Source organism: Delphinus delphis, chromosome 4, assembly GCF_949987515.2.
Source record: "Delphinus delphis chromosome 4, mDelDel1.2, whole genome shotgun sequence".
NCBI classification, from domain to species: Eukaryota; Metazoa; Chordata; class Mammalia; order Artiodactyla; family Delphinidae; genus Delphinus; species Delphinus delphis.
This window is the reverse complement of record NC_082686.1, coordinates 89,719,767-90,008,124: the sequence shown is the minus strand read 5'-3', so window position 1 is coordinate 90,008,124 and position 288,358 is coordinate 89,719,767. Positions and strand designations below refer to the sequence as shown.

Sequence of the window (288,358 nt, the reverse complement as noted above, 5' to 3'; positions counted from 1 at the left end):
CAGTAATTTCCTTGCATTTTTTCCCTACTGAACTTTAATAGCTTCCTGTGCTCCCAGTTAGATTGATTTGGATCTCATTAGCGCATAGTCTAAAAGCTTTTGTTTATAAAAATGAATAATTTGATGAAGAAGGGCAATTAGGAGTTGTTTCTTTCAAAGCAATTTCAGTCAATTTAATGCAAACCACTAGGTGTATTTGATTCCATTTTGAGACTCCTGCTTCCTATTATGTTTCACGTGAACTCAATTTCTCATTGATCCCTGAAAAAAAAACAATAACTCACCAAAAACACTACCTCCCATTTCTTGTGGTAAGATGTTTACACATATGAACACACGAAAAGCAGCTTTTCTCACATCATTTAATAAAAGATAGTGGTTTCCCAGGGGCAGCTAACACCCTATGAGTCCCAAGGACTCAACACCAGGGAATATTCTGTCCTAGGCTTGCCTCTTAAAAGAAATGCCATTCTTAAAAAAAATTTAATATACACAGATCCTTCATGGTTAGTACAGGGAAGGAAAATCATTGGAGGGATATCTGAACTACATGGGTCTGCTGTCCCCAAGATCTCCTTTTCCCTTGGGGACTCATTAATTTCCACTGTGGTTATCCTCGGGCAGGATGAAGAGCCCCTTCACGGGGCTCATACCGTGCTCCTTTTGCACTGCCGAGGCAGTCTGACACACTTAAATAAGACTCATGGGAGGTCACGGAATAACAAAAGGAAACCCAATGTGGAGAATATTGGCTTTAGATCACCTGACTTGTAAGGCATAGCTGACTCAATATGGTCTCAGGCCATGTGTATCCTTGTATGGCCTCAAGAAAAGAGGCATCTTGTCTAAATCCCTCTCTTCCCAGTAAAATGGTGAAGATATAGAAAGACCCCATCTTTCACTGATCAGCAAGAAGGTATAGTCATCAGATGCCTTAAAGTCGAACCTGAGTGAGTTTAATCCTTCCCTTTCATGCAACAGCACAGCAGTGCTCAAACTGCAGTGACCACAAGTGTCACTAGAGAGATGAGTGAACATGAGAATCTACACAAAATTTGATTCTGTAGAACTAGGGTGGTACCCAGATAATTGTATTTTAACAGGTATCCCAGGAGATTTTAATGCAAGTTCTTTGAGTCACACATTGATAAACTCTATACTAGAGACCTTGCTATGACTTTTCCAGATATTTATTTTCTGGTTACTGTCTCTGGGAATGACCTCCAGGGAAGGCCAAACCTTATCCCTAAGTCTCAGCACGGTCTAAGTTTCAATAGGCTTAACTGAGCATAAAGATCCTTTCAGAATGGTACTCAATTACATTTATATGAGACAGACGTAGGATAATACAGGTTCTTCTATATAGGACCTGCCACTACCTTTCACTGGGACCTTGAAAAAGGCATTTACCTACGTCCCTAAAATGAAAAGGTTTGGCTAGATCTATAGTGCAGGTATTTACTCCAACATACAAAACACATTTATTGAGTGCCTACTATGTGCTAGGCACTGAAGTTTCCAACTCGTTTCTTCAGTGGGGACCTTTCAAATTCTACAACTTCTACACACCACCTTCTCCACATGATTGCTAATAGATTTCACGTTCTATCAAAGTAGAAGAAAGTATCGTCAAATCGCTATTATGGTTTCAGGAACACTTTAAAATAACTCCATTTGATACTATTCAAAATAGCATTTAAATTGGTTTGAAAACTAGTGAGAAAGAGTACATATGAGATATTTTACTTCAGCTAAAGAAAACGATTGGTGTCCATATGGAATTACAGACTTCACACCACAACCCTGAGATTCCCCTGAGATCCACAGCCTGTAGCATGGAAACCACACAACTAGAGGCTCTTCAAGGATTTCAAAGATCCCTAAATTCCAACTTACTGATACTCTAAGACTGAGATTATTAATAGGAAATATATTGGTAAGTTAAGAGTTGTTAATTAAATATTAATTAAATTCTTAATTTAAAATTATATAACCCGATTTCCTTCTTATTTCTTCTTTCAGAATGTCAAAAGCTGGCTGAGAATGAACTAAAATTCTCAAGATGCAAACCACTCAGTTGTAAGAAGAGGCATTTATGACAAGAGTACATAGAACCATGAAATTAGCTTGACCAGTTTTATTTTAATTTACCTTAGGCCATACTAATTGATTGTTTTTTGATTGGCTTATGCCTATAATACCAAGCCTAACTGCATTAAAAGTATTAGAGTGGCATTCTAAGTGCCCTTCTATTTTCACGATTATTTCTGGGAACTACAGACAAGAAGCCAAGTGGCCTAGTATCATCTTCATTACAATTTGGTCACCCTCAACCTTGGGGGAGCAATTTTGTCTATATCAGCGTAGAGACTAACAATCTGCACAAGTTAGTCAATTCAGTTAGAAATATATTAAACTATGTTTAAATTTATTTTTATAATAATGTAAGCAAACACCCAGATGGAATCACTTAGTGTTTTGTTTTGTTTTTTTTTAACTGAATGTGTTAGGTGTAAATCTGACCGCCGTGTTGTGGTCTCCTTATGAGCCCTGAGCACCTGTCATTCAATGGGCTGATCCTGACGCCCATCAGAGTGTCTGCACATAGCAGATGCTTCACAAATTTGCATTAAATGAATGAATGAATGAACCAATAAAGGTAAATGAATGCTTTTTCTCTGTTTATTTTGTATCATTTAACAGATATATACGTGCACTTTCTGTTTTTTAAGGCTTTACACTTCCTATGCTTTGGTCTTAAATATCATTTAGCAACCAGGAAATTTTAACATTCATTCCTGAAGTACCTATCTCGCTCATCAATGACTGTCTTACCTGCTGAAAGAATTCAGCTCCATACTTTCTACACACAAATGCAGGTCTCTTGAATTTTACTCCCACTAAACTGAACAGAAGGTCAATTTATTTAACAGCAATCCATTGAACACCAACAATTAAAGGTGCAATGAAGGACAAAATAGAGCATTCAGACTCAAGCCCTATCTGGAAGATCTTAAAATGTAGTGGGAGAGAAAGCACTTATACATAATAAATACCTAACAAACTGTTAATAAATGCTACAGAAAAAGTACAGGTAAAGTGTTACGAAAAGTAATTAAATCATCCTATAGTTACTCTTAACTGGACTTGCGTAAAGGCTCAGAGAAAATGCCTAAGAAATTCAAGCTAATTTCAATAGTCCTATTTCATCTGTTCTTTTGTGAGCAAAAGTTCCCACTGACCTTAATGTTAGGTGATTCACTATTTATTCACAAGTCTCTACTCTTTCATTATAAGACATAAGTATTTAATTAAGTGTTCATGTCCAAATCCAAGAATCTCAAACTTCTTTGCCTGAAATTGTAAGCCCTTAATTTTATACTCACCTATGTACCAAGATTCCTAATATAATAATTTGGATTTAAGCCACAACTGATATTCAAATGTTAGATGCAGTCTTGGTAAGTCCAATGTAATAGTGATTACTTTTCAGTAGTGTGCCAAACCTGTATTGTTTGTATCAGTAGTCATCCGATCCGTTAATTTTAGGTGATAGCATCTGGAGACCTTTTATTCCAAAAGTTGAAACTTAGTTTGTAGCATTTAGAGGCAGGCCAATTACCTGATATAGCTTTTGGTTTTTTATTGTACTTTTATTTATTTATTTTTGGGGGGTGGTTTGGAGCTGTTTATTGACTCGTCATTAGCAGACCCACACCCATTTGGGGTAATAAGTGGTGTGGTCTTAATTCCTTTATTTGCTTTTTTAAACTGTACTTTTAAAGTTTCAATCTCTATGTTACATTAGGAAGATGCAAAACAATTTATTTTTCTAAGCATCACCAGCGTTTTGCCGAGTAAGATAGATTTTTAAGGAGAAGAATTATTTGTGACATAAAATCCACTAAAATACACCTGTTACCCCTCAAGTTGAAAGATTAAAGGATTTAGATAAATATGTAGAGGTAAGAATAATACCAGAATCCAGCACCAGTGCCATTTTTGTGTAAAAATGACTGATAGTAATTTACATCTCACATTGGATACACAAAATGTTGTCAAGCCTGATTAATACTAAAACTGATGGTATCTTTTTCAGTTTAATAATGTGGATTCTAATCACTCTACCTGCTATGATTAAGGAGAGGCCACAAAACATATGATAATTACTAGATAAGATTGTGACAAACTTTTTTACTGGCCTGAATTTCTCCAAATTGCTAAGATAGTTTAAAACTATTTAATAATGCCCTGAATGCAAACAATGTATTTACCTGAGGTAGACTCAGTCTTTAGGAACCTGAAGTTTGGACAGTTTAGGGGATCCCAGGAGGGCCTGGGTAAAGAACACAAAATTACTAGCACAAAATCAAGTACAGCACCTTGAAAGGGTCCAGATCAAGAGAGAAAACCTGAAGCATAAGCATCCTCAGCTTCATGGTGATCCCCTCTGACCAAAATTTACAGTTTTTAACAATAGGTTTGGTTTTAAAACCTCGCCATACAGAGGCTCAGTTCTCCTAGATAATAATAATATAATTATTATTATAACAATAATAACATGACTATTCCTATGAATTGTGCCTGATGATTTCTACAGTCTTTTTTGCCAGATGCTGCTGGTAGTCTAACATAACTGATATTCTATGTAGAGTTTATCCTGCTGGTAGATAGCAGGCTTAAACTTCAGAAGAGATGAATTGCATTGTTAAATTATTATATCCTTTCTTTCTATCTGAAAAAACAAAGTTACAAAATTGTACAGATAACCGTATGTTTCAGAGAAGCCTTAGATTTTTATTATTATTGAAATTAACTTAACAAATATCAATTCAAGCTTTGATCTCTAGATACTTTCATCAATAAAACAAAAAATTATAATTATGCATGCATTTGGCCTTTCTTTAAATCTAGCTGGCCTAAGTCTCCAAAAGATTTTTTATAGATTGAAACTAGAATTTCCCAAGTGGATTGATTTCTTCAAGAAAATTAAAGCAGTGCAGAAAAGAAGAAAGTTATTGAATAAATTGTCTTGGTTTTTAATCAAAGATAGATAACTGTTTTCCTACTTTTAGTTCTAGAGGATAAGGAAGAAGGCCTTGTAACAAAAGGCTTTCTTGACTTTTAATAGTGGAAAAGAAATGATTGAATACTATTCTCTCCTTTAAAATTCGTCCAAAGATTTTTCTCAGTGGCCATAGGGTTTTGATAGATGTTTTTCCCCCACTTAGCTAGTTCCACCAAGTTTCAAGTCCTTTTTCCTCTGCCAATTTAAGTATCTTAATCCAAATTTTATTTGAGTCAATTTGTTTCTGAGAAACTGGTGAAGAGTCAGCATAGGCATGTGTAGAAAGTCTGTATGTGTGTTCATATATATAATAGTCTGACCTCCACATCCACAGGCTCCACATCTGCAAATCCAACCAACTGCAGTTTAAAATATTCAGAAAAAAAATTCCAGAAAGTTTCAAAAAGCAACATTTGAATTTGCCAAGAGCCAGCAATTAGTTACGTAGCATTTACATCGTATTTACAACTATCTACATATCATTTACATTGTATTAGGTATTAAAAGTAATCTAGAGATGATTTACATGGGAAGGATGTTTGTAGGTTATATGAAAATACAATGCCATTTTATATAAGGGACTTGAGCACCTATGAGTTTCAGTATCTGAGAGAGGATCTTGGAACCAATCCCCTATGAATACCAAGGGCTGACTATACATACACACACACACACACACACACACACACACAGAGAAAGAGAGAGAGATTGTGAGATATCTCGGGGGGGGGGGGGGGACGGGGCTGGGAGCTGAGGCTCCGGAGGTAGGATCCCAGGGAGAGGACTGGGGTTGGCCGCGTGAACACAGCCTGAAGGTGGATAGTGCACCACACCTAGCCAGGACAGAGTCCGGGAAAAGGTTTGGAGCTGCCGAAGAGGCAAGATACTTTTTCTTGCCTCTTTGTTTCCTGGTGCGCGAGGAGAAGGGATTAAGAGCGCTGCTTAAAGAAGCTCCAGAGACGGGGGCAAGCCGTGGCTATCAGGGCGGACACCAGGGACGGGCATGAGACGCTAAACCTGCTGCTGCCGCCACCAAGAAGCCTGTGTGCGACCACAGGTCACTATCCACACCTCCCTTCCGGGAAGCCTGTGCAGCCAGCAACTGCCAGGGTCCCGGGATCCAGGGACAACTTCCCAGGGAGAACACACGGCGCTCCTCAGGCTGGTGCAATGTCATCCCGGCCTCTGCCGCCGCGGGCTCGTCCCGTATCTGTGCCCCTCCCTCCCCCCGGCCTGAGTGAGCCACAGCCCCCGAATCAGCGGCTCCTTTAACCCTGTCCTGTCTGAGCGAAGAACAGATGCCCTCAGACCACCTACACGAAGAGGTGGGTCCAAATCCGAAGCTGAACCCCAGGAGCTGTGCGAACAAAGAAAAAAAAGGGAAAATTCTCCCAGCAGCCTCAGGAGCAGCGGATTAAAGCTCCACAATCAACTTGATGTACCCTGCATCTGTGGAATACCTGAATAGACAGCGAATCATCCCAAATTAAGGAGGTGGACTTTGGGAGCAAAGATATATATATATTTTTTTTTTTTCTTTTTCTCTTTTTGTGAGGGTGTATGTGTATGCTTCTTTGTGTGATTTTGTTTGTATACCTTTGCTTTTAGCATTTGTCCTAGGGTTCTGTGAGTCCGTTTTGTTTTTTTTTTAATATACATTTTAGTGCTTGTTATCACTGGTGGATTTGTTTTTCGTTTTGGTTGCTCTCTTCCTTCTTTCTTTCTATCTTTTTCAGTCTATTTTTTATTACCTTTTAATTTTTTATTTTTAATAATCATTCTTTATTTTAATTTTTTCTTCTTTTTTTCTCCCTTTTCTTCTGAGCTGTGTGGCTGACAGGGTCTTGGTGCTCTGGCTGGGTATGAGGCCTGTGCCTCTGAGGTGGGAGAGCCAAGTTCAGGACACTGGTCCACCAGAGACCTCCCAGCTCCAGGTAATAACAAACAGCAAAAGCTCTCCCGGACATCTCCATCTCAACGCTAAGACCCAGCTCCACTCAATGACCAGCAAGCTACGGTGCTGGACACCCTATCCCAAACAACTAGCAAGACAGGAACACAACTCCACCCATTACCAGAGAGGCTGCCTAAAATCATAATAAGGTCACAAACACCCCAAACACACCACCAGATGCAGTCTTGCCCATCATAAAGACGAGATCCAGCCTCATCCACCAGAACACAGGCACTAGTCCCCTCCACCAGGAAGCCTACACAACCCAATGAACCAACATTACCCACTGGAGGCAGACACCAAAAACTACGGGAACTATGAACCTTCAGCCTGCGAAAAGGAGACCCCAAACACAGTAAGTTAAGCAAAATGAGAAGACAGAGAAATACACAGCAAATGAAGGAGCAAAGTAAAAACCCACCAGACCAAACAAATGAAGAGGAAATAGGTAGTCTACCTGAAAAAGAATTCAAAGTAATGATGGTAAAGATGATCCAAAATCTTGGAAATTGAGAAAATACAAGAAACATTTAACAAGGACCTAGAAGAATGAAAGAGCAAACAAACAATGATGAACAACACAATATATGAAGTTAAAAATTCTCTACAAGGAATCAATAGCAGAATAACTGAGCAAGAAGAACAGATAAGTGACCTGGAAGATAATATAGCAGAAATAACTACTGCAGAGCAGAATAAAGTAAAAAGAATGAAAAGAATTAAGGACAGTCTTAGAGACCACTGGGACAACATTAAACACACCAACATTCGAATTATAGGGGTCCCAGAAGAAGAAAAGAAAAAGAAAGGGACTGAGAAAATATTTGAAGAGATTATAGTTGAAAACTTCCCTAATATGGGAAAGGAAATAGTTAAGTCCAGTAAACACAGAGAGTCCCATACAGGATAAGTCCAAGGAGAAACATGCCAAGACACATATTAATCAAATTTTCAAAAATTAAATACAAACAAAAAATATTAAAAGCAGCAAGGGAAAAACAACAAAAATATACAAGGGAATCCCCATAAGGTTAACAGCTGATCTTTCAGCAAAAACTCTGCAAGCCAGAAGGGAGTGGCAGTATATATTTAAAGTAATGAAAGGGAAAAACCTACAGCCAAGATTATTCTACCCAGTAAGGATCTCATTCAGATTCAATGGAGAAATTAAAACCTTTACGGACAAGCTAAAGCTAAGAGAATTCAGCATCACCAAACGAGCTTTACAACAAATGCTAAAGGAACTTCTCTAGGCAGAAACACAGGAGAAGGAAAAGACCTACAATAACAAATCCAAAACAATTACGAAAATGGGAATAGGAACATACATATTGATAATTACCTTAAATGTAAATGGACTAAATGCTCCAACCAAAAGATATAGACTGGCTGAATGGATACAAAAACAAGACCCATACATATGCTGTCTACAAGAGACCCACTTCAGACCTAGGGACACATACAGACTGAAAGTGAGGGGATGCAAAAAGATATTCCATGCAAAAGGAAATCAAAAGAAAGCTGGAGTAGCAATTCTCATATCAGACAAAACAGACTTTAAAATAAAGAGTATACAAGAGACAAAGAGGGACACTACATAATGATCAAGGGATCAATCCAAGAAGAAGATATAACAATTGTAAATATTTATGCACCCAACATAGGAGCACTTCAATACATAAGGCAAATGCTAACAGCCAAAAAAGGGGAAATTGACAGTAACACAATCAGAGTAGGGGACTTTAACACCCCACTTTCACCAATGGACAGATCATCCAAAATGAAAATAAATAAGGAAACATAAGCTTTAAATGACACATTAAACAAGATAGACTTAATTGATATTTATAGGACAGTCCATCCAAAAACAACAGAATACTTCGCAAGTGCTCATGGATCATTCTCCAGGATAGATCATATCTGGGGTCACAAATCAAGCATTGGTAAATTTAAGAAAATTGAAATCGTATCAAGTATCTTTTCAGACTACAATGCTAAGAGACTAGATATCAATTACAGGAAAAATTCTGTAAGAAATACAAACACATGGAGGCTAAACAACACACTACTTAATAACCAAGAGATCACTGAAGAAATCAAAGAGGAAAACAAAAAAAATCTAGAAACAAATGACAATGAAAACACAACGACCCAAAACCTATGGGATGCAGCAAAAGCAATTCTAAGAGGGAAGTTTATAGCAATACAATCCTACCTTAAGTAATAAGATGGAGCCTGTGCTCCACAACTGGAGAGGCCACAGCAGTGAGAGGCCCAAGTACCGCAAAAAAAAAAGAAACGAGAAACATCTCAAATAAGCAACCTAACTTTACAGCTAAAGTAATTAGAGAAACAAGAACAAAAAAACCTCAAAGTTAGCAGAAGGAAAGAAATCATAAAGATCAATCACAAATAAATATAAAAGAAATGAAGGAAATGATAGCAAAGATCAATAAAACTAAAAGCTGGTTCTTTGAGAAGATAAACAAAATTGATAAACCATTAGCCAGACTCACCAAGAAAAAAAGGGAGAACACTCAGATCAATAGAACTAGAAATGAAAAAGGTGAATTAACAACTGACACTGCAGAAATACAAAGGATCATGAGAGATTACGACAAGCAACAATATGCCAATAAATGGACAACCTGGAAGAAACGGACAAATTCTTAGAAATGCACAACCTTCTGAGACTGAACCAGTAGGAAACAGAAAATATGAACAGACCAATCACAAGCACTGAAATTGAAACAGTGATTAAAAATCGTCCAACAAACAAAAGCCCACGACCAGATGGCTTCACAGGCGAATTCTAGCAAACATTTAGAGAAGAGCTAACACCTATCTTTCTCAAACTCTTCCAAAATATAGCAGCCGGAGGAACACTCCCAAACTCATTCTACGAGGCCACCATCACTCTGATACCAAAACCAGACAAAGATGTCACAACGACAGAAAAATACAGGCCAATATCACTGATGAACATAGATGCAAAAATCCTCAATAAAATACTAGCAAAGAGAATCCAACTGTACATTAAAAGGATCATACACTGTGATCAAGTGGGGTTTATCCCAGGAATGCAAGGATTCTACAATAAACAAAAATCAATCAACGTAATACACAATATTAACAAATTGAAAGAGAAAAACCATATGATCATCTCAATAGATGCAGAAAAAGCTTTCGACAAAATTCAACACCGATTTATGATAAAAACCCTCCAGAAAGGAGGCATAGAGGGAACTTTCCTACATAATAAAGGCCATATATGACAAACCCGCAGCCAACATCATCCTCAATGGTGAAAAACTGAAAGCATTTCCACTAAAATAAGGAACAAGACAAAGTTGCCCACTCTCACCACTCTTATTCAACACAGTTTTGGAAGTTTTAGCCACAGCAATCAGAGAAGAAAAAGAAATAAAAGGTATCCAATTTGGAAAGGAAGAAGTAAAGCTGTCACTGTTCGCAGATGACATGATACTATACATAGAGAATCCTAAAGGTGCTACCAGAAAACTACTAGAGCTAATCAATGAATTTGGTAAAGTAGCAGGATACAAAATTAATGCACAGAAATCTCTTGCATTCTTATACACTAATGGTGAAAAATCTGAAAGTGAAATTAAGAAGACACTCCTATTTACCACTGCAACAAAAAGAATAAAATATCTAGGAATAAACCAACCTAAGGAGATAAAAGACCTGTATGCAGAAAACTATAAGACACTGATTAAATAAATTAAAAATGATACAAATAGATGGAGAGATATATCATGTTCTTAGAGTGGAAGAATCAACACTGTGAAAAGGACTATACTACCCACAGCAATCTACAGATTCAATGCAATCCCTATCAAACTACCAATGGCATTTTTCATAGAACAAGAACAAAAAATTTCACAATCTGTATGGAAACACAAATGGTCCCGTATGGCCAAAGCAATCTTGAGAAAGAAAAATGGAGCTGGAGGAATTAGGTTCCCTCACTTCAGACTATACTACAAAGCTACACTAATCAAGACAGTATGGTACTGGCACAGAAACAGAAATATAGATCAATGGAACAGGATAGAAAGCCCAGAGAAAAACCCACACACATATGGTCACCTTATCTTTGATAAAGGAGGCAAGAATATACAGTGGAGAAAAGAAGCTCTTCAATAAGTGGTGCTGGGAAAACTGGACAGCTACATGTAAAAGAATGAAATTAGAACACTCCCTAACACCATACACAAAAATAAACTCAAAATGGATTAAAGACCTAAATGTAAGGCCAGACACCATCAAACTCTTAGAGGAAAACATAGGCAGAACACTCTTGACATAAATCACAGCAAGATCCTTTTTGACCCACCTCCTAGAGAAATGGAAATAAAAACAAAAATAAATAAATGGGACCTAATGAAACTTCAAAGTTTCTGCACAGTAAAGGAAATCATAAACAAGAAGAAAAGAAACCTCAGAATGGGAGAAAACATTTGCAAATGAAGCAAGTGACAATGGATTCATCTCCAAAATTTATAAGCAACTCATTGCAGCTCAATATCAAAAAACCAAACAACCCAATCCAAAAATGGGCAGAAGACCTAAACAGACACTTCTCCCAAGAAGATATACAGATTGCCAGCAAACACATGAAAGAATGCTTAACATCATTAATCATTAGAGAATGCAAATCAAAACTACAATGTGATATCATCTCACACCGGTCAGAATGGCCATCATCAAAAACTCTACAAACAATAAATGCTGGAGAGGGTGTGGAGAAAGGGAACCCTCTTGCACTGTTGGTGTGAATGTAAATTGATACAGCCACTATGGAGAACAGTATGGAGGTTCCTTATAAAACTAAAAATAGAACTACCATATGACCCAGCAATCCCACTACTGGGCATATACCCCGAGAAAATCATAATTCAAAGAGTCATGTACCACAATGTTCATTGCAGCTCTCTTTACAATAGCCAGGACATGGAAGCAACCTAAGTGTCCATCAACAGATGAATGGATAATGAAGGTGTGGCACATATATACAATGGAATATTACTCAGCCATAAAAGGAAATAAAACTGAGTTATTTGTAGGTAGGTAGATGGACCTAGAATGTGTCATACAGAGTGAAGTAATTCAGAAAGAGAAAACAAATACCGTATGTTAACACATATATATGGAATCTTAAAAAAAAAAGAAAAGGTTCTGAAGAACCTAGGGGCAGGACAGGAATAAAGACACAGACGTAGAGAATGGACTTGAGGACACGGGAAGGGGGAAAGGTAAGCTGGGACAAAGTGAGAGAATGGCATGGACTTACATATACTACCAGTTGTAAAATAGCTAGTGAGAAGCAGCTGCACAGCACAGGGAGATCAGTTCGGTGATTTGTGACCACCTAGAGGACTGGGATAGGGAGGGTGGGAGGAAGGGATACACAAGAGGGAGGAAATATGGGGATATATGTATACATATAGCTGATTCACTTCGTTGTAAAGCAAAAAGTAACACACCACTGTATAGCAATTATACTCCAATAATGATGTTAAAAATAAATAAATAAATACATAAAAATAAAGATATAACTATTATGTAATATTTACGTTTCAAACCATCTTCGTAACTACCATATTAATTAGTGGAAGTAAGACTCCTTGCTGGATGGTAATTGAAATTTTATATTTGGAGCTAATTATTTAAAAACTTAATTTTTTACTCATTATTTAAACATGTTTTGAATGACAACTTAAGGCTAGACACTACACTATATGTGCTACAGATACATAGATAAACTGTTCATAGTTTCCTCCCTCAGCAATGAGCAAAGCCATGAAAATAAAAGTTGTACATGGATGGACCTAGAGATTATCATACTAAGGGAAGTAAGTCTGAGAAAGACAAATATCATATAATATCACTTATATGTGAAATCTAAAAAAAATGATACAAATGAACTTATTTACAAAACAAAGACAGACATAGAAAAACAACTTATGGCTCCCAAAGGGGAAAGGGGCAGGGGATAAATTAGGAGTTTGGGATTAGCAGATACAAACTACTATATATAAAACAGATAACCAACAAGGTCCTGGATTTCCCTGGTGGCACAGTGGTTAAGAATCCGCCTGCTAATGTAGGGGACTCAGGCTCGAGTCCTGGTCTGGGAAGATCCCACATGTTGCGGAGCAACTAAGCCCCTGCACCACAACTACTGAGCCCATGTGCCACAACTACTGAAGCCCGTGTACCTAGATCCCGTGCTCCACAACAGGAGAAGCCACTGCAATGAGAAGCCCCCACACTGCAACAAAGAATATAGCCCCCACGCACCGCAACTAGAGAAAGCTCACATGCAGCAATGAAGACCCAATGCAGCCCAAAATAAATAAATAAATAAAATAAATTTATTAAAAAAAAAACAAGGTCCTACTGCATAGCACAGGGAACTATATTCAATATCTTCTAAGTTATAATGGAAAAGAATATATATATATATGTATATAACTGAATCATTTTGCTGTATACCAGAAACTAATAAACACTGTAAATCAACTATACTTCAATTAAAAAAAAAAAAAAAAAAAACAGTTGTAGTGTGTGTTAGGTAGAAAAATGACCCCAACCCCCAAGTTGGCCATATCCTAATCCTGTGAATATGTTACACTGCCTGGCAAAAGAAAATTAAAACTGCAGGTGGAATTAAGTTGCTAACCAGCTGACTTGGAAATGAAAATGTTACGGATTATTTAGATGGATCCAGTCTAATCGTCCTTAAACATGGAAATAGAGGCAGAAGGTTATGTCAGAGAGATGAGACATGAGAAGGACTTGAATTGCCATAGATAGTTTCAAAGATGGAGGAATGGGACCAGGAACTGAAAAATGTGGTGGTCTCTAGAAGGCAGGAGGGAATAGTCCTCACCTTATAAGCCAGCAAGGAAACGGGAACCTTGGTCTGATAACTGCAGAGAACTAAATGCTGCCAATGACCTAAATGAGCCTGGATGAATATTCTCCCATGGAAGAGCCTCTAGAAAAAGACACAGCCCATCTACACCTCGATTTTAGCCCAGTAAGAGTTATCTACACAATTATAATAAATATATGCTATATTAAGCCACTAAGTTTGTAGCAATTTATTATGGTAATAAAAAATTAATATATAATGATAAGTTAATGGATACATTAAACAAAAGATTATGATCTAGTGTGGTACGAGCTGAAGAAATATCTTAGATATCATGTTAAGAATTTTAGATTCTATAAGCAGTAAGTAATAAGGAACCATTAGGAACCTCTAGCTGTGGTTGAACCACAGGAGAGAAAGTATGTATAACTTCTTTTTTTGGCTACGTTGGGTCTTTGTTGCTGCTCACAGGCTTTCTCTAGTTGCAGCAAGCAGGGGCTACTCTTCATTGCGGTGTGCGGGCTTCTCATTGCGGTGGCTTCTCTTGTTGCGGAGCACGGGCTCTAGGCACACGGGCTTCAGTAGTTGTGGCGCACAGGCTTAGCTGCTCCATGGCATGTGGGTTTTTCCCGGACCAGGGCTCAAATCCATGTCGCCTGCATTGGCAGGCGGATTCTTAACCACTGCACCACCAGGGAAGTCCCTGTATAACTTCTTCTAGATAGCATTTTCCCAAACCATAATTTCTCCAAGTCCCATGATTCCTGGAACTTAAAATAGGTAACACCTATGGTTTTTATTCTTAACTTGTTAAAGAGAGCACTGTTTAGCAAATCTCTCTACTAGTAAACATCTGAGATGGGGCATGGAAAATGGCTAAAGTTCTTTTGTGAATTAGTTCTCAGGATTTTTCATGTGATAACCCATGCTCATAGTGAAACTGTGTATTCACTAAATTAAACACAAAATATTTTCTATTTGAGTTTTCCAGTTAGAATAAAGCAGTGCACGTAGCAACTTATTTTCTTGTTTTCACTACTGTGAAAATCCCTGTTTACCTATATAGCAAGCATGCCTCAGGCAGTAGTTCTTATTAAGGCTTATATACCAATGCAAATTTGAGAGTTTAAAGGGGGCCTCTATAGTGATGTCAATAGAAAGAATATATCTGTTTTTAGCGTAATTAGTGAATAGATCATTCTCCCTGCCATTATATACACCACTGAAAATTTTAGGGAAAAAAGGCCAATCCCAATTTTTGTAGCTGAGGAGAAGCAAGGCAAAAGGCAACTCAAGATAATTTAAGTTTAATTTAAGTGACAGAAGTAGAGTTTTTAATACACCAACATCAGTATCATCAGAACAAATTTGAAAAATGCCTTCTACATCCCACAGGGTGATTTTTAAACGTTACATGTTTACTTTTTATGAAGACAGTTGGAAATAGAGTTTACTACCAAATCTACATGGTATGGCCAAATTCACTGGCTAAGCGGATTTCCAATTTTCTGTTGTCTTAGTAATTGGTTGCAAGGCTAACCGTCAGACCGCCTGTGTGGTAAGCCAATTTATTCATCAAGGATATATAAAATCCTGGTTCAACTGTGTCTCAGTATACTTCTTGCAATTGCCTGGCTGTTAGAAATGCATGTCTGGTTTATGACTGGAGGGAAGGATTTGGATCTTACATTGCAATTACTATCCTGTATCAGGATGCTTTAGTTGTCTACAGCAAGACAATCCAAGAGCTTGCGGTAGACCCAGCCAATAAGGAAGGACAAGTATTTGGGAGATGACAAGGGCAGAGGCTTGCAACAAAAGTTCAGTTTGGGAAGTAATTACTTCCTTTAAAGATCCAACAGTCTCTAGTTAAAATTGAGGCAAAATATTTAACGGTTAAAATATTTAATTCTATCTCAACAGCCTCCTAACTGGCCTACTTGAATCCACACTGGCCCCTTCCAGTTCATTTTCTACAAGGCTGCCTGAGAGATCTTACCCAAGGTGTGAATTTCAACAATGCTTGACAGAGTTCACCCTTCAGCCTAAAATCTTTCAATGGCTCCCCTTTCCCTTGGGATAAACACAACACTCAAGAGGCTATGAGGCCCTGTAACGCCCACCTCTCCACCCCATCTTATTTCACCCTTCCCCTTGCTCCCCAGTCATTCAGGCCTTTGTGCCTCTCATAGTTGCTGGGCTGTCTTCCGCCATTGGGTCTTTACACACTGTTTTCTCTGAATGGAGGACTGTTCCCTCCCCTGTTGCTTTGTTAACTCCTACTCACCCTTCAGGTCTCAGCTCAAGGAACATTTTCCCAGTGAAGCCTTCCCTGACCTCCTTAAGTGAAATCCTGTTTTTCAGATTCATACCCTCATGTACCACCTTGTATCACTTTTCATTGTTGCAAACCGACTCCTTCCTGTAATTATTTGATGTTATTTATCTCTGCCAATAATGGTAAGCTCAGTATTTTTTGCTGTTTTTTCCCCAGAACCTAGAAAAGTGCCTGAGACATAGGCATGAAAAGTATTTGTTAAATATACAAACAGATGAGGTAAGAATATTTTCAGAGATTTTCGATTACATAACTTCTGTTATACATTGTTAAGCCACTATCCTCCATGAAGAAAATGAATATATCATCTAGCATAATGCTTAAAACATTCAGTTGCTTAATGCAAGTTTAAGAAATAGAATTAAAGTCATATAGGCAGAATTGTATTTATATACAGATCAGAAAAATGTTCACAATAGTTAGCTTTGATCAGCATGTATGTTAAGAGCAGAGACAAAGAATACCAGTTCTCCTACCTAGAGTAGCTGACTAAAGGGCACAACGTAGAGTGTCTTTACGAAGTTTCTGAGAGGTTGGGTTGTACTTACTTAAGATCAACTAATACTAAGAATTACATTTAGTCCCAGAGGAGGGGTTATAACTGGATAGACAAGTTAGGGATCCATGAATCTAAGAGTTAGAATATATTTCATAGATGTACAATTTCATTCACCTGTTTTTGCAGGAAAAAATACTAAGCCCAACAAGCTTAAGAAATATGTCCACGGTCACATCCCTGTTGAGGGTCAAATAGCTGGAGGCCAAATAGCATATTTAGACATTCCTGAATGGTTTTTATATATTAAATCTGCACTGATTCTATAGGGAAGTGGATTTTAAAAGATTCACACATACATTTGTGCATGTGGAAAACATTTTCATAGATATTATTTGGCAGATCTGTCAAAGAATTCAAAAATAGAAACAGGTGTTCTGAATTCTAAAAACATAATAACCAAGGCTATTTATTAGATCTAAAACTAATTTTTTTTAAAAATTATACAAGAAAGTAAATATAATCATAACTTGGCTGAATGGTAAGCAATATTAATATAGTCATAAAAAGTATGCAATAATTATTAATTTAACCAAAAGTGATGATATTACTATTGGGATGATTGAAGAAACGTAAGAATGGATAACGTCAAAAATTGACAAATCTAAGGCTTCCCTGGTGGTGCAGTGGTTAAGAATCGCCTACCGATGCAGGGGACACAGGTTCGAGCCCTGTTCTGGGAAGATCCCACATGCCACGGAGCAGCTAAGCCTGGGCGCCACAACTACTGAGCCTGTGCTCTAGAGCCCGCGAGCCACAACTACTGAGCCCGCCTGCCACAACTACTGAAGCCCGTGCGCCTAGAGCCTGTGCTCCGCAACAAGAGAAGCCACCACAATGAGAAGCCCACACACCACAAGGAAGAGTAGACCCTGCTCGCCGCAACTAGAGAAAGCCGCGCACAGCAACGAAGACCCAATGCAGCCAAAAATAAATAAACAAAATAAATAAATTTACTTTAAAAAAATTGACAACTCTAGAAATAACAGTATAAATACCTTACGTAGAAATGTGGAGATAAGTATACAAGTGTTTTAAAATATTGCGTCTGGAGAGTGGAGTGGGTGGTAAAAGATGGTTGGAACAAGGAACTGGCGTTTTTCTTAAGCTTTTCAGCACTTGTTTTAGTTTGGGTCTACTTAGGAGATAGAAGCTGCACAGTGATTTGAGCAAGAAACTTTAATACTGAACAAATATTAACTATAACAAGGTAACAAATTAATGGGGGATTAGCTACTAAACGGTAAAGAAGACTCTCGAGAATATAAAAATAGCAGATGTACAGAGAAGCCACTATTCCTAGGGCCAAGGCAGAGAACGCAGGAAGGAAGAAATCTGGAAGACACCCCCCATCCACGGCTGAACTCTAAGCCTTGCTTTTGAGGGTGCAGCTGGGCTCTACTGAATGGTGCAACAGGTCCATGAGGGGCTGCATTGGCAGGATTCACTGGGAAGCCATCCTCTGGGCTGCCAACATAAGCCATCTATCTGCAGGGAGGTGCCACAGAAGTGACACTCACCAAGAAACTGTTTTCTGGAGGTGTCTCAGAACTTGCTTGAAAGTCACTTGAGGGGCAGTGCTAGGAACAGGCATCCACAGAGAAGTGCCACCCGAGGGTGTTCCAAGGAAGCTGTCCATGGGGAGGTGCTATTCTTTGGAACTTGCTACCAAGGTTCCAGAACTTTGGCATGAAGAGGTAAAAGGAAAGCCATCCACTGGGAGGAGCAATGCCAGTTACTGGGATTCTGATCTCAGAATGTTGTGAGAAGCTGCCCGTAGAGACATGGCATATGCTCTGCAGGAGCCCAGGGAGAAGCGCAGGTCAGACCAGGAAGACGGAAGCCCCTTCCTCCTCTAGTGTTTTTCCAGAGCACTCCACTGATAAAGCTTAACCTCATGCTTGTGTGCAAAGGAGAAATATTTAGTCCAGCTCTGTTTTTGCACAGCAGGCAATGAAGAGTGGACTTAGAGGCAATACGCTGATAACCGGAATATTACTTTTTATAATGTGTTAGATAATGTGCATTGATATAAGTCAAAACTAATCTTTTAAAAGCAACTGCTAAGAAAAGGGCAGCTTATCTGAGGACATAGAATGTTTCTTCTTCTTTGAAGGTAAGACTTATTCACCTTGCTCCCTTTGAATTTGGCATCTATAGGAATTCATGTTATCATTCTTAAAGTGTGCCTATTGATGCTACCCCCCCATTCCCATTTATATTTTCCCTGCTCTTGATTCTCTGTTCTTAAATATATTTGATCATTGTTTTACAATATGCATATTTGAAGGTAGTCTCAGTAGCTTATAATAAATAAGACATGGTCCTTGATTTCCAGACGTTTATTGTCTGGCTGAGGTCATAAGACAAACTCACTGAAAACAATTAGGGAAAAACAATTAGGGAAAAAGTATAGAACCTTATTTAGTGATCAATTTTGCAGGACAAAAATTGATGTTCTTGGAGTTCCCTGAAGGGAGAATATCCAAATTGTAACAGTCAGTAAAAACTTCCTGAAGACTTCAAGTGATCTTTAAAACAAGAATATACACTGAGGGAAAGCAAGGGAGAGGCACGGAGAAGACACTGACTCACCCCACGGGGAGTTCCTAGGATGGTGAAGACCAGCGTCTGGTAAGCTGACATCCATGACTCGCCATGGTCTGGCCCCACTGGCCCCTTTATCATTGTCTTTGACCCCTGTTCAACAACAATTCTCTATTCTTTTACTTTAGCTTATATATTGCCCTGAACACACCTTATTCATATTCCTATTCAACATTCTTCTCACATCTTCTTCTTGGAAGTCACCTTTCTTTTCCCTCTTCATCTGTTTGAGTGTTGCCCATCACTCAACACCAACTATTCTGGCCTACGGGGATTTCTCCCTTTTCTGAACTTCTATAGTACTTAATTCTATACCACTCACTTGAAGGTGATATTATCTTGTGGTAAAGTAGAATAGTGGAAAGTGCGTAGACCTACAGTCAGAAAACTTGGATTCAAATCCTGGCTCTCCAACATTTTGGTTCCATTTCCTAACCTCTCTCAGTCTCTATGTTTTCACTATAATTTAGGGAAGGTGATACCTTCTTTGTAGGGCTGTTATGAGGATTGAATGGTATTATATACATATATGTGCCTTGAAAATTTTGCTGACTGACAATACATAGAGCTTGTGTTAGTGTTTGTGTGTGTTTCCACTCTATCTAGGATATACACTTAGAGATGGAACAATATCTAATAACTGTTTGTATTCTCCTTAGCACTCAGCACATTTCTCAGCACATAGTAGGCACTAAATAAACACTAAATGATTAAAACCCAACCAGTTTCTGTAAAAATATAAAGTGAACCCTCTGCACTATATTTGCTTAATCTGTCCTTGTTTGTACCCATTACATGCATCCAAGTTACAATATTCGTCACTGCAGAAATTACTGGTGAAAAACTATTTGAACTGTTAACATCTGTCTTGGCTCTGTCAAACCCTGGGTTTATAAAAGCAGTTTGGAACTCATGAGCTGTCACAGCAAGAACACTCACTTGATACATTTTACAGATAGCAATTGCTGGTAAGTGTTCCTGCAATGAAGTACTCAAATAACTGGTATGACTAGGAATGCCAGTCCCCGATCAGTCAAGTGGGAAATCTTAGGAAATCAATTTCACCAGCAGTTGTGGAATTCCTAAATATTTTGCTTTCAAAATATAAGTCATGTCCAAGAGATTCCAAACAAACTATATTGACAGAGCAGTTCCTGGGTAGGGTGGGAAGGGGCAGAGCTAAACGGAGGTGGTGGTGGTGTTGGTTCTGTGATATAATGTAAAGAGAACACACTTTGGAGCCAGTCACACCAAGCACAAATCCCAACTCCATCATTTACTAGGATCTTGGCATTAGGCCTTCTTTAAACTTCAACATTTTTCTATATAAAATGGCAATAATGCAGTTGTCATGAAAATTAAAAATAAGTTGCTAAAGCACCTAGTACAGGGGACTGTGTGGAACTTCAGTGACGAGCACTGTGTGTGGTTAACTCAATAGGATGAGGTGATATTTGAAGGTTTGCCTACAGACCTACTCCACAAAATTTCCAACATACTGGTGCAGAAAGTAAGCGCCTGTGTCATGGCCTCAACAAAGACTCATGGCCCCACTCCTCATTAAGTACCTTTCCCAGGGTCATAGACTCAGTAATTCACCTTAGCCTGGGCCTGCTGCCTTCAGGACAAGTTCTGTGATAGCTGTATTTAACAAGAGAAACCTCCCTCTCCCTCACCCCCATGGACAACTCGTTAGAAATATCACTTAGCACCCACAGGGTGAGCAGCCCTCTATGTGACACTCTAATGGATTCAGTTATAATTAGTCAGGGTCTGTGCTTTAAAGGTAAGGATGATCCTCTCGTTGACCTCACTGGGATAGTAAGGTAAAGGCTGGAAATGAATTTGATGAGATCTGACATGTTATCTCCTGAAGAACTTAACCTCTAGGAGATTCTGGTAACATAGTTGTGAAGGTTAAATGAAATTAGATTTGAGAAGCACTTAGCATAGTGTCAAGCACATAGGGATCAACAGTAGCAACAACATTATTAGAACAAGTAGCTCCTATAAGGACAGAATCGCCAGAAATACCAACCCCAGAAGCTGCTATAAAGGGTTATGCATTACTTTAATTTTATTTTTTTAACATCTTTATTGGAGTATAATTGCTTTACAATGGTGTGTTAGTTTCTGCTTTATAACAAAGTGAATCAGCTATACATATAAATATATCCCCATATATCCTCCCTCTTGCGTCTCCCTCCCACCCTCCCTATCCCATCCCTCTAGGTGGTCACAAAACACTGAGCTGATCTCCCTGTGCTATGCAGCTGCTTCCCACTAGCTATCTATTTTACATTTGAACATATATGTCCATGCCACTCTCTTACTTCGTCCCAGCTTACCTTTCTCCCTCCCCGTGTCCACACGTCCATTCTCTAGTAGGTCTGTGTCTTTATTCCTGTCTTACCCCTAGGTTCTTCATGACTTTTTTTTTTTCTTAGATTCCATATATATGTGTTAGCATATGGTATTTGTCTTTCTCTTTCTGACTTACTTCACTCTGTATGACAGACTCTAGGTCCATCCACCTCACTACAAATAACTCAATTGCGTTTCTTTTTATGGATGAGTAATATTCCATTGTATGTATGTGCCACATCTTCTTTATCCATTCATCTGTTGATGGACACTTAGTTTGCTTCCATGTCCTGGCTATTGTAAATAGAGCTGCAATGAACATTTTGGTACATGACTCTTTTTGAATTATGGTTTTCTCAGGGTATATGACCACTAGTGGGATTGCTGGGTCGTATGGTAGTTCTATTTGTAGTTTCTTAAGGAACTTCCATACTGTTCTCCATAGTGGCTGTACCAATTTACATTCCCACCAACAGTGCAAGAGGGTTCCCTTTTCTCTACACCCTCTCCAGCATTTATTGTTTCTAGATTTTTTGATGATGGCCATTCTGACCGGTGTGAGATGATATCTCATTAATCATTAGAGAAATGCAAATCAAAACTACAATGCATTGCTTTTAAATTAGACTGCTTTTCAAATGTCAAAGCGGTAGAAGGGAACAAATAGAAAACAGTTGCGGTAAGGTAACTATATGAGCTTCTTTTATTATCAGTGGCTGACTGCGGAAGCTGCCTTCTACCACTGGCTGTGCTGCTTGGGCTAGTCGGTGAATGTCACCGAGACTCAGTTTCCTTTTGTAAAATGAGGCTGTTGGAATAGAACTATTCGGGTTGCTTTCGGCTGTGCTCTGCTCTGCTTCTTAAACGTGGGATCTGTACTGGTGATGGTAAGAAGAAAGCTCTGTGGCGGGAGAGCAGGAGCAAAAATAGGGACAGAAAATCTTGGAGCTGAGATTAAAAATGAAAATGCTTTAAGGGAGTAACCTAGCAATATATTTGCTTGGAGGCATGTTTTTTAAATGTCTGCCTACTGACTGTGTGACATATGTGCTTCAACAGGGTTTCTGTAGCAAGTTGACAATGATTTGATTTTCTCTGTTGTCTGACACTCTAAATTCTTATTTCCTAGGTTACCATAGAGCTCTCTCTAGCCGATGTCACTCAGTGAGTTTTGACTGTGTGGGCTTAATAGGATGCAAGTTTTGGGCAATGCTGTTGACTCCCTATCCCTTCAAATTAGATGTTCTCCTAATTGCCAAAAATAAAATATCTACAATGCTACTAGGCAAGTCTTCGACTTAGTAACCTCTCAAAAACATAGCCCTTCTATTTCTGTCTGCTGAAGACAGGAGGATGTATTTTCCTATTATGAAGCCATGTGTGCAAGGGGGCATGGGGAGAAATAGGCTGGATGTACTGGGCCAAAATCTCAAGCTAGAGCGGAGGCAGGTTTCCTCAAGGGAGCCTCCAAAGACAGAAATACAGTGTGGGAGGAAAGCAGAATCTCTCAGCTCAGAGCAGGTAAAAGAAAGCAGCCACTGAAGTCAACAACAAAGAAGACAGAGAAATGGTCCACTCTCCTTCCACCCTTTCTTCTACCAACAGGAATCCCGCCCCCTCCAAATTCTACTCAGGATTCCCGTTTCCACTGCAAGTTCCACATACATCTTATTAGATGGAATGTGTTTGCTAGGAGGACATGTTTATTCCCCACTCCTCCGGTTCCCTGGAGGAGGGATTTCCCCCGAAAGCTTCTGGCCTCTTGCCGTACCTTTTCTCATCTCCAAGGAGGAGTCATCTGTTTGGTGAAAGTGGGAGAGGAATCCAGCATGCACAACTCAGCTTCTTGCATGCCCTGTCCTCTTGGGAGCAGCCTTCCCACAGAGGAAGGACTTCTGCTTCTGCTTCTGCTGAAAGGCTCTGCCCTGAGGGGAGGCTGTGGTTTAATGATTACTTCAGCATCAGGAAGCCTGCATGTGGGCAGATAGAAGCCACACTCTCCACCATTTTACATGCAATGAACACATCTTTCCTACCCGTTTGCCTTACTTCACTATTTGTTCAGAACACAGGTGGGGAGGGGCGAGTTACTGTTGCTTCTCCCCAGTCATAAAAATTGACTGATGTACATTCTAGTGGAAAATCTGCTATGACGTCCTCAGCCATTTCTTACTGCAAGAGTCAACTCATTTCTGTTGGTTCCTTCCTTTCCCACTGTCTCTTATTCCCCCAAAGCCATGTGCTAATCCACGGGATTGATTATTAAGGAAGCCATCTGTATGACCCGGTGATTAATAAAACAGAATAGTCTAGACCAGAAAAAGATTAGCTTCATACTTAATGTGTTTCAGCCACCAATTTAACCAGAATAATAACTGCTTGGGATTGAACCCCATTGTAGCGGAAAAGTGGGCTGAAAATAACTCTGCATCTATCCATACTGGCTGACCAAATCACAGGATTTAACTAGTAGGAAGTATACATAGGCTGAATCCACTCTTTCTTTTGCATCTGAAGTACAGTGACAGGCACAGTATAGGGTTAAAAGTAGCATGATTTTTCACCTTGGTTTTGTCACTGATCTTTCACTGAGCTGTTTATCACAGCTAACAGATAACCCTTCTGAACCCTGGATTTATTTCTATAAAATGTAGATAATAGTAAGTACCTTGCAATATTCCAGGAATATTAAATTATATAATGCATGGGAAAAATATTTATATTCTTTAATATGTATATATGACTATGAACTGCTAATATCATCGATAGAGATACTGAAAAGAGACAGAACCTTACATGTCAAAGGTCAGATAAGCCATTTAGTGTCCTGTCAAGAGAAGAGCCCGTCTTCTTGTCTTCTAGCTTCTAGTAAAGTTTCTCAAAGTGAGGTCCAAGGACTATTTTTAAATAAACACATTATTTTTAAGCCCCACTCCGGCTCTAAATCAGAATATCTATAGGCAAGCTCTGGAATCTGTATTTTAACAGTGAACACTAAGTTTAGGAAGGAACCACTATATCTGGTCCGAAAGTGTTTGTAATATTACACAATGTTGCATTCTCATCAATTATAGACGTTAATTCTCTCCTTTACTTGAAAACATCGTAAAAGAATCAGTTCAGTCAAAACATTTCCCTCTATTTTGAGCTCCTTGGGTCACTCTAAGTATTGATATATCTTCTCACAATTTAAAAAACAACTTTCAAATTCCTACAACCAAACATCTCCATCTTAAACTTTCCACTCTTGAAATGATAATTCTAATATTTATTTCATCTCCTTTAAAAGTCAGTTTGGAACTCTCAACCCTTGGGCAGCGAGAGGCCTGGATAAGAATCATTAAAACAAAGCACAAACTATAATAAGTATAACAGGTGAAACCCAATTATTACAAACTCCATAAAACTGCCACATGGTTATATTCTAATAGAATTGGGTTATAGGAAACACAGTGCCAGAAATTAGGCCCAGGTTTGTGGAACTTGGAAAGCAAAGCAGCTTCTTTGAAGTGAATTATTCAGTGAAAAGAAGTGCTTTGAATAGAATACAGATACAAAGGCTGTATCATGTAGGCTAGGCTCCAGAGCTTCTGGGTCTCTCTGTAGGCGCTGAGCATGCCTGGCCTCGGACTGTGAAGAAGATGGGAGCCTTTAGAGTGTGCAGAGGAGCAGTGAGACATGACTTTCATTTTCACAGCACCTCGCTGTCTGTGATGTTGGTACTAAGGTAGAAATAGGGAGACCAGTTCGAAGGCTATTTCCATAATCTAGTGGAAGATGGTGGGTAGCAGCAGGGGAAGGGATGAGAAGTCATCAGCCTCTGGATATATTTAAAAGGTAGAGCTGACAGGGTTTGATCCTCAAACTCAATTTAACTGAGCATTCGTCCAAATAGAAATGACTCTGCTCTACAAAACATTTTTTAACAACTTTTATTTTTCAAGGAAGTAATCTTAACCTTAAAGAGAAATGGAGGCTAGAACCTAACAAATATATATTAACACAGTATAACATATGTATCATATGTTCAATATAATACAGCATAATATAAAACAATATATATAAACACAAAAATACATATAATCTACTCACATATGCAACAAAATATATAGTCTACACAAGTTCTTAGTGCAAGCATATTATTAGGTTGGCCAAAAAGTTCGTTCAGTGAGTGAATATGTTGTTCAGTAAAGTTCTTGATGAAAATGAAAAATGTCTTTTACTTTTTATTTAAAACTGAACGAACTTTTTGGCCAACCCAATATAAGCTAGGTAGGTATACTCTCAAATTTACTTAACCAAATTCAGTTTTGTTTAAAACCATGGTATTCTAAAAGCTCCAAAATATAGCTATTAACAAATAGTTACATGGTTTTGCCATGTTCCCTTTCTTGGTCTATACCTTTTTTTTAAATATCCAGTTTGAATTTTTTCCTTTAAACCAGCTCTTTGCTCTCAGTGAAGCAGTTTTTCCTCCCTTTCTATTTTTCTTCTGTAGGCTCAGCTTATCTCGGTTTTTGAAACTGATCTTCCACTCACACACGTTTCCCCTGGGAAACTTCTGTTCCACCTTTCACACTGCTGACTAGTTTTCTTCATCTTCCCTCCCTTGTTTCCTTGAGCTAGCCTTCTATTGGTGGACCAGTCAGGGCGGACTCTTTCCCTTCACCCAGGAGGCTTATAAAACCATCTCTGCAAACTAACTAGAGGTTCTGTGATTGAAGTCAAGATATCAGTTGAAGCTATAAATAAAATGTAGCACTCAAAGCTGAAGCAGTGTTTTTGTCTTTAAGTTATTCAGCAGGACACCATCACTTCATCTCTTCTACACATCTTTTTATTATATTGCATTTTAATGTTCAACATGACACCCCAAATAAAATGCTGAAACCCCCTGTGGACACTTTATTGTGTATTCCATCTATTTTCTGCTTGGAATCAGGATATTAGTTTATAAAATGGTTTTCTCAAATGAAATTACGGAGTAAACCAGTGTGATTCAGGCATTCACAATTGCATATCAACTTCCTATTGTGGAAGGATTAAATGTGATTTCAAACAATAGAAGCAATCCCAGGAAGAAATTACACAGGTGGGTGTGTTGATTATGTCACAATTAGGCTTTGGGTTAATATTCCTCAGCAAAGATCTACTGATAACAGCTTTATTAGAGCCATGATTATTCTAGGAAGATCAACTTTGATCACTTGGCTATCCAAATTTTGCTTTACCTTTGAGGCTCCTCTGTGTATATTTTCATGTCAGATCTCTTTTCTTGTTTTAGTGGAATAATTTTGCTGTATGATTGTCAGTACAGTACAATATGCTTGGTTCTTACCATTTTGTATAATTGCACAAGGCTTGAATTCTCAGTCAATATTGTTTCATAATTACGCTTGTCATGAAAGCATGGCCTAGTTATTATTCTCACAATTTAAAACAAGGACAGAGAATTAATCAATCTGTATATAAGTAATTCTTTTTTAGTGTAGCCTATGACTGTACTATATTCATTCATTTAAAAAAAATGTATAGATTATACCTACCATGTTATCAAACACCTGAACAGAAAATAAAACCTGTTAAACATCCAGGTGAAGAGAAAATTGCTCAGATATTCTAATGAATGTTGCCATTTCCATCCTATCTACTATCATATTTGTTGACATTTGTTCACAGTCAAAGTTTCTCTATTCTCCACACCTTCCTCCTCTCAAATATGAATCATAATGAATACTTATTGCAATCAGAATTTCTCTGATAATAACTAACACCTGTAATTGCTTACTGTGGGTAAGGCAGCATTCTAAGTGCATTCCACATATGAACACAGTCAGTCATCACACCAACCCTAAGTACCATTATTGTTCCCATTGTACAGATGAGATCACTCGGCCTTTGTCTGAACTAATAAGTGGCAGAGCTGTGAGCTGAAGCCAGAGAAATCTGACTTGCTGCTCTCAGCCCTACACATTATCAATCCCATCCCACCACCCCGACCCTGCCAAAGAAGAGGGTGTGGCTCCAGTTCGAGGAGCAGTGATTTAGCCATGTTTTTAAGAGTGCCATTTTGAAAAAAATTAATAAGTATTATCAAACACATGAGTGGAGACTCTAATCTTTCTACTTTGGGGACTTGTGGTCCAGGTCAGAATTCCTGCATCCCTGCCATATGATATTAATAGCACCACAATACAAAGATGACTTCTAACAGTGCTGACGATGACTAAACAAACTTGAAAATTCAGGCAATTACACAGAACGCATAAGCAATACCCATTTCCTAAAAAGGGCAAAGTAAAAATATTTAGATTACCAAAATAAATTGGTACCTAAATTCCACAGAAAAGTCTAAAATTAATTGTGCTTATGTTGAGTTCTTATGGTCCTAGAGCCATGGTTTATACTCTTAAGATCTAGGGCCAAAATACTGCAGAAAGAAAAATCATTCCTTTAGCCAATAAATATTAGATGAAACTCATTAGGCACCAATTGTATGTCAAGAGTTATTATAGACCCTGAAGGACTGAACTACAGCATGCCTGATTAAAACAAACAAACCAACAAATGTATCCCTAACCTAAGTACAGCCAGGCTAACTATTTAACATGGAATTTTTATGTTTAAAATTTGTATCAGGAATTTTACATCACTACAAATGCAACAAACACTGACAACAGAATCCCTTCTTAGATTGCTAATAGTTTATATTAGTCCCTCATTGCAGCCCCCCCTGCTCCAACAGCTTTGAGACCCTGGAGACACAGTTATAAGCAACACAATCTCTCCTCTCAGTTGAACATGTGGAGGGGACTCCCTTTCTGGCTGGCAGAATTTCACACAGCCTTTTCTACTTGAATGCCACCTTCTCACTCACCACTTTCAACACGTCCTTGATTGGCCCAGTTCTGACGGCCCCTTCATAACTCCTGTAGGTCATCTCTGTGCCTATTTTCATCCAGTCCAGCTTGATCCGTGACTGCTCCCAGGTTTGTAGGCATGGACTCGCCCAGTACATGTGCTCCTCTGAACCCTATCTGACCCACTGTGGGCATCCAGGCTCTGCTCCTGGGCACGCTTCCCACTGGGCAGGCACCTGGCTTACCATTTGCTTGGCTTCCCTTGCAGCCTGGCTACTCTCCTCACACCCACCTCTCCTTCTCCCACCTCGCTGGGCTGGAAGAGTGTGCATATAAATCAGTGTTCATTTGTTGACATCCATCAACATTTTGCACAAAAATATTCCACTTTCTAAGCCAGGAAACAAAATGAAGCCAAAGACAGGCTTAAAGGGTAATACATTCTTATGTTCTTTACAAGTTGAAGTTAAGAGATTTAATCAGAGCGGTTTGCTCTTTTATCTCTATTAGAGATATTGAGACAAAGTTTTAGAAAAACTAAATGAATAACATGCTATTCAGACCACCACAGGCGATCGAGAAGGATGCTGTAAAACCCAGTTTGTAAATCTCCAAATGGTCAATTAGCAGACCAGTATGAGCAATGAGTAGACCTTACAGCCTTTCCCAAGCAAACATGGTAATTAAAAACAAATTACTGTATAGCATGGATGTGATGCTTTACAGTGTACCCCACCTGCCAACCAGCAGCTAAATTTATTCCAAGACTGTCTGGCCAATTAGCTGCTTCCCTATTGGGTGACTCAGGTTCCCTGTGTGAGCACCATTTGCAAGAATCCACATCAGATTGGGCCTTTTGTTCTCAGAAGGCAGCAGAGTTTCCAGGAGCGGGTCTCTAGACTGGATGAATTCTGCCTCGCTCACAGAATGTATTCTGTGTATTCACTTCACAAGGGCCTGGAGACATTCAAATTTCAATACCAGAATAGAATCCCCAGGTTCTAACAAGAAAAGAATACTATCACATGTTCTTCCTACAGGTAATTGTAATTAGGAAAAGAAAAATCAAACACTGGGTTTTGACAACTTCATCAAGGGACTTTGGCAAAAAACTCAAGTAGAATGGCTAATTTTTTCTCTTACATAAAAATAAATCCATGAAATCAGATCAAGTGAAAGTTACTGGTTTATTCTATAATTGGTTTTGCACATGTGTTTAGAAACACAGAAAGCTAGAATTAAAATAAAAATTTTGTGCTTAAATCTTACAACTGACGAAATTGAGACCCAAGGTCATATAAAGGGGGAAGCAGAAGAAAAGTCTAACATTCTCTCTACTATACTATACTCTGAGTGAATTTAGGATGGTGTATTTACTTACAATATGTATAGATTTCATGTGCATAAACACAGACCTCTAAATAGGTCTTCACATGCATTTTTATGTGTGACCCTCACCTTCCGTAGTTAGGTGAGTCCAATAGTAAACTATTTTGTTAACAGAAGCACTCTTACATTATGTCACAGGAAGACCCCAGCTACATAGATATAGAATTTTTCTTTTTGTAAATCTGGAACATTTAATCATCCATTCAATGAGCAATTTACTTAACATTATTTGTATGACAAGCATAAAGATAGTGCATCTTATGGCAAAAATCACAAATAGGTTTTGAGACAAAACCAATTATCAGCAGCTAATTTCTAATGCTGTGTTAAGAAGGATTCTGAGGAGCTGTCTGAACTGAGAATAAAAGAGTGATTATATATGATTTTTACTGACCATAATGTGCATAGGAATGGTAGCAAATATGTTACTGAGATGGCATGCCTATTGTAGGACTATTCTTCCAGCTCCAATATTCCCTACAGATTCTACCTCCAATGTTTCTGTTTAAATGTTTGCTTGAAGTTGTACAAAAGAAGTGGTTGCTTGTAAATAATTGCTTCCCTCTTTGTTCCAACATGAAAAGAAGAAATGGGAGAAACCATGGAGTTAGGATGGAGGTGGTAGAGACTGAGGGTGATTAAAAACAGTCTGTTCACCAGGAAGGTAGATCCTGAATCAGAGCTTCCTGGCTGCAACTGCAGACCCCACTCAAAGTGATTGCTTTGCTTTAGCTATTGGGAAAAATATGAAGAGTATTTTGGAAAGGTTCTTTATTACAAAACTTCCTTTATGACTTATAATAGTGATTATTGAGAAAATTCACTCTTTCCTCAATGACAAATGCAGTCCAATCTTCAAGTTTATAACATTTTCTGAGTAACTTTATGAAATCAATGAACCTTTCTTCATCAAAATGAAATCACAGGTATACATTAAGTATGTGTTTAAACTGGAAAGGAAAGAAAATCAAAATGGTTCCATTATTTCCCTGTTGAAAAGGCTTTTGTAATCAGTATAAGTCTTTCAATGGTGGTTTCTTTAATCATTTGGTTGGTATAAAACCATAAGTGACATGCCCTCGAAATCATGAAGAGAAGTCAGGAAGTCAATATTAAGTTCACTGTAAGAATATAATGAATTTGCACTATTGTCTGGTCTCATTATATTCTTTGTCACAAAAATGAGTTATCACAGAATTATGATATCTAGTACGTTCTTCTTTATAATGCATTCTTATTCACATGACAAGAATTACGACAAGAGGAGAAAATGGACAAAATTAATCCACCCACATGACAGAAAATACCACATCAAATTAACTTGTGACAGGTAAGTATTTTTGTGAAAGCATTTATTGATGGCATCTGTCATATCAGTCTACCTACATCAGTTCTTTATGTGCCCCATCAAAGATCTATCACGAGTGGAACCCTAGGAAAAACATCTTCTGAAAATGGTTTAGATGTAAAGAAAAGAAACGGGTCATTTTGTACATGATCTTCAGAGGAAATCCCTAACTAAATCAATCATTTGGATTTTACAGCACTCCTCCTGAACAAATTCCATCCTACTTTATCCCTTTTTTGAGAACCTCCTACTTCTGGATTTGGCAGAAAAAGTTCATTTGCAGATTATATATTAGGGAAAGAAAAGGAATAGAAAGATTTCAAACAATAAATTAATTCATTTCTTAAGGTACATTTGCTTTCTACTTTGGATCTAGGTAGTAACCAATATGAAATATTCTTACAGTAATAGATATAGTATGTATTGTTTAACTAAATCAAATTAGCTGAATGTGAAAATGCAATGTAGTCATTCTAGGCAAGAGAGAAATGATGCTGAGGATCAGAGACAATAGGTGACTGTAAGTTATGTTTGTTCATGAATGAATAACTCTGATAAAGGTAGCCTAGCATGAATAATGTAGAGATTTTTCAAAAGCAAAACATGCAATGATGTGTGATGAAGTAGAGAGATCACCAAGCATAGACCAAATAATTATCTTTAAAAAATTAGTTCTTGGGAAGCATTTACTCTGGAAGTTCACTGAAGTCCAGGCTCTGGCCCACAGCACTATAAATTCAGAAGTTTATGCATGCTTTCCATACGAGAAAGTTCTCCAAGACTTGTACGTCAAACCAGAAGGCCAGTTTACTGTTTGTTTTGCTTAAAATGATTACTGTATTGAACCAATTCATTTTCAATGGTCCATAAAGGTAGATAATATATGTTTTATTAAGGTACCAGAAAACTAAATGGAAAAAATATTGCTACATTTCTGTGGGGGGGAAGTCACATCGCTAAAGAGAAGTATGACAACTTCTCCATCATGCCCCTATTAACTCTCATTTGGATATGGATCTAAGGTAGATGATAAATGAGAAAAGACACAAAGAAGCTAATCAGATCCCCAGTGATTATACAATTGCAGACCCAGCAGAACACAAGCTCCTCAAGCAGGGTTCTCATTGACTGATGCTTAGAATATCTTTCCTGGTCTTCCTTAGTCAGAAAATGCAATTTAGTACGGTATTGTACTTTCATGCCAGATCATATACCCATTTGATTTTCTTCTAAAGTGAACACAAGTAGCATTCAGCCCAAGTGCCATTTCTGTAAGAAGGTATGAAACAGGTATGACAAATTTATTATACAAGCAGTAAACACCAGATTTTGAAAGCACACAGTTGCAGTTCAATCCTGGTTTTAAGAGTTATTCTAATGTCATTAAAACACACAAATAAGACATCTACTCTTCCAGGTAGATTTATCCAATGGGTATTTACCATTATAATTACCTATTTCTTGTGGGGAACACAAACTAATTACCTGACCTAAATTTAGAACGAAAGTTTGGGGGCTGGAATCATTATCCTGAAGACTTTTCTGTGCTTCAGTGAAAAACTGTAATGAACTAATCAAACGAAATTGAATGTAAGTGCTTTGGGAACTGCTTAATATTTTTAACCAGTAGAACAATATAGCTTCTAATGAAACTGGCATATTCATTGTAAACAATTAAATCTTGGAGACTGACATTACAGATGCATATGCTCTGTTAAAGTAATTTAAGATTACCTTTCATGTTAAAAGAACAGCACCTTGTAAATATGCGATTCAATTATCTAAATCATTGTCTTAATACATTATGAGAAATTTAGTAATATTTCAACACCAAAAATAATAAAGCAGGCCACAGTAGTTATTTCAAATACAGTAAATGTAATAAAGCCCATTTCAGCAATTCTACACTAAGAAAACTTAATTTTGAGGTAGAAATTAGGTGGATTCACACACACATTACACACAAGCCTACCATGACGAAACATTGTGTGTCTAAGGGGAAAAGAATGATTTAATTAAATCCTTGAATTTTAAATCTTTTATAACCATACAAATGTTGACCTCCTCCATCATTCTTACCACTGCAGACCTGTGTTGCTCAGCTAAGGAAATAATCTAGGATATGCCACTATGACTTGTTATACTTCTGGACTTTTCTACTTTGATAATCCTTTACATATCTTGAAACACGTGGGGCTATTCTGCCACTGGCAATTAATTTTTTTTTTTTTTTTTTTGCGGTACGCGGGCCTCTCACTGTGGTGGCCTCTCCCGTTGTGGAGCACAGACTCCGGACGCGCAGGCTCAGCGGCCATGGCTCACGGGCCCAGCCGCTCCGCGGCATGTGGGATCTTCCCGGACCGGGGCACGAAGCCGTGTCCCCTGCATCGGCAGGCGGACTCTCAAGCACTGCGCCACCAGGGACAAGTAAATCATTTTCACATTGCTGTTCTCCCTAAAATTACTCAGTCTTATATTTTTGGCTGAGGATGGTGAAGCTTATCCTATTCATTTTGAGATAATACATGTCACTTAATGACCCCTCCTTCCCCTACACCCACTTGCTGCCAGGCAGACATATCTTTAAACTTGTCCTAAACCCAGTTCCATGGTTTGAACTAAGAGTGCTTAACTGCCTTCTTCCTTATGCATCTCTATGCCACACAGTCTCCCTCATACATCTCCAATTGCCCTCCATCTCCAACTGTCTCCATTCTTGATGAAGAACCAAACTTCTTTACTAGTTTCCATATGGAATTCACTCACGTTAAGTATTCAGGACTCATTAGACTTGACTAGGGTTGAGGTAGGTCACTATCTCCTGCCCTCTCCTTGTTCTACCCAGTCTCTTTTTTCCATCATCTCTCATCTCCCCCTCCCCCTCAGGAGCAACAAGCAAAACCTCCCTCTGACCCAGCAGTGTAGCTCCACCCACATCTAGGCCCCTTAGTTCTCAGGTCTCAGCTTCTATCTGGAGACAAAATCAAATCATGTTACCAAAAGCTCACAGGTCCTCCCCTCTCAAGAGGAATCCTGTTGAGACTTAATCTTGTTACCTTTCTATCACCCATAACTCCATGCACACAAATGAATTTCCTTAAATGTGTATTGAATGAACCCTCGGGAGCTCACACAAAGCTGCCTAATGTGTGCAAGTGCAAGAGTCCTGATACCAATTTCCTGTTATACTGGTTGTGAAACCTAGGAAAGTAACAAAGCCCTCAGACTCTCACTTTCTTCATCTAGAAATGGGAACAATAAAGTATAGTTGCATTAAATCAGAAATGGGTTGTGTGCGAGAAAGAAAAATAACAGTTCAAGTAAAGCAAGAATTCTATCCACTATTTCACTCTTTGAAGTTATGCACACAGGCAATAGTATGAAATCTACACTGAACTCATTCGTGTGTGTTGGTTAAATCCATGAAAAGAATAGGGAAATGATTTCAAGGGTCTCCTGGCCTTTGACAAGGTGGCCCAGTAAGCCGTTGTGATGACATATCTTCAATATTCTCAAGAAAAATATCAAGAAATTAATAGGCAGTCACTGAGAAACATTGACTAATGGAAAATTATAAGAACTGATAAAAATCCTCTCTACATAATGATGATGACAACCAGGGAGAGAGTAGTCTGCTGGGTGCAATCTTTTTTTTTTTTTTTTAATTTGTTGAAGTATCTCTAGCAGGGAAATACTGAATGATTTAATTTCTGAATGTAGTCTCTACTGAATTATATACAAAAACATTATTATAGGCATTATACATGTATTACTTGCATTATTGAAGGATTCACTGTAGAATTTGTTTATATTGGGTCTAGTTATATAACATTTTATCTATATACAAATTTCCAAGAGTACATCTAAAGACTCATAGAACTAGAAAAATACATAAGGTCTTCTAGTCTCATCCCTTCATTTCCAGCTAAGGAAATTGAGATATAAGATAGTTGCACTGCACTGCCCTAAGTGTGAATAATAATTCAACACTCTTAACTGCTAGAGTAAGAGATTTGTGATTCTTTTTCATCTCTTCCACCAGTGATTCTCAACACTAGCTACATATTAGGATCAACTAGGAAGCATTTTTAAGATGGCCATGCCCATGAGTCACCCTAGAGATTCTAAGTGAATAGGTCTAGGATGGGCTCTGTCATCTACATTTGTTTTAAATCTCCCCAAGTGATTCGAATATAAAGCCAGAGTTGAGAACACATTCTGTATGTAGTGCCAGGCTATTTACCCTTAAAACTCCATGTAACTGGAGGCACAAGGCAAGGAGTGAGGAATATACATTGTGATGAAGTTTATCTTACTGTCCCCTGGAGAGCATACCTGAAGTCTGACCCCTAATTCACTGCTTCTCAGACCACTCTCAGTGACCTCCATCAAAATGTGCTGTTACTAAAATCAAATACTCAATTTCTTTTCTTAATTCAGAAAACAATTTTAAGCCAGTGGAATACCATGTTCTCCATTTAAAGTTTTTCTTCTATAATCATTTCTATATGTGACAGATGTTAGAGATCATCTATGCTAAAATATAGCATAAGATGATATCTAATTAAGAAAAACATTTTCTATTTATTTCCTTTAACTTTAGTATAGCAATATTTTATTATTTTGCTTGTTGCCTAATAAGCACCATGAATTGCAGATATATTACCTTCTAAACAACATAGAAAGCACTACCTTAATTCATTAATCTGTACCCCTACTTGATTTCAGTTTCCAAATCCAGAAATTCTGTAGTCCCTTTGACTAAAACAATCTTAAAAATAGTAGATACTGAAAAAATACTTATTGAATTGAATTTATTTCCTCTGTTATAGTTTTCCAGTAATCTGTTGTTGAGATATTTCTAATTTTTCTATTCATAATTTTCTAAGCTTTGTCTCATTCACTTTATCTTCTCTCTAAAAATCCTAGTTTAGCCAAGATTTGAAAAATAAGCTAGAGTGACTAAATAAAAAGATAAGCATGTACAAAGCTCTGGAGTTAAAAGTGAAAAATTGCTGGTTTAGTAAACAAAAAGCGGATGTTAAGTATAGTGCATGAAATGAGAGAGAATGTGAGTGCTAAGAAATAAGGCAACCATCTAACTACTAGCCTACTGTCAAGATTGGATGACAGTATGATGACACTATGTCAGTTTGGGGCTTCCTTCTTATCTAGCTAGATCTTCCCATGCTAAACGTTGCCCTGATCATCTCTACAGCCATTGAATTTGGCTATAAGGTTCCTGATCTATACCAGCTGCCAAATGACAAAGTCCTAAAGTACCACTTAAAATTTTTTGTTCAAAAAATTACATAAATCCTCCTTTGCTGAGTTTTAAAGTTCTACAGACTAACCCCAATTTAACTTTCACCTCCTCAGTTTCACTGGTGAGGAAAATGAAGCCAAAGTCATAGAGTAGTGAGTAGCAGCAAATACTCTGTCCAGGATTTTAACTTAAACTATGTCCGTCCCACACTTCTAGAGAGTTTTATTAAAGGGACAATGTTGTGGTTATGCTGGCATTTGAGTTGGACTTGGCAGTCACTAGAGCTGGGAAAAAGAGAGGAAAAAAACTGAGCTAAAAAAGATTCATTTCATCTACCTAGCAACCCTAGTATTCTGGGGAGTATGTCCCTGCCCTGCCCTACAGGCCTGTAGTTATTGTGAAGACAGCATATTATTAGTCATGATTCTGCCAGTCTGGCTACAGCTGAATGATCCAAACTGGACCAATTAGAGCCTTTCCCAGGATATATGGACTTGTGACCCAGTAGGTGGAGTGGTTGTTGGCCGTATTTCCCACAATGCAGACCACATCTAGAGTAGGAATCAAGAATGATATGAACAAACAAAGAAAAGCGAAAATGAGAGGCAGAGAGATTTCTGAAGGTATTTAAGTCAGGGACTCATATTTATGTGGCCTACTGCTTGATGATGCTTCCCACAGCTTTGTTGTTCTATGAAATGGCCCCGTATATTTTGAATAACTCCCATCTTTTGCTTAAGTGAGTCCATTTGAGATGTTGTCACTTGAAATCCAAACAATCCTAACTTATACACACACTTTGAGACATGAGCTATTGCAGTGGCAGCTCAGGATCTGAGCAGATGGCAGTCCTTATTCCTTAGCAGCAAAGCAGTTGGTTCAGCTATCACTGATTGTCTTTTGAGTGCAGGCTATGTGCTCACAAAATACAGAGCAACTAAGGACAAGAGACCCAAATTTAAAGAAACTGGAGAATGTTGGCTAACTTTTATAAACTGAAGTATGGTGTTAAGAAAGAAAGAAAAAAAAAGGCCACTGCAATTTGATCCACTTGAAAGCAGGACAGAAAAACTGCAGGAGGAATCTAAGTTTAAGAGAAATCCTTGCTGTCTACATGTTGGAGATCAATGACTATCAGATAATCATATATTTTTTCAAGAATAAGAGAAGAAAATAGATCTCCCACCCTAAAGGTAGGAGCCTGTGAATACTGGAGATGGGAGTGGAGAGGGCTGAGAAGAGCCAGGGGACTCTGGGAAGCCTGATCCTCCTTGTGTCTCCAAGTGCTTTAGTCTCTATAACTCCCGTCTGCCAAAGACAATGATGCTTCTAACTGGAAAGCAGTTTTGGAGCAGCAACTTTCTACTTTAAACCTGCCCAGCCTCCTCCATTTTGGGTCTATTCATGGTTGGCTGCGTTGTTAGCTGCAGAGAAAGAACTCCCAGGCACACTGTTTATAAAGCAGAAGCCCAAGGGCACAGGTACAGTGACCTTGGGCTTGACTTTCAAGGGTAGATGGAATTTCAGTAGACAGGGAGAGGAGCCTAGAGAGAATAATCAAGTCAAAGGATGAAAAAGTCCATCTTTTGTAAGAGGAGGAATGATAGTCTAGTGTGACTGAGCAAGGCACAGGGGAGCATAGAAAATTAAGGTTGTCAACAGCATCCTGGGGTCTCCAGTACTTTTCAGAGGCCACTCAGAGGTCTCCTTTATTTATTTCTGACTTCTTAGCCTCCTTCCTTATAGACACATTTAAAGGAACACTGACTACTGGACAAGTAAAGTGTGGCTATAATTCCTCTTAGAATACTTCCTGGTTTCCTTTACGTCAATCCCCATATTCTTATTGGTACAACATATTTCCTACAAAAGAGCTTGCCATGCAGGGTTTTTCTTAATTATAATATACGGAAACATAGAAATATAGTTGCCTCCATCTCCCCTTCTACTACCCACCTGCTCTGACACTAACAAACACACAAAAATGAATGTATTTAGATTAATTTTTATCGCAATAAGAAAAGGTTTCTTTAAAATTATCTGTAAATGACAATCATTGAACGTGCTCAAAAATCAAGGGTCAACAGTATCCTGAATATATGTATATACTAATAGCTCTGCTCTTCAATGAGGTAGCCAATAGTCTTAAGTGCCTATTTAAATTTAAATAAAAATTTCACCCCACAGGCACACTAACCACATCTCCAGTGCCTAACTGGTACATGTGGCTAGTTGCTACTATATTAGACAGTATAACACAGAATATTTCTATCATAAAGTATGTTCTATTGGAAAATATAATGAGACCAATCACAAGCCCTGAAATTGAGACTGTGATTAAAACTCTTCCAACAAACAAAAACCCAGGACCAGATGGCTTCAAGGCAAATTCTAGCAAACATTTAGAGAAGAGTTAACACCTATCCTTCACACACTCTTTCAAAATATAGAAGAGGGAGGAACACTCCCAAACTCATTCTACGAGGCCACCATCACCCTGATACCAAAGCCAGACAAAGATGTCACAAAGAAAGAAAACTACAGACCAGTATCACTGATGAACATAGACGCAAAAATCCTCAACAAAATACTAGCAAACAGAATCCAACAGCACATTAAAAGGATCATACACCATGATTAAGTGGGGTTTATCCCAGGAATGCAAGCATTCTTCAACATGCGCAAATCAATCAATGTGATACACCATGTTAACAAATTGAAGGACAAAAACCATATGATCATCTCAATCGATGCAGAAAGAGAATTCGACAATATTCAACACCCATTTATGATAAAAACCCTCCAGAAAGTAGGCATAGAGGGAACTTACCTCAACATAATAAAGGCCATATATCACAAACCCACAGCCAACATCATTCTCAATGGTGAAAACTGAAACCATTTCCACTAAGATCAGGAAGAAGAAAAGGTTGCCCATGCTCACCACTATTACTCAACATATTTTTGGAAGCTTTAGCCACAGCAATCAGAGAAGAAAAAGAAATAAAAGGAATCCAAATCGGAAAAGAAGAAGCTGTCACTGTTTGCAGATGACACGATACTATACATAGAGAATCCTAAAGACGCTACCAGAAAACTACTAGAGCTAATCAATGAATTTGGTAAAGTAGCAGGATACAAGATTAATGCACAGAAATCTCTTGCAGTCCTATATACTAATGATGAAGAATCTGAAAGAGAAATTAAGGAAACACTCCCATTTACCACTGCAACTAAAAGATTAAAATGCCTAGGAATAAACATACCTAAGGAGACAAAAGACCTGTATGCAGAAAACTATAAGACACTCATGAAAGAAATTAAAGATGATACAAACAGATGGAGAGATATACCATGTTCTTGGATTGGAAGAATCAACATTGTGAAAATGACTCTACTACCCAAAGCAATCTACAGATTCAATGCAATCTCTATCAAACTACCATTGGCATTTTTCACAGAACTAGAACAAAAAATTTCACAATTTGTATGGAAACACAAAAGACCCCGAATAGCTAAAGCAATCTTGAGAAAGAGAAACGGAGCTGGAGGAATCAGGCTCCCTGACTTCAGACTATACTACAAAGCTACAGTAATCAAGACAGTATGGTACTGGCACAAAAACAAAAATATAGATCAAAGGAACAGGATAGAAAGCCCAGAGATAAACCCAGGCATGTATGGTCACCTTGTTTTTGATAAAAGAGGCAAGAATATACAATGGAGAAAAGACAGCCTCTTCAGTAAGTGGTGCTGGGAAAACTGGACGACTACATGGAAAAGAATGAAATTAGAACAGTCCCTAATACCATACACAAAAATTAACTCAAAATGGATTGAAGACGTAAATGTAAGGCCCGACACTATAAAACTCTTAAAGGAAAACAAAGGCAGAACACTCTATGACATAAATCACACCAAGATCCTTTTTGACCCACCTCCTAGAGAAATGGAAATAAAGACGAAAATAAACAAAGGGGACCTAACGAAACTTCAAAGCTTTTGCAAAGCAAAGGAAACCATAAACAAGATGAAAAGACAACCCTCAGAATGGGAGAAAATATTTGCCAATAAAGTAACCGATAAAGGATTAATCTCCAAAATATACAAGCAGCTCATGCAGCTCAATATCAAATAAACAAACAATCCAATCCAAAAATGGGCAGAAGACCTAAATAGACATTTCTCCAAAGAAGATATACGTATTGCCAAGAAACACATGAAAGAATGCTCAACATCATTAATCATTAGAGAAATGCAAATCAAAACTACAATGAGGTATCACCTCACACCAATCGGAATGGCCAGCATAAAAAAAATCTACAAACAATAAATGCTGGAGAGGGTGTGGAGAAAACGGAACCTTCTTGCACTGTTGGTGGGAATATAAATTGATAGAGCCACTATGGAGAACAGTACGGAGGTTCCTTAAAAAACTAAAAACAGAAATACCATACAACACAGCAATCTCACTACTGGGCGTGTACCCTGAGAAAAACATAATTCAAAAGGAGTCATGTACCACAATGTTCATTGCAGCTCCATTTACAATAGCCAGGGCATGGAAGCAACCTAAGTGTCCACTGACAGATGAATGGATAAAGAAGATGTGGCACATATATACAATGGAATATTACTCAGCCATAAAAATAAATGAAATTGAGTTATTTGTAGTGAGGTGGATGGACCTAGAGTCTGTCATACAGAGTGAAGTAAGTTAGAAAGAGAAGAACAAATACCGTGTGCTAACACATATATATGGAATCTAGAAAAAAAATTATGAAGAACCTAGGGGCAGGACAGGAATAAAGACGCATATGTAGAGAAGGGACATGAGGACACAGGGAGGGGGAAGGGTAAGCTGGGACGAAGTGAGAGAGTGGCATTGACATATATACACTACCAAATGTAAAATAGATAGCTAGTGGGAAGCACCTGCATAGCACAGGGAGATCAGCTTGGTGCTTTGTGACCACCTAGAGGGGTAGGATAGGGAGGGTGGGAGGGAGACACAAGAGGGAGGATATATGGGGATATATGTATATGTTTAGCTGATTCACTTTGTTATAAAGCAGAAACTAACACACCATTGTAAAGCAATTATACTCCAATAAAGATGTTTAAAAAAATGTTCTATTGAATAGCACTGGTTTATATATCAATTGTTTAGAATGATCTAGCAACTGTAAGCCTCAATAAAATGGTTTTAAATCTTGTGCAGTAAGCAAACAGGCTCCTCCAGCTTTTGAGGGGTATAGGGAGAAAGACTTTTTAAGGGGAATTAGGCTATGGGGAAAAAAATTATAAAAGAACAGGAAGATTGATATTAAAAGTAGCTAAACAAGGTCAAGACAAGCTTGAGTCTGATTTGATCATATTTCAGTAGTGTTTTCAACCTTCCTATAGGTCTTTTCTCAGCTGGAGTCTTTTCAGATTTGGCTGTTCTTAAAGCTCCTTCAGGACCCCTTTCTTATGTTTTTTAGTCACTGAAAAGGAATAAAAGCATCAAGATAGAGTGTGTCCAACAGTCATAAGAGGCTTGAACCAAAAGTCAGATCTAACAATGAACAATCATTCCTCTTCCCAATGTCTAAACAAAACCAAACCCAACACAACAGCAAAGCTCAGCAAGCATCCCTGTGGGACAGTAGAGGGGAAAGGATATGGGACCACCTGCAACCAGGCATTTAGAACAAAGTGAGTACTTAGGGCACCTCTGCACACAAAACAGGCATTTTATCTCCACCCTTAGAATAACTGCTTTCCTATGACCAGGACATTTCCTCAAATTTTCTGTGAGATTTTGAACATACGTCAGAGATTGAAACTGAAAACAGTTGAGTGACCTTTACTTGATTCTCCTCTTTATTTCCCCCAACTATTGTGCCACTCATGCTTCTCTACCTGGTGTCACTGGAATCTGAACATTACAATGAGCCAAAGTTCTCGTTTCTAACATAGTTAGAGGTTTAAAATAAACACAAAACAAAACAAAATCTTAGAGAAATAATACCTAACATCTTAGAGAAATAACATCTATATACACATCCACAATCACTGCTCTCCCCAGAAGCTATGCCTTTAGTTTTGCTTAACCTCCACTTTGTAATATGACAGTACAACGAACAGATTGCAACATCATCATGTGTTTGATTAAAGATGCAGCCCCTTTATAGCACATTTCCAATAAGATAAAATATTCAGTAGCATGATTTCTAGACAATAAATTTTCCACAGTACGACTTATAGCTGGCTCATCAGCCACAAAAGCTGAATAATAATCAGAGTTAACCTCCATATTTCTAAAAGGAAGACACTAGTGTTTCCGATCTTAATTCTTGGTCTGACATTGGTTAAAGAGTTGCTAATACCCCACATTTTACAGTGCCATCAATACTGCAAATAAATGCACAACACAATGAAAATATTTATGTGTGGTACTATCCAGAAAGATATAGTTAGCAAAAATATGGTAAAGTGTAAGTAACCTTGACAAATTAGGCTTCATTGAAATACTTCTCAGGCCTTGCCCAGAAACATAAATAATTCACAGAGCCCAGCACCAAATACAAATGAAGAACATTTGTTATTAATTCATCCCTCTTTTTTTGGCCAGAGCATTATTCTTCTATAATGAAACACACTGTGAACCACTTTGTGCTCTCCTGTGCCATTATCTGCAAGTTATGAAATGTCTAATTTATCTTTATGCAACGAGACATGTCCAAGGATGGGGTGTGTGTGTGTGTGTGTTTGTGAGCAGTCCACAGGGCTCTTGCAACACTGAGTCATCATCAGATCATACATGACAAATTAATGTTTGGAACATTAATGTCACCTAGGAACTCAATACAGACTGAGAAATCCATTAGTAAAACATAAATGACAAATGTCCTTTACCTAAGGGTAGAAATTATTCACCTCAGTGAAAATTTAAATTCCATTTTCAAAGTTAAAGAGACACAGTTTATTCTTTTTTTATTAACAACTTTATTCCATTTTCAAATTTAAAGAGGCACAGTTTATTCTTTTTTTTAACATCTTTATTGGAGTATAATTGCTTTACAATGTTGTTAGTTTCTGCTGTATAACAAAGTGAATCAGCTATATGTATACATATACACCCATATCCCCTCCCTCTTGCATCTTCCTCCCACCCTCCCTATCGTTCCCCTCTAGGTGGTCACAAAACACTGAGCTGATTTCCCTGTGCTATGCGGATGCTTCTCACTAGCTATCTATTTTACATTTGGTAGCATATATATGTCAATGACACTCTCTCACTTCGTCCCACCTTATCCTTCCCGCTCCCTGTGTCCTCAAGTCCGTTCTCTACATCTGTCTTTATTCCTGTCCTGCCCCAAGGTTCTTCAGAACTTTTTTCTTTTTTTTTGGATTCCATATATATGTGTTAGCATACGGTATTTATTTTTCTCTTTCTGACTTACTTCACTCTGTATGACAGTCTCTAGGCCCATTCACTTCACTACAAATAACTCAATTTCATTTCTTTTCATGGCTGAGTAATATTCCATTGTATATATGAGCCACATCTTCTTTATCTATTCATCTGTCGATGGACACTTAGGTTGCTGCCATGTCCTGGCTATTGTAAATAGTGCTGCAATGAACACTGTGGTACATGTCTCTTTTTGAGCTATGGTTTTCTCAGGGTATATGCCCAGTAGTGCGATTTCAGGGTCATACGGTAGTTCTATGTTTAGTTTTTTAAGGAACCTCCATACTGTTCTCCATAGTGGCTCTATCAATTTACATTTCCACCAACAGTGCAAGAGGGATCCCTTTTCTCCACACTCTCTCCAGCATTTATTGTTTGTAGATTTTTTGACGATGCCCATTCTGACTGATGTGAGGTGATATCTCACTGTAGTTTTGATTTTCATTTCTCTAATGATTAGTGATGTTGAGCATCCTTTCATGTGTTTGTTGGCAATATGTATATCTTCTTTGGAGAAATGTCTATTTAGGTCTTCTGCCCATTTTTGGATTGGGCTGTTTATTTGATATTGAGCTGCATGAGCTGCTTGTAAATTTTGGAGATTAATCCTTTGTCAGTTGCTTCATTTGCAAATATTTTCTCCCATTCTGAGGGTTGTCTTTTCATCTTTTGTTTGTGGTTTCCTTTGCTGTGCAAAAGCTTTTAGGTTTCATTAGGTCCCATTTGTTTGTTTTCATTTCCATTTCTCTAGGAGGTGGGTCAAAAAGGATCTTGCTGTGATTTATGTCAAAGAGTGTTCTGCCTATGTTTTCCTCTAAGAGTTTGGTGGTTTCTGGCCTTACATTTAGGTCTTTAATCCATTTTGAGTTTATTTTTGTGGATGCTGATAGGGAGTGCTCTAATTTCACTTTTTTATGTGTAGCTGTCCAGTTTTCCCAGTACCACTTATTGAAGAGGCTGTCTTTTCTCCATTGTGTATTCTTGCCTCCTTTATCAAAGATAAGGTGACCATATGTGCATGGGTTTATCTCTGGGCTTTCTATCCTGTTCCCTTGATCTATATTTCTGTTTTTGTGCCAGTACCATACTGTCTTGATTACTGTAGCTTTGTAGTATAGTCTGAAGTCAGGGAGCCTGATTCCTCCAGCTCCGTTTCTCTTTCTCAAGATTGCTTTGGCTATTCGGGGTCTTTTGTGTTTCCATAGAAATTGTGAAATTTCTTGTTCTTTGAAAAATGTCAGTGATACTTTCATAGGGATTGCATTGAATCTGTAGATTGCTTTGGGTAGTAGCGTCATTTTCACAATGTTGATCCTTCCAATCTAAGAACATGGTATATCTCTCCATCTGTTGGTATCATCTTTAATTTCTTTCATCAGTGTCTTATAGTTATCTGCATATAAGACTTTTGTCTCCTTAGGTAGGTTTATTCCTAGGTATTTTATTCTTCTTGTTGCAGTGGTAAATGGGAGTGTTTCCTTAATTTCTCTTTCAGATTCTTCATCATTAGTGTATAGGAATGCCAGAGATTTCTGTGCATTAATTTTTTATCCTGTTACTTTACCAAATTCATTGATTAGCTCTAGTAGTTTTCTGGTAGCATCTTTAGGATTTTCTATGTATAGTATCATGTCATCTGCAAACAGTTTATTCTTTAAGATAGTAAGTGAGAAAATGGATGGGTAGGACAGGAATCAATGAACTTGGACCTTGTCCTAAAGCCCTCTCATTAAAAAACAGAATGCTCTATTCAGCTGAATCAACTTAATAAAAGAAGGAAATGAATAGTTTGACCTGACTGACATCTGAAAAGGCAGTTGATTCGTTCCACTTTAAGTAGTAGCTGACATTCCAATCTCTTTAATTTGTAACTATTAGTATAGTTGAATTATTTTATCCTTCAATCTGAGATATATATAGATATATATATATATATATATATATATCTATCTCCAAAGTAACTGACTATCTTCAGTGAAGTGAGGGAAAAGCATAGATTATAAAGAATGGGGGAAAAAGTATAGGATGAAAGAGAGATAATATGTAAAAATAGAAAAAGAGAAGTTGAGAAGATGACTGAAAGACAACATTGGAAAATCACATGATATAAAATATGAACTCATCCACACAGCAATCTGTGAGGGGAAGAGAAGAGAGATAATTACCCTTTTTAGACACTGCATGAGATATTGGAATGGAGTAAAAAATACACCTGAGTTCGAATCCCAGCTTTGCATATTATTAGCTGAGTGTCCTTGGGAAGTTTATGAAACCTCATGGAGAATCATTTCTCCCAGTGATTAAAAAGATAAAATAATAATGCTGTAAAGATATCTTGAGGATTAAATGAGGCAACCTGTGTAGAATCTCTGACACCTGGTAAGAACTCCACAAATGTCAGTTTCTATCCCCACTTAACAATTGGGGAAACTCAACTTGTCTTCTTATGGTGCTATGTGGCAATTTCTCTGGGATCTGTTCTTAGGAGTAGAACCACTGGGTTCTTACGTGTGTGTTCTTAATAATCTGATTAAGTGCTGCCAGTTCGCTCTCCAGGCTGGTTTGTACCAGGCTCCACGCCCACAACCAGTGCACAAGCGTTCCTAGTCCTTGCATCCTGCTGAGTGCTTGACTTATTTTATTTAATCTGCACAATAACTCTAATGAAAAACAATGTATTCTTCTCTCCAACTCACAAATAAGAGAATTAGGACATACAACTTGAACACCAGCACTCTGTGAGCATGCATTTTTGCCAGGTGCTTTCTAGATGCAACTCTGTACAGAAATCCAGTTGATTAAGAATTTTTGTCTTGAAGGAACACACAAAAAAATTTATATATTCATAGACATCATAAAAGTATGTAAACAAGTATTTGGTCATTCCCTTTCACTCCAAAAGTGCTGTCAACACTTTCTCCACTCTTTCTGTAGATGGGACTCTGGTTCTTAAAGTTAATAAGTCAAGGACAGTTGGCATTTTAAGAGGCTCCAAGCAGTGGCAGAGGAGGGGGAAAGTAATGGAACCAGCCCCCCTCGCTATCCCTGCTCTCCCCCCGGTGCCATCAGTGAGAGGGTATATCGTCTGTAGAGAATTTTAAAACAGTAATAAAACCAATTTTAAAGAAAGTCCGACTTCTTTTCATTATCACAATGCACTGGCAATTTTAAACAATGTCAGTGATAAAACATTCAGCCTCACTTGTTGGGGTGACCTACCTTTATGCCACTTGTTCTAAGAAACTACTACCTTTCAAAGGTGGAAGCTACAATTTGACTTTGGAGAGCCCTGTCTTAGACCTTGTTTACCACTCTGATGAATAGTTTTAGTCATTAGTAACACAAGTATTTACCAATGGTTCTTGGGCAATCCCTCAATTAAGGTAGAAATGTTAAGATATTCCATTTTATAATGTAAAAGCTAACTTCTTTGGGGAAAGTGTGAAATTCTGTGGAGATTATTCTGTCAACTGTTTCTGCTACCTGGGTTTGGGATGGGATATAGGAAGAAAATAGAGAAAAGGTTCTCCAGTAGAGGAGGGATAAGCTGTTGCCAGGCCTAGGTAAAATGCTGGTAAGGGGCAGAGAAGATAAGACTCCACAAACTCTGGTGTCAAATGTCTAGTTTTTAAGTTTCCTACTCCATGCTATAGGAAAGTTTTGTCAAAACACCGCAGCCTAATATTAGTTGCCTTTTGAGGAGTTATAGGAGGGAATCCATGTCACATAGAGGTTGAGAGGGATGGATAAATACCTTCAGAAGCATGGAGTAGCAACTACGAGGTGGCAAAAGTTTACTAGTAATGAAATTCAGAGAAATTTGCAGCGAAGTGTCTAGGAACAAGAAGGATGGGTGTGGGAAATGTGTAAGACTGGGAATCCCAATTATATGCCTTCTAGGACTGTGGTGGAAAAGAAACTATGAAGGGTTGAGGGGAACCAGGAGAGTTCATGTCTAAAAGTCCGTCCAATACCCATCACTAGTCAGTTGTCCTCCTGTGTATACAAGTGTCTAGATCTACAGGCTTTCTAAAGGAATTACAAAATCTGAGTTTAAGTGGGAAATACTCATTTCTTAAAAGCTACAAAATAACAGAAAAATTAATACCCTTCCTTATTGCAAATGCTCATTCTCATGCCTTGGAAATTGTCAGAATTTCCCAAGACGCACATGAGGGGGATCTGAAATGCGCATGACAGGGACATGGATTATTATTTATATGATAAAGGGAAGGATAGGCCACTAAAAACAGAGCTTTAATATATTCCTATTACAAATATGAAACAAGGCAGACCATGCTAAGTGCCGTAATAAAATTGTAACAAGCGATCATAAAAGATTCCATGGAAAAGGAGAACTTGAACTGGTCCTTAGCAATAGGTAAGTTATCAACAGGGAGATATGATGGGGAAAAGCAGAAATGGAAGGGAAGGAATATCTGGATAAAAGAAACTGCAGTAGTAAATGCAGTTAGAGATTTTTTAAAAATCCATGTTTGAAGACTTAAAGTCTACAGATTCACTGGGTGGAAACTTATAAGGAAGGAGGGAAAATAAGACTATATGAAGGTGGGTACAATCATACCATCGAAGGCCTTGGAGGACAAGATGAGTGATTTGCGCAATGTTCAGTGTGCATATGGAACACTTAAAGAATCTTAAAGGTCAGCTACTACAAATTTATTCATTTTTAAGCATCTAGAGTTTCCAAAAACATAATCAATAATGGCAAATCCATAGAATAATTTTCTAAAGTTCGCCATAGTACTGACATTTTCTGTCAAACTTTAAGCAACAAAAGAAGGTTGTGATTAACTAAAATAACCTTACCTGCTGCAATGAATGATGATCATGGTTCTAGCAAACGCACAAGATAATTTAAAAATTCTGTTACTAAGCAAAGGAGAAAAACACTTAAATCTAAGAGGAATAAAGTGTTGCCCTACAGCTACTGGGCATATTTGTCACAAACACTAAGGATTTATGGACCCCTAATGCCTATCATTGTTTTTCAGAGTCTCCAACGTCCAATGTTTTTCCTGCAGTGCAACATATGTAAGCTGCTTAAATCAGCTTCTGACATTGCTTCAACTTCAAACTGGAGGCAAAGTGAGGCTTAGCAGATGGCAAAACCCATCCAGTTTTCTAAGTGTGTGTTCAGCATAAGGTGCTCGTATGTTCTCTTGGACCCGGCTGGGCTGAAATCTTCCCTTAGAGAAAAATACACGGTTCAGTTTTATGGTGATGAGTCATAACTCCGGATACTTGAGCTATGTCTTGGTTTTTTCCTTTCACAAAGGTTAAGAGCGCAGTCACAGTGGCTTAACTGCCTCTTAACCAGGCTTAGGAAAACTGAAAGTTGATTAATTGCCTTGTGACTGTGATTAAATTTAAGCCTGGCTGATTCAAGACTCTCTAATCATTCCAGAAATTTAAATTTTTCTTCCCTAAGACTCAGGTCTTCATTTTTTCTCATGATCTGACTCATTTTTTAAAAAATTTTTATTAGAGTATAGTTGATGTACAATGTTGTGTTAGTTTCTGCTGTACAGCAAACTGCATCAATTATACATATACATATATCCACTCTTTTTCAGTTTCTCTTCCCATATAGGTCATTACAGAGTATTGAGTAGAGTTCCCTGTGATTTACAGTAGGTCCTTATTACTTATCCATTTTATATATAGTAGTGTGCTTATGTCAATCCCAATCTCCCAATCTATCCTTCCTTCCCGTTTCTTCCCTGGTAACCATAAGTTTGTTTTCTACATCTGTGACTCTATTTCTGTTTTGTGAATAAGTTCATTCTTCATTTTTTAAGAAGATCAAAATCTTCTTTTCAGAACTTTCATTTCAGGCCTCCTCATGAAGTTCAGGCTCAAAAAAAAAAAAATCAGCAGTAAAGACATAGTTTCAGAAATAAGAAAGGGCTGATATTTATATCCAGGACAGAAAAAAACGAATAAACAAAGCCTGAAAGAGCCAAGCATCCCAGTTTACTGCAAAACAATTATAAATTTCCCCAATCTGACATTCAAGGGTCTCCACAATCTGTCGCTGTCTTGCCTTTCCAGACCCATTTCTGCAGGTATGCTATAACCATTCAAATCGGGCTATTCCCTATTTTCTTAGATCCTATGTTGCCTTACCTTGGTCCCGTTGCATAGGCTTGTCACTTTTCTAGGAAGGACATTCCAACCCCTTCCCCTCACCAACCCATCTTTGTGATTCTGACAAAGCTAAAATAGAGAGTCCATGATGGAAGTGGGCTGGTAAAAATGGAGACTGGAGCCAGAAGACAGAAGGCCATGAATCTTTTTCTAGGAACTTCATCCCCTAGGCCACTGTTTCATAAACTGTCAATAAACCATCTGCATCTGAACCATATGGCGACCTTTTTTAAAGGCATGTTCTTGGATCCAAGCATCCTAAATTAGCATCTCTGGGTATGAGGCCCAGGATTGGCCTTTTAATAAGCCCATTAGGCTTAGATGATGAGATGGGTCTCTAGGTGATTCTGTTATATGTATATGAAATTTTGAATACTACAGACATCTAATAACTGCATGCCTGAGAATGTGAATAGATTTGTGTATTAGGAGAGATAATTTGGACAGCAGAATGAGGCTAGGGAGCATGGAGGAAGAGACTAGAGGCAGAAAGACCAGTTAGGAGGTTATTGCAGTGGCCACTATTAACCTCTCTCTCCTGAAACCATCTTTCTTCCTGGCTTTTGAGGCATGACTCTCTCTTGATCCACTTGCTGCATCTGCGTCTGCTCTTCTGAATCTTTCATGCTTGTCCTCTCATTCTAGCATCTCTTTCAATGTCAACATTACACCAGGTTGTGTATAAAGTCCACTTCTCATTGTATAGTCTCCTTAATATCTCATCCACTCCCTTAGCTTCAAATACCACCTTTACACTGCTGCCCCACAAATTTATAGTATTTCAGAACAGCAGATCTCTATTTCCAACTGCTTAATGAGGTGTTCTACCTAATATTTCATGAGAATGTCCAAATTTTACACTCTTCCCTATCTCTATACCTGCATCTCTTCCTTTAGTACCTATCTTACACATAGAGGTATAGCAAAATCCACCTACTACCCCAAACCAGACACCTGAGCATCTCACTTCAAATCTGCCCCATCCGCCATGTCACCCCCGCACTGTTTGATTTTTGCCCTATCTTCTACTAACAATTCTCTTTTTAATCCATACCTTCTTTTACATGTTCACCCCCATATCTTTGGTTCAGATCTCAAATCCTGAGAATAATCCTAGAACTTATCCCCCTTCCCCACCCAAAGAAAAGGCCAAATGCCACATGCGTGGCAGAGAAATGTGGGGAATATCCCCCTAACCAAAGAAAATTATGAGGGTGAAGTAGTTCCAATGAAGAAGAAAGTCTTTAATTTAAGGCTTTATACCTGTAGAGTTTATTTGCCAAAATATAAATACCTTTCCATTACAGAACTGTAATTGTGCCATGCTAAAATTGTAACGTTGGCAGAGTGGCCTCAGCTTGTCACTGTCAGGTCATCACGTGCTGTCATAACTACCTTACTGTGGCGTGGGGGAGGAGAAGCATTAAGGGACATTGGAACTGACCCTTTCAGGCCAGCTTCTCCCCCTACCCTGATATATAAAAATAGTGTCTTGCAGAGAGAGAAAAAAGTGTGTGTGTGTGTGCGTGTACACGCGTGCACGTGTGTATATGTGCAACTACGGCCTCTTGCATCTGCCTATTAATTGAGATGAAGTGAGTAATGGTGGTGGATTTTTACACGATTTAGGTTTTCAAGAACTCAGTTGAAGATACTCCAGCGTTGCTGGATTAGCTGCGGACTCCTAGAAGAATGGGTGTTTCCCCCTTTTGAACTTTTGGAGACTATTAAAGAGCACTGGGCATGGACAAGCACACATCCATACAACCAAGTCCCTTGTGACAGAGGAATCCTGAGGATGGCCTGACTCCTTCACTCTGCAACTGAGGTGAAGGACATTCTAATGCCATTTGGCCCATGTGTAATTTCAGCCTCCATATGCCACTGAATGGGACTGCAACCATGACTATAACCATACTCACTGCCCCAGTACAAACCTCTTTCTTTAGTTGCTACTATTCTAGTATTTTCTACAAGATATGCCATTTAGTCTTCCCTCTAGACCCATATGAAGTAAACATTGCCAATCCAAGGCAAGGAAACAGGTTCAGAGAAGTCAAGAAACTTCCTAAAAGTCACCCAGCAGTTAAGTGTTAGATCTGAATTATGTGAATTCAAAGCTCTTTCTATTAGCTTTGCTATTTTTGCTGCTCTATGTCCTATTAATTGTTTTTCTCTGATAACCTTGTGACAAAAATGCTAACAAGTATCAACAGTATTTGTTCCATATTTCAAATACTCCTGGGAGAACAGCGTGGGGAGAGAGTAGATATGTCATCAAGGGCAATATTCCTTGAAATTAATTTCCTGTATGTTTCACAGAGGGTGTACTGACATAAGGGTTATGCCTTTAATAGCCTTGTATCAGACAATTATCGGTAATTAAAAACCCAGTAGGAATTAGTTTATTAGATCACTTTCTAAGGTGGTGGTGAGCTTAGCTCTAAAATGGAATTTATGTTGTAAACTGTCACCACTGGGAGACCTAGACTGTTTCAGTTCAAATACAGAAAGAATGTGGAAATTATGAATTCTGGTAAAGTCTAGCCTTTAAAGGTAGACTCTTTCCCTAAAACAACTGTCCTTAAGCTGTAGCTCTGAATTTCATTTGTTTCATTTGCTGAGATTTCAATATATAAAAATCAGTTTAAACTTGGTCAATACTTTTATTTGGATTGTTTATTCTTCCTTAGGACAAAATTGTGAAAATAAGAGAAAGAAAAAGGTTGCCTGCATTTACTTTTCACACATTGAACACATGCTGTTATAGGAAGATTTGCCCTGTGGGAATCTGCTAAACATTCATAAAATACGCCATTTGTATTTTTCAGCATTCCTTCAGGCCTAGATCCATAGAAGATTGTGTACTTGGTCTCCTCTGTAAATAAAATATGCACACATTTCCCTTCTTGCAGATTTCCCAAACAAGCCCATTTCCTTCTCCCTGTTCTTCTTCTTTCATCCCCTTCTGTCTTTTTTCTCTATTTTCCTGCATGTAGGACTTCTTAGGTTCTCAGTAATTAGAAAGCAAGTTAGGGGATGATGTCAATGAGAATAATAGAGTAAGGACCTCTAACATTCCACTCTCTTATAAAACCAACTAAAACAGTGGGGGAAATAATGTCAAAATCAACTTCTCAGAACTCTGGAAATTAACCAAAGCCTTGTAACGATATATTCAAGAATGTATTCAAGAAAAATGGCTGAATCATAGTAAGAACAGTGAGCTTTGTGACATTTTAACTTGCCCCAGTCTCATCACCCTCTCCCTAGCTCTGTGGTAGCCTCAAAAATTAACAACCCACAATTACAGTGTAAACCAGCAATCTAACAGCCTCTGGAAGGGTCAGAATGGGTGTGGAGGTCCTTCAAAGCCTCATCTCAGAAAATTCTAATTACTTGACCTGTCCGCAGTTCCCTGAGAAATCCTACTCACAAGGTGTGTCATTTGATCTGACTTACAGCTCACCCGGTGAAAACAGCCTTTTCCTTGGGCAAGTCTGTCAAAAACAATCAACGGCACTGTTTAACATTACAGCTGCTGAGGTGGAGGTAAGAGTTAAAACAAACAGCAAACTAATCAAAGAACTTAAAAGGTTGGAGAAGAATGTGGAGAAATTAGAACCAAAATATATTGCTGGTGGGGGTATAAAACAGTATAGCTACTTTGGAAGACAGTCTGGCAGTTCCTCAAATGGTTAAATATAGAGTTACCATATGATCAGAAATTTCAGTCCTATGTATATACCAAAAAAAAAAAAATTGAAAACATATGTCCACACAAAACTTGTGCATGAATGTTCATAGCAACATTATTCATAATAGTCAAAAATGGAAACAACCCAAATGTCCATCAGTTAATGAACAGATAAGCGAAATGTGGTACTAATACTAGTTCTGCCACTAATTTTTAAGTTATCTGTACCAAGGTACTAACCACTGTGGGTTTCATTTTCCTTAAATGTAAAATAAAGATACTTGACTGTATGAGCCTGTCCCATCATGTCCTAGGTAGCCTTGAAATTCTATGACTATATATGGAATCATTGTAACTAGAATACAAGATAAAGAATGGCAACCTGGTTTCCGGTAAAAACAATAACAAATAATTATTGATGATGCACTGGGTGCTATCCTAAGTGGTTGGGTTATATTACTGAATAAAACACCCAAAGCTTCTTGTCCTCATGAAGCCAGCATTCTCACGAAATATATTCTTCCTTCCTGCCTTCACCTATCCAAAATTACTAAGTGTAGTAATAAAATTTCAAAGTTCTGATACAAGATAAGCTAGTTATGATATTTGACTTCTTAAATAAATGTTATACTATAAAATTATACCAAGATCAAATTTCAGTTAGCCACATTTCTTATGCGGCTAATGGACATCATTACCATCTACAGAGGTGATTATTACCTGAGGGAAAGTCAATGCCAGGGGCCAGATTTAGTAAGTTAGTGACAGAAGACCTCACCTTGGACCTAGAGTAATAATAATTTTACTGTAACCTTGAAGAGATCAGAATCCCATGAGCCTGGTTAATAGTTTCTAAAATATCACCTGTTTTCATTATGTTTATTAACACAGATATTAGAATCCATGGCTAAACTAATTGTGTCGTAACTCTCATGCTCCATATTTTGCTATCTTCTGCCTCTATTTTAATTAGGATGAACTTCTCAGAATTGCCTCATCACCTATATCTTCAATATTTCATCCACAAGACAGAATCAACCTCCATTTGCCTCTCCTCCACATTCCTTAAAAAGCAGGTCAATGTAAAACTACAATGTAAGATTCTCCATTAGAGGAAGAATAAAGCTTGAACCTTTATGTATTTAACTGTGTCCTTAAAATATGCGTATAAGTTTGAGTCTATGTATTGGTCTACTTGTATCTTGTGTGCCTATTAGGCAAAGATTGCTCAAGAGTTAATGTCCATAAATGAAGACAACTATCAGCATTTAATTATGTAGAGCTTTTGTTTTGTTTTATCAACTCTAACTATAAAATGGAGAAAAAATTGAATCATCTCTGAGTGATTTTTTTTTAACCACTAATATTCTTTGAGCTCCAAATCCCCCATCAAGGACACAGAAACTTTCATTTTATCTTCTTAACTATGTACCAATTTTCCTTCTGATCTCACTGTTTTGGAAAGTTTTCCTCAGGAAAAGAAAGCAATTGCTTATTGATATCTAATCCTTTCCTAAAAGGATAAAATTGTATCAAATATAATTAATATGTATGTAATTTATACTAATGACCAAAAAATGTTTGTAGCTAAGACTAAATCTAATAAAATATTTCTAAGACCACTACTGAGAGAAACTTTAAAATCTAACTGAAACACATTATTAATGATCTAAAATAGTGATAGATACCATATTCATGGATAAGATATGGTTAAATTATTAAAATATTAGTTGTACATAAATGAACATATCAATTTAATCCAATTACAATCAAAATACTAATAAGGTCTTCCATTGAACTTGATAAGCTGATTCAAAAATTTACATGGACAGGGACTTCCCTGGTGGTGCAGTGGTTAAGAATCCACCTGCCAATGCAGGGAACACAGGTTCGAGCTCTGGTTCGGGAAGATCCCACATGCTGAGGAGCAACTAAGCCTGTGTGCCACAACTACTGAGCCTGTGCTCTAGAGCCCGAGAGCCACGACTACTGAGCCCGCGTGCCACAACTACTGAAGCCTGCACACCTAGAGCCCGTGCTCCACAACAAGAGAAGCCACCACAATGAGAAGCCCGCACACCACAACGAAGAGTAGCCCCCGCTCGCCACAACTAGAGAAAGCACGCGCACAGCAACGAAGACCTAATGCAGACATAAATAAATAAATCAATAAATTTATTTAAAAAAAAATTTACGTGGACAACTAATGACCAGCACTAGTCAAGACTTTACCAAAGAATAAAGTGAGAGTTGGCCTACCAGACTGAAATTTTTCAGCCTACGTTAGTTGTAGCTAGACACTGACACAAGTAGAAGAGAATAAAGAGCTCAGAAAGAACCAGAAAAAGACATGGAAATTTTATACATGACAGATCAGTGGAGAAATGATGAATTTTTCAATAAATCATGAAAAATAATTGGTTTCCCTTGGAAAATAACACATCAGATCCCTACCCCACAGTGTACAAGAATTTTAAATCCAGGTGTATTAAAGATGAAAACATAGTAAAACCAAAATTTTAAAACTCAGTAGAAAAGATGGGAACCTGAGGTGAAAAAGTATTTAGTAAACAAGATGCAAAAACTTATCCCATAAGAGGAACTACTGATAAATTTAGTTTCATTACATTTAAAACTTCTACTCGACGAAAGACACAAAACCAAAAGTAAAAGACAAAACTCATACTGGAAGAAGATGCTCTGTAAGTGTAAATTACCGATAGAATATTGAAGATTTAGTACACTGGAATTCAAAGCTTAGAATTGTTACCATTGTCATCAACTGTAATTCATGTTTTCCACACCTAAGCATTTTTACTGCTTGTCCTGGGCAACTCAGGCTGCTGTAACAAACTACCATAGACTGGGTGGCTTATAAACAACAGAAAGTTATTTTTAACATTCTAGAGGCCAGGAAGTCCACGATGAAGCCTCCTGCAGTCTTGGTGTCTGGTGAGGGTCTGCCTCCTGTTTCAAGGACAGGTTGTCTTTTCCCTGTGTCCTTGCATGGCAGCAGGGGCAAGGGATCTCTCTGTGGTCTATTTTATAAGGGTGTTAATTCCATTGATGAGGGCTCTACCCTCATGACTAAATCACCTTCCAAAGGCCCCACCTCCAAATACCATCACACTGGGGACTAGGTTTCAACATAAGAATTTGGGGAAGACTCAAACATTCAGTCTATTGCACTGCTTTTTCCTACTTTATTTTTATCTTCAGTTGTCCTAGATCACAAAGGTACATGTATTGGACATTCAAAAACCACACCTAAGTCAATATGTGTTTTTCCTTATTTCTCATATACATTCTTTTTTAAAAAGCACTGCTGGGCTTCCCTGGTGGCGCAGTGGCTGAGAGTCTGCCTGCCGATGCAGGGGACACGGGTTTGTGCCTCGGTCTGGGAAAATCCCACATGCTGCGGAGCGGCTGGGCCCGTGAGCCATGGCCGCGGAGCCTGCACGTCCGGAGCCTGTGCTCCGCAACGGGAGAGGCCACAACAGTGAGGCCCGCGTACCGTGCAAAAAAAAAAGCACTGCTGCTTTTAGTAAACATCAAATACATAGGATAATTTTTAGGGTGCTAAAATATTTAATCCTCATCTCAAAATACAATGCTGAATAACTGAGATGTAGAGTTTAGATATGGTAAACTTTAAATTTGCTTCCAAATTTTAAATTGTACTTCCTGATATAGACAACCATTGCAAAAATATACAGAATCTTATATTTTCTAGTATTTATTAATTATTAAATATTAGAGGAAATCACATCCAAGCTGGGACAACACTGCTATCTGTTATTTTATTCCCACACATATTTAAATGCTCTCTGAGAAATATAACATCTGCAGGCCCAAGACATTGGTTACACTCTAAATTTATTGGCAAAGAGAAAGTGAGTAGATATTCAATACGTACAATAAATATCCAATACCTAATGTAAACATCTTTGGCAAACAACTAACTGTTCCAACAGGGCCCACTGAGTCCTTCTGGCATAGCAGAGAGTGCCACACAGGGAACACTGAGCCTGTTCCAAAACCCTGCAGTAACCTTCTAAATAAACATGTCTGGATTTCTGAGCTGTATTTCGTATAGCATCCTCAGAACCATAAAGGAAAATACCATGTCTATCTCTGCAGAGCATGAAGTGAAGGAAATCACAGTTGCCTGATGACTCAGCCCATAAATGAACTAGGAAGACAGTGTACTTGTATTGGTCTTGCCATCTGTGTGACTTTAGGTTAATCACTAACCTCATTGGACCTCAAGAAACACAAAGTATACCACAAGGTATATTTTCAATCACTTAAAAGATTTTGTCCAAAATCTAGGAAAATCATTCCTTAAATATGTATTTTCTTACTTATCCTGATCAGTAAAGAAAAAGCACAGCATGTGCCTTATTGTGATTACACAGACCTATATTTTTAGTCAAAAGAATATACAAAACAGTTAATAGGCATATTTATAGCTGGGAATGGTTAATGAAGTCATTTCTATTTAGGGAGTAATTTAACAGTTTAAAGAAAAGATAATGATGGTTAAAAGAATGACAGGAAGAATAGTATTAATGTCATTAAAATCACAAGTCTTTATAAAAACCACTGTTCTGTACCAGAGATTAGCAAGGTCTTCCTGTAAAGGGTCAGATAATAAATAGGCTGACTTTGCGTTCCATACAGTCTGTTGGCAACTGTTCAACTCTGCCATTGTAGCATGATAACAGCCATAGACAATACATAAACCAATGAATGTGGCTGTGTTCCAATAAAACTTTATTTACAAAAACAAGCACTGGGCCAGATTTGGCCCATTGGCTATAGTTTGGCAACTCCTGTCTATACTATTCAGTGGTTAGAAATTGGTGATTTTATGAAGGCTGTACTCAGTTTTTAGAAGGATAACACAGTTTTAAACAATTCTTCATCTACTCATCAGGTATTTAAGCTAATTAATTTTTCCTTTTAGCAAATATTTATTTTACTAACCTAGACATGAGAAGAAAAGAAGCCAGTTACATTTGCCCTTTATTACACTGCATATAATACTAGATTTTTCTCTGTTTTTAAAAGCAAGTTTTGGTCAATATCAGTATCGACAAAGCATTATGATAAAATTGGTCAGAAGGTGAATTGAGAACAATTTACAAAATGGATTTCAGGAGCCAGCCATACCACTTATAAAACAGGGCATATTGATTATTAAGACAACTCAGCAAGCTGTAACAATCAGATTTCTCATGCCAGGATGTGTTTGTTTCATCACAAAGAAGCCATCATTTCCCCTATTACCTTCATGAAATTTCAAAGACAAATATATTTTGTTCTGTATTCAGAGAGGCAGTACACTCTTGAATGAACAGCTGCTGATCACTTTAGGAACTTTTGAGCTTAAAATCAAGGTAGATGAATATTTTGGCTCAATCAAAACACAAAACAAAATTACCTCTTCTTTGTGGATTCTCTATGTTGCCTCTTTCTTTAAAAGCCTGAATGTCCTCAGTGAAACTGAACAATAAGGAAACATAATAAACCAGATGCTTTCTGTCACTTTCCTGTTTTATGACTCACATATCCTGAAAGTATAATTTATAACTATATATTAAATAAATTTTGTTACCAGCAGCCAAACCTTATTTTCTGTGGAAAGAGCTGTGGACTGATAAAGTTCTAGTTCTTATTCTGTGGACTGATAAAGTTTTAGTTCTTATTCTGTGAACTGATAAAGTTCTAGTTGTTATTCTGCTAATAACCAGCTATGTGTCCTTGGGAAGTCTGGAGTAAAGAAAAAAATGATTCCAGAAATTGGAAGCAGGATGAAGACATACAGACTTTATGGGCTCCTATGACCACAGCTTTACCTGAAACCAGAGAAATATCAGTGTTGTCAATGAACATCCAACGATCTATGAAAATAAACTGGTGTGCCTTGTCGGACTGAGGAATACAGATGCCTCCTTGGAGAAGAAACGCCCTAACCTACTTTTAAGAAACAAGAAGATGGCCAGAGCAGGAGAGATTTCTAAAGCTGAGAACGGGCATCTCACTATGTGAGGGGCTATAAAGCTCCCAGGTGATTTCTATGTAGTCAGAGGCAACTGAGCTTCCAGAAGAATTTCTTGGCCTTGGAGTGTAACTCACAGTTTCTGTAGGCAATGCTACAAAAAGAAAATTAATAAATAAACCAACCACTGGAGGTATCAGAACTGGGCTTTAAGGCTTTTCCAGCAGAGGGCAGCAGAAGCAAGAGCTGAGAAGGCAAATCAATACCAGTGACAAACCAAAGGAAATGAAGGCAGTAAGTAGGTACAATCTACAGAAGGCGAAGTTCCAGATGGTTTTCATCTGGAAAAATCTTAGAGAGATTCCCAGTCTTCTTTAGTAATACATCTTATGGAACACTGAGGAATGGAGGGCCATGGTGTGATGCCTAGCCTTAAAGTGGATTTCAATTATGATTATTGATTTCATCCTCTTAGTAACTGTAGATTATAAGTGGTGTGCTTATTTCTTACATAGACACATGTATAAGAATACATGCATGCAAACTGAACATGTGGGAACAAAAGAGTTAAACCATCTGTCATATATCTGTTTAAGCCACAGTCCCAAGAGCAACATTTCTTTTCTTTGGAGATGTAATGGTGATAGACAGGGCAAAACTATTTGAGGAAAAGGTTCACTCAGTGTTTGAGCAATGGGAGAAAGACTTCTAGAGGGTACTTAGCCCAGAAGATATTCATGTTCCTTCTGAAACCGTGGGCAACTAAAAAAATTGCTTACCATGCAGTCATGTGGACAGAGCCCAGAGGCGCCATTTGATGTTGCGACACAGCAATTCCTACTTCACCCAAATTCCTCCAATATCAAAAGGAAAAAGACTTCAAATTATGAACGTTCTAATGGAAACATCAAATTCTTTAAGGACTGAGCCAAGCATTTTCAGGGTAAGAAGTAAAGAAATCACAGCAATCAATACAGGTTGAGTAAAACTAGGAAGTGTTCAGTCTGTTCTGGACCTCAAAACAGTTACAATGCAGTCCAGGCAAGACAGAACAACAGAGAATCCATAAAGCCCAAAAAGAAAAGGATCTGAAATACTGCCCTATCACTTGTGGCTAGTAACTTTACCCTTCCCCTGAGGGAGTAGGGATTCTGAACTAAGAGAAGAAAAATGCTGTACTGTTCTTCCATGGTGCTTTACTGTACACCTGGATCAGTTCAACAAACCTATAGTCATGAGAAAACCTATGCTAGGATGCCATTGTCTTTCCTACACACTTGTTCCTAATATTCTTGCATTAGATTCAAGTAACCCATGATAGGAATGTGAACCAATTGCTCCTTAGGGAGATAGAATATGCAAAGAAAATAAAAGACTCCTGCATAAATTATGTGGTGAGTATCTACAGAGCTAATTCTAGTATATATTTCTTTATTTATTCAACAAATAATTATTGAACCACTTCTTTTGCCAGACACTGTGCTAGGTGCTGACAATTTAGTCTTGATAAAGGCCTGAGTATGCTACCACTGGAAGCTCTGTTTATTCAGGACAGAGCCTGCACAGTTTTTAGTTACTTAGCAAGGACAGCACAGCTCACGTGAAGAGTAACCTACGTATAACTTGCATTCAGAACATGGGTTCTGTTGAGATCAACCAGTCCCTCCAGGCATAGTTATCTATAGAATCCTCTATGAAATGGACCCTAACTATTAAAGATTTTGATGCTCAGAATAATCAAATATAGTAAGTCAACCCTACCTTTGACTCCCTTACAGAATTTTTGGTCTTACCAAGACTTATTTATGATCAAGTAGGCTACATTTAAAATGACTCTGCAAGGGGGAGTTCCATGGTGACCTAGTGGTTAGGATTCCAGGCTCTCACTGCTGTGACCTGGGTTCAGTCCCTGGTCAGGGAAATGAGATCCCAAATGTCACGCGGCATGGCCAAAAAAACAAATGAACAAAAAACGACAAGGATTAAAAATTAATTTACCCAGACAAGTGGGTGGAGAATATGTCCATTAGGCCAAGGCTCTTCAAATAGAAACTTTAAGATCTTAGCAGGACCTAGATAGCAACTGGGACAGATTTTAACCCTCTGGTGAAGCACAGACGCCCTTTGTTTCTGAATGAAGGAAAAAATCCATAGGTTTGGTCACCTATACTATAAGGAGCAAGGGGGAAAGTTCTATACTGACAGATGAAAATCCTTGTTTGTATATTCACCCAGAAGGGAAGCCATCTTAGCAAAAGAGATAAGCTGTAAGGGTGCCTTCAGGCAGACCAATATTTTCCTCAAATTGGGTTTCTCTAATCCCTGAACTGCGACCAGCAAAGACTTCAGCCTGGAAAATTGATTTTCCAGCTACACTTCCTGAGGACTCACCAGAGCCACAAAGTAAAAGAAACAATAATTCTTCTTTGTCCACTGCACTGATGAAATGAAATCACATGGCATTTTTATACCCACTAGCATAACTGAGAAACAAACTTGCAATTGGTTACCTCTTCATAGCTAAGATATTACATTCACTAAGGGAAGAAGGTTGTTTATGTACCTTATACTAGTAGTTTGCTCATTTTGATTTCTTTTAGTATTGTTCAATAAATATTGAACTGCCTGGCCAGTGCTTCTTCAAATGCTTCTAGAAAAGGAGACTGAAAATAAAGTATGACCTCAGCCTGATGCTTCAGTAGGGACACAAAGACAAATAAAACATGGGTTCAGCCCCCAAGGAGTTATAATGCAGAGGTAGTTGTATCCTACAGCAATGACATAAATAATCAAAATAAAGAATTGTTTTGGTAAAAGTCTGCTGTGTGTTTCTATTTTAATAGTTTTCAGTTTGTATGATTGCATGTCACCCTGTGTGGGATGACAGACTGGACATAATTCACAGTCCATTAAAACAGGACAATGTTGTTGAAGGGCCAAGTGTTCCACTGCATGCATATACAGCCATCAGCCAGGAAAGGTGTCCCATAAGCATCTTCAAAGGAGTAACATCCTCATCAAGGAGAACAGGTTTGGAAGCATCTTTCTTTAGCACTTCCCAAAGCAAAAGATGAGTTTCATTTTATCTTATACCCTCCAATCTCCTTTGGAGTCTTTTCTGGTTCTTCTGGGTTTTTCACCCATAAAAAATCCAACAGGTAAATTCCCTTAATGACATGGGTACATGTCATCTGGAGTCATTAATTAAGATTCATTTACATTTTAAAATGTCTCATCCATTTTTTTTTTATTAATAGAAGCTTTTTTATTAGTTTTTTTAACCTCCAGCATTAGATTTTCTTTCTTGTCAAAAAATAATAACTCAGCAGCTCAGTCATTTTAGCACTATTATAAATTTTCAAGCCATGGTGAATTTTAAAAATTATTTTCTCTGTCATTTTTCATCTTTGGCTAGGTCTACATAGCACCAAATACTAGGTAATTACTTAGGTTTTATTTCCACAAGAAGTTTGCAAGTTTCGTACAGACAGGATTTATTCAGAATGGACCTGTTTTTAAAGTAGCATGGCACCTGGCAGTAACTAGTTTGTCTTCCATAAATAACAATGTTATATGTATTGTTTCTGCAGCATCTCAAGTGTGTGTAGGTTGGTCTCTGATATTTATAGATCATTCCTTTACTCGCTGATATCTACCTTTTAGCATCTATTGAATCTCTCTTTGTTTTTTAGTGGTCTCTTCAACTGTTACATGAGAGATGAGGAGATCTGAATTTCAGGCAGCAGTGTCCTTGACTTTTTAAAGAAATTTAATATCTCTTATCTGGACTTCAATATCCTCCTATGTAAAATAAATGGCTAGCTGTGTATGCCTAAAGCTCCTTCTAGCACTAAAAACCAAAGTTTTATGATAAAATTTTCTAAGACAAGATTCAGTACATACGCCTATCTTAGCCAACTGGTTCAGAATAGTCAAAGTTAACATTACGTGAAATCTCAACATAGCATTTAAGCTTCCACTTAATACAGAATTTAAGCACAGATACCTCCTTAGCAACTTTGTAAACATATATACTTTTCTTTAGATTATAAAGTATTGTTTTTATAAAAGTAGCAATAATCTGCAAAACAGATGTTCTAAAGGTAGAACTGGGACCCATGGTCATAGTTTGCAAGGAGATAGATCCATGCTCAATATATCAAGAACTTTTTAACAGAGTTTTCCAATAAACAGATTGACTGCCCACAGGGTATTGGGTTACCCCCTCCAGGGAATTAAGACAGAATCCAACTTATCCCTTGGCAATAATGAGAAAGTAGACTGAAGGATCTTAAAATTCCCTCAAATTCTGAGATGTGGGATGTTAACATACAGGAAAGATTTTTTAATTTAGTTTTTAAAATATCAGTCTATTTCCAACAATCAGATGTGTTAACAGATAGGAAACCTTTCATCAATTTTTTGCATTGACTTTTTTATTGTGCTATGCAATAAAGGTACAGAAACTTTTAAAGGTCAAGACTCATGGAGGGCTTGAGATGTACTTGATTTTCCTTAAAAAAAGGATAAGAATCTGAAAGAGTCCAATATAGTAAACTAGATTTATGATGTATTGCCCTATAGGAAAAAAAAATCAGTTGCAATAGGTAGAAACTACAACCCACTGTCTGGTACATCAGATGGACAGATAACAGTCCTATAAATTTCAAATAGTCATTTGTATTTATGAAGTCATTCCTAAACAAATGCACTGAAGACATGGAGAATCATGGCTTTGGCTGTTTAGGTATGTATTATCTAGAGAAGCAGTTACTTTATGGGTCATAGATGTTTTTGAAAATCCAACAAAACAACGGATATTGCATTTGAACACAGGACAACAAGACAGTTTTTCCTTTCTCATCTCTTTCCAACTCTACATCATTTAGAGTTGATTCATTTTTAAAGTCTTACAGAATGGGGAGAAATTAGTTGATGTTCTACAAATAATGATGTTATATTCATTGGTTTTTCAGAAATTCCAAATCATGTCTAAGTTGGTCTCTGACCCGTTTAGACTTACAGATAGCTTTGCTTAAATAAAATCGGACTCCACTGTGTTCCAGGTAGAAAGAATTAATGAGAAACTTCATTCCCTATGCCTGGACAAGCAACTGAAAAATAGCTTCAGAGCTCAGAAACAAGGACAAAAAGTTGTGGTCCTGAGAAAAGACTGGTTCTCAGAAATTAGATGCCTCTAAAAAGAAGTATCTATATATGCTCACTCAAGGTTGCTGGGTTTCTGACTCCAGAGGGCCAGGAAATGAAAAGCCTAACCCCTGAAGCAGAGAAACCAGAAATTAGGAGAATTTCTACCAGTAATCCAACAGAGCCTGACAACCTACACAATTATGCATCAATAATGCAGGTATTCCTGTAAGATTCCTGCTGTTTAAAATACTGTAATTAACAGGCCTGAGCCCAGAAAATCCAAGCAAACTTGGATTTTCAAAATGTCAACTCAGCTAAAAGGGCTGAAAATCTAGATTGGATGATCAGGCAAAACAATCAGAACAGATACCCTGTGACAGAGAACTGCGAGAAGAGATAAAGATCTGAATAAAAATACACGCACTTCAGCATTTTTCAAGTGAAGCATAAAGACTTCTGGAGCCAAAAGATACAATTTCCCAATGTAAAAATTTAACATGTGAGTTGAAGGATAAGGTACTACTGAGACTCAAATTAGTGACTTGGGAGATCAAGTGTTAGAAATCTAAAATTATCTTAAAGTACAGAACAGACTACAGAGATGAAAATCACAAGGGAAAATTAAATAAGAGAATTAAAGGATACATGTAGATTCTGAAAAGCTTATATGAGAATATTACTAGCTGGAAGGAAAATTTCCCCATGATGGGGAGAAACCTGAGTCTACAAATTCAAAGGGCTCACCAAGGGCTGTATTAATGAGAAAAGATACACAGCTAAGCACACCCTGGTAAACCTCTTGAACTCTTAAGACATTTTTTAAAAAAAATCTCAGACTTTCCAGCAGAAAGAATAACTTAGCTAAAATGGAAACTAAAGTCAGACCAGTACCAAACATCTCATCTTCAATTTGGGGTAACTAGTAGCCAGTAGAATAGCATCCACAGAACCACTGAAAAAAAAAAGACTATAATCCAAGAAGTCTACACCCAAATAATACATCAACTACTGGCTGAGGTTAAAGAAAAATATTTTAGGATATACAAAACTTCAGAGAATATATCACCTATGTACTTTATCTGAGGAAAACACTGGAGAAAATTTCCTAATAAAGAAAATGAACAATAAACGTTAGTCATTAGTAGTATTGTTCCTAAATTATGTTGCCAAAAATAATTAGGTAGGAGAAGGAATAGTAAAAGCAGTCCAAGTGTAATGATCAATAGGATGGAAAAGAACTTCCAAATTAATAAGGGAAAGGGTGGGCAGATTGAATAGAAATGTGATCAAAGCAGAAACAATAAAGAAAATATGGGAATAAAAATAGACTCTAAGCAATAAAGAGATTCTCTAACATTGAATTTGGAGTGGGAAAGCTCAACTATAGACTTTTTTTTTTTTTTTTTGCGGTATGTGGGCCCCTCACTGTTGTGGCCTCTCCCATCGCGGAGCGCAGGCTCAGCGGCCATGGCTCATGGGCCCAGCCGCTCCGCAGCATGTGGGATCTTCCCGGACCGGGCACGAACCCGTGTCCCCTGCATCGGCAGGTGGACTCTCAACCACTGCGCCACCAGGGAAGCCCCATCAACTATAGACTTTTAAAGTAAGTGAACTTTAAAAAGTTTAATAAAAGGATAGGCAAAGAGATATCATGTAAGGGAAACCAAATGGAAAAGGAATGTGGGGTGGGGGAAGAGGGCAAAGCAGAATTTAACATTAAATACACTGATCAGATAAACAGGTGTAACATAAATAGGAAATATAATGAGGTAATATACGATAATGACCAAAAAATATAACATTGTATGGGTATGTAGCTGTAGTAAACCTTTATGGAACAACCAATAGAACGGCTAACTCACAAAGCTAAAACTTCTTAAAGTGCTTGAATAGTCTATGAAAATGATGCAATTATTATGGGAATCTTCAACATGTTTCTGTCAGAATTAGATCTAGTAAATACAAGTTTGGGTCATGTAAAAATTGAATAATACAATTTATTTAACATGAGTTAATATATACACATAGAATTATACATTCCTCAAAAGAAACAGAAGAATCTCAGTAAATGTATATTCATGAAATGTTTATATCAATAATCTTGTTCACAAAGACAACTGTAACAAATTATTTTAAAGTAGAGACCATGTTGCATCCTCTGGGGATAATCTAACACAATTAATTTTCTAGAAATTAAAAAACCTAGGAAAAATATAATGTAGCAATAGACAAAAGGCTAATATTTATAATATATGAAGAGCTCTTAAAATAGACATAAAAAAAGATAAACATCCCAACAGAAAAAAAAAATGGGGGAAGCATATGAATAAACAAGCACAGAAAAGAAATCCAAAGACCCAAAAACATGAGAAACATGCTCAAATTCACTGATTATCATCTATAAGGAAAGAACTGAGTATATTATTGTATATATTAAATACAATATGTATCATGTTCCATGCACATGAAAAGATATGCAGAAATTCAAAACAACAAATTAGAGACTTATACTTGGAAGGATTCCCACTGCACAATATTAATAAAACCGAGATAGGCAAATCTGTCTAAAAACAGAAAGTAGATTAGTGGTCACCTGTTACTGGGGGTGGGAATAGGTGCAATTGTAAATCACAGGACAGATCACATCGGGGTGATGAAAGTGTTCTAGACTAAATTATGGGACGGTTGTATAACTCAGTAAATTTACTAAAAACCACTGAACTGTGCACTGGACATTGGTGAGTTTTATGGTATGTGAAATATATCTCAATAAAATTGTTTTAAAAAATTTAAACAGCTACCTGTGGTTACTAGCTCCCATAACATTTTATATTAAAAAAAGTAGGCATAACGTGATACCATTTTTACTTTTTATTCAAAACAAAATTGAAGGAGATGAAAGGAAAGAGTAACTAAACTGAAAAAAAGGAAAACAAAAGATCACAATAAAAATAGAATATATATAATGACATTTATATACAATGATATGTGTGTGAGGTATATGTTAAGATACCTGTAATCAGCAGAGACAGTATATATATCATTATATATGCACAAGTTAGTTCATGATTCCACTCTAGGGACAGTCAGTTGCCCTAATTACACATCCATACTCCAATGCAGGTTATGTACTTTCATCAGAAATTCACAAACCAAAAGTGGCCATTACAGGTGCTTGTTTTTATTGACCATTACCTGAACATAAAGTATGTCAGAAAAGCACTTTTACTGTGTAATTTTTAGCCTGTTAATTACCATGGCAAATGTTAGCACTGAACTCTCATAGGTAAAATTAAAGGTATTCAAAAAATGAGTATTAGATAAGATACTTTGAGACCCCTCTTTTTCCCAATCCATTTCAGGAACAAGACATAAGAATATAGTGTTGTGTAGCCTGAATTCTTAGGGAAAGTATCAAAGCTTTATCAGTTAACAACCCTATGTCCAGCCACTGAAAATCAACATGAGTATGAGAGTATCAAAACCTGCCTTCCAGAAAAGCCTCCATGTCATCCTGGTGTGAACCTCTCATCCAATATATAGGTCAAAGCATTTAAAAGGATGGAAAACCGGACTTCATTAAGTTGACAGAAAAGGTTTTATAAGTTGTTTTCTGCCTGCTTATTTATGTAGGTTGTTTAATAAATTTCTGTATGTGTGGAAGAATTTGGTCTGAGATTCATTTCATTATTACCTAGTAGTTAGATTTAGGGGCACTGCTAACCCTTTCACATCAAACTGCCAAATACTATCCCCAGCCAAACGAACCTAGGAGATGTGTAAGCCAAATTAGCTTATGTCCATTCACAACAATAAAGAAATAAAAATACCTTTTAAAAAGACAAGTATAAGTTAACCTATTCATGAAAAACTAATACCATAAGTACAGGTAAACAAAATTTTAATATTTAATATTAAGGAGGTCACCCAGATCCATTCACAGACTTCTAGGTGGGCTGCCAACAAGTAAACACTTGAAATTTAGATATAGACACGAATATATTCAAACCTTATGTCAGTAAACAAACTGTGAAAGTTGAAGGACATAACAAGTCTGGTTCAGCCCAATATATTCTAGCATACCTTTAGAAGTGAACTTTTAACAATATACTGCAAGATAGGGTAGTTTTCTGGTCATGGATTTGCGGTTCTTGTTCTGCTAGCATAGACCAGTGTGTATGCATCTCTCTGCTGACTGCTGATCATGGCCTGCTGGGGAATAGCTCAGATTTCACCATGGGAAAGTCACTGTAGAAGTTGCCCTTATCATTGGGGAATTTGGAAAACAGAAACACGAATGAGGGAATGACAAAAAACTTCATCTCACTGGAAACCACAGCAGAGGAGACAATCATAAGAAATTAAAGCAATTAAATTACGGGGAAGGGACAAGAGAACCTTGAACACATAATTTTGATTTAACTGAAATGAGAACACCAAGAGAGGCTTTTGAGTAGTTCAATGAGTGACGTTTATCAACAAAAGTTACTGAGAAGAAAAAAAACCTCTGGCATTTTAGAACTTTAGAAGGGAAGTGTGGGAGGGTGGTCTGAAAGCAAATAAGAGAAAAACATAAAATGAGTGTCTGAATATGAAATTGTGAAAAAAGACATATTTTAAAAGGAGCTGCAAGATCTGTAGATAGTGAGGCTATGAAAGACGAAGGATCATTTCCCAGTGATATAAGATGATGTAAATATACAACCCATCTATACATCAACACCAGATGAATCGTCTAAATGTGCTCCATCCAACATACTACCTTTCTGTCCCCAAGGGAAAGCACCTTATTCTAGAACCTTAGTATGAGGTTTAAATCCATTATCTTGAAATTTAAAATTTTCTGTAGTGTGGTCCCAAACTACCTTTCTCAAAAGTACCCTTAAAAATAATTCTGATTGCAAGGGTCTTGTGTGCTTCTGTTTTCCACAATCAGAGGAAAAATTTAAAACTAATTTAATTAGTTACACTAAACTAATTTATTAGATCAAGACTTTCTCATCATCCACCATCACCTTCCTCAGTCCTCCACCTCAGTGCTTCACCTCCCCATTGTAGTTTGGGGAGATGTGCAAGTTGGGGAGATGAAGTTAATCTATATTGTTCACATCCTGGTGGGACACTGTCCATGTGGGATGGATCTTCAGGGGGCTGAGCCTGGGAAGAGTCGTAGGTGCAGATAAGCTAAGCAATGAACTATGTACTGCACTGGCCTCACCAGAGGCCATCTCCCTCTTCAAGAGCTTTTTATTTCTTCATTTCACTCCTTCCTGCCATTGGAAGCCCAATTCCTTTTCTTCCAGTTTCTGGCTACTTTTTAACTCACCCCCCTGAGTGGGAAACCAACAGCATGCATGAACCTGAATCTTTTGTATAACATTACTTGACCTTTTGTATACATTACTTGACAAATAATTAAATATTTGCAACCATTGTGGTTCCTCAGTGGATGACTCTAGACTCCTATGAAATTCTGGCACAGTTCAAGCTGTAGGAAAGAAGAGACCTCTGGGGTAAAAGTAAAAGGAAGAAATCACAAAAATAACCTTCAAATAGTATACTAGCTTGCATGAAGTCACTTCATAAGTCTTAATTCCCAGTCAAGGGTGATTCACTCTTCAGCGAGAAATCCTTCACTGTTTCCTTAGTATCTTTGTTTACTTTTGGTATTTGAGCCACACTTCTCAGATCAAGCTTTTTTACTGTCTTATTTCCAGTTACATTTATTACCAGTCCACTGCAAACTTCAAGCCTATGGCCACACTCTAAACACTTTCATCTATCTAAAATATTAAGTATAACCACCTGACCACAATGCCTTACCCTGTTGGCGTGCTTGCTAAGTTTCTCTCATTGTAAGTGCTTCCCATCTTTCAGGGACTTCTTGGTCCTTGATCTCATCCCTATTTGCTCCTTATTTTTTTACCCCCTCCTTAACTCCTCCCCTATGCAGCCTAGTTACTATAACACATTATTCACCTATTCTTTTGCCAAAATTACTTCCTTGTCCTATTTTCCTTCTATCCCACCTGTATGATAAGATCCCAACCCTGCTTTATCCCAAAGTTGGCTTTTTCAATATTTATACCTAGACTGTTATCCATCACTCCTAGAGAAAAATCACATGACTGCTTAGATTTGGTACCATTAAAAATTCATAACCTTGAGCACGCCTGTCCCCACCATGACCACGCCCTGCCCAATTTCAGATACTCAGACTCCACCTTTAATTTCACTTACGTTGGTGGCCCCAAAAGATGGGCACCTCTAAAATATCTTGAGGAGGACCTTCAAGATGGCAGAGGAGTAAGACATGGAGATCACCTTCCTCCCCACAAATACATCAAAAATACATCTACATGTGGAACAACTCTTACAGAATACCTACTGAATGCCGGCAGAAGACCTCAGACTTCCCAAAAGCCATGTGGCTGACAGGGTCATGGTGCTCCAGCCAGGTGTCAGGCCTGAGGCTCTGAAGGTGGGAGAGCTGAGTTCAGGACACTAGACCACCAGAGACCTCCTGGCCTCATGTAATATCAATCAACAAGAGCCCTCCAGAGATCTCTGTCTCAACGGTAAGACTCATCTCCACTCAATGACCAGCAAGCTCCAGTGCTGGACACCCCATGCCAAACAACTAGCAAGATGGTAAGACAACCCCACCCATTAGCAGAAACGCTGCCTAAAATCATAATAAGTTCACAGACACCCCAAAAAAACACCACCAGATGTGGTCCTGCCCACCAGAAAGACAAGATCCAGCCTCATCCATGAGTACAAAGGTACCAGTGCCCTCCACCAAGAAGCCTGCACAACCCACTGAACCAACCTTACCCACTGGGGGCAGGCACCAAAAACTGCAGGAACTACAAATGTGCAGCCTATGGAAAGGAGACCACAAACACAGTAAGTTAAGCAAAATGATGAGAAGACAAAGAAACAAACAGCAGATGAAGGAGCAAAGTAAAAATACACCAGACGAAACAAATGAAGAGGAAATAGGCAGTCTACCAGAAAAAGAATTCAGAATAATGATAGTAGAGATGATCCAAAATCTTGGAAATAGAATGGAGAAAATATGAGAAAAGTTTAAAAAGACCCAGAAGAACTAAAGAGCAAACAAACAGTCATGAGCAACACAATAAATGAAATGAAAAATTCTCTAGAGGCGATCAATAGCAGAATAACTGAGGCAGAAGAACGGAAAAGAGACCTGGAAGATAAAATAGTGGAAATAACTACCACAGTGCAGAATAAAGAAAAAAGAATGAAAAGAATTGAGGACAGTCTCAGAGACCTCTGGGACAACATTAAATGCACCAACATTCAAATTATAGGGGTCCCAGAAGAAGAAGAGAAAAAGAAAGGGACTGAGAAAATATTTGAAGAAATTATAGTTAAAAACTTCCCTAACAGGAAAAAGGAAATAGTCAATCAAGCCCAGGAAGTTCAAAGAGTCCTCTACATGATAAATCCAAGGAGAAACATGCCAAGACACATATTAATCAAAGTATCAAAAATTAAATACAAAGAAAAAGTATTAAAAGCAGCAAGGGAAAAAGCAATGAATAACATACCAGAGAATCCCCATAAGGTTAACAGCTGATCTTTCAGCTGACACTTTGCAAACCAGAAGGGAGTGGCAGGACATACTTAAAGTGATGAAAGGGAAAAACCTACAACGAAAATTACTCTACCCAGCAAGGATCTCATTCATATTCAATGGAGAAATTAAAACCTTTACATTCAAGCTGGATCACAAACACCAAACCAGCTTTACAACAAATGCTAAAGGAACTTCTCTAGCCAGGAAACACAAGAGAAGGAAAAGACCTACAAAAACAAACCCAAAACAATTAAGAAAATGGTAATATGAACATACATATCAATAACTACCTAAATGTAAATGGATTAAATGCTCCAACCAAAAGACATAGACTGCCTGAATGGATACAAAAACAAGACCCATACATATGCTGTCTACAAGAGACGCACTTCAGAGCTAGGGACACATACAGACTGAAAGTGAGGGGATGGAAAAAGAAATTCCATTCAAATGGAAATCAAAAGAAAGCTGGAGTAGCAATTCTCATATCAGACAAAATAGACTTTAAAACAAAGACTATTACAAGAGACAAAGAAGGATACGACATAATGATCAAGGGATCAATCCGAGAAGAACATATAACAATTGTAAATATTTATGCACCCAACATAGGAGCACCTCAATACATAAAGCAAATGCTAACAGCCATAAAAGGGGAAACCGACAGTAACACAATAATACTAGGGGACTATAACACCCCACTTTCACCATGGACAGATTATCCAAAATGAAAATAAATAAGGAAACACAAGCTTTAAATGACACATTACACAAGATCGACTTAACTGGTATTTATAGGACATTCCATCCAAAAACAACAGAATACACTTTCTTCTCAAGTGATCATGCAACATTCTACAGTATATATCATATCTTGGGTCACAAATCAAGCCTTGGTAAATTAAGAAAATTGAAACCACATCAAGTATCTTTCCCAAGCACAAGGCTATGAGACTAGATATCAACTGCAGGAAAAAAAACTGTAAAAAATACAAACACATGGAGCTTAAACAATACGCTACTAAGTAACCAAGAGATCACTGAAGAAATCAAAGAGGAAATCAAAAAATACTTAGAAACAACTAACAATAAAACACGATGACCCAAAATCTATTGGATGCAGCAAAAGCAGTACTAACAGGGAAGTTTATAGAAATAAAATCCTACCTCAAGCAACAAGAAACATCTCAAATAAACAACCTAACCTTACACCTAAAGCAATGAGACAAAGAAGAAGAAAAAAACTCGAAAGTTAGCAGAAGAAATCATAAAAATCAGATCAGAAATAAATGAAAAAGAAATGAAGAAAACGATAGCAAAGATCAACAAACTAAATGGTGGTTTCTTGAGAAGATAAACAAACTTGATAAACCATTAGCCAGACTCATCAAGAATAAAAAGGAAAAGACTCAAATCAACAGAAGTAGAAATGAAAAAGGAGAAGTTAACAACTGACACTGCAGAAGTACAAAGGATCATGAGAGATTACTACAAGCAACTTTATGCCAATAAAATGGACAACCTGGAAGAAATGGGCAAATTCTTAGAAATGCACAACCTTCGGAGACTGAACCAGGAAAAAACAGAAAATATAAACAGACCAATCACAAGCACTAAAATTGAAACTGATTAAAAATCTTCCAACAGGGCTTCCCTGGTGGTGCAGTGGTTGAGAGTCCGCCTGCCAATGCAGGGGACAAGGGTACATGCCCCAGTCCGGGAAGATCCCACATACCGTGGAGCAGCTGGGCCCATGAGCCATGGCCGCTGAGCCTGTGCGTCTGGAGCCTGTGCTCCACAACGGGAGAGGCCACAACAGTGAGAGGCCCACGTACCGCAAAAAAAAAAAAAAAAAAAAAATCTTCCAACAAACAAAAGCCGAGGACCAGAGAGCTTCACAGGTGAATTCTACCAAACATTTAGAGAAGAGCTAACACCTATCCTTCTCAAACTCTTGCAAAATACAGCAGAGGGAGGAACACTCCCAAACTCATTCTACAAGGCCACCATCATCACGATACCAAAACCAGACAAAGATGTCACAAAGAAAGAAAATTACAGCCCAATATCACTGATGAACATAGATGCAAAAATCCTCAACAAAATACTAGCAAACAGATTCCAACAGCACATTAAAAGGATCACACTCCATGAACAAATGGGGTTTAGCCCAGGAATGCAAGGATTCTTCAGTATACAAAACTCAATCAATGTGATACACCATATTAACAAACTGATGGAGAAAAACCATAGATACAGAAAAATAGATGCAGAAAAAACTTTTGACAAAATTCAACAACGATTTATGATAAAAACTCTCCAGAAAGTAGGCATAGAGGGAACTTTCCTCAACATAATAAAGTCCATATATGACAAACCCACAGCCAACATCATTCTCAATGGCAAAAAACTGAAACCATTTCCACTAAGATCAGGAACAAGACAAGGTCGCCCACTCTCACCACTATTACTCAACATATTTTTGGAAGTTTTAGCCACAGCAATCAGAGAAGAAAAAGAAATAAAAAAGAATCCAAATCGGAAAAAAAGAAGTAAAACTGTCACTGTCTGCAGATGACATGATACTATACATAGAGAATCCTAAAGATACTACCAGAAAACTACTAGAGCTAATCAATGAATCTGGTAAAGTAGCAGGATACAAAATTAACGCACAGAAATCTCTTGCATTCCTATACACTAATGGTGAAAAATCTGAAAGAAATTAAGGAAACACTCCCCTTTGCCACTGCAACAAAAAGAATAAAATACCTAGGAATAAACCTACCTAAGGAGACAAAAGACCTGTATGCAGAAAACAATAAGACACTGATGAAAGAAATTAAAGATGATACCAACAGATGGAGAGTTATACCATGTTCTTGGACTGGAAGAATCAATACTGTGAAAACGACTATACTCTCCAAAGCAATCAACAGATTCAGTGTGATACCTATCAAACTATCAGGGGCATTTTTCACAGAACTAGAACAAAAAATTTCACAATTTGTATGGAAACACAAAAGATCCCGAATAGCCAAAGCAATCTTGAGAAAGAAAAATGGAGCTGGAGGAATCAGGCTCCCTGACTTCAGACTATACTACAAAGCTACAGTAATCAAGACAGTATGGTACTGGCACACAAACAGAAATATAGATCAAGGGAACAGGATAGAAAGCCCAGAGATAAACCCACACACATATGATCACCCTATCTTTGATAAAGGAGGCAAGCATAAACAACGGAGAAAAGACAGGCTCTTCAGTAAGTGGTGCTGGGAAAAATGGACAGCTATGTGTAAAAGAATGAAATTAGAACACTCCCTGACACAATATACAAAAATAAACTCAAAGTGGATGAAAGACCTAAATGTAAGACCAGACACTACCAAACTCCTAGAGGAAAACATAGGCAGAACACTCTATGACATAATTCACAGCAAGATCCTTTTTGACCCACCTCCTAGAGAAATGGAAATAAAAACAAAAATAAACAAATGGGACTTAATGTAACTTAAAATCTTTTGCACAGCAAAGGAAACCATAAACAAGATGAAAAGACAACACTCAGAATGGGAGAAAATATTTGCAAACAAAGCAACTGACAAAGGATTAATCTCGAAAATATACAAGCAGTTCATGCAGCTCAATATCAAAAAAACAAACAACCCAATCAAAAAATGGGCATAAGACCTAAACAGACATTTCTCCAAAGAAGATATACAGATTACCAGCAAACACATGAAAGGATGTTCAACATCACTAATCATTAGAGAAATGCAAATCAAAACTACAATGAGGTATCACCTCACGCCAGTCAGAATGGCCATCATCAGAAAATCTACAAATAATAAATGCTGGAGAGGGTGTGGAGAAAGGGGAATCCTCTTGCACTCTTGGTGGAAATATAAATTGATACAGCCACCATGGAGAACAGCATGGAGGTTCCTTAAAAAACTAAAAATAGTACTACCATATGACCCAGCAATCCCACTACTGGGCATATACCCTGAGAAAAGCATAATTCAAAAAAGAGTCATGTACCACAATGTTCATTGCAGCACTATTTACAATAGCCAGCTATTTACAACAATTGGAAGCAACCTGTGTGTCCATAGACAGATGAAAGGATAAAGAAGATGTGGCACATATGTACAATGGAATATTACTCAGCCATAAAAAGAAATGAAATTGAGTTATTTGTAGTGAGGTGGATGGACCTAGAGTCTGTCATACAGAGTGAAGTCAGAGAGAGAAAAACAAATACTGTATGCTAACACATATATATGGAATCTAAAAAAAAAAAAAAGTTTCTGAAGAACCTATGGGCAGGACAGGAATAAAGACACAGACATAGAGAATGGACTTGAGGACACAGGGAGGGGAAGGATAAGCTGGGACGAAGTAAGAAAGTGGCATGGACATATATACACTACCAAATGTAAAATAGATAGCTAGTGGGAAGCAGCCACATAGCACAGAGAGATCAGCTCGGTGCTTTGTGACCACCTAGAGGGGTGGGATAGGGAGGGGGGAGGGAGAAGCAAGAGGGAGGGGATATGGGGATATATATATATGTATAGCTGATTCACTTTGTTATAAAGCAGAAACTAACACACCATTGTAAAGCAATTATACTCCAATAAAGATGTTAAAAAAAAAAAATTCATGGCCTCAAACTTTAACTGTCCAGCAATCCTACAACTCTTCTCCCGGCAAATTTCCTTCCTATTCTCCACAGTGACCATTTTTAAACTTCCCCCCCTCCTCAGAACTCTGAACCTGTTGCTACTTCCTTCCCTCTCAGCCAAGGCCCTGACCTACTACTCATAAAGAAAACAGAAATCCTCCCTGTGGATTTGCCTCAATTCCTCCACCAAACCCACAAACTTATCGGCTTCTGAATATTCACTGAATTCTGAATAATTGCAGAAAATGTGCTCACTCCATTATTCCCTTTTTCATGTATTATTTTGCATGATGAACAGGAGTTTGCGCTGAATGATGCTGGAGGCTCCCTCCATAATTCCTGGCAAGAAGCTAGTTGAGATTAGTGGCTCCTCATTCTCCAGTGGGAGGGCTTTCTCTAGTTCTCAACTTCACACAAGGTGTCCAGGTTCTGTCAGACCAGGAATTTGATATCCATGATAGTCAGTAGCCACCTGGAAGATATCTGTCTGTGACTCCTTGGAGTAGTTGGTACCCAAGTCCAGACTGCATATCATTTGCTCTCTCCATCTAGTACAAAGGGTAGCAACAGGAGAGTTAGAGCCCCTTTTTGAGAGCACTGCCCCACTGTAGGGCCAACTGTGTCCACCTGAGGACACCTCTATGCAGACCCTGCTCTCTGTGAGTTCCAACCTGTACTCAGTGACACTTGCCCTAAAATTTCTAACCCACCTCCACCCCATACTAGCTCTTTTCCAGTAATATATAAACATTCACCAATCAGGAAAATAAAATCCTATAATCCCATCTCCAAAACACCTCTCAAATCAGTCTGCTTTTCACTATCAGCACTGCCTCTAGCCAAGGCTTCTCATGTTGCTAAAGCCCCCCATCTGGTCCAAGTGCCCCCTCCCCTTGATTCTTTTCTCAAACTACAGTCAGAGTGGTCATATAACCAGGATTATGATTATGCCATGCTCCTTCTCAAACATTTTCAGTGATTTTCCAGTGTTATTAAGATAAAGTACAGACCTCCTTGGAAAGGCCATTACTATCAACAACAATAATTACAACAACTAATATTTACTGAACATGTAAGATATGCTAAGCATATCTTAGCTTTCCAATCTTTATCAAAATGTGACAACATTGGTAGCATTATGCTTATGTTATAGAAATTGAAATTAAAGCTTTATAGCTTTAAAGCTTTATAGCTACCAAGAGTTGAGCCAGTATTCAAACCCAGATCCATCTGCTTTCCTGGCTGGGATCTTTCCATGATATCATACTCCCAGTCCTTGTTAGGATTTCCAGTCTTCCTGCCTGACTCAATAAAAGCTAATATTTAATAAGTAGTAGATATGAACTTTTTTTTTACAAGATACTTTACATACTTCCCCAAATTGAAGCAAATGAAGGTAAATTAAAATTAATTTAACAAAGGTCACACATCTACTAAGTGACAGAGTCCTAAAATCAGTTGATTAATAAGCTAATCTGGTCCTGAGCTGCATGATAGAACTACTGCCCTCTTTCCTTTACTAAATATAAATTCCTAAGGGGGCATGAATTTCTGTATGCTACTTGATATCCCCACAAAACCACGTGAAAGAGAGCGGGTTCAGAGAGTAGGTTAGGTATATGGCTAGGGCCAACCAGATAGGTAGCTATGATTTCACTCGCCAAACACCATTCTTATCTTCATGGCACCATTTCTCCTTCCATACGAAGGCATATCACCTCTAGAGTTCACAACAGTGAAGCAAGATTAATAATAACGGGCAAAGTTTGTTGGAAAATGGGTTGGTCTTTTGCAAAGACCATAAAAAATAATTGTTCATGCCAGACCAGTATTAAAAGCACAGGGCTGGACGCCAGGCTTGACCCATATTCTAGGGGTAACCACATGGTAGGGTAGCAGGATCAGCTAAGAGAAATCAGATGACAAGGGGCTAAAGCCATTACCTAGTTGAGGCAAATATCTAAAGTCAAGGGTCTTCACTCAGTATGGCAATCTCTAGGTCTATCCATGTCACTGAAAATGGCATTATTTCATTCTTTTTCATGGCTGAGTAATATTCCATTGTATATATCTACTATATTTTCTTTATCCATTCCTCTGGACATTTAGGTTGCTTCCATGTCCTGGCTATTGTAAATAATGCTGCAATGAACATTGGGGTGCATGTATCTTTTCACATTATGGTTTACTGAGTGAAGTACGTCAGACCGAGAAAGACAAATATCATGATATTGCTTATATATGGAATCTAAAAAAAGGGTACAAATGAACTTATCTCCAAAACAGAAATAGAGTTACAGATGTAGAAAACAAACTTATGGTTACCAGGGGGTAAGGGAGGGAGGGATAAATTGACAGATTGGGATTAACATATACACACTACTATATAGAAAACAGATAGTCAATAAGGACCTACTGTATAGCACAGGGAGCTCTACTCAATACTCTGTAACGGCCTATACGGGAAAGAACCTAAAAAAGTGGATATATGTATAACTGATGCACTTTGCTGCACACCTGAAACTAACACAACATTGTAAATCAACTATACTCCAATAAAAGTTTAATATATATAATAAATAAATAAAGTCAAGAGTCAAAGCCAACTTGAGGGCCAGAAGAGTCCATAATCAATCTAGACCAGAGAAAGAGGAGAGCCAAAGAAAGGTTGGGAGTCAGAAGGTGAAACAAAATATGGTGGTTAAGAATGGAGTGTGGGGGTAGGAGACAGAGGAACAAGGCACAGATGGTTCTAATGCATTTCAGTATGTGGTCCCTTCTTTAATCATTGTGTTAGAATAAATGAGACATTCTTGCTCCGGGGGTACAACGAGATTATCTTGATACGCCTTGTCTTTGATACTATCCCCCTCAGTCTGTCCTTCTGAGCATATATTTATTAAGCAGCATAGATGAGAGCTCTGCCATCTCGACAGATTCAGGGAAGTGACAATCAAGGGTAGAGTGTTATTAATACTGGGACTCATCAGGCACTATCTCCCTGGAGTGCTGTGGTAAAAAGTAGGGAGATTAGAGCCAGTGTGACTGTAGAGCCTTAGGAGGTTGTAAGACCTTCTTGGCCTTTTGAGATAAATAATACAGTATCTCAAGTCATTTATCTGCAAAATGGCAATAGTATTAACCTCTTGGAGTTCTTAAGGAAATCATTTGATTTCACGTATATAAAGCACTTAGATAGTACTTGGCACGCAGTACTCAGGAGAAGTTAGAAGAAAACAATGTAAAGCACACCATACATACTGTTAAATATTTCCCAAATCCTTTACAACCGACGAGCTATCCTAAGGAGCAGAAACATCAACGCAAGAGGTGAGAACAAGCATCTGTGAGGTGACCTTCATCTCAATTTTAAGATGTTTATCTAATGGTGTGAAGGTTCTCATTCTGTGTCTTATTTCCTTCAGGGCTCTTGGTATCTTGTATCATAGAGTCCTGAGTCATTAGCAATGGGAAAATCTCCAAGATAGAGCTAGGATACACCAGGTTATTATCTCCCCAACAGACAACTTAGATAAACACCCAAGTGACAAGAATCAACAAAAAATCACAGCTCAAATGGTATCTCAGGCAAAAGCAGCCCAAAGTAAAAGAGAACACAAGATGTTGAAGAGCGACAAGAGCCCTGCCCGGGAGAACAAACAGAAGGACAACATGGGCCACCCTGAGCCAACCAACGACTTGAATGGGCTGGGCACAATCTTGTTTAAAGATCTCACTTTTTAACCCTCCCTAGGATAGGATATTGACTGAATGAACTTAACAAGCACTTGGGCTAATAATATGAATTCCTGACACTCCATAAGCACTGACTCAAGGTGGCTGGCACCCCCGCTGACTCCACCTTAACCCACAAGGCAGCAGGTGGTTCCAAAAGAGACTTTCTGGAGAACTGCAGGCAGAAGCGAACAGCAGGGTAGTACAGGAGCCAAAGTATTGGGTTCCAATACTTTGGATTCCAGCTGGTGCTTTCTAACGTATCAATACACTTGGTGATAAATAAGTATCCATCTTCCAACAATTTAGGGCGTGTAATTTTTTCCCTAAGTATCTATAAAATTTTGCTCCAGCTCCATTATCATTTGGATTTTAGTTTACTTCTATACTGCTGGTTTTTCTTCGGTTCTACATTTTTTCTCACGTATGCTGTGAACACACACAATGGTCTTCAAAACAGAGTGTTTGATATTTCCCTGTGCTTAACTTTCCAGGAAGATGTCACAATTGCCCCTTCACAGTAATCAAAGGGTACTTCTATCTCTTCCTCTGAAAAATCACAGCTCTCAGGTGGGGAGGCAAAGGGAAATGGTACATCTCTCACATCCTTAGTTCAGTGTTGAGAGTGAGAAAAGATGAAAGAAGATGAAAACAGACTTCAAAACACACAGAAAACTCCTGTCTTTACAAAGGAGGAAAATGGTGGTACTCAAAACACTACAGAGCAATGTAAGCAATACCTCCAACTCCTAAATAAATAAAAGACGTTTCACAAAAGAAATTTTATGTGACCTGAGACAATAAACCTCTATACAGTTCAGCAGTTGGTTTTATAGCTAAAATAGTCAAGTATTGCCTTCTCGCACCCACAATTCTGGTACTTGAAACTTTTCAATACCCACTGTGTTCAAATTATTGTCACCGCCTAAGTTTTTCTATCCCATTCAACTGAAAATTGAAGGTGAAGGTATTCTAAGTTAAGCTCTAACTTTCCTTCATAGCAGCCATTTAGACCAAGAGGGGCTGAAGTTTATATACATTGTCTATTGAGAACTTTCTAGACTTAAGTGATAGATTTGCTATTCTGGGTAAGCAGAAACCAATGATGAAGTTATGATATGTTTTGTCTTTTAATTAAGATGTTTTTAAAAATTGACAACTTAAATAAAAGCCTTGTAAAAGGGCAAAACAGGTATACACTAGACAGTTCTGGATCTGGAATGTGGAGCTCAGGCAACCCCAGGAGGAGCTAGGACCTGGTATCAGGCATGAGCCCTAACTTGGAGTAAATGTCGGGACAAAGCCGGTAGCGGGGAGGAACAGGTTGGACAGGTAGAGTTTAGTGTCTATAATATCTGGCAGCAGGACTGGTGATGATTGTCTTCAGAGAGGTAGTTGATAGGGTGAAGTTCCTGCAAGTAGAGGGTGCACTGCGATGGGGCATCTGGGACAGTGGTCAATGGCAGGTAAGACTGGCAATAAGGAGAGGACCTCAGCTCCTGGACTCTTTCATAGTGACTGAAGGAAAGTGGAAGGAGCAAGTCATGGTTCCAATAAAAATGGCAACCATGACCAACCACCAACCACAACAGAGATTTGCTAAAACACTACAGGGTGCCAGGCTTTGTACTTAACACATTATGAAAATCATCTCATTCATGAATTGCTAGCTGCAGTTTATAGGTGAGGGAACTGGTATTTCGATTACTCAGTCTTCCCAGATTCTCTCAGCTAGGAAATGCCTGAGCTAAATTTATCCAAAAACAGATGTACTTGGCTCCAGAACTCTTGAGCACCGTGCTTTATTCTACCGTGCCAGAAAGAACAGAGGTACAGAGAACTTGGGGAATGGGGAACAGTTGCAGTCATAACATTTTGGTACACTATTTTGTGCTTACATGATTTATACATAAGAAAATCAGGGCCCTGACAGGTTAATTGACCTGTGAAAAATTACACTGCTAAAAAAATCTATAACACTCTAGAATTTACAGAGTACTCTCATTTGGAGGCAAGGTCTTAGAATCAAGATAGAAACCTAGATATGAGACTCAGTGTTCAAGGATCCAACAGATCAGCAAGATTGATTTAAACATTAAATCACCCTAAAAAACACCTACAAAAATAGATAGGAGAAAAATTTTGAGATCCTGGATTAAGCAAAGAGCTCTTAGATATAATACCAAAAGCATGAACCATAAAAAGAAACAGTTAAATTTGGCCTCATCGAAAAAACAAAAAAACTTTTAATTTGAAAGACACTGTTAAGAGAATGAAAAAACAAGCCATACTAGAAGAATTTATTCACAAATCACATGTCTGGCAAAGGACTTGTATTCCTTTACAGAATATGTCAAGTACTCTCAAAATTCAACATTAAAAGAAAAAATACCCAAATTAACGAACGAGCAAAAAAAATTGAGTGCACACTTCTCCAAAGGAAATATACAAATGGAAAACAAGTTTAACATCACTAATCGTTGGGAAAACAAAAATTAAAATTACAATCAGATAAGACTACACACTGATTTGAATAGCTAAAAGCAGAAGAATTAACTATACCAAGTCTGGCAAAAAAGTGGGGCAACTGGAACTTCCAGACACTTTGGAAGACACTTTGATTGTTTCTTATATAAATATACACTTGTCACATGATACAGCAATCCCACTTGTAGATATTTATACAAGAGAAACAAAAATTTAAGTTCACAAAAACAGCTGTAAGCTAACATTTAAAAGCATTTTATTCATAATTGCTAAAATACTGGAAACAATCAAAATGTCCCTCAATTGATAAAAACTGTCGTACACACAGTCAGTGCAATACTACTCAGCAATTAAAAGGGTCGAACTATGGATACATGCAACAACATGAATGAATTCCAAATGCAAGATGCTTAATGAAAAAGCCAGACCCATAAACCACATACTGGCTGATTTCATGTATGTGACATTATGGAAAAGGCAACAACCATCAGTCAGAGAACAGATCATCAGTTGACAGGGGCTGGAATGAAAGAGGGTTTGATTACAAAGAGGCAACACAAGGAATTTTTTTTTTTTTTTTTTTTTTTTTGGTGATGAAACTTCCGCATCTTGATTGTGGCTGTGGCCACAGATTCTATATTATCAGCAAAACTTACAGCACTATACAGAAGGAAGGGAGGAAGGGAGGGAGGAAAGGGGGAAGGAGGGAAGGAAAGAAGGTGTGTTGTAAATTTAATAAATTTAAAAATTAAAAAAAAACTTTAAAAAGCGGTTATATATTTATCTTTGCACAATAAATTGTGTGTGTGTGTGTGTGTGTGTGTGTGTGTGTGTGTGTGTGTATGTATGAAGAGAAAATGGGAAAGAGAGAATGAGAGAGAGAGAGAGATTTTGCCAAAAGATGGATCCTATATGAAAGCGTGGGAGGCATGGACCTTTCCCCCAGAGAGTGTCTCTCACAGAGCAGTCCAAAAAGTATTTGTAAGTTGAAATGAATAACCAAAAGAATAGCAGAGTGTACAAGTTACCTCAAACTAACTTCATTTGCAAACTATAAATACCACAATTAAACCATTAATGTCATCCTTAATTGTCTCAGTAATGATTCAGATCAAGATCTTGAACTTTTACCACTGTATATACACAAAACTTGGAAAAGTACATAAAAGCAACAAAGTCAATTCAATTAATTTCTTAGCATACCTAAAATTCAGGATGGACAATAATAATTTTTGTTGTCACTTGAAGTTATAAAGTAGCAATTTATAAAGCGTAACAGTGGAAAAGAAGAAAAAGACATATTGTGTATGATTATGATTGTATGGACATGTTAGAATTCATCTTTATTATAATTGTTGGATATATAATATAGAACATTACTTTAGAACAATGTGGGCACACGAAAGTATATCAAATGAATAATATTTCACACGCTGAGTCCATTTTATATTTTGGTTTTAATCTAAATTTTTGTAGAATGATGCAATGCTACTTTAAAAAATAAACTGTAAAGAATACAAATTATAGTCATTATCATGATTTGTTTTAAAAACAGGCCATTACACCTTAGGTTTCATCTGAAGAAAATCAACTACAACTGAAAAAGCAAAAGAAAGTATTGAGAAAACAATCTAAGTGTGATATTAGTAGATATATTTTATTTCTGAATATAGATAAATGTCAAATGAATACTGTTTTTAAAGTATAAACTTTTATGGGATTATTTCAATTTAAAAAAACAGCCTCAGCTGTTAGCACAAAGTCTAATAGCATTTATTGACATGCACTGAGTTGGAAAAATAAGATACTATAGCGAAATGGAAAGTGCACACATTTGATTCAATTTGAAGACAGTTGTATATTGCCCAAACTAACATTTGTTTTGTAGAAAGAAATAATCAGATTAACAATGAAGCCACTCCCCAATCTCAGAAAGTGAAGCAGAAAATGAAATTTAAGAAAAAGAAACCGTCTTACTTTGCAATTATCTACCTCAGCTTTAATTTTGCCTTGCAACACACAGTTTAATTTTCAAGATATACAATGTAATCTCACTTACTAATACTTGTGTTGCTATTTCTTTTGGTAGCAACTTGACATATGGGGCTACTTGCACGGTGCAGCAACAAGGATATAGGACTTAAATCCAACACATTTTTTTTGTCCAGAATAATTAGTTCAGTGTTTGCCCCTGAGCCAGCAATGCATTTTACGGTGATTACCTTCCTAGGAGTCCAACAAATATTTCCAGTAAGAATGGATCAAACAAAAGTTGTATTAACTTATCTCTAATAAAGGCTTTAAATATTTGGAGAAAATGTTCATCTTTGTGTCACACATCCAAGATGATGATAAATTATTCACAATAAATTGATTGCAGTAGGTGCCACAAAATAAAGACAATATGCCTCCAATAAAAGCTCATCTAACCAGATTTGCTTATCTTCTTATCCTTTTCTATAAAAGCATTTGATGGTCATGTATCCAGACTGTGACAAGATGCTGATTTCATGGAAAATCACAGATAATTCATCTTTGTGTATTTAGCACCTCGCACAGTGACTGGCCCACGCTACATACTCAGTAAAAGTACAAAACTGGCTAGAAATGTGAGTGAATTCTGTGTAACAAGAACTGAACAAAATTATGCTCTTAGGACATTATGCTGGAGTCAATTTTAAATAAAATAGGAGGGGGTGGGGTGGGAATATTCTCGTATATTGCCAAGTGTGAGTAAATATTTATACATATTGCCTGGTGGCAGTTTAACAAGATTTTTTTAAAGACTTAAAAATGTGCATACACTTTGATCTAACATTCTCTTTTCCAGAAGTTAATCCCAAGAAAAGTATTTAGGAGGCACACAAAGATGTGCCTGTCTTTTTAATAACAGCAAAAAGCTGGAAATTATCTTCTAAATATATAATAAAAACTAAATGCTTAAATAAATGATGACAATCACACATTGAAATATTTTTCAGGCCATAAAAAAGAATGCTATCTTTTAAGGGAAACTTGCTCATTATTTATTAAGTTGTAATTTTAATTTAAACTGGAATGTATACTGTAATCCCATTTTCGGTGCAAATGCATGCATGTGCATCTACAGACAGAAAAGTGATCCACACTAAGTTGTTCTTTATGGTTATCTCTGGATGGGGCATTTAATTTTCTTTTTCCTATCTGAATTTTATAACTTTCAACAGTGGATCTGTATTTTTATGGAAATAAAAAAATGCAAGTAAGAATGTGAAAAAAAGATGCTTGGAATGAGATACTGACAAGGCCACTCACTGTCGGCCCCTCTTCTGAGTAACCTGAGTGATGGCTGCTCCTTTACCAGTGCTACTTCTAGCACTGCTTTAATCCTCTCACTGATTGGATAAAATGAATTAAGAAATCCAGTCATCCAGCTGTCCCTATTTCTTGATAACATCAAATCCAGAATGAGTTTCCATTTTATAATCCATCCTTAGAATCATCAGCACAAGAAGTCCAAACCCTGTAAGAAGGTCCTCCCAAGACTCCCTTCCTGAAATGCTTTCACCTCTGCACTTGAAGGCATTCTCAGACCCTGCTGCACCAGGTAATTAAACCCAGCTTTGGGATTATGGGTGTGTTCCTGGTGGTTTTAGGTGGTTTCTGGCATTGTGATGATGATGGTGGTGAAAGTGATGTCGGTGATGCTGGTAGTGGTGGTGGCAGTGACTTGATGGTGTTGGTAGTGGTGGTGGATGGCTGTGATGGTGATGGGGCAGGGTGGTAATAGACGTGGCGGGGCCAGCGTTTAACGCTGGTAGCATCAGGACCCCAAGAAACAAAAGAAAAATGTTCTTTTCTACATATTTCAACAATTTAACAATAAATTCTATTGCTCCCAGCACAGTAAAGGCAATAAAGTGAAGTAAAAAGAAAATATATTAGGAGTCAGGAGCTGCAGGTTTGAGTCTTGGTTTTGCCACTAGTTTGTTACTTTAAGCTAATCATTCAACCTCTCTGTGCCTCACCTAATTCATCTACAATATGAAGTTCGCTTGATTAACTCCTAAAGTAACTTCTCACACTACGTAGCTTCGTTTGTGTGCTCTTTCCAAGCTATCAGAGTCACAAGCCTAGACCAGATCACATACAGTCTAGGTCCACTGCCTGTTTTTTGTAAGTAAAGTTTTATTGGCAGACACCCACGTGTGTTACATACTGTCTATGGCTGCTTCACATTACAATGAAACATAACAGTTGAGTGATCACAACAGAAACTGTATGGCCCACAAAGCCTAAAGTATTTATTACTGACCCTTTGCAGAAAAAGCTTGCTGACCTCTGGTTTAGGCATACGTCAAATAGGAGTTTGGCGTGCTTAAGACATACCTAATTAGCAGAAGGTACATTTCACAAAGTAGAGATTTTAGTCTACTTTGTTCATTAATGTATCCCAAGGGTCTATGACAGTGCCTAGCACCTAGTTGATGCTGAAGAAGTATTTATTAAATGAATGAGCACATGAGAATGAATGAATGAACACATCGTAGCCTCTGCAAGCCTAAAATACCTATTCATCAGTACTCTTCTTCCCATGGTATGGTTTGTATTTTCTGTGGAATTTAAAATATATTCTGACAAAGGAAGTCTATATGTAATATCCATCTGCAGTGTTGTCATATAACTTGCCTAACTGTATATAGTTGCAACTGCACAACAGGGAAGTGAATGTCAGCATGAATCTCAAATACAGTAGCAGCACACAATATCTGATCCCACTTAGAAGACGAGCATGGATTAATAAAAGTAGACTCTCATATTTCTGGAAAAGTACTCCTCTTTGATTCAGACGGTAAAAGAATCAAGTAAAAATGGAAACAAGTCACCAAATATAATCTGAGTATGAGTATCCTTTGTTTTCAGATTTCTAAAAATAAAGTATGCTGATCTTTCGTGTGTTTTGTGTCAGCTTCCAGAACAAAAGTCAGAATAGGTTTATGTAGCTTGCTTTATATATATATATATATATATATATATATACTTTATATATATATATATACTGACACACCCAGTAAACTTTTACTTGCAGAAAAATGTATTCTTTTGTTTACCTGATTGTATCCATTGTGTTGCACATAGGTTTTTTGTTTTTCTTTGTTTACTTTGCACATCATCAAAGTTAGTGGTGATGATAAATAGCTACTGAATAAAGAGCACAGCCTAAAACACAGACCTGGTTCAAATTTCCAGCTCCATAAACTTACTAGCTCTGTTGCTGTAGGTAAGTTACTTAACCTCACTATGCCTCAGTTTCCTCATTTTTTGAATGCAGATAATAAAATTCACTTTATATAATTGTTTAGAGCGATAAATAATATAACAAACATAAAGGGCCTAATACCTTTCCTTACACACTGTCTGCACTGAATAATGGCAGTGATTATGATATCTACCTTGATTGTATTATATATTTAAATGATATTATTGTCGTATTACATAATTACATTGCAGTATTTATAGTGTGTCTAGTGTCTATGAGAACTTTGATTGCAAATGGCAAGAACAAATGTTTTAAAGTACCATCTGATTTGAGTCATTTTTTACTTTAGAGTTTAATTTTAATCTTTTATAGGGTCAGCAACACACAAAACGTTTTTCCAATTATGAGTCTATTTTTTTCTTTGAAAAGAAAGCCTGTTGCATTGTTTCACCAGTATTCTTCCCAGACAGTAATACCAGAGAGGTTTGTTGTTCCTCCCTCCTAAGAGGTCATAAAGGGTCAGCAATGCTCCAGGAGCTTGCCTAAATAAGCCACTTATTCCCAGCGGGGCTTAGGAAAGTGCTTACAGGAGGACACAGCAAATAAGCACTGACTGCTGATACAATTAAAGGGTACAGAAAATGGTTTTTTATTTCATTAAAAAGCATACTGTAAAATTCTGAGTGTGTACACAGTGCTATTCAGAAGATAATTCTCTTTATCAGTATAAAAACTACCACCATCATCTTGAAATTACAAACCATTTTAAAATTTCATTCCAAAAAGATCTGAGTGTCTACTATGGGTATAAGATTGTATTAAGTGTAGTGGTAGATATAAGGATGAATAATGTAAACTTCTGGAAGGTTAGCTGGAAGGTTTTCTGTTTCTACTCTTTAACACTGGATTCAGCTTGATTGCCACAAACTACAGTTTGCCTATTGTTCTCTATTTATGTTTTAAATGTGTCTATAAATAGCCTTGGGTATGTCTCAGCAACTATCTCAAAAACATTTGGTGATGTTAACTTACTGATGTGAGTTCCTTAGAAGACTTGAGATAGCTAAAAAAATTTTAAGCTCTCGTGTGAATTCAAGAAGAATGCTCAATCCTTATTCCTGTGCCTAAATTAATTACATTCTTTCTGATCCATTCTATATTGCCAATGTTGTTAAGGGAATTGTATAGTAAATGGCAGTGCAGAAGAATTTGTTATAGACCAAAAGAAATTTTAAGAATATAATAGAATTGTGGAATTTGGGGGAAAGCAGATGATACATACAGTTTTCCAGGTTAAAATTTACTTTGAATTCTGGAAGGAACACAAAACGCTTTCCTTCTCCCACCCTCCTGAACCCACCAATAAACCCTGAACCTGAAAGAAACCGTAATAGTGATCAAGATTAAAAACACATTATTAGACTAAAGTGTTGAAGCTAATGATATAAACTTTTCTTATTTGGAGAGAAGACATTTAAATCATTTTAATTCAGGTAGCTTGTTCCCCTGGGATTTGTCCTCGGGTTTTTGGACTCATCTTGATTCTCTTTGAAATCCGTTAGATGGGCCTGGTCTACTTTGTGCTCAGAAGAGGCTCCATCTTCAAAAGGTGTTTAGACCAACTACCAAGGCCCTAGGGATTAAACATTCCCATGTTTCCTTAAAGAGATTTTCCTTGGAATTTTCACCTTGATTGTTCCTACCATCAGAGTGATAAAACCAAGAAGACTGAGCTTAGGATATAGGCATTGGAGAAAATACACAGGTCCTCTTAGGACTCCAGTCCTTTATTTTTCTTAAAACCTTTAATTTTTTAGTTGAGGCCAACCACATTATGATAATCTGCTTTACTCAAAGTCTACTGATTTAAATGTTAAACTCATCTAAAAAATACCTTCATAGCACATCTAGGTACCCTGGCTTCACTAGGTTGACACATAAAATTAACCATCATACATGTCCATATAATTAGCCTCATTAGAGTTTTAAACTCTATACTTAACCTTTCTAAACTGAAGATATGTAGAGAAGTCCCTTTTTGTTACATAAGCTGATAAAAATTGGATAGCCTTATTTGGTGTCTCATCAAAAAAAATGCATTCAGTAACAATGAAAGAAAATCACTGAAAAAATATTTATTAATATGTCTGGAAAAGACAGCAAAGGGAAACTATATTTAAAACACACAGCAATGGTTTTAAACACAGTTTCCCAATTCTTTTTTTTTCATTCTCTAACCTAGTATCATAGCTACTACCCACAGTTTCTGGTCTCTAGCTTCTAGGCTCATGTATTTAAAATCCTCAAAAAATCTTAAAACTCAACTTTCCCTGCTTCTTTTTTTTCCTCTCTCTCTTTCTTTCCATTCTTCCACTTTTCCAGAAGTAGTCTGTTATGGCCTACATGTTTATGTCCCTCAAAATCCATATGTTATAATCTCAACCTCCAATGTGATGGTATTAGGAGGTAGGGCCTATAGGAGTGATTAGATCACAAGGGTAATGAATGGAATTTGTAGTCTTTTAAGGGGCTAAAGAGACCAGAGTTTTCCTCTTTCACCATGTGAGGACACAGCCAGAAGACAGTCGTCTGTGAACCAAGAAGCAGGCTCTCACAGACACCAAATCTGTTGGTGCTTTGATCTTGGACTTCCCAGCCTCCAGAATTGTGAGAAATAAATTTCTATTGCTTATAAGCCACCCACCTATGGTATTTTGTTACAGCAGCCTGAACTGACTACAACATAGTCTTTGTTCCCCCAATTATCTATCTTTATAACTCATCTTTTTGCCTTTAGCAACGCTCTGCTTCATCCATTACTCTGGTCAGCATGTGAAAGGTCTGAGAACCTGGCTGACATATACAGGAGAAGACAAAAAGAAGAGGAGAGAGGTTTTAACACTCAAATATTAACTATTTTTTAAATCTTCATTATATCTGGATTTTTAAAATTCCAATATTATTGTTATATCCAGGGGTGGGCAGATTTTTCCTTAGGTACATACCAGTCAAATTTTATCAAAACCCACCCAACGGACCACCAGACCTCATCTTCATCTATCATCCACTTCTCACAATTTATGAACAGCAGAAATAGAGAACTTCTTACAATCCCTGAACACATTATATATTTTCTGATTTCTACGCTTTTACATGCTATGTGTTTGGTTTTAATAAGCTCTCCTTTCTCATCTGCCTTGGTAACTATCCATGCATAATTTAACACCCAGATCAAATATTACTCTCTGAAACCTTCACAAGCCCTTAGTCCTCTTAGGCCAAGTCTCTTTCTCCTCTCTGGTTTCATTATACTGTGAACACACCACAAACAGTGCTTTTCATATTATATTGAACTATTGCTTTATAAGTCTGTCTCATCAGATGGAATTACTTAAAAGCTAGACCCCTATTTTCTATACCTCTGCATCCACAATTTTATTAACCCAGACTTGTGACTACAAGAGATAGAAACCTAGTTCTTTGTGCGTGTGTTTTTATTTTTTATTGGAGTATAGTTGCTTTACAATGTTGTATTAGTTTCTACTGCACAGCAAAGTGAATCAGCTATACATATATATATATATATATATATATATATATATATATATATATCCCTCTTTTTTGGATTTTTTTCCCATTTATGTCACCACAGAGCACTGAGTAGAGTTCCCTGTGCTATACAGTAGGTTCTCATTAGTTATCTATTTTATACTTAGTATCAGTAGTGTATATACATCAATCCCAATCACCCAGTTCATCCCACCCCACCCCCACTTTCCCCGTTGGTATCTATACACTTGTTCTCTATGTCTGTGTCTCTATTTCTGCTTTGTATGTAAGATTATCTATACCAATTTTTTCAGAGTCCAGATATATGCGTTTATACAGAACTACCATGTGACCCAGCAATCCTACTACTGGGCATATACCCAGAGAACACCGTAATTCAAAAAGACACATACACCCCAATGTTCATTGCAGCACTATTTACAATAGCCAGGACATGGAATTAACCTAGGAACCTAGTTCTAACGAAGAAACTAATGGGCCACTGTGGTTCACTAACTCACATGTCCTGGACTGTGGCATCTCAGATGACCAACCCCAAAGGAAAGCAAATCTTTCTTCCCAAACATCCACAGATTAATTCCCCTATGAGTCATAGACTCATCGACAAATTTACCACGAAGCCAAGTACTATGATTAGCTCAACCTAAGTCAAATACCTATCACCATGGGCTCCGAGGACGTTGGCTTCATGACCATTGCCTCACCAGGACCAAAAAGTGAGAGGGGGCAGCTATGCAGAGAAGGTATGCTGATACTAAGAGAAAGAGGGGATCTGGCTACATGATAGGCTGCGGAAAACCAGAGCAGCTACAGCTTGCTTCTCTGGAATTTAGCACAGTGCTTAGCACTGATAAGTGCTAAATAAATATTGAGTTAATAAATAAACACTAGTTGTTCTCCTATGTCCTACTAATGCTCTCAGGATCTAAAAACAGATTTACCAACACATTGCATTTCCAAAGACAATTACCCACAGTAATTAACCTCAGATTTCACATTAAATTCTGATACTTCATGAACCACCTGTTCCTCAGATATTTCCAACTTACGACTGAAAATCTAATAGTAATGTCACTTAAATTTATTTATTATTTAGAAATTCTATAATCACTAAGCCTTCTCAAGATTTAAATATACCACAGTAACATATATATTTATATTTATGCACACACATATACACGCACATTTATATGTATACACACACTTATATGCAGGTATAAAAAGAGGTCTTTCTCATATCGGAGAAATAAGTCTTAATGTAGAGTCACCATGCTATAAACTTGATGAAATTTGTTTTTCCATCTGCCCAACAACGATCTACTAAAAATGTTCTTTTATTTTATTCCATACATATAACAAACAAGTGTTTTATCAGGAAAAACTCAAGTTTAAAGAATAGATTCCTGGGCTTCCCTGGTGGCGCAGTGGTTAAGAATCCTGCCAATGCAGGGGACACGGGTTTGAGCCCTGGTCCAGGAAGATCCCACATGCCGCGGAGCAACTAAGCCCGTGCGCCACAACAACTGAGGCCCCGAACCACAACTACTGAGCCCACATCCCACAACTACTGAAGCCCATGCACCTAGAGCCCGTGCTCCGCAACAAGAGAAGCCACCACAATGAGAAGCGTGCGCACCGCAATGAAGAGTAGCCCCCACTCACTGCAACTAGAGAAAAGCCTGCGTGGAGCAACAAAGACCCAACACAGCCAAAAATAAATAAATAAATAAATAAATAAATTTATTTTAAAAAAGAAAAGAATAGGTTCCTCCAGTTTGGGATAGTTTAGGCTATGGCTTTGTCTTAAAAAGAAAGAAGTGAGATGAAAACAAAAGAACAACTGAATAATAGATAACAAAGTAAAGTTAAACTTTCATGGCCCTTTTTTCAGATGTTATGTTTAGATCAGTCTTTTATTATTGAAGGACACTGTCTTTAGCAATCAAGTTTCAGGGCAATCAAAAACATCCTTAAAGGTGCAATCTTTACGTTTTTAAAAGCTCTAACTAAAATAAGTCATTTTCTTTAACTTTGTTTCTATCAAAGAAAGCATTAACTTTAAAATATACTCTCATTTTTAATAAAAACACAGGATTGACACATAATCAGTGCAAATAAAAGCATAATCCCTCACAGTAACACTTCATAGTCTCTCATTATCCTTTCATTATCTCTTACCCTTGTAGTTATTCTCAGCAGCATCAGAAACCCAGAAATTATGCAGAACAGATATTTTGTCCAAACTTGTCAAAAATAAGCAACAGACACAGTTATACATAAATAAAACCATTACTGAATCTGCAGGAGCCAAATGAACTATACAAGGTGTTAATTAATTTTACATTTCTAATATTTCAGTCATATTTCCTTGGAAGTGGACACCTACATGAAGAAAAGAAATATAGCCTGCATGTAGCTAGGAGGTACAAAAAATTCTGAATATACAAACGCAAAACTTTTCTTGGATAACATTTATATTTTCCATTAGCATCTGGCTCCTTTTCCAGTAAAGTTCAGTACTTGTGACAGCCTTTCTTTCAGAAATGTGAAGGCTTCCTTGCCGCAAGCATTTCAAATGTTCAGAAATACCAACTGTGATTCAAATGATTTATAAGGTCATCACCCAAGAAAAGCCATGTATACTGAATTTCCAAGTAGTCAGATGGAAGGAAAATGTAAGGAGGTGCATGTGTGTGTGCGTGCACGCATGTGCATGCATACATACACTTGGGGAAGAAGCTTCTAGAATGGATAGTGAGACAAAGCAGTAGAAAAAAAAAATAGAAGTGAAACACATAATATAAAACAGAGCTCTCCGGACTTCCCTGGCAGTCGAGTGGTTAGGATTTCGCCTTCTAGTGAGGGGGGTGCAGGTTCAGTCCCTGGCTGGGGAGCTGGGATCCCACATGCCTCGCGGCCAAAATACCAATACAGAAGCAATATTGTAACAAATTCAATAAAGACTTTAAAAATGGTCCACATCAAAAAAATAAAATCTTTAAAAAAATAAAACAGGTGGGCGTGGGGCTGCCAGGAGGGGTGGGTCGAAGTATGGCTGAGCCTTATTTATAAATCTAGAGCCTCCACAAATTTTTTTGTCATTTTCCTACACTGGGCTGGTAGGCTTCTGTTATCACACAGGTGACTTCCCTTCATCCCATGTTTTTTAATACTTTTACACCTGGACATCATCACCTTTCTCTAAGCTCTTCTACCTAGATTCTTAAAGCCTGGACTTTTCCTACCATCTATCTAGCTCTTTGGTTTTCTCCCTCTCCTTCAATTCAACAACATGAGTGTGGACCCAGCTTGTCCCCAAAGCCTGCGTGGCCCCGAAGCATCCAATTCTAGGGGATCTTCACCAATGCCTGAGATCTATGGGCCTGAAGAAAATTATGTGTCCTTGCAAATGTCATCTGCTGAGACCCACGACATGGAGACTGGACAGTCCTGATTCTTCCACAAGCCCCAGAGTAAAACTACTGGCCACGGCCGCAGACAAGAGCACAGAGAAGAAGGAAGAGAAGGTCCTGGTCAAGAAGCAGAAGACCAGAACCGTGTTCTCTCAGACGCAGCTGCGTGTGCTCAATGAGAGATTTCAGAGGCAGAAATACCTCAGCCTCCAGCAAATGCAAGAACTTTCCAACATCCTGAACCTTAGCTACAAACAGGTTAAGACCTGGTTCCAGAACCAGAGAATGAAATGTAAGAGGTGGCAGAAAAACAACTGGTCCAGGAATACCAACATTGTGACTCAGGGCCCAGCAACTGCAGAATACCCGGCCTTCTATTCCTACCGCCAAGGATGCTTGGTGAACTCTTCCGGAAACCTGCCCATGTGGGGTAACCAGACCTGGAATAACCCAACTTGGAGCAACCAGAGCTGGAACAGTCAGTCCTGGAATAACCAGAGCTGGAACAGTCAGACCTGGTGCCCCCAAGCCTGGAATAACCAGACTTGGAACAATCAATTCAACAACTATGTTGAGGAATTCCTGCAGCCCCAGATCCAGTACCGGCAAAATTCTCCTGTCACTGATTTGGAGGCCACCTTGGAAACTGCCAGGGAAAGCTATAACATGATACAGCAAACTGCTAAGTATTTCAATTCCCAACAGCAAAGCATGGATTTATTCCCAAATTACTCTCTGAACATACAGCCTGAAGATCTGTAACGATGGCTGTATTATTCAATCTCAATTTGAGCCGTGACTGTATTACTTCCCTAGAATTTTTCTTTTACAATTACATCTTTCTCTGCCTTGATAAGCTGCTTTTCATTCTGACTTTTGTGTCAATTTGGGGGTGTATGATTGGTGTCTAATCAAAGAGGTTTCAGAAGCATTGACTTCTACGGACAACATGATAAAAGATGACTGGCGGCTACAGATAACTAGGTTATAATACTATTTTTTGGATATCTTTAGGATCTAGAACCTAACCTCAAGAATAGGGAGCAAAAGTACAAAGATGTGTGATGAAGGATTATTCATATTTTCTGGGGTGGGGAGGCTTTACTTGTTAAGAACCTCAGTTGTTAAGGTGAAGGATTAAACTACAATGTGCTTCACTGATTTCCTCTGCCCCTTTTTGCTATTTTACTTACAACCCCTAATTTTTTCCACCACTCCAGTATTTGTAGAAAGATGTTTTGATTTGTCCACATCATAATACTACCAGTTGGCTGGTTCGTTTATAAGTACCAATAAATTAAAAAATTACCCATTTAAATAAATAAATAAATAAAAATAAAACAGAGCTCTCAGTTCCTTGATATTTCCTCAGCCTTCCATAGCATCCAGCACACCAGCTTACACATAGTAGGTGCCCAACAACAATTGATTTGAATTGATTTGACAGAGAATAAGTAAATTTGGGTCAGTATGTAGAGTAAAATACCTATAACTAAAGTCTCCCTTCAAAAAAGGCCAACCTGATCTAGTTTATTCTTAATTATACTACCAAGAAATATTTGTTTAGTGCTTACTATTGACCAGAGAATGGGATAGATGCTTTATATGGTTGGTCTGATTCAAACCGTAAAGCCATCCTGGGTGAGAGATGCTATTACCGTAATAATTCGCATATGAGGGAAGGGAAGAACCAGGTTCTCAGGAGCTCTCACTTGCTACGCCTTCCTCCTAGAATACTCTTTTTCACGGGTTCTTACATGGCTGTCTCCTTCTCCTCTGCCCAATCTCAGCTTAAATGTCACCCCCTCACAAGGGCCTTCTCTGAGCGCCACATAGTTATACTCCAACCCATTTTCCTCACAGCATTTTCCTCACATGCTATCATTGGGTTTATTTATTTCTTCATAATCTGCCTTCCCCATTAACATAGTCATTCCATGATGGTGGTGGATGACAAGAAGAAATCATATATATATATAAATCATATGTTTAATATATTTAATGTATATTTAATATATATTTAAGTGAATTAATAAATATTTCAAATATCACAGAGCTAATAAGAGTGGAGAAGCAATTCTAACACATAATTACTTGACTCCATACCTAAGGTGCCGGATTCCCAGCAACAGCATTTATTAATTTATTTTTAAAGTATTCATTCTGTCCTTTTTTATTGAGTGACTACCACATTCCAATCACTTTTCAGAGCAGTGAGAAAACAATAGAATGAGGTGAGAAAAGAACCTGAACAACTTACTGCATAGTGGATATAAAAGACAAACAGGCAGGGGACTTCCCTGGTGGCACAGTGGTTGGGAGTCCGCCTGCCAATGCAGGGGACACGGGTTCAAGCCCTGGCCCGGGAGGATCCCACATACTGTGGAGCAACTAAGCCTGAGCACCGCAATGAAGAGTAGCCCCCACTCGCTGCAACTAGAGAAAGCCCGCGCACAGCGCCAAAGACCCAACGCAGCCAAAGTTAAATAAATAAAATAAATAAATTTAAAAAAAAAAAAGGACAAACAGGCAGTTACTGAGTGGTAAGAGCCATAACCAGGAGTAAGTGAAATACAGGTGACTGATTATGGAGACAGGGAGTGGTTAAGAGAGATGTCCCAGAGGAAATGATGTCTAAAAACAAGTGAAAGGAAAGTAGAAGTCAACCACTTCAGGGAACACCTAGTAGCAGCGTGGAGGAGAGAATGGAAGAATTTTGCAAGCAGAAAGAATAATGTGGGCTGAGTCTTAGAGGTTGCCAAGGAAAGCAATAGCAGGAAATAAGGCAGGTACACAAGAGCCAGGTCATGAAGGTAGTTGTAAATGAATAAGGTAATTAGGAATTTAAGCTAAGAAAAATGGGACACTTTAAAGATGGTGGTATAACTATATTATAATGGCTTTAGCGGGTAGAGAGATTTAGATGGAGCCTGGATGCACTGAGACCTATTGCAGTAGTCTTGTTTAGAAATAGTGGTCAACTATAAATGGGTAATAGCAGGAAGAACAGAAAAAATAAGCACATTTGAGAAAGACTGTGGAGATATTTAGAAGGGAGAATCAACAGGACTTGATTAATTTTATGTAAGAAATGAGGAGGAAAGGAAAAAGTGAAGATAACTTCCAGGTTTATGACTTGAGCAACCAGCTGCCAATACTGAGACAGGAAAGATAGAAGGATAAAACACTAAATTCCCCTAGAGCAATAGAATAGGCAACGGGGCAATGGTGGTGCAGAAAGCAATGAGGGCACGTGGAGTTGGAGACCTCTCTTAGACCTCCAAATTGAGGGATACAGGCCTAGAGTTCAAGAATAAGTTCTGGAGCTATAGATTTTTGTCTTCATCAGTATCTACATGCTTATGGAAGACATGTGAGGGATGAAGTGGTCCAAGGATGGCATGTAGAAAGAGACGGTCTGAGAAACAAGATTCAAGGGAAATGTGGAGAAATGGGAACTTTAAAAAGGACTAAGAAGAACCATTCAGAGGATGGGGAGAAAACTAGGAGATGTCACAGATGACAAGAAGATTCTAGAATGAGAGGAGTCCAACATGCCCAAAGGAGCTATAAAGGAGCATGTGGTTAGAATGTGGACCCAAGAGTGATAAAAATGAGGCAGAGGTAAGCACCAGTGATGTCCTAGGATTGAAAGGCCAGTGAGATGGAGCCAGAATGGTGACAGGACATAGAATGGAGATGGTAACTGGGAGTCTAGCGCTTAAGATGCTTCTGGGTGTTCATGGATGACAATGATGCAGAGACCAGAGAGTATGACCAGAGGCATGAGACTCACAAGGCAGTAGTTTTTCACCCGAGTGAGGAGTAATGGTGTGCACAGCAATGTGCAGGGAAGGTTAGTAAACCTGCCATCCAATCTACAAACACTCAGTCGGCCTCAGAAAACTGTTTCTGACCCATGAAACTACACAACACCCTGTTTCATCACAAGACATGATTTATTCAACTTCAGAACTTATGTAATGTTCTGAAAATTTTGTATGTTTTTTATATCAGGAAAATATATATATGCTTACTACTTAAAATATTTTATTTTAAAAATCTCCGGGACTTCCCAGGTGGTGCAGTGGTTAGGAATCTGCCTGCCAACGCAGGGGACATGGGTTCAAGCCCTCATCCAGGAAGATCCCACATGCCATGGAGCAACGAAGCCCGTGCACCACAACTACTGAGCCTGCGCTCTAGAGCCCATGAGCCACAACTACTGAGCCCACGTGCCGCAACTACTGAAGCCCGCGTGATTAGAGCCCGTGCTCCGCAACAAGAGAACCCACCACAATGAGAAGCCTGCTCACCGCAAAGAAGAGTAGCCCCTGCTCACCACAACTAGAGAAAGCCCACGCAGCAACGAAGACCCAATGCAGCCAAAAATAAGGAATGAAAGAAAAAGAAAAAGAAAAAGCGTTAAAAAAAAATCTCCCACACATCTGAATGCTCCAAAAATGAACAGTTATGATTGGATGTCTTCACAGTTAATCATCTAGATTTTGAAAGAGAATATCACACTAGCTCTAATTTATGGAATTACTGAAAACCTGAATAGTAAACAAATTTATATTTTAATTGATTTCCACCTCTTAGAGTTCTGAATGTGTCTCACTGCTTTCCACCATACCCAATTCATTAATTAGATCCTCACAAATAAAAGGGCATTTTCCCTGGTCTCAGCAGGTTTCCTTAAAAATATTCTGATACTCAATAGCTTGTTTCTTTTTGTTGCTGAGTAGTATTCCATGGTATGAATATACCACAGTTTCATTAACCATTCATCCATTAAAGAACAACTGGGTTGTTTCCAATTTGGGGCTGTTACAAATGAAGCTGCTATAAACATTCATGGAAAGAAAATATTCTGATACTGAAGATGGGATTCATAACAGCATTTTAGTCCACTGAGTGAGAATGCATCTTACAAATGATAAAGGTCTCAACTTCCTAACCTTTCACACAGACTTATTTATCTTTTCAGGGACTAACACCCATTCATCTTTCAATCAAAACCTTTAAAAGAGAATTTTGTTTTAACCTTAGATGATCTGTGTTATTAATCAACTGTCTTAAATTATCTGTTTAGGAGTTGACTTTTCCACACTACACTTTTTAACCATGATCTTCACAAACACAATTTTAACTAAATTTGATTTTATGTTTGTATAAGGTAAAAAATTGCAAGGTCACAAATTTTACTTCAGAATCTCAGATAAAAACAGTAAAATTAACTCACATACATTAAAACAAAGCTTATAGTTACAACTTACAACATATGAATGAGTTACTTTGCCCACCACACTCCCATGGCAAGAGGAAATAGGCATTTGGATTAGGAAGTTCCAGAAACAGAAAGAAAGAAGCTCTCTCTAATACCTCACACATCAATTTTCTCCACAGTTCCCAAGTCAAGAAACCCCACAGCTCAACACAAGAGAGTTTATTTGAATAAAGAATTTGCTCTCCACACATTTCTAAAATCCTCATTGTCAGATAATCATAGGCACATGTGAAAACCAATGGTGACTCCATACTCCTGTCTGAACCTAAATTAGGATCTTTTAAAACAAGCACCAGTAGTAGACATTCTAGGATTCCAAAGGCCTAGAGATGAGTCACACAGTTATTCTGCCATCCTTTATGGTTGCCTACCTCTAATTCTACCCCAAACCCCAACCCTTGTTTGGCCCTTGCTAATAGATAACTGTGTAATTTAGCCATGTGCCTAGTCCCAGGGGAGACAATGACTGCCCCCTGATCTCTAGCTTCTCTAGCATTTAGAGGTGCCCCCAAGATGCAGCTAGAGACAATGAGGCATAAATAAAAGTTTCCTTGAGGAATTCGGTAAATTTTTGCTTTCCTGGTGAAAGAGGATAGATTGGCTGCACTTCTTTCTTCTGTCAAGATGAACACACTACCTGGCACACAAGCAGCCATCTTGTTGTCAAGAGGCAACAAGTATAGAAAGAAGGATCAAAGAAGGAGAGACAATTCTTGCACCGTCAGATGGCAGAGCAGAAGAGGAGAAAGCATCCAGGTCTCTGATGATAACCTGAGCAACTGAACCCATACCATAAAAACCCCATCTCTGGATGTTTTATGAAAAGAATAAATGTCTACTGATATAGGTCTTTCAGGTGGATTTTCTATTATTTGAAGCTAAATGCATTCACAAGTGATGCAACTTTTATTATCTTCTCACGTTTGTCACCTTGATTTTAGCACTCTACATTTTTAGATTTTTGTTTTCTATTTTTTCTTTTCAACTGTCTGAGCAAATTCACACCTTTCCTCACTCAACACACTACAGAGGGCAGCACTGAGGATGGGTTCCTCCAGCTTTAAGGGCTGTTCTAGCCCTTTGCTTCCTCAGGGCATAAGTTACTGAGTGCAGTAAGGAGAGTCACAACTACCTACTTCATTTGAAGTGAGTTCTTTGGTCAGGCCCCACATTAAACATCCAGCTAGAACAATCTGGGAGTAGATCATTCTTGTAGCAACTTTGAAAACATACGTTTCCTTCTTTGCAATAATGTAAAATGTATCTTTCATGGAAGGGTACACACAAATATTTGTATAGCTTATTAAAAAGAATAATTAACGGAACCATTATAAATTTTTTTTTCCAAGAGAGAAGAAAAATCATTACCTATAAGTTCAGAGTTAGAAGGAGCCTCCATTCTCTGAAGGGGGATTTGATCAAAGAAGTAAGAGCGGTCTCTCCCGTGATGGGGCCAAAAAGAAGAGCCATATTGTTGGGGCAACTGGCTTCATCAAGGCAAGAGGTAAAAAGCAACGTTCAGATGTTCCAGAGACTGCAGACAGTTCAGAACAAAAGGGAGCAGCGCAGGGGAACAGTGTGACAGGAGAGAGCATCACAGAGCAGGACACCTTCAGCTTAGATTAGGGTGTGAGGTCGTTGATTCACAGCTTCCAAGAAGCCATTTGAGGTCTCAGGGCTTTGACAGCCTGTAAGTGCTGTGCTCAGGGGCATGAACGGAGGCCCTCCTTCTCTGCAGGAGTCACGAAAGCCCTGTGGGAAATCTTAGAATGGAATATGATTATCTCTCTTGTATCCCCCAGTGCCTAGTAAACACGCAATCATTGTGGTAAACTGAAATGAACTTTCCTTAGAGACAATGCCCTTCAAGTTTATATTGTTTCCACTGTACACTTATGTCACTTTCCCCGGGTGAAACAGTTTTGTAAGTGTTATGACCTAGTTTTGTTTTCTCCCCACCAGACAGGTGCCTAAGTAGCATGTCTGCTACTGAGAATGGGAAGTGGTGCCATCCAGATAAGTGTCAAATATCTTCATTATTTTATTCAATTCACTCATTCATTTTCGCATTTACTAGGCTTTTAACTACATAAAAACAAAGAAGAAAACAAAAGTGAACACTAGCCCACCATCTAGATAGCGATGGAGGGAAATTCAAAGGTATCGAATGAAATTAGAAAGTTTCCTCCCTCTCCTTTCTTGCTAACGTTAATCATTGTTAACAGCTTACTATGTTTGTATCCAGACCATACTCACCCTCCCCAAAAAACAACAATAATTTGCTGTACATCTAGCTAGGTTCTTGAGATTTACCTAGAGAATGCCAACTTGCTCATCAGCTTTCTAAAGTAAGTACGTGCACCCTCAACCGATAACTCCAAATACAAGCATTTCAAGACCTCATGGGACAATACAGCAATCCCAAATTATCCATGTCCTTGAAACTGTGGTTGAACAAAGGGATATTTGTTTGGAGGAGGTAAAATGTATTACCATCTTTGCGCAATCTTAATTTCTATGCTTACGTCAAGCAAGACATGAGGTGATTATAGATTTGAGCTTTTTTATTGCCTTAACCATTCACTAAATCATTTTCATCTAGTTGCTTTGTAATCTCACGAGGTCAATGCATATCTTAGTGCTAAAGGAAATAGTTATCTTATCTATCTTTTTATTAAAATATTGTTTTGAATACTATCCACTAAATCACTCAGCATTCCTCATACAAAGAACTGAGAAATACGTTTTCTAACTTATTGCTGGGAGAAACATGACTTCCCCTAAGCAAGTGGTAGACATCCTCTTTTTTGATAACAAGAATTGTGCTACTGACTGTATCTTTCCAAATTTACTTCTAAGAAACTGAGAGCTAAATTTAAAGGTAATTTATAACAACCTTATAAATCCTTATTACTTGCATATGCATGTTCTTTTTTCCCTTGACTTGATTTTCTACTTTTATTTTACGTTTTTTCTGGACTTGCGTTTATTATTTCTGCACTAACACTATTTTATTTATGTTCTTATTGCAAATGGCTTTAGTTCCTCCAAAAAACATATAAATAAATAATAAAGCTATAAAATTATATAGATCGTTAGACAAGGATAAATGAATGATAAAACACTGTTTCCCCCACTGAAGTCTATTCTGAGTTTTCTATGTTCTTCTTTCCATCTGCCAATTCCCTACCCTCTCACTGCAGTGGAAGCCAACTAAAAATCCCCAAGCTAAGAAAATAAGATTTTTCCCTCATATAAGTAGCCCTGCTCAGAGTACTCCATTCTACGTCTACAAATAAAATTTCCACTCAAAGAGGACATGGATCTTGATAAAGTCAAGGAGGAACTTTGGCAATTTGGCCAAAGTTGTTAGATCATGCCAAAAGAGTTAGCAAAATGAAGTTTAAGGGTGAGTTGCTGGGGCCGATCCAGGCTCTGAATAAGCCATGGCACACAGCTCCTGCCAGATGCACAGGGATCATGAAGGTGGTAGAGGATCCAGTGGATCAGGTCAGGACAGAGATCACCTGTCAGGGAAATGGGACACCCAGGCAATGTGACTGAGTAACAGGAAATAAGGGAGAGAACTGGAATTAGGAGAATCTGTCCAGGAAAATATATAGGCAGTTACTGTACAATCATAGCCAAAATTAACTTAATTACAAAGCTTTGAGTTAGAAGCCAATTCCCAATCTTGTGAAGTAGCACAGCAGAGTGAAAAGGCAAGCCTGGGTTTGCTTCCCTACTCTGCCCCTTACTAGATGTGAAACATTGAACCTGTCTCAACCTCTCTGATCTCATTATCTTATTTGTAAAAATGTAAATAACAATAATACATATTTACAGGTTATGTAAGGATTTTATCTATGTATAATTAATTCATTTCATAGCCAAGAATAATTTTTGTTGCTTCTTCTTACTCCTAGTAGTATTAATGGTCCTGGATTTGCAGTAAAAACATTCGAAGTGCTTGTTTTGAACTGGAGTAAGAGAGTTGAATCCACTGTCAGCCCTTTATTTTACTGGTCATTCTACAATTGTCTTTGTTAGTAAATGTCTCTTTGCTTAACTTAGCTATATTAAAACCTAATAAATAAATAATTCCTGACAAAGAAAGCTCTACTTTGCATATCCTGGAAAAAATAGAAAAACTTGTGCTTGATATTAATGAGCAGAGGGATACCACCACCCCCCAAACATTTCCTTCTGATACTGTCCAAACTGACTCTTCACAAAATTTCTATAGATTTATCCCAACCTATTGGGTTGGGATTCTGTGAGGTTCAGGCTAAAGCAACAGGGCTACCAAGACCCAAGGAGTAAGCCAAACTGAAATACAAGAGAAAGGGTTTAAAATGAATCCACAACCCAAGAAGTTTCTGAGCAAGTCTGAAAATCTAGAATAAGAGTCAGAGATCAAAGAAAAATCTAAACATTGGTGAAGTCTAAAAGAGTGTGTTCAGATGAAATCTGACACTAATGTTTGTTAAAATTTGCTTCTATGACTAGGTATATCTTCTGACTGTGTAGGTGTTGATTTATCTAAAATAGATCGGGTCAAATGAAAAGGTATGAAATAAATGTCGCAACAAATATGCTTTTATGAATTAAGATCCAATACAAGTAGTCTTTAATTACCATTGTCTATAAAAGCAGCCTGGACTTTTGGAGAAATGACTGATTGCAGACCCAGTGAAGGTAATGTACAACGTGAACATGGAACGTATTGTTATACCTGAAATTAAGGAAACTATAAAAGACTTTTGGGGCAAATCAAAAGGACTCAGGAATAGGCTCCCATTGGCAGAAGATATGAAAATTTGATAATATCCATCAGAATATTAATTACAATGAATTGATATATATTAAATATATGTAAATTCACGAGTTCATAATGATTTTCTTAAATAGGAAGAAAATGTCTCATACGTTACTTCCGCATCATGCTAGGGAACAACTTCTTTATTTAGAAAGTGGCAATTAAAAGGAAAAATTGAGCGTTATCATAGGAAACTTTCCTCTTTGGGTTTTCAAACAGTAGATGAGGGGAAGTTTTTCTTTACAAAAATGTCAGCTAATAAATGAAGAAGAAACAATAAAATATCATTCTGTTGCAACCACTATGAACTGATGGATCCAATTGTGACAACCAATAGCCACTAACATTACAGAAAGAGAGGTAACCAGTCATTGTGTTACATCCCAATGGAAGGACCCAATACCGCCTATGAAGTAGTCTTCCCAAAAATATCAAAACTGAAACTGTTCAAAACTGTAGATCTAATTAGTAACTTAGAGAAAATACAAATGCCAAAGAAATGTTTAAATACACTACATGAATGCAACCCACAAAATCCAGACTGTGGGAAATCTATAGGACAAATGACTTGGTTTATGCAACAAATAAATTGGTGGAAATAAAGTGATAAGAGACAAACTACATATTAAAAATACATGAAGTATAGCAACCAATACAATTTATGGACCTTATTTCAATTTGACTGAATGAACAAACTGTAAAAGAAATGAGATAAAGAAACTGGAACACTGACTATTATTCATGATTTTAAGAAAACTTTTAGTTGTGGTTATGGTATCATATTGTCTTTTCCAATAGTCATTTAAAATGACATGACATCTAGACTTTGTTTCAAAACACTCCAAGGAGAAGGATGAAGTGGTTGGGAGTGCAGATAGAACAAGACTGGTCATGAGTTCAAAATGGCTAAAACAGAGTGATGGCTCCATGAGAGTTAATGACACTATACCACTTCTGCAAATGCTTGATATCTTCCACAAAGAAAAGTTAAAATCAAAAAGAAAGGCATAAACTATTCTATTGGAGTAATCACAGATGAATAAAAATTAAAAATTAAATTCCTGAAAATAGTTATTTTGCTGTACTATGCTATATGTGTAATTATTTCTCACCAGAAAGATACCTTTTAGAACTTAGACCAACAAAACTGGATGAAGTACATTTTTAAGAACTAAATAAACATCTAAATCTTTATAGCATTTATTTTAGTTTCCTACACTTTTGAATTTTCTTTTACTTTCAGTTCACATTGGTGGGATATTAGAGAAAGACAATCAAAAGAATTCAGGGTGGCACTGTGATCTGAGCATATTGGCCCGTTGGTGAAAAGAATTAAATTAAATGAAAGTAACATTAAAAAAAATTATTTTCTTGCCAGGTCATTGCTAGAAAAAAGAGATGTGAGAGTAATCAGGGGTAATGGCAAGAAACCAAGAACTCTGAAGAGTAGGTGTTAAAGGAGGTCTGAGATAAAGCTGAAATACCTTTCATAATTTATGTAGATGAGACAATGAAGCTAAGAATAGGGAATGTGTGTGTAATAGAGTCAGGTTAATTAGAAGGAGGGAAATGACTTCAGAAGAGCACACTGAGTTCAAAACTGGAAGCAAAACTAAAGTAGAGATGTAGACATTTTAGGAGGAAAAAATTCTGAGAAAAAATCAAATGTTAAGGGTATTGGAAGTTTTGAAAGGTAAGGAAAAGAAAAATGCCAAGCTGTCCTGCAAACACAAAGGTCTGAAGGATAATGAGGGGATAGCACCTATTTCTGAACTCTTCGGGCCAGGGGCAAGTTAAAGGGCCAAAATGCCATCGTGTGAAAGGCTAGATGACGTCTCTGCAGTCAAGACACATTGGCAAAACTCCTCGGTCCCTCCATGGCAGCACAGACTCCACCAATGGAGGATGATAATTCTACAAAGCCTAATCCAATCACCTCCTGAACCTTCAAATTGCATGTTGCAGTTAATAGAAGTATTGATTCAGTTGTCAGAGTCACTGCAATTTTTTATCGTACAGAAGCACAGATGGTAAGAAATCCAAGCTGGGCGAAAATGGATAATGCACTTTTTTTCTTGATTGCGCAATGATATAGGGAAAACCTCACCCAGCTGCTCCCGTACATACACAAACACACACACACACACACACACACACACACAGACCCATTTACCCACAGACACTTATCACAGACTGCACCCTATTCTCATCACATCAGTTCTAGATACAGAGGCCACACAGGTTAGTGGCAAAGGGTATGGCCTTTGAATGCAAGCAGACCTCAATATCTGTCCTCATCCTGCCACCCACTGGTTGTATTATTGCAGTCATAATCCCTACCTTCTCACCTACTCCATGGGATGGTTATAAGGAAACAAGTACAAAGTACTTAGCCTGCATTCTGGCATATAATAATTTGTGGTAGCTCCACAGAGGTATTTAGTAACTTGCAGAACACTGATAGCAATCCAAGTAATTCTTGGTTCCAGGCACACAGATAAATTCTGTCCAGTTAGAGGTTCAACTGACTTCCATCTCCCATATTGAAGAAGCCAGTTTTGTTTCTATTAAGCAAAGATTCTCCTTTGTTCTGATTAGTTTTACTATCTTTTCTAGTTCCTTCAATAATTAATGAGTTAAGTAAAATGTCTGATGTATATTCATCTCATATTTGTATGAGAGTCATGATTATATGATTAACCTCTTTCAACACTTATCCTTTATCAATCGTGGGCAAACCAACTGAAAAATCTCTACTGTGGTCTTTATAACTCCTTCCTTTTAGGAGAAGCCAAGACCGAGACAAGTTGATCCATAGAAAGTGTTATTTGATCTAATAAGAGAATGCATTTCCTGTGGACATGGATTTGATAAAGCAATCACTTTACCTCCCTGAAAGGAGAATGAAAGGGCATTTCAGAAGTCCTAAAGGAACCATGCCTTGCCTATAGTGGAAGAATAATAATTATATTAGCCGCAAACCATCACCACAGGTGCATTTCAGATGACTATGAGGGACTACAGACACATAAGCCAGTAGGTATTTACTACTGTATAGATCTACTTAGAGATGTTTGTCCAGAGAAATGAATCACATTTTATTAGTTTATGACAGAAACTTCCCCTCACCAAGGCTATGCCTATATCTAAGTGTACGTCCCTTACTTCTACAAGTTACATGTTTTTTCAGTTCCTTTTTTGTCACATAATAAAGTTGTTCTAAAAATGGAACAGCATTTTCTTAATACTCTGATAGTATGTGATGTGTTAAATCTAAGATAATTTATGTTGCTGCCAAAGTCCCATTACCACATCATTATTCTTGGGTTGATTATTGCAAAAATTGGACTTGGCTAATTATTTGAGGCTGACCATGTGACAGGTCTGAGACCGTGACTCTATCCACAGGAAACAAAGTGTGAAGCACCCCAAAGATGCATAATCAAGTTCCCTGGATGAAATCAATATACTTGAGTCAGATAAAACTAAGGCAGACTTTTGAACATGGACTTTTACAAATATAAAGCATGCAATTCCCAGGGGTTACTGTGGCAGGTCTGAAGATCTGAAATGTTATGAATAGAGAAATGGATGTGAACACACCTAGAAAGATGTGGAATATATCATTAGTTAGCAACCGTACTTTTCTCATTATATTTAGCAGAAGCATAGCCTCATGAAAGGCCCGGAAACACAGGTAACTTCTATCTGCATCATACTCTTGATCTATGTAATAAACAATTTCACTAAATGACCTCCAAGACCTTTTCAGGCATTTAGAAAGTGTGTATTTTGAAGTATTTTGCAGGTTTTTTCATAGAAGTCCAAAGCAATTAAACAAAAATTTTTAGACACTGAATTTTTTAAAAATTCAACAACAACCACCAAACCCTTTGTACTCAAACTTACACAGGAAGAATTAAAATAAGATTTTCTTATCATTTTCCTTTAATTGAGCACAAGTCAAGATAAACTGTAGAAAGCTTAGCAAAGCTCTCTGGACCCTGAGTACGCGGGATAACAACTTTGGTGCAAAAATATCAAAGGCTGGAGCAGGGAGATGTGAGCCCAGTGTTAGACTGGGTGGGTCTGAGGTGGAAATTCCATCAGGTATGTGAAAATGCACACTCAGAGCTTAAGAGAGATGTTAGGGCAGGAGATATAAAATTGAGCTCTGAAGCCACAATATAGGTACATTCAAAATTGATGACATATTGGAAAAGGAAGCACCCGAGAGTGAACACTGAAGAGTACATAAAATAAGTACATAAAATGAGAAGTGGAGAAGCCATCCAGGAAGACAGAAAAGCACTGAGAAGTAGGAGGAAAACCACTCCACGATCTTCCACAGCCAAAAAAGAGAACAGAGATTCAAGGACCATGGAGAGTGAAGGTCCACGTACCACGGAAATCTGGCAGACAAGATCCCCAGAGTGTGTGATAACAGAGATCTTCCATTAGCAAGTAAGATTTGTCACTCCTCTCCTCTCTTCCTGAAAGTTAGAAATAGTAATTCTTTATTTTCCTTCAAAAACAAGAGTATGTCAAAAATGTTTCTAATTTGGGCCAGATATGTGTGAGCACCTGCACTTTCCTACTGTACAAGCTTACCCTGGGAACACCTAAAAAATGTTTTCTCTCTCTCTTTTGTTTTTCTTTAAGGAGAAGAGTTCAATTAGAAAAATAGGAGATTGAGATTAGAATTTAGAGTGCTGCAAGAACTAGGTAGCTGGAGTTACTCAGACTGAAAAATAAGAGCTTTGTCTAGGAAACAAACCTAATGTATTTATATGCATTTATATAATGTACATAAATATTTAAAAGACTCCTGATTCATTTATGACTCGTAAATAATGAAGGAAATCTGATCACATAACAAATGGTAAAAGAGCCAGAGGTAATAAGTAAAAAGCTTTGGTGGTTGGGGAGGGATGAGAAGCAGACTTTAAAAAGCAAGACGCCAAAGGCTTCTCCTCCACAGTTCAGTGGTACAGAGAGGCGCTAAGCTGAATAAAATGAAATGCTCAAGTTTAGTCGGGCTACCTACAGATATTTGCAGAGCATCATTTAAACAGACAGCTGGCACTTGTGCTACTTAGCTGCTGTTTATTCCCAGACTCTTCTTCCCATGGCCAGGCCACAACCCGATCCAAACAGCGCTCACTCATGATGATTGTCAAGGCAACCCCAACAGCAGAGAGCTGGAAATGAGAGTCTCGGTTGAATGGCATTCCCCTGTTTTGACAAATGCCCTTTTGCGTCTCTCTGCACACCATCCCGTAACATTTGCAGGCACTTAATTGTGCCAAAGAGTCTTGACAAAGCTTCAGGTGCACACAGGTATTTTTCTCTCTTTTTAATTCAGGGAAGAGGGGAGATGTGACAGGATGCCACAGTACCACTGTGAGACTTAGGATGTTTCCCAAATAGAAAAGAAATAAACACCACCAGAGAAAGGATTTCTAAAGCCATTGTACTTTTAAAAAGACATACAGATAAGCTGGGACAAAGTGAGAGAGTGGCATGGACATATATACACTACCAAATGTAAAATAGATAGCTAGTGGGAAGCAGCCACATAGCACAGGGAGATCAGCTCGGTGCTTTGTGACCACCTAGAGGGGTGGGATAGGGAGGGTGGGAGGGAGGGAGATGCAAGAGGGAAGAGATAGGGGGACATATGTATATGTATAACTGATTCACTTTGTTATAAAGCAGAAACTAACACACCATCGTAAAGCAACTATACTCCAATAAAGACGTTAAAAAAAAAAAAAGACATACAGAGAACCGTAAGGGAAAAATAACAAACCAGCACTCGATTCATTTTCAAACCTCTCCGAGGGATTAAAATAGTTAAAAGAAAAAGCCCGCTCACATCCTTAACTACAAAATCATATATTCCATATCTAGGTTTTACGACCCATCACACAATTCTCATCACACTGAGAACTCTGGCTGTCTGACTTCCCTGAAATTTGGCCACACAGAAGTCTGGCTGTCCTGCGGTTCTCAGAGTCCAGCCCGTGGGAATGCAAGGTAACACCTTCTTCTGATCCATATAATTGTTATAAAATAATTTTAAGAAGGCGACATGATAGAAAGAAACCAGTATGGATGTAATCTTTGAGATTATGTTTATCTGTGATTACCAGAAACTTCATAAATAGTGGCTTAAACAATAAACATTTTTCTCATAAAAAAAAAAGAAGGTGACACCTGTAACAGGGCCCCTGAGCAGTGTAGAAAGTGCACTGTGTAGAATTCTGCCTTATCTTGACATCCCTGTGTGTGATCCTTAACAACAACAAATTCCATTAGTGTGAATACTAGATGGCATGCTATTATTTTAAAACACCAGTATCATAATTGAACTTAAGACAATGTGCCACCACAACATTGAGAGGAAAAAGCAAAACTGTATGAAACTCCCACAGTGTAAATGTGGAATATCAGCACAGTACAATTTAGAGGCAAATACTCAGTAAGGTCTCCCCAACAGTCAAGCATCTTAGACTATTTCACACTAACAATGCCTACAGTATGTCTAAACATTGCTCATGCGCAGATGAGGAAATGTGAGCACTGAGAATTTACATAGCTTACCCAGTGTTAAAAAGATATCCCGCAGCCAAGGCAGGATTCAAACCCAGATATCTGACTCCAGAGCCTGTATTTTTTAACCATCACCCTCTGCTTACTCAAAATAATAGCACTGGGCTGACCAATAAGAAATGTCTTCACACTGTGCACAGAAAGAGGCTGGAAGAACAGAGAAAAATAAGAGCAAACGAAGAGAAACAACTTCTTACCAAGAAGACTTAATTAAGAACAGGGATCTTGTGCAGATCAGTATAATAAAGACTAAGAGACAAAGCAAAAAAGCACTTTAGCTAAAGAAAAGATATATCTCCATAATTATATAATTGCCAATATGTAATAGAATCTTACTAGTTCTATTACCTGCTATCACAGTGTATTATCTATTTTCATATAAGTTTCCCTGTTAGATTCAGGATGTGGCAGGGTCCCATTCACCATTACATCTGCAGTGCGTAGCACTGACACTGGCACACAGCAGATATTCAAACAGAGTTGAATGAGTAGATGGCCGAAGGAATGAATGAATGAATGCTTGAGACACAAGGTAGCATTTATATATGCCAAATACTGTCAGATTTTCAGAGAAAGAAGAGAACCACAGAGGGATAAAGCAGTAAAGTATCTTAAGGAAGCAGGTCTTCACCTGGATCATCTACAGTGAATGGAATTTTACCCTGAGATAAGAACTGATTGAAAGATGACACACTGTCACTTTTAATGGCACGTCATCTTTTCTCACCTAAAACTTGCCAATTCTAGGAGCAAATACTTAACAAGGCAATATTATTTTCTTATAGGAGCTGAGTTGAACAAGCCTGGGAAAAGAAGCTATGAATAAAAGATACAGTACAGTTTAGCAAACTACAAGAAAGAAAGGTGCTAAGGTAAAACTAATTAAAAAGTATATTTAGAAAAAAAGTCTGCAATCTGTTTTTCAAGAATTGTCTCCTCTCACATAACTGCCTGTGGATTTTCTGTTATCTGGTAGGAATATTGCAGTATTCCCTCAGCCTTATAATTTAGATTTTTACCACTCCCTAATTTTAATGGGTGCTTAAAGAGTTTCATGGTCCTGTGACTATTGCTTTAAAAAAATGTATTCTCATAAAGAATACACCGTGATGCTGCTTTAGCACCAATACACATTTTTATAGTTACTCTTACCGAGGGATATTGAGATTATGACAAAATGTAATTTATTCCAACCTGAGAAGCGTCCTGGGAACAAGCCGTTACTCTTCTGTATTTCTAATACATCATTTTCCTCCTCAGAGCGTGCTGGCATACCCTTCCCGCCCATACGCATTCTTCAATTATGTAAGTTTATATTCAATTGATTGCTTGTGGCAATCAAGTTCTTAAAAGCTATTCTTAAGTTGGATGCCTGAGTTCACATATACAGCATAATATCTGGGGAAAAACTGAACTGTAATAATCAGGCACAAACCTGGAGTTAGAAAATAAAGGAACCAAATTGGAAGGGGTAAAGAAGAAAGTTAGTACAACCATTTTGCCTTTATTAGCATAGATGGAATTATCATCTTCAGTGCCAAAATTTGGGGAGTCTTAATGACCGTCAGTTATTTTATTCCATGATTTTCACCTTTCTAAAGATTTTGGAACCCTGATATTGAGTTAAACTACAGCACAGTTCTTAACCTTCTTGTACATGAACACCACTGGAATGTTGATGAAGCATGGAGATTCCTTCTGTATTAGTTTCCTAATGCTGCTGTAAAACTATCACAAACTTAATGACTTAAAACAACATATATTTTATTACAGTTTTGTAGGTCGGAAGTCCGGTATGGGTCTCGCTAGACTAAAATCAATTTGTGGAGCTTCTAGGAGATAATCTGTTTCCTCCTCATTTGGATGTTTCACAGATTTCAGTTCCTTGCAGTTTTAGGAACAAGATCCCCTTTCTTTGCTGCCTGTAGATGAGGATCTTTCCCACAACATTCTTTCATTCATGGTTGCCTTCCTCCACTTTCAGTGCCAGCAATAGTAGGTCCAGTCCTTCTCAGGTCACATCTCTCTAACCCAATATTCTTCCTTTCTCTTCCACTTTTAAGGACTTGTATGATTAGACTGGGCCCATCTGGATAATCTGGGACATCTCTCCATCTCAGGGTCCTTAACCTTAATCATATCTGCAAAGCCCCTTTTGCTATGCAACAAATTCAAGAGTATAAGGAATTAGGGTGTGAACATCTTTCGGGGCCATTATTCTGCCTACCATACCTCCTCAGAATAATTTTTGTTCCATAAAATAAAAATAGATATGATTTTCAAAGGAAATCAATTTTACCTAAATATAGTTCCTAAAAGAATTTTTTTTTTTTTTTTTGCGGTATGCGGGCCTCTCACTGTTGTGGCCTCTCCCGTTGCGGAGCACAGGCTCCGGAAGTGCAGGCTCAGCAGCCATAGCTCACGGGCCCAGCTGCTCCGCGGCATGTGGGATCTGCCCAGACCGGGGCACGAACCTGTGTCCCCTGCATCGGCAGGCGGACTCTCAACCACTGCGCCACCAGGGAAGCCCCCTAAAAGAATTTTAAAACAAATTTTTGATATGGTTACATATGTGCTTCTTCACTGATGCAGTAAATAACAGGATCAAGTTTTGAGTCTACTAACTAGTGTATTTTTCAAAGTGTTGCACATAAATGATACTGCGAATATTGGCAAAAACAGTAAATGTGATATAAAAAATATGTGTGAGTTCTATAGGTAACAATGCAATAGGTACTGCTAGTTCTATTGTGGTTTGTTGCTTATGTTTACAATTGAAAGATATGCTAAATTTCAGTTTGAGATTAGTAAAAATAAATATGTACACCCCTGCAAGTCCACAGAACTGGATCTTAACCCCCGAATTCCTAGTAGAAGGATCCCTAAGTTCTTATCGTTTTTCCAGTATACTTTAGTTCTAACTTCTATGGCAGAGATTTCTAGTAGCACCAACGAAAAGACAGAGAATGTCAGAGTGGATCAGAAAAAAGACTCAAATGTATGTTGCTACAATAAACTTACTTTAAATATTAAGACACATATAGATTAAAAATAAATGGAGAAAAATATACTATGATAATACTAATCAAAAGAAAGCAGGAGTAGATATATTCATTTCAGAGAAAGCAAACTTCAAAGCAAGGAAAGCAATGACAGATATAGAATAGCATTACATAATGATAAAAAGGTTAATTCTATAAGAAGACATAAACATTCTTACCATGTACATGCCTAACAACAGAACATCAAACTACATGAAGCAAAAACTTAAAACTGCAAGGAAATATAGATGAATCCACTATCACAGTTGGAGAATTCAACACCCCTCTATTAGAAATAGATCCAGCAGGCAAAAAATCAGTCAGGACAAGAGTCGAACTCAACAACAATAATCAGCTGGATATAATGGACACCTATAGACTACTTCATTCAATAACAGCAGAATATACATTCTTCTCAAGCTCACATGAAACATTCACCAAGTTAAACCACATTCTGGGCCATAAAACACACCTTAATAATTTAAAAAAATAAAAATAAAGAGGGGCTTCCCTGGTGGCACAGTGGTTGAGAGTCCGCCTGCCGATGCAGGGGACACAGGTTCGTGCCCCGGTCTGGGCAGATCCCACGTGCCGCGGAGCAGCTGGGCCCGTGAGCCATAGCCGCTGAGCCTGCGCGTCCGGAGCCTGTGCTCCGCAACGGGAGAGGCCATAACAGTGAGAGGCCCACATACCCCCCCAAAAAATAAAAATAAAATAAATAAAGAAATCATGCAACATCTGTTCTCAGACCACAATGGAATTAAATTCTATAATATAAACAGTAGCAATCAATAACACATAGATACTGGAAAATCACAAAATACATGGAGATTAAATAACATACTTCTAAATAACATATGAATCAAAGGATCTTAATGATTACATTGGGCCTGTCAGATAATCCGGGATAATTTCCACATCTCAAGATCCTTAACTTAATTATATCTTCAAAGTCCATTTTGCAATGTAAGGTTAAATATTCACAAGTCTGAACTGAACGTTAGAACATGGATATCTTCAGGGAGCCATTATTCTGCCTACCACAACCAGCAATGAATAATTATAATTTAAAGTTAAAGTAACAATAGCATTTACAATAGCATCCCCCAAAATTGAAATCAGGTGTAAGTTAACAAAATATTATAAGAACTATACATGCAAAACTGCAAAACTTTAATGAAAGAAAAACAAGAAGATCTAAATAAACGGGAAGACATTCCATATTTACAGATTTGAAGATCCAATCTTAAAAGATATCAGTCCAGCCTAACTTGGTCTGTATATTCAATGTAATCCCAATCAAAATCCCAGGAAGTATTTTGTAGAAATCAACAAACTGATTTTAAAGTTTATATGAAAAAGCAAAAGACCTAGAATAGCTAACACAATACTGAAGAGGAAGAATAAACCTACAGGACTCACACTGTCAAATTTCAAGGCTTACATAAGGCTACAGCAATCAAGAGAGTGTGATATTGGCCAAGGAATAGGCACATAGTTCAGTGGAGCAGAATAGAGAGCCCTGAAATAGACCCACACAAATATAGTCAAGTGATTTTTTACACAGGAGTAAAGAATTCAAGGGAAAAAGGATAAGAGATGGTGCTGGAACAACTGAACATTCACAAGCCAGAGAACGAATGCAGACACTGACCTTATACCTTTCACAAAAATTAACTCCAAATGGATCATATACCTAAATGTAAAATTCAAAGCTATAAAATTTCTTGAAGAAAACGTAACAGAAAAATCTATATAACCTTGGGTTTGGTGATAAGAAATTAAATGAAACACCATTAGCATGATCCAAGAATAAAAACAAGTTTTGTATCTGCGTGTTTCACATCCACAGATTCAACCAACTGCAGATTGGTGGGATTTGCAGACACAAAACCCAGACTGTATATTTACTGAAGGAAAAAAAGGCATATAAGTGGATGTGTGCAGTTCAAACCCATATTGTTCCGCGGCATGTGGGATCCTCCCAGACCAGGGCTCGAACCTATGTCCCCTGCATTAGCAGGCAGATTCTCAACCACTGCACCACCAGGGAAGCCCTCCTGTTTTGTTTTTAACATGACTATCCAAGGGGTTCTGCATGCCAGTCAATAGAATAGCAATATACCAAAGCCTAAAGGTTAGGAAACCCTGGCTTCATTAACACAGCCAAATTTTTCCCGTTTAATAAAAGAATGACGGAATTCTGAAATTTTTATTCAAGACAAAATATCCATTTGGAGTATACTGATTGCTAGATCATGATTTTGATGTTTTATTCTGACTTTATGTCATTTTTAAGCTTTTAATGATATCCAGTAAACACAGAAAAGCGTACAGATCATAGCTGTGTAATTCAAAAGCTTTTAACAAATTAGACACACCTGGATAGTCAGTAGCCAACTTATTAAATAGAACATTGTCAACCCCCTAAAAGCCCCTTCATGTCCCCCTTCTTATTAGGTGGCTTCCACCACCACAGATTTGTTAGTGTTTGAAATTTATATAAATGGAATCATATAATATGTACTCATTCAGTTCTGGATGCTTTCATTCAACACTGTTATTGTTGTGTGTGTGAGACTCGTCCATGCTGTTGCATGTAGCCTCATTTCATTCATTTTAATTGCTATATGGGCATTTCACTGTATTTATATACAGCAGTCATCCATTCTACTGTTGAGGACATTTGGCTTATTTCTAATTTAGAGCTATTACAGACAGGGCTGCTATAAACATTCATATGTATATATTTTGATGAATATATGTATTCATTTCAATGTGTCACATACCTAATGGCGACATTGCTGGGTCATTGGGCATGCCTATATTCAGCTTTAGAGATATTAGCAAACAGGTTTCCAAAATATTTTATAACAATTTACACTCCTATCAACAGTGCCTGAGTGTTCCAGCTGTCCACATCCTCAACAACACTTAGCATTTTCTATCTTTTTCATTTTAGCTCAATCGATTGTCAGGCTCTTAGCTACAACCTCCATGGAAACGGTAAAGGGAAAAAGTAAATATTACTACCACTCAAGTACCATTTGGTACTACAAGAAATAAAATGGATGTAGAAACTGACATTCAATAATTTTTCAACAACAATAAACTTGCAAAATATCTTTCCTGTGATCCTAAGAGCTGCATTTATTATAGTCAATAAAGGATTTTCAAATAAATTATCTTTTAGAGCAATTGTACACATATCATACCATATAACATGATATTCTGTACGAGTTTGGAGAAGGTATAAAAATGAAGCCAAAGAAACTAAAATATCACAAAGAGATTTCCTTCAAATATCTTTCCAAATCACATATTTGGAAGAGTCCAAAAATATTTATACCTTCATTCAACTTGACTAATGTCAGGAACTGTGCTGGATGCCAGGGATACAAAATCAAGTAAGTGATGATCCCTATTTTCAAGCCACTTAAGACTAGTGGCAAATACGAGCGAGTAATTTAACAGTAAGGATGAAGAGTAACACGTGTTGTGATAGAGACAAGCACACAGTACTGCTGCAGCACAGAGATATTACTGTGGGTGGGAGAGAAGTCATTCCAAGAAAAACAACTTTCCAGTGGGGTTGAAATTCAAGCTGATTCATAAAGGAAAAATAAGAGTTAGCTATAACATAAATTTGTGAAAGAGTCTTCTAGGCATAGGAGTAGCACATTCCATATCACCCATCTGATACTTGGGTTCCCTACACTGGGTCCTTTTGAAGACTGGAAATGCCAAGAGTCAAGTCCAAAATCTTTTCTTACAATGAACCAATGATCCTCCGAAGCTTTTGCCCATGTGTTCTTGGAGGTAATAGGAGACAATTCTAAATGCTTTTTCTGTAACTTCACATCCTCTCTTTGTAAAATAAAGAAAATAACACCCCCAATTTCCAAATGTACTGAAAGGAATAATACATAGTAAACATAAAAGAATATTGTCCTTGAATAATACATGATAAACATAAAAGAATATTGTCCTAAGTAAAGATAATAACCAAAAAATGACAGAAATGCTGTAGACAGTATAATTCTGAGAAAATGGCTTCAGTGTGCCCTGTTTCCTCTTTTTGGAAGATTTCTGGCACTTAGGAGAGGAAGAAACAACTGAGGGGGAAAAAAAATCACAGTCTAACAAAAGCATAATGTCCTCTCCAGGAAGAGGAAAATGGTTCCAAGTCATTAAAGACACAATAGTCATTCCATAAAAGCACAAGAATTTGATTGAAAAGGATTACGTTATTCACATGGTTCCTGCAATTATTAATATAATGTGTTTTTTTTTAAATAAAGGTGTCAAATTACCTTTCAATAGTTTCCAAAATGTAAACTAAAGCTACAGTTCTAGTCAAAAGAGCTGTATTGAATTTTCCCAGGTGTATTAACTTTCTATAGATGTGGCATGGTCAGACTCTTTGTTCTGAAAGGAAGAACAGACACAAGGGATTTTCATGTTCCCTTCTATTTACTGACATTGAAATTATTTGATTGGGAGGTGTTTATTGGAAGACACACATACATAGCACAATTCACGTTTAGGGAGGTGGATTTCTTCCAATTGCAAAAGTCAATGGCATTTCACAAATGCTCTCAGCACTCTTTATTGACTTTCTGGATAGATATTTCTACTAATGAAATGAGAGTTTCATGAAGCGTTGATGACCCAGACACATACCAACTTATTTCAAGCATCCTCAGTGTCATGATCCTTTTAGAATTGGTTTCTGTTGCACCTTTTGAAATTATCTTGCTTTGCATATGTATAACTTTTTTCTAAACAAGGTACACTTATACAATTTGAGCAACAGGTGGGACATCACTACCTGTAAGAGTTTTGGAAAATCAGTAGGATTTAATTATAAATTGAATACATATACATAGAAATAAATAAAGGGAAAATAATAACTGAATCATGAGGAATTTAGAACGGAACTTGGCTAAAGGCCAAAAGCTTTGCCCTTTATCTCACACATAGTTGTAGAAACTGATCTGCATACTATTGTAAAAATGTTATATTTTCCATAGCTTGAGTGGGAAAATGCAAATTTTAATTAAAGAAAACACGTAGAAAGCTAAGTTATCCCCTTGAGTTGTGAATACTTTCTTCTTAAGACAGAACATTTAGGGACTTCCCTGGTAGCGCGGTGGTTAAGAATCCACCTGTCAATGCAGGAGACACGGGTTTGAGCCCTGGTCTGGGAAGATCCCACAAGCCGCAGAGCATCTAAGCCCGTGAGTCACAACTACTGAGCCTGCGCTCTAGAGCCCTCGAGCCACAACTACTGAAGCCAGCGTGCCCAGAGTCCATGCTCTGCAGCAAGAGAAGCTCCTGTAATGAGAAGCCGCGCACTTCAATGAAGAGTAGCCCCCACTCGCCACAACTAGAGAAAGCCCATGCACAGCAACGAAGACCCAACACAGCCAAAAATAAATTAATGAATTAATAATTTTTTTAAAAAAGACAGAACATTTAACAGAATGAGACATGGTCTTCACAATTAATAAAGAATACAAAATACTCAATTTCTCTTCCTTTTACCACAATTTTACAATATTTCTTAGGATCACTATGTCTAGTTAATGTTTACTTTGTTCAAACATTCAGTATCATCTACATGATCATAAACAAACATCAGTCAGAATCTTAATAGAATCAGATAAAAAATGTTTTAAAGTATGGTTTGTGGAAGGTCATTTCACAACCATAATATCCACGCATCAAAAATTTAAAAAGAGCAAGAAAGAAGTTGTCAGGCATACACTGAAATTTTATTATGTTGTTCACCCTATTGAAGAAAATTCTACTCACATGCACTGGCAAAACAAATGTACACCTTACAATGTTTCTTTCTATGTGTATTTCTTTTGTAGCCTTTTCATTGCCAGACAGAATGGGGCAATTAGAAACAAAAGCATATAAGGAGACCCAAGACTATTAACTCATGAAAAAATGTTTTTAAAAAACTGTAGCAGGAGAAATAAGGAGGAAAATTATATGAAGTCTTGACTGGATGAAAAATAAGAATGATTTCAAACCTTAACACTAAATTCCTAGCAATCCAGGTCAAAAACAGTACAATGTCATCAAGTAGACACTGAACTCAATGGGAAAGTTCCCAGCTCTTGGAGGAATTTGTCCTAAGAATTTTTTTTTACAAGGGGTTTTGAACAGGTAATGTATGAAGACCTAATGGCAGTTTTGGTATTTTTTAATGCTACAGAAACTTCCTGTTATATCTGACCACCATGAAAGCTGACCATGCAATACTCCAACAGAATTCAATAATAAAAATTCTAAAAAGAACCAGAGGAATATAGCTAAGCTCTGCTACTTTTTGGCCTTCAAGCTTACGTTAACATAGAGAATAAGATGAAAACTTTTTAAATTACAAGTGTTTTTCAATCATTTCCACTGGAAATAATTTCATGCCACAAGCATGCAATGGTAATAATGTTATGACCCACTATATGAAAGTAAAATGATTCATGCTGTAGGCATGTTATATTCATTCTGTGTCATAATAGAACCTCCGGAGAAACAAACACACCCCAGACTAAGAAACATAGACTTATACTGCTTTAGTTCAAGATTCTCTCCTTCAACTAGAGTTTTGACAAGCATTCCACAGAAACATGTTTGCTAGAGAGATAGGATCATCAAGAGTCCGGTCTCTAGACTACAGCTGTGGTCAAACTGCCTGGGTTCAGGGCCCAAGCACATCACTTCCTTGTGGGAAGCAGTAGACTCCTTATTTAACCTCACCAGCAGTCTATTCCTCTCTAAAATAAGGTTGATGACAACGGCATTCACCTATTAGGGTGAGGTAACTGTGGAAAGACCAGCCATGTAAGTTGTCTAACATAATACCAGATATGGGGTAAGCATCCCCTCAATATTAGAGACATTTGATGTTCACTGATAGAAATTAATGCCTTCTAGATATCAAGCATGTACCTGAGATAGTGTTTTATTTCAAAAGTTGAAAGCCTGCCTTCTGTTTTTTTCTTAAAAGCAAGTCATCCAAATGCATTATTCCTTCTTGGCAGGCTGTTTCACAAAACACATTGAACCCAGGAAAAGAAGAGGAGTTTATATCTGGAATCCAGTTTTTAATCACAGACTTCTCAGATGGGCCACACTTTTTGTAGGATTAGATTTATTTGTGATCATTAGCTGAAGCATTCACTTCATAGTAAAAAAACTAATTTACAAGGAGTTGCATCCCCTAAAATCTTATCAGACCCAAATGTTTTGCCTTGAGAGACTTCAGCAGTGTTTTCTATGTGTTTTGTAAAGCTCTCTAAACTTACTTGTATATAGAACAGAACCCCAGTAGTCTCTTTGCTTTAAAGTGAAAGCATACATATACATACAGTAAGCGAGCACACAACAAATCATTAACCTTTCTTTTGATGTGGAATTTGAGGTCTCTCTTATTTTCCTAGTTATAATGCAAAAGCCAGAATGGGCTCCCATTCATAAACTGAAAAGTTCAGAGTCCTGTATGAACTTCATTAGAAATTCTCCTCAATAGGAACAATTCTATGATTCCACTTGACATGCCATAGTAAAATTTTAAATATATTGATTTTCATTTTCTTTGCTTCCTCTCTTTGTATGATTTAATCACAGACCTTTGTGATATGGTTACTCCTCGCTTAAGCTTGAGTCTAGAGAGAGAAGCTGAAGGGAATTTTCTGACATGAATGTCATGGAAAAAACGTTCTCCAATAATTAATTAATTCACTCTTTCAGCTATTCATTTAACAAATACTTATTGAATACTTTCTATGTAATGTTTCTGGTGCCAAAAGGAGGAAAAATGATGAGAGAAAAGATTATTTCTCAGAGGAAAGAAAAACTATAAAAGCCATTGTTTATTGAATACGTATTATGAGCCAAAATACCTAAGAGATGGGTACAAATATTCTTACTATTTTATTGATTAAAATTGAGTACATCACAATCAAGTGACTTACACCAAGTCACCAGGCTGAGGTGGGCACAGCCGAGTGTGTGTCACCTCACGGCTGCCCAAACTTGACACCTGTGCTCTGCATAACTTCTCATACGCTGGCAATGAATTTATAAAAGAAGGGAAGCTGGAGCATAAATGCACAATAAAATGGAGTATGACCAGAAATTCCTAACAGTTCAAATTGATATTCAGTAACCAAAGACATGTTTTAGAAAAAAAATTAGGCTAGCCTATATTCTATTCCTCAAGAAGGTCATTCTCATTCAATCTGATACTATACCAAAATTTTTAAATCACATTTTCAAAATCTTTCCACAATCTCAGTCTACTTTTATTCTGCTCCCATTCTTATCAAAGAGTATATAATTGCTTCTTTGTCTGGATTAAATTTACCAAGAAATTTATATTCTGAGCAACAATAATAGTGTTGGGAATTTCATGGTTTAAGGAGGAAAATGGGCCAGAACAAGACCATGATTCTGTTTGTTCATGTGCCTTCAGTCTCTGGTCATGAAAAAAGGTACCTTTGGGTCCAAGTGGCAAGAAATTAGGTTTCTAGAGATGGTATTCTCAGTTTACATTTTCCGGCTCTAAGTTTGCAGTATGACTTTACATACATTTGAATTTTTCATCTCCATTTAAAAGCAAGTGATTTAGCATATCTGCCTTATTGAGGGTTTATATTTTAATTAAAACATTCTCATCTGGCTCTCTCCTAGCTGCTTTTGAAATCAAATCCACTGAATGAGAATAACAAAATGAGGTGCTTGAGAAAGCATTCCCCTACAACCTCACCGCCTGACTCCTCAGGACCCAGGGCAAGTGGTACTACCCTTGAACCCCAGGGGAAGCCCACACATGTTTATCCCCAGGTTCTTTGTCTGCCTGGTTGTACAGCGGCTCACTGAATCGTGTATACTTTTAAAGTCTGTAGGTTTTGGAAATGATGATTCCTATTCATCTCTGAGCAATGTGAAAGCAACCTAAGTGTGAGCCCTGAAATAAAACATTGTTAAAGAAAAGTGAAACAGCTTAGAAAAAATAACACAGTTAAACAAAACATTCTCTAAAACCACCCACAATTTAAAATGTAAATACTGACACTTACAGATATTTACCTATTCCATATATACTCTACATTTGAAATATATTTTCCGAACAGTATACCTTGAGTTGGCATCAAAGCTCCCTTTCACTGGTTATTAAGTAATGCTGCATCTGGGAAACTTAGACTTTCTTTACGCATTTATCTGTTTATTTTTCAAGTACAATATTGCCATCTACAGGATATGAAATGACAAAATTCGACCACTCCTTTAAAAACATGTTTGTAATCAAAACTAGAAATCACTGAGTTTGAAAATGTATGTGTCCAAAATCAGTCCTATTTGATTATCCTGCCAGGCACTGCTATTTTGCAAATTATCTCACAACTCACCAAAAAAAAAAAAAAAAAAAAAAAAAAAAAAGTGCATCAAGTCGACTTTGAAGTGATAAAGAGCTTTGGAAATGGCATTAGAAGTTTGCTCAAAGGCTCTACCATGGTAAATGTTAAGGAGCAAGAAAAGCTAGTATCAGTATGAGGGTTTTAGTTGGTTACATTAAGGATCAAGCTTTGCACCTAATATGAAATTCTCTTGAAGTTAGCTGGATATAAGTTGCCTAAACTTCCTCACAAATTCAAATAACAGATACAACAAACAGTCTTTCTTTTACAGATTTCAAATCACAAATAGAGCAAACTGACTTTCTCCTAATACAAGGAGACAACTGACAGGGAGGGTACCTACTGATTCTAATAATCTAGTCAGACTTCCTAACACTCAGAGGACAGGACCAAGGGGAAACTCTTAGCCTCCTTTGCAAATGAAGAAACAGGCATAGACAGTGGGGACTTTGAAAAGCTTAGTTCATTTTCAGGCTGTCTTATTTTCAAAAAAACGAGAGAAAGGGAGAAACATCATAACTCACTTTCTCCATTTGACACACAGACTAAAATAGGATGTAGGAAAAATATAAAATATACAAACGGTATTGAGAAGCTATTCCTGACTGCTCAGTGTGAACTCAGTTCAGTTGAGATTGGAATTAACAATATTTATCAGAAAAAGCTTGAATGTTTCAGGAAAAGCTATTACAATTTCCTAGTACACTTCTCCTCTATGGGACTCTCTGTGCTTCCTGGACTTGGGTGACTATTTCCTTTCCCATGTTAGGGAAGTTTTCCACTATAATCTCTTCAAATATTTTCTCAGACCCTTTCTTTTTCTCTTCTTCTTCTGGGATCCCTATAATTCAAATGTTGTTGCGTTTAGTGTTGTCCCAGAGGTCTCTGAGATTGTCTTCAATTCATTTCACTCTTTTTTCTTTATTCTGCTCCTCAGCAGTTATTTCCACCATTTTGTCTTCCAGCTCACTTATTCAATTCTTCTGCCTCAGTTATTCTGTTATTGATTCCTTCTAGTGTATTTTTCATTTCAGTTGTCGTGTTGTTCATCTCTGTTTGTTTGTTCTTTAGTTCTTCTAGATCTTTGTTAAACATTTCTTGTATTTTCTCAGTCCGTGCCTCCATTCTATTTCCAAGATTCTGGATCATCTTTATTTTACTATCATTACTCTGAATTCTTTTTCAGGTAGATTGCCTATTTCCTCTTCATTTAATTGGTCTTGTAGGTTTTTACTTGCTCCTTCATCTGTGACATATTTTTTTGCTGTCTCTTCTTTTTTTTTTTTCTTTATGAATGGGATTGTATTCCTGCCTTACTGGTTGTTTGGCCTGAGGCTTCCAACACTGGGGTTTGTAGGCTATTGGGTTGAGCTGGGTCTTGGTGCTGAGATGAGGACCTCCGGGAGACCTCACTCTGATGAATATTCCCTGGGGTCTGAGGTTCTCTGTTAGTCCAGTGGTTCAGACTCAGAGCTCCCACCACAGCAGCTTCAGCCCGACCCCAGGCTTGTGAACCAAGATCCTACAAACAGCCGGTTCACTTTGGGGTTCCTCCCATCTCCTTGGGCATCACAGTCCCCCAACAGCAGCCGGCAGGCACTTTAGTTATGGGGAGACGCTAACTCCACATCTTCCCACACCACCATTTTGGCTTTACCCCAATTTCCTAGTACCTTTCTAATCTCCTTTCCTGGAGATATTTAATATTAGGATGTATAATTAGCTCATTCTAATTTCTTAGTTGTAGCTCATCTATAATATACTAGGAGATGGACATGATAGCATCCATATTACCCTACTTTCCTGTGATTTTTTAAAATCAACTCCCAGGATAAAGAATTAGAATAATATAAATTAAAGCCATCTCAGTATAAAAAATCATATAAAACTCTACAAAATTAAGTTTACTTTGATATCACAATACTAACTAGAAAGTAGTCTAGGAAGAAATAGTGGTGCTTTGGTTCCAAAGGAAGAACCTCATTAAAATGAAAAAATAATTTGAAAAACTCAGTATCAGGGTTTCATTTCAAATGTTTACTTTACAGCTTTTCATCACATATCCAGCATATCCTCTGGGTACATGAACCAAGTTTAAATTAAAAGATTACAGGAAAAAAAAATCTTAGCCACACAAATAAATTCCTTTTATCTCTAGTCTATCTATCGATACACGCAGTCACCAAACAAGGAACAAAATGTTTATAAGGACTAAATGAGTAGCTTCTGATCCAAAGAGAGTTATATGAAATAAGGGGCCAATCTATGGCTTAAGCCAATACAGTAACCCCTTGGAAAAGCAATTTATATATCATCCACACCTGGCAATATACAGAGGCTACCCCCTTCATATAAACTGCTTTCCTCAGTGTTCCTAATGACTGCAACATGGCCAAATCCAATGGAAAGTTCTTAGACCTCATCTTACTTGACTCCAGAGCACTTGACATGACTTTTTTCTTCCTTCCTGTAACACTGTCTCCACCTGGCTTCCCAAATGTAGCATATTATTAGTTCTTCCTTCCAAGACCCCGGTCACTTCTCTCTGCCTCTTTTGCTGCATCCTCTTCTTCCTAATCTCTGAATGCTGATTTGCCCTCAGGAATCAGCCCTTGAGCCTTTTCTCTGCCCTATATCTCTATTACGTACCTAGGTTATTCCATCCATCACACGCTTTAAACATCATCTTTACACTGATGGCTCCCAAACGTATATGACCAGCCCCAAATTTTACTTCAACTCTAGATACCTCTGCCCAACAGCTACTCAACATCTCCATTTTAACATCTAATAGAGCATTGATGCTTGACATGTTTACAACAGAAGTTTTTACTCCCCTGCATCCCTATGCCTGCTTCTTTTTTAATTAACAAACACAAAGAGAATATTACTGAAGGATTGAGTATATGGTTAGGGAAATTTCACAGTAGTAGAAAACATAATCCGAATTTCCTTACGGAACAGTAAGGCTCACGTGAAGGAGGTGATAAAAAAGAGGACTCGACATCCACATTTTTACCCACTTCACAAAGCAATGACACAACACCCACACTCGGTGGATGCTTGCTTAATTTAGAGTTTATTTAAGGAGGTCTTCATTCCACAAAGACCCCTGTACTCTACATTCCACTCTCCAGGATGCTAGCCCAGTAAGAAAGGCTCTCTGATATTGTTAACAGTGTCCAACATTATAAGAGATTAATTTCCTGCCCACTATTGACTCTAAGAAATGAAGGCAGCCACAAGTCACTGGGAAATCGATTTAGAACCTCTGTGAGGTTCAGGGAAGTGGCTGTCTGCCCAGGGTTACTTGGGAGGAGTATGTATGAGTGATCCAACTGATCTTTAAAAGGGTTAAAAGAAGATGAGAAACATCAGTTCAACTCATTTATTATCCTGAAAAATGATTTAAAAATCAAAAATTTAGGGCTTCCCTGGTGGCGCAGTGGTTGAGAGTCCGCCTGCCGATGCAGGGGACACGGGTTCGTGCCCCGGTCCGGGAAGATCCCACGTGCCATGGAGCGGCTGGGCCCGTGAGCCATGGCCGCTGAGCCTGCGCGTCCGGAGCCTGTGCTCCGCAACGGGAGAGGCCACAAAAGTGAGAGGCCCGCGTACCGCAAAAAAAAAAAAAAAATTATTTTGTCCATCTCAATCTTTTGGTCTTTTTTACACTATTTGTAAAACATGTCTAGTAGAATGTATTCCACAAAATTGCTCTGTGTAAACAGGGTGTTCTTTGAGGTCAAATACCTGAGAAAATCTGTGAACTTTATGCCCCTCCTGGAGAAACGCAGAGCACAGAAGCATGTGTCAGTTTCTGAGACTTCTTGTAAAGAAGCCCACTTAGTTTTGTTCTCCCTAAAAGTTTATTTGACCACAGTCGTCTCTTTGAGTAGCATCTATTAACATTCCTCAAAACCGCTGTCCCTTAGAACATACCATGAAAAACCTTGAACTACAAAGCACCAATTAGTGAATCTGAATTATATGGTAATTTGGTGGAAATTTCAGATTCCCTCCTGATTAAATTGGCAAATATTTTTTAAAACCTGCTAAACAAAAGTCTCTGTTCCATATCCAGATACTTGAAAATGGGCAGAAATAGCCTCTGTGTCTCCTTCAGTTCTACAAATCTTTTAGAAACTTATAATATATTGTAATATATTTTGGAAGTACACATCGTAAATGTTTCTTACTGTATAAGCATTCAAAGAATTTCATTCGTTAAATAAATACAAGCAAATAGTGAGTCAACTAAATCTTCCCAGTATACCTTAAAATCATCAAAATGCAATCCTGGCATTAAGAGAAAGACTACCTTAAAAGTTATTAGCTTTGAGATCTATTTAGAGAAAAAGGAAATTAGAGAAATCAATATTTGTAGGGAAATAGAGATGTCACTGGCTAATAATTCCAGTGAAATAACCAGATCGAAAGTCTGACCTTTCAGCTAAGAAAAACAAGGTGCTGAGTTTAATTCACAAAAGATGGAGTAGAAAATCGTGGAGATAAATGGCTAAGAAAAAGCTTTAGAAGATCACATCAAATTACCCCAAAGGAACTGCTTTCACGAATGCCAAGAAACGACGAGAATATGGATGTGTGTTACATAATTTTGGTGTTTACTGCCTTCTAAATACACTCCTATCTCCAACTCCACTTGCATAAAACAAGAAATGAAACAATGGAAATTCAGAAAAGGACATTTTCCAGAATAGAACACACACATCTTTGAGCCTAGTTCAGGACACACTGAGCTAATATATTTTATCTCACACATACATGTGTGATGGGGGAGGAGGAATTTCAGGGTGCTAGGGTAACGTGCATTGTCTCCATTACTTCAGTTATCCCCTTCTCTCTTTATTCAATAAACCCGTTTTGTGGGCTTCCCTGGTGGCGCAGTGGTTGGGAGTCCGCCTGCCGAAGCAGGGGGCACGGGTTCGTGCCCCGGTCCGGGAGGATCCCACATGCCACGGAACGGCTGGGCCCATGAGCCATGGCTGCTGAGCCTGCACATCCGGAGCCTGTGCTCCGCAACGGGAGAGGCCACAACAGTGAGAAGCCCGTGTACAACAAACAAATAAATAAATAAAGCCGTTTTGAGAGACAGATATCAGCATATTGTCAAGTGCTTAGGGGTGAACTTTGTCAGAACCTAGCAAGGCAGAGAGAAAGAGCTCACTAAAGTACAAGTTAGAAAGGGCTGCATACAATTAGCTAACAGGGAAAAGACAGCCAGACCACTGCTCCAGAAGCAGCTGATGCAAGCAGAGCTTTGATAGAGCTGATCTGTGATCCTTCTCCTCTTTCCTAATGTGCTCACGCCCAGCTGGCCAAGGCCAGACTCAGGCAAAATGTGAACCTGATAAAAAGTTCTTTTCAAGATACCATTATTCTTCCCTCACAACAGCTACACAAGTTGTTTTAGACCCTTAATCGAGGCACTGAGTACTCCCAGTCTGACGCATCTGCTCAGCGTACTGGCAAAGCAGGGGCCTAAAAGAGAGAAAAGTTAAGAATTTGATTTTTGATATTTATTTTTCAATTTTATTTATTCATTTGGCTGTGCCGTGTCTTAGTTGAGGCATGCGGTATCTAGTCCCCTGACCGGGATAAAACCTGGGCCCCCTGCACTGGGAGCACGGAGTCTTAACCACTGGACCGCCAGGAAGTCCCTTGATATATTTTTAAGCATCAAAGTAGTCAACAGAGGGAGAAAAGCAAAATTTTTTAGAAATATTTACCTATTTATCTATATAGAGAGACATTTAGACATATATATGTACCTATATATTACACACATACATATATTCAGAGAGCGAGGTAGATAGATGATTAATAGATTAACAGACAGATGGATAGATAGATAAAAATGGGAGGAGATGCCATCTTATTTTCAATGTCTGAGGATGTTACGGGTTTAACTGGCCCTACGCTGGATGCCACTTAACAACCCACTCCTCTCTGATCCACCATTTATTTACCTCCCTTACTCCATCAAAATAAAACTGTCTCAACTCTCATATAAAGTTGCTGCAATTACTCATTTCTACAACCCTCCTAGAGAGTAATTTAGGAAATTATATCTATATGAAATAGAGTCACAAAGAATATAGATATGCATATGTGTATATGTGTGTGTGCTGTAAATTATACACACTCTTTTTCCAGAAATGTACCCTAAGGGCCAAGGATAAAATTTCTATTATGAACTGAAATGTTTAACAATAAGAAATGGTCCTCACAGCATAGCTTATAAATGTATAAACTAAAATTGTATAAACCTTATAACCAACTTACATATTCAATAGAGAAGTACTTCTTTAAATCATGCTATACATAGAAACTGAATACTATAACCATTCAAGACTCAGTTTAAGAAAACAAAAACCCTTTCAGTATCTCATTCAGAAAGGGGTGTAACATAGAAATTCAGTGCCTACAAATTGTTGGCAGGAGCCGAGAGGTCAAGGAGCCACCACTGGACCACTAGCTCCAAGGTCACACGAGCCTGGCTAGAAACCAGGGATGAGAAAACTGTTGCTGCTGCTGCTGCCACCTCTACATCACAAAGATGGTAGCTCCCCACTGGCACATGGAGTTTGGCCACAGGAAACACACCCATCTGACTTGCTGCAGACACCACAGCAGCAAGAAGACGGCCTCCGCCTCCCTTCTGTCTCCTAAATTTCATGTGTGTCCATTTTACTGCTAGAATCTAAATCATACCCAGAACGCTAATAGAAATCTCATTTAGGGTACGTAGTGTTTAGCTTACTGGCCCCAGTAATACAAAAAAGAACACAGAAGACAATGGGGATGGACAGTGAGTCCTGAGAGGAGACGACTTCAAAATTAAAGTCCTTCAAAATTATTTTGGAGAAGACCTATTGCTGACAATTTTTTAAAAACAGAAGGCAAAACCATGGAGATAACCAAAGTGGTTACAGTAGGTGGGGTGGGGGGAAATGAACAGGCAGAGCACAGAGGAGTTTAGGGCAGTGAAAATGCTCTGGTGTTTGTACACCAGATATAATTACAATATATTATTTATATGGTGTTATAAAGATGGGTATATGTATTTATACTCTTGTCCAAACGTATAGTGTACAACACCAAGAGTGAACCCTAAGGTAAACTATGGACATTGAATTATTATAATATGTCAATGTATGTTCATCCTTGGTAAAAAATGTACCATTCTGGTGAGGGACATTGATAATGGGAGAGAGTGTGCATGTGTGAGGTCAGGGCATATGTAAGAAATCTCTGTACCTTCCTCTAATTTTGTTGTAAGCCTAAAACTGCTCTTAAAAATAAAGGCTTTTTTAAAAAGACAGAGAAGAAAATGAAAACTACAAAATTAAAAAAAAAAAAATCTCAGGTTATACTCACCTACCAAAATCATGTTTCAAAACAGAATGTAATGAAAAGATGTTCAACATCACTAATTATTAGAGAAATGCAAATCAAAACTACAATGAGGTATCACCTCAAACCAGTCAGAATGGCCATGATCAAAAAATCTACAAACAATAAATGCTGGAGAGGGAGTGGAGAAAAGGGAACCCTCTTGCACTGTTGGTGGGAATGTAAATTGATAGAGCCACTGTGGAGAACAGTATGGAGGTTCATTAAAAAACTAAAGGTAGAACTACCATATGACCCAGCAATCCCACTACTGGGCACATACCCAGAGAAAACCATAATGCAAAAAAGACACATACACCCCAATGTCCATTGCAGCACTATTTACAATAGCCAGGACATGGAAGCAACCTAAATGTCCATCAACAGAGGAATGGATAAAGGAGATGTGGTAATATATACAGTGGAATATTACTCAGCCATAAAAAGGAATGAAATTGGGTCATTTGTAGAGACACGGAATGACCTAGAGACTGTCATACAGAGTGAAGTAAGTCAGGAGAAAAACAAATATTGTATATTAATGCGTATATGTGGAATCTGAAAAAAATTGGTATAGCCGATCTTATTTATAAAGCAGAAATAGAGACACAGAAGTAGAGAGCAAATGTATTGTTACCAAGGGGGAAAGTGGGGGTGGGATGAATTAGGAGATCGGTATTGACATATACACACTATTGATACTATGTATAAAATAGGTAACTAATGAGAACCTACTGTATAGCACAGGGAACTCTACTCAGTGCTCTGTGGTGACCTAAATGAGAAGGAAATCCAAAACAGAGGGGTTATATGTATACAAATAACTGATTCACTTTGCTGTACAGTATAAACTAACACAACATTGTAAAGCAACTATACTTCAATAAAAGTTTTTTTTATTAAAAAAACAGAATGTAATAATCCATTTTTAATCCTACTTTGAGGAGAAACCCCAAAATCCACTGCTTTTGGAACTCTTAGTATATGCTTACCATATACTTATTTTGCTTCAAATTAAAGGAGTAATCATGGTAGAAGGGATGAAGGAAAGAATAAATCTCCTTTGTGTTCAACTTTGCCTTCTGATACTTTGCTTATAAGAAAATTAAAGAGTTTAGCCTAGTATTCTAAAACTTAAGAAAACTAAAACAGTATAATTTGGTTGACTCATTTATTTGCTCATTCAGCAAGTAGCTATGGGTAGCTTACCATGTACGAGGTTTTTTTCAAATATGTTTGGCAACTGTGCTTCCATTAACTTGACTTCCTTTTTTACTACAGAAATATAATCCCCTTACTGCAAGCATGTAATCCATCAATTACATGAAATAGGGTAACAGATATTTAAAGTATACCTTAACTTGTGTATTTTTAGTCAAGGGCTTAGTAGAGACTCTTGCAGATTAGTCTAAATAAAATAACTATAAAGAAATTCTGTAAATGATGTACTAGATAGAAATTTGTAATGAAGGAAAACCCTGGAAATCAGAAATATTGGAAAAAGTAAGGTATGGCTAAAAACCATTTAAAATTGCTTAAAATTTTGAAAGGTTATGGTTATGCATTTTAGTCTAGGACTTCTTGAAAGCTATATGAAGAGTTTGCTTTTCAATGAAGGGTTCCTGGGGGTCTTCCATTCTTGATATGTTAAGAAGCCTCAGTTATAAAAGAGAGAATGAGAGAGGAAGGAAAAAGAAAGGGAGAAGGCCCTTTACCCACAGACAGGGCAACCATACAAACTAGCTTGTATAGAACAGTCTACGTTATACCTCTAGTTCTGCGTAAGTACTAATGGTGCCCCCTTTTACTATAAAAAGTTTTCCAATTTGAGAGGTAAATTACATGGCCATTCTAATTGGTGAGAGGAGGAAAGAACTGGGATTATAAATAACATGAAATGAATGACATATTTAATGGGACATGCAGGGAGTGAAAAATCTAAAGAGGAGAGGACTCACTGAAACTGGGTCAGTTGACAGAAGAAAAGCATTCTAAAACTACCGAATAGAATGATAAAGTACAAGTCAACAGGCAAAGGTCAATTTACAGTCCTTCACTAAATAACATTGGATTTTATCTTTAATTATTTATCAAATCAAATACTCACAATTTATCATAAATCATTAGTCTGAAAGGGTATCAGTAAGTCATGCTGTTCATTGTTTTTCAAATAGCTTTAGACCCAGCTTTTCTAGAACCAAGAGCTAACTGCTGAAGGCCATTAGTATTTACAGACTTAGCATCTTTGAAATCACTCCTCTTTTGGCCTCCCTGAAACCAGGCTTTCCTGCTTATTTTCTATCTAGACCCTTACTTTTCTACCCCCTTTCATAGCTTCTGTTTGCCTACCTGATCTTTAAATGTTGGCAATCTTAAATGCGTAGAAGACATTTTGGGGAACACTGAGTAAATCTGAATATGAATAAGGTATTGTATTATATTAGTAAATTTTTGCCAATAGTCTTACATATGATAATGGTATGGTGGTCATCCAGAACATGTCTTTAGTTTTAGGAGATGCCTGCTGAAATATTTAGGGGTAAAGTGTCATGATATCTACAGCCTATTTTGAAATAGTTTGGAGAAACAGGTATAGATAGACATAAATATAACTGTAGATGTATTTACAGAGATAGGTAGAGAGATGAACAAAATATGGAAAAATGTTAACAATGGTTAAATCCAGGTAGTAGATGTGTGGCTGTTCATTGCACCGTGTAGCCTTGCTTAAACTTTTGTATATTTAAAAAGTTTTATAATAAAAAAACAGAAAAAAAGTTTTTAAAAATCATTTAAGTTGACGATCTTTTGGCATTCTAACCCCCTGTCCCGCAATCCTCCCCAAACCTTCAACCCGTCAACATTTTTTTCTCGTACTTTTTCTCGGTGAGCTCATCCATTCTGTAACTTTACATACCAGCCACATATAGTTCACGCCCCCAAATCATCTCCGGCTCACACCTCGCCACCAAACTCCTGTATAGATAATACAGCCAATTAAGCATTCCACCTAGATATCTCAAATGCCTGTCAAGTTAGACAGATCTAAAAGTGAAGTCCTGATTCCCACTGCCCAATAAATCTATTCACCTCCTCATATTCTTCAACTAATTATTTAACACCTTTTTATAGCCAAAAACTTGAGTCAGAAATCTGGATATCATCCTTGATTCTCACATCACCCTCTCCCTCCATCCACTCCATTAATAAATTCTACCACTTTGACCTCCAAAATACAACTCAAGGTTCTGGATTTTTCCCCAGATTGTCACCACTACCCTGCTCCGGTCAACTTAATTATTCTTGCCTTGACTAGGACAATAGCCTCTTGGTCATTATCCATACTTCCTTTCTTTCCCCTTTGCAATCCACTCTCCACAGATTATCCAAGCTACTTTTTAAAAAAACATAAATCTAGTCTGTAAATTTTCTGATTAAAATAAAATGACTTCCTATCTCATTTACAACAAAATACACGTCCTTTATCAGGACCTTAAGGTCCGAGTTGGTCCCGCCCCTGGCCACCTCTCCCACTTCACCTTAAGCTTCTCTCCACCCTTACTCATTGTTCTGCTCACACCAGCTTCCTTCCTGTGTTCAGAAATTGTTGACCCATATTTCCTCAGAAGTTGTGCCCATACTCTTTCATCTGTTTGACGGGCATTTTATTTTTATTTATTTAACAAATCCTCAGATAGACCTTACTATGTGTCTGGGCTCTTTTTAAAAGAGCTTTAAGAATATTGACTCATTTAATACTCACAACAATTCTATGGTAAGTTTTGTTATTATCTTCCTATAATAGATGAGAAAAAAAGAGCATAACCATGTGGAACGATTGAGCTATTTTATGTAGGTCATGCTACGGAGAGTGAATTCTGTCACCCCTTATTCATATGTTGAAGCCCTAATTCCAAATGTGATGGTATCTGGAATGGGGTTGTCAGAGGTAATAAGGTTAAGATGTGGTCATGAGTGTGGGTCCTCATGGTGGTATTAGTGGCTTTATGAGGTGGGGGGGGGGGGGGGTCAGTTCTCTCCCCGCCATGTGAGGACACAGCGAGAAGGCAGTGATCTGTAAGCCAGGAGTAGGGCCCTCTACAGGAGCCAGATCACCATGGACCCTGATCTTGGACTTCCCAGCTTCCATAACCATGAGAAATAAATGTCTGTTGTTTAAGCCACCCAGTCTATGGTATTTTGTTATAACAGACTGAGCAGAATAGTATATATCATAATTGATAGAACCAGGTTTTGAATCCAAACTGCCCTTTAAGCAACTGTACTATATCACCTTAGATTCTTTTCTTCTGCAGACTCAGATTAGTCTTTTAGACAAGGTCTTCTCTGAGTACCCATTCTACTTCATCTGAGAATTTTAGTGTTTCCTTCATTGTACTTTTCTCAAAGTACAATGCATATTTTTTCATTGTTGTTGTTCGTTTACCTTGTTGCTTACCTGCTATCTAACAGGCACTGCTAGGTAATGGGTGTACAATAATGCCTGAGATAGACCGTGTCCCTACTCACATAGAGCTTAGAGTCTAGCTTAATCTCCTTTTTGCAATTTTATTTCAACATCAGAATCATAAACACTAGTAGAGAATGAATACAAAATGAAGAGTTAAGACCAGATGAAATCGGTTCAAACCAAAAGACAAGATGTAGGTGAGTATAAGGCAAGGAACTAGAAGTGCTGACCTAGGTGGGGTCACGGTAAGGCTGAAGGGGCAAAGTATGGAAATCACAGGAGATGCTAATAGAGAGGATCTGATTAAAATTTTCCTCCCTCCCTTAAAAAAGGGTTCTCACTTATTTAGGATCTGTACCTGTCAGGCAAGGCCTGAGGCAGCCCTCAAACAGAAATAGCATGATCTGATTGCTAAAAAGGTGGATGTCCCAGCAAGCAGAATGAACCATCTTTCAGAGACATGACATCAGTATTCTGCGATACACTGGGCCACTAGTCACTCCCCTGATTTAAGTAATGCAAGATAAATGGAATTAATCCAACAACCTAGATGTTGCTCATTTGGGGAGTCCACGATCAAACATTTCCAGCTCAAATGGGGTCTGTCATTTCTAAGAAGGCAAGAACTCAGTCAAATGCAGCTCAAGTCTGGCCCCCTGACTGCCCTGATGCGTGAGCTTCTCAGCTGATGTAAAAACAGGAGACACTACTTATGAAAACCTGTAGCTTTCAGCTTTAGTAAGTGGTTCTCCTAGTCTCAGGAACCTCAAACCTTTATGAATACCTTCTACATGCCAAACATTGTTCTATGCACTAAAGATGCAGAAGTAACACAAAAATGGAACAGGGTTCTGCTGTTATAGATCTTATATGCTAATGAGTAAACAAGAAAAATGAATTAACTCATTAATTTAAAAATTATTTCTGATAATAATAGTGCTTTGAAGAAAATAAAACAGGGTCATGTGACAACAGAGTGATTTAGTGGTGCAAGGACTACTAGTTCTCTAAGAGAACCCATCCAACTATAAAAGTAGAGTTGTACTGAGCACACGGATGCCCAGCTAAGTACACTTCCCAGCCTTCCTTGCAGCAAGTGTGATCATGTGATTATGTCCTCATCCATGAAATAGGGAAGGAAATAATGTATACCACTTTGGGTTCTAGACCTCCTCCATGCTCCCTTACCCCTTCTCATTGGTTAGAAACTGAATGCAACAACAACCCAGCTGCAATTATTCAGATGATGATAGTACTTTGACTGTAACAGACAGAATAAAATGAAAGAATCCTGGATACAAGAATGATCTCATGGAGTAGAATTTTCCTGTAACCTGGACCAAGCACGTCAATACTATTATGTAAAAAATAAGCACCATCATGAGTCCTTTTTAAGTAGCAGTTTAGCTTCCCCAAACTAGGCAATGAGGGCTTGGGACAGAAATATTGGGATGAGCACAGGAGATGGCATTTAGGACATGAGGCCTGCATAATGGGAAGGAGTTAGCCACATGACTACGTGAGAGTGAGGAAGAGCCAGCCCTAATAGCATCCGGAAAGAGCCTGGCAAACGCGTAGCCATGATCTTGGTAAGATCCAGCTCCTACATTAACACCAGAACCATAGGTACTAGTAAACCTTTGGCAGAGGGCTAGGAGCTAGGTCATGGAGAGCTTGAAAAGCTGAAGACGAAGAATAAAAAGTAAGCCTAGGCACAGGCCAGGCCTAAGGCAAGAACCAGAATCTGATGACCTCAGCATCTCCTAGGAGAAGTATCCACCTTCTACAAGTCAAAAGGTCAAAAGCAAGTAGACAGTTGATGTTAGGACAAATAGAAGTATCAGGAGACATGGCAAGCAGCTGGTCAGACACTGAGTGGTAAGACAAACCAGAAATTTTTAGTAATTTACTCAGTCAACAAAGTGTTTCTTTTTTTCTTAAGATACTATATTCGTCGCTACGTGATGGTTTCTGCGAGAATACCCAGACCCTTTCTTGTTCCCCAAAAAGATAATGTATTGCTGTACTTTTGCCTTAACATGTGTTGAGAACTATTTCTTTGTTTTGTTGTTCAAGTAATATCCATCGACCGTAGTGGTTTGTATGTGCCTAAGATTTCAAGCAGATTCACAAAAACAAGTGCAGAAAGATAGCAGAAGGGAAAGAGCATTTTACTGCTCAAGAATGTTGTCTTCTAATGATTTTTCAAGCACCCTTAAAATAAACATGAAAATCATTTTCTGAAAAGTTCTAAGACCTTTAAAGAATGATGGATGAAAGCAGAAATGCAAAGTCCTATGAGAATAATTAAGACCCAAGTGATCCAGAGTTGCATTAAGGCAGAACAGAGCAAAAGAAAGCCACACCAGGGATGCCAGGTGAAAAAGTCTGTACCGGAGTCTAATTTTATATATTTCCCTTTGAGGCATAAGTCTAGGATAACTAATACGAAACCTACAGGCAGAAATAAGTAGAAACACTAGGCAGGCATGTATAACAAAGAAAGAGCTCACCGTATAAACTCATTTCTTTTTATTCTACCTTCAATGAAGGTGGAGAAAATACTTGTTGATCACAGCACCATTTTTTTTTAAGCAAAGGCCAGTGGGCTTAATGCTCCCCATGTGTTATACAGGACTGTAAACATTGCTGCTCAGTTACCATTTTTCCTCTTCTATCAGAGTGAAAAAAACGTTTTTTCCAGGTAGTCAGAGAGTTTCATAAAACGCTAGGGGATCCAGTTGGAAGTTGTTGTGACTGTCGTTCTGCCTATCACCACAGAGCCTCCAGATCTAGCATATGTGATGTCTGATCCTTCCCTTCCGCCATTGTCGGGAAAATGCAGCTGAAGGAGGAGGTGGAGGGAAACACTGTGGCTCTGTTCCCTGCTACAAAGTAAAAGCAGAAAGGCGGTTCCAGGCTGCTGCGAAGCACCATTACCTTCTATTGGGTTGACTGTCATGTCACCCCTCTAATGAAAACCCTTCAAAGCTTTCCCACTCCCCTCAGGATTTAGTAAAAACTCCAGAACATGGTTGAGAAAACCCTGTATCCCTACACTTCCCTCTCAGCCACATCTTTCCACATCCTTCCCCTACATTCTTGAGTTCTGGTCATTTGGAACCGCTCAGAAATTCTCAGAAAGCAACAGATACGAGCTGCCCTTTCTCCCCTCTTCCTTGCACCTTGGGTTCCCCTTCTCTTGCCACAGCAAACTCTCATACTCATGCTTCAACTCTCAACCTAAGCCCCAATTCCTCTGAGAAGCAGCACCCCCCCCCCCGACAAGGCTCAATCTCAGGGAGTTCCCCTCCACCACCCAGATATTCATGACGCTGTGTCACCCCTGCTGTGACATGCACACGTCTGTACCAGGACCACCTCTTATGTCTGCTTCCTCTTCAGCACCGTGAGGGCAGGTTTGCCTCTCATGTCTCAGTGACCCATCAGCATGCAGCTCAATGCTTGGTAAACATCAGGCAACCAAATAAGTATTTGCTCAGAGAATTTTAAAATTTTTAAATTCTCTGTTTACTTTAAAAAAATAAAGTCAATAAAGATTATTTTTAGGTATCAAGAAATAAACTAAAGAATCTCAAATCAGGGCTTCCCTGGTGGCGCAGTGGTTGAGAGTCCGCCTGCCGATGCACGGCACACGGGTTCGTGCCCCGGTCCGGGAAGATCCCACATGCCGTGGAGTAGCTGGGCCCGTGAGCCATGGCCACTGAGCCTGCGCGTCCGGAGCCTGTGCTCCGCAACGGAGAGGCCACAACAGTGAGAGGCCCGCGTACCGCAAAAAAAAAAAAAAAAAAAAAAAAAAAAAAAGAATCTCAAATCAAATTTCTCAGTGCTATCTCTCAGTATGCCCAGATTTTGTGGTTCCTGAGTCACACCTCACTTCTTCTTGCTTATTTTTACACTAGCTTTTTAAAGGCAACCTTTGGACCCCTGAAAAACTAAAATTTAAATTCCTTCTTATGCAACTTTGATTAAATCATTCACTTGACACAACTTTAAATAGCAGATACTAAGGCAAAAACTGCATAAGATATTGTCTGAGAAGACTATGAGAACATTACAAAAACACCTTTATATAACTCTGCTAAAGAGGAAATAGACATTTTTTCAAAAAGTCTTTTGACTCATAAAGTGTTAGCTCTGTTTTTAATTTAATTAATTAATTAATTTTGTTAGCTCTGTTTTTAATTAATTCCAGCTATTGACACAAAGCTGTAAGGTTAAATAACTAAAACACCAAGGGACATGTGCCTAGCATATTTTCTTTTAGGTAAACTTGGCCCAGTTCACTTATAAATATATTTTCTATATTGTATAGAAAAGAGAAGCTGATGGAAGAGGCCTCCAGCTGAGTCAAGACAGACGAGGCGCCACCACGACAATTTCCATCTTACACGCTTCCTCGGGAAATTTCTGTGGCTTATTCAGGTCCTTTCACATATTGTAGAAAGCGATTCATTTTAAAAGGAAGAAATAAGCATAAAATGAGAGAGCTGGTTAGAAGTCCCTCTAAACTCCAGATGTGCTATTTGAAAATAATGATCTTTACATAGGAGGCTGCTGTCCTCATTCCTCCTTCCATTCATTCAACAAGCACCCTCTCTGCTCAAGGTGCTGGGGATTCCAAACAACAAGGCGTGCCCTTGTGCTCCTTGAGATATTCAAAGAGCATCACGTACATTCTTAGAGATAATAATCAGTAGACAGTGAGAACTAGAAAAGGATTATGACTTTAACATTATCTACAGATGCATAGTTTGGTTTTGAATAACCTACTGCTGTGTATCTTGCCAACATTTATATATACATATATTCCCTTCCCACTGAAATCTAAGTTTCTAGATAGCAAGGAACTTATACTGCTTTTATATCACGCACTGCTTCTTTAAATTTACCATGACTCACAGTAACAAATACATTTTGCATTGATTCAATGACACATATACACATATATACCTATATATACACCTACAACAAATGTTTCATAAAAATATACCTATCGTTACAATATTAGTATATTCTAGTGTTTTCTATTTTGTAATATTCTAGTCCATTTCATTTAAATAAACAAACACACATACACACACATACATACACATATGCCGGTCATAACCTTCTAATGAGCTATAGTCCATGGTTTGAATAAAACTACTTCAAAAAAATTTTTTAAAGACCTACAAAGTATTAGCAAAATACGTGCAATGTTATTTGGTGAAGGATACTTGGTGAAGTATCATATCACCTGGCTGAAGGTAATACGGCATGAAGATTAGAATTCAGGGTCTGTAATAAGACACATCTGAATTTAAATTCAGTCTCCACCGTTCGTTGGCTATCTAATCCTGAACGAGTTATTCAACCTCTTTAAGCCTCAATGTCCCCATACTGAAAATGGTAAAAATGAGTTCCTACCTGTTGGGAGAGTAGAAGAGAGCATGCATGTTAAATTATTTACTACAGTGCAAAGCATATAGTAAGTGCTTAGTAAATATTAAACTCTAAAAAATCTATCCAAAGGAATGAAAACAAGAATTGAGATGAAAATTAAAAGTAATTTGGCTTAGGCCAACTTCAACAAGGTATTGGGGGAGGGAGGGGCAGCTGCAAGAGGAGTTTTCACAAACTATCGAAGCAAACATTTCATGGGCTAGGGGGATTTTAGAATGAGTTACCAAGGCAGGCCGTTTTCTGTCGAGCTGCAGAAAAGAAGAGCATCCCATTTTCTTAATGTGGTTTAAATATGGTCCAAAAAAGAGGAAGATGGGGGAAAAAATGGAATAGATAATATTTTTGAGGTTCCTCCGAGTCGTACAATCCTACAGATGAAGCCTGACAAACGAAGCAAGAGCAGATACGCAGGACAGCATGCCTCCCTGTGCTGCACCCAGACAGCTGAACCAAGTCCCGACACCTGCTGGTTGACCATAGGGCTTTTTTTGGTAGGGCTGATTTAAATAGCACAGGCATCACAGTGGCAGCTTGACCTGGATCATGCTCACTGTCTACCCTGCCATCTGCGACACCTTGGCTGCACAGACTCATCCAAAACATAATGTAGGGCAGTCTCTCTCTACCATGGCACCTTGTTTGGGGATCTGCCGCAGAGAGCATTCTCAGGCTCTTAGGCAAAGCGAGTTTAAAAGTTTCACTCTTATACTTTCCCAAAGAAGCTAGACCATTAATCTTATTTCATCATTTCCCTCACCCATAAAAGTTCTAGTAACCCCAGAATCAGTTGACAGGACTAAGAGACTTGATTTTTGCAGGACACTTTTTACAGTCTCCAAGAAGCAATGGTAAATCAACTGAAAAATCTTGTGTCCTCAAAGCAGCGGGGGTACAGTTGTAACGTTCATCCCCCAAATCCTAAGGCAGTTAAGTGATGAGGGAATACAGCTCACTCTCTGAATACACACAGCAACTTGGTACTAGAGCTGGTTACAGAGAAGCCCTGGTGAGGATGATTCCAGTGAAGTGCGACCCACTTACTCATAGGACTTTAATATGCAGGCACTGGCCTTTTGGACCTGCCACCAATGTTGGAGAAAAAATAAACGAATGCAAAGAATACAGTTCCACTACATTCACTGAATTAACCAGGCAAATGGCAAGGATTCGGCATAGAGCTATACGATGCATAAATAATCAGAGACAGAGACTACATGTCCGTCCAGCTGGAAACAGATTCTGCCTGCCACTTAAAATATCAACAGTGTGTCTACCACATCACCAACATTTTTTTCAAAATGCTCAGGCAGACAGATAAATTGCTCTGTGGCCTTCCCCTGCTGCTTGTGGATTGACAGTGTTTATAAACAGCTGTGTTAACATCCTCAGACTCCAAGGAAATGTTCTTATTGCACTGAAGAGCTTTTATAGTTCATATATCTAGCAATGGACAGGCAGTTCTTTTTGTTCAGATGGCTGTGTTTCTATCATCTGGGTTATGACAAAAGCCAATAATTCCTTTTGTGTAGCCAGTGGTAGCAAGTGGCAGTAAGTCTAACTCAGCCATAACACAAAGGATCTCCAAACAGATTTTAGCTTCCCCCATCTGGGTATTTGCAACAGTAGAACAAAGAGCACACATCTTATGTCTCAAGACCCTTTACCGTCTGAGCCCTGACTGCCCTTCCACGACCCACTTCCTCACCCAGCACTTGACTCTAAGTGCACACTGAACCAGCCACTGTGCCCTGAGCGGACTGTGCTCTGTAGTTTCTTTGAACCTGAGCACGAGCCAGTGAGCGCTTTGCTAGAATGCCATCCATTCTTCTCTTATGCACCTGGAGAACGCTCACTTATTTTATTCCCCCCAACTGTAAGGTTTCCTAGAAGTCTTACCCTTCTCCCCCAGGCAGAATTTACGTACTTTTAAAATCACATTCTAGACTGTAAGCCTCTTGAGGACAGGAAACATACCCCAAAAGCTTTGCATCTCCATTGTAGCCATCAGAGTGTCTGGCATGGGGTAGGTACATAACAAAAGACCGTCAGACAAAGAATTTTTAGAGGAATGTTCCTATCTCTTCTTACCAAAAACACAGGAGGGGGAATTGCAGAATTTCTAAGAAGGAAAGCGGAGGTAGAGGAATAGCTATCTGACTGAACACCATCGGCATTTCAGGAAAGCTGAAGTTTTTCTTTTCTTTGCCTGCAGTTGCATTATGCTTGGAAGTGGCCACTAGCAGGCAACATAGCAACATTCATCTTTTTAATTTTGGAGTCCCTGATTACGGCCCAAGAAGGGCTTCCACGGATCTCTTTCTGTCCGCATCCTGGATGTGCTTGCAAACACAAAATCTGCAACATATTCTCAGAGACGCTCGAAGCGCAAAAAAGATTACGGACCGCTACCCAAATATTTTTTTTTTTAGATTTCGACATGCCAGGAAATGTATTCCATCATGTTGATGACATTTAAGAGAATCAAAGTGATAGTTGAAAATTATAACAATCACTTTAATGCACCACTTTACTCCATGTAAAGTCACATTCCTTATGTACTTATACACAGCTTTCATTAGAATAACGGAAATAGATGTCAGTCAGTGTCTGTTAAATGCTTGCTGTGTCCAACAGTGTCACATTGAGAAGCTTGCATCCTAATAAATCAACACAAAATGAACTATTTTAAAAATAGGGAATAAGAGAACGCACAACATTTGCCAAATTGGGTGGTTTACATAATGAATAGAGGAGCCAGACGTGGAGCTTGCTATGGTCAGGGAAGTTTTTGCAGAAGCCCCTGGGAAGGGTTCATTCTCCTCAGAGGATCCTATGGGGCAAGAAGCGTTTCAACGAGGAGGCAAAGTGCTAAATGGATATTGGACTTAAATCAGAAGAGCTAAGTTTTAGGCATAGTGTTGCCTCTTACTAGCCATGTGACTCTGGACCACTCCATTATTGCTATGCCCCAGTTTCTGCACCAGTCCCCTGGAGATAATATCTCTGCCTGGCCTCTATCCCTGACATATTTGCAAGACTCAAGTCAAGATAAAGTGGGTGAAGCATTTTCTAAATTATAAATCACTCTACTATCAGATGTGAAAACACTAGAGGAAGTGGTCGAGTCAGGTACCTATAATAGTCTGTGGCACGAAACATTATTTTGCTCAGTCTGTTTTGTTTTGTCCTCTTGGCTCGGAGCAATCCAATCCAAGGTCCTTTACGTTCATTTAATAACACTTCTTGCCAAGCTCCTCATACATAAAGTTGTATATGCAACCAGCCCAGGAACTGCAGGCTGGCTGCTAGGATTATGTTCCAAAAGGGCAAACAAAGAATGGTAACTTCATTGTAGCCCAAAGCAGGCAGCCTTTCTTGTTAATGACTCTCCCGGAGGTGGAGAAGTTGAGCATTCGCATCATTTTTTCTTTGAAAGCCTCTCCCCTGAGCCCTGTGAGGCTTGTTCATGGTACACAATTCAGAATCACCCGACCACTTAGGGCACTGGGATCTGGAAGCTGTAGCAAATGTATTTCACATTCAAGAGGAGAAGCATTAGCGAGTACAACATTTAATATGCTCTGTGCCTCCACGATCAGGAGCTTAGACTTTCCATTTCGGCTTCACCAGTTAGAATGCAATCTGACAAGAGTGCGTAGCGATGCAATGTGCCGGGCCCTCGTCTGCACAAGGCAGCAGTTTTATCATCAGTAAGGAAGCATTAAGTGAACCCCAGGGATAGCATATGTATTGTATTTAGAGGAAGGGGTGAAAATCCATCAACGCTGTGTAACTTAAAAGGTTTTCATGCAGTTCGCAGGAAGCTATCAGCTTAAGATTCCTTTGTCCCAGTTAAAGAGAAAATGTTCTAGGAAAGAAAGATGGATTTACCCAGGGAGTGAACTTAAGTGATAAAGGAAGACGGGATTAATGGACATCACCCAGCATGTTAGAGGAGCCGCACATTATTTTGTATTTGCAGAAGAGCACACTCTGGGAATTCTGAGCTAGACACCCATTCAAATGAATCTTTTTATTGCCTTTGATTACACAGTCTTTTAGTCCCTCCTTGTCAGTTCCCAGTTGTCTCCTATTAGAGGAGAATTACAATCAGTCTTTATACCAGGAAAGCATAAACTTGAGGGGAGAGAAAGGACAAACAGAATGGGGTGGCTGAGAAGGAGGAGGAGATGAGTCAATATTTCATTCTGCAAATTAGATTTGCACTCCTGTGCCAGGAATAAATAAACGTAAACAAAGGTCCCAGGCTCTCCTCACATACAAACGATTGTAACTCCATTCAACCCTACAGTCTTGGTGCCGATATCTGCCCTGTGTTCCCTGAATTTGTTCAATTCCCTGCCACCGGGCCTTTCTCTCAGCTGCCCCTTCTATCTGCCAGATCCCCCTGTCATGAAAGCACCTACTGAAATCTCCTTCCTTCATCCGAGCAAAGGTGAACCCAAGTGCTACTTTCTCAGAGAGCTTTCTCATATTCTGCCACTTGGAATCCATCTCTCCAGGAAATTGCTTTTTAACTACTTAGCACAGCGTACGTGCTTTAGAATTGTTATTTGCGGAAATATTCAGATGCGCCCCCCACCAAATTATGGGTTGTGAGGGCAGATGCCGGGCCTCACTCATCCCGAGCGCCGGGCGGTGAGCACGCTGGTGGAGCACAGTGCCTGTTGCTATGGTTACAAACCACACACATGATACCAACGCAGGCAGCGCACGACTTGGAGCCCTGCGATGTTGACCAACGTACGCATGAGACTAGCCTGCAACGCTTCGCACTCCCTTTTCCAGGAAGAGCTGGTATTCTCTCAGCTCCTACCCAATCTCCATCCCCACAGCTACCTCTAGTAACCTGAGATATTTAAATTCAATCTTGTGAGTTTGTCACTAACCTCTTTTAGAGAACTGCCAACCTAAAATCCATTCAAATATCAGACACGTAACTTACACTCTAGCCTTTAATTTGGGATTGTGGAGATGTCTACAACATTTAAAATTTACCGAAAGGTTTTGCTTACTTAAATATTTATAAATAAAGTTTATTTGGTGCATGATTTGTTGTAAAAAATTTTACATACATTCACTTATCCTCGTAAAAACCCTCTATGGTAATACTATTGCTCCCCCTTTAAAGATAATGCAAACTGAGGCCCAGAGAGTTTAATCTGCTAAAGTTCTCACTGCTTATAAGCAGTGGAGCCAAGCTTTGAACCTTGAATATCTGGCTTCCGGGTCTATGTTTTCAATCATGGCACAGATGGAGGAGTCAAGTTTTCTGAACCTCAGATACCAGCACTGGAAAAACTAGTTTATTTGAAATTGTGAATGATGTCAAAGCTGAGGTCAGGACCTGGGAGTTCAAAATTAGAGACGGTAGACCCTGCTTTTTGCAGTGTATCAACACCAAGCTTAATGGATAGAGATTTGATTCAGTTTCCAATTACTTCCAATTATTTATAAGATTGAGGGGGCCAGTTAATTATGAGAATGACATTTGTTTCCTTGAATACCAACATGTATTTCTGAATAAAAATGAAACTTTAATTATACCGAAGAAATATATAAAGACCTTTCACTAACACTTAGAAATCAGTTGAATTAAAGATTTTGGCAGAATTCATGATCTCCCCAGAATTGCTGCACCTTGAAAAATACGAGTTTTCCTGGAAAATAGTGAATTCTCCTCAAGAATGATGTAACAGATCAATATGGAATGGATACATCATTCCGTTGGGAAAAGCAGTCCTCTGCTTGCAGTCTTTTGACCCCACTGGGCCAAATAAGTATAGACTTTGGGCCTGGGACATTCCTCCCCAAGAGATGAGTCCTCACAGCCTTGCTGAATTAGTCACCTTGTGTGGCAAGACCTTTCCCTGTGCTCTTTTGTTCTGCTTAAGCATGCACATCATATGGCACGTGGCCAACCCCACTGCTTTATCTGTCCCCTTCAGGAGGGGCCAGCTCCTAGTGCAGCAGCACAAGAGGAGTCCAGGCAGGCCAACCGCACCGTGCTGGCCACCCAGAGGGACCTGCTGGCTGCCGGAAACCAATGCACTGAAGTGGATTTTGCTCTGTCTCTTCTCTACGTAGGTAAAATATGTTCTACCCAGTGCTTGACTGCAGTGTGTTTTCTTTGCAGACTCTGATACTAAGATGCAGTGGGCAGCAGCGTTGAGCCTCCTACTCCTGATGATAGGCACCGACGCCACTTACTCCATACACATCCCCTCCCGGGACTGGTCTACACAGGTTTCCTGTGTAGTTCCTTCTAAGGGGCCTGCCACTCACCCACTGACACGCCCCTTCCAGGCCGTTTTCCTCATTAGACACCCCCCTTGTTCTTCAAAACTCGTCTCAAGCACCTTCTCCTGAGCCATCATTGCAGCGGAGATGCACCTCCTAGGAGCTTCTACAGAACTGGTCCACACCTGAGTCACGGCCACCAGCCTGTCCATGTCCAATAACCCACGGACTTACAGCGATCTCTCTAGACTCTGAGCTCACCAGAGCAGGTCCCACGTCTTATTCAGGTTTCCTTACCGGGATCGGATACTGTGCCTGCCACATGGTAGGCATTTGTTCCTTCATCCAACACACGTGTGCTGAGTGTCTGAAGTGCTGTGAGCTATGCTAGACTGGGTATAACACGGTGAACAAAACCGTGCATGACCCCTGCCTTCTTGGAGCTTATAAATTAGCGAGGAAAACACACATCAACAAAATAATCACAGCAAAGTGAGCCAATGTCGACATATAACAAGGATGACTTTCACAATAAGTAGTACTCAGGGTATATAATAGAGAAAAGTGAAATCAAATAAAGAGACACTTTTTTAGGGAAAAAAATCAGGGAGTTTCCCTGAAGAAGCAGCCACTGAGCTAAGTTCTGATGGAAGAATGAGGAAGCGTGTTCCAGGCAGAAGAACATCTCCAGCATAGGGGTGGGAGAGAGGACGGCATGTGTCTTCTGCAAAGGCTGAGCGAGCAGAGCAGACCCAGCAAGGGCAGAACAGTATGAGCAGAGGACAGAGAGAGCAGAGATCAGGTCCTGCAAGAGGCCCTGCAGAACCAAGAATTTTATCCTTTACCTTAACATCACTAGGAAACACATCATCAAATATCAAACTGATGTTTCAAGATGATTTCTCTGCTGCAGTGCAGACAGAGTAGGAGTGGCTGGGTGGGGAGGTGATACATTTGGATGTGGGGAAATCGATGAGGAGAAGACCGCAGCATCCAATAGAAGTGACTTGGACTGGAATGGCGACCATGGGATGGAGACTAATGCACTGATCCAAGAGATACCTAAAAGGTAAATACCTGCGTATTTGAGACAGACTTGAATTCACTCAATAAATGTGTCGAGCGAGTAAAGTGTTGGAAGAAGAAGAGTAATTGGGGGTGATTACTAAAATCCCTGCACATCTGAGAACACTGCAACACTGCCAGGAAGTTAAGCTTAATGGAAGTGGACTCTCTTCCAGAAAGAGTGCACATGAGAGCAGTGAACTCAGCAATAAGGTGTCCTTAATCTAACACAATTTTTGCTCTTTCAGGGGTGTTTCCATCCATGGTTTCCAGTGCATGCTCTTAAAAAGGCCTCCCTGAAGCTGCTGTTCTTGTGAGCAAGGGGACTGGAACAGACAGTTCATGCTGGGTTTTTTTTGCTTCACAGGTAAAACCTCAGCTATAGCTGCAGCGAAATGTTTCTAATTTGTACCCCCATCTACCGGCAGTTGGTTCAACACCACCTTCCTGGACCTTCTAGGGCACAGCTGTGGTGCTCGGTTTTCTTTCTTTAAAAAATAAAATTTATTCTTAGAAACCATCACCACCATTGCTTTTAGGCACACCCTGTCTCCCATTATAAACAATATATGTTAACTGACTAGGGTAATACAGAAAAACATAAAAAGAAAATAAAAACCATCTGTAACTTCCCCAATGGTGAAAAAAACACTATTATCTGGAGAAAAGTTAACAGTTCTAGTTAAGAGCTTAGGCTCTATAGTTAGACAAGAATGTTGGTCTTTATCCTAAGAGTTCTGGGAAATCAAATAATCGGATTTCTGTTTCAAGGTGATTTGTCTGCTGCTTTATGGACAGAGAATGAATGAATAGGTGAGGAGGTAGTACACTTGGATGTAGAAAGATAAATTAGGAGTCCAAATTTCAACTGCAAATCTAGTATTAAAATCAATGGGAGGCGGCCGGGTGCTGCGTTCGTTGTGTGCATGCAATGATTTTGGTTGCTTCGGCCTTCTTCCCACACTCTGGTCCTTCTGCCAGCCTCGAATCCTCATTACTCTCGGTATCTGTGGTTGTGTATCTTCAGGGAAGGATTCCTACAAGTGAGATTGCTAGATTAAAAGCCGTGTGGTTGACAGGGTCTTGTTGCTCCGAACTGGTGTCGGTCTGAGCCTCCAAGGTGGGAGAGCAGAGTTCAAGATACTGGACCACCACAGACCTCCCAGCCCCACGTAATATCAATCGGCGAGAGCTCTCCCAGATATCTCCGTCTCAACACTAAGACCCAGCTCCACCCAACAGCCATTAAGCTCCAAGGCTGGATGCCCCAAGCCAAACAACTAGGAAGATAGGAACACAATGCCACCCATTAGGAGAGGCTGCCTAAAGTCATAATAAGTTCACAGACATCCCAAAACACACCACCAGATGCAGCCCTGCCCACCAGAAAGGCAATATCCAGTCCCAAACACCAGAACACAGACACCAGTCCCCTCCACCAGGGAGCGTACACAACCCTTGAACCAACTTTACCCACTGGGGGCAGACACCAAAAACGACGGAAATCATGAACCTGCAGCCTGCAAAAATGAGACCCCAAACACAGTAAGTTAAAAAAAATGAGAAGACAGAGAAATATGCAGCAGATGAAGGAACAAGGCAAAAGCCCACCAGACCAAGCAAATGAAGAGGAAATAGGCAGTCTATCTGAAAGAGAATTCAAAGTAATGACAGTAAAGATGATCCAAAATCTTAGAAACAAAATGGAGAAAATACATGAAACATTTAACAAGGACCTAGAAGAACTAAGGAGCAAACAAACAGTGACGAACAAAACAATAAATGAAATTTAAAATTCTCTAGAAGGAATCAGTAGCAGAAAAACTGAGGCAGAAAAACGGATAAGTGACCTGGAAGATAAAATAGTGGAAAAAACTACTGCAGAGCAGAATAAAGATAAAAGAATGAAAAAAATTGAGGACGGTCTCAGAGATCTCTGCAACAACATTAAACGCACCAACATTTGAATTATAGAGGGCTCAGAAGAAGAGAAAGAGAAAGGGTCTCAGAAATTACTGGAGAGATTATAGTTGAAAACTTCCCTAACATGGGAAAGGAAACAGTTAATCAAGCCCAGTAAACACAGAGAGTCCCATACAGGATAAATCCAAGGAGAAACAAGCCAAGACACATATTAATCAAACTATCAAAAATTAAATACAAAGAAAATAATATTAAAAGCAAGGGAAAAACAACAAAATACATACAAGGGAATCCCCATAAGGTTAATAGCTGATCTTTCAGCAGAAACTCGGCAAGCCAGATGGGAGTGGAAGGACATACTTAAAGTGATGAAAGGGAAAGCCTACAACCAAGATTACACTACCCAGCAAGGATCTCATTCAGATTCGCCTAAGAAATTAAAACCTTCACAGAAAAGCAAAAGTTAAGAGAATTCAGCACCACCAAAGCAGCTTTACAACAAATGCTAAAGGAACTTCTCTAAGCAGAAAACACAAGAGAAAGAAAAGACCTACAAAAACAAACCCAAAACAATTAACAAATTGGTAACAGGAACATACATATCAATAATTACCTTAAATGTAAATGGATTAAATGTTCCAACCAAAAGACACAGACTGCCTGAATGGATACAAAAACAAGACCCATATTTATGCTGTCTACAAGAGACCCACTTCAGACCTAGGGACACATACACACCGAAAGTGAGGGGATGGAAAAAGATATACCATGCAAATGAAAAGCAAAAGAAAGATAGAGTGGCAATTCCCATATCAAACAAAACACTTTAAAATAAAGACTATTACAAGAGACAAAGAAGGACACTACATAATGATCAACGGATCAATCCAAGAAGAAGATATAACAATTGTAAATATTTATGCAGCCAAGAGAGGAGAAGCAAAATACATAAGGCAAATGCTAACATCCATAAAAGGGGAAATCAACAGTAACACAATAATACTAGGGGAATATACACCCCACTTTCACCAATGGACAGATCATCCAAAATGAAAAGAAAAAAGGAAATGCAAGCTTTAAATGACACACTAAACAAGATGGATTTAAGATATTTATACGACATTCTATCCAAAAACAACAGAATACACTTTCCTCTGAAGTGCTCATGGAATATTCTCCAGGATAGATCATATCTTGGGTCACAAATCAAGCCATGGTAAATTTAAGAAAGTTGAATCATATCAAGTATCTTTTCTGACCACAATGCTATGAGACTAGATATCAATTACAGGAAAAAATCTGTAAAAAATACAAACACATGGAGGCTAAACAATACACTACTAAATAACCAAGAGATTACTGAAGAAATCAAAGAGTAAATCATAAAATACCTAGAAACAAATGACAATGAAAACACAATGACTCAAAACCGATGAGACGCAGCAAAAGCAGTTCTGAGGGGTAAGTTTATAGTAATACAATCCTACCTAAAGAAACAAAAAAGTCTCAAATAAATAACCTAACTTTACACCTAAAGCAATTAGAGAAAGAAGAAGAAAAAACCCCAAAGTTAGCAGAAGGAAAGAAATCATAAAAATCATATCAGAAATAAATGAAAAAGAAATGTAGGAAACAATAGCAAAGACCAATGAAACTAAAAGCTGGTTCTTTGAGAAGATACACAAAATTGATAAACCATTAGCCACAGTCATCAAGAAAAAAAGGGAGAAGACTCAAATCAATAGAATTGGAAATGAAAAAGGAAAAGTAACAACTGACACTACAGAAATACAAAGGATCATGAGAAATTACTACAAGCAACTATATGACAATAAAATGGACAACCTGGAAGAAATAGACAAATCCTTAGAAAAGCACAACCTTTGGAGACTAAACCAGGAAGAAATAGAAAATATAAACAGACTAATCATAAGTACTGAGATTGAAACTGTGATTAAAAATCTTCCAACAAACAAAAGCCCAGGACCAGCTGGCTTCACAGGCAAATTCTATCAAACATTTAGAGAAGATCTAACACCTATCCTTCGCAAACTCTTCCAATATATAGCAGAGGGAGCAACACTCCCAAACTTATTCTACGAGGCCACCATCACCCTGATACAAAAACCAGACAAAGATGTCACAAAAAAAGAAAATTACAGCCCAATATCACTGATGAACATAGTCACAAAAAACCTCAACAAAATACTAGCAAACAGAATCCAACCACACATTAAAAGGATCAAACACCACGATCAAGTGGGGTTTATTCCAGGAATGCAAGGATTCTTCAATATACAAAATCAATCAATGTGATACACCATATTAACAAAGTGAAGGATAAAGACCATATGATAATCTCAATAGATGCAGAAAAAGCTTTTGACAAAATTCAACACCCATTTACGATAAAAACTGTCCAGAAAGTAGGCACAGAGGGAACCTACCTCAACATAATAAAGGCCATATATGACAAACCCACAGCCAACATCATTCTCAATGGGGAAAAACTGAAACCATTTCCACTAAGATCATGAACAAGACAAGGCTGCCCACTCTCACCACTATTATTCAACATAGTTTTGGAAGTTTTAGCCACAGCAATCAGAGAAGACAAAGAAATAAAAGGAATCCAAATCGGAAAAGAAGAAGTAAAGCTGTCACTGTTTGCAGATGACATGATACTATACATAGAGAATCCTGAAGATGCTACCAGAAAACTACTAGAGCTAATCAATGAATCTGGTAAAGTAGCAGGATACAAAATTAATGCACAGAAATCTCTTGCATTCCTATACACTGATGATGAAGAATCTGAAAGAGACATTAAGGAAACACTCCCATTTACCACTGCAACAGAAAGAATAAAATACCTATGAATAAACCTACCTAAGGAGACAAAAGACCTGTATGCAGAACACTATAAGACACTGATGAAAGAAATTAAAGATGATACAAAGAGATGGAGAGATATACCATGTTCTTGGATTGGAAGAATCAACATTGTGAAAATGACTATACTACCCAAAGCAATCTATAGATTCAGTGCAATCCCTATCAAACTACCAAGGGCATTTTTCATAGAACTAGAACAAAAAATTTCACAATTTGTATAGAAACACAAAAGACTCCGAATATTCAAAGCAATCTTGAGAAAGAAAAACAGAGCTGGAGGAATCAGGCTTCCTGACTTCGGACTATACTACAAAGCTACAGTACAGTATGGTATGGGCACAAAAACAGAAATATAGATCAATGGAACAGGATAGAAAACCCAGAGATAAACCCACACACATATGGTCACCTTATCTTTAATAAAGGAGGAAGGTGTACACAATGGAGAAAGACAGCCTCTTCAATAAGTGGTGCTGTGTAAACTGGACAGCTACAGGTAAAAGAATGAAATTAGAACACTCCCTAACAGCATACACAAAAATAAACTCAAAATGAATTAATGACCTAAATGGAAGGGCAGACACTATAAAACTCTTGGAGGAAAACATAGGCAGAACACTCTATGACATAAATCACAGCAAGATGCTTTTTGACCCACCTCCTAGAGAAATGGAAATAAAAACAAAAATTAAAAAATGGGACCTAAAGAAACTTAAAAGCTTTTGCACAGCAAAGGAAACCATAAAGAAGACGAAAAGACAACCCTCAGAATAGGAGAAAATATTTGCCAACAAAGCAACTGACAAAGGATTAATCTCCAAAATATATAAGCAGCTAATGCAGGTCAATATCAAAAACACAAACAACCCAATCCAAAAATCGGGAGAAGACCTAAACAGACATTTCTCCAAAGAAGATACACAGATTGCCAACAAACACATGAAAGGACGCTCAACATCACTAATCATTAGAGAAATGCAAAGCAAAACTACAGTGAGATATCACCTCACATCAGTCAGAATGGCCATCATCAAAAAATCTACAAACAGTAAATGCTGGAGAGGGTGTGGAGAAAAGGGAACCCTCTTGCACTGTTGGTGGGAATGTAAACTGATAGAACCACTATGGAGAACAATATGGAGGTTCCTTAAAAAACTAAAAATAGAAGTACCATACGACCCAGCAATCCCACTACTGGGCATATACCCAGAGAAAACCATAATTCAAAAAGAGACATGTACCACAGTGTTCATTGCAGCACTATTTACAAAATCCAGGACATGGCAGCAACCTAAGTGTCCATCGACAGATGAATGGATAAAGAAGATGTGGCTCATATATACAATGGAATATTACTCAGCCATAAAAAGAAACAAAATTGAGTTATTTGTAGTGAGGTTGATGGACCCAGAGTCTGTCACACAGAGTGAAGTAAGTCAGAAAGAGAAAAATAAATACTGTATGCTAACACATATATATGGAATCTAAAAACAAACAAACAAAAATAATTTGAAGAACCTATGTGCAGGGCAGGAATAAAGACACAGACGTAGAGAATGGACTTGAGGACACAAGGAGGGAAAAGGGTAAGCTGGGACACAGTGAGAGAGTAGCATTGACATATATAGTATATATAGTAGCATTGACATATATACACTATCAAATGTAAAACAGATAGCTAGTGGGAAGCAGCCGCATAGCACAGGGAGATCAGCTCAGTGCTTTGTGACCACCTAGAGGGGTGGGATAGGGAGGGTGGGAGGGAGATGCAAGAGGGAGGGGTTATGGGGATATATGTATACATATAGCTGATTCACTTTGTTATATAGCAGAAACTAGCACACCACTGTAAACCAATTATACTCTAATAAAGATGTTATAAAAAAAAAAAAAAGAATCGGGCTTCCCTGGTGGCGCAGTGGTTGAGAGTCCGCCTGCCGATGCAGGGGATGCGGGTTCGTGCCCTGGTCCGGGAAGATCTCACATGCCGTGGAGCGGCTAGGCCCGTAAGCCATGGCCGCTGAGCCTGCGCGTCCGGAGCCTGTGCTCCACAACGGGAGAGGCCACAACAGTGCGAGGCCCGCATACCGCAAAAAGAAAAAAGAAAAAAAAAAAAAAAGAATCTATGGGAAAATTACTAATAAAGCTAACCCTTGAGTTCCTCACATGTACAGGTGAATGACAAGAGTAGCTGTTTGGGGGCTAGTATGTATAAATCCTTTAGCACAATACCCAGCATATAATAATTGTTTGATAAATGACTAGACAGTCTTAATATTTAGTATGCTACCTTGTATTTTTATAATAGAATTGGGATCATCACATATATAATTTTATAGTCCACACCTTTTAACATTATTACCATTACTTTCCCATGTTATTAACAATCCCTCAAAAGCATTATTTGTAATCATTGCATAATATTCCATCCTGCAGATACACCACACATTATATCATCATTTTCTTACTTTGGATATTTAAATTGTTTCCAATTTATAATTGTAATAATGTGGTAATGAACATCAGCAAATAGAAAATTTTTTCTACATTTTTAATTAAAATTAAGATGGATTGGCAGAGGTATAATCCTAGGGACCAATGGTATGAAAATTTTGAATTTCTTAGTATGTATTACAAAACTGCTATCCACAAAGGTGGTGTGTGTGTGTCATTTCTACCAGCAAGGTTCACGTTTATACCAACATGGAGGTAACTTTACTGTCTTACCCTTTCAACAAACAGCTTTTTGAAGGAATTTGCCAGGCCAGCCATCTGAAGGAAATTAGGATTTAGTTGAGCACCTATTAAGTGCCATGCCTGAAACATCTTAACAAATTACATTCCCACAGTAGCCTTGTGAGACAATTAGCATTGGCCCTATTTTGCACCTGGCAGGCTGAGTTGAATTAGGAAAGCAGGTTATGTAGCACCCAGCACCACACTCCTGTCAGCCTACTACCTCTGTCCTTCCACTGCATCCCAAATGCCTTGAGATGTGTTCCCACACTTCCTGAGACTGACCTCCCAGTGTCCCAACTCTCCATAGAGAATATGACCACAAATTACTCTCTGTAGCTCAACCTGAAATAAGAACAAGTAACAAATATATGTTTTGATTCGTTCTCTATGGAAAATTATGATGTTTGAGATAGTGCAAAAGGGAGACCAATTCTGATGGGGAGACTAGAGAATACTTTCTGAAAAAGCGATATTTGTCCTGAACCTGCCTTTGTCCAGCAGGTTCAATGGCTCTGAGACCATTCAAGGAATAGAAAAAAGGCCAGTACAGAAAGGATCAAGTGAGCAGGTAGCAATTTATGAGTAGGTTGCAAAGTAAGAAAACACCAGGTCATACTGGGCTTTGCAGGTCATACTACAGAACTCGGATTTTACCTTATTTGCAAAAGAGTGATTACACTAGCTCCAATATATCTGTAGTCTCCTTGTTTGTATCTAGAGAACAACAGGGGAAAAAATGAGAAATTCTGCAAGGAAATATCTGCATAATAATAATGTTTCCCCTAATCGTCACTCAATAGAGCAGTTCTTGACCGTGGAAAAACATAAGGAGAAGTCACTATTTTACTGGTCCATCCTATAGCAACATCCTGCCAGCACCCATTTAAAATGAGCTCATTTATGGATTCTCTAAAGAAAACTTCTCTCTACCAATTATTTCATGTGATGTCCCAAAGTGGCTTAGCTTCCCTGAATTTTTATTAATACCTGCAATAATTTTTAGACTGCATATGCCTACTAACAAAATTCCTTCCCCAACCTGGCGCCAGAAAGCAACTAAATCATTAGTCAAGCAACATTTCCAGAATGCCTACTGTGTACAGAGCACTGAATTTCGCTCTTCAAGGCAGGTAAATAGGCTAACAAATTGCTAAACCTCAAGGCCACACATGCAGTGAGAGTAACAACAGAATTTTCCTGCCTTTGCCCACACCTGTTTGGAGGAAAATAAGACTGAATTGCCAAAGAGAGTTTACTTTTCATTCAGAGAAGCACCCTGTGGATCACAGAAAATATTTCACCACAGAATCAAGTTCCCAAGATCATTCAGTGGTTCTGATTGCAATAGTCCTCCTTGATACGTGCAGGAATTCCACGAGATTTCCCTTGGGAAGACCCCTCTAGGCAGCCACTGGCTCTCATACAGACGCAAAGGGAATCTTACTGTTGTTTTTACCAGCCGCGAAAACTTGACATAACCTTCCTACTTCAACTCTGCTCCAACAGTTGACAGGTTCATTAGCTGAACATGCCAAATTATCAGAACTTAGGCAGCATGAAATGTATGCCTAAATGAAGGCAAGGAAGACCAAAAATAGCTTTCTAATCAGCTTTTAGAGAGGGTGTGGGTCAGAAGATCAGCACACCTGCTAATGATTCACACTTCAACCTCTTGCCAACAAGACGCTTTAATTGACCAATTTCCAGCTGCTCTGCCCAGCAGACACCGCAGTCCTAAAGAGCAGAGCTGGATCTCAGCCGCAAGTCCTGTATACATAGGATTAGGAGACAGCTCTGCATGCTCCTTCTCTGGATGCAGAAAAAAACGTAGACCCCCTACAGAATCCTATGTGGAAGGAAGAGTTGGAAATAAAAATGTATTTGCAGCCTGACAAGCGGGTAGCAAAATATTGATTCTAGCTTCTTAAAACAAGTAAAACATGTGGACTTGGGAAAGAACCATGTGTGGGAGGGAATCTTATCTCACAAGATGAAAGAAGATAAAAGAAAGCAGGTGGAGAGGGAGAAAAGCCAGCAGCATCCTCATCACCAGCTCCGAGGCTGTTAGGTGTAGCTGAGCTGGGTGGGAAGCCCTGGGAGCACCCGCTAGGAATCCCATGGCAGGGAACCATCCTGCTCTCCGGGGATGCACATTAGATGCAAACAGAGAGGTCACGTGGCCCAGTGGAGCTCCCCAGGCACCTGGGATTTCCAGGAGGAAATATTCTAATGTTGGTCTTCATATTCTCCGTGTCTCAGATCATACAAAACAGGCACAAAACCTGCCTATCTCATAAGAAAAGGGGTTTTATAAGCCTCAGAAAGGAAAACGTAGCCCTACTGGCAGCCTGTGCTCTCTGTAAAAGTGTGGCAGCCTAGAGGCGGGAGGAGGCCGGGACTTGGGGGCAGAGATCCAGGGACTTCCCATCAATTCTTCAGCTGCCGCGACCTTCAGAGACGTCACTGTTAGCTCTCAGCCTAGGGGCAACGGCCTTCTCTGCCTCCTGCTCTGGGCTACTGTGAAAATCGGAAAGTATACCGGTGCATCATTAATGTGATGTCCATAAAGGGAAACCAAGATGAACATGAGCTTGGTGCTGTGTACTTGGTGCTACTTTGAGGAAGACAGTGTAACCAGAGGCAGTCTTGGCATGTCTTCACTGAGGTGGCAGATAGACGTGAAACCTAACAGCCTTCCCCTAGGGCCTCTAGCTGCTTAGAGGACAAACAGTACTGGGACATACTGAATATTGGGCAGGGGCAGCGGGACACACTCAAAATTTTTCCCACAGCCCCAAGATCCTATAATACAGAAGAGACCTCAGGATAGGTAAATCCCTAAGATCTTTTGACTGGTTGGTTGGTGTTTGTTTCACTGTGTTTAACCTCAAACAAGTTAATCACAGACTTCCCATAGAGCAGCTTCTGAAACTACAATGGGCAGAGGGATCAGGCAGCAAACTCGGTAAAAGTACATCTGGGACAGGACCTGACAGTCAGCCTTTCTGACAAGCTCCGAGGTGATGACTTCTGCTGGTTCAAGGATGACATCTGAGGTAGCTAGGCTGTCCATGACTTTTGAGGGAAGCCTGGGAAGGATTTAAGATGTAATGTACTTTTATAGTAGAAAGGACCCAAATTTAAAACCCTAAACCTGTGTATGAGGACAGTGATGCCAAGAGTTCACTGACTCGTTCTGCATCACCAGGAGGCAGAACTTCCATTGCCCACCTACCCTCTCCCCCATTCTTCCCTCCACCAGCCTGACTTTTACACATTTGGCCCTATTGGCTTTGGGTTTCTCTTCCTGTCTCTCTCCCTGCTCCTTTTGCAAGTACAGGAGAGAAGACTATGACTGTGGAACATGAAAGGCAGCTCTGAATCATGGAATGTCTTACCAAAAGAAGATAAGGAAAGCAGTGAGGGTGAGTTTCCAGAGAGAAAAAGGCTAACCACATCCCAGTTCTTTAAGTCCCACAATGGCTTCAACTTCAAGTGATGAGTTCTTTGTTTCCAAGGATGGGCCGTGGTGCCTGTGCATGCACCAGTAGACAAGGCTAGGCCCATTTCTACCTGCGATACATCAAGGGGAGATGTTTACTAAAGCATGAGATACCTAACCTACTCATCTTACTAAGACCCTCAGAACAAAAATGTCTAGATCTAAGGAGGGGAAAAGATTTTCAAGAAAAAATTTTGAAACCGAAGGTAATCCCCAACACACCTTCTACTCATGGGCTACGTTCCAAAAGGGAAAAGGAGGAGAGATACAATTTGCATTGAATGAACTTAAGCTCGGCTCCCAATCACACAGATTTATGAAAGTCATGTTTTAAAAGCTACATTGAAGTTTCAGTTCTTTTTGATGCCAATTATCCAACCAAAAGCATAACATCGTTAACCGTTTCTTTGTTCCATCTTTTCTGTCCACCTAAGGATGTGAAGTAAACAGGGGGAAAGGAGGCTGAAAAAGTAAAAAGAATTGCTCTTGGGGGGTAAATATAAAAACACTGAAACTCAGCAAATACTTTTAAATAAACGCAGAATTTGCCCTTTTAGAGAATTGCTGCATTTCTACCTACAATTTCACAAATAGAGGATCTGAAGAAAGGTTTGGCTCTAAATGAGGCTTAACACATACAAGGGAATATGTGTTCCCAAGTGCTTCCATTAGGCCAGTAAATATTGAACAGCAATGGGTATACCTCACCCACTGAGAACTTCCTTCTTCAGTCAGCCCTGTACTCAGCGCCTCTCCCGGTATAAGCATTAAAGTTTCACAAGAAAAGTTGCCCACAGTGACTATGCTGCTAGAACTCCATAGGATTCTCCCTAGGTTATTTGGATTTCATTATTAACATGTACTTTAACCACCCTTGTTAAGATCAGAGTCCTTGCAAAATTAAGATTAAAATACCCTAGCTTTGTGTGCATAGAGACCCCTTTCATTGGGGACTTCTTATATATGATAAACAATTGGACAGACTTAAGGGTTCAAAAAGTTTTTTGCTAAGTTCTAAATGGCTTCCTTCAATTCGATGAGCTGCCATTAACTAAATAACCCCTACAGGGACCTACAGGATACCTAAGAGCTTACAGCATTAATGTCACCTTAAGGATTTAGCCCCTCTCCTCCAAAGCTGGGTTTCTTATTTATTAAATCTCATAATAAATAAGAAAGTTCACTGATCATACTTAGATCCATGGATTAAAGAACAATGTTAGGTCATTTACATAAAGTGAAACCAAAAGAAATGTGCTTTCATATTGCAGAACAGGTATGTGTTCACTCAGTCTTTGTTTCTGCATGGGTTACCAGGCACTCTAGGACAGGGGTCCCCAACCCCCGAGGCGTGGACCGGTACTGGTCCACAGCCTGTTAGGAACCAGGCTGCACAGCAGGAGGTGAGCGGCGGGCGAGCGAAGCTTCATCTGCCGCTCCCCATCATTCGTTCGCATTACTGCCTGAACCATCCTCCACCCCCCTGTCCATGGAAAAATTGTCTTCCACAAAACCGGTCCTTGGTGCCAGAAACATTGGGAACCGCTGCTCTAGGAGACTGAAGAGGTGAGAGCTGAAGAATGGGAAGTATGGTAAGTATGAGCTCCAAGGATAAAAGACATTTAGGCTCTGCACCCAAATGAATCTTCCTGGCAGGAGTCACTGGCTTAGAGCTCATCAACCAAATAGCTCTCGTTACCCCTTCACCCATATGTCCAGCCCTTTGCAACATACCTCTCCCTTCCCCTAACCTCTACCCAACTCTTCCTCTAGGCAGATCTGACAAAATATCTTTTAAACCCCCAGTAATCTGAAGAGGTGAGAAGGGTTGGGGTCGGTAGATACAATAAGCAAAAAGCTGAAGTGATCTCAGGGTATTTTCGGGATGTAAAGGGCTATAAAAATAGAAAATTAAGGATGACAGGAATTCTCCAAGAACTGCAGGTTACCACATGACAAAATACAAATGGGGGCAATACTTCTTTCTAATTTAGGAAACTAGGACAGGCAAAAGACTGAAGTTGCAAACAATTTCTTCCAAGATTAAGTGGCTGACATTAAAAGAAAGCTAAGCTAGCCAAGTACTGTCCTGAGGGAACTAACAGAAAAGTCACCAGATCTGTGAAACGAAAGGACAGGTCAATGGACATATTGCCATATTTAAGAATCCAGTGTTTGAGAACAGGAAGATAAAATAATCTTAAAGACGTCAGCTCTTCCAATATTGATCTATACATTCAGTGCAACTCCAATCAAAGCAGCAACAAGGTTTCTCACGGAATATTACAGATTATTCTAAAATGTATATAGAAGTACAGTGATCCAAGAATAGCTAAGGATCTCATAAAGAAGAATGAAGAGGGGAAATCATCCTAGATATAAAAAAGTTATAAAGCTATAGTAATAAAAAAACAATGTGATATTGCTATAGGAATGAAAAATAGACCAGTAAAATGAAGAGCTCATAAATATCCAGCATATATGGGAACAATATCTAATAATGATAGTCAATATTAAAGTATAGCTTACCTGATAGCATGATGGTTTAGAGTATGAACTTTAGAGACAGAATGCCTGCCTTCAAATCGCAGTTCTACCACTTATTAGTTGTGCCACAGTTTACTTATCTATAAAGCAGGATGATAATAATTTATATCTCATAGACATAAAAACCTCCTAGTATTAATACCCTGGTACAGTGCCCTCCCCCATGGAATCATGCCCTGTGTAACCAATAGAATACTGAGGAAGTGACAACATATGGTGTTCAATGCTAGGCATAACAAACACTGCAGCTTCTGTCTTGACCTCTTGGATCACTCTCTCTGGGGGTAGCCACCTGCCACATTGTAAGGCCATTCAAGTAGCCCCATGGAGAGGCCCAGCAGACAGGAACAGAGGTCTTTGCCCAGTAACAAGCCAAATTTGCCAGACATGCTAGTGAATCACCTTGGAAGTAGAACCTCCATCTTGAATCCTGGCTTCAGATAACTACAGCAGTAATGTCGGCAAAGGTCTATTAGAGTTGCTGGTATATATATATTTTAATATTTATTTATTTATTTGGTTGCACCAGGTCTTAGTTGCGGCAGGCAGGCTCCTTAGTTGTGGCATGAGAACTCTTAGTTGTGGCATGCATGAGGGATCTAGTTCCCTGGCCAGTGATCGAACCTGGACCCCTATATTGGAAGCTCAGAGTCTTAACCACTGCATCACCAAGGAAGCCCCGAGTTGCCAGTATATTGCAGGCAATGAATAAACTAGAAATTTCATTAGTAGTATCATTGTACAATACTAGAGATTTCGCAGAAAGTCATGGTACAGGGAGGTTAATTCTGTGCCCACAAGGATAGTGTGTGAATTATCTTTGCAGTCTCATGGCCCAGTAGGGACTCCATAAATTGTGTGTTTATGAAACGCCAACGATGGGCCAAGTAGTGTTATTGGAAGTGAATGATGAATAAATGCCTAAAAACCTCTCCAACTCTTCCATCACAGCAATGCAAAGCACAGTGAATAAAATCCTTGCAAAAGGAAAGAAGGAAGGGAGGAAGAAGGAAATGAAAACTCAAGGACTTAGACAAATGATCTGTTAGACCAGTTCAAATGTCCCCTCCTTCAAGGAACCTAGCTCACCTAGTCTGCCTGAGCACTTTGTCCATTTTATTCATGGAGAAAAAACATCATGGGAAGAAGGCTACAGTAGAACAGATCTTAAATACTCAAATGTTAACATAGTCTTCATATATTCCATCCAACCTTTAAATGATCTCTACAGGTTGATGTAAGTTACACTGAATTTTAAAAAAAAACACAAAGTTTATAGATCTCTCGCTTTCTCCCTCTCTCTCTCCCTCTCTCTAATACGTTATATATTTAAGCTATATTAGAATGTGTCTGTCAGTTTTTCTTAATTTAATCAGTTGTTCTGGAGGCCAAAGAAAGAAAGTTGTTTCTTTAAACAACTTAGAAAATATTGGGGGGTACTATTTTACAATGGATGGCTTCAAAATTATACACATATTTTTCATCCAGTATGCAGATAAACTTTTTCTACTTCAGGTAATTCTCACATTGCACAGTTCCAATAAGCATGCAATTTATTTACCATGGTTTAGTTAAATAATATTAATAGCATGGCTCAAATTTCAAACACAGTGTATTAACAGTGAGCATAGTAATTGCATAAAGTCCAAACTCCACGGCTAGCTTTTCAGTCCACAAATCATTACATAGAAACCAATGCACATCATGATCAATGACTCACTGCATCACTTTTTCCACATTCTGTCAATTATTCGTCAAGCCACATCTGTTATTCAGGTCTCACACAGACAGAAAAGCGTGTGGTTGTGTTGCCTCCTTGTTGACAAGCAATAAACCCACATGACATTTTGCAAAAATGGATACTCAGAAGAAGGAATTGGCAGACAAAGATGAAAGTGCAGCAAACAAAAAGTAAAGTAAAATTGTACATGATTAGGAAATGTTGATGAAGACATACTGAGACCTAGGCCTGCAAGAAGATAAAGTATAAGGTACATTGAAATGGTCCAATGAATATAAAAAACAAGGTAAACTCATATCAACATCTTTTAGTTAAATTGCATTAGGAACAGAAAGCCGCTTATATCATTGAAGTGGGGCATCTACTTCTATTTTGGATTGAAGACTGTAATCAAAAACAAACCCCAATTAGTCTGGCTACCATTCAGGCCAAAGCAATGAACTTAGCTGCCACACAGAAAGAAAACTATAACTACTAGGAGCCTGAAGCAGGACCTTTAGCTGCCAGTAAAGGCTGGTTTCACTGTTTCATAAATTGGCATGAACTGATTAATCTTAAATCATCTGGTGAAGCTATAGCTCAGATAAAGATGCTTTTGTGAAATTTACACCGAGATTCCAAAGAGATATAGAAGAAATAGCTGACCATGAGAATGTTGACACTGTCACCATTTAAAAGACTCTAGCTATGCAGCCAGAGAAAGTTAATGAAGGAGAATTTATCAATATAAACGAGGAAATGGTTGAGATGAAGGGATGAAGATACCCCATGAAAAAGTAACACCAGCAAAAAACTTCACATTAAAAGGACTCTCAGAGTTATTTTACAATGTCAAAAGCACCAAGGATAAAATGTTGGAAACTGATCCAAACTTAGAAAGGAATATGATGATTTTCCAAGGCATAGAAAAGATGTACACTCCATACCAAGTTATATGATGAGGACTGTTCAAACTATGCCTGATAAGTTACCTACAAAGAAATAAAACAATTCTCAACTGAATAATTCTAAGACTTTCTAACGTTCCAAGTTGCAATGTATTAAATGAATATTAGTCATTTTTTGTGTACATAAGATTTTATTTTATTTATTCTTTTATATAGTAGGTTCTTATCTGTTATCTATTTTATACATATTAGTGTATAAACATGTCAATCCCAATCTCCCAATTCATCCCACCGCCTCCACCCTCGCTTCTCCCCTTTTGAATGTTAGTCACATTTTAAGTTTTCTTATACATTTATACATTCATAACTGATAGTAAGAGAATACTTAATGTTTTGACATGTAACCTTCCCCACTGATTATTACAATCACTTTTAATGGTTTCAGCTTGAACAAACATTTCTACTGTCCTGAAATACTATGCCAAGCATTTCGTAAAGCCATCACAATGAAAGAGAAAAGAATAAGCGTTTAAGACATGACTGATCTGTTGTACGTCAGTGGTTAACAGTATAGTTCAAAACAAATTTTAACCACATCGGCTAGTTAGCTTTGTAAACCCGGGATTTCAGGATAAAACAGAAAAACTAATACCTTTTCTCAAGTACGAAAGTAAATTTGCTTTTCGATTTATATACCCAAAAGTAGAAAAGCACTAGACTGAGATTTAAGGAGTCCAGGTTCAAAACTGAGCTCTACCATGAACTCCCTGTGTGACTCCAGAGTCATCCTTCTATTCATTCTACAAACATTTATTCCCAGACCCCTGCTATGTTTTTGAGGATAGAAAATTGAGTATGATATGGAATCTGGCCTCAAAGAACTCACAGCCTATTAGAAAAGAAAAACTAGAAATGGTTACAGTACAGTCCTCATCTATAAATCAGATCTAATAACGCCTACCTCCCAGGGCTACCAGAGGATAAAATGAGACTATATGAGAAAGCATTTACTATCAAGTACTATATAAGTACTAGCTAGTACTAGTGCCATTGTAGCACCTGACAAAAACCAGACTGGATTCCTCTTATCCAATGGTTCTCACAGTATCGACCAGCAGCATCAACATCACCTGTAAACCGGTTCAAAATGCACATCCTTGCCCACTCACCTGCAGATCTAGTGAATTAGAAACTCTGGAGGATGGGGTCCAGAAATCTGTGTTTTAACAAGCTTTCCAGATGATTATGATGCAATTGAAGTTTGACAACAACTGCTTAGTGTTATCTATATAAGATTAAAACACAGGTAATATGAATCCTAGTAGGTCCTAGATAGTTATTTCCCAATTATCAATGAGAAAATTAAAGCAGAATATAACCAGTTCTTCTAATTGGCCAGGAAAGTTAGCAAAAGTCCTAAATGAGCTATTAATCACATTTTTATTTCATCCAAAGTCATCTCCTTCTCAAATCCTTTCACTAAGATAAAAATCGGAGTAGAGTCCCTGTCTATAGCAATTTCACCGATGGTATAAGCTGTGTGTTTGTGTCTGAGTTTTAAAAAAACAGCACAGATTATAGAAATATAACACAAATTATAGAAAAATTTTGCTCAAAATAACAAGTAAAAGGCTATTATTTCAATAAGAGGGTCATGACTAATCTAACTTGAGAATCCACCTTGGAGAACTCTAGTATCCATGGCATGTTCAGGCCAATATCCCCAGTATTAATAAAGGTTGATTCTTTGAAGATGAAAGTCATCTTATACACTTCCAAGCATCCTTTGGGATAATGAATTATAGGAGTATCCAAACATGGTAATATTTGCCATATTTTGAAAACTTTTACCAATTCCACTGGTTTCATAAAATAATATCTTCCTGGACTAAATACTAAAACCATTTTCATATATGTTCATTGATTATCACTTAGAGGACAAAGTAGTATAGATGTTTATGACAAAGCCATCCAGAACCCATACAGAGCCTAGCATATAATGAGCACTGAAAAAATGTTTGTTGAGTGAATGAATCCCCAAAATTAGATAATATGAATAATAATGGCTATAATTTTTAGTACCTTCCATATATCATAATCAATCCTCACAATAGCTCTGTAAAATGAGCATGAATATATTTTTTAATATAAAAATGACGAAGGAGCTGAGGCTTAGATAAGTTTTAAAAAAGAGTCAATAGAGAGTGATAAGGGCATCAAAGTGGAGTGAAATGCTTCCACTGTCTCCCCCCTTCAATCTACAGCCAGTAAAACATCCACAACTCAACAAAGGTGTCCCTGCCAAAGACACCACAATGCCAGAGAATTCCACACATCTGTACCTCTAAAGGTGGATGGACTAGACCACACAGAGGAGGCAGAAGGGGGCAAAAATTAGAGGCAGTACTTGCAATCCCAGCCCTCCAGCTATAGCAGCTGAGCCCCCAACCCCAGAAAAGACAGTAGCAGCAGGGGAGGTGGCACACGTGACTCTGGCTTCCCAGCCACAGCAGCATATGTGGACAAAGGTAACTGGGCAGCAGGTACAGGGGGACCTGTGACCCCGTACCTCTAACCAAGATGGCACCAATGTCTCTGGCTCCTCCCACCTCCCACCCACAGCAGCAGGAAATACTGGATGCAGCAGAAGTGCCCACCCTTCAGTACCTCAGGCCATGATGTCAGGGACACCAAGTACAAGCAACAATGAGAGCACCCAATAGACACTTCTGCAGAAGCAGTGGAGTGTGGAAATATATATATATAGTTCTCAAATATAACCAGAGGCTCAGGTAAGAGAAACCAAAAACTTGTGCTATAGGGTCACCTACTAGAAAACAAAACAAAACAAAACAAAACAAAAGACCTCTAATTTCTAACCTGTTGAATCATTAGAATCAATTTTTAAAAATTTGCCTAAAAAAGAAAGGTGTTTGCTACTTCAAATGCACCAGCAGAGGAACAAGTCATCAAGCACCATGAAGAACTAGAGTGATACCATATCTCAAAAAGAAAACGACAGTTCTCCAGAAACCAAATTTAAAGTCACAGAATATTGCAATCTAACTAACAGAGAATACAAAATAACTGTCATAAGATAACTTAAGGAGCTATAAGAAAACTCAGAAAGGCAATTCAATGAGCTCAGGAATAAAATTAATGAACAGAAATGATACTTTACCAAAGAGATTGAAACTCTAAAGAAGAATCAAACAGAAATACTGGAGCTGAAGAACTCAATAAACAAGATGAATGAATGAGAACGCATTGAAAATAGAGCAGACCATATGGAAGAAAGAATCCGTGAGCTTGAAGATAGAAAAACAGAAAAGATAGTGGTAGAAGAGGAGAGAGAATTAAGATCTTAAAAAACTGAGAGAATTCTACAAGAACTATCTGTTTCTTTTAGGAAGGGCAACATTAGGATAATGGGTATCACAGAAGGAGAAGAGAGGGAGGTTGAGTGGAAGGTTTATTTAAAGAAATAGTAGCTAAAAACTTCCCAAACCTGGGGAATAAACTAGATATTTAAATCCATGAAACTAAGAGAACACCTAATTAGCTCAGTGCAAAAAAGACCTTCTCCAAGACACATATTAAAACCATCAAACATCAGTGATAAAGAAAGAATTTTAAAGGCAGCCAGAGAAAAAGGATGGTAACTTACAAAGGATCCCCCCATTAGGCTATCAGCAGATTTATTTTCTTTTGTTTTTGAAATTTATTTATTTTTTATACAGCAGGTTCTTATTAGTTATCTATTTTATACATATTAGTGTATATATGTCAATCCCAATCTCCCAATTCATCACACCACCGCCACCACCCCTGCCACTTTCCCCCCTTGGTGTCCATACGTTTGTTCTCTACATCTGTGCCTCTATTTCCACCTTGCAAACCAGTTCATCGGTACCATTTTTCCAGATTCCATATATATGCATTAATATATGATATTTGTTTTTCTCTTTCTGACTTACTTCACTCTGTATGATAGTCTCTAGGTCCATCCATGTCTCTACAAATGACCCAATTTCATTCCTTTTTATGGCTAATATTCCATTGTATATATGTACCACCTCTTCTTTATCCATTCGTCTGTTGATGGACATTTAGGTTGCTTCCATGACCTGGCTATTGTAAACAGTGCTGCAAAGAACATTGGTGTGCATGTGTCTTTTTGCATTATGGTTTTCTCAAAAAACTAAAAATAGAACTACCATATGATCCAGTGATTCCACTTCTGGTTATATATCCAAAAGGAACAAAAACACTAATTTGAAAAGATACGTGCACCCCAATGTTCATAGCAGCATTATTTACAATTGCCAAGATATGGAAGCAACCCAAGTGTCTATCAACAGATGAATGAATAAAGATGTGGTACATATACACAATGGACTACTCCTTAGCCATAAAAAATAAAGTTTTGCCATTTGCAGAAATATGGATAGACTTGGAGGGTATTATGCTAAGTGAAGTAAGTCAGAGAAAGGCAAACACTGTATGATATCACTTATATGTGGAATCTAAAAACACAACAAACTAGCTAATATAACAAAAAAGAAACAGACACAGATACAGAGAACAAACTAGTGGTTACATGTAAGGAGAGGGAAGGGGGTAGGGGCAATATAGGGAGAGGGGATTAAGAAGTATAAACTATTATGCATAAAGTAAGTTACAAGGAAATATTGTACTACACAGGGAATATAGCCAATATTTTATAGTAACTATAAATAGAGTATAACCTTTAGAAACTGTGAATCATATTGTACACCTGTAACTTATATAACATTGTACATCAACGATACTTCAATAAAAAAAGATTGCCTGGATAATGTGTATCAGGCAAAAATATGCTGAGTATATAAATAATAGTTATATTTAAGTCATAATAAAGAATCAGTGTAATATGAAGCATTTCTAGAATAAAGTATTAAATGTTAAATAATAAAGAAAAAATGAAAGCTGAAAAATTAAAGTTTACTATTATTCAAAACAAAAATAAATAAAAAAAAATTTTAAGAGTCAGTATCATTCATTTACTGAGTGGCAAATTAAAAATTTGAACAGAGGAGCCTCTGACTCACAAGTCCTTTCAATGAAGCTACTCTGAAGTGACAGGCCAGTGTCACCCTCTTTAATCACGAAAGACAGTACATTATTTGTACCAGCATAGATTCTTTTACAAGACAAAATAGAGATATCCAAATTGATAGAGAATACCTGCTATTCATCTACATTACCACCCAAAAATCTGGTAGCTTTCTTCACTTTCTGAGCTATTTTTCTTTGTGATTTCACTTGAGATATTCATTTCTCTGTTAATAGAACTTGCCCTTGTTTTGATTTTGTTTATTTAGAGGAGCAGGATTCCTGGAGCACATGAAGGCGTTTTGCCATTGAAAATTACCTGGCCCAAGGCCACATATTGGTTCCTTTATTTTATTTTTAACAGAACCACAGGTGCTAATTAGGTGCTCTTTCAGGCTGCCAAAGTAAGATTCTGAGGTCCCAAACTGCTGTCGGTCTCATCATCATTAGCCCTGTAGTGCTCCTCTATGAGTCACTTTTCACAATTGACATGTCCCTGCTCTTTGCAAATTATTTTAAATGACTTCTTAATTAGAAGTACTGCCTTTCGCATTGCTAATGAAGCAGGCCAGAGCTGCAGAGCAGTCAGAAAATAGAAATGGTTCTGATACCCCTTTTTCCTTTCTCAGGACCCCTGTTTCTAACTGAAGTAATTGTGTTTACTCTTTAGCCAGTGTTGTGTCTCTTTACAATAAAATGTGAATTCTTTATCTCTGGGTTGCAGATTTTTGCAGTCACCATAAAACTCAGATTTAGTTACCTTATTTTAATGTTTTTCCCCTTCCACCAGTGACTTCTGAAGGACATAGAGAAAACATATTTCTTTCAGGAAGAAGTATCTATGTAGTGTACATCTCTAACCCAGGCAGTGATTCCTGTATGTTTTGCAAAGGTATTGAGCAGTCTGTCAAAGGAAATGTTCTCTCATTAGGAAGACTTGCCAGAGAGATCTCAATAAGGTATCACCAAATTCAAAGAATTCCTTTTCCCCCTTACCAGTTAGGAAAATATACAGTGGTCCCTTGGTATCTGCAGGGGGATTTGTTCCAGGACCGGCCAAGGATACCAAAATCTACAGATGCTTAAGTCCCATTGTCTGCCCTCCTTTAACCTTGGTTTCATATCCACAGACCAGGAATTGTTAGTACATTGACCCTTGAACAACTCAGTGGTCAGGGGCAATGACCTCTGCACAGTCGAAACTCTGTAACTTTACAGTCAACCCTCCATATTGGCAGTTCTGCATCCGTGGATTCAACCAACCGTGGATCGTGTAGTACTGTAGTATTTATTTATTGAAAAAAACTGCATATAAGTGGAACAACACAAACCTGTTCAAGGGGGTGGAACAGGGTGTTGTTCAAGGGTCAGTTGTATAACACTGCTTAGCTTTGTTAAGAATTTGTTTTGCTCTTTTATTCCCAATGACTGTTCATATTTTTGGTTAATAAATTGCTTAAACAAATAAAAGGAGGATTATCCTTCAATTTTATTTTAAAAACATTTAGTTGGTTATCCAACCCTTAGACAGTGAAAATCATAACAGATTATGAAACGTACTATAACTTAGAATTTATAAAGGAACTACTGAAAGCTCCCCAGTATGCCCTTTTTTTTACAACCCTGCACCAGGGTTTATTCAGACCTGAGAGGATTCATCAGCCCTGGTTTGGAATTGGGTCTAGACACTCCCAGAATCAAGGATGCTGAATTCTTCCTTCCCTTTCACATAGTTTCCAAGCCCTCATCTTAGCCGAAGTCCTACCAAAGCTAACCTGTACATCCTTTTGAGGTCATCTTCATATTCACCTCTTCTTTTCATGTAACATAATCCTGCCACATCAGAGTACTTTGTTCATAGCACACAAATAATTAATAGACACCTGAAGAATATATTAAAAACTTAAGGGTAAATTTTACTAAAAATTGATTACTAAGCTTCACCTGTTGCCTTCAACAAGAGTACCATTTATTCAGCATTACTACTATACTTCCTGACACTCTGTTTATTGCTTTGTATGCATTGTCTTACATATTTATTGTAACAACATTATGAAAATGTTTCATACCACCCCTCTTAGAGATAAGATGTTTCCATGGGAAGATAGCTTGCCTCACATCACATACAGAGCCAGATGTCTGGAAGGAATCCCATACCACTCACCCTTAACCAGAGCTAAATGATACAACATAGCTTCTCAGGATGTACCCTCTATCTGGAGCTAAACTTCATCCAAAAGCACACCCAGCAGAAATTCAACCAATTGCTAAGCTCAAAATCTGCCAAGCTTCTGGAAACTTGTGGGGAAATTTGTGTCTTATCAACTGGTAGCTTCAGGGTGTTTATCTGTTCCATCCTTAGCCATAGAGCCTTTAAATCAGTGCCTCCCAAAATATCAGACCCAACTGGGTATTTGCTGAATATGAAGGTTACTAAACCTCACCCCAGACCTTACAAATCAAAATCTCTATAAGGGATCCCAGGAGTATGTCATTTTTAGTAAGTTCTTCAGAAAATAGATTTGGGGACACAGTAAAGTCTCAGAATTATTATTCCAGGGCCCCAAAGCCAAGGTTTCTTTTGTACACAGTCCTTCTGTCCCTTTCTTTAAGTGCAGGGAGAAAGGCATGCATCACATCCCCAGTGCAGCTTCTTTCCCCAGCCACACTTTGAGGAAAAGAGTTTGGCTTACTGCATTTATATTCAAGCCCTTTATTTTATAAGTGGGGAAACAAAAATGGAGATAAATTAAATGATTTCCCCAAAATCAGACTTGAAGGCAAGCTTCTTAATTCTCAGCCTTGGCTTTTTCTCAAACTCAACTAGAATCATTAGAAGTAAACAGTGCACTACTATTAGATCACACTTTGCAAAGTGTCTGGAAAGATGTATAGTAGACCAGCTGATCAGATAGGGCAGGTCCTGAGAAATACAGAGAAAATAACCATTGAAATAAATTTAAGGAGATGGGCAATAATTCTATAATATTTTCCACTCTATACACATAAATTTATTAAAACAATAAAAGGTAGAATTACGTCACCTTTTATTGCAAGGTCCTATATTTATTTTTTTATGGTGCAATATGGGGCACAAATTATTTCATGGTTTCTTTTGTTTTAACAACAGCACATAAAAATTCTGCCGATATTTTGTTTTCGTTTTTGTTTGTAAAGAAAAGTCCACTACAAGTAACCCTTAATGTATGCTACTGCTCAGGACACACTTTTTACTCAGATTCACCTTGGATGACGAAATGTTAGGTTTTACCTTTCCAAATTCCTTAAAATCTTTTTATTCAAGATATAGAAAAAAAAGTCTTAAAGTAGTTGACTATAAAGAAATTTTCAATAATAATCTTTCTCTCATTTGAAAAATTATCAACAAATTACATTCACTGGGGCTTCCCTGGTGGCGCAGTAGTTGAGAGTCCTCCTGCTGATGCAGGGGGATCCTACATGCCGTGGAGCGGCTGGGCCCGTGAGCCATGGCCGCTGAGCCTGCGCGTCCGGAGCCTGTGCTCCGCAACGAGAGAGGCCACAGCAGTGAGAGGCCTGCGTACCGCAAAGAAAAGGAAAAAAAAAAAAATTACATTCACTGAAGTAACAGAGTTGCCTCTTCAGAACAAAGCCAGCAAATTGAATCCTTAGAAAAAAATAAATATGTTTTAAAAATCCAGATATAGTAACTCAGACATAGAAAAAAATAAAAAACTTAAATCTAAAGTACTACTCTCATTCCTCTCCAGTGACTTGAATCCATGGTTAGCCATGGTGGTTTGAGGAAGACAGCAAAAGTTTCCAACTATCCTGAGATCTTTCTTCTATGCTTATACAATGGCTTTTAATGTTTCCAACATGAAAGTCTCACCAAAAGTACCAATTCCAAAAACTCAGCTGTGACCTGGGAAGCCCCTTTATGAGCCACGCTCAGGTCTTCAAGCACCTCCTATCAAAAAGCAGAGAGCAGAACAGGACGGCTACCCCAGATCCACCAGCAAATCCATGGGTAGTTTTAGGGCACCTGGCATCATGACTGGGGAAACAAGGAAGTGACTGCTTAGATCCCTAAAGTTTGAGGAGCCTCAAGACCCTCCATGAAGGCTGAATTCCATCCACCTAACAACCCCAAAGCTACGGTGAGACCTATTGTGCTCTGTACCATGGAAGTTCTTCTCTGACAAAAATGACCAAATGATTTTGTCCTCTAATCCTTGTTTGGAAAGATGTGAGCATGGAGAAAATGGTGGATAGAGAGCACAGCAGGCTAGTAATTTTGTCCAAGGCTACAACCTTGGACAAATGCCAAAGAGGACCAAGAAGATCCAAAGCAAAGCTAAGTCCATGTAAGCATTCAGCTTGCAAAAAAGTCAGCGATAAAAGTATTAGTGTCAGTACCAGTCACTGAGAAGCCAAAGGTATTAACAAATTAATCCGCAGAGTGTTTGAAATAGAATTTGGTCATTTCCATTGGTCGGGCTAAGTTTGACCTCTTGAGAGGTCAAAATAAATGGACCCAAAGAAAAAAAGAAAATTCCCTCTTTTTTACCATATCACAAGGGGAAAATCTTGTACTGGCCACATGACCACACAGACTGTGGTCTTCAGTAAAGAGTAGTCATCAACCAAGCATACAAGTGTCCATGCCTACACCTGTGTCTATACCTGTGTCTGTCTATATTTCCATCTATATCTCCTGATCACGGGTAGGTTTTCAAACAGACACATGACAAAGTAGGGTTCTTAAACTGAGCAGAAAATGGAGCAATGATAAAGAGTGCAGAGACAAATACTACAAGAAACAGCAGATGACAGCAGCTCTGGGCATGGTAAAAGACGCTAACAGAAAGAAAGGATAGAAAAGTAAAACTCAACATGGATACTCCAGCCTCCCAGAGTTAAAATTCTCAAAATTCCCCATGTTAAAAAAAAAAATAATAGAACTCACCTACAGGACCAAAAGGCTAGCTATGTAAAGGATTCAAATACTAGACTGGATATTATTTCCATAGACATAGTCATGTCATGACTCCACCTTTGTTACCTGTCCCTTGACCCCAGGAACACACAATTGTGTACACAAATTGCCTTGTCTCCAAAAGACAAACATTAAACTCATAGTCAAACATGCATCTCCCTTTTGCTACTTCTGTGACAAGCAACATATCTCACAATAACTTCTCTTATGACCGATTTCCTTATCTATAAACATGGAAATTATTGTTTCTCCCCTATCTATCTCACTGGATTGTTTTTCAGATGAAGTTACATCTCACAAAGGAAAACCTTTTATAAGGCATAAAGCACAGTGTACACAGAAAATATTGTTATTGATATTGATGAACATTTACACAAGTCATTCAGGCAATACCAAACAAGCGATGCTTCAGTGAATAGAAGCTTAGGATAGTGGAGAGTTGACAGTTGTCACTGGAACAGTTAGTCCTCTGTCCCACTTTGGTTTTTGTTTCTGCTCACTATGCCTGTACAATCTATTATCTATTCAGCCACTCCTTTTGGGGGGTGCTTTGCACTAAGCTACTAATGTGTCACAATAAATTCAGTCTTTTTTTCTTAACCATTGTGTTCACAAAGCATGAGTCTTTCAAGAATCAGAATTAGATTGTGAATTGGCCCATGGGCTGAACACATAAACATTTTCTTTACCGAAGAATGACTTCAAATTTCTATTCCTTTCCAAAAATTGCATGGCAGTCTGAGGCTATAGATTATTAGACTATGATGAACCATATTTTTTAATAAAAATTAAATTCTAATCATCTGTCAGGCAACACAAGTGAAATACACAGTGTAATAAATTCCAGAACGTATTCTCTCTCTCCATCCATAACAAAATGGCACTAAATTCCTTCATACCACATTTCTACAGCTATGCAAAAATGCTTTTTAAAACCCCTTTTCAAAAAATCATTATTCAGGGAAGTACAAATATATACAAATGTTTATATATTTTCAAATTAACTCATGGAAGAAGAGGATAAAGAATCTCATAGATTCTTTGGGAATGTTTTATGTGTTAATAAACATAATTTGCACACCAGTGGTCCAATTTGGTCAGTATTTTTTTTTTCACCAGTAGCAGCAACGCTGTCAAACCAAACTGATGAGGTAGAAAAAGCACAGGCCTGGAGATCAAATAAACTGGTTTCTAGACTTTCTGTGCCACCAACTTGTGTGTAACCTTAGCTAATGTACGTAGTCTGGAACTTAGAATGCTCATTAAAATGAGACAGGTTGATTCTAGTATACGCAAAGTCTCTCTGACAGTCCTTAATTTACTTCCAAAAACCATTCTTCCCTTTTATTCATAATAATAGAACCCCCAAGATTTATCGATTCTCATAGCTATTCAGAATAAGCCTTCCTTTTCCATCTTCCTTTGCAACTAGGCATGATCATATGGGTAAGTTCAAGTCAATGGCATATGAGTAAAAGTGACTGTGCTCTTCCAGGGAAGCAGCAAGCCCTCCCTCCCCTCCTCCCCGCCTCCATCTCCCCAGCCGCTTCACCCTAAGGCTAAGGGCAGACATGAGTCCTCTTGAACCATATAGACAAACAACATACCCCTGTAATGGCAGAGCAACTCGACAGAAAGAACGTAAGTCCGCAATACCGTGGAGTTGCCATACAGATCCTGGCATGTCAATCTGGACTATGACAAAAAAGAGAAATAAACACTAATCACTATAGCTTGGGGTGTTTTGGAATAGCTGAACTTAACTATTATATTTCCTCTCAGTTTAGAAGGCAATGTGAGGTAGTGAAACATCATGAGATTTTGAAAAACTGTAGACCTGGATTCAATCCTGACTCTACTGTATGACTTTGGGAAAATTCCTAAAAATCTCCGAGCATCTGTTTTCTCATCAGCAGATAATGTAAGTAAATTGAGGCTAGTAGAATATCTAGTAGTTGGTCAATAAATGGTAACGTTGTGATGGGTTTCTATTAACTGGTAACATGGTAATCATTCTGGGAAGAATCTGGGGTCATTCAGTTATATGGCTTCGGGATGACTTACAGTTCCCAAGATATCAAACTATTACCGTGTAATGGGCTGGACATTTAATCAGCTTAAAACTCTAAGACTCCTTAGCATGTTTTATACATAAAGCCTATATTCCAGGCTCTAACCTTCAATCAGGAAAAAGTGCTGTGGCCCAGTACAGACTGGAAAATTAAAGTCTCTAAGTCCTAATGCCCCGGTCAGCCTACAACATTTTGAACAGCCACTGAGTTTGCACATGTCCTATGAGTATATAAAGAAACTAGGTATTATGTACAATATAATAATATAATTTGATGAACAATATGACATATAAATAAATATTTCCTTTGTGGAGATTTTTTTTTAAATATGCATTCCTGACATCATAACTGTCAAGAAACAGTTGAAACCATCTTGTTCCTTCATATGCCATGTTCTACTCTCACAAACTCAGCCAATTCAGGTGGTAAGAAAGGTAATCTAAACCTTCCCTCAGGGGAAAATGCCTTTTGTCCCCAACAGGCAAATTATAAAACCAATTTACTGAACACCGTGGAGATCTTCTTCACCTTTCTTCTGAAATTACAGACATTGGCTCAGAACAGAATTAAATTACAAAACTGATTGCTTTTACCTGGGAAAAATTTTTTTAATTTGTTCTGAAATGCTATCCTTCCTCAGTAGGAATAGAGGTTTATCATCATTACAAGCCTTCATCAAGAGGAGTTGAGAGGACTTCCCTGGTGGCGCAGTGGTTAAGAATCTGCCTGCCAATGCAGGGGACGTGGGTTCAAGCCCTGGTCCAGGAAGATCCCACATGCCACAGAGCAACTAAGCCTGTGTGCCACAACTACTGAGCCTACACTCTAGAGCCCATGAGCCACAACTACTGAGCCCACGTGCCGCAACTACTAAAGCCCACGTGCCTAGAGCCCATGCTCCACAACAAGAGAAGCTACCACAATGAGAAGCCTGTGCACTGCAACAAAGAGTAGCCCCCTCTCGCCGCAACTAGAGAAAGCCCGCAGGCAACAGCAAAGACCCAACGCAGCCAAAAATTAATTAATTATTTTTTTAAAAAGTCACTGCACAAAAACATTTCCTCAGAAAGTCTCCAACTATACATCTCTTCCATATTATGACTTACGTGGTTGAAAATCTGTAATCTTTTTCATTTTTTAATAAATACCTGCCTTAACCTTCAGAGGATTGATATGGAGTTTTGAATTATACCTCAAGCAGAAAAAAATTAATGGATAAATGTTAAAATCATTAAATAGATTTTGTCTAAGAAATGAAAAGAAAATGACTCAACCCAGGCCATTGTTATATGATGTCTCTTTTTTTGGTAGTTTTTTTCTTCAGCTAGCATGCATAAGTCTTTTCTGTCTACCTGCCTGTCATCTTTCTGTCAAAAGATTTCTCACATCATATTCTTTTTAGCTCTCAAAACACTTCACTTTAAAATTTTATCACAGGATTTTCTAAGTTTTTCTTAGGTTATGTCACATAGCACAAAATATAAAAAGTTCCTATTTTCAAAAAGTCAGCTTTAATAATAAGAAAAAAAGATATAACTGACTATCCAGAGTATCTTTTTTGAATTGAATCTATAATCATTCTCCTTAAAATTTCTCATAGGGTTCTAAAGCTTGATAGACATTTTGCCTCATTAAAGTTAATGTGACATAACTATAAAAACAGAGAATAAAATTGTAGATGAGGGCTTCTTTTGCAGTCCTAAATCCTTTCCCTGAGGCTCTCCTGCTTTTTACCAAGAGAATTTCAGCTGGAAAAGTCAGTTTATACTGGAGTTAAAAGTTCATTCATTTTGACGTACCTGTGCCATTGTAAAAAAGAATCACATCTTCGCAGTAAGTTCCACCCTTCTTTCTGAATACTCTTTACTGACCCCTTATTGGTTTTCTTACAATTTAAATCAAGAATTAAATGCATTTCACATATGACCAAAAACCATCTACAGAAAAAGGTTTTCGTGTCTTCGTTCCTTTCCTACTGCCATAATCCCTCTCTAAGGTCTCACAGCACTCCATCATCAGATGGCGGAGACCAAGATGATCAAGTTAACCTGCCTGGAACTCTGTAGATAGCAGGTGATGAGCGTTAACACAGAGGTTGCTTCCCAGAAACCAGGCCAACTGTTTGGGTGAAGGAAGGACAGAGGAGAAAGTAAAGCATCCCATATAGTTTTAGTCTCATGATCTGCAATAGCTAGAAATCAGATCTGCATCTCATCCTACAAAATCTGATAGGAAAAGAACTCTTTGTCTCCCATCTGTGAGGACTCCGTCCCACATCTTTCACTGTGGATATGTTTTCTTTTTCAAATCACTCAGATTTTACCATATCCCTGAACACTTTCTCTGGAGCTCAATGTTCAGTAGAAATGGAATGGGTAATAAAGTTTACACATAAAAACACTTATCTCAGATTGAAAATAGAATTGTTTTTCCGAATGTAAATAACAAAAGTGTGTGTGTATATGTGTTTTAGCAAATCTCTCTAAGAGAGTGGGGATTAAATCACCATGTTACATTTCTGCATCTTATAGCCTCATCAGGTCAAAGGTGAAGTAGATTATATATCCAGCTCAGTTGAAATCATCAAGCACTGAAAAACTCATTTTTTAAAAAAATATAATTAACCTCTTGAGCCTAAAGAGGGAAAAACAGTGATGTGGAAGACTTGACTGTCTGAGAATACTAATGAGTTAGTACCTCTGGGTCTCTTTCTCACCAACTGACTTTAATACAACTCCGGCACCCCAGTAATCAGAGTCTAGAACTGGAATTGAGGTAGTTAGTTAGTCCAGCTCAGTGTAGAGTTATACTGACAAATCTGTACTAACTCTCGGCACTGGGCTTTCATGTCTTCATTCACTACCAGTGATTAATTTAATTCTGTTTATACGACTTAGGCATGAGGAAACCAAAAGAACTAGAGAATAAGGGAAGAACTCCAAACTGTTTTTGAATGCCTGCTATATATGCTTCATTTGTACTAACCCATAAAACTTAAATTAACCCAATTTTACAAATAAGTAAACTGAGTCAGCTAAGCTGTGTAACCAGCCAAGACTGCCTAATTAACAAGTGACAAAGTGAAGATTAGAACGCAGATCTTTCTTATTTTAAGACCAATGTTCTTTTCATGATACCGGGACCCTTCCCAGAGGTTGCCTTTGTATTTGACTGCTGTCTTGCTTAGAACTTAAAACCAATAGTCCTAACTGGCTCTGAACACAAATAAGTGATGACCGTTTTCAATGTCCTGCGACAAAACCTTGAAGTAAACTTAGCTTTTCCATAAGAATCACAGAATTCACTTTCTGGTCTGACAAATGGGTTAGGGTAGAGGGTACGGTCTCACTATAAATGACCTAGGAGTGTGAAAAAGACAGACTGAAAAAATGCCAGCCCACACTCTGGTGTACTGGCTACCAAACAGGAATCAAGAGTACAGTCACAAAGGCCTGGAGGGGGACTTTCATGGACCAGGGCTTCTTTCCAATGACAGGCAAAACAATTTCTGTATATTCATACTTGTCAGATCAGAACATGTCCAGCCAGCATGACAACAAGAAACTACTAGCTAAATTTTCTAATTCATATTTCTTAACAGCTTACCAAAAATGGCTTTTTTCTTTTCTTCCCTACCTCTACAAGTACCTTAATTCTGCAATGTTTACTCAGTGCTTGCCAATGGAAAAAAAAAAATTGCCTGAAGGGACAGATCCTTCTCAATTATTTTCCCCAAACCTGCAGTTTCTGTGTTTTTACTGCATGCCCATAATGGACCTATCATTCATCAAGTGCAGTGTGTAAGAGCTCAGGGAAGGCTGTGACTCAGGGGCAGCTCCACAGTGCAAGAACTACAGAGTCCTGCTTGACTGTCTGCACCCATTCTTCAAAACTGATTCCTATACACAGTGCTCTCTCAACTTTCCAATTAACACCCTAATTATGTTTCAGCTTCTATCAAAAACTGACTAATTGTCCCTAAAGCCCAACTTTCAGCAATTTGGGCTACTTGTCACTGGGAAACCAGCAGAAAAATATTAAACCACCTGATTCTGCTGCTTTAACTGGCAATTCTGTGCTCACTAAAATGTATACAAGCAAGTAGGAATATTTGGGTCTCTGTTAATAATAACCTGAACTATTTCAGTGTCAGACAACAGCGATTCTGAAAAATGGTAGCTGGGAATAATTTTTCATATCATGGTTGATAGCTACATGAAGTGGGGACAATGGAATCAGTAGATTATTTATTTCACATTGTCAGCTAGCTGATTAACAGTGACATTTTCATTTCATCCTTAACTTGCTTTCTCTTGGTTATTTCCTAGATGTCTGTTCTCCTTCAAATTTTGGTATACGGTATATAAGTATCATAAAAGTTAGCCTAAGGAAAACATTAGGAAAATAAATGGCTACAACCATAAAAAAAATTTTTTTTACTGTATATTTCAAAGTCAAATTTAATCAGTTTTGAAGTAATCTCTAATTTGGGTGTATTATACTCATTTGTCTAAGCTATCTTTCATTCAGTAAACACATATACCTTCTCTATGCTAAGTATTGGGGAAGAAAAAGGATGAATCTTACATAATCTCTACTCTCAAAAACTCACTAATCTAATGGAGGAAACAGAAGGGATATTATTTATTTTGACAAAATAGTTACCTGACATCTAACCCCAAATCCAGTGTCATAAAGTGATGAGCATATATTTAGTAAATTAATAAGCATGTATTTAGTAAAGCAATGAGCTGCATGTCAGTCTGGACTGTATATGAGGCAGTTATTCTGTACTTGGTTGGGCTTGCTCAAATGTCTGGGAATCAGCTGGTGTGCGCTGATCTAGGCTGGCTTTGGCTGGTATAATTGGGCCAAACTGGCATGCTCCACGTGTTGCTCGTCCTCCAAGGAGCTAGCCAGGGCATATCCTCAAAGCCATGGAAGAAGCATAAGAACACAACGAGAAATACTCAAGTACTCTTTCTAGACTCTGCATCCTTTGCTAACATCCCCTTGGCCAAAGCAAGTCATACAACCAAATTCAGAATCAAAGAGCAAGGACATAAGCTCTGCCTCTGGGTGGGAAGACCCTTAAAGTCACATGGTAAAGGGCACAGATATAAGAAGAGGTAAAGAATCAAAGCCATCATTACAATCCACCAGAGAAGAATGAACAAACGAAGATATTCTTATTCTAAAGCACTCAATCTAAAGGGATAAGCGCTATAATGGAGGTATAAAAGAATACAATGGGAACTCAGTGGAAGGTCTGAATATCTGTTTCCAGAAAACCAACAAAGTTTTAACCAAAGAAGTGATTTTGGACTGGTTCTTAGAGGTTGCCTGTCTGAAAAGGCAGAAAAGGGGTCACTTATGGAAGAAAACACACATATAAGGATACAGGGATGTTATTAGGCATAGTGTGTTAAGAGCATATGAAGACAGTGTGGCTGGAACTGAGAAGAAAAAATGAGAAATGGTGTTGGTGATTTAGGTTGAATCAGATAGAGAGGCACCTTGTATGTCGATGATTTTATCTCGTTTACTTGATTGTAAACCTCTGAGGGACAAGAGCTCTGTCTTCAGTGATGTCGGTATTACCCATAATGCCTTACACATAGAAAGTGCTCAATAAATGTTAGCTAGATTGACTTCCACTGCACTGGTGGAAAAAGGTTACAAACTGACCACATCGTGGTGATGAAGTGTGATGTACAAAGACGTCTCTACAAGCAAGTACAAGTCTAGAAGTCATCTCTATGTCAAGTTCAAAACAGTCAAATCTTATCTACTGAAATCCTTAAGCAAATTTTTAGTCTTCAGCGAATCTGAACTTTATTTTAAAAACAATAGAATTTTATTTTTGTGCTTTTATTTCTCCCTAGGAACTCAGTAGTGAAAATAGGATTGTATTCAAATTGGGGGCATCTCCGTATGTCAGTTTTGTTTGTTTGGGTTTATGTCACAACCTTGGACAAGATGATAGAACGCAATTTAAGAAGAGATATAAAATAGGAAGCACATTTTAGCCTAAGTCCCTACTCTAACCCACTTCAAAGGCCATTTAATAACCCAGACTAAACTTTCTGTCAGTGGTCTCAGGAAGATACCCAAAATGAAATAGGAACTAGTACTGGGGTAGTTGCATGGCAAAGGCTAGAGCATGGATTCCCTGCTGTACTGATGATCTCTTCTGCTGAGAGGGACAAATACACTGTCATTTTACCATAAACTTAGAGATTAAGCCCATGAGTTAGGGGATAAAAGCTGGAAAATATTAAGTGGAGATCTGTATTCCCCAACCTCAAAAGTTCCATGAGATTCCTTCCACTGACGTAACACTCTGGGTCTCACTCCACAGTGCTCCTATTCATTTCTCCTAATGAAAGAAGACATAAGTTATCTGATTATTAGGGGCTATGAATCTTACAAAGTAGAGCTAATCAATTAAAAAGCTACCAGTTTGGGCCCAAAAGGCAAGATGGGTTGGACAATAATGATTCTACGTCAGTGTTTCCACTCTGCCAATGCAAACTCTTCTTAGAGTGGGCTGTCCTAAGGCCTACCATTGGCAAGTCCATTTGTCCAGGTCCTCCAATCAGCTTTATCAATAATAAAGCTACTATTCTGATGGCCAGATGACGGGTATCTTATTTTCAATTGGTTTCAAAGATAAAAAGGGAAGAAAAGAGTGTTATTTTTTGTTCTTCTAAACACAAAAGCAGATACTCTCTTATCCACCTTAGTGTTCCTTACAATGCTAGAATGATGCCAAGCACATAGCGGATGCTCAAAAAAAAACTGTTCCATGGATGAGAACAGGAATTATATAACATCAAAATCTAGTCTGCTCTGTAATCTGAGATCTCTCGAGTTCCTTTTGAGAAAAGTAGAGTCCCTCCTAGGGTCACTAGTCAACATTTCTCTTCTCTACACAGTTGTTCAATTTCTCAAGTGCTAATGGTCGGTGCAATTCTTTTATCTCCCAACTGGACACTGTGTAGCATGGTAACCACAATGACTTTGTCAAGTGCTTCCTCATCCTTTGTAATGACAAGGTCTGTATGGATTTAAAATACTACCATCTGTGCTCAGTTTGGGAATTTCACAGAGATAACCAAAGCCCATTTCAATGAAACACTAAAACTTTATCACTCTGTTGTCTCTGGTAGCTCATTGGAAGCTTCCTGAATGCTGCTCTTTTCTCTCAAAAAATTCTGATATTGCAGGCCTACGATTTCTCCAACTCTCCCTAGAATTTCTGGTAGTTCTCAATTCCTGAAATGATAACCTCAAAATAACCAGAGTTCTCAAGTCCTTGCAGGGTTTTCTAACTGTACATACAGGAGAAAATGTAGTATGTTGGAAAGAGCTCTTTGTAATAAAGATCGAGGCCAACGATACGAAATAGAGAGTTGGGACTTCCCTGGTCGCTCAGTGATAATCTGCCTGCCAATGCAGGGGACATGGGTTCGAGCCCTGGTCTGGGAGGATCTCACATGCCACGGAGCAACTAAGCCCGTGAGCCACAACTACTGAGCCTGAGCTCTAGAGCCCGCGAGCCCCAACTACTGAAGCCTGTGCGCCTAGAGCCTGTGCTCTGCAACAAGAGAAGCCACCACAATGAGAAGCCCGCACACCGTAACAAAGAGTAGCCCCTGCTCGCCGCAACTAGAGAAAGCCCATGCACAGCAACAAAGACCCAACGCAGCCATAAATAAATACATAAATATATGAAAATATTTTTTTTAAAATGGAGAGTTAACAAAGCTAGGTGATGGTTAAATTCGATGCGTAATAAAAAGGAAGCTATTGAAGGATTTGGAGCAAGGAAAGATGAGGATAAGAGGAAGGACAGGAAACATGATACCCATGCCTTACCTGCCAAAAGTATAGATTCAGGGTTGGTCTCTGCTGAGAAATTCTGAGTGAGAATCGTGCGTGTTCTATGTGGCCCATCCCTTGCTATCAGCCCATTGTAATGCTTGGGAAGTTAGTCCATACACATAAATTAGAGTTGATAGAAACATAAACATTTAGGGAAATGCTAAAAACCACTTCTTTATTAGTCCAAGCAAGTCTATAGCTCTGGCAACTACACATGTAAAAAAACTGAAAAAGTCAATCAGTTGATACACATTGAGTAATTGCTGGGTGTTAAGAATTCTGTTCTGCCATAAAAGTGAGTGAAATACCGACACCTGCCTTCAAGTTATACAACATGCATTTGTGGTGAGACAAATACATGTTGTCAAGCAAGTTTATAGCCATACACAAACTTATCTGAAATATGCAGATATTAGATTGAAGATATCCTTTTCATGTTTATCTGCATAGAATCCTTATATTTTATTCTCGGGAAAATGTCAGAGCCATAGAAAAGAGTTCCCTTTGAAGTATTTCAAGTAGTAACAACCAAAATTCTTGTGGTTGTAGGGTTAAAGTAATCAGTTATAGACACATGGAACATTTGGGTTGGAATGAATTTCAGAGAAATTCTGGTCCAAGTTCTTCCTTCTTTCCAATTAAGAAATGAAGAGCTTGAGAAATGAGGTGACTTGCCCAAAATCACACACCGATTTGTGGAACTAAAACTTCAGTCACCAGTCCACAGGTTGAGGGGAACTGACAACCTACAGGGGAATTTACAGCCTACTGTGAATCGACTGATAGCCTACTGTGAATCAATTGAATTTATTTTCCTTGAATTTTTAATATACCCTTCAAAGGTCATTGTAATAGACATTAAATTCTGCATTTTACACCTGAGGAAATAGGTTCAGGGAGGTTCGTTCACTTTTCCAAGGTCATACAGCTTGTGGGTGGCAGAGCTAGTATGGGAACCCAAGTCTTTCCAACTTTCACATCACAGGCAGCCCCACTCTGCACAATGCAGTAAGTTAACTCAGTGGTATGCAACTTCATCTCCAGGCAGGATTCCAATATAAATCTATTTCTTTTCCCTGGAGTCTGAAGAGGCAAACAATTCTCAAAATTTAAATCGAAATGTAACAGCTACTTTTCCTACCCATGGGACTAAGAAGCCAGATTTCCTTTCATGTGTCTCATTTGATCTTCTTAAAAGGTTGTTTCCTTTGGGCCATTAAAACGAGTGCTGTCTGCAGGGGCAGAGCACTGCTAAGGCTGCAGCAGCAGACTGATCAAGTGCAATGTCTTTGTAAACACCGTGCTTCAGTTTACTTCACAAGGCCTATAAAAGAAAGGCTTTTATCGCCATGCTTCGTGATAAAACAATGGAAAAACACAAGTGCGTTCTGCAACGGCGAGTCTAAACATCCAGAGTTAGGATCTGACTGGGCCAAGGCACTGCGACTGCAACCCAGCATCTCTGCCTGAGACACCAGGTCAGCCATTCTCCAATGTGCTATCCATCCTGTAGGTGAATAATGCCACAGGCCTGCCAATGGCAAATGAGACCCCTGGGTTCTTCTGAGAGGTGGGACAGCCACCCACTCAAGAGCAGGGGTCTAGTCCTCAGAAGAAACTGGATTCAAATCAACTCTTTTTTCTTACCAGGTGGCCACATGGCCAACTGCGTAACCTGATCCTCAAATTCTGTCTGTAAAATTAATGACACACACTTCACAGAGTTGTTGTAGGAATTATAGGCACAATGTGTAAAGCACCTTTACACGGAGCCTTGAACATGGAAGAGAAGCTTCACAGTAGATCTTCACCAGCCAGCTTGTTTCTTTTTTATTCACCCTAATAAATAATGTTACGGAATTTCTGAATAATCACCTATTAAAATTAGAGTTCACAAAATCCTTTCTTCTGCATTACGATATACAGTACAGTATACACTCTTTATGACGACCTCGTAAGGTAGGCAGGGCAGCTGTGGCAACGCCACTTATCACATAAGAGGGGGGCTTCAGACAGCAAACAACTTGCCTAAAGACAAAGAGGAGTAAGTGACACAACCAGGATGTGACCCCAGATCTTTTGTCTCCTAGTTTAGTGCTCTTTTCTCAGAAGTATCTCAATGTGGCATGTGTTAGGACAGAACCCAAATCAGTATTACATTGTACTCTAAATAAATCAAGAATTAGCCAGCTCAGTCTGCCGATCTAGAGAGACCACATTTCCTCTTTAGGGTGTCCGCATGTCCCAGCTATTATTATTAGCAAAGCAAGTAGCTATGTGGCTGTCTGTTTTATAAATAATTATGAGCCTCTAGGATGAAATAACTTACTGTGAAAGTTTTCTGGCTACTGAGGAGAACCACAGATTTTCTCACACACCCACTCAGCAGTATTGTTATTTGTTGTTATTGTTGTTGATTGTAGTTAATAACAAACGATATTGCAGTGTGTCTTGCGCTACCTCATCAATGGTGGGAGACTGCATGCTGACATGGAGGCCCCTGAGTTAGGAGATAAGATGTCTGGATTCCTGCACTGGTTCTCTCTCAAACCAGCCTTCGGGCCATTAGGAAATGTTCCCTGAGGGGCGATGACTCTGATAACACAGGACTTTTTTTTTCTCACATTTAAAAGCACTCCGTTCTACTGCAATGTGGTATATTAGCATCAGCCCCATGTGAAAGAAAAAACTTGGATCTAGAGTCAGACATTGTGGGTCCCAGGCCGCAACTTGTACTTACTACCTACGTGACTCTGGGAAAGTAACTCGACTTCTCTGAGTTTCTCTTCCCTCAACCTTAAGATGGGACAAAAGCCCTCCTGGCTCTTTGTGAATCATGGCTATAACATGTGAATATTCTTAGTAAAATAACTGTGCTATATTTATCTGTAGTGTGCATAATTTCCACAAATCTAGTTGTAAAAAATGTCTATTCCATTAGGTCCCTAAATCACATTTAATCTCTAAACTCTAACCTGCAAAGCGGAGAGGAAATGTGATGACTCCAGTCATTACTGGAGCTCCATCACTTTCAAACTCCTTCCAGAACTCTACAATATCAAGGGTCACTAATAGTTTGGAATAGTCATAGAAGGACTCTCGGCACTCCACCAGTTACTCCAGAAATGACCATTGCTCTGGTCTGTATGGCCTCCAGAGGACAGGCAGCTCCTTGACCCCTTACCAGTTCAGGTGTAAGGCGTTCATGTTAGTTCCCCGCCAGCCCCTCTCCTCCACCTTCGTTCGGAAACAAGCAAGCCCCCATCACATGTGTTTTCATGCACAGACTGGCTTTTGTCTACAGAAAGGCATCTAAGAACACCCCTGGGAACATACGTGCCCTCAACATGACTTTCCTACTCTAGTTTATCTTACTGCAGTTCCTCATCCCTGAAGATTTCCTAGCAACAATCCTTGACAAGCCTAGGTTTCACCAGCAAGAGCCACGAGCGAATGGCAAATTCCGCCATACCACCATCGACAAACAAGGGCTCCTGGTGCCGAGGAAGACAATTGGCGAGGGGTGTCTTCTTGAGATAGGGAAGGGAAAATATCCATGATGCTACAACAAATCACAAATTTATTGTATATATGCATATATGATATGTATGAATAAATTATCCCTACACCTATTTTCTTATTTATTTTTTGTCGTACATAAACAGCATTTGGGAAGTTTAAATCATAAAAAGCCGCTCTCAACATCGATGGTTTTGCAAATATGAGAGAACTTCCTGAAAGATTTGGGCCATTTTATTAGAGATCCATATACCCCAAATGCCTAGTATTTTGCTTTTAAGTTGATATATTTCTGTTACAAGCATTGTAAAATGAGCCTTTTTTCTTCAGGGTAAGTCGACAGAAGTGCCTCTGTGCCACGCTCATAGCCCAACTTCCCACCTTCACAGAGGCCTATCGGTTGGCCTGTCCCTCCCATGGCCATATCAGGGACCATAACAAGGGACAAAATTTTGCAATTAAGGTCAAAGATCAATCATCCATGTGGATTATTCTGGCAAATTTTAACACCACCCCACCCTGCTATGTCCTGGCAAGCCCTGGGCAGCCTCCTCCAGTTTTTCTTTGGGGTGTGCTTGGGGGTTGTGCGTGTTCTTTGTGTCTTTTGGAGCCAGTCTTCCTTAGAAGGGAAGGGTTTCTGTAATGAGTGCTCAGAGAGCCTTACCCTACACTAGGCCCACAAAGGGACCCACTTCACTTTGGAAAACAGGCACCGTGTGGCCAGATCAACATATGTACGCAGCCGACTTGTCAAAGAAAAGCCTGAGAACTGGCCTTCAGCTGTGCTGCATGAAAGTTAGTGGACACTTGTCACGCCCCTTGCCCTTCTTTTTTTTCTTTTAGAGGAAGGGAGTGGGACAGAGAATAGAGTATTGAAAAATTTATAAAAGTGGCTCAAGGCATACTCTGAAGATCTGAACTTCTTGAGGTGAGCTAAGAGAGACCTTTGTTGCTTTCTCAGCCCTCAGCACAGACTTAAGAGTACTGCAGAGTCCCTGTCACTCTTTAGGTTGTGCAGAGATTAAGCCTCATGTGGTTGAGATGTGGAAAGTTGCACAGTTGGCCTAAATGTACAAGCTCCAGGATGGACACCCTGATATTCAGGTCACTGAGCCATTGCCTCTGACCCCCAAGACAGGATCACTCCTTGGCAGGTTTCAAGTATGAAACAGGCCCTCTCTGCCAAAGGTAATGAACTGTCTCCAAATAGGAATGTGGGCGCCAGGAGGGAGCACTGTGGTAATGGCGCCAGACTTTGAGATAACAAGGGAAGCCATTAGGTCACATTTTCAGTGATCTCCAAGAGGGAGATGACACACAGTTCACAGAGGAAGATGAAGTTTGTAGGACATTTCAAGGATTATATTCTCCCTACCTCAAAGCTACAACCAGCTGAAGTCCCCAAATTCAAGACGGCCACTGTGGCAGATACTGTCTCCCAAACAGCAAAGAGTGGAGGGTCACAGGCTCACAGAACCCCATTGCGATGCCAGCTGGGTCCCTCTACAGATTCATAGGCCAATTTGCCCTGTCCACCATCTCCATCTGATGGCCCAAGCAATTGAAAAATTACCTCATTGAATTTGCAAATTAATACAATCATACCTATTCAGGCTGTGCTGTAAAGAGTCAAAACTGAAATCATGGGCTTCCCTGGTGGCGCAGTGGTTGAGGGTCCGCCTGCCGATGCAGGGGACGAGGGTTCGTGCCACGGCCCGGGAGGATCCCACATGCCGTGGAGCGGCTGGGCCCGTGAGCCATGGCCGCCGGGCTTGCGCGTCCAGAGCCTGTGCTCTGCGGCGGGAGGGGCCGCAGCGATGAGAGGCCGCAGCGATGAGAGGCCCGCGTACCGCAAATAAATAAATAAATAAATAAAGTAAAAAAAAAAAAACTGAAATCATTAAATACACATTACAAAGAGGATCTACAATATGTTTATTGGCGACATCCAGAATAACAACTGAAACATATAAGTAAGACATTGAATTTGTATTGTTTTTTTAAAGTTCTCTAAAATCTTATACGTATATTTATAGGAGAAAAAAGCAATCAGTTTAACAACTGTATTATCGACTGTTTGAAAGTCATGGTGGTAACTTTGGAAACTTTTTGGGTTTTCATGTATGTGATGTCTTACACACTTCACTCCCCTACTTCAAAAACTTCAATGGTTTCCAGTTACCAGAGGAACAAAGTTGATGCATTATTCAAGTTTCTCGGTGTTTTGGCACCAACCATTCTCCTAGTTTTCTCTCTCACAGCTCCTGCTACACTGCAAATAAAGAGTGCACTGTCTGTTGCCCAAAATACCTTTCCTCTCCCACCACTCTGCCATTCCGTCTCACACACACCCTAAGCTTGAGCTATGTCAAACTACTCTCCTTTCCCCAAAGGAGTCACATCACTTCATTTGGACCAGCAATTTTCAACCTTTATCAGGCTCAGAAATATCCTTAGAAGGTAAATTCTGGCTTCCATTCAGAGAGATTGCAATTCAGTAGATCTGGGGAGGGGCTAGGAATATGTATACATAAGCATACTAGTTGATTCTGATACCGGAGCTTCAAAGAATCACATTATGAGAAACCCTGGCTTAGACAATTTGCATATAATCTTTCTTCTCTTTGAAATACCATTCTCCCTCTCCTCCACCATAAAATTCCTACTTATTCCCCAAGGCCCCAGTCAAATGTAATCTCCTTCCCCTTCTAGTCAGAATAAATTGCTTCTTTCTCTGTGTTCCCATTATTCTCAGTACATACCACTTTTCCCAAATTTATCACATCCCATTGTGTTTATTAGGTAAATGTCTTCCTTCTCAGCTGATCGCAAGTTACTTGTGGACTGCAAATATGCACTGTAGTGCTCAATAAATGTTTGATTAATAAAGAAACAAATGACCTTTGATCATAAGGTTTACCCTACCTTGAATTGCCTCCACTCTTATTTCTAACTGAATAAACCCTAAAGAGTCTCAGTTTCAAGACCACTATTTCTTCTTTCGTAAATCCTTCTCTGATAAATCCCAAAATATATCTCCTTTCCACCATGTGACAACAGGTATTGTTTTCTCCTTCTCTGAAAGCATTTATCACCTTGTCTTGTATTATGGGTATCTATACACATTCTTATTCCCCCTATTTAACTGTTTCCTGTCTTGTCCATTTTTGTATTCCTCAGACAACACAGCAGAGTGCCTTGTCCATAAGAGAATGTCAAAAAATATTTGAGAATTGGAATGTACATAGTCAACTTCCCTGTTAAAAGTATAAACCCTTTGGACAATTGAAAGACACTATTTCCTCCTCCTACGTTATAGTAGAACAAAATCAGAATATAAAAATCATAAAGATGTCAAGAACAATGCTTTGCTTTTCTTAGATATATCCTAAGTAAGAATTTGACGTTTGCAGCAGACAGGTAAGTGACAGCTTCAACTTTCTAAAGGTAAAAGTTAACAGCTCTGAAAACAGTGTTTACTTGTACAGGTCTCTGTCTTGTAAGACTATTTCTACCATTTATTGTTGCTGTTGTTATTATTTCTGATTCTGTGGATGGATAAACTCAGATGACGATATAATGTAGAAGTTGCTACCATCTTATGTAGAAGCTCTGATACGCTTATGCTAAAAGAATATTCAACATTTCTCCTCCCCCAATATTCAAACTCTTGATTACCAGAAAGCAAAAGAAAAAAAGAGTTATTCATTCATTCATCCATTTATTCCATGAACACTGAGGTATGCTTAAATGCAAAGACCACGACTTCCTCTTCTCTGCAGGCTAAGACAGGCAGAGTTCCTGCCTTGTGCATTTCCATTTAGAACTTGTAGACTGATGAATGAATGAATGAATGAATGAACAAATGAGCAATAAGGAAGATGGTTTTATCTTTTCCCTATAACCAAAAGGACATGCTGACAGGGTCTTCCAAGCTGTTAGGATAAATTAAAATTGAATTATTACTGATTTGTAAACAGGGTAAACTATTTTTAAACTCTGAAATAGTTTTTATTCCCTCATATGCTTAACTTGTAGAGAGAAGGGATAGAGTTTTGTCACCCAAGGAACCCCTTTTCTATACAAAGGATACATTTAACGTTGTAATATTTTATTTCAAAAGAACCGTTTACTTCTCCTCTACACATGATCTTAAATTGGAAAGACCACACACGTTTCACGCACCTTCCACAAGTGTGAGATTTTCAAATAAGGTGACAGTGGGTAAGCTGACGGAAATGTATCTGAAATTAACAGTTATCTTTGGCAATCAACATTCAGTCAGTAGGTCATGGTCATGAAGTGTAGTCAGACTTTTAGTAGAAAGAAGACAGAAAACTAAAAGACTAACCAAGAAGTCACTTACTGTCAAAATAGTGTTGCGAGTACTCTACTGACAGTAGGACAGACAGACGCCCATCAGCATGGCAGCTACTGGAAACAGCACCAGAGGCAGCCACACCACGGTGCAGTGTTCAATGATGACTGCAGATTGCTTGGAGTAAAGTCTTCACGCAGCTCTCTAAACGTCTGAGCTCCAAATAGCAAAACTGTGTTAACTACAGGCACCATGGCCACTGCAGCTAAGCAGATGGCTGTGTTGCCTCAGGGAGCCTGGCTATACTGCTTGAAAAGACTTCCGGTTTCACCATAGCCAGTTAAGTATTCTCACATGCAGGAAAGGAAACTCCCCCAATTACAGGTCTATGTTCATAACCTGTGACAAAACACACTCCAGGAACTAGCTAAACCAGGACTAGTGAAATGTTTTCTCTTGGGCTTTTATTCTAATGCTATAATGGCAGGAAATTAGGCTTGCAGGTGAACATTTACAAGAACTGTCCAGAGTCCTTTTATGTTCTGTAAAAGGAGTCTGCATTATCATCCCATTCTCGAAAACATAGGGAAATAGCTAACAGCTAAGTCAGGAATTGTCAAACCCAAGCAATTGTCAGGAATTAAATAGTGGTTCTGAATACAAGTCCGTAACTGAAATGCACAAAACTCTGTTAAGCAATGTGGAAAACGTCATGACATTGCAGAGTTATCCTGAGCCCTCTATATGGCAGTAGGATTGAAGAGAATGTGCCAAAAATGTCAATTATAAAGTTTGTCTTGTACCTCATTACCTGGAAATACCATTGGGGTTTTTTTTACACTCTTCTGAATAACTATTTACAACTCACATTGAGCATTACTGTTGCGTTAGTACAAACCATTCAGGGAAACAGGAATAACAAAATATGAGGTTAGAATAAGCACAAAATGCATTGGAGGAAAACACAAAGGAGGAAACATACAGGGAAAACTTCTGGTATGTTTAAAACCGAAGATGAGCTATCTGTTCACATTAAACCAGGAAGTTACTCCCAGAGACAGCAATAATGGTTTTGCTTATCCGAGCATCATTCTGGTGTTACCTAATCTTTCCTAAGATCTCTCGGATTTTAATAAGATTCCATACTATGTCAAGTTCTAGAAAGCAAAGAATATTTTAAAAATACTTTAGGAGATACACCAAAATACTAAAAATGCAAAGCACTAATGAATAAATATTGGAAAACAAAACTCTGCAAGAGCTAACTAATGAAGATATGAGGTGGGCAGACGAAGAAAGGGATATGAACAGAGCAAGGTCAAAGGACTAAGTTAAGTATGTTCTTGAAACATCTCTCTTCTGGAACTAAGTCACTTCTTGAAAAACATGGGCTTTGGACTCAGATATACTTCAGTTTACATCCCATCTTTAGCACCCGTAACTTTTGCAAGTTTTAACCTATCTGAGCTTCATTTTCCTCATCTGTATGTGAGGCTATAAAAATTTTTTTTATTTTTTTTGCAGGGTTAGGGATGTCTGAGCAAATTTTACTGAACTTAGAACCTAGGCTAAAAGCAAGCATTGGAAGGTAATTTATGCTTGATTAACTAGAGAAAACTCCAGAGAGACTTACCTCTCAGAGGTATTGCGTTTACGCTTCAAGAGAAGCCAAGATCTGGGACCAGGGAGACATCCTTTGTTGTAAAGTTGGAAACAATAGTTAACTTTTCCTCAGAGATTTCTTTACATTCTGAAGAAGGGAAGAACTCAGAGTCCTTCTAGAGAAGCATAGGTTTTTTCTGCTTCATTTTGGGAAGAGAGGAAGACAGCATGTATGTAAGCACCCAGATTCATTTGGGGGGGATTCCTCACCTACAATACAGACTGTGTATATAGGTTTGTGTATCCAGCTCTCATCGTGTTACTCCAGGGGTAAGAACTGGAACACAGGGGAACCACAGGGGTATTATTATTTACTTTACAGCAAATCACAATCTGCTCTGCTCCAGAAACTTCATGTGTGCATTCAGGATCCATAAAATAAAGATAAATATTAAAAAACAACACTGTTCTCTTTGTTGGAGTGGGTAGTTACAAACATGCAAGGAGAACAGGCTAGAGCTATCTATGTGGTATTAAATTAACCACATGGTTAACAGATAGTACCTATAAAAATATTGAGAGACACGTGTGATAAACTGGCCAGTAAACACAAATTTTATTTTTTGATTTTCTGTCATCTTAGAAGGCCTAAAAGAAATAAAACCCCTGTAGAAATAAGCACACCTAACACCCAGATCTTGGTTTCCTATACCAGTCTCCATGAAACAGGACCAGGGCTGATTTTAGGACCGAGGCAAGAATTGTAAGAGATGAGCCCATAGCAACTTGTACCGTCATAAAGTAAGTGTTTAAACACACACACACAAAAAATGAAATTATACCAAAGGAGAACTGAAAGAGTTCCCAATGGCCAAAGCTTGAGCATTTGAACATCAAAATAAATAAAGTAGTACTGAATCATAAACCAACATATAAATATTCATGAGCCCATATTGATTATAAAGAAATGATTTAATAAATAAATGATGGGGAGCAGACAAATCTCTCATGCAGAAAAAATCCCAATAAACAATGTAGATACTCCATCTTAAAGGATGGGGATAACACCTCTCTCCTTAAGCACAGGCTACCCATACTGACTTTCTTCCAAAGAGTATGATATGGAAAAAGGGAAAAAAGAGGTGATCAAGGGCAACGTCAATACTGATAAATCTTGTTGATAATGTATATGTACCCTTGATATGATGTGAGGAAAATGCACTTCACCTTAGCGATCTCCTTCCCAGAGATCCATAAGCCCAGCCTAGCTGTGAAAAAAATATCAAGTTCCAATAGAGGGCATCCTACAAATACAACTGAATAGTACTATTCAAAAGCTGAAACCTTTAAACTCTTAGGAAGAAAAAATAGAAGGAAAATCTTCATGCGTTTGTAATAGGCAATCATTTTTTAGCTAGAACATAAAAAGCACAAACCATAAAAGAAAACATTTATAAACTGCCCTCTATGAAAATAATTTATGTTCTTCAAAGGATGCTGTTAAGAGAACGAAAAGGCAAACGATAGATTTGGAGAAATCATACATGATACACATATCTGACAAAGAACTTATATCCAGAATAAAAAGATCTTTTACAATGCAATAATCACAAGATAAACTTCCCATTTTAAAAAATGTATGAACTGAACGCACAATTCACAAATCATTGCTTATAAGGGAAATGCACATTAAGGCCAAAATTAAATACCAATATACACATACATGCTAGGATGACTAAAATGATAAGACCAACAATATCTAGGTTTTTTTTTGTTTCTTGTGGGGTTTTTTGTGGTACGCAGGCCTCTCACAGTTGTGGCCTCTCCCATTGCATAGCACAGGCTCTGGACGTGCAGGCTCATCGGCCATGGCTCACGGGCCCAGCCGCTCCGCAGCATGTGGGATCTTCCCGGACCGGGGCACAAACCCGTGTCCCCTGCATCGGCAGGCGGACTCTCAACCACTGCGCCACCAGGGAAGCCCCAACAATATCTAGTTTTGGCAAAGATACGGAGCAACTGGAGTGCTCAAACATCACTGGTGGGAATGTAAAATAGTATTCCACTTTGGAAATCAGTCTGGCTACATCTTATAAAGCTAAACATAAACTTACTATACAACACAGAAAATGCACTCCTGGGTATTCACTCAGGAAAAATGAAAATACATGTCTACCCAAATACACGTGCACAGATGTTCAAAAGAGCTTTAGTCATAATAGCCAAAAACTAGAAACAACCCAAAGTTGATTAGGTAAACAAATTATGGCATAGTCATTAAGTGGCATACTATTCAGCAACAAAAAGTAATAAATTACTGAAACATGCAAAAAAACAATGAATTTCAAAAACATTATGTGGAGCAAAAGAAGCAGACACAAAAGACAAAACTATGACTCCATTTATAGAAACTCCAGAAAAGAGAAATCTTTGCAGAATAAAATTAAAAAAGAGATGGATGAAGATAAGAGAAAATAATTTCTGTTTAAGAGCCTGATCAGGGAGTAATCCAACTTGGAAGAGCAAACACTAGGATGTCATGGAGGCATTAAGAACAAAGGGTGAAGGAGAGACCAAGGGAAGTTGACTAAAGACGCCTTAGAAACATCCAGGGAGCAAAACACCTCTACTTCAAACAGTGGCTAGGTTGTAGTCTTCTAAATATTAAATGGATAATTATTGCTTTAAAACCCCAAAATGTAGAAGGTGACTCTCATCCTCCTTTATCCAACCCCCCAAAGGCTTTAGCTGACTGTTTCTCCAAATGCCTGAATGCCAATATATTGTTAGCGATCGTGAGTTCTACGCAAAAACATTTTAATCTAATGTTTTCAATTTGCTCAGCAACTTTTATATACAAACACACACACTCACACACACAGACTCATGCATGTATTCTGGATCATCTGAAGGTCATCTTTCAACTATGGGCTTTCTGTCTTGTGATTTCACTATCCACATTTGCATTTATGTTGACAATCACATCAGTGTGAAGTAGTGTTAATTTAATTGCCTTAGGCAAATATGAAACAAATCAATGATGCAATTTGCCAAGTGAAAGTCAAATGACTTCACAATTTACCATATAAACAAAGGATTCACTCTGTTTAGAACAGAAATGTAAAATAACTGAGTCATCAAATAACATAAACACACCAAACTCAAAAGAAAAGAATCTGTGCTTGACTGGTCAGGTAAGATTCATATTAGGAGAGAAGAGTAAGTTTCAGCCAAATATTATCTGTCATATTAAATTAATGGTGCTTTGAACTTTATCAACTTTGGAATTTGTATTTGCAAATATATTTTTGGTTTTTGGTTTCATAGGAGCTATAAGTACAAAACACAACTAGTTGTAGGCAGTTACATATTTAATCAAGGAACTTTAAATCCACACTAGTGGGGGGGGGGACACAAAAATTATTTTTACACTACTTTAAATTTTATTTAATTAACATACATTAAAATTGACTTGTTTTGCATACAGTTCTATAAATTTAACACATGTATAAATTTGTTCAGCCATCACTACAACCAAGATACAACTGTTCCATCACCTCAGAGAACTCCCTTGTGATATAATTCTGTAGTCCCTCTCTCCCCAACCTCTAACTCCCAGCAACCATGGATTTTTTTCCATCACTACAGCTTTGTCTTTTTGAGATCATCGTACTAACGGAATCATACAGTATATAACTTTTTGAGACTGACTACTTTCCCTCAGAAAAACTCCGAGTTGTTTCATGTTAATAATCTATTCCCTTTTATTGCAAAATAGTTTTCTATTGTAGAGCTGGACCTCAGTTTGTTGATCACATTAGGTTACTCCCTTTTTTTGGAGATCATAAGTAGAGAAGATATGAATATTGATGTCCAGGTTGTTGTATGAAGATGAATTATCATAAGCTAAGCAGGAGTGGCATGCCTGAGCCATACGGCAAATATATTTTTTAAATTGATTTTTTTTTAAATCTGCCAGATTGTTTTCAGATTGTCTATACTCTTTTGCATTTATACCAGTAATGTATGGGATTTCCAGTTTCTCTGAATACTCAGCAGCATTTGATATTTTTATTTCAGCCATTCTAACAGGTTGTAAAATGGTATCTTGTGGCTTTAATTTCCATTTCGCTGATGGCTAATGATGATGAACATCTTTTTATGTGATTATTTGTCACCCATATATTTTCTTTGGTTAAACATTTGTTCAATCCTTTTGCCTTCTTTTTGATTGAATTATTTGTTTTCTTATTGAGTTTTGAGAGTTCTTATATATTCCGAATATAAGTACACTGTGAGATAAGTGGTTTGTAAATATTCTTGCAGCCTATAGCTTGCCTCTTCATTCTCTTAATATCATTCACAAATTAAATATTTTAATTTTGATAAAGTCCAATTTATTATTTTTATTTGTATTTTATGCTTTTGGTGTCACATCTGAAAACTCTTTTCTATCTCAGGTCACGAATATTTTCTCCTACATTTTCCTCTAAAAGTTTTACGGCCTTAACATTTCATATCTACATCTCGATCTACTTTGAATTAATTTTTGTTTGAGGTTTGGGTCAGGTTTCAGTCTTTTGCATATGGATGTTCAGGTGTATCAACACCATTTTTCTTGTGTTTTTCCCAGCTTTATTCAAATATAATGGATAAATTACAACTGTGCATATTTAAGGTATATAATGTGATGTTATGACATAATATACATTGTGAAATGATTACCATAATCAAGTTATTTAAATTATCTGTGACATAGTGTTCTCTTTTTTTGTGGTGTGAACACTTAAAATACATTCTCTTATAAAACTTCAAATACACAATACAGTATTATTTGCTATAGTCTTCACGATGCACATTAGACCCCCAAAACTTATTCATTTTATAACTGAAAGTACGTACCCTTTCACATCTCAATTTTCCTACCCCCTCAGTCTCTGGCAACCACCATTCTACTCTTTGCTTCTGTGAGTTCAACTTTTTTATGTTCCACATATAAGTGAGATCATACAGTATTTTTCTTTCTCTGATTTATCACTTAGCACAGTGACCTCAAGGTCTATTTATACTGTTAAAAAGGCAGGATTTTCATATTTCTATGGCTGAATAATATTCCATTTTACATTTATGCCACGTTTTCTTTACCCTTCCATCCATCTATAGACACTTAGATTACTTCTTTATCTTAGTTATATCGTGAATAGTGTTGCAATGACATGAGAGCGCAACTCTCTCTACGAGATAACTGATTTCCTTTGGATATATAGCCAAAAGTGAAAGAACTGTATCATACGGCAGCTCTAATTTTAATTATCTGACAAAAGTTCATACTGTTTTCCATAGTAAACTGCACTAATTAACATTACCACCAACAGTACACAAGAGATCCCTTTTCTTCATATCTTTTTTTTTAAATTAACTAAAGTCCATGTTTTATTCACATATACTCAGTTTTACTAATGTCCCTTTTCTGTTCTAAGATTTCATCCGGGATAAAATATTACATTTAGTTATCTTGTCTCCTTAGGCTTTCTTTTTTTTTTTTTTTTTGGTTGCTTTTTTTTTCTTTTTTTACAACTTTATTGGAGTATAATTGCTTTACAATGGTGTGTTAGTTTCTGCTTTATAACAAAGTGAATCAGTTATATATATACATATGTTCCCATATCTCTTCCCTCTTGCATATCCCTCCCTCCCACCCTCCGTATCCCTCCCCTCTAGGTGGTCACAAAGCACCGAGCTGATCTCCCTGTGCTATGCGGCTGCTTCCCACTAGCTATCTATTTTACGTTTGGTAGTGTATATATGTCCATGCCACTCTCTCACTTTGTCACAGCTTATCCTTCCCCCTCCCCATATCCTCAAGTCCATACTCTAGTAGGTCTGTGTCTTTATTCCTGTCTTACCCCTAGGTTCTTCTTGACATTTTTGTTTCATAAATTCCATATATGTGTTAGCATACGGTATTTGTCTTTCTGACTTACTTCACTCTGTATGACAGACTCTAGGTCCATCCACCTCATTACAAATAGCTCAATTTCATTTCTTTTTATGGCTGAGTAATATTCCATTGCATATATGTGCCACATCTTCTTTATCCATTCATACAATGATGGACACTTAGGTTGTTTCGATCTCTGGGCTATTGTAAATAGAGCTGCAATGAACATTTTGGTACATGACTCTTTTTGAATTACGGTTTTCTCAGGGTATATCCCCAGTAGTGGGATTGCTGGGTCATATGGTAGTTCTATTTGTAGTTTTTTAAGGAACCTCCATACTGTTCTCCATAGTGGCTGTACCAATTCACATTCCCACCAGCAGTGCAAGAGTGTTCCCTTTTCTCCACACCCTCTCCAGCATTTATTGTTTCTAGATTTTTTGATGATGGCCATTCTGACTGGTGTGAGATGATATCTCATTGTAGTTTTGATGTACATTTCTCTAAAGATTAATGATGTTGAGCATTCTTTCATGTGTTTGTTGGCAGTCTGTATATCTTCTTTGGAGAAATGTCTATTTAGGTCTTCTGCCCGTTTTCGGATTGGGTTGTTTGTTTTTTTGTTATTGAGCTGCATAAGCTGCTTATAAATTTTGGAGATTAATCCTTTGTCATTTGCTTTATTTGCAAATATTTTCTCCCATTCTGAGGGTTGTCTTTTGGTCTTATTTATGGTTTCCTTTGCTACGCAAAAGCTTTTAAGTTTCATTAGGTCCCATTTGTTTATTTTTGTTTTTATTTCCATTTCTCTAGGAGGTGGGTCAAAAAGGATCCTGCTGTGATTTATGCCATAGAGTTTTCTACCTATGTTTTCCTCTAAGAGTTTGATAGTTTCTGGCCTTACATTTAGGTCTCTAATACATTTTGAGCTTATTTTTGTATATGGTGTTAGGGAGTGATATAATCTCATACTTTTACATGTACCTGTCCAGTTTTCCCAGCACCACTTATTGAAGAGGCTGTCCTTTCTCCACTGTACATTCCTGCCTCCTTTATCAAAGATAAGGCGACAATATGTGCGTGGGTTTGTCCCTGGGCTTTCTATCCTGTTCCACTGATCTATATTTCTGTTTTTGTGCCAGTACCATACTGTCTTGATTACTGTAGCTTTGTAGTATAGTCTGCAGTCAGGTAGCCTGATTCCTCCAGCTCCATTTTTCATTCTCAAGATTGCTTTGGCTATTCGGGATCTTTTGTGTTTCCATACAAATTGTGAAATTTTTTGTTCTAGTTCTGTGAAAAATGCCAGTGGTAGTTTGATAGGGATTGCATTGAATCTGTAGATTGCTTTGGGTAGTGGAGTCATTTTCACAATGTTAATTCCTCCAGTCCAAGAACATGGTATATCTCTCCATCTATTTGTATCATCTTTAATTTTTTTTTCTTTTTTTTTTCTTTTTTGCGGTACGCGGGCCTCTCACTGCTGCAGCCTCTCCCGTTGTGGAGCACAGGTTCCGGACGTGCAGGCTCAGCGGCCACGGCTCACGGGCCACTATTATTCAACATAGTTTTGGAAGTCCTAGCCACAGCAATCAGAGAAGAAAAATAAATAAAAGGAATCCAAATCGGAAAAGAAGAAGTAAAGCTGTCACTGTTTGCAGATGACATGATACTATACATAGAGAAGCTTAAAGATGCCACCAGAAAACTACTAGAGCTAATCAATGAATTTGGTAAAGTTGCAGGATACAAAATTACTGCACATCTTGCATTCCTACACACTAGTGATGAAAAATCTGAAAGAGAAATTAAGGAAACACTCCCATTTACCATTGCAACAAAAAGAATAAAATACCTAGGAATAAACCTACCTAGGGAGACAAAAGACCTGTATGCAGAAAACTATAAGACACTGATGAAAGAAATTAAAGATGATACCAACAGATGGAGAGATATACCATGTTCTTGGATTGGAAGCATCAATATTGTGAAAATGACTATACTACCCAAAGTAATCTACAGATTCAATGCAATCGCTATCAAATTACCAATGGCATTTTTAACAGAACTAGAACAAAGAATCTTAAAATTTGTATGGAAACACAAAAGACCCCGAATACCCAAAGCAGTCTTGAGGGAAAAAACTGGAGCTGGAGGAATCAGACTCCCTGACTTCAGACTATACTATAAAGCTACAGTAATCAAGACAATATGGTATTGGCACAAAAACAGAAACATAGATCAATGGAACAAGATAGAAAGCCCAGAGATAAACCCACGCACCTATGGTCAACTAATCTATGACAAAGGAGGCAAGGACATACAATGGAGAAAAGACAGCCTCTTCAATAAGTGGTTCTGGGAAAACTGTACAGCTACATGTAAAAGAATGAAATTAGAACACTCCCTGACACCATACTCAAAAATAAACTCAAAGTGGATTAGAGACCTAAATGTAAGACTGGACACTATAAAACTCTTAGAGGAAAACATAGGAAGAACACTCTTTTACATAAATCACAGCAAGATCTTTTTTGACCCACCTCCTAGAGTAATGGAAATAAAAACAAAAATAAACACACGGGACCTAATGAAACTTCAAAGCTTTTGCACAGCAAAGGAAACCATAAACAAGATGAAAAGACAACGCTCAGAATAGGAGAAAATATTTGCAAACAAATCAACGGACAAAGGATTAATCTCCAAAATATATAAACAGCTCATGCAGCTCAATATTAAAGAAACAAACAACCCAATCCAAAAGTGGGCAGAAGACCTAAACAGACCTCTCTCCAAAGAAGATATACAGATGGCCAAGAAGCACATGAAAAGCTGCTCAACATCACTAATTATTAGAGAAATGCAAATCAAAACTACAGTGAAGTATCACCTCACACCAGTTAGAACAGGCATCATCAGAAAGTCTACCAACAACAAATGCTGGAGAGCGTGTGGAGAAAAGGGAACCCTCTTGCACTGTTGGTGGGAATGTAAATTGATACAGCCACTATGGAGAACAGTATGGAGGTTCCTTAAAAAACTAAAAATAGAATTACCATATGACCCAGCAATCCCACTACTGGGCATATACCCAGAGAAAACCATAATTCAAAAAGACAGATGCACACCAATGTTCATTGCAGCACTATTTACAATAGCCAGGACATGGAAGCAACCTAAATGCCCATCGACAGAAGAATGGATAAAGAAGAGGTGGTACATATATACACTGGAATATTACTCAGCCATAAAAAGGAATGAAATTGGGTCATTTGTTGAGACATGGATGGATCTAGAGACTGTCATACAGAATGAAGTAAGTCAGAAAAAGAAAAACAAATATCATATATTAATGCATATATGTAGAACCTAGAGAAATGGTACAGATGAACTGGCTTGCAGGGCAGAAACTGAGACACAGACGTAGAGAACAAACGTATGTACACCAAGGGGGGAAAGCTGCGGGGGATGGGAGTGGTGGTGTGAGGAATTGGGCGATTGGGATTGACATGTATACATTGATGTGTATAAAATTGATGACTAATAAGAAGCTGCTCTATAAATATATATATATATATATATATATATTATTCAAGTCATCCAAAAAAAAAAAATTACATCATCTCGGTGTGTAGTACTACATTAGAGATAATAGTTCCCACGTTATTAAATATCGCTAGTGACGTAGCTAACATTAAAAATTCTAACAATGTGATCATAGGTTTCCTCAGTGAAGAATCCAGGCTGGGATATAAATTCACTGAAATTATGATATGCTCGGGTAGGAGATTTTGCAAGCAAATGAGGCAACAGCTTTTGGAAGCATCTTCAAAAGATAGTACAAAGGCCATTGGTGAGAAAGAACACTTACAGTTCAACCCTCTTTTAATCCTGTGTACTAAAATTTTTAAATTAAAATGTATCTTAATGTCAGCATAAAAGAAAAAAAAACTTCTATTTTGAAACTCTAACCTTTAATGTGATGCTATTAGGAGGTGGGGCCTTTGGGAGGTAATTAGATTTAAGTAAATTCATGAGGGTGGAGCCCCCATGATCAGATTAGTGTCTTTAGAAGAAAAGAAAAAACTAGAACTCTCTTTCTCTCTCAGTCATAGAAGGATCAGCAACAAGGCAGGCAGCCATCTGTAAACCAGATGCCCTCATCAGACACCAAATCTATCAACATCTTGATCTTAGACTTTACTGTCTCCAGAACTATGAGAAATAAATATTGTTTAAGCCACCCAGTCGATGGTAGTTTGTGATAGTACCTTGAACTAAGACACTACCTTTAGTATTATATTTTGGCTTCTGCAGGTTTCTGTTGGCTTTACCATGCCAGTACCACAGGATTGCTTGAAGGCTAAGGACCAAAAAGTGGAGAAAAGGTAGGCAAATAAATAAATACATATATAAATAAGAGGGAGAGGTTCCAGCACTCTTTATTAGTTTTAGAAAAACCCTTTACTTCTTCTTTAGCCAGAACTAGAGGGCTTCTCCTAGAGTTCTCTCTGCCCGTACTAATGCTCATTTCTAGATTTTTGGCTGCATTAAGTTCCACTCAGGAGATACTTAAACTAAATGGTAAATGTACTGCCGATTTGGTGGTATATTGAATTCTAGTATTCTTCCCAGTTCTTATTTTTCTCAATGCTATTTACTTTTTATAGCCTCCAAATAGCTGCTCTATGAATCCTGTCCATATCTCATAGCTGCCTTTCATTGGGAGAGACAGAGTAGCATGTGCTTTCTCCATCTTGCCCAGAACCAGACTACCCCATACAATTATTCATAATTTAGGGACCTATACATTCCTCAAACTTGATGTGCCTGAAAAAAGTTGGACTTCTAAAAGTCTGGCATTCAGGACTTCCCTGGTGGCGCAGTGGTTAAGAATCCACCTGCCAATGCAGGGGACATGGGTTCGAGCCCTGGTCTGGGAAGATCCCACATGCCGCGGAGCAACTAAGCCCGTGCACCACAACTACTGAGCCTGCGCTCTAGAGACTGCGAGGCACAACTACTGAGCCCGAGTGCCACAACTACTGAAGCCTGCGTGCCTAGAACCCATGCTCCACAACAAGAGAAGCCACTGCAATGAGAAGCTCGCGCACCGCAATGCAGAGTGGTCCCCACTCGCAGCAACTAGAGAAAGCCCACGCACAGCAACCGAGACCCAACGCAGCCAAAAAATAAATAAATAAATTTATAAAAATAAGTAAATAAAATAAAAGTCTGGCATTCATTCCCACAAAATTGAGCCCCTGGGGCTTCCCTGGTGGCACAGCCGATGGAGCAGACATGGGTTCGTGCCCTGGTTCGGGAAGATCCCACATGCCACGGAGCAGCTGGGCCCGTGGGCCATTGCCGCTGAGGCTGCGCGTCCGGAGCCTGTGCTCCACAACGGGAGAGGCCACAACAGCGAGAGGCCCGCGTACGGCAAAAAAAAAAAAAAAGAAATTGAGCCCCTTGAGAATTGCTTTTATGCCACATTACAGTTATTAATATTCTCTTGGCTCCCATCAAAGGTTACTGCCAGAAGCATACATGTGATATTTGTAACTGCAGTCAATATAAAAATGTTAAAGCCATCATGCACTATATTACTCAATGACCATTTATAAAGTTCCATATGAGGTTTTGTTTTTTTAATTAATACAGTGATAGGAAAACTTTTTTGTTTTCCTTAAGAAACTAAAATGCTTTCCAATAACAAGAGCTCTATCAGTGATTATATACCTCAGTTGTTTCTGGCTACCAGGAAGCTCAGAGACAAATCAGAAGCCTTACGATCGTTGTCATAATTTTCTCTGCTCCTAATTTTCTATTTCTCCCTTCTACTTTTTATTATTTCATTGCATGTGCATTTGTTATATGCCCCATCAAATTCTTTGCAGAATGAGGCAGAGAATGAATGAATGAATATATATATATATATAAATATAATAAGTAACTAAAGCTTTAATTGGTACTTTTCTAGGACTTTATATCCACTGAATGGAAACTAATTATTTTCTTCTTAATTTTTTTTTTTTTTTTTTTTACAAGCAGCAAGATATCCAGGGTCTTGCCTGATTATTTCATGTCCTAAAGCATTTTCCTCCTACATTTACAGTGACATCTGCAAATGCTAATGGAGTTTCTCTCTGGGATGGGGATCATTAAGTCAAAGAACTGAAGGAAAATGGGTAATGAAAGGTAGAATTTGCTCATACCCATAACAATAGGCAGGGATGCTAATGTACATGGCAATTTTATTGAATTTATGCAGCACATTGCAGCATCTGGAAACACTTTGCTTGATTTGGGGATGCAATCAGTTCAAAACCTTAAATGTACCTCTCAGGGCTTATTCTCCTATTGATTCAAATTAAAAGAAGTTGCCCACATGAAGGCCTGGGGCACTGATAGGAAGTTAGGGACACCAAGTATTTTCCTCCATGATGAAAATAAAAAGCAATTACAGTAACACTGACTTCCCAAGAGAAGTTAAAAGGAAAGCCTCCATTTGCGCACTTCCAGCACAATGTCACAAAATTGGAAGAGAAGATTTTTCTAGAAAATTAGGTTAATGTCAGCATCAGATTGGAATGGTTGGCGTTCTATTTATTTCCTCACTGTGACCCTCACTCCAGATAGTGTCCCAGTCTCCAGGACTGAAGCCCTGAAGCAGTATCTCTGCAACCCTGCCAGCACCCTCTGCCTCCTTCTAGGATCTCTCTGTAAATAAACTATCCTTTCTGCAGGGCAAACATTGCTGTCCTGCCTCCCAATCAACCCTGCTCCTGCCCTCCAGTCAATTCCCTCTGCCCTCCATTTTCTCTTCCCAGACAGCCACCAGAAAGAAACCTCCCTACAACTCATTTATGTTCTCTCTTGTTCTCCCATCTATTTCCTTTTCAAAGCTTATTCTCACTTTCATTAGCTGCCATGGTCCTCCTTATTTTGAGGTCTGGATACGCTGACCGTATCCAGCAATGTCCTGACTGGCTCCCTGCATCCATCTCTCCTTCAGAGGCTCTGTATCTTCCCAATGTTGCCAAGTTGGACAGGTATCCTTATCATTATATGTCACACTGGGGATCAATGTCAGAATCAAGCAAAAAAACCCATACAGGTCAATAAGTCTAGTAATAAAGGAAAAGTCTCAAGGCTTGGAATCGTCAGTTGGTATGAGACTGATTCTCACAGTGGGCAGCCCACACACCAAGGTACTGTACCCTCTGCTGCTGTGATTGGATAAAAACATCAACTGCCGGCGCCTTATCCTCAGCTCAGGAGTCATCCCCCATCTATCGTCTCTGGCTTCCTTCCAGTATCCAAAATATAGAACAGCTGAAGAAATGGGCCTAGTCTCCACAGTGATGAACTGGAAGGGATGTTAAAGCTCCTCTGGCCCAAAACCCACATTTTTTCTAACAATTGTAGAAGCTGAGACCCTGAAAGGTGACTTGACCAAGGTCAAAGCAGGAATTCAAAGCCAGGATTCCAAGTCACAGCCACCATTTTTCTGTGAGACCATCCTGCTTGTTTTCTAACTGAGAAAACTTCCTCCCTAAACATCCTTACTACTGATTCCTCTATTGCTACAAATATCCCCAGTCCCTCATGACATTTTCAATATTTGTCTTTCTCTTGTTTCTCCTTTAAAATAGTTTTCAATTCTATAGGTAAAGCATGTTACATTTCTTTACATTCCTCACTTTCCTTCATATTCCTCACTTCTTCTGCCGTAATTCAGGCCATTTTAACCACCTAGCATGACTCCATTTCAGCCTCCAAATTGCTGGCATACTAATATTTCTAAATTACACTCCAGTATTGTCACTTCCTTGTGCAAAATCCTTTTGTAATGCCTCATTCCCTAGTGTGAGCTTAACGTTCTCCCTAGCACGGCCCCAGTCTCCCTTGATGGTTTTATCTCACACTACTCTCCCTCAGATCATCAGGCAGAAACTTATTTCTTGCACAACTAAAATAATAAACCATGTATCAAAGGTGAAATACTTAATTTACCATGAATCAAGAAACTCAGTATCTTTGAGGAGTTTTCTCTGGGGAAGATTAGAGTTCTGAGGCAGAACTGGCCATCAGCAAAATTAATGTTTTTCTCCTAATGCAGCACTGAATACCTAAAATATTTCTATGTACTCTACCAAGTACTGGGAATAAAGGTGATAGAGACATTGTGCCTGACCTCAAGGAATTCATCATTCTATAAAGAACATAAAACCATGCCCAGCTAGTCTGAACTCAATGAGATGCATGCCATATCAGAGGCAGGAGTAGAGTATTACGGTAGCTCTTTGACGTAGGTTCCCCCACCTGCCCTTTTGAACTTCCATTTCTCTGTTATCCTCCGCCTCTTCTCCAGTATCCCTTCCTCTCTCTCATTGTATCACCCTCGAGAAGCTCCCTCATGGATCCTACTTAGATCTGCCATACCAGATCACTTTCTAACAGACCTTCTCCCACCACCTCTCCTTGCCACCCTCTGAAAACACATTTCCTGCACATCCTCTTTCCTCACTCTTCTTCAAGATGCCGGCTGGATAATCCAGCATAATTCTGGCTCAAGTGTTGAAACCTGATGATGGTTTCATGAATCACTCCTTTCAGATAACACTGCATTTTAAAGGGGGCACAGAGCAATGAGGGAATTGCAGTCAGGAAGATACTGGGGGAAATGTTCTGGTCCTCTGTCACTGAGACTGGAGCTAAGGCAGAATCCAAGAGGTCATGAAGGCCTGGGCCAAGCAGTGCCTTAAGTGCCTGGAAGGTAGACGTATCTAAGGGATGAGTTCATATGGTAGCTGAGGAGCAGTGCTAATTAGAATGATGCCATAATAGCATTAGGGACCATGAGTCACCCTAGTGCACTCATTAACATGAAGGCCAAGCTAGAGGTCAGGAGACAAGACTGGCAAATACGATGCAAAGCAGAGTGAGGCATCAAGCTTCAGACTGTGAGCACCAGTAGCCTGATGATCCCAGCTGTTCAACAAAAGGTTAGACAGACTCTGGCTTTAAGTGTGGAATCAGGATGAACAAGGAAAGACATAATGTCTTCATATTTAATGTCTTCAAATAATGTCTTCATTATTAATCATAACAACCTCTGATACTTGTTTAGGATTTAAAGTATAAACGGTATTTTGCACATGGGAAGTCCTCCACAGTCCTCACATGTCCTCCACATGTGAAATCCCTGGCCGGGGAAGATCCCACATGCCACGGAGCAACTAAGCCCGTGTGCCACAACGACTGAGCCTGCACTCTAGAGCCCACGAGCCACAACTACTGAGCCCACGTGCCACAACTACTGAAGCCCAAGTGCCTAGAGCCTGTGCTCCGCAACAAGAGAAGCCACCACAATTAGAAGCCTGCCCACCCTAATAAAGAGTAGCCCCCGCTCACCGCAACTAGAGAAAGCCGGCATGCAGCCACCAAGACCCAATGCAGCCAAAAATAAATAAATAAATATAAATTTATCTTTAAAAAAAAAGATAAGCAGAGAAGAAACACATTATTCCTGGTTCATTAATAACACACAAGAGATGCCTTATAAATATCTGTGGGGTGGTTAACTTGTTGACTGAGTGATTAACTGTTTCATTGATTGATCAATCCATAAGAAGAATGACAGTTCTTCCTTCCCAATAAGGTGGGGCAGGGGAAGCTGTAACCATTTTTTTTTTAAGATTTTCTTGATGTGGACCATTTTTAAAGTCTTTATTGAATTTGTTACAATATAGCTTCTGTTTTATGTTTTGGTTTTTTTGGCCGCGAGGCATGTGGGATCTTAGCTCCCAGACCAGGGATCAAACCCGCAGCCCCTGCATTGGAAAGCGAAGTCTTAACCACTGGACTGTCAGGGAAATCCCTGTAACCATTTTATCAATGAGGAACTAAAACTTAGAGAGATGAGGTGGCTAGATCTCTAACACATAACTTGTAAGTCAGCCTAGAGTTTGAACTTGAGTTTTCTGACATGTTAAGGATTATTTTTATTATACTCTGTTTATTTACAGGTCAGCCTTTCTGGACCCTTGATGGTATCATGTGATACCATCATCAATTTCCTGAATATTAAGCTAGCTCTACACCTGATAACATAGGGTCCCAAATATCTACCTCGGCTGCAAGGGTATATCTAAGCAGGACTATACCAGCCTCAAGAGCAAGAAAAACCATGTCTTGTGACCTATTCCTTTCTGAACCACCAGATTCTGGTTATGATATACACATATATATACATATGTACAAACTATAAAGAGTGGTAAGGGTCATATTAAATAATAAGGTAGAAAAAAATGATTCAAATTTCTCTCCAGAAATGTGAAGCCGAAGTTCTAAATTCTTTCATCTTCCTTGGTATTTATTCTGGAGTAGTTTACTCATTCTCTTTTTTTGTTTTTTTTTTTTTGGTACGCGGGCCTCTCACCACCGTGGCCCTCTCCCCGCCGCGGATGGCTCACAGGCCCAGCCGCTCCGCGGCACGCGGGATCCTCCCGGACCTGGGCACGAACCCGCGACCCCGCATCGGCAGGCAGACCCCCAACCACTGCACCACCAGGGAAGCCCACTCATTCTCTTTTAACATCAATCTTTTGTAATCTAGATGCACGTTCATAGAAATTTTATTTCTTCTTTTATGTTTTTTCTTGTCAATGAATGGGACAGCTGGGTGAAAAATAATTCTGAGAATACACGAAAGGAAAGCAGTTTTTTCACCCACACTAGACCTTAAAAGTTAGCTAAGCGATTTGTATAACATGGGCATTAAACAAGATCCAGAAACAGTGTGGAAGGAGAAATCTCTCATTTGCAGATGGGTGTCAGGATTTTGGAAGTAATGGAATATATAATTCAGTGTAAATAGTCACCAATTGCTAAAATGATCTGCTTGATGAGTATAAATGAAGTTGATAGAAAAGATGTTTTAATGACAGTGGGGGTGGATCTGTAGGTGGTCCTAAAATTCAGAATGAGAAGGCTGAATCAGATGCAAAAAAAAAAAAAAAGAAAGAAAAAAGAAAACAATGCTATTTAAATGAATCACATTTAAACACCTATTCTATGAGAAAATACTTGGAAACAGAATTTTAAATTCAGTTAATGACACCAATTTAAAATAACTTAAAATGCTCTATGTCAACAGAATTGCTGATATATGGAATAAAATGTCATCTATCATCACCTTCAAAAAATCTACTTGCATAAAACAACTATACCACAAGAAAAAAAAAATGTATTTGCTAAAGCTTCGCACATGCATAGGACCAATATCCAGCAAGTCACTGGGTCTTTTCTTTGATCTTATAATTTTTTAAGTATTAATGTGAGAAAATAAGTTTTTAAAAATCCTTTTTTAAAAAATAACAAGCAAATCTATGATAAACATATGATTAATATATACATATATATGTATATATATAGTGGCAGAAATATGAAGCAACTTTTTGATGGTGTTTAGAGGTAAAGAAAATGTTGTCAACCTGATCAGCTAGTTCCTGACCACACATTTGCAAGAAGACTGCAAAATACATTTTGTGACTATGGTGAGTTTTCCCCTGTGCTCAACTAATTGGCCTAAATCAATCTTTCACCATGGAAAGAAATGAGGAAGGAAGGAATGGGGGTGGGGGGGAGGGAGGAGGGACAGAGGAAGAGAGGGCGGGGATGTCTAATGGGGAGGCAGATGGACAAGAAAGAAGTAGAGGGAGCTGGAAGACGAGGAGAGGCATAAGAGAAGAATGACATAGCAACAAACATTGCCTACTAGGAACTTACACATCACAAACTCACTTCATCAACACAACCCCGCTTTGTGACTATTACCATTTTCTTGATGAGAAAAGCCATGCTACCCAAGAGGCAGAATAACTTGTTGACAAATAACAAATGATGGAGCCAGATGTTCAAGCTAGCGCAGTACCCCACGCGGAACTGCTTCCTTAACCCTAGGCTCTGCCTTGGGCTCTCCAGAGTTTCTGTCGCAGTGCTGTGGGGCCCTGGAGGTGCCTGCTCTCCCTTCAAGAGAACCTGCTGCAGGGCATGTGTGTGATTTACAACCTCGACCGGCCACATCTTTGGACCCATGGCAGATTCACCCCATACCTCTCCCAGCTGTTCCCAGCCAATGAATGAGCAGAAAGGTATATGAACCAGGCAATTTCTGTCAACATAGGATTCCTCTAACAGGCACATTTAGCTCAGGGACTCACCACTGGAGAAACTGAAACTTCCTCAGAACTGTGCTGGGGTCTAAGGCTCATACCCAATCCTTTCTTCTCTCTCCCTGTTCACAGATAGCAGACCTGCATTGCAGTCAAAGGATTCTTGCCTTCTCCTAATCCTTCACCTTCATCCTTCATAGGCGTTTTTTTGGTTTGTTTTTTGTTTTTAACATCTTTATTGGAGTATAATTGCTTTATACAATGTTGTGTTAGCTTCTGCTGTGTAACAAAGTGAATCAGCTATACATATACATATGTTCCCATATCTCCTCCCTCTTGCTTCTCGCTTCCACCCTCCCTATCCCACCCCTCTAGGTGGACACAAAGCACCAAGCTGAACTCCCTGCGCTATGCGGCTGCTTCCCACTAGCTATCTATTTTACATTTGGTAGTGTATATATGTCCATGCCACTCTCTCACTTTGTCCCAGCTTACCCTTCCCCCTCCCCCATCCTCAAGTCCATTCTCTACATCTGTGTCTTTATTCCTGTCCTGCCCATAGGTTCTTCAGAAACTTTTTTTTTTTTTAGATTCCATATATATGTGTTAGCATATGGTATGTTTTTCTCTTTCTGACTTACTTCACTCTGTATGACAGTCTCTAGGTCCATCCACCTCACTACAAATAACTCAATTTCGTTTCTTTTTATGGCTGAGTAATATTCCAGTGTATATATGTGCCACATCTTCTTTATCCATTCATCTGTTGATGGACACTTAGGTTGCTTCCATGTCCTGGCTATTGTAAATAGAGCTGTAATGAACATTGTGGTACATGACTCTTCTTGAATTATGGCTTTCTCAGGGTATATGCCCAGTAGCGGGATTGCTGGGTCATATGGTAGTTCTATTTTTAGCTTTTTAAGGAACCTCCATACTGTTCTCCATAGTGGCTGTATCAATTTACATTCCCACCAACAGTTCAGGAGGGTTCCCTTTTCTCCATACCCTCTCCATCATTTACTGTTTGTAGACTTTTTGATGATGTCCATTCTGACCAGTGTGAGGTGATACCTCATTGTAGTTTTGATTTGCATTTCTCTAATGATTAGTGATGTTTAGCATCCTTTCATGTGTTTGTTGGCAATCTGTATATCTTCTTTGGAGAAATGTCTGTTTAGGTCTTCTGCCCATTTTTGGATTAGGTTGTTTTTTTGATATTGAGTTGCATGAGCTGCTTGTATATTTTGGAGATTAATCCTTTGTTGGTTGCTTGTTTTATCCAATAAACCTCTTGCAAGTCTAATCCCATCTTAGTGTTTACTCTTTAAAGGACCTGAATGGACAAAAATGCACATTCACATGCATAGCAATGCCCTGGGTAGATCCAGATTTTTAGAGTCAGGCTGCAGCCTAGATCAGACAGGGTATGGATTTATGTACAATTCTCAGCACATTCACTGTAATCTCCAGGAAGAAAGATGGTAGACCATAAAACTCTCTCCCAACACCACTGCTACCGATGATTAATCAAAACCACCAGAAGATGTCATGCTCCCCACTGGGAAACCATGATTCCAACTAGAGATGAAGGCACACAGGACTCTGCTTAGTATGAGTTAGGCTCTGAAGACATACAGTGCATGAAGTTCATTCAAGTCAGTCTAGATCAGAGGTTTTGAATCAGAATGAGCTGCTTAAGAGGTAATTTTAAAAAAAAAGTACCCCCCTTTAGAGTATCACTGTCACTCCTAAGTTTCTTTAAAAGATTCTGGGATTTTCCTACACCTCTGAGAAGGAAGAGGCATTGTCACAGACATATAAATCTATACTTTCACTTCAGAATTCATTCCTTCAGTGATGGAAGATTTCTTCTATTATCATCAATGTCTAATTCACTTATGCATGCATCTTGGAAGAGTGAATGTATCTTAAGTTAGAGACAGGAAAGGACAGAAAATCACAATGTTCTAATAATAATCACCAGGGAACTCACTGTTTTCACAGCACTTTTCTTATTACTTATATAAGATTGACAAAGTAATATCACAGGCACAAGAATAAAATAAACACAATACAATGAAATGTCCATATCCTATATTAGAATGTGGATGAATCAAATACTGTACACCGTAAACACAGAAAAGTGACTGATTAGAATTTCAAAACTTTTCCCTGTACTTTTTTAGACAAATCAAATATGCTGACCACATTTGTATGTGGATTTGGTCAGATCACTCTATGCCTCAGTTATTACTGTCTCCTAACATACGGTCTCCACCTCCATCTAAAATTTTTTTTCTACCTTCTTCCCCTACACACACACACACACACACACACACACACACACACACACACACACACACTTTTCCACAAAAGGCAATCATGTAACAAAAAAAGGTGGTGGAGAGGAGTCAGGGGAGCCATTCTCCTTTCAAATCCCAGCTTGATACTTTGAAGGCTGGTGATGAGGACATGCTGTACTTGGAGCCCCAGAAAAGAAAGTAAAAAACAACTTAGGCCAAGCCTGTATACCCTCAAAAGTCCTTCGTGAGATAAGCAGAGGATGGAACTCCATTCCAGAAATAAGGAAGTTTAGGCACTGCTCAACAGATTCCCTGTTCCAAATCACACAGTAAGTAGAATTTGAGGGAACCAGCCTCTTAATTCTGAATTCTACTTTTTAATTTGAAGAAGTCCCACATGTCAAAGACAAATAACTAGCACAGATCTGAAATATAAACAATTAGTTGAAGTTTTATTCAGTATTGTATGCCGAAAACAAAATCTTTAAACTGAATTTAGGCCAAAATTTTAAATGTTAACAATCATCATTTTGCAATAGTAACTATAGATTTTCTTTTTTAAAAATAACTTAAAAAAATAAAAATACATAAATAAATTTTGTATGGCTGAAATTACTTCACTCCGTTGAAGCTCTTGAAATGAATCCCCAAGGACTAAAGTAGAAGTAACTCTTACATTCAACTTGGCATTTTCCATTTATTGCTTTCAGCTTTAAATGGCAAAGCATTATTTTTATTATTAGTAACAGCACTGAGCTACAGAAACTTTAAGTAATGTACAGATATTGGTTACAAGAATTCTGGCTCACTGTAAGAAAACATCATATATTTTATAAAAACTTATTTATAAAGAATTGGCACTGCATATTAATATTACCAAAGCATCCCTTGCCTTCAGAAACTATTTACTACAGAGTATTTTAAACTGTATTATGTAACTTATTTAATATTAAGCAGTAACTGATTAAACAGTGATCTTTGGGCTACTGTTACCTGGAGAACATTTAATAGCGTTGGGTAGGAAGTGTCACTGGGCAGTACAAATGGGAGATTCTTTTCTAATAAGATCTTTAGACATAAAAGTCTTTACCTACCAAATGGCCATAGAAATCTTCCCATAAGCACAGCACACAAAGCGAATGGATTCACAAGGAAAAACGAATGATGTGCTACTATAGAGCCATTAAAAAGTCAACTTGTAGAAGAAAATTAAATGTCACACGAAATATTTTACTACTAGTGAATGAAAAAAGTAGATCACAGAAGAATATTTAGAGCATAAGCCTTATTTTTAAAAGTTATGCAAACAAGCACATACATAAACTTATAAAATTCCAGGGGATATAGACTAAGACACTAGGATAATAGTTGACATATTTTTCATTTTTACATAATTCTGTGTTTTCCAATTTTTTTAATGACCACATTTAACTTTCATAATCCATTATATCAGTCAGCACAGACTACATTATACTGTGGTAACAAATAGTCCCATGATCTTAGTGGCTTTACCCAAGACAAGTTTACTCTCACCTATTGATTTACATAGGCAGGGATGCGCTGCCCATGGAGTCAATCAGGGGCCCATACTGATAGCAGCCTTGTTTCATACACCCTCCCAGATCAACGAGACCACAGTGAAGACTTCGACGAGTCCTGCCCAGCTCTGCAAACTTCTGCCTGGAAGTGACACATGTCCCTACCACTCACGATTCGTTGGAAATGCGAATCACGTGGCCAAACTAACTTCAAAGAGGGGAGGCAAGTGGAATCCTGCCATATGCCCAGGACTGGCTAAAAATCCTAGATAGATACTAAATCACAAGGATAATAGTTAATATTTTTTAACATATTTTTAGGTTTTTCAAATTTTCTAAAATATCATGTATTTTTGCAATGCCTCTGAAAAAACTCACAACAAATACTATTCTTAAAAGAGAAAAACTTATCACAACATGCAGAGGAAAATAAATGTTATCTTCCAAATAGAGAAGATAATACCAGCAGAGGAGGGTATTCATTCTACCAATGACAAAATAAAGTAGGCTTATATTAGAGAGAAAATAAAATTCAACATGATGTCAGTGATCCTAGAGTCAAAGTAAAGACTGCTTAGTACAAAAACATGAGCAAGGGCTAGGATTTAGTGGCATGGCCCTGAAGAAGCAGCCCCCTCCGTCCTGACGAAATTACTGATTAAAGGCTGTCGCCCAGTGGGAAGGAGTCAGAGTAACATGAGAACACGCTCTGCAGCCAGGATGCCCCATTGTTTACAGTAAATTCTAGCTGTTAGTCAGTCATTACAGAGCCTGAGGGAGGTCATAATGTCATTCTTAGCTAACCCTGTTGTTTATTCATTCATCATATATTTTTTCTGTACTTAACTGTACGCTAGACACCATTATAGGTCCTGAGACCAAGCAATGAACAAAACAAGTGTACTCTCTGCTCTCATGGAGCTTACAGTCTAATGTGGGGGACGGAGACAGACCATAAGCAGAATATGTGCAGATGACAGTAAGTGCATCCTCATACACAGAGTGAGGGGATAGAGAGGGACAGGGTGCTGCTTGAGATAGAGTGGCCAGGTAAGACCTCTAGATCAAAGTGACACTGAAGCAGAAACCTGAAGGAACTGGGAGAAAAAACCATGCAGTTGTCTGGGAAAAGAGCATTCCAGGCAGAATAGCATTGTCAAGGCCCAGAGGGTGGAACAGAAATTGTGTGTTCAGGGAGCAGCCAGGGAGCTGGTGGGGCTGGAGCAGAGTGAGCAAGGGGAGAGTTGTAAGAAATGGGATCAGGGAGGTAGCCAGGTGTGAAATGATGGTGCCTTGGGGTCATGATAGGAAAAGACTCTGAATTTTATTCTTTGTGCAAACAAAAGCCATTGGCAAGTTTTGAGCAGAGAAGTGAGATAATCTTACTAACATTTTAAATGAATTATTCCAGTTACTGCGGAATATGGACCGTCTAGGGCAGAACAAGGCTGATCTGTAAGGAGGCTGCTGAAATAATCTAGATGACAGCTTGAGTACAGTGAGACTGGTGGAGGTGATGAAAAGATTGAGGATATCATTTCAAGGAGAACCAACAGTATCTGCTGATGGATTGGATTTTGTATGTGAGAGAGAGGAGTCAAAGAATATTCTGATAGCATTTCATGATGAAGTACACATTCTAAGGACCCCCTTCTAGGTATTATTCTATAAGAATACCTAGAATGGATGAGCCCTACATAACAACTATATACTAGTTGTTATATAGAAGGGGTTAAAAAATTATGAAGTATACTGCCACCTCATATAGAATTTTTCTTAAAAACAAAGCATACTTCTGTCTAGTTGAGTTACATGTTACAATTTCAAAATGGGCTCTACTTTTTTAAAAAACCTGATATGCGTACACTTTTCATATCTAAGTTTAAGTACTATACCCCTGTTAAGTGCTTATTACATGGAGTGTACAAAGGATCCTTTCTGGTTCATCTGTGGATTTAAAGGGTACGTCTTGAGGAGCAGTGTAAATAAAACAAGGACAGAATTGAATATATCACCGCTGCAGAGCCCTCTTTCAAAAGTATCCTTGTTTGCTCGTTTCTTCCCAACACTTTTATTTAATACATAGAAGAGGATCAACCTTTTTTCCTCAACAATTCACTATATCCTGGACAGAGTTTTCCCACGGTATAATTTGAGCTATCTGTCCAATACCAGTATGACTTAAGGCTGAGGGGTATATTGAAATAAATATGACATTTTTAAAAATGTAAATGTCTTAGGGGGAAAAGTGGGAAAAAAAAGTACATATCCAAATTTTGTGAAACACAGATTTGAACATGAATCCTGGGAAGACTTAACACCAGAAGTAAAACATACAAGAACTATGGAAACTTTTGACAGCAAAGAAGGCCTGGAGGAAAAAGCAGCTTTAGTAATGGAACCATGAAAAAGAATACAGAGATTACATTAAGTTGATAAATCATCACCAAAAAATTCCTACGCGAGAAGAGAGGGTGGTTAAGAGTTGCTATGCGTAGCATCCCTTAGAGAGAAACACAGGGTGACATAGAGTTATAATGTAGATTGTTTCCTCCTTCCTTTCACCATCATCCCGTTCCAACTGAGGAATCCTCTCAGCCCTCCCTCCCCAGTTATCCACTTGTTAAAACTAAAATCTTATCTAGTATATAAAGCCTTTCTAGACTTACCTATGAGGATGGTATTTTTTATATCAAGTTGGAAAAATATAACTTCCACAATAGACAGAAAGGAACATTTTTAAACAAAGTTTAGTGAGCATTTTATAAGGTAAAACCAACTCCCATGTTGAAAAAGAAAAATCAAAAATCCTCATGCCAAAGCTCTATGAAAAACATTCCTAAAATAACCCAGGAGTGATTTGTACAAATCCCGTCTTACTCTTTAATTTCTCTGGCATAATCGTGTGCCCATCTGGGGCTAGAGCCAAATATGCTTTGTTCCCTCTGTATAAAAATAAGTCTACAGACAAAGGTATGGACTCCACCATAATCAATAAAAGACCACTTCCATCATCACAAAATTTTCCTATGTTCCTTTATAGTCAATCTCCCCTTTGTCCACCCATGGCGCTAGACATTGATGTAGTTTCTATTACTATAATTTTACCTTTTTAAGAATTTGACATGTGTGAAATAATATTGTATGTATTCTTCTCGTCCAGATTCTTACTCTCAGCGTAATGTTTTTGAGATTCATCCATTTGTTAGTATCTCTTTATAGTAGTTGAATATTATTCCATTTTATGGATATATTACTGTTTATCTATCCACTTATTGATAGACATCTGGGCTGTTTCCAAGTTTGGGGCTATTATTAATAAATCTATAACATTCATGTAAAAAAAAAGTCTACAGAAGGTGAAGGAAAAGCACTATTTTTTAAACATAATGACTAAATTGAGTGGGGAAAAAAGGCAAATGTCACACACGTCCAACATGACATCTTTGCCTTAATTATTTGCATGTTTAAAAACAAGTATTTACTCCTTAATTCATAGATAATGGCCTCCGTTCTGTCATTCATTTTATTAGGTAGAACAAGTATCTAGACTAGTGGTTCTCACCTCTGGTTTGAGGGAGAGGGAGGAAGAAATAAACTGATTATTAGAATCTTCATGGGGGAATAATTTAAAACCTTCCCAACAGGTGAATCAAATGCCAAGACTCCCTCTCCTTAACCTTTTACCCGCAGTTGAGAACTATTATACCATAAATTGTTTGAAGAAAAACAGTTCTATCCCCTTCTAAACATCCCACACCAGACAGGGATAATTCCCCTATTTTCAGTCAAATACAACCACCTCAGGCCTACCTAATGAACACCATCGATACAGTTAGGCTGCATTACCATATATGGTAAATACCATATATGGTATTTGCCTAGCTTACCTATTGACTTCCTAAAGGACCTCCATGAAACCTATTGATCAAAGAATGCTAAGTGTATTAAGTAGACCTACTTTAGGAATACCATCTTTTTTAGTGAATATTCTTTCTTTATTTCCTTTACATTCAGTGCTTTTACTAGCACATTATTAGGAATATAATAGGTGCTCACAGTAACACCATCTTGACAGAGGCTGAGTAGCATCTCAGAGAAGAGTGGAATGGGATGGATATTTACCGATCTTGGGGTCTGGGCTCAAATGAGTTAAGAAAGGTGTTCAAGGCGCAAAGCAGAAAGGGATTAGACAAATCTGTGACCTGATTTCTGATCGGTGGACACAGTGAAGGCAAGTGCCTAGAAGGGAATCCCGGTAAGCAGGCTGGTGCTGGAGGTGCAGGCTGCTTGCTGTGCTGAGCAGCGTGTTACCCAGAAGGGAGAGCTGTTTACCCAGATGAGCAAATTATTTTGCCTGAACAAATCAGTCTTTGAAATTTCCTGAAGTAAACAGTGAGATTATTTATTGGCTTACAGTCTTATCTTCCTGAATAAGAACTTCCTGCCACAAACAGTGAAGCCTTGCTGACACAGGTGGCCTTGGTTATTAGTCCTGAGAGTTTGGATACGTAGATACAGGTGGTCTCCTTCTCACTAAAAAGGCCAGCAGATTATTAGAAGTTGAATTCATAATAAATAAGGGAGGCAAACATTGAATAGGGTTAAAAGCAAACAAAAATTTAGCTGGAGCTGTTGGCAGAAAAACTGTGTCACAAGATCAGAACCTGGGAAGACAGGGACTAGGTGGGGAAGCAGAATGAGAGGTCGTGTTAAGTCATCACAGAGACCAGGAAAATTGAGAAGCATCTGTTTGTTTGCATGTGGTGGCTACATCATGCAACAGGTGTGGATCTGATCATTTAAGGCACCAGACAGGTTGGAGTGGTCAACCACACCCTTCTTCCTCACTTCATTCCCTGTCTAGAGAAGGACCGGGACCAGAAGGTAGAACCTCTAAGTAGGGTGGCTAAAAGTGAACACTAGGGGAAAAATGGATGAGATTCAAAAAGATCTGTAGTGCAGTTAATCCTATTACTGTATACAAATGTTAAGTTCCCGACTGTGATCATTATACTGTGATTATATAAAACATTAACATTAGGGGAAACTCAGTAAAGGATATACAAGAAGGTTTTGTTTTACAACTTTTCTGTTAAGTCTAAAAATATTTCCAAAAAATTTTTAAATTTATTTATAGGTTTTTATACTTATTGTTTGGTAATAGGTAAGGGTCTAACCGGAGGTTATCTGGTCTACCTCTCTGGATGCATCTTAACTGAGACAACCAAGTAAGGAGGTGTATTTAGGAGGAGAGTGCCTTTTGTTTGGGTTATCTTGACTCTGGAGAACCACATAGCAAACCAACCACAGAGGAAGAGAGGCGGGCAGAGAAAGCCTCCCCAAAGAGGAGATGAGTTGTGTGCTAAAGAGCCCAGGGCTTAAGAATGCAGAGAGGTGGCTGCCTTGGGCTGTTCCTGGCAAAGAATCATAAATTCAGATCCTACAGGTGCCAGGCTAGCAATCTAAACATAAGCCCCTGAAAGACAATAGGAAATGAGAGGACCTGAGAAGAAAATAACACACATCCATCTAAAGGTTGGTTGGTTGGTTTTTTCAACTGGAAAGCACCTGGAGTTAGTCTTTGGGCCACTAGTTTTCAATCCATGATAGGCTCAGGAGTTTAAGAGGGAAAAGTAAAAGGATTTTGAGGTGTCCGTCTAGCCCAGCATCAGATGGAAAAGTAGACCAGAGTTTATGACAAAAGCCCTATGGACTAAAGAGCTAGTGTTCGATGTACTTTGGAAACAAGACCATAGGCCTAGAGTATTTTCAAATACAGTTTTTCCATGTAAATGAAAGTTTGGACGCAGGGACAAAAGAGGGTAGCAACTATCAGACTGCCAGTGAATGTCTCACCCCAAACCTTAATACATCACTGTGTGTGCTATCTTTTATGCATAAGCACATCCCACAATTCTCTCCATTCCACAGCTTTCCAGGAATTATTCCTGGAACAGGGGAGGGAGCCTCAAAAATAAATAAATTTCAAAAAGCTAAAGTATTCATTTGAGAAGTGGTTTGAGTACCTAGTGTGAAAACAAGAAGAGTAAAAATAAAGAGGTCAAATACATTTTTGACAAGAGACTCAGATATGCACATTGAAAATAAGGGCATTACTGTAAACAAAGTACACTATACATCTGAAAAAAGATTTCAATAAACATTTAGAATGCTGTGTCTCTCCTTCATTACATCAGTAAAACAAAATTTGATATTGAGTATCTACCAAAGATTCCAGGTTTGTTCCAGAGAATACAGCATTACAATTCCTTTTGGGTCGGGGGGTGGGGGTGGATTTAAGCAAATATGTGGTTTGGGGCTTCCTCTCTCTTTGGTCAGTCTCTGTTATTTCTCTCTCAGGAACCTGACTGCTGTAGTAATAGCCAAGAGAGGAAGCCCCAAACACTCATAATTTTTCATAATAAAAGTATTTTGCAGAGAAAAACAAAATTATTCTTTTATATTAAAATACCACAAAAGGTTTCATAAACTCAAATACCAAAAGGTATAAGAGCTTAGAAGTGGAACCATTATGCTAACGTGATTTCAGCAGTTTACTTCAATTGTTCAAGTCTAACAACATCCCCCCCCAAAAAAGAAGGAAAAAAGGTATGTTTCTGAATAATGTAAATACATTGAAAATAATGATACTTTCTGTCGCAAAGGTCCTCCATTCTCTCTTACTCGTAAGAACGTGTATATTATACTTTCATCATCTCTAAAGTAAGATAATGAAAACCAGAGTCTATATCTGTGAAAAAACATTTCCTGACCAACTCATTCCACACTTACTTGTCTTTGTTTGCTGCCCATGAAATATCATTTGAACAAACTTAAACATCTTCACAGAGGAAAAAATCAGGCTGCACAGCCTATTATAAGGGATGCTTGTGTGTTACAAGAACTGGCATAATGACATCCTGCTTCGTAATGACTATTCCCAGGTATAGAAATTACAGGCGTCTTTTAAAACCAGGCAGATTTCTGACCATCTTGGCTGCATCTATTTTCTGTCTTTCAAGCTTGATAGTTATTCCTTTCATAAGGATAATGAGTGTCACACTGGATTATACAACCCAGCTACATCTGTTCTCTCTTGTTTTCTAGATATTACTTTCATTGTATTTCACAGCATGAGCCTCCAGTCAAGATCCTGAATACTGCTTCATGATAAATGTCACAGATGAAAAAATGGTCCAGTGCCGAAGTCATTATCACAGCTCTGGCCCATCTCCTTGAACGATGCCTCTCATTGCTCACATTTTTTCTTGGACAAGGGTACTACAGACCCTGCCTTTTCAAACTTAGAAACTTTCTGTCCAATATTTGTGTAAATATGTCAGTTGAGAATTGGCTGGTACGTCTTCCCTGTGTACTTCACTATTTGAATTCATTCTGTTATTCTATTTAGCCATCATAGTACTCACCATCCGACAGCACCTCACCCTTTAGGGTATGAAAACACGTGAGAGAGGGCACGTGGGACTGGGTTGCAATGACAGAGCAGGGTCTAGGAGATTCACAACACCAGCTGGAAAAGAGATTTCTGAGAGAGCCTGAAATCTCGATTAACCAGAATGCCCAGGATATGGTGTATTCCAGAATCAGACCTTTTAAAAAGTGCCAGGGACCTTAGAGTTCACCTAATTGAACCTCTTACATCATGCATTAGAATACTGAGGCTCAGACAGGTTAAATAAGTTATATGTTAACCACATAACTGCTTGGCCACAAAGACCTGAAACCAGAACTCAGCTTTCCAGCACGCTCTCCAGGATGCCACAAGTGCTGCTGTTTTTCACAGTAAACAGAACTTTCTACTGTCTCATAATCAGAATTTTTCCTGTTATATTAGACTTTCTTTAATCCTATTTCTGAAAACATTTCTCAAAATATGAATTCAATTTCTATCCTTATACATTACATACATTAACAATGACTGAACTTTGCTTTGATGGTTGATCTGCCTAAAAGCTGGCATTTTACGGGTGAGTGATCATGAAAGAGGTAGAGATGAAAACGTAAAAGTTGTAGGTGGCTAGATGAAACTATACCGACTTGAATCAGGCCACTTTAAATACATACTGATTATTTGCCTGTAGTTTTCTTCTTTTCCCTAAGGTAAAGGGAAATAATAATTTGGGCGAGTTAATGGTTGCACGTAATTGAGGCTTTTCTGCATTTATCTTGGGATTTAAATAACAGTATAGTGCCTAATATAAAAGTTAGCCACATTTTCCAACTCCAAACAATTTTGTTCATTTGTCTCAACAGAATCCATATCTAGTTTAATTTTTCAGTTCTTGTGGTATGGTTTGGGATAAGGGGAAGAGAGAAATCAAACTAATACAAGGTACAGCCCTTTCCTTCTATATTCTTTCCTTTTCCCTCAACAGATATAGAAGCTCTAAGTTGTATTTCTGTTTTCTTAGGTATTACCCTTAAATTTTAAAATAGTGTCAACTTCCCGACCAAGACCTTACCATGTTTCTGGACTCTGACCGCTTCCCTTTTTTAAAAAAAAAACATCAACCTCTTTCCTTTTAGGTTAATTTCTTCTTATGTGGTTCTTTCAATAATGGGCCCTGGGTAACAAATGTCCTTCTTTGTCTTCACAGGTTTGCAGTATCTTTATTTCTCCCTCTCTTGTGAATGGTAGTTTAGCTAGGTATTGAGTCCCAGAATGATATTTGTTTCCCTCAGACATATGAAGATATTACTGCACTGGCCTCTGCCATCTGCCCTTGTAACTTATTAGTCTAACTTTCCATTTTTGAGGTAATCTTTTCCCCAGTAGCAGCGCTTAAGATTTTCAATTTTTCTGTATCTCTTGCTGCTTCATTATAATACACCTAGATATGCCTTTATTTTTGTTTGTTCTACTTAGTTCTTGAGATGCACTTTTATCTGAGAATGTAGGCTTTTTAATAATCCTTGTAAAACTCAGCTCTTTTCTTGTTAAATTTTCTTCTGCCATCCCCTCTAGTCTCTTATTCTAGAAAGCTTATTAAACATGTATTGAAGCCTCTCAATCATGTTTCCATATCCCTTAACTGCTCTTTCATATTTTTATAAATCTTCCTATATCACTGTACTATGTTCTGGGAGCATTCCTCAATACCAACTTCTAATTAGCTGATTATCTTTCAACTGTAACCCATCTTGAGTTTACACTAAATGCTGATTTTTTGTTTCAATAATTACTTTTTTCCTTTCCAAAATTTCAAAGTGGTTCTTTCCCGTACCTACAGGGTCCTCTTTCATTTATGCCCAAATATGTTTCATTACTTCTCTTTTTTATGTTATTTTTTCTTTTATCTCTTTGGAGCTCCTAAATAAACTTTAAAATATTTCCAACAATTCTGTTTGTTTGTTTTTTTAACAACTTGAGTTAATTCATCTTCTAATTGTTGATTTTCTTGGATATTTTAGCATTAGTTTTCTTTGAGTGATTTAAACTTTGGGGTTTGGAGACACATCTTGAATATGGGGTATTTTTCCTCACTCTCTGTAGGCTTACATACCTCTAAGTGTGCTACTGCTTCTAATACCAATTCTTCAAGGGACCCTTAAACAGATCCAATAGGATCCCTGACCTATGAAAATGAGATACCATTGATAGGGTCACCGTGCTATAGTAGGTGGCTTATCTCAAATCCTGGTTACTGGGCTGTTTCAGGCATATTTTTTTCTTCCCTAAGCACACAAGTTTATAGCCTTTTACAGACATTTTTACCCCAACAGAGTTGAACGCCTAATTCTTCCTGCCTGCCTCTGGCCCTGGAGTCTGAAACTATTCTCTGCTTACCACTCCTCATTTCTGTTCTATCTTGGGGCCCAGATAGTATTGATTTCAACATGGCTATTATACTAACAATTAGTTCTACTTATCAAATATTTCTACTTTTTCTTCCAGGCACTCCAGGAACTTAGTCTCTGTCATGGACATAGCCTTGTGATTTGGTGAATGAAATATGAGTGGATGTGGCTTGTGTCTCCTCTGGATGGACACCGTAAGGACCTAGTGTATGACCCATCATGCTCTCTTTCACTCTGCCATGGCACCTCGCAACGCCCCAAGTGGCAGTCCTTCCATCCACCTGCATGTCAAAGTGAGGACATGATGGGGCAAAACCCCGAGTCCAACTCACAATGAAAATGTAGCACGAGCAAGAAATTAACCTTTGTATTTTAAGCCACTAAGATGTTGGTGGTGTTTTCTACTGCAGCCTAACCTGAACCATCCTGAGAGGTGTAATTACGTTAGTCTTCAATTTTTTTCTTTTTAATTGTTTTGCATATTACGGCTATGTATTCAGAGCAGAGAGAAGCATCAAAGCATGAGTTTACAGTGCAAGCTTTCTGGAAGTCCAATCTCCAGGGAACTTTACATATTGTGATACAAACAAAATAACATGCATGGAACACTAAGCGAAGAAAACAAGTATGTATTTATGTGTCAAAACATGTGACTTCACTAATAAAGTGCTATAAATTGCTAAATTGAACATACTCAAGTTCTTCCTCAATTGTTTCAAAATAAAAATGTATATTTTTTATACATGGAGAAAGACTTTCAGTCCCTTTTCTTCTCTGTTAAATACATTATCAGGAAGCTTACCTCTGTTATTGCTCAGTAAATTTCACCACATGTTTTCAAAGAGTCTCTGACCAGGAGCTTCAGTAGATAAAGCTGTGAATAGGTAAATTTCCCTCTTTCCTTTGTTTCTTTGTTTCTTTTTTTGTTCTTTACTCTGTAATACACCTTTTCTCCCCCCTTCAGAATCTCTGCCTTATGGCTCTCCACTGATCAGTTCCCATTCAAAAAGCTTTCTCTCAGCTTAGAATCTGATATCAATAATGTGTCATAATTTGAAGAAGTACAAATCAACTGTTCTATTTGTAGGGGTTAACTGCATTTTAATCATTTATTCATTCTTTCAACAAATATTTATTAAGCATTTACTATATTAAGCATTATTACATTAGAAACAAAAGATGAAAACAATATGGTTTTCTGACCTTGAAGAGTTGAAAATCTAGAAAGGGCAAGGATAAGTAATGACACAAATGATAACATAAATAATAAAAAAAAATAGTAACATTCTCTGAAAGTCTGTAAGTACAGAGATGAATTTATTCATTTGGGTTTAACTGTAGAGTGAAAGGCCTTGTTCCTCGTTTGAGGACTATTGTACTCCAGGAGCAAAGAAGAGAGTTATTTTTGACCTGGACAACCTTCCTAGTGACACAGAAATCATGGTGAACGGGCAACCAGATTTCTTTTTTTGGCCGCGCCTTGCAGCATGTAAGATCCTAGTTCCCTGACCAGGAATCGAACCAGTGCCCCCTGCACTGGAAGCGCAGAGTCCCAACCCCTGAACCACCAGGGAAGCCCTATGACCAGATTTTTATTTCTTTGAAACATGAGTTCTGCCTATGATTCTTCAACCCAAATTTATAGTTGGACAAAACTGTTCCTCCACCCTTGGCAATGAAAATTGGATTGAATTTCTCAGCATATACCTGCCTACTAAGTGTTTCTCTATCGATTATTCTGGAAGGTAGTCTCATTTTCAGAATGAGCAGACCAAAGTTTGCTTTAATCTTATTGTTGATCTCTCAAGAGAAAGTTTTCTAATAAGTATAAATCTCATGCCAAGTGAGAGCCATGTAAGAGATCTAGAAAGCTCTTTCCTTCTAACTGGACTCTGGATTTGTGAAACTATATAGCATTTATGTAGTGCATTATAGCTTTCAGAGTCCTACACAGTTTATCTAATTCTCTCCTCAGAGCAACCTTGTGAGGGATTCAGATCAGATCTGAATCTAGGTCTGTGATAGTTCATCTACACTCTGTAATGTACCAAAAAGGTCCATTCTATTCTGTCTTGATGGGCAGCAGCAAATTCTTACCAGAATTCCTTTCACTTTTATTGTTTTGATCTTTAAGAACTTTATAAGCCCGAAAGGAATGCATCCTCAAGATACTGTTTGAAAATCAGCTGACTATAATGGGGAAATTTTCTTTTTTTTTTTTTTTACTGTGGCATGTATCAAATAATTTCTATATTCAAAACGTTGGACTAGGAAGGGGTCATGGGTTGCAGTTGAAGGCAGAGCAGAAAGAAAGGGAAAATTCCTCATTTGGCCCTGATGACAATCTTTCTGTTCTTTGTTTCATAACAAGTTTCTTTATTTCTAGTAGTGGAGATCAATAGATTTTACTGTTTTTTCTCTCTTTCCGCATTTAATAAACAAAATTAGAGTAAAAGCCAGAAGCTAGGGACCTAATCAAAGTACTAGCTGTACTGCAATTCCAATTACAACTAAATTGACAAGGGGGAGAAATGATGAAGAAATTATAACAAAGTCACTCAGCAATTTTGAAATAAGAGGGCCTACTTATTTCAGTGAGAAACTTGGTTTTCCTTTCACTATCAACTCTCTTTACCTCTTCTTCTAACTCAATATCCATCTCTTTTTTTTTAAAAAGAAAAATGTATTTATGTTTAAAAAAAAACCCTAGCATGTTCAATAGCATGGACTTCTGGGAGAACTTGCTATGTTTAGAGAATAATCAGCATTTCAGTACACCTGAAGTACCAAGGGCTTCATGAGGTATCTTGTCTCCTATAACAAGAAAGTTAGGCAGATACTAGAACTTGAGTTAATCTGTAGACCATACTAAGATGTTTGGATAATTTTGATCACAAGATTTTGTCCAATATTACACCATATCATATGCCTAGCCCCACTTTATTAAAATTCTTTATAAATACTATTTTAATGACCATATATTCTTTCAAATTGATATATTATGATTTGTTTAAATATAACCTGGATGCTTGACATTTAAGTGGTTTTTTTTCACTATTACAAACATCACAACAGTAAATATGTTTATAAATCTTTATTTGTTATAGTTCATCACTGATTGTCTCCTAGAAGAGGTTCTTCTGAGGTAAGACTAGAAACCTATTCAGCTCAAAGAAACCAGACATACTCATGGCCCTTTTCCAGGTTCTCATCTTTTCTTAGATTAGAGAAATGTTGGCATCTAAATCTTTTTAGACCATGTGCAAATTGTGCTCTGTATATGGGCATAGCTACATGACTTGGTGCATAGAAGTAAGATGAACAAAGGCAGTGCCAGTTTTAAAAGCATATGCTAAATAATACTTCACATTTTTGTCTTAATTAGAGTACACTAATTTTCAGGAATCTGATGTTCTCTAGGGGGAAAAAATAGAATTTTTCTATTTCATCTCTCACTCTGACATTCCCGTGAGTCTCCATGTTTTCATTGGTTCCTCTGGAGAACAAGATAGTCTGTCACATCTCACCCTTTGACTCGGAATACCCCATTTTTATGGAAATGATTTAGGAGGATTTCTGAGGCCGGGTGGCTCTTCTGAAGTGCACACCCGAAACACATTCTCTTAAATAACTTAATCATAGACTTTCTGAAGCAGGAAAAGACCCCCAGAATCAGCTAGGCCAATGTTTCCCGAAGTTCCCAAAGTATGACATGCCTTCTTCTGTTTGTGGTACATACTATAAACTGCATAAATAATGTAAACTGCATAATCATGGAAATATTGTTCCTGGTATGATTTTTCACCAGTGGTCCACAAGCATACTTCCTTTAAATTGGTATTTATTCATTTTTAAGTTTCCATTTATTGCTAGTGGTAGTCCTTGTATGTTTGTTATTTATTTTTAATTTCTTTTTCAAATATATATATCCATATGTAGTTGTAGTTTTTTGTTTGGTGGGTTTTTTTGTTTTTTTTACTACTTGACACAGTGAAATATTGTAGGTACGAAAGTATGTAAATGTGTAAAAGGCCTTGAAGAAGAGATACATAAGTGACAGAAGGCTGTGAAACAACTATTCTAGGCCGAGCTTCTCATTTGATATTTGAGAACCAGGGAGATGAGGTGATTTGCGCAAAATCCAGTCTAAAAGCAGCATCCAGACCTCATGCTTCTAGTCCTGTTCTTTGTTTTTATCTTCCCTACCGCCTCTGTAATGCTCTCGTTCAACAAGAATATTCACTCCTATGTTTAGAATAGGACAGAGTCAGATCTTGTGAATGAGAAATGTGGCAAAATTAAGTGAGTGTATTAAAAGTTTCTTCTTTTTAAGAAGAAGCTGTCATTCTCATCAGAGGTAGGGAAATTAAGTTGCTGTCCTTCACTCTCCCAAAGATGATTATTATGCCATTTCTTGTGGATGCACTGAGCCAGAACTACAGAGATAATAGGTTATTATAAGAAAATTTGGCTTTGACATTTATATGATGTTTCCAGTCAATTAGATGAAAAATACTCCATTAGATAAAGTGAGGGTACCAATTTTTGTGAAGATAGCCTACTGCTAATAATATAATTGAAATTTAGGGAGAGGAGGGCTCAGCTCTCCAGAAACTCAACAGCATCGAGGACAGTAATACAGTCTTAGAAACATTTATGCTCTCGGTCATTTTCAGTTCTCAAAATTTTCAAATTTTCAAACCGAATGTCATTTTCATGTATATATGAAAATCCTGCTCTGTAATTAGCTCCAAGATGTTTCAGCTCTTTGCCATAAAATGTTTAAAAAATAACAAAACAGCTTCACATTGTTCCATTATAATGCAAGACATGGAGACACGTAGCATTGGTAACCCAAAGATGTTATTTTTGAGATAAAATCCAAGCCTGTAGCTAGGTAAGTAGTGATTGCTTTTTAGTTTATCTTGGAAGGGGAATATTTTAGACTTGGGGACAGAGGGAAAGAAACTCATCCACAGAGTGGGCTCTCTACAGCTGTGAAATAGCTGTCAGTGGCCAGCAGCCAAGGTGCTTCAATCTCAACTGAACAAAACGGGAACAAGTGTGCTCTAAGAAACAATCCTGCAAAGGAATAGCCTAGTATTGAATTCTTTTTCATCTTCAGTGATTTTGGCGCCCATATGAATTTAAAATGTAAAATAAAATATTTATCAACAATCAAAAAGAGACATGTCCGACTGCGTTATCTGAATTCAATGCCTCTTTCATCTCGAAGAATAGAAGGCTGCTTCAGAGGAGTGCTCACCCTGCCTCAGTAAAGCCTGCTTTCCGAGGAGACACTATGAAATTTTAACCCTCTCTGTTCAAAGGAGCTTCTCCGGAGAATATTACTTCAAATTCAAGTGAGAATTAAATACAAGGTACCCACCATCTTTACTCCAGGATTTAACATTATTCTTTCATTGGTAAAATATAGTCATTACAGCTACCATTTTAAGCCCTACTGTGTGTTATAAACAGTAATAAATATTTTTGCACTTTTAAACTTAGTTTATCTTTATAAGCCTTGCAAAGTGGATTTAATATTTACCATTTTATAAATGAGGAAAATAAGCCTTAGATATGATAAATCATCAGCTACTAAGGAGGAGAAACTACATTTGCACTGAGATCTGTTTGTCTCTTAAATACTGATGTCTCCGCATTACTGTGAGACCCATCCTTTATTTTCAAAATTTCTCCTTTCAGTAATTCCCTGCCTTGGTACCTAGACAGGCCTCTCCTCATCACTCCGCACTGCAGGCAGGGTTCCATTTCCTATTCGGCTTGCCATCTTTTATTGGTCATAACAGTGAGTTTTAGACCCTAATATCTCAATGCCCTTTTCTTCTATCTGTTTCCCTGCACATACTGTCCTTTGCCATTTCCAAATTCTAATTCTTTAATACCACCTGCTGCCTGGATCTCCCAGCCATACCTGAGTCATTTCTACAAGACTCTCATGGACACCTGGTCCTCGGTAGTTTCCAGAGGTACCCTAGTTATCTCACTCCTTAGTACTAAGTTTGGACTTACATACTCAACCAACCTAGCTAGGTATTTTTTTTTCCCTGATTAATTGACTAGTAACTTCAACCAAACTAATGAAATCAATTTGCCCTAAAATCTGAAAGTGAACTGAAAATTACAGCTCTCCTCAAAACCACCTGCAAACACTTGGGTATTCTTTGTGATTGTCAAATTCTGTTGTATTCCATTTCTTTCAAAAACTTTCCCAAAATCTAGAGCAAAGGGGCACAGGCACAAATAACAGAGAAAGGTGCTGATTTCCTAACACTCTTAAGTTGACAGTTTCTCCAAACTTTCAAATTGTCATTCCCCAGTCCCTTTCAGTAAAATATTATGGGATAGAGATGCACCACGTGCTCACACGAGTGTGCACACAAACGCACACACACAGTCTGGGGTGGGGATAGGCAAAGTCCAAAAGATTCAGGTTGCCATAACTGCAGTTTTCAAATTTGTTTTCCTACTTGCAAAGCACAGGTAATGAAAATATCCATTTTCAATCCACCATGTCTTTCACAGGACATTTGTAGATGGGTACTTGGGTCACACTACTCATTTCTGTTAAAACAAAGAGACTTGTCTTAAGCCTTTAATTATTTTTGACAACTACACTCAGTATTCCCCCAAGTATCCTATTTAAACTTCAGTAAGTGTTAGAAATATGCCACATTTACCAGAAATATATTCTCTGTTGGGCATACTTTCTGGCTGAATCCTCATGACCCCATGAAAAGAGCTATATTGTCCCCCATCGTAAAGTAAGAAAACCAGCACACAGAATGTCACCATCCAAGTCTACCTCTAAAGCCCAGACTCTGTTTTATCTCAGTCTCCTCATTCCCAATCCATTTATTCCTTTTGTGACACTGCCCTTTGGCCCACATATTGTTTTGCCTAGATGGCGGCGAGGAGATTTTCTTTTCTCTTGGTCACATCATTAATGAGCTAGGATAACTTGCCTTACGTGTGTCACAGGGAGTTGCCATATAGAATTTCAATTTTTTCAACCAGGCGGAGCTGCCTGTTTTTAAAACCCAAAGCAAATGCCATGGTGTGCACTGCCAGTGGGCTCTTCTTTGTTAGCAACATAAAAGGAAGTCCATTTCACTCCAGGAATAGCAGCCTCTTCCCCTTTTGTCAGCACAGCACACAAGACAGCAAAGACTCCGTCGCACTATTTATGGAAAGCATTTATGATTGCACTTGGACCTTCAGGCAGTTCTGCCCGGGCTCCGTTCAACCACCTCCAGGAACACTGCCAGCCAGGCGCACTCACATCAGATACATTAAGACTTCATTTTTTATTGTCCTACTGGTATCCTATCACTATTGCTGCAATAAAGAGTTTTATTTCAGAAGCAAACAATTATTTGCTGGGATATGTTGAAGCTAGAAAATTGGTTTGTACCTCAAGGAGCAGTGAGAATGCAGGAAAATCTGCTCTCTTGCTGCTCCATTGATTCCTGGATGTAGAAAGGAATGGATAAGAATTAAAATGCCCTCCACCCAGACAATTGTTCAAACAGGTTTTGATTAAGCACAGAATCTTTTCAAAAGGGCTGCCAAAATTGTAGGCCTAGTTTTAAGTCAAGGAAGCAAACTTATAAATTGACACTTAAGACCAAATATTCATATACAGAGGCCTATATTTTTATCTGCTATGAATTCAGAAGGAAAAGGAAAAATAAGCCCCCTTACTGCTCACATTCTTGACAGTTCGCTGGATATTTCTACTTCAGTTTCATCATTCAATAAGTAACTTCTTAACTGCCTTCTATGGGTTATATAGGCACTCTGCTTGGTACTAGAGAGTTCCCAGTCCTGAGGGAAAAAGGCAACAGGTAATTCTAATATAAGGTGATGAGCATTCTGGTGGAGGTTTAATTAGGACTTCATTGGATAACACAAGAGGCACATCTAGCACTGGCTGGGAAGCAGGAGCATAGAAGATTGTATTATGGCTCCTAAATTGAGTTGCAAAATGAGCATAAATTAGCTAGCAAAGAGTAGAGGAAAGGCTATGAGAACAGAGAGAATATGGTGTGTGGGAAACTACAAAGATTTCCAGATAACCAACAAAGCTACGTAGACCCACCCAGCTGTCCTGCCATCACTTTGTTCACATACTAAAAATTAAATTTGTTGCCCCCTCCTGAACCCAGACCTTCCATTCTGCTTGAATCTACATCCTGACTCAATACCTTGGATTCTCTGTTAATTTTTCCTTTTGCCTCACCCTCCCATTCAATCACCACATTCTCTCTTCTACATGTGTACCACATTTGGCCTTAATCTCCTCTGTTTTAATACCATTGCCAATATACTAGGCCAAATCCTTTGTATCTTATTCCCAGACCATGGCAATAGCTGCCTTCTCTTTCTGTTACCCAACACATTCCACAAACTGCCATTACACTGATTTCTTGAACGTGATCCAATTGCTCCCTCCTCAAAAAGCTTTGATGCACTTACAAGGTAAAGCACACTCTCTTGGCCTAACAGGTTAGTGATCCTTAATCTGGCCCCATACTGCTTTTCTAATCACAGCTCCCATTGTGCATGTACGTGACCCCCTCCCTTCAGTCAAATGGTTCTGCTCATTCATTATATTTCCCTACTCAAAGTCTTTGTATCTACCACAGGCCATGCTTAAAATTCCCCCAAACTGAATCCTGCATATTCTTAAACAGCCTCATCCCTTCCATGCAGCCTTCTAAGACCAAACCATGGTTATTTCTTCCTCCTAAGAATCAGTGTGATTTGAAGTTTTAAGAACAATTCTAGTAAAGAAATGGAAATGAATGTTTATTGAGAACTAACTAAATATCAGGTCATTTAAAGCTCTAGGAGTTAAGTGTTATTTCACAAATAATAAGGGAACTGCAGCTAAAAGAAGCTAAGTAATAAGGCCAGGATCACACAGCTCTTATATTTAAACCCAGGTCAATGTAACTCCAAAGTTCTTGATCTTTTACTGATGACATATAGCCATTTCTAAATTCATCATTATTGTTATCATTATCATTGTCACTAAGAATCTAGCACTTACTATGTACAATATATGCACTAATATTTTGACATGATCCAACAGATGTCTAATAGGAGTTCCAGAAGAGAACAGAAAAAATTGGGGAAGGATAATATTTGAAGAGATAATAACTCAGAATTTCTTAGAATTATTGAAAGACATGGACACCCAAATACAGGAAAGTCCACAAATCCAAGCAGACTAAACAAAAATGAATTCACCCCAGAAAAAATTGCAAAAGACAAAAAGTTGAATTTCTTTTTACTGTACCTTACCTTCCAAGTATTCTCTTTTCAAATGCATATACCACTGAGAGGGAAAGTATTCAGTCATTTATGGATAAATGGGAATTAATTCGTTGGTTTGTTTCTACTTAGATCACTTGCATGGGAATGCTCTGAGTTTTCTTGGAAGGAAGATCATTTTGCAACATGAACATTCAATCAGAAAAATAGCTTTTGATAAATTTTGCAGAAAGGGTCTTTGGATATAAAAGAAGGAACAGAATGAGACTACTTGACACTATGTAAGAAGAAGGGAAACCCAAAGGGCAAAGAAAAACAAAGCAAGATATAACACATTATCCACTTCATATTTGGCTTTAGGCCAATTCTACAGCAAATAGGAATTTTCAGAAAATTATCATATTCCACACTCACCTCTGAAAGCCCTAAGAACAAATTGGGCTAATCCTGTAACAAATTATACCTGGCAAAATCATACAGCAATAACATTATATAATAGAGAAGGCACCACAAAGCTGAATTGCAGCTCTAGTTCCAACATACTCTGACTGTGTGATCTTGGAAACTGTGCTCCAGCATCAGGAACTATAACAAAATACAATGCTACCTGCTCTATTTATCTCATTTATGAGAACAAAATGAGTCAACAAATGTAAACGTCTTATTTGTCTGTAACATGTGAAAACATGTAAAAGATTACAGTTGTCAAATGAGCCACAGTATAGCTGGCAGTAAACATCTATTTACATTCTGTAAAACTAAAGACCATCGTGAGCCCCTTAAGAAAGGTCTTACATAATGACCCTTAGAAAGTATTTAAACAGACATTCTCCATCCCCTAGAAGTGAATAATTCTCAAGTTTAAAATACAGAACTCAGAGTAGAGTCAAAGGTCACACGGTCACCCACGAGGTGCATGATGGTAACATTTTCAGTTCATTCCAAACAATCAGAATCAAGTTGTCTTGTTATCTACAGGTGGCCCACACTCATGTTTTTCTCTCTCCCTGCATCCTTTCTTTCAAAAAGCTTTGAAGCATATAATTACTTGATTTTCACACAAATGGTCAATTGTCTCAAATCAAAGCGAGATGAGGCAAATTTAATTCTGAGACCACAATTTCTATGCCTGTCATTGGAAATGTATCCATTTGATTTATTTCATTTGATTCAAATGAACACATTTTAAAAAGTTAAAATGGCCTGATTTGCTTATTTAAGAAATTCTCTTTACTGACAAGCCCATATTTGCATTGGTTCTTAGATTTGCCCTGAGTTACCATGTTGGAACAGAATCAGGCTGGATACAGTGAGAATGAGTAAATTTAAAGAACTGTCTTGCATGTATTTCTCTCAGATTGAAACACATCATTGCTAATTCTAAAGACCAAATGAAGGAGACAAGGGTAACATTTAGGAAACACTTTCACTACAATCAAGTTGAAAATCTCTATACTGTGAATGTTGAATAAAGCCTGTGAGTTGACATGGGCATTAGGTAAGGTGCTGGAAGATGAATCAGCTTCTCTACAGTTCAGACCCTCTAGCTACAGAAATATTCTAATGCCAACACTTAAGCTACTAGAAATAGTGAAATAAATCCCTACTCTGAAAGGAATCTTGGTGACACTATATAAATTTGTTGATGCTAAATGGCATTAGGACTTCCCTAGGCATTTTTTTTCATTATCCTGTGTCTCACATTACCCTAGAAGAAAATATTAACAACTCAAAACCTCACTGGTTCCTCATCTTCAAAATTCCAGTTATATAATTTTATCTTTAAAGATAAAGATTAAAAGCATTGACTCTGGACACGAGCATCCCTGGGTTTGAGTCACAGCTCTGCCTCTCTCACTGGCTTCGTAACACGGCACCACTTCCTTGACTTCGCTAACTCCAACTTCTGATGTGTAAACTGGGGATAATTATACCTATGTCATAGGGGTAGATATGGGAGATAGCACTGTAGTTAACAACTTTCCCTGAGGTCAGCCTACCTGGATTTAAACCCTGGTTCACACTTACTAGTTGTGTGACCCTGGGCAAGTTACACAGCCTTTCATACCTCAGTGCTGCCATTTATAAAATGTGTCTCTTAGGATTGTTGTATTATTGAGATAATTGCTGTGACAATGTTTGCATCCCTCCCCAAAAATTCATATGTTGAAAACATAACCCCCAACGTAAGAGTATTAGGAGGGGGGACTTCGGGAAGTAATTAGGTCATGAGAGTGGAGCCCTCATGGATGGGATTAATGCCCTTATAAAAGAAACTCGGGGAGCTCCCTTACCCTTCCACTATGTGAGGACACAGAGCAAACAAGGAAGCAGGCCCTCACCAGACACTGAATCTGTTGGCACCTTGATCTTGAATGTCCCAATCTCCAGAACTATGAGAAATAAATTTCTATTATTTATAAGCCACCCATATGTCTGTGGTATGTTGTTATAGCAGCCTGAACAGACTCATACCATAGTGCATATGACTAGGGTTGCCAGATTTAGAAAAGAAAATTACAGGATGCTCAGTTTAATTTGAATTCCAGGGAAAAAATCCCATACGTGTACTAAAAATTGTTCATTTTTCATCTGAAATTCAAATTTAACAGGGCATCCCACATTTTATCTTTGTGCCTTACATATAATACACTTAGAAAAATGTTAGCAAATACTGGGTAATCAATATATAATAATATCATACTAGGATTTAAACTTGTGAATACACAGCTTAGCACACACTAACTGCTCAACAAACAAGAAGCAGTGATAGAATTTCACCACCCACTATCCCTCTCTTAGTTTTGACTGCCAGGAGGCCCAAAGCTTAATTCAAATATCAATTTCAAATAAAATTTGTCTCTAAAACACCGCCCCCTCCATTTACATTGAAATAATCAGAAGTCATCCCTCCGACTACTTATTTATCCAATAAATGCTAAACATTCATTAAATTGTTACTAAGTGTTAACCACAGCAACAGGTTCTGAAAGCATGAAAAGGCTACCAGAGAAAGGTAGGCAGTGTTCCCCTGTGAAGCAGGAAACCCCTCCCACATCTCCAAAATTCATTACCAGGATTAAATAAGAAACTATAGGCAAATTTCTTTGCACTCTGCAAGGTACCCGCTATACGTTCAGAAGTGCAATTGTTGTTCTTAGTACTGTTTATATTATTTTTGTCAAACTTAGCATTTAAAACTAAACCAGCTCATAATTTACATATAGCTATTCTCTATTTACCTATTTTATTTAGGAAAACCAACTCTCCTATGCAACTTTACATCTTCCTGAGCAAGGAATATCTTCCTTGTAACATGGTTCGTTTTGTAACAAATGTTAAATAAGTGTTACGCGGTAACGTGCATTATAATGAGGTAGTCCAATATGATTTTCAGACAATAATCAAAATTCTTTCTACAGTACCCAAAATGACCACAGGTATCTAAAGGTACATTTACAATTACAATTTGTCACACAGCATTTTATTGATGCTATCAGAACATTTTAACTTCACCGGGAAGCCACAAATTAATGAACTGTTTATCAACTTCTGAAGTTTTTACAAGCTTCACAAGGTTTTCTTATTATAAAATTTAAGACAGCAGAACCCAAGAACCTTATTACACATAATCGGTGGTCTTCATCTGTGCAGAAATTACCAAATGAATGGAACAAATGAAATACTGTATAACAACGGTCATAAAGTAAAGATATTAGAAAAGTCCTGAGGAAACCTAACATTCAAAGACCTGTGCATAGTCACACAGCTGTCACAGCACAGTCACACAAGGAACATTCATCGAGCTTTTCATAGTCATACGGCTAAATGGCAGAGTCCAACTTCTGAATTCCAAAAGCAGGTGCCTTGAGGTGTTTGCTGCAATGGAACGTGATGGGAATAGGAACTGCCTGTGTGGCAGCATTCTAAGTCCTAGTAACCATCACCACACAACCACAATCCTGGACAACAGAACTATTAAAATCACGATTTGAATAAACTGGCTTTTAAAATGCAGTCATTCCTTCCAATCCTAGGAAACAGTATCTGGATCTCAGCATTGTTGGAGCTGGATATGTCAGGGTGAAAGAAAAGAGGACTTCGGCATTCTAGAGTGGATACTGAAATATATGTCGTTCTAGAAATGTTGACAAACATTGATGAGGCTTTCTGGTCAACCAATAAAAGACAACAACCTACCTATAATTGGGGAGAATGCTTGAGCTAGTAGATTTATTCCAAATGTAGGAGATTCATAATGAGATGTTTAATATTCTAACACAGAAAATATTTGGCTTTACTGCAGGCAGATACATTGCTCAAGAGATATTATGATATTAATTGAATTTGGCTCCCTCTGGATGGGCTGGAGAGGAGAAAGTGGGTTAGACGCAGAGGAGTGGGAACAGGGCAAGTGAGAAGGCAGGATGGTATCAGGCTCCTGTCTGAGAAGTCTGCCTGCCAACAGGGGGCCCTCCTGTGAAGGAGGACAGCGAAGGGACTAAGAAAAGTGACACTTAGCATTGTGGCCCTTATGTTGCTCTCACTTCTTCAATAAAGCATTAAAACAAGGTGAAGGGTGGCCCTCTTGGAGAGAGCTGTAGCAACAGAGAACGGGGCTAGAAGGGATCAATGGAGAAGCCCAGAGCAGACACCTGAAGAGAGGAACAACAACATCCAAGACAGATTCGTGGACCATGTCAGGGCTCCCCAGTGATTTTTGGTAATGTTCAAGGCATGACCAGACCGCCCGTGATTATGCAGGATACGGGGTTAGACAGCATTAGCTGGTACTTAAGGGAAACACAGCCTGATCTTCAATCCACCTCCACCCCTGCCTCACAAAGGCTGGAGATCCTGTGAATGTCTAAGCCATCTCTGATTTATCTCCCAAAATCATCTCACCAAGAAAACATTCACATGGAAACAAGCTCTGTGTACTCTCCTTATAAATTCTACTTTCTCTTTATTCTACCCACAAACTCAATCATTCCCACTGTCTCCAAATTACCACTTTTGCTCACTTACATGTTTATAGATGGCTTCACTCCGCTATTCCTTCATTTATTCCTATCTGATTGTTGGAACTGTTTCCAATCAACGTGTCCCATGTTTTGTTTGGGCCTTTTCTTCCCCCAGTGGGGAGGGCAGTGGGAAAGGCAGGAAGGAGCAGGTGCTTGGGGAGAAGTCTCAAATGTATTCAAACTGAAGCTGCAGTGAAAGAAAATATGCACTCCCAGCCTTTTGCATTTTTAATACTTCATTCAAGAGAAGAGCGATGTTTTTTATGCCATTTGCTTAGGCTCCTTTCACTATTTGTCTTGCATAACAAGTTATCTCACTTCTTCTTCTCACACAGAAGTGCTGCCGTTTCCATTTAGTGGTCCTCCAGGACTCTGTATAATACACTGTGTTGCCTTCCAGCCAGCCTCTGTGTAACGCTAGACAAATTGCCCAGGCTACAGATGTTTCACTAATTATCTTTACATCATAGTGATATGCAGTCCTACTTGTATCCCTCCACACCCTCACTCATTATAAATAATAATGTCCTGTTCCCTTTCTACAGCATCTCCATTCTGCAGGACCCCAGAGGGCTCGAGGAAAACAAGAATTGTTCCCTACCTCCGGTGAAATTAGTTAAACATTCCTGATGCTAAATAATCCCTTGCAAAGTTAAACAATTGAAGAGCCAGAAGTGAGAAGAATTTATTTGATCAAAGCCTCAGGAGACCACCATGACACTAAGAGCAGCTCCGCCCAAGACGGACCTCATCAAACCCAAGCACCAGTGACACTGATTGCAAGCAAAGTCTAAGATTCTGTTTCAAGGACTTCAAGGGCACAGATTCCTTCAGGTAAGACATAACTTCTAAGAAAACTACAAACCTTGCACATAAATTGAACATGATTAATTCTGTACAGTGATAGATAAATTGACAAGGCTGGCTCGTCACAGAGAGAAGGATGAACTATGAGTCATGGGGGTCACTGTGACATTAAGAATGAAATAGGAACCTATCCACTTAATTTCTCCCATTTAAAAAAGTTACTCCAGTTGTTTTCTTTTCTACATCACAGGAACATCAAGAAGTTTTTGAGTGAGAGATCAACTTCCATTACATTTCTTGCTGTCCCTCAACGACTCCATGAGATCTTTTCTCCCCACCCTTTCACATCCTATTCATCTGCCCTTACTGCACCTATATGCCCACTCATCCTACAAGACTCACTGTAAATATCACCAAGCCTTTACTTAGCATTCACTGTAAAGGGTTCCAGAAATATAAAAACTGAAATACTTTCTTCCATCAAGGAGCATATAATATAGTTAGGGGGAAAACACACATAAGCGAGCAAGCATTACAAAACGTGCAACCTGAAGATAACTGGAGCACCACAGTATCTGCTCTCTGTGTCCTGCTGATTCAATGCAAGCGCAGTCTAACAGAACAAGGCAATTGAAAGGAATTCCAATTATTATGAGATCTCCTAAGAAATTATCTAATCCCCAAGAGGTGTAGAAGGAGTAACTCCTTGAGGAATATCTTCCAACATACTTTCTCATTTATTTATTACATTTATTGTTCACTGTCTCCTTCACAACTTCTGTGGAAGAAGAGATTTATTTTGTTCACTGAATGGGAATGATGCCGAGCTCACAACAGTCACACAGTAAATGTTTGTTGAATTAAAAAATTGCCTTACCTTTTATATTCCATATATAAATGGAATGGCAGATAGAAGCCATTCCTCAGAACTTACCGGAAAATTTTCCCCAGGGCCAGCCTTCAGATGCGTCTCCTCACTGAATCACAGTTACAATGAATCTCTTTCATATTCTTCTGCGAGGCCGACGCCGTGTATGAGGTGCTGGAAAATGAAGCAGGGAAGACTTCTGCAACTCCTCCAGAGTCTTCACTTCAAAACACTGGACTTATACCTATGGAACAGAGCATATCATATCATTATAATTACTTACGTTTTATTTCTAGTCAACTTCCCCTCTAGAATGTAAGATCCTCAAGATGCTTTATTCATTTTTGTAGCATCCAGTGCATATCTTTGTTTGGAAAAGTATGAGCTGGTCAAGAAGTATTTGCTGAAAAGAATTTAGTGAATGAATAAGCTATATTCATTTGGGGCCAAATTTCCAAGACCTAGAGCCTCTCACATTCTAAGAGTAGACTCTAAACCTGAACATGGGAGGGCCTTTGAACAACTAAGAAGATGGGTGTGATACATCCTGCATGGGAATTATTGCGTTATTTCTAGTATTATTGGACTTGATTTCCTTGAAAGTCAGGCATTTTTACGGATGGAGATAAAGAGAAAGCTGATAATGCTACTGCTAAGAAATGTTTGTTTTCTTAATCTAATACTTAAAATACAGAAAAACAACCTACACACAACTCAACACAGAGGACTTCTGTCAATTATCCATATGGTACAATAAAATGTGTGTGTGAATGTATGTACATACATGTGTATATATATTTTTTAAAATGCTGTGTCGAGTATAAATGAATAAAAGATATCTCACAGTATGTGGGGTCTCAGGTTTATTGGTTTTATAAGTAAAACAAAATTTTATTTGATATTAACAGGCAGCGTTCTGAATTCTTCCTTACTTTTTCAGGCCACAAGTCAACAAGAAAATAAAAGAGAATCTCTACTCAACCTGAAAGGTGGTTTCGGTGGGTTCGTTGCCAGTAGTGCTTTCCTCGAGCAAATGGAAAGGAATGGACAGGAAGTTTTAGTTATAAAAAAAGAGATACAACTTTCTATAACAGAAGGAAATGCACAGCAGGTAGGAAGTGAGAGCCAGTAAGTGGAGACTATCTAAACACCAGAAGCTCTAGACGATCAGGGGCGAGTTCCAACACTCACATCCACTAGTTACAAAATACCACCTACTTAGCATAACTTGAAGCAGTAAACCAAGACTTAGCAATGTAAAGCGAATATCAGTAGGTTGTACCATACAGAGCACATGTTAAAACTGGATATTAATCTTTATTAACGTCCTTTATAGAAGCCTTAGCTTTAGACTTAATTTGACGAATTCCTCTCTGGTGGATTGCATTGTTTTTTCAAAGAATTTAACTCCTTCTTCTAGCCTCACCTTTTACAATATGACTTTGCAGCTCCTCCACTAGGGAAGTATATTTCCAGGCCCACTGATGCTGGGTTTGGCCAAATGACTTGCTTTGTCCAATGGCACATGGGCAGAAGCGACATGTGCCTGTTCTGAAACTCGGCTTTAAGAAGCACCCCATGTTTCTACTTGCCCTTTCCTGCACTTCTGCTATCAACATGAAAAGAACCTGCCTTGTCTTACCTGGAGCTGACCTTGCCCTAATCTGCGGTTTGGAGTCACATCCCGCTGGTCCCTGCCTTACTCAAAGCCCAGCCTACCTGCAGATATGGGAAGAGGGATAAAATCATGTGAACTGAATTCTATCCCTGATTTTGACTCCAAAATTCTTCAATAAATTTCCAAAAATTATATTGTGTTTTATGTGACCAGATGCTTTGTCAAAGATGGGAAAGGTAATGGGATTGTGAACAGGTTAGCATAGAGTTGAAAGAAATGCAGCTCACAAGGATGAAAGGAACAGCCAAAGCCAGGTGACAAATGGAAACGTAAATCTACCTATGATTTTGTATAAATATATTTTAAGGTGTATACATAAAAATGTAATTTGGTGACAGTTTAGTGTCTCAGTGAAGTCTGGTTGTAATTTATAATCTGATACTGCTGAATGACAATTGAGAATTCTTATTTCTTTCTGAAAAATACATTCATTGACTTTCATAATTGTACTGCTGGGAAAAATATTAGACAATTAGATTTGGTGACAATAGGGCAATGAGAAGCCTGTGCACCACAACGAAGAGTAGCCCCCGCTCACCACAACTAGAGAAAGCCCACGTGCGGCAACAAAGACCCAATGCATCCAAATAAATAAATAATATTAAAAATATATATATATGAACATTGTATACCCCAGAATACAAGCAGGATGGTCCTTCCACCCATTTTCACCTTACCCTAAGCGTGTTAACCTATGCCATCTTTCCCCTTGCTTCTCACCATTTTAAATTTATTCAGTGAGCCAATGTATCAAGATTCAAGCATCTTAACTTTATCTGTGAGCTTTTCTGTTGTTCTGTGACTTCTGGGATACCCTGCCTGGTAATGTGTTTGGAGGCTACTTTCGCATGAAGGTAGTTTCCCACACAACAGAGCCATGTCTGATACGTTCACTATTTGGCACGAGAGGAGGCCACCCATGCATGTGTTTGTGTATATATATATCCCTCCTTTGCGTGTCCAACAGGAGGTTGCTTCCACATACTTAGCTGGAACTCCTTACTAAGGCTAAAAATGCCCTCTCCCTTTGAGCGCTGATTAATATTCCAATGCCCACTGCTAACGCCACCTGCTCCGTACAAGCTACACACCAACCACACTAAGGTACTGAGGTTGTCTCATTCACGCCTTATACTCTCACTCCTCAAGATCTTTGAATGTGGAGTTCCTCTATATAAAATATCCCTCTGCCTATTGAAAGACTGTCATATAAGTGGCCCAATGATGGCCTCTCTAGGGGGGCCCCTAGGTTGTTGACTTCTTTACAGCAAGGCTAAAACCCATTAGCTCAAAAGCTTGCCGTGCCAAACTCAAATTTTTACATATCCAAGTTTTTAAAACATAGCCCATAAAAGCAGACTTTTAGCCATTTAGAGCCTGCTGTTTTATACACCCTGAAAAACTCTGTCCACCATCTGCTAGCCACAGATAAGGTAAACCCTGTGTTTATAAAGACACAAGGCCTCGCTGACCTTTGGAGCTCTCAGACCCAGGGACTCCCTCCTGTGCAGCTGAGCAACATCACCTGGACACACATGTCCCCTCTCCAACACTCCTCTTTCCCAGGAGTTCCCTTGCCTTTCTCCCCTCTGGATGGTTGCCACTATCCCATTCCATCCTACACCCACCCACCCCATTCCCCTCTAACTCACCCACCACCTCCAGGACCCCACCATCGCTGTGCTATAGCCTCTGATGCACTCCTCCCGTGAGCAACTTCCGCTGATGCAAACCTGTCCAAGTATTGCCTGAATACACTTTTCTTGTGGTCATCTCTTTTTCCTTGATCAGCCCTGAAAACCTTCAAACCTCCTGTAAATATCATTTACGTATTTTGCGACTCACGGACAAATCTGTGAAGCCTCTACTGACATCCTTAAATAGTCCCTTCCTCCCTTGTGCCTCCACAGTACAATATAATCTCTTTATAATAGTACTTGCTCCATTATAATGTAACTGACCTCTTTCCAGACTAAGTTCTAGAGATCATAAACAATGCTTATTTTATTTTGTATCTTCCCTGCTCCTAGAACAGGGCTTAGCATATAGTGTATGCTCAGTAAATTTTTTTTTCAAAATGAATGTTAATTTACTATACATAATCAATGTTATGGTGGGAGATTAATCAATACGTAATATATAATATATAGTACAACACGTAATACATAACACAATGTGTAATCAGCATGGGTAAGGATGGGGTTGTCTCTGCAACCAACTTATGCTTACCCTCCACAAATAAATCTGGACAGCTAGAGCCCTTGAGAAGGGAGTCAATCTCTCACCTCACTCCTACTCTTTAGCATCCAAACATCCACCATTGAGAGAAAACTCTAAGCTGGGTAGATGCAGTGAGTTAGTTAAGGACAGAAGAGAGTTCAACATAGTATATTAAAAAGATACACTCAGGCCTGATATATGGGAGTGGAAAGCCTCAAAAAGAATACCTGTCACCTGCATGGTATGTAGGACAGGAATATAGTAAATATGGTAGCACAGCCTGCTGGATGTGAACTCCTAAAGGACCCTCAGCCCTACAGAGTTCTTCATAACACCATAGCACAGGATTGAAGACCTGGAACTCTTGGAGGACCCCAAGCTCTATGGAATTCCTCATAGCACCATGCATGGTATAGAATAGGAGATCTGGAGCACCAAAAGGACACCAAGTCCTATTTAATTTCCTATGGTACCACCCCACAGCATAGAAGAGTGTAGATGGTTACATAGGGCTCTGTGACAGATGAGTCTGTACTAGCTTCACAGGGAACCTCAGGCATCCCCAAAAAGGAACTAAAATTTTACCACAATTGCAAGAGTTGAGTGAATACGCTCTTGAACATGGGGGTTCCATAAGGGTTTTGTTATCTCCATAAGGCACCATGGATGTTGATGTGACATGGACCATGTGATTTTGATATTAACTGGGTTCCCAGTCTTCAGGGGCTACCAGCTTGGATTAACACTAAGATAACCAAGTGCTGTACATTAGCAGCAGATGCCAGCAAAGACAGGTGCTAACAAATGAAGACCAGATGCCACCATTTCTTATCAAGAGGGTAGCACTACATAAGTTGCTCCCTCAAGTCTCCATCTTCTCAGGGGAGGGGGAGTGGAGTTGAGTTGACTGAGAAAACCCAGAAGTGACTGACATTAATCTGAGTTGTGTAAGATTAAGTTTCTGCCACTAGACCAAATAGCCATTAACACAGATATTAACTTCAGTTACATGAAAATAAAGAAATAAGGTATTTTGACATGCTTAAGTGACTTGTAAAGTCCATACCCTTTATATGTATATCAAGTACCCACCATATGCAAAGCACTGTGCTAGGTGCTTTGTTGACACCATTCTTAAGGACACCATCCTTAAATGAGTCTAGTTTGGGGAAAAATGTGATCACATAAAGTGATTCTGTCAACCTGAGATGATTTACACAGAGGATCCAAGAGCTCTAAAACGAACAGGTTCAAGAAAGGGAAGAAATCATGTTGACATGGCGTGTTCAAGGAAGTTTCATGAAGGAGACTGGATTTAGGGGGACAGAGACAAAATTCCAATATCCTGAGTGCTCCTTTGAGAACGTAACAAAGCATTTGAACTTACAGGGATCCAATTTGTGTAAATATGTGGCAGATAAATAATCTGTTAATTAATTTTGCTTCTTCTCCTGTACTGTCACCTACTTGTTGACTTGAAGTCACTGTGAAAGCAGCCTTTTTGGTGTTTACATAATGACGCATGAGTGTCAGAAATAGTATTTTGAATCCAAGGACCTGAAGTGCAAGTGGCAGCACCAACAAATCAAGCGAAAATCTGAACATAAATGTTTGAGTGCTTTCACCTCAGCTTTTATGATTCCCTTCCTCTGTACCGCAGCACCAGAAGTAACTAAGAGACCATTACATCCCTGTAACCATGGAAGTTCTCACCACCTGACTGACTCCTGAAACAGGCCCGGCAAGCGAAGAGGCTTACTCTGCAAAGGCCACAGTGCAGGTCAGATAAGGAGCTAGGAATAAGCCGGGAAAATACGAGCCCACAGGCTCCGGGGATCCTCAAAGGTATCAGTCATAAGAATAGAGACAAGGAAGAAAACATACACCAGGCAAACCAGTTGAGAATGTTCTCTGAAAGGGATTCAGTGTTTAATTGATTCTCTGGACCACTTGGCTACCAAAATGAACAACAAGGAGAGGAAAATGAAAACTGGAGACAAAAGACGAAACTTCTCAGCGTTATTCTGAGACAAGTTAAATGTAAGATCATGAACAAGTGGCTATGTTTTTCTGGGTCTGTTTCCTTATTGATCCGAGGAAAATTAACTGGATGATTTTCAAGGTCCGTTCCAGCTATGGAAATTTAACAGACTCCCAGTACAAATAAAAAGTTAAAAGAAAAAAAAAAATCTAGAATAGGACGAGAAGGAAAGCAGCAAGAAAAGGATGAAGGAGGTGAGGGAGAAATAATTTTCTTTGAATTTTTTAAAGTGAACACGTATTGCCTGTATCTATATTTTAGTTATAACATGTAGTTTGCTGTGCTTTCTTAACCCCATGATGCATTCTTGATCCCACTGTCTAAGACCCTAAACCTGTGTCTTGTAACCCCACTCACACTGACAAAATGTGGTTGGTAGAGTGGAGAAGAACCCAGATATTTCTTGGCAAGGTGGGGTGTTTTTTTTTGTTTTTGTTTTTTGCTGTACGCGGGCCTCTCACTGTTGTGGCCTCTCCTGTTGCGGAGCACAGGCTCCAGACGTGCAGGCTCAGCGGCCATGGCTCACAGGCCCAGCCGCTCCGCGGCATGTGGGATCCTCCCAGACCGGGGCACGAACCCGCGTCCCCTGCATCGGCAGGCGGACTCTCAACCACTGCGCCACCAGGGAAGCCCTCAAGGTGGTTATTTTATCTCAAAGGAAGGCTGGAGTCAGAAAGTTGAGTCGTGCTTATAGTATTCTGGAGAAATACGTGCAATGATTTTTTATCAAACCTGCATTATTCCCTGTGGTTTTGCTTTCTCTGGCCATTAATCTTAACTACATTTGGTCCTAAGCACATAAAAGTTGCCCTCTGCTACTTGCAGGTCTCATTTTATTCACAAAGTAGCACATTGCTACATGCCAATGTCTTCTCCTTTAGAAAATTCCCATATGCTCAGAAAAGACAATAAAATATATCTTTGTTTAAAATTTCCAAAATGTTTGTGTTGTATCTGAACACCATTACTGAACCATGTACAGACCATACAGGCATTCTTTTATTCACCAAATGGGCAAGCACTAAAACAGATATAAAAGAACCCTAAAGTCAAAAATTATTATATTAGCCTGAGGTTAGGGGGCCAACTTACCATGAAGTCCCACAGGATTCATGAGTTTGAAAGAGACCTATCATATTCTCCTCACACAGGAGCTCATATTCAATGACAAATTTCTCATACAAATGAAAAAAAATATCCAAATATGTGTTCAATTTACCATGCACAATTTAAAATATATATTACATATATACTCATATATAATACATAAATGTTCTAAAAATGAATTGACTATTATGCCAGAAACTATAAAGAATACTAGATTAAATAAGGCACAATTCCCATAGTCAATAAACTTACAAACTGGTTAAAAAGAAAAGAATATCACTTTTTTCTATGAAGTATTACTAAAGAAAATGCATGTTTATTGACTATACACCAGCCATTTTTGCATGACTTTAGATGTATTGAGTTATTTAATTGACACAATAACCTTATAAAGTAAAAGCCATTATTAAATCCATTTTATAAATAAGAAAAAATGAAGCTTAAACTCACAGCTAACATCATACCAAATGGTGAAAGACTGAAAACTTTCCCACTAAGACCAGGAGCAAGACAAAGGTGTTCACTCTCACACTTCTCTTCAACATAGCACTGGAAGTCCAAGCCAGATCAATTAGGCAAGAAAATGCAACAAAAACGCATCCCAGCCAGAAGGGAAGGGGTAATACTGTCTCCGAATATGATATAATCTTATATTCAGAAACTGCTAAAGACACCACCAAAAAACTATTAGAACAAATGAATTCAGTAAAATTGCAGGATACAAAAATCAGTTGTGTTTCTATATACTAACAATGAACTGTCTGAAAAAGAAGGAAACAATCCCATCTACAGTAGCATCAAAAATTAATTAAATTCTTGGGAATAAATTTAACCAAGTTGGTGAACCATATACATGCTGAAAATTACAAGACATTCATGAAAGAAATTGAAGAAGACAAATGAATGGAAAGATATCCTGTGTCCATGGATTAGAGGAATTAGTATAATTAAAATGTCCATGCTACCCAAAGCCATCTACAGATTCAATGCAATTGCTATCAAAATTCCAGTGGCCTTTTTCACAAAAATAGAGAAAAACACCTTAAAATTCACATGGAGTCACACAAGACCCAAATAACCCAAGCAACCTTGAGAAAGATGAACGAAGCTAGAGGAATCACACTTCCTGATTTCAAACTTTACTACAAAGCTAATCAAAGAAGTATGATATTTGCATAAAAAAACAGACACATAGACCAATGGGACAGAATAGATAGCCCAGAAATAAACCCATGCGTGGATGGCCAACTAATACTTAACAAGGAAGCCAAGAACATGTAATGGATAAAGAATAGTGTCTTCAATAAGTGGTGCTGGGAAAACTCAACATTCACGTACAAATGAATGAAACTGGATCCTTACACTGTACACAGAAAATTAACTCAAAATGGATTAAAGAAGAGTATAAAAGACAAAACTGAAAAATCATTAGAAAAAAATATAGGGATAAAGCTCTTTGACATTGATCTTGATGACAAATTTTTGTATAAGACATCAAAAGCACAGGCAACAAAGTAAAAATAAACAAGTGAGATTACATCAAATTAAAAAGCTTCTGCACAGCAAAAGAGAAAAATCAGAAAAATGAAAAGACTACACAATGGGAGGAAATATTTGCAAACAATTTGTCTGATAAGGAGCTAATATTCAAAACACATATGGAATGCATACAACTCAAAATTTAAAAAAACAATGATTAAAAAATGGGCAGAGGACTTGAATAGATATTTTTCCAAAAATACATGCAAATTGCCAACAGGTAAATGAAAAGATGCTCAACATCACTGATACTCGGGGAAATGCATATTAAAACCACAAAGATATATCACTTCACAACTGTTAGAACGGTTACTATCAGAAAAACAAGAGATTACAAGTATTGGCAAGAATGTGGAGAACAAGAACTCTTGTGCACTGTTTGTGGGAACATAAATTGTAGCAGTTACTATAGAAAACAGTATGGAGGTTCCTTTAAAAATTAAAAATAGTACTACTATATGGACCAGCAAGCCTACTTCTGGGTATACATCCAAAGGAAATAGAAATCACTGTATCAGAGAGATATCTGCACCCCCATGTTCATTGCAGCATTATTCACAACAGCCAAGACATGAAAACAACCTAAGCGTCCACTGATAGATGAACAAATAAAGAAAATGTGGTGTACATGTACAATGGAATATTTTTTTAACATCTTTAGTGGAGTATAATTGCTTTACAATGCTGTGTTAGTTTCTGCTGTATAACACAGTGAGTCAGCTATATGTATACATATATCCCCATATCCCCTCCCTCTTGTGTCTCCCTCCCACCCTCCCTATCCCACCCCTCTAGGTGGTCACATAGCACCAAGCTGATCTCTCCGTGCAACGCAGCTGCTTCCCACTAGCTATCTATTTTACGTGTGGTAGTGTATATATGTCCATGCCACTCTCTCACTTCATCCCAGCTTAGCCTTCCTGCTCCCCGTGTCCTCAAGTCCATTCCCTACATGTGCATCTTTATTCCTGTACAGTGGAATATTATTCAGCCACAAAAAAAGAAGGAAATCCTACCTTTTGCAACAACATGGGTGGACCTTGAGGGCATTATGCTAAGTGAAGTAACTGAGACAGTGAAATACAAATAGTATATGTTCTCATTGATATATGGAATCTAAAAATGCCAAGTTCACAGAAACCAAGAGTAGAATGGTGGTTGCCAGAGGATAGGGGGTGGGGGAAATGGGGAGTTGTTGGCCAAAGGGTAAAAACTTCCACCTATAAGACAAATAAGTTCTGAGATCTAATGTGTAGAATGGTGACTATAGTTAACAATACTATATTATGTACCTAAAAGTTTCTGAGAAAGTAGATCTTAAATGCTATCACTACACACACAAAAAACTGGTAATTATATAAAGGGATGGAGGTGTTAACCAACTTTATTGTAGGAATCATTTCATGATATGTATGCATATCAAATCATCACATTGTACAACTTAAACTTACATATGTGAAAATAATATCTCAATAAAGCTGGAAAAAACAAATAAGAAAAATGGGACATAGAAAAGTTATATAAATCACACAGCACGTCAAAGTCAGAATTCTAAGCAGGCATACATTAACCACTTTGCAATACTGCTTCAACAAAACACAATAAGACAGGATCAACAAGGGCACAAGACAGCCGATGATTAATTGGCAAGTGAGTGGTGCAAGGAATATACACTTGAGAATCTAACATTTGATGAGCCCCTGCTACATCCCAGGCTTTGTGCAATCCCAAACCAAGAAGCTGAATATTTATGCTGTGGGTTTTACACCAATGGTTTCATGTTGATTACCACCTACTTTTGCAGAGCCTCAACACCTTTCTTCATAAAACAAATCCCACGTGTGCCAATTGTCAGGGACCTAATATTTAGGTCACTGCTCATTAACACAAAGATTTTATCAAAAATATTCTCTTAAAGGCTTCTGTGTCTCAAATAGGGAAAAAAAAATGAATCTATTCAGAGCACAGTTCCCCTGCTTAGATCCACCTTGATCTACATAATAGTTCATCCTAGAACAGTACTCACAGAGGAGTTTATGCCACATATACCCACTGAGATCTACAATTGAAGCAGGAAACCCTGTCTGTCATTTTCAAGCAAATCTACCATTTCTTCAAAGCCAAGTACTTAACTTGATGAAGATCTTAATAAATTGAATCTTTATATTGTTCTTAGGAGAAAAGCAAGGACTGAAAACATACAGTGAGCTTTAGTCCTGAAGTACTCCAAGATATTGAAATTGCAATTATTTAAACACTCTCACTTGTCTAATATGAAATAGGGTGTATAGGGAAATGAAAAATTTAATTTGCTGTGAAGAGCCTAATTAGCTTTGCAGATAAGAACTAAAAGGTCTGTATGGGTTTCACCAGCCTGCCCTAATCTCCCAGGCTACTTGGGAAGATCATTAAATAAATCCATTGGCAGTTGGCTTTGTTGGCCCCATAAAAGTGACTGGTGGCCCTGCCCTGGCTAAACCCATAAATAATCAACTGTGAGAATGACACAATTCCTAGAAGCCACTATCTCATCACAACATTTCCAGCAACCTCCTTTACCTAAGAGGGCTCTGCACACTTTTCTCTAGTGTCCAAGCATATTCCCTCCTGAAGGGACTAATTCAAGCCCCACCTCATACATAGAGGGGTCCATAACTACCCCATTTCAGGGGATTCACTCTACTTTGGATCACTGGGATATTTGTTTTCTGCATCTCCTACCCTGGTTCTGAGCATGGGGTTCCTGTTTTCTTGTACTGGTCACATTGTCATGTGCATATGTTTTATTTCCTAACTAGATATGGGGAGACAGCATGAGGGAGTGAAAGCATATGACGGTGTGAAGAACATGGGCTTTGAGGATGCACAGAGCTGAGTCCAATCTCAACCTCACAACTGTGCACATTTCTTAACTTAGATGAGCACTAGTTTTCTATAATTAGGCTGAGAAGGGCTGTTGGAAAGGAAAGGAAAAATAAGAATGGTAAAGTACTTTGTGTAGTATCTCCCCATAGCACAAGCAGGTGTACACACATGTGCACTACTGTTGTTCTATATTAACAACAGAATATGCTCTTTCTGAGCACAAGATATTTTTAAGTTTCTTTGCGACCTTAAGCTCACTTAGGACAGTGATTTACACATTGTAGATATTCACCACATCATAGTATTCTTCTTTAAGCAGAATTTGTTGAATCTGGTTTGTTGAAAGCCTAATGACTCTAGGCAGTATACTTAAAGAAGTTCATTAGAATATGATGTCACATCTCAGGAGGTATGATTGCAAGGTCCCAGTATGCTTCAGGGTCTCTGGAGAAATTTTCTGGGTTAAACTGGCAAACATAGCATTCTCCAGGTAGGCAGGTTCATAGTCAACACTTTCATTCTGAAATTTCACAGATTTCACATCCCTTCTCTAAAGATATGTTTTACTTCCCCTACAGCCTTCTTTCGTTTATTTCCTAAGCTCCTTCTCTAGAACAGAGAAATAAAAAAAAATTTTTAAATAAGACCAAAAAATAACAGAAGGATCTAGATGAGAATTTTTCCAAGGAAAAGGGCAGACAGAGTTTTAAGAGTTAGGATGACTTTAATTTCAAGCAACAGAAAACCGATTTGAACTAAATAAAGTGGAGGGAAGGAACTTCTGTAATAAGGATCCCTAGTATTCTCACGAGAGCCAAGGTCTGTGGAGTAGCTCACATCAGTTATTTAAGTGCCAGTTATTTAATATCTCTCTTCATTTCTCATAGCTCACCGCTGCTAACCCCTGTGTATCTGTTTCATTTCTCTCTCCTGTTGTTCAGTCTCTCACCCTCACTTTCACACTGTCTCTCAACTGCTTTCTCTCCTTCTCTTGTCCGTATGGCAGTAAACGTGGCCACCAGCAGCCCTGAAATAGCATCTCTTATGGCTTCGATTGTCAGTCAGTCATCAAAGGTATCTCTCAGCTTTAGTCCAAAGTCTTAGAACAAGATGCTAATTGGCCCTACTTTGATCAGGTACCCAAGTCTGGGACGATGGACTATGGCCAGGTTATAAAGTCATATTGTCCAAAGTGGCTTCCCCATGATAACCAGAGAAGTGGGAATAAATCAGAATAAGTGGGCAGGGAATCAAAGTAGAAGAATCAAAGTATTCTGTGTGGTAGATTGGACCTTAGGTACTTATCATACCTCCAATAGGGTGTGCTTTCGGTAGTCCCTTCTCTGTTACATTTTGCAAGGAAACAGGATACCAAAATGTCTTCACCAGTACAAAAGGGAGTTTCAGTCACCCTAAGTGAATATGATGGTCATATGTTCATGTAGATATATTCAATGATAAGGCACAGTGAGGAAGTTCTGATTCTATAAAAGAATATTATCAATAAATAACTGATTAAAGTGATAGTTACATAAATTTATGGTATTTCAACAAAACACTCCACAGCCACTAAGATCACGTTTTTAGAGGAGTTTTTAAAGAAGCTCATGATAGGAATTTCAGTGAAAGAGCAAAGTGTAGAAGTTATATAGAGTAATTCCAAATATGCAATATTTTGAAAATATACCAATACAGCAATAATTATACCTGGATGTGAGGATTATAAGTTTTATTTCCTTCCTTACACCCCTCCCATATTTTCTAGACTTATTTAACAAAAAAAAATTCTATAATCAGAAATTAAAGGGTTAAAAGTCTTAGTAAAGAGTTAGACACATTAAAGGGTTAGACACAGACACAGCTGGTAAAAGATGGGTTACACCATACTCGTCCAGGGAGCTGCAGTTCAGGAGTCCTGCCATTCTCTTTAGTTTTCCTGGCTGTCAGTAAGGTTAGCCTGCAGTGAACCCAGAGAAGATTTGCCAGAAAATATACTAAGCTGTTGGGGGTAAAGGGAAATTCCCCTACTGAAAAATAAATTTTTTTTTTAATTCAGCTGTTTTCCTTTTCCAGGAGCCATTACTGCCCCACCCAAGCCCCTGATCATAGAACAGAATCAAGGTAACCACTTTCAGACCAGCAACAGTGAAGACAAAGTGCCAAGCGTGGCTCCAGCCAGGTTTAGAGGACAATTGTAACTGACCTAACAATTCCCTAACCTTAAAAATCCTGAGGACCAAACACTTTTCTGTGAACTGATCTGACACTTAGATTGGCAGTATCATCTTAACTTTTAACAAGAAAAAATAAAAGGAAAGCTATGAGTTTACAAATTCTGTGAGTCTCTAAAGTTTAAAGGAACTCTCCCAATTTATAATCCAAGTCAGTTTTGATAGTTATAGAGTCCTCCACCTGATCGAGGAGTAAACCTTTAAATGATGAAGACTCTTTCTTCCTGTTGGCCAAGATGCACATTCTGGCCACCTCTGTTTTCCCCAGTCTTTCAAACTGGAGAGCGTTTGAACACCAGATCAATTACACTCCTCCCCAGGAGGCTAAAGCAGCTTTAAAAAATATTGTTGTCACTGTGTCAGATCAAGTGGAGAAGAGCAGAAATACAGCTTGGGAGTCTCAAAAGGTATTAGACAGCAGGTTAGGTAAAAATCCAATTCCATTTGCTAGGATTCCATATAACACCCTGAGAGAGAAAAATGTTGAATTCTTTTTATTAGTGCTGGATTTATGATTCAAAATGAAGATTAAATTAAGAAAAAAAAATCAAACTTAACGTTCTATGCCCAAGCGTTCTTAACGCTCTTTAAATTCAAGATCCTCAGTTATGTGCTTCAGCGTCCCATCTGTCCTCCCTGGTTCCAGAGTCTCTCTGGAACCAATCTGTTGAGCTCATTGCTATGGACCCAGTTTTCGTAAGGCTAATTTCATCATGCCAACCCTTTGCTTTGAAAACCATAGCTTTTGAACACCCATAAAACAAGTCTGGATTCCCCTGTCCAGCCCCCAGGGACCTCCAAAATTCAGGTTAACCTGCCTCTCTACCAGCTGCTCCAACACAGCTTTTCCCTCATCCCGGGAGGGAGCTTCACTGTCCTGCAGACTTGCTCTGCCTTACCCCAGCATCTGACATTTCTTTGTGCTGGACCCCCTACTCTGGGCCTGGAAATATCCTCAAGGCCTCATCAAACCCTATCTCACCATTAAGCCTTCCTTGACTTCTCCAGTCCACACGAGTCTCACCCTTTTCTGAATTACTGCCACACTGATGGGCCCAGCAATTAACATTCACTGAGAGTCCACTACAAGCTGATCTCTGAACATGTTATTTTGGAAATATTATTTTATTCCATCTTCAGAAAAACCCTGTAAGCCAATCCCTGTTACCTTATTTCATTGTCAATGAGGGAAATGGGATGTCCATGCACTTTCGTTCCTCTGAAAGCATGAGCTCCACGGAAACAGAACCATGTCATTTTCTTCCCTTGCTCCCTACTGACTGGTACCCAATAAATAGTTTGTTTCACTCACAAAATACTACAAAATTTTTAAGTGGAAGGGCTGACATTCCAACCTAAATCAGTCTCCAAACACCATGGCTTCATGTACATATCCAGACACAGACAGGTGGTGATGTCTCACAGGGGTGAGAATTCACTAAATACTGGTTGATCATTTGCTATCACTCAGGGCAAAGCACGCCAAGACTGCACCTTCACTGAACGGCGTCGTAGCAAGGTGAGCAGAGCGAAGAGCTTTGTCACACACTCCCTAACAACAGTCTCCCTAACCACACAAGGTAAGAGCACTGCGCTAACTGTGCAAATGCTACTTCAGGGCTCATCTCTCAGCCACCATCACCCCCTTCCCATTGCCCTGCCACTCTCAAGCCCCTACTACATGGAGGTTGCCACTGTAAAACGAGCATAGCCAAGTTAGCTAAAGAAGCCTCTGCAACCTTCGCAAACCGATTCAGGCAATGATTATAATTTGCTCAGCTTTATTTATCCATTTATTCATTTATTTATTTTTGGCTGCATTGGGTCCTCGTTGCTGCATGCGGGCTTCCTCTAATTGTGGCAACCCGGGGCTACTCTTCGTTGTGGTGCGCGGGCTTCCCACTGCAGTGGCTTCTCTTGTCGCGGAGCACAGGCTCTAGGCACGTGGGCTTCAGTAGTTGCAGCACGTGGACTCAGTAGTTGTGGCTCACGGGCTCTAGAGCACAGGCTCAGAAAATGTGGCACTCGGGCTTAGTTGCTCTGCAGCATGCGGGATCTTCCTGGACAAGGGATCGAACCTGTGTCCCCTGCATTGGCAGGCGGATTCTTATGCACTGTGCCACCAGGGAAGTCCTGCTCAGCTTTAAAATCTCCATCAAGCCACGTGTGTGACTGAATTTGCTTCTAATATACCAAAGCTGTTAAGGATTCATATTAAGTGAGACCTACTTGTTTTCATTGGCATTGATCAATAGGGACAAACTATATATTGATATATAGCTTTTTGCTATTTGAGGATCTGGATTACCAGGTGTTCTGATAAAAGGCATGGATACTCATGCAGCTCCCAAATCATGACATCTTCATGGTCTCCATGTGAAATTAAATTTAGAAAAATTAATGTTGTATTTAACTTCTCTAATCAAAGGGTAAATCAGAATCATGCCTGTTTTTTCAACTCAACACACTAAGACTCAGACCCTGTATTTTAATTTAACATGTTCACGATACCTGTGGGCTCCAAGAACACTTTACCTGGTTCCTTGGTTCCTGGCCCTCACCTTAATAAAGAAAGATTTTTTTATTAAAAACAATAACTCACCCAAGAAAGTTTAATATAGCAGGATTCATGAGTTAATTAATTAAGCATCATTGCTTAACTACATGGAAGCATTGCATTAGGCACCGTGAAAGACGAAAAATTGTGTCAGGCTTACTCGCTGCTCCTCAGCATGTGGGATTTAAGAGGATTGTAACCACAACGCATTGATTGGTAGAACCCCAAGAGAACCCAAAACTGAGAGGTGTTCAAATGAGAAGGGAAAGAAGACACTCCTGCCCGAAGAATACACAGGAACAGAGCTCCTCTGAGCTTAAATCAGATTGCTTCCTTATTGACATTCAGTCATAAAGGCTCCCCTCATTGTGTTATTTATTCTACTTTATCTGAAGTTCTGTATTTCCTTCTCTCCCCTACCAGACTGTGTGCTAACTGGGAGCTGAGATGAGGTTTTATTCACCTCTGTATCTTCTAATTCCCAGCACTGTGCTAGGACCATGCTGTGTGCCTCTTAGTTGAACAACTGGGAAACTGAATTTCTGAAAATAAAAAATATGACAGGAATTTCATTTGGTTAAATACATAGGGCCTTTACTGGGGCCTAACCTGTGCTGAGCACTAGATTAGCTATTTTACATATACTAGTCTAACTCTTCATGACAACCTTACAAGTCAGGTTTTCTGGACAAATGAGGAAATAGGCTTGAAGAAGTCAAAAAGCAGACCAAGGTCACACAGCTGTCAGTGGTAAAACTAAGACTTGGATCCAGGGATGTCTATCTACACCAGGCTGCTTCCTTGAAGATATAAATCAAGGACCAATAGCCCTGCACAGAACCCTCTCTCCACACCCCCCAATCAAACCTACAATCCTCAGTGCCACTCACAGCGCTTCTCCATAAAGAGCCTATCCTGCCTGCCAGGGATCAGCGTTCACGCTCCCTCAGAAGAGCAGTTAGAGGTCAGCTGCTGCAACGTCAGCTGTCAAAGTTTCTGAAAAGGAAAAGAAATTAGAGTGGAAATTTGGGAATTCCCGCATCATGTGGCCTCTGCAGTGCTCCATATGTCAGGACTCAGGGAAAGTTGGTTGTACAGACCTCAGAAACTGTCATCCATTTGACGGCTTTGTATTATCAATATTTCTTCTGGGAAAATCCATTGCCAGGCTCAAGGCACTGTCAATTTCATCTTCTCCTTGCCCTAAACTTCCCGGCACAAAGCCTTACTGTCAGACTTCCTGCAGAAGCATAATTAAAAATTCCATCCCTAGACCATCTTTACTTTTAAACCTTCAAACCATATTTACAAACTGGAAAAGTATTTGCTTTTCTTTTCTTGAATTTAAGTTATGCCTGTAATAGTCCCAAAGAGATGCTGAAGTCTGAAAAGTAAACTGATTTTGCCAAGATTTTTGTAAAGACATTAATGGGGACTTTTTTTTTTTTTTTTTTTTTTTGCGGTACGCGGGCCTCTCACTGTTGTGGCCTCTCCCGTTGTGGAGCACAGGCTCCGGACGCGCAGGCTCAGCGGCCATGGCTCACGGGCCCAGCCGCTCCGCGGCATGTGGGATCTTCCCGGACCGGGGCACGAACCGGTGTCCCCTGCATCGGCAGGCGGGCTCTCAACCACTGCGCCACCAGGGAAGCCCTAATGGAGACTTTAAGTAAGGGTCAGCCTAGCAGGAATAATCCCATGATCCCACTCTCTCAGCCCCAGCAGAGCTCTCATGAGCTTTTCTAACTTAATAATAAAAACCACTAAAATCCATATGCCTCCAGTGGAACAATTTAATTGTTGCAAGGCTACAAGGCTACTCAGTTTTCATTATTTCAACCTACACTAATAGGGGAAAGAGGTTACTTCAGATCATTCCTCTCAACTTCTGCAGGATCCTAATGATTGTCTACATCTATGTTTTATCCAAGTAAAGAATGGTTCAGGGCACTTATGCCTTAAAATTACCCTTGGTACTGTAGTTACTTTTTCTCCCCTCCCCTTGAATACAAACATAAAAGAACTCATAGAATACAGGCTCTCTGAAATTCTCCATAATGTGAAATAAAAGGCATTGCAAGTGTTTGTGATATAATTACGAATTTTTGATTCATCGTTTAATGTTGTGACCATATTTACTAAATGGATCTCTATAAAACTCCACAGTCTGTTTCATTTTCTTTTCCAGATGCACAAATGTCAAAGTACAGATTTTATGGTCTAACAGACCTGGGATTTAGTTTGATGGGTCCACACCTTTCCCAGCTTCATCAAACTCTATGAAATTACTAAACTTCCTGGAATATCAGTTTCTTCATTCATATAACAAAGACAATTAGACTTACGTGCAAGTGATGCTGTGAAGATAAAATGATAAAATATGAATAAAATCATTTGCATAATATCTGGTTTATTCTAGTCTCAATAAGTAGAATTTTCCCTTCCTAAAACTATAGTACGGCAGTTCACTCCTGCATTTGTTTCATTTGAACATGGCAGGGTTTTTTTTTTAAGTGACACAAAGCAAAGACATATTTAATCTTTTTCTGTTTTTTTCTCTTTGAAATTTCATTTTATGAAGAAAGATCCTGTGATGCATGCCTGTCATGTTCCCTTTCATGTAACAACTTAATGTGTGATTTTCTCCACAATAATCATGTCAAAATATGAATAACTGCCATGATTCCGTATGTTGACAGATTTAAATAAAATGTTCACATGAATATAAAGTCACTTTTCATATCTTCTGGTGAATGATGCTGCAATGAGGATAGGCTTTCAAATAATACAAGGGAAAAAGAATACAAAATTGCTTACTTTTAATTTCTGCCTTCTTCTAAGAAGGGAAAGACATTAATCAAAGTATTAAACATAAGAAAAAACCTGAGTCAACACCTGAATGTCTACAGTTGCATCACTGCTTAGTTATGTGCTGAAGGGAACCTTACCTTCAAGTTTATTAATAAAAAGGTATAACAGGATGAACTGGGAAGAAACTGGGATTTGGTCCTGCTTCTGCCATTAAGTGATTTTATTATTTTGAGGAAATCATTCATCTTGCTGAGCCTCAAGATGGAGTTTGTGTCAAACTAGAGCAAGTGTTAGCTTCCTACAGCTCATGAGCCCTGCACACTGCCTGTTTCTGTAAATAAAGTTTTATTGGAACACGACCACCCCCATCCATTACATAACTTCTATGTCTTCCATTGCATTACAGTGGCAGAGTTGAGATGTTGCAACAGAGAACATGAAGTTTACAGAGCTTAAAATATTTAACTCCTGGCCCTTATAGAAATTTTCCATTTGATGAATTTCAATTGGACGATTTTTATGATTTGTGACTTCTGTATTCTGTTTAATAAATAGCCTACCCCAGGGTCAGAAAGATTTCTCTGTTTTCTTCTAGAAGTCTTAGAGTTTTAGCTTTTACACTTATTTCTATAATTCATTTCAAGTTCATTTGTGTGAGTTAAGAATTGAGTTTAACTTTTTTGAATATAGACATTCAGTTTTTCCAACATTTACTGAAAATACTTTGCTTTCTCATTGGATTCTTTTGGCACCCTTGTTAAAAATTAATTGGCCATATATTTCTGGTTCATTTCTCAACTCTCTATTCTGTTCCACTAATCTGTATGTTTCACCATATGACAATACTACATGGCAGTGGTTATTGTAGAATTAGAGAAATCCTTGAAATCAGGTAGGGTAAGTTCTACAACTTGGCTCTTTTTCAGAATTGTTTTGGCTATTAGAAGTTCTTGGAATTGTCATATAAATTTTAGAATCAGCTTATCAAAGTATAAAACTAAACTTGCTGGGATACCAGTGAAAATTGCACTGAGTCTATAGATTCATTAGACTGACACCTTAACAATATTGATTCAAGAACATGATATAGGGCTTCCCTGGTGGTGCAGTGGTTGAGAGTCCGCCTGCCAATGCAGGGGACGCGGGTTCGTGCCCCGGTCAGGGAAGATCCCACATGCCGTGGAGTGGCTAGGCCCGTGAGCCATGGCCGCTGGGCCTGTGCGTCCAGAGCCTGTGCTCCGCAACGGGAGAGGCCACAACAGTGAGAGGCCCGCGTACCGCAAAAAAAAAAAAAAAAAAAGAAAGGAACATGATATAAATCACCATTTATTTATCTTTAAATTATGTTAACAATACTTTTGGTCTTCAGTGTACAGAAATATTTTAAATATTTTGTTACATTTTCCCCTAATATTTTTATTTTTTGGATGCTATTGCAAATGGTTTTTTGTTTGTTTCTCATTTTCAAATAGATCTTGGTCAGTCGATAGAGATACAATTTTTTGGTATACTGACCTTGTATTCTGTGACCTTGCTTTTTTGTAAATCACTTAGGATTTTCTATGTATACAACATTCTCCTTTAATAAAGGCAAATTTACTTCTTCCTTTCCAATCTGAATGTGTTTTCTTTCTTCCTCTTGCCTTGTTTCACTGACTAGGACCTCTAGTACAACAGAAAATAGACATGATGAGATCAGGCAGTCTTGCTTTGTTCCTGATCATAGGAGAAAAGCGTTTGGTCATTCACCATTAAGAATGATGTCAGACCTTTATCAGGTTTTGAGAATTCTCTTCAATTGTACATTTGCCATGAGTGTTTATCAAATTGTCAAAAAATTTTTCTGCATTTATTAAGTTGATCATATGGATTTTCTTTAACATGTTATATGATGAATTACAGTGACTGATTTTTTTAATGTACATTCAGTCACTTTCCCGAGACCACTATAATCACTGCGCTAGCTGCATTTTATAGATTTTACTATGTTTTATTTTTATTCAGTTCAAAATATTTCCAAATTTTTCCTGTTATTTTTCTCCTTTGACCATAGGTTATTTAGAAGTGTATTATTTAATTTCTAAATATTTGGGGATTTGAAATATGTATTACTGTTATTCATTTCTAATTTAATTCCATTGACATCAAAGAGCATACTTTGTATGATTCCAATTCTTTGAAATTGAGACTTGTTTTAATGGCCCATCATATAATCTATCTTACTGAACATACACATACACATTTGAAAAACATGTATTCTGTTGTGGGGTGGAGTATTCAGTAAGTGTCAGGTAGGTCACGTTTATTGAAAGCATTATCCAAATCTTGTATGTCCTTACCAATTTTCATTCTTCTTCTTCTATCAATTACTAGGAGAGAGGTGTGTTGAAACTGCCAACTGTAACTGTGGATTTGTCTTTCTTTTCCTTGAGTTCTGTAAGTTTTTGTTTCATATATTTTGACGCTCTGCCATTAAGTGAAATACACATTTGGGATGTCTACATCTTATTCACGAATTGAACACTTTATCGTTGTAAACTGTCCCTCTTTTCCCTGATAATATTCCTTGTTTAGAAATTTACTTTGATATTGTCATTTCAGTTTTCTTATAATTAGGATTTATGTTATATTTTTCCCAGTCTTTTACTTTTAATCTATTATTTTTAGATTGAGTTTTTGTAGAATCCATATAGCTCAGTCTTACTTTTTTAACCAGTCTGACAATTAAAGCTTTTTATTTTTTTAATAAATTTATTTATTTATTTTTGGCGGCGTTGGGTCTTTGTTGCTGAGTGCGGGCTTTCTCTAGTTGCGGTGAGTGGGGGTTATTCTTTGTTGCAGTGCGCGGGCTTCTCACTGCGGTGGCTTCTCTTGTAGCGGAGCACGGGCTCTAGGCAAGTGGGCTCAGTAGTTGTGGTGCACAGGCTTAGTTGCTCCACAGCATGTGGGATCTTCCCGGACCAGGGATCAAGCCCGTGTCCCCTGCATTGGCAGGCAGATTCTTAACCACTGCGCTACCAGGGAAGCCCCCAATTAAAGCTTTTTAATTGGATCATTTAAACCAGTTACCTTGAATGTAATTAGTAATATCATTGAGTCTAAACTTACTATCTTACTATTTGTTTTTGATTTTTACAATTTGTTTTTTTATTCTTTTTCCATATTTCATGTATTATTTTGAATTAAATGAGTAATTTTAGGATGTTATTTTATCCCCATTATTGTTTTGTGTTATAATTCTTTTATTTTTTTTTAGTGATTAGTCTTGGATTTGCAGTACTTCATCATCTGACATCAACCACACTTCCAGTTTCATCTCCTACAGTTATTGTTACACTGAAATTAAACAAGCCACTGTCTACTGCCAAACATCCTCTTTACTATGCTACTAATATGCCACACACTCTCATTCACATGTCTCATACATATGTTTTTCAATTTTTCATTTGTTTTCAGTGGGAGGGAAAGTCTCATAGCAGCTACTCCTTCATAGGTAAAAATGGAAATTATTGCTTATAGTTTGCAATAGAGCCTTTTCATCCACCATACTTGATTTCAGTGTAGCAGTTTGTTTCTACACTAGGGTTGAGAACAACTCAACTGTGTTTTCTTTCACCTCCAAAATTTTGTAATTCTATGGTTCTATAATATTTTGCGTGTGACCAAAACCTTTTAAATTTCAAAGGGCATCCACATCAATCACCCCATTGATCCTCACACTAATCTGTGAAAAAAAATAGATTGGGTACAATAATGCCTATTTTACAGATAAGGAAGTTAATGCCAAAGAGTTAAGTAAACTTTTCCGAAATCATGCAATGAATTTGGACCCAGAATGAATACCAGATGCCAAATATTCAGATTTTTATTCTACTACTCTTTTTACAACATCAAAAATTATATTACTTTCTTAACTCTTTGTTTCCTTGACTACATTCTGATTAGATTTTTACTGAAGCATTGTCTATTGTCTAAAGCTAATCAAAGCACATGAAGGAACTAGTAATAGCAAAAAAAATACGTATAAAGAAAGTGACAAAGCAGTCAATGCGAAGGTGAGCAGTGCATATAAATATTTAATAACGCATTGCTAATAAATGTTCTTGTATATGATGATATATATCACATTCTCCACAGGTTTGTATAAATCATCTAAAGCAAACTCAGCAACAAGCAAAGCTGAAATCTGTCCTCAAACTCTAGCCTTCCTCACCCCCAGAAGATCTATGTCAAGGATTTCCTATTGGAATAACATGACACCCAATACAATCTACTAGAATTTCAAACACGAAACACTGGCCTTGGTCAAGGAAAACAGAGTTTCTGGGCAGACTGTCTGGCAGCTCGCAGATAGTAATTTAGTATTTGAGAATCAACCATTCAAAACACTATACTTCCTTGGCACGCACATTAACACTGTAGACAGTAAGTCTTTGAGCATACAGAACCCTCAGCTTAGCCACCATTGCATTATCAGACCAGGAAAACTGTCACAGTTCTCACAATGGAAGGGTTGGCATAACCTTTAGTTATGTAGGGTTTGGTTAACAGATTAGTCACTGCCATTCCATTGTTATCTTCTTTTCTTGCCACGACAAGGTTACCTTCAACAACTGTAAAGATGGTGCATTCTGTCTTAACCTCAAGGGTACAGTTGCTAGTTATTCAGAATTACATCAACCCTGAAGTCATGAGGGCCTGAGGAAAACAAGAAATGTTAAAGATGGGAAATCTACTAGAGACTCCTCATTCAGCAGATAAGGAAACTGAAGCTCAGAGAAAATTTTGTGACTTGCCCAAGGTCACACAGCCAGAGAGTAGCAGAGCCAGAAGTTCAATTCAGGTCTCCAAATCATGAGGCCAGAGTTTTTTCCTGAAAATACTGTAAGACTTCCAGATTCAGTTCAAATCCCTGTAAGTTTAAAGCCAAAATTTCATTCTACTTATAAATGTGCCTAGGTATTGCAGTACTTTGAAATACCTCAGGAGATTTTATAAAATAAGTTTATAAGTACATGTATTTCCATACAAAGAAACATAAAGGCTTTAAGAATCTTAGTTTTTCTTTGTATGAAAATATAAGGAGTTTATCTTATTTTTGTAGAGAACCCTATACACCTTTTCGGATGTATTTCTTCTTGGCTCCTGAGCCCCTTATCTATTAAAATTCAAACCTCTATTTATCTAGGCTAGCACTTTTGTTGTTGTTATTATTATTATTGTTTTCTTTCTTTCGTCTGATAGCAGGTGGTGTAGAATCCAATTAGGTATACCTAGGAGATTTAGATTATGTGTTTGATTTTCCTGGTCACTAACATATAGCAATGAAAATCCACCCTTGGAGTCTTACATATCAGAAAGATATACATAACGGAACTATAACTTAAAGTCAAAAGATTGAATTCTCTTCAATCACAAGAAAGGCATTGGGTATCATCTTGGCCTGGGTTTTTAAGAAATTCTGGGTCCTCTGAGGCAAGAATTAAAATGTTAACACTTTATTTAGGAGGCATAGGTAAATGGGGAGAGTAAAGGAAACAAAGAAGGAAGACAAGGGAAGATAAGACATGAAGGGATACAATACGCTATCATGCTGGCTACATTTCATCGCTAAATAAGGAGACACATGTATTTTCCCTTAGTACATGAGACTTCTCTGAAAAGGTACACAGAAGACCTGAACAGGGATAAGTTCCATTTATTAAACACTTACTAGTAAGAGAAGTTGATATCTATATTGTCTCAAAGGAAATATAAAGGAAGTTCAGGAACTTCTAAAGTTAACAGTTCTCTCCAATATATTTCTCAATAGATTACACTATTCAATGAGTTAATGATGACATAATAGAAAGCAAACAGCCCAATACAAATATCAAAGAAATTCTTTTTAATTATGAAAGTAAGATTATATGATTGATTTGATATTCAAAGACGATTTCAAGGAAATTAGTATTTTTTGAACTTCAGCTCAGAAAACTTCAAGACATGAAATATGTAAGGAAAAATACCACCAAGGAATTTCAAATTGAAACCCTTCTTTTTGATCTTGATTACAGTAATAAATATTCATGAGCACTGGAAAGCCTAATATTTACTGGGTTAATTTTTTTAACAAGTGGACACTTTTGGAGGAGTTTTCTTTGCTCCCGCTTCCTTCTTTTAAACTAGCCACCACACATACATATCTTCAAAGAAATAGGCCTTGATATCAAACATGTTTCTATTATATGACTTCTCCCCACCACACATCACCACTGATTGGATTAAAAAAAAAAAAAAAACATAGAGCTAACACATGAGGAATTAATCTGGAGACAGATTTGAGTCAATCTCATTTTCTTCCCTAGGGAAGTAGAATTGGCACACTGAGAAAATGGGTCAATTAGACTCAGATACTAGACTTCTCAGATGCAAGTATATTTGGAGCCAGGAAATCTTGTTGGGGAGGTCTGGCAAATTAAGTAAAGAAAGTCTGTTGCACTAAGAGGAGGAAGAACAAAGCAGAGATGCAGAGAGGAGTGACTATGACAGCCCGCAAGGAGTAAGAGATGGGAACAGATAACTTTCAAGCTCTGGGAAAGTAGAGTAACCACACAACTTGTCTTCCGACCCAGGCGTATTAGTTTCTTAGGGCTGCCAAATTACTGCAAACTCAGTGGCTTAAAACAACAGAAATGTATTTTCTCAGTTCCTGAGGTCAGACGTCTGAAATCAGCAACATCGGGCCAAAATCATGGTAGCAGCAAGGCCACCTTCACTCTGGAGACCCTAAGGGAGAATCAGTTTCTTGCCTCTTCCAGCTTCTGGTGGCCCCCAGCATTCCTTGGCTTGTGGCCACATGACACCTACCTCTCTTGCCAAGGCTCCCTCTGCCTCTTCTAAGAAGACTCATGATTGCATGTAGGGCCCACTGAAATAATCCAGAATAGCCTCTTCATATCAAGATGCTTAATAACTTACATCTGACCCTTTTTCCTTATAAAGCAACATTTACAGGTTCTAAAGTTAGGAGCCATCCTTGTAGGTCACCTGAGGGCATCTGTTCCCCACCCAGACAGGATGGGGTTAAAGGAGCAACTGATTAGGGGGCTCTGGGTCACTCAGGCCAGGAGGAGGAAGGTGTATGGAATGTGGGGTGAGCCTGCGGCAGCAGAGGCCAACATGATGTTACAACAGCCAGAGGCGTGCTGTGTGTTCTTCTGGGGAAGTTGTCCCTGGATCACTGGACCCTGGCAGTGGCAGGTTGCACAGGCTCCTGGGAGGGGAGGTGCGGATAGTGACCTGTGCTTGCACACAGGATTCTTGGTGGCTGCAGCAGCAGCCTTAGCGTTTCATGCCCGTCTCTGGTGTCCGCGCTGATAGCCACGGCTTGCACCCGTCTCTGGAACTCATTTTGGCGGTGCTCTGAATCCCCTCTCCTCGCGCACCCCGAAACAATGGTCTCTTGCCTCTTAGGCAGGTCCAGACTTTTCCCCGGACTCCCTCCCAGCTAGCTGTGGTGCACTAGCCCCCTTCAGGCTGTGTTCACGCGGCCAACCCCAGTCCTCTCCCTGGGATCTGACCTCCAAAGCCCGAGCCTCAGCTCCCAGCCCCGCGCGCCCCGGCGGGTGAGCAGACAAGCCTCTCGGGCTGGTTAGTGCTGGTCGGCACCGATCCTCTGTGCGGGAATTTCTCCGCTTTGCCCTCTGCACCCCTGTGCTGCACTCTCCTCTGTGGCTCCGAAGCTTCCCCCCCCCACCTCCACCACCCACAGACTCTGCCAGTGAAGGGGCTTCCTAGTGTGTGGAAACTTTTCCTCCTTCACAGCTCCCTCCCAGAGGTGCAGGTCCCATCCCTATTCTTTTGTCTCTGTTTATTCTTTTTTCTTTTGCTCTACCCAGGTACATGGGGAGCTCTTGGTCTAGTTATTTAAATCTCTGCCAAAGCCACACTGTTTTAATCACTATAGCTTTATAATAAATTTTGATACCTGTTGGGGAAAATCCCTTAATGTCATCAAGTTCCATGAAATGTTCAAAATGCACAAATGCTTAGAAACACATAACATTCACACTAATAAACATGATACACAGCTTCTCTCTTAGCTTAAACATTGGCAGAGGGGATGTGGAAATGAACCAAATTACTTAATTTAAACATACAATCACTTATAACTGGAATTTGATTTTAGTGTATCTCTGGGCTCATATTCTGAGTATGCTTTTGCTACCTACCTAATAGAAAGAGAAAAGCAAATGCCAGATTACCTGGATATATCTCAGCCACCTATATGAGAGACATTCCAAATAATTACTCTAAACCATGTTGAAGTATATTACCTTTGGGGACAAGAAAAGTCTTTATTTACTTTCTCATAAAGGTGATGAGTTCAAAGGTGGTGAGAAAATTTTAAAATAACTGACATCTCAAGAAGATTCTATCAAAAAAAAACAAAAACTGCCCGAGGATAACACACAGACTGAGTTGCTAAAGATACAAATGTGCATGAGTTCTTTTTGACCACGTCATTTACGGAAAAATGTATGAAGGATATTATTTGAAAACAAAACCTTGAATAAGTTTCTGGTTTACTCTAATTACCTCATACTCTCAGTCCTTCTGGTGTAAATTTTTTTTTCAGATATTATGCCTCTCTACTCATTCATGTGCCACATTTTTTCTAAAGATTACAGAATGAAAGGAATTATAGTTGAACACATAATTCTACTTGAATAATCAAGCTCATTTGGAAAGTCAGTTCTAGTATCTGCAGCTGGGCTGTAAAGGCATCACTGGGCTCTTAGCTACAAGAGTGTAAATGTCAGCAGGAGAGCACTTGGAAAATGGGTAACATCTTCCCTTCACAGCAGCGCTCTTGGTTAAATGGAATTTTGTGCTCTAAACTAAATTACTTCAAGTCTATTTGTGAAACTCAGTTGGATACATGTTTCTTATATAAACAACGGCTGGAGATAAATCTGCCAAAACCAGCACAGTGATTTGTATTTTTAGTATGTAAAATTTTTAGACCCAGAAATGGAATCCAAAGAAATATGTTATTTTAGCCCCCAAATTTCCTGGATACTTTATTGAATACATCATAAAGTTTAATACATATATTTACTATTGGTCTCTTGGTAGCACAGAAATTATACTCATTTCTCTGAACTGTCCCCCAGTGACCAAACTCATTTTTCAGGGCATTTCAGCTGCTACCAAGTAGAAATTGGTAGCAAGGGAATTTAAATAAGTTGTCAACATTTTTCAATATTAAAGACAACAAATAAGACACAACAATGCCTTTCCTCAAGGGATTAAGACTTTAACACACTTAGAAACAGAGGAAGTTCCTTTCTAACATTTTCACACATTTGATGGAAGGGCAGAGTTCCAGAGTCAGTTATCTACAAATAGGCAAAGCACCACCATGCTTCCCCTACGGAGAGGTAGAGATTTAAGGATACAAATTTGAAAAATATTCAAATAATTTTTTTTTTCCATTTAAAGGATGAAGTATGCAAAATTGTGGCAGGGAGAACTGAGGTCCAAAGAATACCGAAGGCCAATGGTACAGGGTAGATCATTTCATTACCCTCAGATAACTTTTTTAAACCCTCACTCCATTAGCCTCCAGTGTATTTATCTCAGAGTCTCCATCATCTATGCCCCCACTGTCCGTCTCTAAAGCAACTTTATTAGAGAGCCCCAAGTGCTGTTCAGAGAGAAAAGAAAATCCCACACCAGTATAAGCAAGATTGAAATCAGGAGTTGTACATATTTTAGGAAACTACTTTCTGTTCAGGTCCCAAATAACAGGAGAAAATTAGAGTATTTGCTATGAGGTATAATATTCTCTGCTGGGTATAGGTAATCCTGTCAGCTTAGCATATGATTTGCTAGCTAGGAAAACAGAGATATGAGTGCATGGGCCACTCCTCCCATCCTTTTGTTTGCTTGTTTGCTGGTTCAGGACCTGTTCCAACCTTCCAGCATAGCAAAGCAGGCAAGCTGGAAAATTATATTTCCCAAGCTCCCCTGCAGCTAGCATTCTGCATGTTATTCAGTTGCCACCCATCAGGTATTCTTGTGCAGGACCTTGTCAGAACTGAGTCACTTTGAAAGAAAAGCACTCACTTCAGACTTTCATGACCTGGAATGGATTTACACAAAGCAAGCAAAGCAAGATGCAGGTCACATATTTTCCTGCACTGAGGCTGGCCAAGTTGGTGAGTTCTGTGCTGATAACTATGGTTACAGCTGCCTGAGTAGCAGTTTTATGGCCCCCCAGCAGAGGCAGCAGGTCCTTTGGGAGCCTGGTCTTACACTGTGGTTCTGGAAGTAGTTCAGCCAGGGCCTGTTTCTTCAGACTTTTCAATGAAACGTTGAGCTCTTTATTTACTCCTCTAAATAAATACTCTCCTGACTCGACAAGCCGCAGTGGATTTTGATGTGTTTATATAAGAACTGTGACTACTAATGTATCTTATAAATCTATAAAGTATTCTAGGGCTAAACAGAAAACAATCATTGAGTGAAATCATCCCCTAACACTCTGAAAATTAATAGTGAATTAAGAATTAAGCCCTTTGGGAGACTGGGATTGACATATACACACTACTATATATAAAATAGATAATTAATAAGGACCTACTGAATAGCACAGGGAACTCTAATCAATACTCTGTAATAGCCTATATGGGAAAAGAATCTAAAAAAGAGTGCATATAAATATATGTATAACAGATTCACTTTGCTGTACACCTGAAACTAACACAGCATTATAAATCAGCTATACTCCAATAAAAATTTTAAAAAAAAAATTGGGACTTCCCTGGTGGTCCAGTGGTTAAGAATCCACCTTCCAAGGCCGGGGACACAGGTTCGATCCCTCATAGGGGAACTAAGATCCCATATACCGCGGGGCAACCAAGCCCGCGTACCTCAACTAGAGAGACCATGTGCCGCAACTACAGATCCCACGCGCTCTGGAGCCCAGGCACCACAACTAGAGAGAAGCCCACGCGCCACAATGAAAGATGCCGCACGCTGCAACTGAGACCCAATGCAGCCAAAAATAAATAAATAAATATTTAAAAGAAAAGAATTAAGCCTTGTTTTTAACAAATGGTTTACATAGCTATGTAAAAATATCTGTAAGTCAAAGAGACTTTGCCTCAGACATTTGTATTTCAGAAAATACAAGCAGTCTTTACATATATAAAGCAAATTATACCCCTAAATTAATTTGCATTGGCATGATTGTGACCTTGATTGTCTTTGTATAGAATGTTGGCGTCTAAGTGGTGACTGAATTCCTAAGTCATCTCAAAAACATTACATAAGCTTTACTGGAGCAGAAATACCACAAAACTGCCATTAAAAAAAGAAATAAAAAACTATCACATTATGAAACTGGTGATTATACAAAATAGAAAGAAATTAAGTAAGAAAAATTGAATTTAGAGTGAATGCTGGTTCTGGCGGGGACAAATGAATTTCATTATATGAAGAAAACTTAGAAATTGTTATTGAGCTTCTCAACAGAATATTAGAAGTGATGATACTGATTCATTTATATGTCTAATTTTTCTTCAGAAAACTATGGCATCCCTTTTCTAAGAAATACATGTACCACTAATATTATGCACAGCTTTTCCGCTATAATTAGTGACATTTTGAGGACTCCCAAGTACAACAGAGAAGGGAGGGCCAAAGAGATAAAGACAGTACACTTCTTCTTAAGGAACTGTTAATTAGAAGAATGAGTATATTTGTGTAAATGTGCATTAAAGGGTTAACTCAGTGGGCTTGGGATGCCTCAAGCCCTTTACATTCCAAGGAAAGAACTGGCCCTTAACTAGTTCCTGGGAGATAACCCCTAAACCCTTCCTGCCTCATAAGACTGTCCTTTTATACCTGAAACCTTGAATTACATCAGATAGTTTAAGCCAACTAGATTTATGGTGAATGTCTATTTTTGTTCTCCTGGGCCCCTAGGACATGCTACATTAGTTTGACTTCCAGGGGTGGGAGGAGATAGGTAGAAACTGAATAGGTGCTCCTGGCCTACATGACTGGCACCCAATGAAACCCTAAACACCAAGGCTTAGATGAGCTTCACTGGTAGGCAATACATCAGACATGTTGTCACACCCGTTGCAGGAGAATTAAGAGCTATTCAAATGAGTTCCCTGGGAGAAAACAGCTAGGAGCTGGAGCCCGGCTTCTCCTGGACTCTGCCGTATGCACCTTTTTCATTTGCTGATTTTAATCTGTATTCTTTCCCTGTAATAAGACATAACCCTGAGTATAACAACTTTCTAAGTTCTGAGTCCTAGTGGATCATAAAAAACTGACAGTGGTTTAGGGACCCCCAGCACAGTTAATTTGAAAAGGATATTGCATAGGGTGGAGTTAACAGAAGACAGATCATGGGCGAGAATAGCATGGGCCCATTTTTTCCAGAGATGGAGAAAGAAATTTATTTATATATTCACGTGGCCTCAAAGTATCAACCATAGATTACTTATTTATCACAAAGGGGTAATGTGGGTCTACAATGGAGAGCTCTGGTGGTCACCGCCTTAAGAAGTGATCAAGCCCAGCATCACCAACAGTGAGAAGACACAAGAGGTTGATGTGTAGAATTTAGACACATGTACACACACAAACCACATTCATACACACGCCTGTCATTTATATGTGTACAATATTTGCAATTCAATTATTCATAACATGAAAATTGGATTTAGTGTAGAAGAAATGTGGGAATTTTAGAAGGATGATTGCATGTATAGTATTCTTGCATATAAACATAATTGAGTTTCTGAAATAGAATGACAGTGTATATAAAACAAATCTTTTTCATTGTACAGACCCACAGAATTATAAGGTCTTGGAGCTAAATGAAAATTTGGACGTTAGTATCACTGGCAAATTAACATCCAAATAACTCTCTCTTTGGGTAGGATACCATGCTAGTAACTGTTGTTGGGATGTGGATGAGACAGATAACAAAGAAACAAAACAGCCTAACCCATACTCTTGAGAAACTCCGATTCCTGTTGGAAAGATCTGACACGTTGCTTTTGTCAAGGCTGTGATTTTCATTTCCATAAACATCTTTGAAACTCTCCTACTGAAAGATCATTGGAATCCTGGAATAAGCCAAACAAAAGGGTTATGTAAAGGCTCCTTTGAAAGACTAAATTATTCACTTTTCAATTCCAGTGCCCAAGGGCCCAATAAAATGCTCCAGAGAAATACCATGAGAGTTGAAATGCTGTTATCTCTGGAGGGTCTCCACACTGGAAATGTGACAACTGAGAGAGAGGAAAGAACTCTGGGCTAGGAGTCTTCAGAGGTTGGCCAGGTCCCAGCTCCGCAGTGTGCTGGGTGTGTCACATGGGGAAAATTACCTAACACCACTGAGCCTCAGCTTTCATTATATAATGATGTCCACAGTGATAACACTGAGGGCTATTGTAAAAACAAAATGGCTGAAAAACATGAAAGTGTTGGTCAATTCAGCACTCTGCAAATACTAGGCAAGGAGAGTTGAAGGAGGCTTTAGGGGTTGATTCCCAGGCACTCACTCCCCCTCCTCTACCTTTCCCTTTTCTTCCTAGTTTCCACCTCCTTTCATTCAGAGTAGAAAGTTTGAAGGTCTCATGCTAACATTTATTAAAGCAGGACTTCATCCAGGAAAGTTCTAGAGGCTCCAACAGGAGAGACAGACCTGACACTCTCACATTAAACATGACTTTGGTAAGAACAAAATACACACTTATACTAAATTCGACTGCTTGAACAAGGAACTGCTTTGTTCTGGCAGGTTGCAAGGACCATCTTATATGCTAGGTACTTTCAAAAAAGTCAAGAAATTATTTGTCATGAAGAGTTTCTTAAAATGATGAGGTATATTCCTATAAGTTTTCTAGAAAAAATACACTTTCCCAAGTTGACTTATTATCTTATAAGGTGCTTGAATATTAAGGAGAAGCACAGCTCTCTATTTAGATAAATTCTCCTGAATCCAAGAGATAACTGGATAGAAGCTATCAAAAAAACTCTCAAAGCAGATAAAAATCAAAGCCACTGGCCCAAGATAAGAAAATTTTAGAAGCGCATGTACTTTCACTCTTACTGGGGAATCAGGTCTCTGGTGACAGAAGGAGTATTGGACAAGCAGTCAGTTCACTGGGGTTCAGTCAAGCCTTGGCCACGGACTCATTTGGCTTTAGACAAATCACATGACTTTTAGAGCCCCAGTGTTCTCTAGGTAAATTAGATGCATGTAAAGTGTTTTTCATATTATTTTACTCTCCTTTTCTACCCTAAATTTCATTTATAATTCTCCCTTTTCTAAAACTGAGAAATTGTGAGTCAGTCTTACGATATAATTATTTCCAATCTACTCGACTGAAATGGATTTTAACTTCAGAATGAAATGCTTTTATGCTTAACCCCTGACATGAAGTGCAGTGATATTTCTCATCAGACCACCGCTGAGCCAAGCACATACTGAGTTTAGCCCCCAAAATGTACTTATCACTGAATACTAATTTCATCATTCAACAGAAAATACTATGAATTGAAAGTATAAATAAATGTGTTTTTTCCAACTGCTGGGGAACCTCTGAAATGACTCCTTTGCTGACTTTATTGTGGATTAATTTATCTTCTCTAAAACCAGTATGTCTCTCAAAGCACCTGTCTTAATCACCATGGCACATTTCCTCTGCTTTAGCCTAACAATACTGCACTCACAGCTCTGCCCCATCTCTCTTACCTGTGGACAACCTGAAGGGAAAACAAAAACAGAGGACTTGATTTCTGTATCAACCTCTCTGAGGCTCTAATTATGTTTCTCTAAAGGGGGGATATTAATGCCTGCAGCACATATTACATCAAATACAAGTCAAACATGTTTTTATCTTTCAATATTTTAGCAAACAATTCACATGGTCTGTTTCTTGATAGTTAGATTTTTTTTTCAGCAATTTCTGCCCATATTCTAAATAGGAGAATGTTCATCCAATGCACAGTATCTTTTGCTAAATTCAATTTGACAGAAAGGTTTCAAATCCCTACCATGTGGCCTAGTTCCAAGCATTGTACTAAACTCTGGAGATGTAAAAATGAAAACAATACTAAGATGCTGTCTCTATGTTCACAGTGTTCCTATTTATTGGAGAGAGCACACCCATAAGTGAAAACAGCTAAAATCACATATACACACCTATGTATAATATTTGTTTGTTCATTATAATAAGTGCTACAACGACATGTTCAAAAATACTGTGGCAGCAACAAGGAAGGAACAGGTACTAATTCCTGCTAGAGGGTTCCAGGGAAGTTTCACAAGGAAGGTGACATTTGAATAATAAAGAAGTTACCAGTCAAAGAAGGAAGAAGAAGGAACAAATGGTAGAGGAATCACCATGAGCAAAACCACAGAGGGCAGCAAATGTGTAGAGAATGGGGAAGACCAGCATCATCAGAGTGAATGATTCCCGGGCAAAGTAACAAGAGATGACTAGGATGTTAAATGTCATGCCAAGGATCTAACACCTTCAGGCTGAAAATGTATAATGAACAAAGTTTTTTAACCATTGTTGAATGACCAAATTTCTCTTTGTTTTGAAATAACTCTGATGACAATATTGTTGATGAACTCTGGGAGTTCATCAAATGATGGAGACACGGAAGATATCCTCTTGGGGAAAGATAGGAATAGAGAAGTCAGATTCTAGAGACATTGAAGAGGCAGACCCAATTGCACTTGGTGATCAGATGAGTATAGAGATGAAGGTAGAAGGAATTAGAAAGAGGGAGGAGTCTGAACTGATTCTGAGAGATCTAGTTTGGATATGTCTCCTCAGGCAAGAGGAAAAAAAGGCAAAAATAAACAAATGCGACTACATCAAACTAAAAAGTTTTGCACACCAAAGGACACTATCAACAAAATGAAAAGGCCGCCTACTGACAGAGAGAAGATATTTGCAAATACCTGATAAGGGGCTAATATACAAAATATACATACAAAGAATTCATAGTCAACATCAAAAAACTAAACAACCCAATTAAAAAATGGGCAGAGGACCTGAATAGTCTTCTTGCCAAAGACATACAAATGGCCAACAAGCACATGAAAAGCAGCTCAATGTCATTAATCTGGGAAATGCAAATCAAAACCACAATGAGCTATCACCTCACGCCTGTCAGAATGGTTATTATCCAAAGACAATAAATAGCGAGTGTCAGCAAGGATGTGGGGAAAAGGGAGCCCTTGTGCACTGTTGGTGGGAAGGTAAATTGGTACAGCCACTATGGAGAACAGAATGGAGGCTCCTCAGAAAATTAAAAGTAAAACTACCATACGATTTAGCAATTCCACTCCTGGGTATTTACCTGAAGAAAACAAAAACATTAATTTGAAAAAACATGAACCTCTATGTTCATTGCAGTATTATTTACAGTAGCCAAGATATGGAGGCAACCCAAGTGTCCATACACTGATGAATAAAGAAGATGTGGTGCATATATACAGTTGAATATTAGCCATAAAAAAGAAGGAAATTTTGCCATTTGCGAAAACATGAGTGGACCTAGAAGGTATTGTGCTAAGTGAAATAAGTCAGACAAAGAAAGACAGGTATTGTATGATTTCACTTATATATGGAATCTAAAGAACAAAACAAATGAACAAACATAACAAAACATAGTTATAGATACAGAGAACAAGCAGGAGGTTGCCAAAGAGGGGGTAAAAAGAAATAGGTAAGAGAGATTAAGAGGTACAAACTTCTAGTTGCAAAATAAAGGAGTCTGAAGTATGAAATGTACAGTGTAGGGAATATAGTCAATAACTATTTAATTTCTTTGTATGGTGATGGATCGTAATTAGACTTATTACGGTGATCATTTTGAAACATATGCATGTGTACATATGGTCATCATTTTGAAATGTACTACACTGTGTGACAGGAACTAACATGGTATTGTAGGTCAATTATACTTCGAAAACAAGCAAACTCATAGAAAAAGAGATCAAATTTGAGGTTGCCAGAGGTGGGGGGGGGGGAGGGAGGAGTAGGCAAAAGGTACACACCTCCAGTTATAAGATAAATAAGCACTAGGGTTGTAATGTACGACATGATAAATATAATTAACTCTGCTTTATGTTATATATGAAAATTAAGAGGATAAATCCTAAGAGTTCTCATCACAAGGAAAGATATTTTTTACTTAATTCTGTACCTATATGAGATAATGGATGTTCTCTAAACTTATTGTGATAATCCTTTCATGCAATGTAAGTCAAGTCATTTTGTTGAACATCCTTAACTTATACAGTGTTGTATACGAATGTCAATAAACTGGAAGAAAATAAAAAGATCTAGCTTGGGGAATAAAGGAAAAGGAGCAGTGCTAATGGGAGAAGAAATGTGGGGGTCGACATTAGATATACAGAATAGAAGGTGTCTTCCACACATCCAAGTGAAACGTTCAGTTGTTTCTTAGAAAAATGCAACTGAGCTCAAGTGACAGAAGAATGCTAGACAGAGAGGATAAAAGGTCTCAGACTCACTGGTGCCTAAGTAGCAGCAGAGGTCACGAGGGTAGACGTGATAACCTAGGGGAAGTTTATATGGGAAGAAAAGAATAGAAATAACAACAGGGCCCTGAGGAGTACCTACATAGCAGGGACACAGAAAGAAGAGGAACCTAACAGAGAAGAAGGAGAAGTGGTGGGAGATATTGGAGTAGACCTAAGAGTCATTGTACGAAAGGGGAGAGAACAGAGTAAATCCAAACACACAAGAGCACAGGGAAAACCTATTCGGGGAGGCAGTGAGGACAACATGTGTGGCTGATTGTTCTGTTAACCAAGAAATTACGAGAAACACACACCAAAGGGAGAAACAGAGTGCTGCGCCCATCCAGAAAATCATAAGGCCTGAACTAACTCTTGGGAAGCAGGGTTAGCAAAAACGACTAAGTACCATGGAGGGAACCCAGCCTGGTCAGAGAGAGGATCTGGGAAAGATTTCCCTGAGGAGGTGCTGATGGAGCTGAGATCTGGTGGGGAAATGAGAGTTAGCTGAGTGAGAAGGAAATGAAACAATATTACGAAAAGAGGGATATTCAGGTACAAATTCTCTATGGCAGGAGGGACAAGAGCCTGGAAGAAAGTCAGTGAGCTCTGAGCCTGCGGGAAAGAACAAGCATATGAAGTTGGGAGGCGTCAGGGAACCAGACCAGAAAGGACCCCACACAGCAGAGTAATGAGAGGCCACTGAATGGTTTCAGGTTGAGAGAGAGGCAATCAGATTTTGCATTTTGAAACGATCCAGTCAAGAGATTTAGTGGCTAAATGTAGGAGACCCTACAAATAGAAGGAATGTGATTTTCAAAGATGTCTACTCGCTAAGAGTGATTCATCCTAAGACATATCTCTGAGGCTAATGTGCTCAGGATTCACACCTGCTTCATGAAGAACAGCGGGAAGGACTTTTATCTGCCCTTCTATTCATCCCAGGAGATAGACCCTTGTTTGCCAAAGAGCAATACCTGTTTGAGATACGGAGGTAGATTGTTGGTATCAGGAACCACAAATTTCCTGAAGGACCAGGAAATTGCTTCTTTTAAAGTAAATGCAAAGTCTTTAGCAAAGTAAACTGCAACTGGAAGAGATCCTTTACAATCTGGCTCTGCCTACTTCTCCAACCTCACCTGCCCCTCCGCCCCCTCTTTACCTTTTGCTGTAGCCGTACTAAGCCACTTGTGGTTCTCCATTCACATCAGTCTCTCTCATTTTTGGATCTTTGTCCCTGCTTTTGCTCTACCTGGGTAATGCTTATGCATCCATCCTTCAGTTCAGAAGATGCTTCTCCCAGGAAGTCTTTTCTGAGTCCTCAACACTGAAGTAAGTTGATACCCTATCCTGATGTCTATGTGATGCCAGGTGCACCACCTATTTCCAAGGTGGAGGCTCACCAGATTTCAAAATTTGAAAATCCACCTCCTAGATGTCATTCAACTGGCAGCTGTCAGGAAGGCAGAGGAAATCTGAGAGGCTGTGGCCAAATAGAGGTCCACATAGTGGAAAGAAAATGGTCAGAAAGCAAGGAGATCGGGAACAAGTCAGTGAGTAAAATCTATTCCTCTGTTGCTCAGAGAAATTATAAGGGATTATTTTGTGAACATGATGCTCCTCTATTTTTTAAAAGCACTTAGAAACAAGAGTAACACAGTGGGAGATCATCACCAAGCCTCTTCCAACATCCAACAAGAGGATTCACTAAAAATCTTTCTCATTCCTTTAAAAATTTGATTTGCAAAATAGAAGTCCATTTAGTCACGTAAGGGAAGTTCAGAGATTTCAAGGAGAGTGAAATAATGTACAAAACAAAGAAAGGGCTATTTGTTTCTAGGAGATTCAGTGAGGGTTGCCTGAAGGAAACAAAGACTACGGAGGGAATGAAATACTGCCCCTCCTCTAATAAACATAAAATTGGGGGTATAGCACTGTGGTTTATTCCAACTTTTTGATACTGAGCTGGACTGTGGCTTTTCCCGTCACTTCTCTCGGTAACATAATTATTTTTGCTTTATTTGCATAAGCCACATCACACAACCAGGAACCAACCCGAACAACAGTATTATTATTTGGGGCAAATTCTCACACTTAAAGAAATTGGAAGAGATAGTGAAGGCAGATTCTCTAGCAATTCACAGTAATGTGACCATGCAATTTACCAAGAGAGACACGAGCTGCCAGTGATATTTAAAAATCAATTTCAGGACTTGGAGGATTTTACTAAAGTTACAGAGAAGTTTGAACAGCCAAAGTCCCCAACGGCTGCAATGTAAGCTCAACCGTTGGTCCAAGTGCTATCATTTTCGCCCTGCTCTGGAAATTAAGCAGCTCTGAGTTGATAAAGCCCATAATTTAACATGTAGGGCAAATTGCTAAAGCACTTGACCAGTGAGGTACTAATCTTCCTTTCCTATGTGAACTCAAACTGACTCCTGACAGCAAAATCAATTGAAGAGATTTACCCTAGGGATAGCTTCTAAACAGCAGTGTAATCAGGAGATAAGGAAATTGATGGAGAGTGCGTTATCCAAGCCCTCCACCGACCTGCCGGCTGCTTCCAAAGGCTTCCCACAGTCCTGAGCCTAGAGTTGCATCAGAGATCCTCTCAAGCAAATCGCATTGAACTCAAGGTATTTAAAGGTCGAGAAACCTTTTCCCATATTGATTTAATCTCCTCACCTGAAACACTTGTGGTCGAGCAAATTTGTCACATTGGTTTCCAGAGACAGCAATAGAATTATTTTTTTAAAAAACAAAGACAAACAAACAAACAAAATAAACAACCTCTGCTTTTCCATGTTTTACAAAATGCTTTGAGCTACGGGCTCCATGTATTTGACGGCTGCCAAACTTGCAGCTGGTTTATGGCTTCTTAAAATAAACTGCTTTGAAGTCAAGAGTGTTCCAGAAATCCAATATTTTAATCTTGTGAGTTTTCCATTTAAAGCAAATAACCATTTGTTGCTTAAATTGATGAAAAGAGGGACTTCCCTGGCAGTCCAGCAGTTAAGACTCCGCACTTCGACTGCAGGGGGCACGGGTTCAATCCCTGGTCGGGGAACTAAGATCCCACATGCCTCGCGGTGCGGTCAGAAAGTAGGAAAAAAAGATTGATGAAAAGATACTCACGGCCTCATTGCCCCACTGCTACATGTTACGTCTTGAGACCCCCGCCTCCATCCCTACAGCAGAGAATGCAGTGTGGTACCGTAGAAAACGCAAGCATATCTCAGTGTGAACCGCCACTCTATAGCTTGCTAGTCATGTATACTTGAGCAAGTGTTTAACCTCCTGGACTGTTTCCTTACCTGTATTTTTTTATCACCTGCCTCCAAGGGTTGTTATGAGAATTGAATAAAATAACATAGATAAAGTACTTACACAGGCCATGACACAAAAGAATGTAAACACTATTTACCTTTATTCATTTCTTAGTACTAATGTTTGGTCTGAGTGTTGAATAAATTTAAATCTCCTGTCTAAATATCAGAGCACGCTTGGAGTAATACCAGGAAAGGACACTCATCCCAGAGCTGAAATTCCCATGATTTTCTCTCTACACATTCTTTAAGCAACCGATCCATTACATAAATTCCCCCAAATCCTACTAACATTGTCTCCACATATGCTGGCTTATCTCTACTTGTGTCTGCCACCGTTACCCTCCCACAAGCCAAGTGAGTTTCAAAATAAATTCACTTTATACATAAAAGGACTTCAATATAATTGTGGCGATTCTGTCTACAGTTAAATTATGGCTACTTTGTAAACTTATAAATGTATAAAGACTGAGTTTTCACAGAAAGTTCTTTAGCGAGTCAAATGTAATAACCTAGGAGAGGAAGAGCTAGCATATTCATTGGGTTTTACGGAGGGCCTGTCACCAAATTCCTGCCAATCAAATGTCAAAGAACCTTTCCATCAGACCAGAATGAGAAATTAGAAAGGTACAGGTGATCTGGATACCTGTGCTGTGAAAGGGGCATAAGTTTAAAGGAGGAAGGAATTTGCCAGGAAGACAGGATAGCAGTCAGAGGCCACTTGAATGTTGATTAGGAAGAAAGTTAGGAAGAAAAGAAGCTAAGCAAGACCCCTGTTAAGTGGCACCATCCCTTTGCAGTTAAAACAAAATTATCTTGGATTGGATTACTAGAAAATGGGCCTCTTTCAAGTCAAGCAAGCTGAAAACAGCTTCACAGAATGCTAAAAATTCAAGCATGAAAAAAGACTAAGTGTCACCTAATCATCCAAAGCTTAGATGCCTGTTATAACATCCCAAGAAATGATGCATTTGTTCTGGAATACCTCCAATGGCTTAAGAAATAAATCACACACATTCCAACTTTAGATGGCTGTGACCATTGGAAACTTCTTCCATATCTGGAGCCAAAAATCTCTCTCCCTGGACGTTCTATTACTGGTTAAAACGTTAACATTCAAGTCTTCACAGAAAGTCTAATTATATGTTCAAATGACAACCCTTCAAATATCAGAAGACAGTTATCACATCACCAGAATATTTATTTATTCTCACTTCATTCAGTACATTATTTACATGACACGGCTTAACCACATTGGTTACTCTCTCTTGTATCTCTTGGCTACTTCGTCTGTCTAAATCCTCTTAAACTGACCTACCAGAGCAGAGAAGGAACAAAGTTATAACTACTCTCTTGTATGAGTATTCCTACGATCTCAAATCACATTCTTTTCTTTGAAAGCCTCATCACACACTAAGTCAATTGTGTACTTACTGCCAATGGAAACCTGTCTCTAGAGTAGATCTGGAAATTAATAATGGACCATATATTCAGATCTGTTAAATTTTAGCCTATTGGATTCAGTCTACCCTCCAGATAAAAAATAGTATTTGGTTAATGATTCTTTTATCCACAACAAGAATGAATAGACTTTCTGTATCTTCTTCAAAGTCATGGGCAAAAATATCAGAAATGACAAGGCTAAGAATAGAAACTTCCTCCAATTGAACAGAAATCAATTATTTCAATAGAATATTGGAATTCAATTTGTATATCTCCATCTCATCCACAAATTAAGGAGACCGTGTCAAATTCCTCGATTAAGTTCAGATATACAGTATCATTTGGTATCATTTCCTCGACAAGAAATCCTATCAAAGAAAGAAAGTCAGTCTAGGATGAACTTGTGTCAACCCAGTACATATCCCAGTGATCGTTCTCTACTTATGGTAGATGACAAATCTTTTAAATAAGCCACCTCTACTGGTACCATGGTTATGTATAAAAATAACTTCTTTAAATTTTCTAAATGAATACTGAGATAGTTAGAGATAAAATTACATGATATCTGGCATTGTGGTAAAATTATCAGCAAAAAAAGGGGGAAGGGTTGTAATAGATTAACAACACACATGGGTAAATATTGACAGAAAAGTGTATTGTGTTTACAGAGATCACCTTTTATTTAAAAACTTTTAGGATAACTGTCAACTGGACAACATCCCACATCTTCCCCAGTTTCCACAATTTCTTTCCAATAACAAATAGTGATTCAGTTCATTTGTTTGAATTTTCTGAGTACCCTAAGGTGTCATTCATTTGCTTCATAAGATTTGGATTCACCTGAACTGCTAATGTTCTCTCACCTCTGTATTTGTAGAGTTTGCATTTTCCCATTCTAATGTCTGCCCCACTCTTTTTAGTATGATGATCAAGCCGATACAAGGAAATCTACTGGATTATACGTAATATAGCACCTTCTTCCCACCTCTGTTACCTTGCCTCTTCCTTGATCTTTTTCTAGCTCTGAATATATTGGAGAAATCCCATTTTATTTTTATTATCAGTGGCAATTTCTGCAAACCTGTGTATACTTGAGTGTTACAGACTAATGTCCATTTATACATGTGGATCATCCTCACATATTTATTAATTGACTTGTATCACTTATACATCTCTTTCTAAAGTCTGAGTTCACTAGAGATCTCTCTATGCAATGACCTTAATTTCTTTTTGGAATTCCCCCTAATTGTTATCAGATGGATGGTTTACAATATGGAGAATCAGAACTGTATTTGTAAGAAGCTCCTAAACCTGTTGTCATCTTCCCTTGGATACAGCATGCAATGAAGTCATGCCCATGTTATCCTTGATCTTTTTTGAAAACTGCCCTCTTGAAGTCTGTAGCACATGACCAAACATGCCAGGTTTCCCTTCTGTGGTTACCACAAACTCTAAGAAGTCACAGGATTTTCCCCAAAGCTTCTGCCCCTTTCACTTTGGCAATACCTTTTTGCTAGATGTCACAGACAGACCCAGAGGGAGTGTTCTTTTACCAGCCTATCTTTCGGGAGACTTTGTCAACTTCTCAAAGAACTTCATGAGCTTGCAAGCACTCGGCTTCATAGCAGGTTGGGAATTCCAGCAGGTTTCTTGATAACTAAAATCCCTCAATCATGACTGCATCTCGACACAGATCATCTTTTGGATCTCCATCAAAAGCATGTTATCTTTTCTGTCATCTGGCCAGCTTGAAAAACCCTCCTCCAACAATATAATTTCTGATTCCCTTTTCTGTTTTCCTCATTGACAGTCCATACCATTCAGAGTTTTCTACACTTGTCTATGTCTCCTTGATACGTAACTACTTCTCTAATCTCTTATTACAAAATGTCTGTTCCTTTTAAAGACATGCTGTCATAATCGTTCAATTTTGAATCACATCTCAATGAATTTCAATAATAATTATGAAAGTATTTAAACTTCTTGCCATGTGTTAAATCTCACTGTGTCTTGTTCATTTCTCAGGTTCTGCAGAGGTACATAAGAATTGGAGGCCATAATTTTGGCTTTCAGGACCATTGCTGATTTTCCATGCAAATCACTAAGCGCCTCCTACATGCCCTGTTACTACCCTTGTTCTCCAAAATCAGAGGCTACTCCAGTGTATCTTATTATTTGGTCTCCTTCTTTTTCATATTTAGTTTAAACCTCAACCATAAAATTTTGAGGTCTATCCTCACCCTAGCCAAAACCCCACTATCCTGGGGTCTTAAGTTACAGTTCAAAAATCTAAATTCTATTTCAGCAACACCTTCCTCACTGCCATACATTCAATATAAACGTTTTCCTTTTTCATGTATTTATTCAACAGACATCTTAATACAGCGTGCTGTGGTAATAACTGAGGTTATAGTAGTGGAAAGATAAACAATGTCCCCTTCCCTCTAATGAGTGTGTTGAAATAAATAAACAGGAAATTTTAACACTTGTCTATAATTCCATCCCCAGACGAGAAGAAATAAGGACACCCACTGTGTACTTAAATTCTTCCATTTCTAACGGGACTTCTAAATCATCCTTACTTACCACAACTTTTCTCTGATAGACACAGTTGACCTCACGTGAGTCAACAGAATGAGATCACGGTTGGTAGGATTTGATATATTAGTGAAACCCTGTATCACATCTCATGGACCTGTTCCAGGAAAACAGAGCACTGTCCAATTTCCCATGTCAAGTTCGCATATAACTGATGATGCTATGGCCTGAATGAGAAGACACCAACCACTGTTGGGCACCTCTCCCTCCCTGACCTCATATCAGCTTTACCTGCATAGACTAGGATCTAGGAATTTTACTGATCCTTCTCTGGAGAATGGGATGCTACCATTTCTTCACAAGATCCAAATTCCCCTTTTCTGGAAAGGTCCCATAGACATATTATAACTCAAACTAAAGCATATATTCTCTGCTTTCCCCTGTGTCAGAATCTGCCACGTGCCAGTAGTATATATCTCTTACCTCTTCGTTAAAACTTCCTTTCCTGGGCTTCCCTGGTGGCGCAGTGGTTGAGAGTCCGCCTACCGATGCAGGGGACACGGGTTCGTGCCCCGGTCCGGGAAGATCCCACATGCCGTGGAGTGGCTAGGCCCGTGAGCCATGGCCGCTGGGCCTGTGCGTCCAGAGCCTGTGCTCCGCAGCGGGAGAGGCCACAACAGTGAGAGGCCCGCGTACCGCAAAAAAAAAAAAAAAAAAAAAACTTTCTTTCCTTCTCCCTTTATTCTTTGATTATTTCTTCCATTCTGACTGGCAATCACTCATAATTTCTAATCAGGCTAGAGTTTAGAGAGTCTTATATCCTCCATGCTCGCTCTATTACAAGACAGTAAACTTTTCAAGGGAAGGAAAAAAATCTGTATTCATCTTGATGCAGTCCCTTATCCCAACTCCCTTAATACTGGCACTCCGTTAAGCTGGTGGCTCACAAGCCACAGTAAACACCTTCTGAGGTGATCTGAGATGAGACGAACAGAGAGAATTGATAGATCGCATAACTGGTCAGGGCCTCAGGCAGGAAGACAAACACCTTGCAGGCTTAGACACAAACTTCTGCCCTAAGCACACCTTGTAGATTGTTACAGGAAATAAACACCTTTATGGTTTCCCTTAGGAAATATACCTTAAGCTCCTGTAACTCATTGTCCAGAGGCTCCCGGGAA

At 38.5% G+C, this 288,358-nt stretch overlaps 1 pseudogene; it reads left to right on the top strand.

Annotated features, from left to right (window-relative positions):
- Positions 1-95,758: 95,758 nt before the first annotated feature.
- LOC132424196 (homeobox protein NANOG pseudogene) lies at positions 95,759-96,641 on the top strand (annotated as a pseudogene).
- Positions 96,642-288,358: the final 191,717 nt, after the last annotated feature.